The sequence below is a fragment of the Peromyscus californicus genome, unplaced genomic scaffold (assembly GCF_007827085.1).
Source record: "Peromyscus californicus insignis strain IS unplaced genomic scaffold, ASM782708v3 Scaffold_19__1_contigs__length_69161282, whole genome shotgun sequence".
In the NCBI taxonomy this organism is placed as follows: Eukaryota; Metazoa; Chordata; class Mammalia; order Rodentia; family Cricetidae; genus Peromyscus; species Peromyscus californicus.
In genome coordinates, this window is record NW_026294491.1 from 57,163,343 (window position 1) to 57,412,949 (window position 249,607).

Consider the following 249,607-nt stretch of genomic DNA (forward strand, 5'->3'; position numbering starts at 1 on the left):
TTTTAAACACATTTGCTTAATGTTTTTTCACATTTCTTTTCCTGACAAATATATGGTAATTTAAGCAGACAATAATGAGTGTTTATCAGTGTAGGTTCTCAATTAGCTAATATGTATTGATTTATAATAATATGTAATAAGACATATTGTTATATTAAAAAGCAATATGAACTGAAGAGCCTCCATGTAGTAAGCACTGAAATAAGGGAACTGCCCTGAGAAACTAACAAAGTGGTGATAGACACTGAAGGAAACAAGCCAACTGACTTTTCATCCAAACAGAATTCCATAGAAGGCAGGTGGAAACTATTCAAGAAAAAGATCAGAATACAAAATGGAAAAAAAAGGTCAAATAATTTCATAAAAGTCCAGGATTTGCGTAATTAACGCCAGAATCAAAGTGAAGACATGAGATGGGGCATAATTTAGACATGAAATTCCAATTTAAGACATAGAATCAGGATTCCCAAGGTTACTGATAATTGGAACATGTGCTGTTATGGCAACCAAAATGTGGGGAAGTGGGGAAGTGGGGAAGAAGGTGAGTCTTGGAGGCTGATGAATGAGAGCAAAGCATGCTTGAAAAATCTCATAATGTGTTCAGTCCTAAATGGGACATCTTTATCAATATGCACCCCTGTTCCCACAGCCAATGGACAGGAGTGCTTCCAGACATTGTCCCCTGGTCATGACAGGGCTCTTGAAGTCATGATCTCACAGCAGCTGAGGTTGCCTGTATAAGATCAAGCCAGTCAGAATCTATCGGCCATTGATGAGGGTGAGGGAATGAGAGCGATTTTCTTCACAGTTGTGACCTTTTTAGGTCACCCATGCTTCAGTGGATGACTCACACCCATGCATATACAGCCAACACTAACTGGACACAGTGGTTGGTATTTTAGACACACACACACACACACACACACACACACACACACACACACACACAGACATGAAGTTGGTAGTAAGGTGTGTTGGGAGAACATCGAAGGAGTTGGACAAGAGGAATAGGTGTGGGTGTGATCATAATACTTTGTATACAAGTATTAAATTCTCAAGGAAAAAATTCTGTAAAATAATTCATTACTTTATATGCTAACTTAAAAAAATTTTAAAATATTTTTATCAGCTTTGTGCATATCTACTTTTAAATTGATGACTAAGCAGTTTACATTTATGAACGAAATGATATTTAAAAACAAAAACAAAATAAAATCCTATGTAATAGAAAAATTCAGCAATGGGAGCTTTGTTGATGACTGCTAGTTTAATCATTAAGTTACATGTAAGTTTCCAAAAGACTCATCATCACATCTATAATGAATATCATCTTCAGTTAGCTTTTAAGTGACCATACAATTAAATCCGTTAAAAGATGTTGATGTCTTTATTCCTAATCATCAGAATCTATCAAAACAACAACAACAAAATTATATATGGACATAGCCAGAGATGACTCTTGGGTGAATGGAGACAGTCTGATGGATATTATTCTACCTTAATTAGGGGTAGTGTCTTCTACCACTTAGTAAGTGGCCCAAACTCTCTGAAACCTCAAAAACAAATTATGCAAATCATGAAATCAACACTATTCAGTGTGTCCTTAAAACCATGTCTGTGTTGGAAGAAAGTTGATGTAAATGATTCTGCTGCCATGGTATTTAATTACTGTTCGTGTTTGGGGATGTCTGGTGGCATTGCTGTCACTCACTGCGCTGTGGCATGGAATCCTTCTGTCTTCAACACCAGCAAGTTTGTGTCAATGTGCTCATCACTCATATTTCTTTGAACCAGGGATTTGGGCAGAGCCTCTGCATTGGGAGAAAAGACAGGTAATTTCATCTTTGTGAGATCCCCTTTGAGCTAAAAGCACAATCTTTTAGTCCCTCAAACATTAAGTGGTATTCTTGGAGGATTTACTGGATTTTACAGGTTTTTCAAAGTATGGCTTTTAAATGACAAGTCACCTTCAATAACTTCATATTCGCATTTAGAAAGCCACTCGAACATAAGAACATTCATCTCATATGCTGATTGTGTTTCCTCTATTCCACAGCCATGTTTAACCACTGAAAAATATCCATTAAACAAATAACAAAATGTCAACTTTTTTATGAAAAAGGAAACATCACAAAACTGTAAATAGCATTTATTTCAGAATTTGGGCTTGTCATAAAATTCATTTATCTGAAATTAACATATATTTTGAGCAACTAAATGTGTTTAGGGATGAAAATTTATCAGTACTGATTAAGGAAACCCAACCTTCCTGAAAGGACACAAGAAATATGACCTCAAAAACTAAAAGTTTTCTATTATGTTATCAGATTTACCAACACTTACCTTGTTGATGGTCCTATAATGTGACATGTTCATTCCAAAATTTGACTTTGAAATAAAATGTAATTGTTGGCTAAAGTTTCAATTCAGGTAGGTAATTATATACTATAAAATAAAGTTCATAGTATTACTGAGAAGGTGTTTGTTTAATATGTCAAAGTGATGTATATATTGTGTCACTTATCTGAAATTTAACTGCCCAAGATTTACCACATAACCATTCCATTGAGAGTGTGGATACATGTATAATTGACCTTGTCTTTTTTTTTTAACTTTAAAATGATTGTAGTTTATTGTATATAAATTATTAGATAATTAAGTATAAGACTTCCTAATAGGCAGAAACAAAAATACCACCACAGAAATGACGAAGCACGGACCATGATTCACTTCCTGTGTGCTAGGCAAGTCTTCTTTCATTTGACCTAATACTTTTTATTTGTACTTCCATTTGGGGCACTTTATCTAGATTGACTAGCTCATAATACCTGGGTTAGGAAATAAACTGTAGTTCTTATCATAGCAAGATAATTCTTTTTGGATAGTTATGGAATTTTCATTTGTCTCATCAGCTTTGTGGTTTTGTGAATTAGAGACATCTGGATTTGGATCCAGACTCTGCCACCTAGTGGCTATAAGACCTTAAGAAAGTCATTTATCTTCTTGGAGCCTCAAATCATTCACCTAATAACTTAGTAATAGTTAATAATATTGCCATCTAGGACTTTTGTCTGCAACTAGTAAATTAAATAATATGGTGTATATAAAGTTCTTTGCTTTTAAGAATATTCCCATAAACGGTCATTATTGTGACCAACATCATTAACATTGTTAGTGTTTTACTAATAGATGGTTTGGCTTATCAAATTTATTTTTCATAATTACTGAGAATTACAGTTGCTGGTTTGAACATATGTCATAGGGTAGAAAAGTAGGAAACACAAAATTTCAGATACTTAGTGTTTGGGATGCTATAGGTATTGAATAGATCCAAGGAATAAATAATGAGAGAAAGTCACAAGAGTCTAACATTAAATTCCGTTTTATAATTATTCAGATTAGCCCTGTCCTAAACCAGTATTGTATGGCATCATGATATAAAGAGAGAGGTGTAGTTGGACTTTTCTTTGGGCCACCAACCAGCTCCCAAATAAAGACACAGAGACTTAGTATTGATTATGAAAGCTCAGCCTTAGCTTAGGCTTGTTTCACTAGCTCTTTTTAATTAATTTAATCTTATTCATCCACATTTTGTCTCAAGACTTTTTACCTTTCTTTCATTCTGTGTGTCCTACTTTTCTGTTTCCCCCAGGTCTGTCTGTCTGGCCCCTAGTATCTCTTTTTCTTTCTTTCTTTTTCTCCCTCACAACCTAAATTCCTCCTGCTGCTCTTTCTTTGCCCAGAAGTTCTCCCTATACCTCCCCCCTTGATACTGGCTGTTGGTTAAGCGGCTGCACTTGTGGCTGGCCGCCGACCTCAGCCACCATGCCGAGGAAAGAGAGCGCTAGATGTATTGGTGATGGAAGAATCACGAGCCATGGTTACCTTTCTAGAGCTTTATTGGGAAAGAGAGAGAGAGAGAGAGAGAGAGAGAGAGACAGAGACAGAGAGACAGAGAGAGACAGAGAGACAGAGAGACTGCGTGGAGGCAAGGGAATACGGGAGGAGAGAGTGTGGAAAAAGAGAGGGCACGCCTGCTTTTTAGGCTGGGACGCCGTTGCACTCTGGTGATGTAATTGAGGACATAATCCTTACACTGGCCATTTAGGTTTTCATTAGACCAATCAGGTGTCTTAGGCAGGCAAGGTAAAACAGCAACACATCTTTACACAATTAAACAAATGCAGCACATCTTTACATAGTTAAACAAATATTCCACAACATAAACAAATGCAGCACATCTTTACATAGTTAAACAAATAGTCCGAAACAGGCGGGCACAGGGAGGAGGGGAGTAGCCGGTGTTTAATGGAAGAATTGGCAGATCCTCCATGTCTACATTTCAATGTTTTAAATGGCACACTGCTCTACCTCAGTTTTAAGTCCACTTTGAACAAATGGTGCTATAACATTTAATTTCACCAATATAATTTCAACAGTGTAGTAGTTAAAGATTTACAATGCAAAGGGGAAACTTGGTATTTTTGTCTTTTAGAAAAGAACATTTAAACTAGATGTAGTGGCATGTACTTGTCTCAGTTGGGAGGCTCAAGTTCGAGGATCCTATGAGCCCAGAAGGTCAAGGCCAGCATAGCTCATATGAGGCCTAGTACAATGAATACACCAATAAAAAAGAATACTGAATAAAACAAACAAACAAAAAAAAGCCACAAAGATTGTACAATGTTCCCATCTCTACCTGCCTCCAGTTGGGTTTGAGGTTAATGAAGGGGGAGAGTACTGAGAAAGATGACTGGAAGAGGTGTTGCATTTTGGGGTCAGACAGAAACCTGGTGCAAGGGAAATTCCCCGGAATCTACAAGGATGACCCCCATTAAGAACATAGCCTGAACTGGCTCCTGTGACCAGGCAAGACTTTCAGTGGAGGAACTGGGACACGAACCAGCCACACAGCCTTTGGCCTACAATCTTTCCTGCCTATGGAATGTGCTGGGTTGTTCAGAGACTGTGGGAGCGGCCAACCAATGACTGGTCCAGCCTGAGACCCATGCCAGGAAAGGGAACCCACTCTGACACTACCTGGAATGCTAGGATGATTGGAGAAAAAAACATCAACATAATGATGCATAATGATATTCTGCTATACTCATAGTTCAGTGTATAGCCCAATTGTCATCACAGAGCCTTCATTCAGTAACTGATGGAAACAGATGCAGAGACCCACAGCCAAACATTAGGCACAGCTTGGGGAATCCTGCTGAAGAGAGAGAGGAAGGACTGTAGGAGTCAGAGGGGTCAAGGACATCACAAGAAAACTCACAGAAACAACTAACCTGGGTTTGTATGAACTCACAGTGTCTGAACTGACAACCAGGGAGCCTACATGAGTCTGACCTAGGCCCTCTACATATATATGACAGTTGTGTAGCCTCGTCTTCTTGTGGGACTCCTAACAGTGGGAACAGGAGCTGACTCTGACTCTTTCACTGACCTTTAGGACCCTATTCCTCATACTTGGTTGCCTTGCCCAGCCTTAATACAAGAGGAGGTGCTTAGTCTTACTGCAACTTGATATGCCATGCTTTGGTGATCTCAATGGGAGACCTGCCCCTTTCTTAACAAAAACAGGCAAGGAGTGGATTGGGAGGTTGGTGCAGAGTGGAGGTGGGGAAGGGAATGGGAGGAGAGGAGGGAGGGGAATCTGTGTTCCAGATTTCAAATAAATTTAATTAAAATAGATTTTACTATTTTCTTCAATTGTCTAGAATTTGCTACAAAAGCCAGATATTGGACTACAAATTGTGATGGAAAGTATATGAAGATTATTAATAAATTTAAAACTGTTTGGGGCCTTAAAAAAGAATGTATGGTAGAAATGATTTATCTTTTTACAGGTGTTATATTTTTCTCCATAGATAGTCTCTCACCTTATTAATCTGAAACACACTCAAAATTAAAGTAAGAAAAGCTAATGGGAAAAATACAAATGCCACTTCTCATTTACACAATTCTGCTGTTCCCTGCTCATAGCAGACATGGATTCTTAGTTCATTTATATTGGTCTAGAAAATACCTGAATTCCCTTTCCTTCTCAGATCCAAATACCCATCTGCCATGCCAGTTCCCACCGAAGAATAGAAAGGGAAAACACTAAATTACAAATAACAACAAAAGAGTAGATTCATCTTACCTAATTTAGAAATAAACCTTCAGCACAGAACCTGCAAGCTACATTCAGCCTGCTAGCTTTATATAAATTATGCGCTAAAAATAGAATTTGCCTTTTGTAAATTGATGAAGAAAAAAATTAAAGTATGTCATGTGAAATTTGGCATGAAATTCAGATGTACACATTCACAATTAAGGGTTCACCGGAGTACAACCATACTAGTATTTTGCACACTACCCATGGCTATTTGGTGTCACAACAACAGAGCTGAACAGTTATGACAGTCCAGACTTGGAACTCTGGTTGCTTGGCCCTGCTGCTTACACCACAGCAAATCACCTAAACACAGCTGCCGTTCCACAGCATCCCTATTGCTGTGGACAATGCTTCATCATACTTTTTATTGTTTTAGGTCATGACAAACAGAAAGAAGAAAGGGGACGCTGCACGTTGTAGTGGTACGGTGCAATGAAGTGTGGATTAATTCACTGTCAACTTTTTAAATCATTGGTGCCGGAGGGAAGCTAAAAGAATAAAATGTGGACAATTCCGAATTAAGCTTTCTTTACATCTCTGAAAACCAGTGATCAGGACAAGCAGGAATTTTGAGTGGATATCCCTTCTCAACAGACTGTCTTCATAAAATAAAAGGCAGAGATGAGGCCACAGCCAAATTTCTCAGCAGTTCACTCTGCAGTCACTGAGGTAATCTGCTTCCCTGTGTGGACTTGCGAATGATTATGATTGTGGCATCTGAAAAGTACAGAGGGGGCAATTAAGATTATCAACTTTTAAAATAAAAAGTTTTAAAAACTCATTTTTTTGAGGTTATAATTACATCATTTCCCACTTGTCTTTCCTCCCTCCAAACTGTCCCATATACATCACCTTTTCTCTTTCAAATTCATTGCCTCTTTTTTCATTAATTGTTGTTTACACACACACACACACACACACACACACACACACACACACACACACACACATTGCTAAGTGTAACACGTTTGGTCTACATAATGTAAATTCCATGTATGTTTTCAGGGCTGACCATTTCGTAATGGAAAACCAATTTTAAGATCCAGTGGGTCAGGGAGTTTGCTGTGAGATTCTGTCTCCTAGACATTGCTGACTCTAGGTATGCAGTCCCACCAACATGACTGCCTAAGCACGAGCTGACCAAGACAATAGTACTGGATATGCAATCAAGGAGACAGACCAGGAAGCATCAACCCTACACAAAGATCTATAGGCAATTAAGAAATGCTGAGAGTGAGAAAAATAGTTTTCCCCGGGGAAGAACACACCAATTTTTCTCAATGTCTTAGCAAGATCAATTTTCCAAAGAGGTGAAAAGATTGGCAGTGGTCTCAGTGGTCAGTTTAAGAATGAGGGGAATGATCACAGTGGTTTTCCTCGCATCTTGTGAAGTAAGATGTTACTCCCATACTTGAGTTATTTCCTGTTGGAAAGGTCTGTGGAGAGCTTGACGTGCCTGAACCATTGACTCTTACCAACATCTTTGTAAAACAAAAGAGAGGATATTTTCAAATGAATCTGAGAAAACGCTAATTCAGTACTGCCTGAAGCGGAATCTACTAAGACATGTTTAAGTGATGGTATCGAGAGTGTATGTGGAATGCCAAAGGCTTTGCTATTTATAAGTTTACAAAGTTTACAGAACTTTAAGATGCTTAAAACCTGAGTTATTTACCTTCCTAGTCATCAGCAGTTACTTGGCAGAAAAGTATGTGAATGTATGCTGTCACTGGGTCAGCAGTTTGATACAAGGTTAGTGTCATTTTCCTTGTGGACTCAGCAATGTTCCTTAACAAGCAGTAAGAAAGACTAATACTGATTTTGAAATACATTTTAGTAATCACTCCCATAAAAATAATTTTTGTGTGAATCATTCATTGGCAGATGCTGCACATGCCTTGTGCTATGGAAAGTTAAAACTCTTACCTAGTCCTCATCCTTATACAAGTTGACATCGGCTTCAACCACAATTAAGAGCTAAAACTCAACTTCAACGGGAATTTCCTGGCTGTGATGAAAGTGTCTAGGGATTTTTGTATTTAATATTCCAGTTAGCTATACAACTGAAAAACTTCCACAGAACCTCCAATCAGAAGCGAATAATCCGTACGTTATCTCATTTACAAGTCAAATATCAGGACAGGTATCAAATAGACTATAGCAATGTCTTCCAAGATGCCTTTGTGCTGAAGAAACTCAGGCTTTACACATTGGGTTTAAACAATGTGTAAAAGAATGTTTTCTAGATGAATTAGACAAAGCCTAATTTAAGATAAACAATAAGTGATGAACATTAGCTATCAACATGGTAAAACAGAACACTAAATCTGAACCCCGAATGTGTTTTTAGACATCACTATAACAAATTCACAAACTTAATTATTTCATAGTGTTATCATCTTTGAAGAGATTGTCTGACTGTGGTGGCCATCTAAATATATATGTCATAGTTTAATAATTAAAAGTTTATGACAGGAGACTATGAAATGAAAACAGTAGTCTATGGGGAAGAGATATCATGTGGATAAAGGCAGAAGGGAGTCTACTGGAAGGAGGAAGAAGAAGAGTTAGAGATGAGAAGGGGATACAGTAGAGGAGTGGGGAAAGAAGCCAAGAAGAGTGCTTTTGTATTAAAAGTTAGAGCCCTATTATGTGATGAAAATCATGTAATGAGACCCATTCTTTCACATGATAAAGCAGTGCATGGAAATTTTTGTTTCGTCCCGTTATATAAAACATATAGGCTGGAGTGATAGCTCAGAAGTTAAGAGCACTGGTTGCTCTTCCAGAGGACCTGAGTTCAATTCCCAGCAACCACATGTTGGCTCACAACTATCTACAATGAGATCTGGTGCCCTTTTCTGGCCTCCAGGCATACATGTAGGCAGAACACTGTATACATAATAAATAAATAAATCTTAAAATAATATAATATCCCCAAGTTTACCCAATATATATACTACCTGTGCTTTAACATCATAAAACAACATTTTTCTACAAGAAACATATTTTCATGTAGATATGCTGGAACAACACTTAACAGTAAGTGCCAAAAGCTGAAAAACAAACAAAACCTGAAAATGTACCCAAATATATTGTTTCTTTTACCTCTAGGAATCTATATGTGTGCTTACACTTAGTAACAGTGTTTCTCTACTCTGCAACATTAACAGCAGTAGAAATTTGGAACTAAGGGCATGGTTGAATGAGAGAAATCCATTCTGCATAAAATTACGAACAACGTAAGTGATAGCTATTTTTAGCATTATTGCTTATATGCACTTTGATGATTTCACAATGCACATGTATTACATGGAGAAAAGAAATGTAATTAAAATTAGGTCTAAAAAATTGATTGCATTTTGTGGGGACAGTAAAGAAACAATGGAAAAAACAAGGGTACAAAATGGTAAGTCCATGAATAAAGAGCTCCAGAAACATTGTTCAGAAATGTGAAGCACTCTTTAAACAAAAAGGAAGTTCCAATTCTCTAACTTCACCTTACCTAAGAAATGCACACCCCTTGAAAATAGCAAGCTTTTTATTTGCTCAGGAAGATTCCAATTGTTCTGTAATTCTTTGATGGGTGTGCTAAACGAACTTGGCTTCTCACATCTTCATCATCTCGCACCTGCTCATTGACTCAGAATCTTCTTTTGTTAATCCTGCCTTTGAATTTATGTGCTGGCTACAGTGAATTTGTTCAGATCTCAAAAAGCACCAAGAAAGGAACCAGTTCCTAAAAGCACATAGTGTTCCATACAAGAGCAATAAGCACAAACACCAAGATAACCCATTATCACCAGAGGGGTTGCTACAGGTGGCAGAAGAGAGGCAAAGTCCAAGCAAAGATGATGGAGAACACAGAGAGTGGACACAAACCGGACCATCACGGTATCATGGGCTGCAAGGTCTAACCTTCAAAGTCAGAGGGAACTTGCTATAGGACATTTGTGCTTCTGTCCTCTTTCTTAGATTTGCCTAACTGTATATTCTTTGAGGAGAGCACTTCTGAATGAATGAATTGTGTAGCTACTGTGTTATTATATATTACTATTACCCCCAAATTACCTGGAAACTGAAGATTTATGCTGACTAGGCATTGACTTCATTAAGCCCAAGCCAGTGTGTTACTTCGTCCCTCGCTGCCTGTCACCACAGAGGCTATGAACAGAGACAGAAAGTGAATCTGTCAGTGCCACTCTACACTTAGAGAACCAGCAGTCTGGGAAGACAGCAAGGTAACACCTTAGAAACAACCTTCCATCTCAGCTGCAGCCAACCAGTTGTGTAGAGAGAAGACAGAGGAAGCAAAGGCAGTCAATGACTCTGGAGCATAGTCCTGCTCTTCTGGTCAGGTGGTCCGCCATATTTCTGAGAGTGGTGATGGCTGTGCCTCTCTCGTCATTGCCTGCACACTGATCCATCATTCGGTGGATGTGCGGGCTCTCACACTTCTTCAAGCACTGGGTCTATTTACTTTCTGCCGGTGTCAATCTTGTGCTACTCCAAGGGCATCTGGGTTGGGGTGGTAGTTAACTCAGAACAAGCAAACTATTAACAACAGGCGTGGTAAGGAATCAATAACATAAAACATACGTGTTGTGTATGTGTATGTGCATATTCCTTTTTAGAATATGGAGTGTTTTGTAAGGCACAGTCCCTTCTTTTCCTCTCCTATGTGGAAGGTAGGCATAGATTACTTTAGTGTAGTGAAGCTCACAATAAATTTTAAATCAGTTTAGTAATGGAAAGATCCTTTCCTAAACATGAGCAGGACAGAAAGAAATTCCACTACAATTTTTGTGCATGACTATTGATTTTACCCCTGTCAACAAGACCACTAAATATCCAGTCTTAGCCTCCATGTTTTCTGGAGAAGTGTTGTCTACTTACATACAAACAGTTATGTGAAATTTATTTATAAAAACATTTCCACTTGGATATGAGCTTGCATTTCTTTTTCTAACTAAAAGGCTAGATATCTCCCAAAGGTCATTTTAGAATTCTTCTGTTTGGTTGACAGGCTGAAAGCCAAATGTTTGAATGTCAAACTTAGTCTGAGGTTGTCTGCTGTCTAATGTCATTTAACATCTACTGTTTCTGAACAAAGCTGTTTCCCCAGTAAGAAAACTCAGTTTGAAGCAAAGCCACAGATTTTGTAGAGGTTTGCTTGAACCTGGAATCCAGGTCTTCCATTTCTTCTCTACTTCTACATTCTGGAGGGACAAAATCCTCACAAGAGGCAAGGTAAAAATTACAGATAAGAGACTGGAGAGATGACTGTATTTAACAATGCTTGCTGCTCCTCCTGGAGGACCCAAGTTTGACTTCCAGAACTCATGCAGGGCGGCTCATAACCATGATAACTCCAGTTCCAGGGGATCTTCTTGCAATCACAGGCAACTGCACACACATGGCAGATAACACACAGGCACACACACACACACACACACACACACACACACACACACACACAAATAACCCACAAAATGTTTCTAATTAATTAAATTAAAAACCATTTTTAGAGTGTTGGAAGGGAAAAGGGGAGAGGGAAATTATGTAATTATATATTCTTATATATCTTGACATTAAATGCTTATATAATTTGAAAATCATTAAAAAATCATGATAGGACAAACGGTTCTTTCATCTGACATTTCAAGGTTAACACCTTTTTAACAAAATGTGGTAGTGCCAGGTGGAAAGGTACTTAGAACCCAGTCACCAGTTTTCAGAGCAGTGATATTCTATGTACGGGGAGGGTTGAACAGTGGGAAAACCCCCCACAGGTGTAAGTAATAAATCATATTAGTTTTAGGAAATAAAAGAAATAATAAAATGGTGAAAGAATCTGGTATTTTCATAATAATCACATACTTTTTATTTCAAACATTATCAGTGTTCACATGTTCTTCCCCACTGGGTTAGACCCCTCTGGCTATGCCACCTCCTCTCCTCAAGTCCCACTTTCACTGTTCATTTTGCCCTTTCTTCCCTCTTAAACAAGGGCATAGATAATCAAAGCTCTCCTACTAAAGTGCTCTCTTTCCAGTGATGTGAAAACAAACATTGTTATTTGATAGGACAATCACAATATGGACCTTTGTTAAAAGCACTAATGTCTATAGTAACACAGAATGCCTCTTTAGCGGGAGTCTGATGCCAAATTCAACTCAAGCAATGGCTTTACCAGCTTTACTTTTCAGAGTTCACATGGAGAACAGCATTTTCAACTGGAAAATACTATTTTTCATGGTTAGGATGGCACATTCATTGGCAACTCATCTTGAAGGAGAAAGCATCTCTCTGGGCATGGCGAACACCACTGAAAGTCTAACTCATCATCCAACATAACCTGATCTGAATATTAGTTTGAGTTTGTGAAGAAAATATGTATAATTTTGTGATGATATGTCAGGAATGTACTCATGAGTTCATCCAGGAGAATGAAATACGTTTTAGAGTAATTTGAATAAAGTTGTGTTAAACAGATTTCCAAGGAAGAAAAGTGAATTCTTATCAGAAAGAAGAAAGAAGGAAGACGAAATATAGAAAATAAGTTATTTTGGGTCCAAAACTGACTGACTTGTATTTCATTTGGATTAAGAAGGAAAAACAAAACAAACAAACAAACAAAAACAAGTTCAAGACACATTTTCATATGTGTCTTTTCCCCAGATTAGAAATTGTCTATTTAAGTAGTTGAAAACCTATTGTGGACACAGAAGCAGGTAGCCATTATAGGTTGATCCAGGAAGACTCCACACTGTAATATGATTTGGCAGAAGAATTTAATCTTCAGCTCAGCTATTCTTCTTGTGGCAGTATTTCAGGTAATTTTGCAGCCTTTATCATTTGCAGAGCAATACCAAAGTTTGGGTTCTTGCATTCTGGGCCACTTTTAATTCTTTGCTATCATACAAATGTACAAGTCGCTGGGGAATAAAAAGGTAGGCTGAGATTCAAGCAGGGACCAACGGTTACTGCTTGTCAGCATGTGAGAAATCCAGCAAGTTAATGCAATCTCCAGATTGTCATGAAGTCAAAGCAGGAGGAATGTTAATAAGCATCTAATTCAAGTTCATTGCTTTACACTAGCTTACAGATAAAAAGCTAAAATTTATTCACATGCAATGGTTTGGCCAAGGTGAAGCGGTGGTAAAGAGGACTGGATGCTGATCATTAAGGTAAAACTACCTCTTGATTAACTGCTATTTTTCCATAACACTATCCATTTTTCTACCTCTAAAAAGTACTAGTTTAGGAGATGGGAATATAGGTATTGATATAAAGAGCTTGTTTTGGCATGTGTGATGGCCTGATTCTAAATGTCGGTTACCCTTACACACACACACACACACACACACACACACACACACACACACACACACACACTAGTTCTGTGAAAATGTCTGTGCTTATAACTCATAGGTCAATATGATCTTCCCTCCTTTAATAATATCTAGTGGAATATTTGCTACTAGAATGAAAATGGTGTTTAGTTCAGGTTTTAAGCACACAGCATGAGCTCCTAGGATCTATCCATCTCCAACCCCCTCTATTCTGGGGTTATAGGCATTTGTCACCATATCCACATTTTATATGGGTGATGTAGACTTGAACTCAGGTCTACAGCTAGTGCTCTTACCCACTGAGCTTTCTCCCCAGCTCCAAATCCTAATCAAACTTCTGACAAAGACAAGATTATTTGCAGAGATTCCAAATATCAGTAAGGTCTATCTCTTGTGATTATGAGAGCTAGGTTTTCCAAGAGAAAAATATGTTTGTATATTATTTACATAAATAGATTTTCTTTCTATCATATTATAAAACTTTGCAAAAATGACAAAAAGAAAATTAAAATAAGAAATCAATTATTCCATTTTTAAATATATTTTCAAATAAAAAAAACAGATTCTCTTAAAACAAATCTTCTTTGTGCAGAAAAATCTGCTCAGAGGTTACTGTTGCCTGCCAGATATCCAAACATCTGCACCATACCATGCTTCTTCCTAGAGAAATGTTGCTCTAACCCAAAACACACTCAAGATAAACTTCACACATGACAGCAAGCTCAGGGATGGAGCTGGCCCCATTCCCAGCCCAGTAAGAGTCCAGGTTGGGGGAGATTGATTCCCAATTTTCTAAGAAAGCGCCATATTGATTTCCAAAGTGGTTGTACAAGCTTGCATTCCCACCAGCAGTGGAGGAGAGTTCCCCTAGCTCCACATCCTCTCCAGCATAAGGTGTCTTCAGTGTTTTTGATCTTAGCCATTCTGACAGGCGTAAGGTGGTATCTCAGAGTTGTTTTGATTTGCATTTCCCTGATGATTAGGGATGTTGAGCAGTTCCTTAAATGTCTTTCGGCCATTTGAGTTTCCTCTGTTGAGAATTCTCTGTTTAGTTCTATAGCCCATTTCTTAATTGGACTGTTGGGCATTTTGATGTCTAATTTCTTGAATTCCTTATATATTCTGGATATCAGTCCTCTGTCAGATGTGGGGTTGGTGAAGATCTTTTCCCATTCTGTAGGCTGTCGCTTTGCCTTGTTGACCATATCCTTTGCTCTACAAAAGCTTCTCAGTTTCAAGAGGTCCCATTGATTGATTGTTTCTCTCAGAGTCTGTGCTACTGGTGTTCTATTTAGGAAGATCCAGCTATACCACTCTTGGGCATATACCCAAGAAATGCTCAACCACACCATAAGAGCACTTGTTCAGCTATGTTCATATCAGCATTGTTTGTAATAGCCAGAACATGGAAACAACCCAGATGCCCTTCAACTGAAGAATGGATAAACAAAATGTGGTACATATACACAATGGAATACTACTCAGCAGAGAAAAACAATGGCATCATGAGGTTTGCAGACAAATGGATGGATCTAGAAAAAATCATCCTGAGTGAGGTAACCCAGACTCAGAAAGACAAACATGGTATGTACTCACTCATAGCAGGATACTAGACATGAAACAAGGATGACTTGTCTGCTACTCACATCACCAGGGAGGCTACCTGGAAAACAGGACCCCAAGAAAGACACAGGGATCGCCCAATGACAGAGAAATGGAATGAGATCTACATGAACAGCCTGGACATGAGTGGGGGTAATGAAAGACGAGGGTCGAGGGAAAGAGAGCTTGGGGGAGCGGGAGATCCCAGCTGGATCAACAACAGAGAGGGAGAACAAGGAATAGGAGACCATGGTAAATGAAGACCACATGAGAATAGGAAGAAGCAAAGTGCTAGAGAGGCCCACAGAAATCCACAAAGATACCCACACAACAGACTGCTGGCAATGGTCGAGAGACAGCCCGAACTGACCTACTCTGGTGATGGGATGGCCAAACACCCTAATTGTTGTGCTAGAAACCTCATCCAACTACTGAGGGATCTGGATGCAGAGATCCATGACTAGGCCCCGGGTGGATCTCTGGGAGTCCAATTAGCGAGAATGAGGAGGGTTTATATGTGCGAGAATTGTTGAGACCAAGGTTGGATAAAGCACAGGGACAAATAGCCAAATGAATGGAAACACATGAACTATGAACCAATGGCTGAGGGGTCCCCACTGGATCAGGCCCTCTGAATGGGTGAGACAGTTGATTGGCTTGATCTGTTTGGGAGCCATCCAGGCAGTGGGACCAGATCTTGTGCTCATTGCATGAGTTGGCTGTTTGAAACCTGGGGCCTATGCAGGATTGTTTGGCTCGGCCTGGGAGGAGGGGACTAGACCTACCTGGACTAAGTCTACCAGGTTGACCTCAGTCTGTGGGGAAGGCTTTGCCCCAGAGGAGATGGGAATGGGGGGGGGGGTTGGGGGGAAGGTGAGGTGGACGGGAGGGGGGAGAACAAGGGAATCCGTGGCTGATATGTAGAACTGAATTGTATTGCAAAATAAATTAAAAAAAAAAAAAAAAAAAAGGAGTCCAGGTTGGCCTAAGCCAATTACAGTGTTATCATTCCTACTGCTAGTGATTCATCTAGACATAGGCACACGGGAAATAAGACTTACCAAGAACTCCACAGGGAGTCTTCTGGGAAAGGCTTCTTTACTCTTTGAAGACACATACAGGCTGAAGCCGTTTCTTCTTCCTCTGAATCTTGTTTGGTCTGCATGCCTTGTCTGTGAGCAACACCAGCACAAAATGCCAACCCAGATGAGGGAGAGGACCTGGGTTTCTAAAAATGCCTTTGAATCTCCGAATCAACTAGTTCTGTAACTGTCGTTCTTTGTCCTATCTTATTTTTATGTGTGTGAGATAAGAAACCTCCTTATTAATTGAGTCAGCTGCAGTCAAAATGCTGAAGATCAGAATTCAGAATTCTCTCTCTGTGTCTTTCTCTCTCTCATTATATATACTATATGATGTTTGTTTCTGGGATGTAACAACCCCAAACAATAGGTACTGCTAATCTTAGGAATGAACACTCCTTGAAACTGCCACTGAAGGCTAGAAAATAGTTTCATGAAGCTCGTGGCTAGCCTTGCTCACGGGATGCTGGCTAAACAAGTCCTGGGTGAAATGTCCTAAGGGAGCCACATATTAGACTGAGTACACAGCAGAGAGCTGGGGCGGACAATGTCAGAGATCATAGGAAGATGGTGGGAGAATTTGTTGCCTGATCCTTGAATTTATTGACCCTTTTGAGACCCATTGCTATACTGCGTCCTAAAGCCTCCTACCAGAGATTAGGTTCTAGTCTGAGGAACGCAGCAAAAAGTGATGCTTGCCACTCTCTGCCCAAGCCACCACACCTTCCTCCATGCTTGTTTCCCTTTCATTTGCTTGGCTAAGAAATGACCTCAGGAATGACCTTGAATGTCACTAGTTGAAAGTTAGTGAACACAGAACCACACCCCTGTCTTCTCCCTTCTCTTGCCACCCAGGAATAGCCACAATAAATATTAACTTTGAGCACCATACAAATTTTTGTCTTACATCTGATAAGATTTGGAGGCTTGTTAGAGTTGCTACTGTTAACAAGGTCAGCTCATCAGACTTGCAGCATTGAGTGTCAGCCCTGAACAGGTGAGTTAATGCAATCCAGATTTACAAATTAGGGAAGTGAGGGTCTGAGAATCGAGCACCTCACTCGGAACATCCCAGAAGTGAATTGTGAAAACACTCTGTGTTCCCTGAGGCCCTTTCTAAAAAAGAACCACCGAATAAATTCCAATTTGGCTCTAATTCTTGAAAACTGATATTGACCAATACACTAAATAATGAAGGCTGTGTGAATTAAACATTATTGATTATTGTTTTACGTGTACATTCCTAAATACAGCTGCTTTTAGCTTTCTATTAAGCTTTATTTTAAGTCATGTTTGCAAGAATTATCATGTGACTCATACTCACTGATGTTTTGGTGAAGATTGGCATTCTATAGGTCGATCATTTCTAATTTCCCCCCATCTTAGCATATAATTTGTCTTTCTAATGAATCTCTGGTAGCATTTAATGCTAGGCTCTCAAAAGTATCAAAATTGGGGGAAACTAGGCTCTTCCGTCTTCATTTAAGCAAATAAGAATTGATACATTTTATCATAGAGGAAAAAGAAAAGCAATTTGAAAGTCACCTCAATAGTCAGGTTTTTCCCTGTGGAATTCCGGTTACAGGTTAGCAAGAGAGATGGACTGTGACAATCTGTGTAGTACTATAGTACAGCAAGAGGCACCAGTGGAAATGTTCTTGTTATTAGTTTAACATAGTAACGAAGGACATACGTGTGGAATATATATACATATATCCATCTCTGTCTACTGAAAAAGGCTAAAAAGAATGGCAATCAGCAAGCCAACGGACAAACATTTGTTTCTGATATAATTCTCAAAACAATACAATCAAAACAAAAATATTTAAGATTTCTAGAAAAGGTGGCTAATTCTAGAACCAGTCGTGGAAAGATACAAGGTGAGCCTGGAACATCTTGTAAGATTATAAAGTAATGATTTTTTTTTAATGAATGCTTTTTTAAAAGAGAAAAAGGGCATCCTATCACAATAGGGTATGTCAAAGAGACACAGGAGCCAAGCGGCTAACCGAAAGTATGGTCAAGGGCTAAATTTAAAATAATTTCAATAATCAAACAGTCTATAATTATAAAGCAAAGTGCAAAGAAATATATATAGGTTTATATGAAGGTAAGTAAAAGCTAAATAGAATAACACTGTGAAATAGACCAGTATCCTTCACAGACGAATTTCAAATGATTTGCAGTCCCAGCCAGTATCCTTCACAGACAAATTTCAAATGATTTGCAGTCCCAGCTTCAAGGAGGAAGGAGGAAAGGCTAGCTCTCCACACCTCTAGAGTAGCTGCACATAGCAATTTTCCCCTCAAAAATATAGTATGGAATATGGTTTATTTCACAATGAAGGGAACTGATAATCCAGGCAAGCAGTTGGGTTCACATTAAGAGTCACATTTACAGAACACATCCTTGATGGGATACAAAAGCAGCACTTTCTCTCTATGCTCTTCCTTCATCAAATCGTATCTGATCCTGAGAGAAATATCCCATAGTTCCCACTAGGGAAAAATTCTAAAGGACCCCATGAACCTCAAAAGTTTTGAGTAGATCAATCAAAAGCAAGGACTGTCTGAGACACTGTCCCAACTAAAGGACACCAAAGGAAACATGACCACTAAATATTATGTGAGTTTGTAGATGGGATCCTGGGACAGAAAAAGGACATGAGTTAGAAACTGAAGAAATAACTATATCAAATACACTGTACTAATATATTAATAATGGAAGAAATTGGATGATAGTTTGAAGTCATCTTCCTAAAACTTTCTAAAATACTTCAGTACTTTCTAAAATTTTCTACAATCTAAAATGTCTAAAATTAAGCCATTTTTATTTTATCACCATCAATCTCATCATCAAATTATAAATAGAAACATTTTAATGCCATCTTTCATTTGTGAATATATGCCTTTATCTTTCCAGGTGACTTCATACTGCATATAATTTTCACTTAACAGTGAATGAATGTATTTCCATGTATTATAATTCTACACGATGTCTATTTATAACAGTCATTCATTTTAGCAAGCCATTATACTTCACTTTTAGTCAATTATATATTATACTCTTTCCTCCAAATTATGATGGATCTATTAGACAAGGTAATGAAGAAAGAGCAAAGAAAAAGGTAGCACAGAATAACTGTGGCATACTTGTGTATTGTGAGAAGTGAGGTGGAGGTCTACTGTTGATAACAGTGGAAACATGATGCACTGAGAAAGAAAATACCCAGATATCAGTTCCAGCCTCAGCATTAACTCTGGGTGTAGCCTCGAAGTCCCCTAATCTCCCTACTGTCTAGGGTCCTTGTTTACAAAACAGAATATGCAACTTATTGAACAGAGTCCATTCCCAAATTTTACTGTTGTTATTTTAAGACAGTTTCTTAGAAAAATGCATGCAAAAAATCTGACCAAGTATATTTAATATAATAAAGAGACTGAAGAAAATGGTTGTAGATATTCTAATACTTGAGATTCACTTAGTGTCTGTGTATATGAGTGTTTTTCCTGAATATGGGCATGTGTACCACATGCATGCCTGGTGCCTGTGGAGCTCAGAAGAAGGCAATGGTTTCCCTGGAGCTGGAGTTACTGATGGTTGTGAGCCACCAGGTAAGTGCTGGGAACTGAACCCAGATCCTCTGCAACAATATATACTCTTAATTGATGCACCATCTCTCCAACCCCGATATAAATACTTTTCTTTTTTTTTCTGCGTAACCAAAAGTTTTGGATCATGTAGCACTGATGGAACACATTATAAATGGTGTAAAAATCTGATAGGGAGGGAAAAAAAGGCTTCCCTTTGAGGGAGAGAGAGGAGTATTGCAAAGACATTGGATTCAGTTGAACACAAGGAGTGGCAGTCTAACAGTAGAATGACCTTCCAAGACATCTGGAAAGGCCTTAGATGTGAAGAAGTTTGTAGCTTAGACTGCCTAGTGAGACATCAAGAATATTACAGAAACTATTTCCCAACACAGTCACCAGGATCGTTTCCAGTTTTATAAGGCTGGAATTTTTCTACAATCTCATTTACCCAGTCCTATAAATTCTGGTTCTTAAATATTATCTTTTCTCTTAGACTAGGCTGTTTTATTTGCTGCATTAGCTGAGGGATCACTTCTAATGGAGAAAAATAAATATATAAAGTATCTATTTAGAAGATGGGCCCATTAGCTTGTTTGTGTGCTGAGATGTACACCCCTGTAAGCATCTAATGGAAAAATGGGTCCCTGGTTGTTACCAAGGAAGTGAACAAAAAGCATCCCTTGAGACCCTGTCTTCTCTATGGAAGTCGTTCGGAACTGGAAAAATCAGTTCACAATCAAGTTGCACAACTTGTTCTCAGAATTTCTTCATCTTGTTTGCATGTTTGTTTGTTTTATTTCACCCCCGCTCCCCAAGCAGGAACTTATGAATACCCTAGCAGCTTTAAAATTTCACACACGTTTGAAACTGATCTGGTCTGCTGGTGAGGGTCCCTAGCCTTAGGAGTACCGAGGGCAGCATTGTGGGAGCTTGCTTTCTCTATGATGGAGACTTAGCGTTTTCTGCAAGATCTGCAGTATATATTGCCCCCTGCCCACCTAGCTCTCTTTCATCAGGCGAAACTGCCAGCTGCGTCTCTGAAAGTTTTACTTCTGAAATGGGGTTGACAGAAGAAAATTATCCTACACTGAAGGTCCTGAAGCGACTGTGATAAGGAAAGGGAGTTGGGGGTGGGGTGGGCAGAAGCCAGTACTAAAAACTTTAGGTCCTGAACCCTCAAGCTTACAGAACGTGAGTATAATACTTAGGAAGAAGACACACTCCCTGTGTCACACACACACACACACACACACACACACACACACACACACACACACACACACACACACTCTTCTATGGGTAAATGCCTCCTCCCCAACCTCCAGAGCGATGATGAAGAGATCCAGGGAGCCCCAAGCACTGGCATGGATGGGGTCTCTGGCAGGCCTCAGCTTAGAGCTTGTGGCAAGGCAGCCTGGAAAGTGTTGCAAGGAAAGCATTTGCTTTGTGGAATGTTGAAAATGCAGCATCATCCTCTCTGCTCCCTTTTCTTTGGCCAAAAGACAGAATTCCAGGGCACGGGGCTCTAAGAGGAGCTTGAAATCTGCCCTCTGGAGGAGGCGTGGAGCCCCTCCCTCCTAGGCTCTGATGGTCCCTGCTCCCGCGGGCCAGCAGCTCCATCACCCTTTCCTCTTCCATTCACTCCAGCCGGGAAGAGAAGGAAAACAAAACTCTAAAAATAACTGTCAGCATCTTAAAAAGAGAAAAGCTTCGCTGCCACCACCACCACCACCACCCCCCTCTTCTACTCCCGCCCTCCCTCCGCGCCACGGGGCACATGTCTGCTTCTTACAACACCGCGAGGCACATGGTCCCAGTGAGACACCGAACCCCATCGGGACAGAGAGGAAATCCACATCTGTGGGACGCTCCGCACAGAACCGCCACCTCCAGCGAGGGAGGCCGGGGGGACTGCAGCAGCGACATGAAGAAGGGCTAGAGCTAGGGGACGCGGCTCATGCGGTGAGAGGCAGCGCGCGCGCGCGCGCCGGCCAGGGCACGGGGAGGCCGGGGACACCGGGTGGGCCCTGCCACCCCCCGCAGCGCCCGCCGTCCGGGGGGGGCCCCCACGCGCGCTCCCGAGACTTGAGACTTGCGGGCCTTGCTGCAACTTGCTGCAGTGTTTGAAAGAGTAGTAAGAGCGCATGGAGGTGGGGCCGGGGGAAGACCGGGCGGAGCGGTGGTTGCGGGGTGTGCGCGGGGAGGGGGCGGGGAGGAGGCGGTGGCGGAGGTGGCAAGGGGGGGGGGCTGATCCCCGGGGGTGGGGGGAATGGGATGGGGGAGAGAGGGGTAGCCCCAGCGCTTACACATGTCACATGTGCTTTTTAAGACGGCCGGGAGCGCCTGCGAGCTGGATCTGGTGGAGGATGCTGCGGCAGGTGCTTCGCAGAGGGCTCCAGTCATTCTGCCACAGGCTGGGCTTGTGCGTGAGCCGGCACCCGGTCTTTTTCCTCACCGTGCCGGCAGTCCTGACCATCACCTTCGGCCTCAGCGCGCTCAATCGCTTCCAGACCGAGGGCGACCTGGAGCGCCTGGTTGCTCCCAGCCACAGCCTGGCCAAGATCGAGCGCAGCCTAGCCAGCAGCCTTTTCCCCCTGGACCAGTCCAAAAGCCAGCTCTATTCGGACTTACACACCCCTGGGAGGTATGGCAGGGTGATCCTCCTCTCCTCACCCGGGGACAATATTTTGCTCCAGGCTGAGGGGATCCTGCAGACCCACCGAGCCGTGCTGGAAATGAAGGTGAACCACAAGGGCTATAATTATACTTTTTCCCATCTATGTGTATTGAGAAATCAGGATAAGAAATGCGTGCTGGATGATATTATTTCAGTGCTAGAGGATCTCAGGCAGGCTGCCGTCTCCAATAAGACAACAGCCAGGGTGCAAGTAAGGTATCCCAACACTAAATTAAAGGTATGCTCCTCCTGCATGCTTCTGCCACTTAAAGAGGCGGCACTTCATTTCTTGCCCTAAACAAGCAAAGAAAATGCAGAGGTCTCATCCTTAAGGCTCAGAGGCTACGGCTTCTTTCATTTCTGGAGGGGTGGAGGGGAAATGATGGGCAACTGAGCAAAGAAAATGTGCAATGAACGGTACAACTAGATAAGAAATTCAAAGCCAAATCAAATACCAAAAAGAAAAAAAAAAGAAAAAAGAAAAGAAAAAGAAAAAAAAGTTTCTGAGACCCTGCAGTTACATCTTTGTTCAGGGTTAATAAATCAGTGGATGGAAGGGGGAGGGGGTGTCCTGAATAATTGGGGGATTTCTTTTCATAATGGGGCTCAATGTATTTCTTATTACTGATTACACATTCACCTGGTATCATATCCACCTTTTCGCATCTTCCGCCTGGCTTGAATTTTTTACAGGTGTGGTTGTGGAATTTTGCTGCCCTGTGGTTATGTCTGTGGGTTATGAATGTGGCAGGGATTCCAGGAATTGTGTGTGTGTGTGTGTGTGTGTGTGTGTGTGTGTGTGTGTGTGTATGAGCTTGCATAGCAAAAGAAGTAGGAATTTTCTATGAATCAGAACAGGTATGTGTGCTTAACTGATGCATTAGTTTCCTTAGTATGCCCTTCCTATCCCATAAAGTATCCCAGACCCAAAGAAGATTGATTACAGCTGCCAAATAACAAAAGTAAAGAAAAAAGTTCACAATCAGCAGAAAATACAAGGCATTTCAACATTAAATTGCTGTACTGTTTGGACTCTCAAGTCAAATTTTGACACTCAGTGAGATTCCTGAACTCATTCTCCACTGTCAGGACTGAGATGCTGCAGCCGATGAGGCATGCAGTCTGCAGGTGACTGAAGTCTCAGGGACAAGTGTGACTTCCAAAAGACTCACTGCACCATTTGTGTGCTTGACCCTATTCGTGCTCGGAAGCTACACCTCCAAGAACTCCCAAGACAGGTGTTCCTCAAAAAGAAAATGATGTATGTGGGTCTGTGTGTGTGTGTGCTCTTCTATGGAGATCATAGAATTGGGAAGACCAGTACAGGATATCGCAATGCCCAGTTATCTATTTAACAGTCACCAGTATAGAAAATGCAAATGACTTCCTCAGGACTTTTAAGAGAAAATGCGTATTTCCTGAGTTAAGCAACAATTTAGTATGGTTAGAAAACTAATGATAGCTTTGCCTTGCCTCCTTTGAGCATGGTACTTTGTTTGCAGGGATCCAGAGGCTGCCCGGGTCTCAGCTTTACCAAACTGAGCAGCCCCTCTGAGGTTTAAGGAAAGCAGAAAGATGAGTCATTAGCTTACATGAGGTGAAGGGCTTGTCTGCTTTGTGCTACTGAGGAAGCATGATGGAGATCTGTGGTTGGGCAGCATGCTTTTCATTTCCCCGCTCCTTCGCCATCACCATCATTGCTTGCTAAGGAAAGGATGTGGTGGAGAGGTGGTCTTTCTCACCTATAGTCCTAACCCAGTTCTCTTTGGTGTCAACCGTGTAAAGAAAGATTTGAGCTGTATCATAGTCACACTTCAGTGTGTTTTCCCTATTGAGTCAAGTTTGCAGGTCATTAATATGTATAATTAGTTGGGTCTCAATCACCTTTATTCAGCAGAACTATCCAAGTGGAAGGACATCATCCAATCAGCAGCTGTATACATTTTGATGGTGTGGCGATATCATCTTGACATTTACAATACCGATCTATGTGGAATTCTTTTTATTCATCCAGTAGTTATTAGTTGTGCCTGTATGATTTTCTGCGCAGTCTTCTAGGCACATGAGATTGAATTATGGCAATATAACTGCTGTTATTTCCAGTGAGTTTCAAGGTAGTAGATGTCAGCATTTTCATTCACCAAGGCAAGAGTAACTTGCCAGCACAGGCTCTGCAATTGTTGTGTGCACTCTTGAGCCAACACCATGCTGGCCTATGGTACATCTTCCATATACACTTTCTGACTGATTGACTGATTGGATGGTTGATGGATGTATAGGCAGAACTCTATGAGTAACCATAAAGAAAAGGTGTAACTCACTGCAAGTGTATTGAGTAATAGAATTAGTCTGTTACCCACAGAAGGGACAGGACTATCACATATGGGCCAATGTTCTTATTTAGCTTTATTCGATCATTCATCTTTTCTCAAGTGTGCTGATTTGAGTCTGTGTTTATGGCTTCAATGGGGAGGGTGTCTTTAAGCTATCTTGGGGTAAATGAGCCTTTTGAGGTATTCCAAGAACAACAAACCCTCTCAAGACTAGACGTAATCACAGGTGCTCATGCAGTATAAAACACAATTCTGTAAGTACCACAAAAACCTAGAACAGGAGCAGAACTCTCTGGCCGAGAGTAAAATGAGATGGCTTGTTTTGATTGTGTGTTGTTTTTAAATGATTTGAATTCATGTGTGGCCATGTGTCCCGAGGTGTATCTCCATGATGTTGGTACTCAAAAGTTTGATCACTACTGTTTTTAAAGAAGACAGGGGAAATTTCACACGTACATTTTAGTTTTTTAATTCATTTTGTTCAGCTCTATCTTACCAGTATTCCCACCTCTATCCAGTATTAAAAACTTCTATGCTGGGAAAATCCAGCAGTAGGAAGGAATCACAAGTTTGGGGAAATGGCAAGATAAATAGTAGCAGCTGGACAGTGTGAAAAGGAACTGTCAATCACTTGGCTTCAAAGGGGCAGTAGGTGAGGGCTGGACATGGAATGATGATAGGTAAGCATTGATTGACAGGGAGAAGTCATCAAAAACCTGAGTTGTGATGATCAAAGTACTAAAACAGCTAGCCTGTTCTGAACTCAGAAAGATTTAGATCTGGTGAACATAATAATCCTGAAAATGTGATTCAGACAAGCGGGGTCACATAAATTGGCCAAAATGGAAAAATCCACCTGGGAGATTAAATATACCCAATTTGAAAAAAGCAGCACTTGGCCTACAGAACCACAGAGGCAGTCAGATTGATACAGGCTTTGAAAATACAGAAAAAGCTGTAAGATCAGAATCACATGTATAATATGAATTCTGTAATCTTTACTTGGTACTGATCTCTATGGGGTAGCCTCAACTGAGCCCATGGGCCATGTCTCACTTCCTTTGTGCACTCCTTTTCTCTTACCCAGCCTTGACTACATCTCTAAAGACAATATTTACAGTGAATACTTATTGACTAGTTTAGTAATCAATTGTTCATTCAGTGTCACAAAATTATTATCAGCCTTTGTGACATGCTTCCATTTTAAAGATATTATTTATGTTTTACAGATGTTTCTAAAGTGTTTTTTAACCTCATAATTGAAAAACTCTTAATACATATGTATATACGTGCATACACAACAGTTAAATATATACGTTAGGTAAAGTCGTACAATGTGGCTACGTACACATACAACTGTTAAATAGACACATGAGGTACAGTAATTCTATGGGGCCAGACTGAGTTTTTAAGTAAAATTCCTGCAAATTGTTAAACAATTCTGTATTTATGAGCTGTGCTAGATTGTAATAAATGTTTTCATTATCATGCAGGCAGCTTGGGTGGTTACAGATCATGTGTCCCTGCTTCTTAGACAAGTCATTGTAATCTCACCTTTCTCCCCGTAGAAGTGGCAATTCTCATGTTGCCCCAATTCCGTACAGTTAAAGCAAATGTAGTGCAGATAAAGGGGTCCTAGATCTCAGCAACTTCGCTACTACTAGAAAGGAGTAACTCAGATTGGATTTCTCTGCAGCCTATCTATCTCTCCCTTTAAATTACACCAACTTCCATATATCTGGACACATTTCACAATCAGTATGTACATCAGAATAGCACCTTTATAAATAGGAGCAAAGATACACATTTCTGACCATCAATAGAGGACAGTGCTTCTTAAGTACATTCTTAAGTACATTACCCATTTTTAGAAGGTGTTGCAGTTAATTATATAGTTCTGATCTCAGTGGAAGGGGAACTAGAGCCAAATTGAACAACTATGGTCAGCAGTTTTTACTTCTACTCCTAATTCAGTCTAAAATCTCTCTCTCTCTCTCTCTCTCTCTCTCTATATATATATATATATATATATATATATATATATACATATACATATATACATATATATAAATTTTCAGATATTGTGATTTAAACTTACCTTTTCGATTCTGCTTTTCAATAAAGGGAGAAAAGTTGCTACCATATTAAATATTTTCTTTGTATCCTAAAGGTTTCCAGATGTTATGTGTCATTTAGCTTATATAAATTTATAAATCGCATTCTCATTTTATAGGGAAAAAAAACAGGGAGTTTCAATTATTTCCTTGTGATCCTCAAGTTAGTGCATATATTCAGGCTCAGACTTAAGTCCAGAGCTGTGTAGCTCAAAAGCCTAATTACAACACGCTATTGGTCTTACCATTTTCTGAAATGTTCTCACAAAGAAAGAGAGAGAAAGAGAGAGAGAGAGAGAGAGAGAAAGGTGGAGCGAACCATTTCCACATCACCCCCTTGCTTCCTGGGAGTGACTAGCTCCTAAAAAGATGGCAGGATGGCACTCCAGTCAGGGCAAACACCAGCTCTCTACCTAACATGACAGATGCTACAAATTGAGCAAACTACTCATTGGCGCATGACTTCACCTTTGATATCGTGTCCCCTCAGCTAAGAACCAACGGGAGTTTGCCTCTAGGATCAGCTAAAGGTGAGAAAGCTGGAGGTGACCCAAGGTTTTGAGCCAGGGGCTTATGTGTCAAGGAAGCTTGTGCTTTTCTGGCTTGCTCTAGCACCAAGGGGTGGGGAGGGGCAAGAACTGATGAGATACCAAGAGCTAATTCAAAGTGGAGAAATGTTCAGGAGACCTCGTTTCCAGTGCTAATTCTTTGAAGACAGGTTAGTGACTGACTGATCTCACCATCAATTTAGGTGTCAGGTTTTTTGTTTTTTGTTTTTTGTTTTTTATTGAAGGACATTGACAGAGCCAGGCCAAGAAACTGCAGGAATTCTTGTCACCCAGCAAAGTTCTCTCATGAGTGTTAGGCGACATTCCTACATGTAGTATGTGTTATCATGATGGATTCTCAGTAGATTTGAATGATGCTATTGAAAAACACTGATCATGGATTCCTAACTAAATTACTGTACATGAATCCTAGCATCCATACCAGGAATTTATTGATTCCTTAATCTGTGAGTACACAAATTGTGATCAAACATTCTCAGTATTGGGGCCTACCTCCTGCTCACTGGCTGCAGCAAAGACTTACTTTAAATCAAATTAAACTATTATGTTTGTATATACTTATGCACATTGCTGTTTTTAATACACTGTGCTTTTTTAAAATATTTTTAATTAGCATGCAAAGTATTAGATTTCATTATTGAACTTCTAGAAAAGTTTGTTTATGTTGATTCTTTTTTTGCCTTTGCTCCCCTGTACCCCATTTACCTTCTTGCGTTCTTACACCTCCAGTAGATTCCTCTCTGTTCTGTCACATGTGTCTATTGCTACCCCTTCTGTATTCCTTCCCCCTCCCTCACAGTCTCCTATCTAGTTTTATAGTATATAACATACTCACATCCTCTTTAAAAATCTATATGTGAGAGAGGTTGCAATTCTTGTCTTTCTGAGTCTGGACCAGCTTGCTTAATACAATATTTTAAAGGAAGCTCTTAATAAATGAATGAATATATAAAAAGGGAAGGGAGGGAGGGTTAATTTTCTACACTCTTCTTCTCATTTCACTACTCTTAGCTGGTCTGAGGAGTTCCTTGAGGCTTCAGGACACCAGTGGCTAGGAACAGAAGTGGGAAGGAAGTCAGTGATGTGATAGACATGCATGATGGGCCTAACGCCTCCCGGCACCCCTTAGAAGACAAACCTTTGCCTCTTCTGCTACTTTAAGGCATAACTCACTGTAATGAGTTTTCTCTCATCGTTTCAACTTCAAAATTTTTAGTACAGCAACTCTTTACAATACATTTGGGCAACATTTGGAATTTTTTCACCCACTGGCTATTGCAACATGATTGGGCCACATTGCTTTTAATTCAGTTTTAGAACTGATCAGTATATATTCAGACCTATTTCAGTGATGTTCAGACATTCATGGGTTGTGCTCAACATAAAAATTTTTGAAGATGACACCTGAAAATTGCAAACTTCTAGATTATCCCCCCCAAAATCATGAATTACACTTCAGTTTCTTCTCTATACACACTTCAGAGTTTGAGATGTCCCTGTGTTAGACCTAAGGTGGGCCTCAATATTTTTAATCCATGACTTGAATTTAGACTATCATGTATTTGCTGCAAATTGGAAATGTTAACAGAAAAATAGCTTAGTGTAGGGAAACATCAAGGAAGTGTGTGGCAGATTATTGGGTAACCATTCTACATTGAAAAGCCCTCGACTTCATCCTGTAGAGTTGGGCCAGTCACTTGGTGACACTTAAAGCTGATTACAGTCATTCAGCAAACCCTGAAAATAGTAAAATTAGATCCAGCTCTTTTAGAAAGTAGCATTTCTCAAGCTCTTTTGCAGGTACTGAATGGCCATCTCCATGCTGAGCTCTTCTCTCCCAGGTACATTAAGCGCATCAGAGACCGTGACACACGGGAAGCACACATGGGAGCGAGACTATCTGAGGGAGGTGAAACTAAAATCACAAGGGACTGTAGCGTGCCTTTTAACGTGGTATGGTAATCTGTGAGTTTTCAGAGTTCCTCACTGAAATCAAGACTCATTCTTTGTCGTGCTGAGCAATCCAGGCCTCTGAAAGGTACCTAATGAGCTACATTCAAAAAAAAAAAAAAAAAGTCTGTGTTTATGTAAAGTATTTGGAATGGAACAGCCGGTGTTCCCTCTCAGGAGCTACCCTGCAAAGTGATAGTACCTACCTATGATCATCTAACTCACCCCTGTTGTCACAAAAACTGCAGACAGAGTGAGGTCTATGAGCTCAGAAGCTGGAGAGTTAACCAACCACTGGTGGAAAACGTTAGATTGTAACTCTACCACATACCTATGTAGGCTTTTTATATTCATTATTCCCTAAGCAACATTCATTAACTATTTTATATGGCACTTGCAGTGTCTCAGCTATTGTAAGTATTCTAGAGATTATTTAAAGCATGTAAGTAAAAAGGAAGAATAACATGATATGCAGAAAGATGCATATATGTTCTGTAAATACAGAGTGTCATTTCATATAAAAAAATGAGCATCATGGATTTTGATACTGGCCCAGGGATCCTGGATTTACCTCCCATAGATCCTTAGGAAAGACTCTAGGCTCTGGGTCCTGGAAAGCCAAAAATGTGTTTCAAGCATTCTCACCGTTTCAGAAAGCCCTTGATGTAGATTTGGGTGTTTGCAGCAGATGCAGGTCTCACTGAGTGTTTAGAATTTAGCATCAAAGTTTATACCACTCTTTGAGTGGCAGGATCTTTTAATAACTTAACAACTAAGATTGCTCAATTCTAGCTGTCAGTATTGACCATACTGATGTGGGGAGACACATATTACATCGTGTGGATAAAATTCAAAGGCGTTCGAAAACACGTTCACTCAGGTAAATATTGTGTCTGCTCAGTGTCAGGCGCTGTATTGCCCACTGTGAGTTCAGCTGGAAGTAAATCAGATGTGGTGCTAGCTGCCTGAGAAAGACAAAAATTACACATATAATTCATAATTACAGATTACCATGGGTGAAAAATACATGACATTGTAAGAGTAGGTATCAAGTCTTGTGGTGTTAAAAACTACTTTCTGAAGAAATGGCTGTGAGCTGAACTGTGAAGAGTGAGAAGGCATTTATATGAGAAAGGTAACTTAGATGCTTGTAGAGACAAACATTTGATTAGGAGATCGGGGTACTTTGGGAACACTGAACAAAAGCCACCATGGGTGGAAATTATAGAGTAATAGCCATGAAGGTGTTAGGGACATATTGATAATTTCTTAAGATCAAGGTTTGTGGACCCAGAATATCGAGGTATATGTCTATCTTCTCTCTACTTTTATTAACTTTATGACTTGGAGTCCATTTTAAGTTTATTTATAAATCAGTTTCCTCATAATAACCTAAACCTTTTGGTATTGAGTAAATAAAATGAGTTGGTATACCTTCATGAGTGCATCATAAAGTAGAGTTATCACTTCGGGATATCATTAAAGATGCGTCGTCTGCTTCAGAAATCCAGCATGAGTTAAGATTGCATGTTTAGCAAGCTCACAAAAGATGTTAAATGTTTCTCTTCTAAGAAGCACACTGTGAGAAGAAAGGGCATAGGGTACTTTCTGAGGACATTGCTAGGTCCAGTGTAAACTCATAACAAGCATCACATTACCCTGAAGACCTATAGAATTTGCTAAGTAACTTTCTCGAGAAGTAATTATCAAAAGAAACAACCATCTTGATTTCATGTCTAGAAGTTTACAGAATCTCTCCCTAACTCCCTACAAAGTGAAGTGTGATGGAGCTTGTGTGCCTTTCACACAGCCGATCTGGAGCTGCCTACAAGCTCGTCATCCCAAACGTGACCTTTGAATGAGAATAAGAAAGATAACAAAGGATACTGTCATACCTTGGACTGTGTGTGCACTTAGATCTGAAAGTACCTTGGGGTTTTTATTTTTATGATTGCCTCAACAGAGTTAGCCTTAACCACTCTGTCTATTCCTGTCGGCAATATTATGACTCTTAGCACCATAATGGCTCGCTTTCCATTCTTTTTCATATAGATGACTTTTGTTCAGCAAACAAGTCATTTTCATTCTCTTTTCTTTCAGTGTTCTCATCCATCCAAAGAGCTGCTGTATTCATTCATACATGTGACTCTTAACATGGCATTCTCCATTCTGTCATGCCCCCAAACTTGGGGACCCAGTCTTGTATGATTAACACTTCAGTCTGCCTCCTCACACCTGTTTATTTATATACACAGCAATAAATGATTATCTTATTTCAAAGCACATGCCTATGAGCCAACAACGTTAACATCACTCGGGAATTTGCTGTAAATCCAGATTTGCAGACATCATGCTGATTTTGATGAAACTCTGGAGCTAGAGTTCAGCCAGTCCTAAAAGTGTCAGAACCACGGAACTGGAAATTGAAGGACTGGCTGAGTGTAGGGGACATTGAAAGGGCTTTTAAAATACTCTGTATGGCTTCATCTTTTGAGACAATGAGCTATTCATCTAGGAGTAGCCAGGGCATTGTGATCTTAAAAATCTCCTCTAGTGTTTATAATAGATCACCAAGGTTGGGGACTGATGTCTCCTTCTCAGGCTTCTTTTCCTCTTTGTAATCATGACTTCCACCTTTGGCCTTCATTCCCTTTTGCCTACTGTACTTCTGTCTCTGATTTTGCATTCGTAACTTCTCAGACAAACTAGCCTGTGTGACACGGTTATATGCCTCTTCCAAATGTATTTTCCTTTAAGGAACACAAACAAGAGCTTCATGTTATAAAACAAACTACCATCTCCTGGCCATGACTACTGAGAACTCTGTGAGACCTCCAACCTCGCTTGTGGTATCAGACCATATTGTATCATATGCAGCAAGAAAGCTAAGCCAGCAAGTGTTTCTGTTTTCTTACTTCACCCAAATGATTTCTTTGGCTTGGACTATCTTTCACAGTGTCAAAATTACATGTCTCTGAAATGCTAAGCCTCCAAGCCATTTTTTTCCTTATGGAACGTTGCTAAGATATTTAGATACATAAAGCACTCTTATGTACTTTAGGGAATTCTCATCTCTGTCTAATTTGCATTATGGGTTTAAAGTGAGTCTGTATGTGCCTAGTGAACTTATAGGGTTAGGAGACCTCTTTATATAAATTAATTTGCCTGGAAGGATCTAGCCAACAAAATGGAAGTTGCTAAAGTAAGCCCTCGGGGAAGGTTATAATAAAATGGGGAAATGCTCATTCAGGTCAAGCTAACATCCTGCAGCTATGGCTTAGCTCGGAAGAGAGATACCTGCTGAAATACATTGAGAATGATCTTCATGAATGACTACAAAATACACAAAGAACAAGGGACATGGTTTTAGTTTTGAGAAAGGAAGGAGTGGCAGAGAAAGAAAGATACTTTGCCATCCGTCTATGTGGCCTCAGTTCAGGAGAGGCTGTAGAGAGAATTACATGTATCTAACACTAGAGAGAGCTGCCAAATTTAACAAATAAAAATATAAGACAACTGATCAAATTTTATTCAAAAAGATAGTAGGCATACATGGTAAGCACTACATCATCTGAATTCATAGAAACATGTTTGAAGATTTGGCACCGGGCTGCCAGGACCAACTCATTCTTCCTCATGAAAGTTTTGGAGGCCCTGCTGTGAAAATAGGAACAGGCCCTGCTTTGTTTTATCTCTTACATTGCAAGGGAGTAGAACAGTCTGGAGCTTCCCATTGGCTCTGATGGAAGAGCTGAGTCTAAGTCAGGGAAGAAATTTTCCCAGCCCCAATTCTAATGCTTGGTGATCACCAACTATCTAGGGAACTAGAAAGGAAGGCAAGGAAAGTCTAGCTGCAAACAAATAAAATTTATTCTAAACATTTCCAGAAATGGACATATAAAGTTCTGAAAAGACCAGAGTCTTATTCAGATGGGGACATGAGCAAATGAAATTTAAGTCACTCATAATATGACCTCACTTACATATTCTGGCCTCAGAAAACCATTACATTTATTGTTCTACTAATTCTGATAGACTACTGAGTGAAGATTCCACTTAGCCTAAAAACCTTTTATTGTATATTTTAACTATGATAAAATGAAAATGATTTTAAAGGAAAGTTGATTAATGGAAAAAGAATATGATGGGTGTGTATACATACAATTTGTAGTCTGGAAATACTACCACCTTACATTTCTAGAATAGCTTGGTACCCATTCTATGAATGAAACCTTTTACTAAAAACAAAGATGATACATGCTCTGAACATCTTCCCAACAGTAGTAATAAGTACATATATCATTTAAAATGTATCATTTAAAATGTATCTTCCTTTCCTTGGGACTATAAATATCTTGCTCCTATTTATAGCTTCTCCATACTATTGAAAGAAATTCTTACATATATAAGAAATATTTCATACAATGAAGTGAACGTGTTTTTAAAAGGAAGATTCTCATTAGCACTGACAGTCTTTATCCTTCTTTTCCCACACGATCCTAACCTCCCATGTGCAGTTAGCTTCTCTCATGGTACCCATTCCACATGGCAAAAGCCCAGCTTGTCACTTCTCCCTTCCCATGACTCACCTTCCCACACAGCTAGACGTATAGAATGATCTTCACAGCACAAAGACATGGGTAGATGAGGTATAGACTGCATCACAGGCCACAAGAACAGGGACACTAGGGCAGAGGAGGTGCCCCTGAGGACAGACACCTTGCTAGAGCTCCCTGGGGGCCTGAGAGAAGCTCGGGGTTTGAACTAGTTTAATGACCCCCTTTCATAGATAGTACACCCTCTCTCAGGGAATAGCACATAAAGCCGATATTAGCAACTTGACACTTGTTTTCAATTCATTCTTTTCAGCTATTTTTGTTTTATCTTAGGGATTATTTCTAAGGAAGTGGACTTCTTCTGGGCTGTGAAACTAGACGCATTCATTTAAAAAAAAATGTCTTGTCAGAGTATCTTTTCCTAAACGATGTTTAAGTTTTATACTTTTATTCATTGTTTGTCTTGTAAGGAGATGTTATCTTACTCACCCTCTGGTAGAATATTTTAGTAATTAATAGCTGCAATGTTAAGTGCTATTTGCTTCCTAACTTTCCCTGTGCTCAGGACACTGATGCTTTATTGATGGCATTAAAGTGGTTGGAATTCTTTAGCAATCTGACAGTGTGCCCTACAGTAGCCACTGCTTAATAAAGGTAAATTCTTTGTCTTTGGAGATTAAAATAGTAACAACTAACCATAAGTATTATAATAACAATTAATAATTAAGGACCGAATCTGTCTCCTAATTTTTTGTTTGCTTGTTTATTTGAGTTGGGGTCTTATAGTCCAGTCATAAAGGAATGGAGGATGACCTTGAACTTCTGATCCTCCTGCCTCCATGTGCATAGAGTAATCATAGGCATGCACCACCATACCCAAACTCCCAGACTAGTTTTTAAAATAAGAATTGAACAAAATTTGTGTTCAATTCCATTTTTTGAGTTTGAATGCATTACTTAAATTCTTTATCCTTCCTCTTTTTTTCTTTATTAAGAAATCTTTTATTCATTCTACATACCAACCACAGATTCCCCCCTCTTCCCTCCTCCCTCCCTCCCCCAGCCTTTTCCCCAACCCACCCCTTCTACCTTCCTTCAAAAAGGTAATGCCTCCCATGGGGAGTCAGCAAGGCCTGGTACATTCAGTTGAGGCAGGTCCAAGACCCTCCCCACTGCATCAAGGCTGTGCAAGGTGTCCAACCATAGGTAATGGCTCCAAAAAGCCAGCTCATGCACCAGGGATAGATTCTGATCCTACTGCCAGGTACCTTTTAAACAGATCAAACTACACAACTGTCCTTCCTCTTTTTGTGTAAAATAATTAATTCTTTATTAATATTCATGCTATGTCTAATTTCCAGCACCTGGTAGTTTCTTCATCAGCTTTAACATTTTTATTAACATAAACTTGTAATGACAATATCAGAGGAATCAAATGAAAAGTGATTTACGATTCCCACTCACCAAGTCAATTTTTAAAAATCCAGTTCTAACAATAAAATATATAGTTGTTATCATAGGGTGTATACCTGTTTGATCCTTTTTATTTCCATAGTTTTGTAAACATTTTCATAATACCATTTTTTATCAATTTCACAAAAGTTCAGTTGGTAGTGCTACTACTCACTATAGAACACTTCTAGGATTTTTTTAATCTTTAATAAGCATAAGGAAGAAAGCAAAATCTTCTGGCTCATTAATAGGAGATTTAGGTAGAGACCTTTTTTATATGACTTAGAATGCTACTTCTGTAAGTATAACTATTTGTGCACGTGAAATATAAATATAGGTCAACAGACTCCTGGGTAGCAGTATCCCAGGAGAGACCTTGAATAGACATTAGGAGGACCTAAGTTATTTATAAGCCAGCTTGAAATGCTATACATTTTTAAGAACCACAACCAAGATTAAGCTTCTAAGAGTACCTTGTGGCTTAGCAAACTGAGAACTAGTTTTCACTACCTTTCAGTTGGTGAAACTTAATGATTTTCCAGAGAAATACCTCAGAATCTTTCTAGTTCCCTGATACCCTGGCTTCTCCTCAGATCCATTAAGTCGGAATCTAGGGATAAGGAGCTGAGCTCTGGTGTTTTCATACACTTAAGTGATTCCAGTGGACAATCGGATTGGGAAAATTAGACCTAAAAATGACTGAGTTTGCCCAGCTCTTTAGCAGATAAAATGAGGGAATCAGACGCATTAGTGAGGGCCCATGATGCTCCTGCAGAAACTAAGCTTTATGTTAATCTTGGGGTTTCAAAAAGGGGAAGGAATGCCCTGAACTTAGTGGTACCACTTTCTTCCTAGGGAAGCTACCTGCACTGCATCTGGGTGGCTAATGAAAGTGACCCTATCCTCTTCTGTGTTCACCTAATCTGAAATTGACCGAACAAAATAGAACATCTTAATTAATTTGTTATGCACCAAAGATGTCCTGAATTGCTCATCACTGCGAAAATATATCATCTTTACTTGAAAGACACACTTGTTTAATGGATTGGCATAAAGAGATTAATTTTTAAAACTGCAATTGTATGGTAAATAGTTACTGTCATGGTACACATAGATGTGATAACTCTTGAGAGTTCACAAGAGTAATAATACTAGAACTTGAAGCAGACCTTTGATTTTTATTTAATTGCTATTAGTTCCCCCACTTACATCAAAATAATCTAAGTCATGCACAGCCTAAGGTGGCTATTGTCTGTCACTTGGAAATGCATTCATAAATACTACCCATTGTTAACCTATGCTTTAACTAGCCACATGATAGGAGATAAAGAAATGTTTCTCCAGTGAAAGGTTGGGTAGATTAACTCTTGGTGTTTTTAATTGACACTTTGAGTATGGAATGCTTCATATTAAGAATTTAAATGGGACCATGGTGGAGTTCAGTTGGTAACACCCTTGCCTAGTATGCACTAGCCCTGCGTACAATCCCCAGCACCACATGAACAAGCATGTGTATACCTGGAACCCTAGCACTTAGGAGGTGAGAGCAGGAGGGGCAGAAGCTCAAAGTTCAGGCCAGCTGGGTCTACATGAGACCCTGTTTCAAAAGAAGAAGAATAAGTGAATTGCCACCAGTTTCTCTTTAAACAGGATGGAGGAGAAAATCCTCAGCCAAGTTGCATGCCTTTTCTTTTCCCTCTTCACCTGTGAAAATAATCATACAATTTTTTTCTTGATGCGTTTACTACTTGAGATGTGTAGCTAATACATACAAGTCCCCTGGATTCACCAGGAGGCTCATGGCCGAAAGTCAACCCATCTTAAAACAGCATTTACAGGATGTCTAATTAAAGAAAATGCATGTTCATTAAACAGTAACGAATATTTAAAGTAGTTCAGCCATACAATCTAAGTGCTTTCCTTGGGTCACAAGAAAGCCTTTCCATTTGATTCCCAGTGGGCTCACAAATCACACCCTTACTCTCTTATTTTTAGATGATGGTTGTAAATTGCTTGATACATGGTGTGAATGGATGTTTAGTTGGTCAACATGAGTAATGTAGCATCTACCACAAGCTGTTGATAACTGCCACCTTCATATTAAGTACTTTATTTTTGGCAAAATGGCAAAAATCACTTAATGAACCTGAATCCATATCCATATTATATTTTCCAGAACTATATAAGAATGGGATTATTCTCTTCTGTGTACTACTTTCAAAATGTTAGTAGTTGTGATTACATTGAAGAAACAATATCTACAACATATCGTTTTTAAATATGGATCCACGATGCTTTATCTAGGAAGCTCTGTAATATGTAAAAGTCCTCCATTGTCATCTCACTAGGTAGTATATCTCTAGAGGGAAGTTTTCCTCATATTTATTTAAAACAAAGTATTTCTAGCTATTCTTTCTCCAGTAGAGAAGAACCCTGGTCATAACCATGTTTTTCCCCCTAGCAATATAGACTTCATGCATGTCACATGTTTGGTGATATTCACCCCCATACTGCCCTCTCTCATTCTACAATCTCTGCTCCCATTTTCCCACCTCCATATCATTAATAAGTACTTTTTCATTTCATATCTTTTTTTCCTAAACTCCACATATGAGAGAAAGCAGGTGATGCTTGTCTTTGTGAGTTTGGCTTACATTATGTGACATAGTGATCGCTGGAGCAATCTATTTCCTGTAAATGATGCATTTCTTGCGTGTGCCATTCTCTACTTGTGACGTTGAAAATATAGTTATGCTTTCTCCCCATTCTCTCACTGGTTAGGCAGTCTATTACACATTGGCTCAGTCTTAGCCTCTTACCATTGCTTTCAGCACTTTACAGAGAACGCTTTTAAATGGGGCACAGTCATGAGTCTGCTAAGACTTAACCCCATAGGGTACATTGTCATTATAGAGACTGGAAAATGTTCCCTCTTCTGAATGTTCTTGTCACCACATTTATTTCAATGAGTAGCTTTTTTGACGAGATACGTATTCTATACTTACACTGTTAGACACTCTGCATTCAAAGCTAGTGTCTAGTTATAGCCATAGTTGTAGGCTTTTGCCAGAAACACACGATCCAGTCAGGAAGGAGAACATGTAAGTGGGAGCTTAGAAACTCACCCCTGGTGCTTCAGTATTACATGTTAATCCAGAATGATCCAGAACTCCAAGGAAAACAAAACTGATGCAGAGTTGCTTTCAACTTCCTCAAGAGCTTTATAATCAAATTGGCTTTTGTAAAAGGGTATTGCTAGTAGGAAAAGTCTTTCAGAGAGGCTTATTTCCATTGGTAACGAATGCTTTCCTTTCAAAGTGTATTAATTAAAATCGAGGTTAGTGGAAAGCTGTGCCCTGTAAGCAGGGAGATATTTTGCTGTGATCAGTTTCTTTGAAGGTTATGAAGTCAGCATAAAATTCCCAATAATTTTATAGATAGAAAAATGAATACAAAACATAAAGTTATTATGGGTAGGGACCAAGAAATATCAAGATGAAAAACCACCAAGGATATTAATCATCCACAGGAGCTGGCTAGAAGATTGTTTCAGAGTGGAACTTTCCATGAGTGCCCCCAAATCATGCAGCCTCTGGCTTTCCCCATAGTATGTAATGACTGCTAAAATAACCATGGCATTACTTAATTAGCAAAAGTGAAGCATGTATATAAGATGTCTTTTATAAATTGTGATACATTTATGGTGAAGATGGAGAAACTATAAAGCTTCAAGTTTGTGCATTTCAAAAAGGACAGGACATAAAAAGTTAGTCTCTAGCCTGTTTTATGTAATACCTGGTTTCAAAAACATTTCTTAATGTCCACTTGAATGGTAAATCATCATTTTATTCCCACTCAACAAATGAATCATTTTTACACTTTTAATAAAAAGGTCACATTAAACTTTTTTTTAGAACAGAATGGATAAAATTTTTCTACAAGAAAAAAAATCACATTTTATTAACTGCAAGGTTTTGTGATATATTTTTCAGAGAATTAATGTTTACAAATCATAAGTCTCTGATCCTTTATGTTAAGAAATAAGCTATAGACATGTGCAGATTTTCACATGGATTCTTTGTATTAATGTTTCGAGTACAACATTAAATAGTCATCATCACAGATGTCTGGGAACCACAAACATTCTTACCTGACTGTCATATGATTCAATTTCATCACAGATGTCTGGGAACCACAAACATTCTTACCTGACTGTCATATGATTCAATTTTTTTTTACATGTCTCAGTAATTCAATTCTCTGATTACTAATATTTACTTGTTTTCTTTCATGCAAACATACTAAAGCTGTAGGTAGTGAAATCTCTTTCATTAAATATTTTAAAGGCAGAAATATCTATCAAGTCATGTATGATGCAGACCCATGCAATTAGCTTTACGATGCATGGCAGTGGGTACTCAAATGAACCTAGTACTCTATGTCATTTTTATCAGGCCCTGCTCTAGATAACTACACATGAACCAACTTAGTTGTCTCTCACTATTATAGTGAAGCAGGATCCTAATTAGTCTTAAATAAAAACCCAGAGTCAGATGTGAGAGTGAAAGCTGAAAGATCAGAGAAGCAGAGCAGCAGCCACTAGAGACTTCTTACCTCTACAAAAACTCAGACCAAATGGGCACTCCTGTCTCTATGAATCCTTAGATTGAATGGGCAGATCCTGTCTCTATGAATCCTCAGACTGAATGAGGCCAGAGATTCTGTCTCTACCTGCCTTATATCCCTGTCTCCACCTCCCGAGTACTGGGATCAAAGTTGTGAGCCACTACCACCTGGCTCTATTTCTCTTTTAGACTAGTTCAGTCTCATGTAGTCCAGGGTGGCCCTGAACTCCTGATCTTCCTGCTTCCTCCTCCCAAGTGCTGGGATTAAAGGTGTGTGTCACCACTGCCTGGCCTCTCTGGTTAACTAGTAGCTAGGTGCGCCCTCTGATCTCCAGGCAAGCTTTATTTGTCAGAACACAAACAAAATATCACACAACATTGTAGTCTCATTTTTAACAATGGGAAACTGAGGAACAGAGAGCTAAATAATTTATCAAAGTCCATTCAAACTGGATGGAGCCAGTAATCTTATTTACTTTTCTCATTACTGGCCATGGGCCACCACGTCTGTCTCTCAGTTTTGCTTTGGGCTGCTCATACTATTTCTAGCTATTCCTAATGGTTTTCATAGGAAACTCAAATTAGAAGTTGAAAAGTATTCACCAGATCATCAAATTCTCCCACTCAAGAACTAATAAAACTATGTTCCCTATAGCCCTTTTCCAGAAGTAATTTAGTCAGTTTTATTAAGTGAAATTTATGTGCACCCCATTTAATTGATCGAATTTCTGCCATGCTCCTTGGAATACTCGTCTACAGAACTCATAAACCTGACTAATAACACAGCCCTTCACTATTATAAAACTATTTCTCTTTATTATGATATTTTATTGTTCCTTTTTCCATTAATGATACAGAATGACCTTAAATAATTCTTCTTATTCTAATAAGTCATACTGATTTCTCGTTTTATGAAGGCCAGAAATCAGAGTCTACTGTGGCTTTGTAGTCTATAAGCCATTGTAAACAAGAATATATTGGATGTAGCTTTGTGAACACAACTTCTGACACTCAGAGAAATGGGCAACTCAAGTCTTCTAACCTGTGGGTGTCCATTGTATTTGAAGATATGGTGAATAGACATTTATGCAGCCCTTCCTTTATGTAAGACAATAATGGTTTGTGTGTTTTCAAACCAATGTGAAGTAGTAACCCAACTAGCAATGACTTTGCAAGTTAACTGACCTGTCACATAGATACAGTGAGTCTACAATGCAATAAATGCCTGTTAAGGGATGTAGACACTGCTGTCCTATCTATACTATCTTGTTCTATAGAGGACAAGAAATCATTGTACTGTTCAATAAGGCTTTTAGGATGAAGGGGGATTTAAGCTGGTTCTAAAAACAAACATTGAAATCAAGACAGAAAAATACAAGGAAAGCATTTGGATGGGGGGGGGCAATCTTTATAGTATTCTTACTTGGGTGATAAAGTGGCCCTTTTATCTTCAGTAGACAAACAGAAGAGGATGGTTTTACTTTGTGAGGTTATGTTAGGTGAATGAAGGAGCCACAGAAAGCCTTCAAGTAGTTGTTTGCCTTAAGAACTTCAAGTATGCCTTTATTTAAGTGAACCCAAAATTGTGTGAGCTCTTTATTCAGACCAGGGTTTCTTAACCTTTATTGATCCTTGGAAATGGAAAAGTCTTCCTTTGAGGGAGATCCAGCAGGGTACCTGCCTCTGCCCATCAGATGCTTGTACTGTTTCCTTACTGCCCCCATTGGGGACAGACAAAAACAAATCTGAAGATGTTGCCAGTGTTCTCTGAGGTATGAAATAACCCCCTGCTGAGCCTCTCTATTCTCATCCAGTGAACCCTCAGGGAATCCATTCCCTCAGATCTCTGTCCTTCCCTAAGATGGACTATCAGGAAAGAGTTTCTGGTCCCTAACCTAAATCTTGCATTTTGCCTGTGTCATCTCAGAGGGTATAGGCCTACCATGTCAGGAGGATTTAGTCTCCTTGGCAGGAGGCTGGACACCAACCTCTGCAGAATTTCTAGATGTCCAGTGAGAGCCACTGAGAAATACTCACAAATATGTCTTTTCCCCCTAATGAAAAACTCCCCAGGCTTGTTCACTTGTCAACATTGTAGTCCTGTTGAGATTGAAAGCCTATTTCAATTGTAAATCCTGCTGGTAGGAGAAGCTCAGCCCTAGGAAGAGTGCACAGTTGGTGCTTTCTGGATGGTAAATGATTCATCTTCCTTACATCGGGGAGTCGGAAACAGCTAGTTGAGATGCTAAATCCTCAAGGTAATATTGTAAACCTAGTCACAGTCACGGGCAGCAAGGAGGGAAAGGCCTACTAAATCACAGAAGCCTTCCTCCACAGACTTAGAAGCCATAAAAAAAAGTGCTATTTTCTAACTTGATTTTCCCCGATTTGGTAACATGGGCACAATAGGTTGTCCTGGGAGAGTCTCATAAAACCCAGCTAAGCAGAAGTCATCCTTTACACACTTTTTAGACGTTGTCAGACTTGTGGCACTCACGTGTGCAGTTCATTTTTCAAGTGAAATATTTTGACCTCTCTGAAAAACACTTTTCCTCTGGAACCAGAAGGTGAGCCTGGAAGCCAGAACCATCTGTCCCAGTGAAGTCTGTAGCAAACACGGCATTTGATTGGCTGCTTGGCGATAGATATTTCTCCTTGGAGTTTCTGTTTTCACATTTGGCTTTTTATTGCATAATCTATTTCAGTCCAAATTATCTTTCTGTTTTAAGCTTGTCTTGGGTTTCGTGTTATGCAGGAAACTCCTCGGCTTCTCCGACAGTCTGTGTTAGATGTTCATTATCAGGCTTTTAGGTAACTACTAATCCTAGAACTTTGATTTTTACCCTTTGAAAAGAGGTTCTGCTCTCACCAGAGTGTCCATTTTCCATAATAATGGCACACGTCTACACATGACAAGGTCCATCTGTGTGTTAACTATATGTGTACTCATGTCTTAGTCTCTTTAGACTGCTGTAACAAAGTCATCAGTAAAGAAAATGGTTTGAACAAGCAGCATTTATCTCTCACAGTTCTGGATGTTGACAAGTCCAAGGTCAGTATAGAGAGATTCCCGTCCCATGATGGCCCACTTCTTAGTCTGTGGACTACTCTTTCTGCCTGTGTGTCCTCACACAGTGGATGGGGTGAGAACCATCCCCCTTGTCACCTAATCACCTCCCAAGGACCCCATCTCCACAAACATACATGCATACTAGAATTTCAGCATACTCTTTCAGGGAGAGCAAAGCATTCAGTCTGCTGTCACTTGGTCTAAACAAGGGTCATTGCCTGTGTGTGCTGCAAATGAGAATTTTTCAGATGGAAACTCATGTTTTGTGACCTAGCCTATTTGAACAGGTGACACCATATAATACAAAGTCAAAGCAAACATTTCCGCTAGCCAGGCTTTTCATTTTTGTGTTTAGTTCTCCTGAGAGCAAATGTAGAGAAAAGCAAAAGGTAACAGAATTCTACATATAGTCAAGGCAATCTGCTATCGAGGCAATTCAAGCTTCTAAGTGATAATTAAGTTCTTTATCTAGGGAGATTTCCCCACCCTCAGAACATCTATATGGATACATCTACAAAAACTTAAATTCTTAATGAAAACTGGCCAGGTATGGTTTGTACAACTGTAGTCTATCAGAAAAATGATGAATGAATGAATGAATGAATAAATAAATAAACACTGTAGCTCTCAGAGCAGGTAAGAAGGAGGAGGGAACATTCTAGGAAACAAAATCTTCAATTTCAGTTCAATTGTTAAACTCTTTCTTCAATTAGAAGAACAAAAAAGGAAAAGCATTCTGTTTATGGGACCCATGAGCCATGCAGCTTGATAGTCAGGCTCTGATAATGAATCCCCGACACTACAAGCAATACTCAGCTTATGGTAGTGGTGCTCAGGGGGCTTTATGAGCATCCATGCTATTCTCTCCTTTAGAAGTTAGGAATAACCTGAGAAAATGCAAATTCTTGAATACACAGTTGCCTTTAGTGCACCCCAAAGAAGAACATTTAATCCAAATGAGTTTCCATTTTATTGTGGTTCCTCTGGAAACATATTTGAATTTTATTTCATTTGAAAAGCTGACAGGTTGTATCATAAACCAGATATTGTCTTGCATATGTTATGGGTAACAAATAAGTTATAGGGCCTTCAAATGTCAGAACAATTGAGAAATGTATGATACAGATAAATTTAGAAATACACAATGGAATATAATTAGAAATTTCTGGAGAAGACTGAAATAAATGTCCCTAGAGAAAATACAGTTAGTACAGTAAAATATATGGAAATACTTAGTATTATAGCTAATATAAAAAGGTTAAAAGAATCAGCACATCCTATTAATTACATATGTGTTTGATCAATTTAAAGTGAAATCAAGAGCCGGGAACATAGTTAGCAGTTCTTATTGGTCAGAATCCCATGCAAAGGAGACTAGATGCACAGTCCCGGTTTTGTAAAAAAGAGGCTTCCAAGCAAAGCTCTTCTCACCTTGAGTTAATTAACTCTGTAAAGAAAAGCTAAAGAGGGCTGTACAGATGACTTAGAGGTTAAGAGCACTGGCTGCTCTTCCAGAGGTCCTGAGTTCAATTCCCAGCAACCACATGGTGGCTCACAACCATCTATGAGATCTGGTGCCCTCTTCAAGCATGCAGGCAACATGCAGGCAGAACGCCATATACATAATAAATAAATAAATCTTAAGAAGAAGAAGGAGAAGGAGAAGAAGAAGAAAAGAAAAAGAAGAGCTAAAGAGATCACTCAGAGACATAGAGCCCTGGCTTCCAGAGGACCCTCGCTCAATTCCCAGCAACCACATGGAGACTCATAAGTGTCTGTAACTCCAGTTACAGGGAGTCCAACACCCTCTTCTGGCCTCCATGAACACTGAACACACAGGGTGCACAGGCATGCATGCCTGGAAAACACTCTCACACATAAAATAATTTTTTAAAAAAATTATTCTGTAAAGAATCAGCTCCCAAAAAAATGAATGAGGATTTAAAGCCAGATAAATGTCTTGAATCCAGTGACTCAAGAATACCAAATGAAAGTGCTTAGTTAGAAAGAAATGATATTCTACATCATTCTAAACTGAGTTAGTTCAAAGAAGGTCAGTTTTAGGATTATGTTCTGATTTATGTTTTCTGACAACAAACTTGTGTCCTTGGACTATCTTATTTGGGAAACTGACTACTTCACTGCTCAGGTTTGCCTTTTCAATGATTTTTTAATGTCCTCTTCAAACAAATTGTGAGTTCATGAGGAGTCCTTAGTCATAAGTCAACCAGAACATATCAACCAGCAAGGATATAGCTTTTTGCTGTGCTTTTATTTTAAACAAGGTTCTGCTATGTAGTCCTGAATTGTCTAGCATTCACTCACTATGTAACAGACCAGAGTGACCTCACATTTAGAGCAAGTGCTAGGATTAAGGCATTCACCACTGTGTCCAACTCTATAGTTAATGTCATGGTATAAACTTTAAACATCTTAATAAATTTAGACATTCATTCAACATACACTGCAGCGATAATCTCCTTTTTAACATAACCTGTTACAGACCCTGTTTCAATGAAATTTCAATTGCTGTGATAAATGCCATGGCCAAAATTAACATGAGGCACAAAAGATTTATTTTTATTTTTTTTAGAGTCTACAGTTTATCATGAAGGGAAGTCAGGGTAGGAACTCGAGGCAGAAGCCAGAACAGAGATCATGAAAGAATTCTGTTTACTGCCTTGAACACCATGACTTGCTCAGCCTGCTTTCCTATACAGCCCAGCAGCACAAGTCCAGAGATAACACTACCCACAGTGTGCTGTGCCCTCCCATAACATTATTGATTAAATGAATACCCCCATGGACTCTCTCAGAAGCAATCTGGTGAGTGTATTCAGTGAGGCCCCCTCCTTCCAGTGAGGCTCCCTCTTTCCAGATGACTCTAACTTGTATTAAGTTAACAAAAATCTGACCAACACAAACCCTGAAGGAAATGAAGATATATTTGATCCAAAAAATACTCTTCAAGCTTCACTAATTAATGTGCAAAATACTCATCTGTGGAATCACACAGACAAAGGTCTGACTATGTGGTGGTGGATACAACACCTGGAAACTGGATACATCCTTCAAGGGTGTATCCCTGGTGATATACTAATAAAAACCTGATGATGTTTTAGAACTATTACAGCTTAAACTTTTTAAATGGGTTCATTTCTTCTGAGCTAGAGGAGGGAGTGGACTTGTACTATGGTAAGTAATCAGAGCTAAGCAAAATGTTTTAACTCCAGAGGTTGTTAGTAAAATTTATCACCCCCAAAAAGATATTTTTAGAAATATGACATGCAGCTGTCTCCTCTGGATGATTTGGATGCAGGGCTGACTCGAGCCAGGGGTGACATCTTTAGAATCCTCCTCCTATCATATGATGGATGCAAGGATGGCATGCAGAGTTGACAACTTACAATAAAACACCATGGCAGAGATGGGAAGGGTGTTATAACAGGTCAAGGGAAACTCAGCTGTTTGTCTGTAAGAAATGCTATATGTCCTGTAATTTAGGGAGTTGTGTAGTCTCTTGAGGTTTGATGTGGGAACATGAAAACAAGACGTGATATGAGAGGATTTTGTAGGTATCATTTGGAATGTGTGGCAAAGCACAGTTGGAGACTTGAACCTGAGTATTGTATATGTTATTCATTTCAGTAGAAGACATTTCTAAGCACAATGAAAGTAGGGGTTGATAAAACCGAGATGCATAGGTTTCACTTTTGTATGCTATATGCATCAGCAGACTTTTCAGTAAAATACAAAGGAATCTAAGCAAATAATCATGGCTGTCTCCCACTAAGACTTTATTTTTTAAAGGAGGGGGGCTGATTTTTATATATAGGCTGTAATTTGTTGAACTTGCGTTATATTTTTAAAAGAAAAAAATAAGTATTGTTTTCAAAATGTTGAATGATTCTTTTTTTCAAGAAGCATAGCATTTCTATTAATTGTGATGAAAAATTCTTAAATACTTCTACTAGGTGTCTTGTATTGTCAGCCACAAATATGGTTTCTGTGTCTATCTAGGTTTTCTTTCTATTTTTAGAAAGCACATCTATAACTAGACTTTAACAACAACAGAAAAATTGCATAGGGCTGACCACTTTGTGTTGGATAACCAACCATGGAGCTTATCCCTGGTAGAGGCTAATTCTCCCATAGCAGTCATATATGTAATGATACTAATCAAAGAAAAAGAGGTTATCAATTTGAGAATGAGGAAGGGTCTAGGAGGGGGCTGGAGGGAGGAAAGCAAATTGGGAAAGTAATGTAATTATATTTTATTTTAAAATGCAAAAAAAGTAATTTTAAAATAAAAGCCCTATTCTATAAAAAAAATTGACAAATACAGGCTATTATTCCATTCTTGTGTCCAGTTGAGAAGTCATCTGTGAACCATTAAAGGATGAGTTATGAAGGGGAACACTACAGAATGACCTGAAAATACCTTCATGGTGATGTGTTGAAACTTTTAGGCAGAAAATGTCAAATTTTTCCCTCTTTATGTTAAAAAAAAATGTTCCTGTCTTGAAATTGCCTAGGGATACAAGCACAGAAATTAAAATATTAATGAAACTACATAACATATCAGCATGTAGTTATCAAGGGGAATGGTCTCTACTGTACAACCTTTGCTGGGCCCTGTAAAACACAGTCAGAAAAAAAAAAGGATCCCTCTCTCTTCCTTTCTCCTGCACCTCCCTCCACAGACCCCTTGCAGCTTTACATCATGCATCTCATATGTTGGACACAATTTTACTGTAGATTTTGGATCAAGGATGTTTCTACCTCTAGGTGAAGTGGCACATCTTCCTTAGATATTCTGGAGCCCTAATATAACTGCCACAGTTCCCATAAGCTTCATCCCCACCCGCCCCCTCCCAGAAGGCAGACAGCCTCAACTTTATAAATAGTTGACATCTGTAAGCACGTTTTCATTTATGAATATTGCTATGAGCTTAGCGCCTATTTTGGGTGACATCTCGGAGAGTCACTGAACATGGACCAGCAATCACAAGCATTTGAATTAAGAGTGATGACATTTTTGGGTTTGAGATCTTATCCATGTCATAGTGTTCAGATGAACCCCTTACAACATACCTGTAGTGTAAGCTATTTTGTTAATGACACAAAGTAAGACTAAGGAAATACACAGACAGGGAGGGTGTACATGAGGGGGTCACTTGAGAATCAAATGAAATGAGTGAGAAAATGGAGGCTTAATGCTCCAAGTCAAGGTCTTTTTATTACGAAAGTTTAAAAAAAATGCCATTTCTCCTCATAAAATGAATTATTAAATACTTTATAAAGAATGAGTGATGTATATCATATGAGTTTGTCTCTCAGTTGGCATTAAGACACTACTAATAGTGTGGCTGTATAAAAGAACAGTTCACACCAGTTAATTAGAATTTGGATGTAAGTACTACGAGAAACCATAGAATGAATGTAGAAAAGTTTTGAAGGGCCTTCGTGTGTTTTTCTGTGTTAAAGCTCCACTCATACCTTCCTAACTGTGAATGACTTTAATATACTTATCTCTCTGGATCTTTTCTAATAAGACTGTGTTTCTCCAGACCCCACTCTTGCATTTGTTTCCCTATAATATCAACTTAGCCACTGTCTTAGGGATTATATAGTTATAATAGAACATACGACCTGGGGATGGGAGAGTTTGTTTCATCTTATAGCTTGTAGTCCATCATCTAGGGAAGTGAAGGCAGGGACCTGTAGTTGTAAGTTTCTCTGGTCCTGCCTGGGCCCTGTAGCCCAGGTCCTCTCTCCTGCCTGGTCCTGCAGCCGCTCAGATCCAAATAAACACACAGAGGCTTAATATTTACAAACTCTATGGCCATTTACTCAGGCTTATTATTGACTAGCTCTTACACTTAAATTAACCCATAATTCTTATCTATGTTTAGCCACATGGCTTGGTACCCTTTCTCAGTTCTGCCTTGTCATCTTGTTCCTCTGTGTCTGGCTGGTAACTCCTCACTCAGCCTTCCTCTTCCCAGAATTCCTTTAGTCTGCTCACTCCACCTATACTTCCTGCCTGGCTACTGGCTAATCAGTGTTTTATTAAACCAGTGTACAAAAGCATTATCCTACAGCAGGAACCCAAGACAGAAACCTGGAGGCAGGAACTAAAGAAGAAGCCAGGAGGGGATGCTGCTTACTGGCTTGCTCCTTCATAGATTGCTCAGCTTGCTTTCTTATAGCTCCAGGACAACTAGCCCAGGGGTGGCACCCACACACCCACACCACACACACACACATACACACACACACACACACACACACACACAGGGAGAGAGAGAGAGAGAGAGAGAGAGAGAGAGAGAGAGAGAGAGAGAGAGAGAGAGAGAGAGATCTGGGAACTCCCATGTAAATCACCAATTAAGAAAATCTACCACAGTCTTGCCAGGCTGGTGGAGGCATTTTCTCAGTCAAGCTTCCATCTTATGAAATGACTCCAGCCTGTGTGAAATTGACATAAAACTAATCAGCACAGCTACTATTACTTTCTATCCTTTACATGGTAGAAAATCAGCATATGTGTTTGGCATGTCTGCTAAAGAGCTAGACCCATGACCACTAGCATGCATCATTTTAGTCTTCTGTGTGACTCTGTTTCTTTCTAGCTACTGTTTTATGGTAAAAATTAAGCCAATGAGAAAAGTCAGGCATCTGATCAAAGTGCTGGATTTTCTTGTCAGTTGTTTCTAATTAAGCACTTTGTTGATTGATATATTTATTAAGTTCTCTTGGTGTCAGATGTCTACCTAATGTTTTGAATTAAGCAAGACTTGGAAAACAGAATATATTTGTAGAAGGAGGAAACTGCATTGCAGTTTCGGGACAGGATGTCTCAAAGATCAGTCCAGCAAACAACCTCTAGAAAAACAAATTAGGTCAGAGAATTGGTTGGAAAGGGCAGCCATGATTATTCCAGTCCCTTTCTCTATTCAAAGTGCTGTACTGATATTCTGCAGTGCCTTTCAGCCTGTCTAATGGACTCACTTTAACAGAGAGTTGCAGGGTGGGGATGTCTTTCTCCAACCAGGGGTGAATTTTACATTTCTGTTCATTTTGCATGGAGGTGCACTGTACTATTCCCTGCTCTGTCACACTGCATTATATTGCAGTAGTACCTCTTTATAGATCGCATAAGAATGATTTCAGGGAGTTCTTCCTTAAAGGGCACAAAGCTAGGAAGGAAAGGTTAAAACACAAAACTGACTCCATGTTTATGAACTTCTCCCTTGTGCACACTGCATGGTGGAAGTGTAATGGAGTCATTTTTACTCTCATGTAGAAATCCACTATTTGGAGGTCAGGATTTGGATTTTGACTTCAAATTCAGGTATCTTTTCTAGATACTTTATAAGACTAAGAAAGAGTATAACCTTTTCATTAGAAATGAGTTTTTCCCTCATCATTGAATCATAGACAGTTGATATGATGATTGAAAACACCAGGGACATTTTTGGAAGCACAGAGGTAAATTATATGCAGCTTTGGCTGTCAGTATTCTGTGATAAAGACAGAGAGGGCATCAGTAAGTCAGTTTAATAGGGAATGCTCTGAAAGGGCTAAACTGATATGGATATTTCTGTAGATCTCTTCTGTTTAAATTGGTGCTGGAGAGAGATTTTAGCATATCCCATGGAGTGAATGTGCAGCTATCCTTTGATATCCTTTGATAGCCTTACCACAGTTACTTTATTTACCTGACACTTGGTAAGAGGCAGATTTCAAGATGTTTGAAGTTAATTTTCTGTTATGACCTAAGAGCTACTATCCTATATTGCTAAGTAGATGTATCAGTCTCTTGTTGTTGTTGTTGTTGTGTGACAAAATAATCTGACACACAGCAACTGCAGGAAAAGGGATGGCTTATTGTCACTCACAGTTTGAGGATATCCTCCATCATGGTAAATAAAGCGTGGCAATGGGAGGTGAGGCCATTGCATCTCCAGTCAGGAAGCAGGGAGAGATGAACAATGGTGCTCAGCTTGCTTTCTCCTTTTTACTCAGTCTGGGACCCCAGTTCATGGAATAGTGCTTCTCACATTCAGGGTGGATCCTCTCTACTCTGTTAAAGCTTTCTGAAAACACCCTCATAGACACACTCAGAAGTTTGTAGCCACGGTGATTTTAATTCTCATCAAGTTGACATGCAAATTAACCCTCACATCATGGAAGGTAAATGTGGGGGAATAAAACTGAATGGGCAATAACAACATTGATAGAGCACTGTGAAAACTTGGAGTCTAATCAGGTACATCCTGGGTGGACACCAGCCTTTTCTATATGTTCCATTCTATGAACCAGTTTTTCACTAAGCTGAACTGCTACTACTGTTCCATAAGAATTAGTTTTAGCCGGGCGGTGGTGGCGCACACCTTTAATCCCAGCACTTGGGAGGCAGAGGCAGGCGAATCTCTGTGAGTTCGAGGCCAGCCTGGTCTCCAAAGCGAGTTCCAGGAAAGGCGCAAAGCTACACAGAGAAACCCTGTCTCGAAAAAAAAGAAAAAGAAAAAGAAAAAAAATAATTAGTTTTAAAATAAAACTCATCTCACCATGATCCATAGAAGTTGGTGATTGATAAGTAAATAACCTGTCTTCTTTAGGGTTTCTATCGCTATGAAAAAAACACCACAACAAAAACCAATTTGTCAGGGAAGAGCTTACCCCGTCTCACAATCCATCATTCAAAAAAGTCAAGGCAGGAACTCAAGGCAGGAACCTGCAGGCAGGAACCGACACAGAGGCCATGGAAGATCACTCCTTACTAGCTTGATCCTCATGATTTGCTCCACGTGGCTTGCTCAGACTTCCCTCTTACAGTACCCAGGACCACCAGCCCAGGGGTGGCATGTCCCACAGTGAGTTGTACCCTCCACGTCAAACATCAATTAAAAAAAAAAATGCTTCATAGGCCAGTAGAGAAGGAGTAATTTTTCAGTTGAGGTTTTTTTCTTCCCTTCTTGTGCTGTTGACATAAAACTAGCCAGCACATCAAGATTGAGCATGTGGGTTCTAGTAAAAGCTGGTATTTACAATTGATACCATACATTTTTATATATGACAAGGAGGTAATTTTGATATTTTGGGTGGTATTAGGGACTGAACCCAGGTCTGGTGCACACTCAATATGCACTCAGCCATACCTAATCCCTAAAGACATGATTTTAAAGACATTTCTGAATTCCCTTAACTACCTGTTATCTTTACTCACGAGTCACCAAAATAAGCCTTTGCTTTTTCTAGATGTTGTAGTGAGGAGGTAGAATGCTGGACCAAGCTGAACATCAGTCTCACAAATGAGAAGGCTGAATTCTAAGCTTGACTGCTTCTATTATGAGATGTATTGCATTGGAAAATCCTCTTCATATCGCTCTGAAAATAGGAATTAAAAATAAGAATAATACCTATATTGCAGAATTATCAAGGCAATTAAAGTATTTCAGAGGATCTACCAAAATATCTGGTATACAGAAAACAATAAATGCTTTTATTTTTGTCATTCTTACTCTCCTATATTACTGGTAAAATACTCCTTCATAACAAGCTGCTCCTCAAAAATGTAACTTATATCTGTAGGTCTTTCTAATTCATTAATTATAGAGACATGGAAACAGCACTCAACCATTTTTTTCTTCCCTTGATTTGCCTGAAATAAATCAGCCTGGCAGCTGGCTATCATTAAAGGCAAGAGGAAACTGCCTCAACAAAAGTATATGCCAGAGTATACTTTTTGCTACTTTACTTTATAAAAGAAAAAATTTCAAGGTGGGTCCTTAATAGGGGCCCATTGTCACATTTCGTTATGGAGGAACTACATTCATTGCAGTTAAAATTGAAGGAATATAAGATGTAAACATGAATGTCAGTGAAGAGGATTGACAAATGTGTAGCATGAATCTTTAAAGTTCTTATTAATAAAATCAAACCTGAGGCCAGTTATTGGGGTGAGTACTGGAAAATCAGGGAGACAGAACAAGCCACAGCTAACCTCACCTGGCCAACTTCTCAGCTGATCTTGTTTCCTCAGACTGGAAGCCTCTGTGTCCTCATATCCAAATGGCTCTCAGCTGAATTGTGCTGCTCAAAACCTGAAAGTTAAACCAGCTAAAAGCTTAACCAGCCAAATGCTTCTAGTTTCTGGTCCTCACGCCTTATATATCTTTCTGCTTTCTACCACCACTCCCTGAGATTAAAGGCTCACTTTCTGGGATTAAAGGCGTGACTCATCATGCTTGGCTGTATCCTTGAACACATGGATTTCTGCCTCTGGAATGCTAGGATTAAAGGCATGTGCTACCACTGCCTATCCTCTATGTTTAATATTGTGGCTGTCCTGTTCTCTGACCCCAGATAAGTTTATTAGCATGCACAATATTTTGGGGAACACAATACCACCACACAAATGTTCCTTACAAACCTGTGGGGAAGAGTGATATGGCTTCAGAATTATGAGACTGACATACCTATGTCCCTGAAATAAGAATTAGAATAATATCATTGTTAAGTTTTTAGATCATGCAGGGCCTCGACTATTGTCCATACTGTAGTACTCAAAGTGACACCCACTGAGTCTGATGAGATGACTTAATGGATAATTGCTGTGCAAGCATGAGAATTTGAGTTCAGATCCCAGAACCCATGGAAAACAGAAGTTAGGTAGGCATGGCTGTAACCATTCCTGCAATACAGCAATATAAGGAGTGGAGAGAGGGGGGTCAAGAATTGTTAGTTTATTGCCTGTCTGGGGAATAAGGTAGAAAGTGACAGAATAGGACACCTGATGTCCTGCTCTTACACACATACATATATGGGTGTGCAACACACACACACACACACACACACACACACACACACACACACACACACACACACACACACACAGAGGAGGTATGGTGAGAAAAGGGACATCCATAGCCTCAGAATCACCTATAGTATATTAGAAACAAAGAATCAAGCCATATCCAAAACTCACCAAACCAGAGTCTGCAGTTTTGCAGGACTTGTAGATTATCCTTCTGTGTGCACAAGTATAAGAAGCAGGACACATGTGGAGGTTTACATCTGTGAATCCTAGCACCTAGAATGTATAGAATATAGAAGAAGAGATCAGGAGTTCAAGTCCAGCCTCAGCTAAGTGGTGAGTTTGGAAGACAGTCTCGGTTGTAGCCAAGGCCATATCCATTACATTTTCTTATTAGCTTCAAAGTTGATATGTATGTCATGCTTTCACCTGATAAAATTGATAAAACATTCATTGAAGCACTCAGTAAGTTTGAGGAGACAGCTGTCCAAAATGCCTTTGAAAAAAAAGTCATACTTAATCTCATGCTATGGCTTAAAGCAGCATATTGTACAGGAACATAAGTTTTTCATTCCCGGGGCTTTTTCTTCATGTTTACACATCATAAGATGTTCACTCTTACATTTTAATTGTGTAACATATCATACATACATAAGAATGTATAAGAAAGAGATGTGTAGCTTACAGGATAATTGACTACCTATGACAAACCAACAGCCACCATCTTGTTAAATGAAGAAAATTTGTAGCATCCCCGTTATGATTGAGGACAAGACAAGGTTGTCAACTTTCACTATTCCAACTCAGTATAGTAGTGGAATCCTAGCTAGAGCAATAAGAGAAGGAAATAAGAAAGTACTGAATAGGTAGAAAAGAAGAAATCAAAGTATCCCTATTTGCAGATGATACAATCTGCTACATGAGAGATCCTAAAGATTCTATAAGGAAACCCCTAGAGCTGATAAACACTTCAGCAAAATGGTAGGTTAATATACCAAAATCAGTAGCCCACCTCTATACAAAAGACAAAGTGAGAAGAAAAATGGGGAACAATCCCATTCACATTAACCTCCAAATAAATACAATACCTTGGGATAAACCTAACCAAAGAAGTTAAAGATCTATACAATGAAAACTGTAAAACACAAAAGTAGCTAAGTGAGACACCAGAAGATGGAGAGCTCTCACATGCATATGGATTGGTAGGTTAGTGTTGCAAAAAGGCAATCTGCAGATTCCGTGCAATCCTCATCAAAATTCCAAAGCAATTCCTCACACAAATTGAAAAAAAATCTATTTGAAAATTCATATGGAAACACAAAAGACCCCAGATAGCCTAGATATCTACATATAGGAAAATGAAAGTTGATTCTTCACTCTCCCTCTACATATAAACCAACTCAAAATGGATCAAAGATCCCAGTGTTAGATCTGAGCCCCTAGACTGATGGAAAAAGACTAGGGAGATCACTTGAGGACATAGGTTGAGTAAGGGCTTTCTGAATAGTACCCCACTTGCCCAGAAAATATATGGTCATCAAGTTGGACTTCATGAAATTACAAAACTTCTGTACTACAGAAGAAATTGTTAAATGACTAAAGAGGCCACGTACAGATTGGAAAAAACTCTTTGCCAACTACCCATCTGCCAACTATTCTCCTGTCTGGAGTATACAAAGCTTTCAAATTCTAAGCACCAAGAAAATAAATACCCCAATTAAAACGTGGGCTAAGCAACTGAACTGAGGATTCTCAGAAGAAGAAATACCAATGGCCAATGAATATTTTAAAAAGGAGTTCACCATCCTTAGCTACCAAGAAAATGCAAAGTAAAACTACCTTGAGATTTCATCTTACCCCAGTCAAAATGGCAAGATTAAGGAAACAACAGACAACAAATGCTGGCAAGGTTGTGGGGAATGGAGCACCTCAGGCACTGTTGTAGGAGCACAAACTGATGCAGACACTGTGGAAATCAATGTGGAGGTTCCTCAAACACGAGAAAAAGATCTACTATATGACTCAGCTGTACCACTTCTGGACACATTCCCAAGGACTCTGCTTCCAACTACAAAGACACAGCCTGATCGGTGTTCCTAGCTACTCTGCTCACAATAGCTAGAACACACAAATAGCCTAGATGTCCACTAACTGGTAGACAGATATTGAAAATACGGGACGTATATACAATGCAATTTTATTCAGCTGTAAAGAAAAATGAAACATGGAATCTTGCAGGTAAATGGATGGAACTGGAAAACATTATACTTACTGAGGAAACCCAGACCCAGAAAGACAGCTGTCTCATGTTCTCAATCGTATATGGATCTTAGCACCAAATCTTTAGACTTGTGTGTTTAACAGGGAATACTTGTAAAATATAGGAAACTGGAGAGGAACCATTGGGAAAGAAACATGTTAAGGGAAAGGGTATAGTGAAACACGAGTGATATGACGGGAGGAATGAGCATGATGAGAAAGAGTTTTACATGTGGGGGAGGGTAACTAACACTAAGGATGTGGCAAACGACAAGCGGGCAGAAGAGCAGGAAAAAATAAAATGTCCCAAAGACTGTCTTTGCTCCCTTTGTGTGGGAAATATAATATATTCCAAAATAATTTAAAGACAGAGAAAAAGAAAAAAACAAAAATACTCGTGGAAGCACCAAGCCACTGTGAGGAGTTTCACATCCATCCCACATCTGTCACATTACTCCCCATTTCCTCCTCTCTAGTCACGATAACAGAATATGCCCTTCGTGACAACCTTTCTCTACAAACATACATCTCTAACTAATATGCTGGCACTCGTGCGTTCTTGGTCACTTGCATGAATGGGATTCTACAATATGTCACTGACTCAACTATGCGTTATTTATCCATGTTGATTTGCTTAGCATTAACTGACCCTTCTGCTTTGCTGTGGTGTCTTTTTCATTGAGTTATAATTTCAAAACCTAATTTTTCTAATGTTTATGAGTCTTTATTTTCCTTGTTCTTTGGATCTCTCTCTCTCTCTCTCTCTCTCTCTCTCTCTCTCTCTCTCTCTCTCTCTGTCTCTCTGTCTCTCTGTCTCTCTCTCCCTCTCCCTCTCCCTCTCTCTCTCTCTCTCTCTCTCTCTCTCTCTCTCTCTCTCTCTCTCTCTCTCTGTATGTATGTGTCGTGTGCTTGCATGTGTGTCTGTCTGCCTGTCTCTGTCTCTGTCTCTATCTCTTCTGGCTAATTTTCTTATACAATGTAACCCAGGACTATCTGTCTGAGGATATTACTGATAGTAACCTGCGCCTTTCTACATCAGTTAGCAACCAAGACTATGCCCCTAACATGCCTGTAGGCCAGTCTGATCTGAACATTTTTTAAATAGAAATTTCTTCTTTCCAGGTGACTCCTGATTTATCAAGTTGATAATAAAAACCAACTAGAACAGGCATTCTACCGGGTTATGTTCTCATGTGAGGAATGACAGTCTTGTCGCTGTCCATAAGAGCCCTTTTCAGATGTGGCTTAAAGAAGCTCAGATATGCTGCTGGGGGATCCTATTTAAAAGGAAAGCAAAGTAAAAACCACAGCTCAAGGAATATTTTCATTTATGCTTACTTCTCATTTTAAGTTGTCAACAACCCTTCCCTGATATTTCAAAGTCACAACAAAATCAATCTTCACAGACAGATGTAAGAAATTCATTTTCTTCTTTTATCAAACTGAAATTATACCAAGCTCCTGCTACACTGTTCTCTCTGGTTTCACTAATATCATTGTGGACAACTCAGTATTTCCTTGGGATCTCTTAGAATAGTGCATGGGCAATTAACCCAGGTTAGAAGACGTCTATGACTTAAAGCCATCATTTACCAATGCTTTTATCCATCTTCAATCCCATCTGTTCCTCACCCCTCACATTTTTTGTGTGTGTGCACATGTATATGGGGTGCATGAATGTGCTTACATGTGTGTGAACATGCATGTGGAGGCCAGAGGTCATCCTTGGGTATCATTATTACGGAACTATTCACTTTGTTTTTTGAGACAGGGTCTCTCATTCATTATCCTAGAGCTTGCCAAGTAGGTTGGGGTGCCATAAACCCCCGGGATCTGCTTGTCTCTACTTCCTCAGCTCTGGGATTATAAGCATGTGCCATCATACCTGTCTTTTTACTTGTGTTCTGGAAGTTGAATGCAGGTCCTCATGGCTTTCATGGTAAGAAGTCTGGAAACTGAAATACTTTCCAGCCTCACATCTAGTGTTATTGAAAGAAGAAGGGGAAAAATCCTAAAACACTGTATTCATCTTGAGTTTTGCATTTGCAGAGACACCAGGAGTCATATTCCTAGTCAAATCCCTGAGATTATGTCATCTCTAATCTAGACCCAAGTGAGGAAAAACAACACAAATCAACCTGAACCACAGAGAGAGATTTTTCCATACTTTTAGCACATGGCTGCTGGTTTTAAGTTTGGCCCTTGAACACTATTTTTATAGACTCATGGTGTTCTTTAAATGCATTTCAGTCTGTTCTTTGGACTCCATGTTAAGAGTTAAGTTCACTGTAGACTCCATGGGTCAATCGGTTCTAGAGGTTGTCCTATTTTCTCTCCCTCGGTGGAAATGCTTGTGTTTGCACAATGTGAACAATGTTTTCAAGACATTGCCAACCTTTGGCCTTCCATTTTCTGTTATACAGTTTCATGACAACATTTTCTTTTTAAACTTCCTAAATTCCCCATTCTAAAGGTCACAATGTCATGTCTGACTAAGTCCAAGCTTGATTGAAATGAGATTTTTTTAAAAAGAGGTGAAGACAAGGCATCTGTGTACACGTCCTTTATGAACAAAGGGACCCCTGGCTTCTGGAGCCTTGCTCAATATTCAGCTGGTCCCTAGCTTCATTAACTACATATTTCCACCTACCTGCCTGAACTCCTTTCATTTCCTGTTGCACCATCAAAATGCCCTAAGAAAAGCAGCCTAGAGGAGTAGGGGGTATTTAGGCTGAGAATTCCAGGTCACAGTCTGACTGCAGGGAGGACAAGGGAGGAACTTGAGCCGGTCAGTCACAGCCATAGTCAAGAGCAGAGAGAAAAAGGAATCAATTCATGCCTATTGATCAGTTCACCTCCTCTACTCTTCTGTAGTCCTGGATCCAATCTCATATATTATCTGTAATGAGTTGGATCTTCCCACTTCAATTAATGTAATCAAGACAATCCCCTACAGACATGCCCACAGGCCAACTGATCTAGGCCCTCTCTCCATAAAATACTCTTTCCAGGCATCAAGGTGGCAGTTCCACATTGTATCAAGTTTACAAATTAAAACTATCACATGGCCAAAACCCTCAGTCCAACTTCTTTGTATAGTCTTTTCCTCCTGTGCATTGTGTTTATTTCATTGGCTTCTCTTACCATCTCTCTACTCACATGTGCATTTTCAATGTCTCAGGAACCAAAAACCAATTATTTTCTCATATTTCTCATACCAACCTTGAGTCATTAACATTAAGCTGATATTGCAAGGACTGGAGAAAGATATCCTAGGGAAGAGATCCTCAAGCTTGAGCATAAATCTGCTAAAGACACAGGCATTCAATGATACTGATGAAGGATGGTGAGGAAGACTGATTCATCAGTGTCATGAACAGGTATAGGGACCTCAACATAGTGGTGAACAGAAAAGGAAGAAAGACTGAAGTCAGTTCTAAGCATCACACAGGAAAGTGAGGATTGACAAACCAAGGAACAAGTGAAAGGATTTCTAGGTAAAATTCACAAAGAGGAAACATCAGGAGGGCTAACTAAACTGACATGGTAAGATTCTTGCCAATCAGACATTACCTGGAGAGATGGTAGAGAATGAGGAACCCATTGAATGGAGGCAGATATCTAGGATGATCATATGTTGAGGACAGGGAATCCTGGATCAACTTTGAGGCATTCTTCAAAAACAGCTTGCAGAACATTTATAAAATTCCTACAATTGTATGCATTAACATAGAAGACCAAAGAGCAGGGTCTGCTTTTAAAAATTGTTCAGAACAGAAGTTTTAATACAGTTTTGTCAAGGATAGGATCTTGTCACCTCAAACTCATCTCACAGCTTAATAAACTAGTTCTCACTGAGTCTCATCCCCTGATTTCTGATTCAGAGAACTGAAAGTCAGTGAATTTCATATCATATTAGGTGCTCAGTTCATATTAAGGCTGTTAGTCCAGAGAATGTACTTTGTTATACAGTGAATAAAATTCAGGATTTTGATCATGCTGTGGAAGCCTTTTGCCACTGAGCTATATTCTGTCCCTTACAAGCACTTTCTGAGTACCACTATATTAGAAATATCTACATTGTATAGTATATTGATTTCCCAATTCACAGTGACCCACCTCATCCTTATAATTTTCCATCATAAATGACAGAGTTTGAACTGTTGCTGTTTATATGTGTCTTATCATTATTCAAGAAAAATCTATATGGCATATTATGTATATGAGGCATGATGTCTGAAAGCATTTTTCTGCAATATGACGAAGTTCTTATTTATTTACCACAGAGATAATGTAGGAAAAGAATAAGAAATAAGGGAGAAAGGTAAAATAATTTGCATTCTGTACTTGAAATGCATTGTAGTAAGAATCATAAAGCACTGTGATAATGGAATTAGAATTTCATGAGAAATTCATCCCCTTTTTCTTCTGGAGTGATATATAAATGCAGATTCCTTGTAAGACCAAAGGGTTCTGGAGGGAACAGGGCTCTGTGGTCCCTGTTAAGGAAGCACACTCTCAGATACCATCAACCAGAATTTTATTATTGTGCACTGTTCAAGACATTTCATCTTTTAATCATAATTTGAAGAATGAGGTGGTTAAGAAGTAAATGCAACGTTTTCATTGCCAACAAAGAGAATTTGTTCTGATAAGGGGTGGTGCCTGTGGCAGTCAGGTCCGGAGTCATGGAGCTGCTGACAGAGGCAGAAAGGTTCCAGTGTGGTTCAGGTGTAAATGAACAAAACTGCACCAGAACAGAGAGGTGGTAACTCTGAGAACACCATTTCTCCCACCTCGGCACTCCCTGGGCTGTTTCTGAAATGGATCCCTGTGAGATTTCCAAGTTCTATTTAAATGTTAACACTCCAAATCTACAAGATCCTAAAACATAAACATTAATTTAAATATTTCTTACCCCTAATCAGCTTTGTTTCATAGAAGTATTAGCCAAATTGTTTCCATGTAACCTTTGCTTTTCCAAAGAAAGGAGAAGCAGGAGAAGCATGCCGTAGTGGCCAATCATTAATCTTTACATCTGTCCTCTAATTCTGGTCTCTCATGATAATGTCCCATCTACCAGCTTTGGTAACCACATGTAGTTACCTGGTAATGACTGTCCTTAGACATCTCTCTTTATCTACACATGCCATTAATGAAATATAAACCTCCGTATTTATAGCCTTCCATGATAAAGTAGATATACCAGTTTGTATGAAATAAATAAATAATATATAATAAATATATAAAATATATATTTATATATATACATACATATATATCACATAATTGAGATGGCAAATATCATGGCTAATTTTAGTCAGAACTCTACAATATACTCAAGCTTCCTTTGGTTTTCAGGGTTTCCGTAAAAGTTCAGTGTTCATGATGCTTCATATATCATGTTTGACTTTTCAAAATCTGTCTATTTAGTGGATAGCCATTTCCAGAGTAACAGAATCTCCTGTGGGCAATCCTGCTCATGGGAAAGGTGCAGGATCCAAACCGATTATTCCTGTTCAGTGATATTCTTAACAGTGATCTCTTGGGGAATGTTGTTACCTACTTAGTCTACTAAAAGGAGATTAGCAACTAATTGTGAAAGTTTCAGGGACAAATAGGAGGTGATTGGAAGGCTATGGAAATCAGTGGAAAGGGATTTTTGAGAGAAGGCAGAAACCATGCATATATGCTTGACATCATTCCAATTACCATTTTTATATAAAGATATTAATTACCTGGGCCCCATTCATCTGCTAGGAACATTCATGTTTTGCCATTATCTGATAGTATGATGTGGCATTGTAAGTTTCTGTGTGTCAGTATGTAGACTTCTCAGTAAGTCCTTATGTCTTAACACCTACCTTCATTGACACATTCTGTGAAGAAGTTTAGGTCTGAGAGATAGAGTGTGGTTTGCAATCAGAGTCCACAAAACCTACTCTAAGTCCAAATAAAAAAATGTAGGCCCACGCCACTTGATGAAGAGGCACAGCCAACACAGCATCCATGGAGACATTTGCTGCTGCTGTTGAATGGAGGCAGACACTCACATAGGTCATTGTGAAAGTCATAGAAGGATAGAAGAGAGCACTGGGATGCAAAGATGACCACACGAAATGGAAAGAAGACAAAACATCACAGTTTTCTTTCAAAGGCCCTGGTGCTGCCCCAGCTTCCTGAGATCACCCCACACTAAAGGTGACAGACTATCTGGGTGACGGTATTCCAGATCCACAAGTTTAGGTGGATGGGATTTCCATAATGATGGAAGGAGGTTTTGCAAAGTACCTTCTGAAAGATGCTTTGCATGGGTGACTGTCAGCAGGTTTCAGACTTGGAAATTACATATGCTAATTGGAAAGCTAACAGGTTTCTTTATGTACTCATAACCTACCTTTTCTGTTTAGAAAAGCAAATACCATGCAAAGAAAATAATTTAATCTAATGAGACATACTTGTCTCTTTGTTTAATAAATAACTTTTGAGAAGATACATATGATAGACAATTATAAAACAAAACCATGACTACTTTATCCTGCCTTTAGGGAATTTTCAGTGAAGAGAGAAAGAAAAATCTTTAAAATATCATGTAATAATGAGAAATGTCATAGGAATGATACAGAAAATAGCCTAGAACCAGAGGAAATAGATTTCTTTCAGCTTAAGTTTATCAAAAATGTTGATTATTTCTAACTTTTTTAACTATCCCATATATGAAATTCTCTGACAAAAAGAAAAAAATTGTTTAAATCATTGTGTTTCTCAGAAATGCTGGAGCTTTAATGCTCATATTGATCCAATTTGAAAATCTGTTTTAGTCTCACCAGCAAATGTATTGTCAAATTGCTCCCCACAAAATATGCTATTGTTTCATAAACAGGAGCTCATTTTTTTTTGTTAATTTCTCATAGCTTAATTTTACTTCTGTCTATTCATATTATTTTCCGGTCAAATGAAGTTCAAATTTTGGAAGTATTCCTTCCCAGCACAAACAAACATACACACATGTACACACAGAGAGAAAAAGACAGAGAGATTGCCATCCCCTGCTTAAAAACTGCCATAGACTCAAGTGGCCCTGAATAAACAAGCTACCCATTTACAAGTAATCCTTGCATATTCCACACCTAATCTAACACCATTTTTTTTCATCAGTAGCTCTATCTTTCCAGATGCCTGGTCATAAATTAGGAAATCTCTGAAGTCACTTCTAACAGTTTTCTTTATATTGTACCCAGAAGAATGTACATTCTTTTTTGAATATTTGTTCTCTTTTAACATTTTTTAATATCTAGCATAACTTTTCCAGAATGTGTCATTATTATACACTGAGCACAGAATCCTGAGGAGTCCTTTCTTCTGTGAAGGGTAGCCCCGTCAAGGACAGAGATACATCTTTATAATGAGATTCAAATTTCTCATTAAAAGGCAAATCCTCCTTCTCAAAAGGCTGTACCGGATACAACTTAAACTTGACTGGTGAGAATTCCCTGTTAAGAGTTCTGGAAGAATGTTCCAATTAGAGACAATGTAGGATCCAAGTTACTTTTATTTTAATGAATTAGGAAATGTGAATGCATTTTCAGCCCAGAGCCAAGAAAAAATTATTCTGAGATAGCTCAGCACATGTCAGCCAACAGGCTGGCATCCATCTCCGTTTCCTTTTTGTTTACTGGATGAAATAGTTCATTAATGAGGACTCTCTATGAGACAATGCTAAGTTGCAATATTATTTTGTTATGAATTTTCTCAGTGTTATGCTCTTACTCCTATGAGTTAGAGTCTTCTCACATACAGTAGCTGCTATCCTTGGAAAAACATGCCCTTGCTGATATGTCATAATTTTTTCTTAACAAATAATCACTGGAGTCAGGTACAGTGATACACACTGGTAATCCAGGACTCGGGAGGCTGAGGAAGGAGGAACAGGAGTTTGAGGCCATCTGGGTTTCATAGTAAGACTTGTCTCAGGGATAGAAAAAAAAATGTTGGGTTTGGGATGTAGCTCAACGACAGAGTCCCCATCAACCATGTGTGAGGATCTGGGTTAAATACCAAGCATCTATAAAAATTCCCACAGGAGTACTTGTTTTGCTTGAATCTCAGCTTACATTTTCATGAACCAATCCGTTATTCTTGTATCTCTGGAAATTCTCACTGGTCCACTTGTTTTCACAGTTCAAGGGGCTGGCTTTTCAGATTACATGTTGGAGTGTTTTGCAAGAGTCTCTTTAACGATAGAGCAATCGTCTCAGAGTTCTTGCCCAGGCATCTAGAGGAAAAGCAAACCAACAGCAACAAAACACCATCTCTCAGGAGCTAGAGACAGAACGGTCGAGAATAAAGATCATAGGACTAAGACATTTATTTATTCATGTGGTATGCAATGTTTGAAATAGTCGCTGGAGTTATAAGTGATAAAATGACACCAGGTGTATCAAATTTCCATTCACTGAGTATGATCAACTTTCTAAGCAATAAAAATAGGACCTTTGTCTTCCCTTTTTGTACTGAACTGGGGATTGAAGCTAGGGCTTTGTGCACGCAAAGCGAGGGCTCTACTACTGAGCTTCACTTCCAGCCCCTCTTTACTCTTCCATCTTCTATTTCACAAATTTAATTAGTCACCAAATTCTATCTATTGGACTTCTTAAACATATCTTTATAATATGTACAGCGCATATCTATCTATCTACATATATATATATATCAATGAAATATTGTGTGGAAACAAATACATTAAAATCAAAATTTGCTTCGAATTATCTTGATGAAATGTATTTCTCTGAATAATCCAGTCCAGTATTCAAATTATGGAGCTCCAAATACCAGGAGAAACTGATCAGTCCCTCTGACTTTAACATACTCCATCTTATATATGAAATTAAGATGAGTATTTTATCTTTTGAGACACAATCTCTCTACACAGTACTGGTTGTCCTAGAACTCACTATGTAGACCAGGTTGGCCTTAACCTCACAGAGATCCCCTGCCCAACTTTCTACCCAATGCTGGGACTAAAGGTGTGCTCTACCACATCTGGCAAGATAGGTTTTTTTCTTTTGTTTTATTTTTTTAAAGAAAGAAACCATGAGAGACTCCTTTGTGCCTCAGCTAATGCTTTTAGTTACAGGACCCTCCAGTGGGGGGACTTTCTTTCCCTTTTTTTAAATAATAAATATAATTTCATTAAATGTACTCATTTATTTTACATCCTGACCGCAGTTTCCCATCCCTCCTCTTATAACTGTGGAGTCAGATTTAGATTTTTTCCATCTTTCTTTCTGGCTTCCAGAGCATTCCACAGACTGCAGACACTGCCTGTCTATGAACCTGTCACACCTTGAAGTTCCACCTGCTTAGCATCTGGAATAAAGCAGATGGTAATGCTGATAGGTTCCTCTGACGCTGGATCCCAAGGGATCTTGGCATCCTTGCCATGAAGCAGGGGAAATGGCCTGACTCTCTGAGCTGAGTCATATCAGCATCACTGGGTTTGCTCTGATAATGAACTGTCTTCCTTTTTGTGAAGACCCCTGGCCAGGTGGTCACCCAAAGTACCTCACAGAGGCATGTGACCTGTCTTCTTTACGTTTCCCTTCAAAACTGTCCTGCAAACTTTCACTGACCTAGAAGCAAGCTCTAGGTGGTATTGAGAACAAATCTCCAGGCCTGCATCAGGCCTTGTCTGGATCTTTCATTCTTCATCTTAGCTAAATATACCCTATTTAAAGAACCCTTGAAACATTTGTTTGTATTGTAAGCTGGGGCTGATGGGAGCTTTTTGGTGTCAAAAGCCATGGTCTGTTTTAATTCATGTTATCAAGATCAGTAAATCTTTCAGCCACTGTTTTTTAATTAGATAGTTAACTGTTGATACACGTTTCATAAAAATAACACACAGGATGCCAGCCCTCTTCAAATATCAATCTTGACTCTGATAATGAAGCTTATAAGCTCTACAATCTCAATTTATAGCTAAAGAAGGACCACAGCATGTGAATGAAATTAGAAGAGCCCAAGTAGTAACACATGGCCAAATGACCATTGCAGCCCAAATCTCTTGAACTGAAAATCATGCCACTATTTCCAGACATGCTGCCTGAGAGGCCAGAGTAGCCTGCCTTCAACACTGGAACCTCTACTGTGTATAGTGGGTCTTCCTTCTGAAGAGTGGGCAAGAGAGCTCAGTGCATTTCCTAGAATGTTATAAAAGAGGGTTTGCAAGAATTCCTTAGGCTGAAGTTTTATCCTTTAAAAGAACAGCAGTAATTTATTGAAGAGAAGTATTGATTGTCGGATTATGAGAAATTAAGCTGCTAAAACTAAAATCAAATGGAGAGAGGCTATTTGGATCAAAGTCTAGGCTCCAAACGCAGTGAGCTAAGATGCGGTTTCATCAGGATGACACAGGGAGGAGGGATGTTTTTGTGCTACTAGAAAGAAAAGCAGTCCAAGAGTATGTAGTGAAGGCAATAAAACCCTCAGGGCCACAGGGCGGGTTGGTCTGCTTAAAATTGGCCTCATTTTCATTATTGCTTTCACAAGAACTGCTTTCACTCTGATGCAACTGTCTAGCTTAATATTTCCCCTTACTACATAGAAATCTAAATAAATCCAGTATTAAAACTTTGGGGTTATCTACCACTTGTACCTAAGTTACAACCACTTGGATTTCTAAGGCTATCGTATTTTCTAAGTAAATATGTGGGTGTGTGATCTAAAGAAAGATGTAATTTGTGAATATTATTAACTGAAAATCCTCACAAGGATATAAAATTTTTGAAAAGTAGGGAATTTTTCTGTGAACCATTCTCACTTAAACAATAAAATTACATGAACTTTTGCCTTCTTCACTAAAATTAGCAAACTGTTATTATAAATAATTTAACATGTTTCTGATGTAATTTCCAGCTTACAACACACTTAGTTTGATTTGGCTTCTTTTCTGCCACATCATACAAGTGACTATAGGTGGAATATAAACTAATTTTAGTGTTAACCTTAAACAAAAACAACCAGAAAAAAAATTTGTTTTATCTCTGAAGAAATAAAAAAGAGTAATTATGTCTTAAATTTTTAATGAGTTTTGATTAATCTTTTGCAATGATGCTTTAAATATATCATTTTAAAAATCCACATGTGCTTTGCTCTAGAGTGATTTTTAACTCAAATATCTGGATGTTTTCTTTGTGATGTTTCCTTTCCTGAGGCATCAGGGTATCCCTCTTCCAGATAACATTTAAGACTGTTTTCTAAAATATACCTCACCAGCCCAGGAAAGGTTAACACAGTGGCAAAGCTAAGCCATTACACTCTCATTCCTCATGCTGAGAAAAATAATATTTAGCTGCCACATGGAGCTGCAAGATAAGAGAATACTTACCTCCTTGGCTTTATCAAATGGTATTCAATTATTTTCATAATTGAGGCAGAATATATTGGTCATAGCAGTGATCAATTGCAGGATCTTGTTAGGATGTATATCACAGACTGTGATTTCAAAGCATGCCTGTCCTCTGGGAAAAGGTAATTCAGTGGTGATAAATTGGACTTAAGCAAATGTTGCATCCTTTATCTAGCATTTTGCTGACAGAGTTCAATAATTACACCTCATTGTGAGTTTAAGGTAGTTGACTTTCAGAGAGCAGAAGGACAGATTCAGAAGGGAAAATGCAAGAACATGGGGAGGAAGGTTCTGAGACAGTTAAAGAAAGGGGGAGGTGAAAAGAGAGGTCCTTGAAGAGCCAAGGAAGAGATGAGAAGTTTGTTGATAAAAAAACAACAAAGCATTGAGGTCTGAACTGACTTGGTCAAGACCCAAGACAACTGACACTTGTGTTTTGTTTTGTTTTTTTTTTTTTTTTGGTTTTTCGAGACAGGGTTTCTCTGTGTAGCTTTGCGCCTTTTCCTGGAACTCACTTGGTAGCCCAGGCTGGCCTCAAACTCACAGAGATCCACCTGGCTCTGCCTCCCAAGTGCTGGGATTAAAGGCGTGCGCCACCACCGCCCGGCTTTGACACTTGTGTTTTATCAGAGGAATAAGGGACAGCCAAACTCTAGTACAGCTGCAGATAAAGGCTTTGTTCTTGACTTCACATTTTTTCACACAATGCCTGTTTCTTTGACCTAAGGAAAGGTGCAATCTGTATGCCATATCTCCATTAAACTCAGATGTTAAGTGGAGATACATATTAAGTATCCAAAGAGGTCTCTTTGAAGGCATATTCAATACATTTGAAAATGAAAAGAAAATAAAAATTAGAAAATTGCATTTTCTAATTTCTAACATTGCTTCTAGATTATGTAAACCAATGTCATATTTCTTAGTAGTTTTATTTAATTTCATAATTCTAGAGTCTTATAATTATAGCTATTTAGATAATTCAAGAAAATATATAAGCCATATTCGTTTTTCAGGATGCTTTATGCATAGTAACTGCTCAAAAAGATAAGTATTATTGGGCCAACAAATTCATGAGATTTTCTTCTTTGAGAAAACAGTATTTAGCCAAGTGCAAGGTTGGATCGTCTCAGAGATTAAGCATATTAGGATTTTACCCTACCCTTAATACTGGGAATCTACTGACACTCACCTGTGAATTTAAATAGAATGCATTACTAATTGTACCTTGGTGGGCAAAACCCCAGGCCATCGTGGAGAAGGCTGAAATGTCCAATGATGAAGTCATTGCTTAGAATTTGAGCTGGGAATGAGGGAATGCTGATTCTCGGGCCCCTCGCCTCCTCCCCTGACGTTCTGTTCTATGTGAAACTTGAAGTATCACACCTAATTACTCCTCTCACCTCCGTCTACCTCTTTGCTCTGTCCCAATGACACATTGCTCTGTTACTTTTGTAGATGACTCAAGAGGGATCAGTTTTCAAAATAATATAAAATTCACTACAGATAATAGCAAAATGACCTGGAAGTCTGTACCAAGTACAAGCCAGTGCTTTTCCTTGGAATGCGGATATGTGCGCGCACACTTTCAGTGAGTCATACTTCATGTATGTGATTTTGCAGCACCAGCAATTACCTCCATTCTTTAGCACTCTTCAGTCCCACAATGTCCCTCATGTTTTATTCTTTCGTCATTGTATTTATGTGCTCTGTTCCTGTAACAAAAGCACAAACTCTTCTAAGGGAGAAAATGCATTTTTCCTTCTATTTGTCTTTATGATGTTTTTCATACCCAGCAATCTGCCTCCCCAAACACTTAATACAGATATTTTTGATACGTTGGCATGATGGGAAATCTATATAATTTCCAACAACTCCTACATCTCTAAGAGGCAAAATTTTTCTAAAATGCCTTTAACACTCCACAAGAGGTAGTTCTTGGGGAAAAAACACAGGTGTGGAGACATTTATTTTCAGAATAGTGTGTATTCCAGAAGATGCTTAAAAATATCTTTCTAAGGCTCACACAATGTTAGGTAATATGCTTTAGATGAAGCTGTGAGGAAGACAAAATATGCATATGTACATATATATACATATATATATGTATATATATATATATATGTATATATATATATATATATATATATATGGTATGTATGTCATCTTCCCTCTCCAGTACATAGTTCCATCTCTGATGTATTCCAGAAGTTCAGTTCTTTATATTGCAATCAATGAAAGCTTTGGGAGTAAAACTATCCTACTCACTATCTGTTCCAATTTCATTGTTACCCCAGCCCCCACATTGCAGATTCCAGGCATTATGGATGTTCCAGAAATACAATGTACTTACACTCTTCTGGAGGCCTTATGCATAGTGTTGTTTTCTATGTGCACAGGCCAGGAAAAATCTCATTGCTACTCCTTTGAAAAGCCTTCTTAGCGCCTTCTAGGACAGATGATTCCTTGTTAATGTTCCCTTAGCACTTTATGATAACCTATATCAGACACATAGGTATATAAATGATAGAGGGATGATAGATAGATAGATAGATAGATAGATAGATAGATAGATAGATAGATGTAGAGATAGATGATAGACAGACAGACAGACAGATAGATAGATGATTGGTGATACATAGCTAGAAAGAGAGAGAGAGAAGTAGATAGATACATAGATCGATGATAGATATCGATAGATGAGATAGATAGATGATAGATAGATAGATAGATAGATGATAGATAGATGATAGATAGATAGATAGATAGATAGATAGATAGATAGATAGATAGATACCCCTACCTACTTATCACTCTCACCTCACTCTTATATTCCATCCCACAGCCACAAAGTCTCTGAAGTAAGTAACTGTACTATTCAATTCAGCACTCTATCTTGGGCCCACTGACTATTTGAACAAATGAATGAGTCTACCTTTTTATTTGTTTCCACATGGGTGGAAACAAATAACATCTAGATACCTAGATACATTCACTCAGTCTAATTAGACTCAAGTCTAATGTAAATATCTGCAATGCTTGAGTTTTCCTGATTTTCCTAACTTTCTCATTGCTTAGATGATGTTTTTTTATTTAAACAATTTTTTATAAAATATAACTATGGCACTGTCCCACTTCCCTGTCCTTCTTCCAGTCCTTCCCATGTGCCCCCTTACTTCCTTTCAAATTTATGGCCTCTTTTTCTTTAATTGGTACATACATAGATACATAATTGCTACTAAGCCCATTTAGTATGTTGCTTGTATATGTATATTGTCAGTGCTGATCACTTATTATTAGATAATCAATTAGGGGGATTCATCCCTGGTGAGGAATTCTTCTCTCCTTCAAAATTCCGTAAGTGCCTGTAGGTCTTTAAGGATGGGGGTCACGAGATTGCTCCCTTCCATATTAGCACATCTGTTGGTGTCCTTTTTCAGGTCTTGTTCAGGCAGCCATATTGTTGAGGTATCATAGGTGAACAGTTTGTCATTTCTAAAAGACACAGTCTCACAGCTAACTTACTGGCCCTTTGATGCTTACCATCTTTCTGCTTCCCTCTTCTTCGATGTCCCTAAGCCTTGGGTGCAGGAGTCATGTTGTAGATGTATCTATTGGGGACGAGCAGCCCACGATCCATTGTGCTCTGTGTTTTGACCAGTTACAGGTTTCTCTGATGGTCTCTGTTGTTGGCAAAGTGAAGCTTCTTTGATGAGGGGCGGGAGCTGCACTTATCTGTGGGTTTAAGAGTAAGTGGTTAGAATACAGTTGGGAATTATGCTGGTCTAGTAAAGTGAGACTATAAGTTCTCCTCTAACACCCATGAACTCACTAGCCCCTGGTAGTTGGATAGGTTTCTAGTACCAGGTGTGATTTCTTTCCTGTTAAGGGAGTCGTACATCCAATTAGACAGTTGTTGGTTACAACCAAGATATTTGTACTACTATTGAGCCATAAGGACATCTTGCCATGATGCTGGTCATTATTATGATCCAGAGGCTAGGTATCTATCTATCGGTTGCTTCCCTCTTTTGTCAGCTTGTATGGAAAGTTCTGGAAATGCAAAAGTTAGTCCTTAGCAGGCCTTTAGGGAAGGTGCGGTCCAGATCACATGTCCAAAGTGTATAGTGTTTTCAGCAATGGGACCTTATCTTCTCCCTGTTTAAAGAATGTTTGAACTCCACTCTGAGGTTTCCCCTGTAATTTATCAATATGACCTGTTTTTCAACTCAGGAGCTGATAGCCTAAGTACCATATTCCTTATAGGACCTATGGTTATAAACAGAGCTTTATAAGGGGAAAGAATCTTTTTTTTTTTTTTTTTTTTTTGGTTTTTCGAGACAGGGTTTCTCTGTGTAGCTTTGCGCCTTTCCTGGTACTCGCTTTGGAGACCAGGCTGGCCTCGAACTCACAGAGATCCACCTGGCTCTGCCTCCCGAGTGCTGGGATTAAAGGCATGCGCCACCACCGCCCGGCAATAAACTTTTTTTTTTTTTTTTAAAGATTTATTTATTATGTATACAGCATGTGTGCCTGCAGGCCAGAAGAGGGCACCAGATCTCGTTACAGATGGTTGTGAGTCACCATGTGGTTGCTGGGTATTGAACTCAGGACCTCTGGAAGAGCAGTCAGTGCTCTTAACCTCTGAGCCATCTCTCCAGCCCCCCGGGAAAGAATCTTAATCCAAAAAAAAGGAGTATAATGGTGAGACTTTCAATACTTCTACCAAAGGGATGGGGCATCACTAGACACAGGGACTTGGAGTGTTCCGCACATGCTAATTTAGGTGTCAGTGAGCTTCTTTAAAGCAGGTCAGCACCACAGCGATATACTGATGGATGTAAAACACTCATCCTTGAGTAGCCATTACAATTCCTTTGTGAACAATTTGTCTGAAAAATAATGTTTTTAAAGAAAATGTGGGTGATAAGATCACTAATATGAGCTACAGAGAAACAAAATATTAATTTTCATATCATTATGGGAAAAGGGGGGATTTTTCTCTTTGGTTCTTAGTCTCATTAATAAAGATTTTTGAAATGGATTTGAAGGAAAATTGTTAAGAGTATGAAAAAAATAGGGCTGGGAAGAGGTAAATCTGGCAATTGCCATGAGGAGGGATATGGAGAGAGGGAGAGAGAAAGCAGGAAGATTTAGTAATGGAACAGAAACAAGACAGGCCAGAATTGAGTGGCAGAAGGAGAGGGAGCCTCCAGAGAAAAGAGACTCTGAAAGCCCAGAGTGTCTCAAGAGTATGCTTAGGCCTTGGCCAGTATCCAAAAGGAAACGAGATAGAGAAAAGCAAAAGAAAAAGTTATGCTTTTCTGAATAACACAGAAAAGCTGGCAGACCATAGTGCTGATGGTGGAGTCTCTGCATGTGAGGGGATTCTGAGAAAGAGAAGCGCATTATCTCATTAAAGGGATAATTATTCTTCCCATCTTCTTTGCATGGACTTAGGTGAATCAGCCTTTCCAAGGCCTTGCAAGGCCAGCTAATTGACAGGCCCAGCTGGAATAACTGCTAAGAGAAGGAGACACTGATATGTAATGTTTTAATCTTTGAAGCATGTCTCCATCCAGGACGTGATTTTTTTTCCTTTGATCAGAAGACAATAGCTTTTCCTCAATGGGGCTCAGCAAACCCTGATATCACCATCATAGCTACTGTAGCATTTGTTCCTCAAAAGTTGAGTCTTTAAGATCACTTAAGAGATGGGTTGAAATTAGAAAACAGGTATCACCCATTTCCACTGTGAAAATCCGAAAGCTGTTCTCAGAAGGGATTAGCATCTAGACTAGAATGTTAATCACACACTGACTTACAGCTCCATGCAGGTAGTGCTATTTAGGAAAAGAATAATAACATATTAGAGATAGGGCTAGGAATATAATGTAGTGGTTGTGCACTTGTCTAACATATTTTAGACTATAAGTCCAATTATTAGCACACACTCCATACACACACACACACACACACACACACACACACACACATACACACACAACCAGAACTGTCTTCTGACACCTCCACTCTCCACCCAAGACAGGACTGAGCACATCCTTATCATTTGGCCCAGGACAAAAATGGAACTGCTATTTTTTGGGGGGACGGGGAGGGGATCCTTATCTTCCCTATATCTGTCTCCTGTCCTCACCAATATAATTTATATTTAATACAGGTGATAACTGTATTTCTATTCAGTTTATAAATTTATGGGAACATTTGTCATAAACAGAAAAAAGTTTAATGTCTGTATGCTATTGTGTAAAGCAAATATGGCAGAGTTGATTTGATAGGGATCTGAAGAGCAAATGACTTTTTACTATCTAAAATTGATTAGTTCCATTTGGGTTACCATCTACATCTTAGAGAAAGGGGACAAGTTTCTTTTTGTTGTTATTTAAGACTCTCTCTGGAGATTACTGAAGGGAAAAGAAAGAAGTGACTTTGTCCGGATTTAGAAAGTGATAACACTTCCTGTTACCATGGAAATGGGCACAGGTTATGTTGTTTTCCCATGCATATTTCCATTTTATCACAATAAAGCAGACAGATCTAGCTTGCCTTGTAGCATCTGATGTCTTCACCACTGAGGAATCATTTGGTTTCTATTGCTGTGATAAACACCATGGCCAAAAGGAACTTGGGAAGAAGTTTATTTCAGCTTCAGGTATAGCCCATCATGAAGAGAAGTCAGGGTGGAATTCAAGGCAGGAACCTGGAGGCAGGAGCTGATACAGAGGCCATGGAGGAGCGCTGCTTACTGCCTTGTTCAGCCTGCTTTCTTATAAATCCCTGGATCACCAGCCCAGGAGTGCCATTGCCTCCCAGTGAGCTGGACCCTCCCACATCAATCAATATCAAGAGAATGTCCGACAAATTTGCACCCAAGCCTATCTATCTGATGGTGGCCTTTTTCTCAACTGAGGTTCATCTTCCCAAATAACACTAGCTCTGTCAAGTTGAAAGCAACAACAACAAAAAATCCAAGCAAACAAAAAACAGGACATCATTTAATGAAGAGTACATCAGAACTTCAGAGATAATATAAGCCAAACTTTTTGCCTTACTGGGCAAAGAGACAAAACAGGAAGTAGCCCTTTTCACCTGGTTATTGTAGCAGAAGTAGGAATTAAATTCCTATGACTTTGTCCTGTTCCTATATTCTTGACCCCGCATTTCAGACACCTGCTTGCAAGTGGAAAATAACTTTAAACAACTAAGTGAATAAACAGTATTTTATAATATCCATTGTTGCATATTAATAAGAACAATACCCACCCATATCTGAGCACTGATCATACCTTATATTAACGTATCTGATCTTCACAAGACCTTAAAATACTTATTTTATGGACTATAGAAATGACCCTGGAAGGTAGAGCCCTCAATTGTTTTAAGAAGTAATAAATCTTATTATGCTCAATGAGCTTAAGACACCAATACTCCTTGTCAGGTTTGGACTGGGACCCTAAGCATCATAGGTGGCCTCTCGAGTCTTTTCATATAACCACTATTTTGCACATCCTCTCTTTCAAGTACATTTACAAATTATCCCCAAATATGCACAACTGTGTTAGGAAGGAGAACTTTGGAGCCAGAAACATGAATGAAGCCATCATCGGTGCTACTGTAGCTGTAACCTTATTTTTGCCTGCTTACTCTCTTTTGGTCCCATTGATGCCTTGAAGCTACTTCAGCACAACCCTTCCTCATAGAATAATGGAATAGCTGCCTATAAAAATCCAAATCAGGATCCTAAGTCTTTGAGTTTGTTACTTGGGTAAAATCATTCCAACCAATTCGGTCCACTGATATGCTGACATGCTCTGTTAAAATTATTTTATATTCTGGTAGGCTAACATTTTTGTTTTATTTCAGCAGCACAGAAACTGTGTGTTTATTTTTTTAACCTTACTCTCTGAAAAACAATCTGAAATACTGCACTTTCTGAGCTTAAAATATGACAAAAGGAATTACTTTTATTCTCTCTTAAGGGCATTTTAATGCTTTAAAGACCTCATCTAGAAAATGACTTTTTTATTATTCTTTAATCAAATACCTTGTAGGAAGTTGTTTTCTCATTACTTGCTTATTCCTTCCAAATATGAAATCCTGTGATGGAAAATCAAGATAAGTGATGATTTCATTTAATCCTATTTTGTATTTACATTTTACAAGGGGGAATGAAACAAAGAAATACGTTAGGAAATATGGTGGAAGTATTATTCATAAAAATAAACAAAATCTCATTATTCTTTCTAAACTGTTATGAGCTCCTTGGTATGAATACAGGAAAACTTACTTTTCAGTAATAAAAGGCAGTTGACCATCTGAAAGTTTATAATACCTTTGTAGCATCTGCCTCATTGAAAAGCAATGAAATCTGTATTACAACTGCCTTGGCCAGGAGCTGTGCTGACAAATTATTTCACAGCCACAAAAACTATCTGGATGTTAACCCAGCATCCAATGAAGCAAATAGTTGGCTTGCTTCCTTATCACGTCAAAGCACTGTTGAGTGGTTTTTGCTTTGCGCAGTTGTCTACAGCATGAATATCTCCACATTCTATCTCTGTGAGAACATGTTCTCTAATCTTTATTCTGAGTTTAATTCCTCCCTGCACTGTAGAGGTGTGGATTGGCTGGATGTAATTTGAAGGTTTCAGAGTAGTAGCTTTCAATACTATCTAAAGGATCCAGGGATGTTTCTCCTGCATTGCTGTTACTGGACAGAGACCGTGATGCAATGCTTTATGACTGTGAGACAGCATTGTGACCTGTGACTTTATTGATTCTCCTTGCAACAATTGACCTACCAGAGACTGCCTTGGCTGGCATTTTTTTTTTTTTTATGCTGCATCCAGAATCTGAAATCCTTCAGGGTTTCCTAACTGAGTGATTTGCTTCAGAGTCATCCGGACCCCCAAAATCTTTATCCATAGTGCGTGAGTGTAAGAATTCAGAAAAGTACGTAAATCTTTCTCCTGAATAAACTCACCCATGCTTTCATACTGAACTACCAACCTTTTCCCTTAAGAAGGCAGTGCTGAAGGAGCACTATTTCCTCTCTAACCTCACATCTTATCACTCCTTCGGTTCTTTGAAAATCCTGTGTCTTTTGCCTTCAAGTCCTATTGCATGCAAATGCTTCTTCCTGGCTGTCTTGCACTCACTGAGGCCCCCTGTCTGCTGTCACTAGTAGTGACTTACAGTCCTGCAAGTGCTAGATGCACAGTGAATGCTGAACAGTAATACATGCTGGGGGAATGATACAAGAAACTAAAGAGATTGAAAAAAGGATAATGTTTCAAATTACCCAATTTTAGCAAAAACTGTCTCTAAAATATAATGTGGTTAGTAATTTACACCTAAAGGTGAGTTCACTCAGTTAGCAAATGTTATGCAGAGAATGGGCTTGTTTAAGGCTCTGGGGAAGTTATTAATAAGCAAACCCGGAAAGGTCATGGCTCTCAGCTAGTGTGTACTCTAACTGAAGGGACAGAAAAGGAGCAATTGAATGACTATACACAATTTTCTCAGGTAGATATCATTAGCAGGAAGCTCATAAAATAGGGTAATGCAATGGCCTGACTTCGCAAAACAGGGTGTCCAGTTTAGATTATGATTTAAATAGCTTGTTGTTGTTGTTGTTGTTTTAAGCTAAGACATCCATAGCAGGAAGTGGTCTTGGATTTAAGAAGGATATGGGGAAATATTCAAAGCAAAGGGAACACCAGACACAAACCTGGAGGTGGAAATTAACTTGATGTGCTCAAGGAGGAAGATGAACAGGGGGAGGAGGAGAAGGGGCAAATAAGACAGGAGAACATCAGGCAGGGTCAAAAGACATCTCTAGCTGTGGCCGTGCATCATCGCTCTGCAGGTCTGATAAAGGGCTCCTGTGGCAGGCCTAGTGCAAGTGCAAACCAGTGGAAGGATCAGGTAGAGAGATGATGTGGTCTCTCTCATTTCCAGCTGACTGAGTAGGCTCTGCCTATGATGTGGAGAGTGCCTTGGAGAACAGCAGAATCAGACCAGAGACCTGAAGTCATCTTGTGTTGTTGACATAACAACTGAGCTCAGTCCATCACTGAAATAAAGCAACACTGAAGTCAGCCATTAAAAAAAAAAATTAACACATACCTTTATGGTAACACAAGACTTCTATATTCAGAGAAATTTCAAAATTTGTGGGATAAGCTACTATGAGAAATGAAGAGATTGAGTCAAATTACAGGCAACACTTTGTCTGACAGGCTGCCTTAGATAAAGAGAAAGAAATTGGAAAGGGGAATCCACAGGTAAAATAAAGTTTTGACACATGAGTCAAAGTGGTTTCTCTGCTCTGGCACCATGAAGGTCTAGAAAGGATTGGAGTTGGCGTCAGAAGATGTGAGTAGGAACTAACAGGTATGCGTTTTCTAAACATCTAGGTTCACTCACCTAACAAATAAAAGTTCTGCCTATGACTAGTATGAACAGCACTTCTGACATTCACGTCTCTTCAAACTCTTTGTATAGGTAGTTTTATCACAGAGTAAGAGAGCCAAAAACTTATTTCTATATCCTATAATCATCACTTCATATACTCCTATCTCCTCCTCCTAAGTTAAGACAACTGAAGAAGACACAAGCAATGAACTACATAGAAATTTCCCCCAATTAGAATGAGTTCCACGGTACAACTCAAGTCACATGTCTTCATGGCATTGACCTGACTGAGTGTACTGTGACTCCAAGGAAGTTCTCCACAAGACACAGAATGTTTGCTGCATTCATTCTTAGTATCTCCTACTTAGAAGTATGTAATGATTGATTAGCTTGAGAAGAGGAACTCTTTGCTACTCCTATCCAAAAGTAGAATGGTCTCATGCCCATAATGTATGTGATTGGGTTTCTAAAGACTGTAATGGGTAGGTTGGCTGAGCCAACTGCATATACATGTTGTAATCATCCAATGGAGTTTTGATCCAGGATATCAAAACACCTCATTTATAGCTTTAAGCATGGACCAGTAATTTATTCTTATTATTGAAATATAACAAGGGAAGATACACCAAAGGTGTATCTCTTATAAGGAATTTTTATTAAAAAATGAAAATTATACAACTTCAAAAGAAAGGTTGGCAGTTGGTCAAACTCAATAAAGCTTGACTATTTAAAAATCTATACATCTTTAAAATTTTGACTTTTGTCCAGATATACAACCAGCGCCTTCCTTGTCTACTATAATCTCCAAGTGAGACCTGAGGGACACATAACTCTGCACTGCTGCTAAAGTTCCCCAGTGGTCTTTTTAATGACAGAAATGAGCTAAGACAAAGCAAGACATTCTTAAAAAGAAACAGAGCTTTGGGGATATGGGGATATTGCTTTCCCAGATGATCAGACACACACATTTAAATAAAGACAGAATTTCAAAGCCATAGAAAGAAAATTGAACCAAAACATTATGCCAGTTTTTAGGTAAAAATACACCAAATAAGTGAGCAATTTTGGTATAGTGAGCAAACACAAACTATATCCACAATCACTCAGTTCTGAGGCATGATTCACATCTCTTTCCTCCAAGCTTGCCAACCCTTTTTGCAAGATCCAATGGGTTTAAACAAGGAAACTTACAGCCAAACCTTCAGTTTGATGTTTTGTACTTATTTTTTTTTATTTTAATGCATGTGAGTGTTTTGCCTGAATATAGTTCTGTGCACCTAGTGAGTGTCATATGCCCATGGAGACAAGAAGAAGAGTCAGATCTCCTGGAACTGGGGTTACAGATGGTCACATGCTACCTTCTGGGTTCTGGACATTGAACCAGAGTCTTCTGGAAGAGCAGCCAGGGCTTTTAACCACTGAGCCATCTCTCCAGCCCCAGTTGAGTTTTTATAAAGAAAAGAAATAGTAAGATTATAAAGATCCCATGGCAGCAGTTGATACACCAAGGGAGAACCCACAAATCAAATTGTTGTTAAGAAATAACTTGTTCATTTGGGTTTGGTCAAGTTTAGCTTCCTTCCTTCTTCCTTCCTTCCTTCTTCCTTCCTCCTTCCATCCCTTTCTTTCTTTCTTTCTCTTTTCTTTTTTTATAGTTTTTTTTTTTTGTAGTTTTTCAAGGCAGAGTTTCTCTTCATAGCCCTGGTTGTCCTAGAACTTGCTCTGTAGGCCAGGCTGGCCTCAAACTCATAAAGATTCACCTGCCCCTGCTTCCTGAGTGCTGGGATTACAGGCAGGTGCCACCACTGCCCAGAGGTTTGGTTTCTTAAGATGGTTGTAACTATTTAACATGTAGGTACACAGAGTGACTGTGTATTGTTCAACGTCTGATCATTCTCCAAGTTGAACCTGTATTCTCTGAACATCTCCAACTTTTTGTGTTTGCAATATATGCTAACAATAGGGTTACTTTTGTGCATGTTAAGAGCAAAATGCAAATAAGTGCCTCACATTTTGGTGTCTGGATTAAACAAATCTAGGATAATTATCTCAAGTGCTAGCTAGATGCCTAGTAGTTCCATGTAAACACCTATGGTCAGCACACTGGTCAGTGTTCTGCTGCCCTTGCCTACTGGTCTCTAGAGAGAACTGTTTCTTGCTAAGAATCAACTCCATTATACCTTTGAGAGACTATCTTTCCTGACTCCATTCACATACAAACTACTTGGAACGTAAACTTCCTTTTGTGCCTATATCTCTCACCCAATATCAGCAGTGCATTTTCAGCCCTGTAAATCACCCTGAAGCCTGCTGCTGAGCTCAATGTTCTATGAACCATTACCATTAAAGGGTGGGAACAACTGTGACAAAAATAAAATTTCCAATTAGATTAAAATTTCGTGGTGGCTGTCAGGGAGCACCCTCATTGGATGAGAATAACTGCCAGTTCTGTGTCCATCTAAGTGTGATTTAAGGAGGAATGACTGCTTTGTTTACCCAGTTCCTAGGGCGATCATCTTGTCCACACTTCCTCAAGCCCAACATGGAAGCTAGGACACCATTTGGTGACACTACCTGAGAATCTTCTCAGCCCTCTTTGGGAATTTATTTACAGCAGAAGATAAGTTTGAGACAGATTTGGGTGTTGGGGGAAGATTGTAGAGACCCAGCAAAGCTGGTGTCATATGCGAAAGTGTTTCAATACCACACTAGCTTTGAGAAATGTATTTATCCTATTCTCAACTGTTCATATAACTTCACTAATGTAAGGAAGTAAGACTGTTCTTGTCTTCATGTTGGTGCCTATACTGATTCTGGAAAGCTTAGCATATTTATATACTGGATGATTATTTTTTTAAGTTTTGAAGCTCAAAGTCAATTTTCTTACAATCTAAAAGGAAAACACCCAGGGCAAACTAAATATTGGAAACTGATAGAGGAGACAAGAAGAAAGAAGGAAGAAAAAAATGGCAATGAAGCTAGCACATACGCCAGATACATGGCAGGGAAGGAGGCTTTAGAGAAAGTAAGAAAACCCAAAGTATCGAGGAGGGGGGAAAAGCTTATTTACATTCTGGCCAATGTCTGAAAGGAAGAGGCAGAAAAGGGAACGCCTTTCTGACCCACACCACAGGAGAGTTGTAGACCAGTGGAACTTCATGGTGGCTCGCCAGGACAGGGCTGGGGCCAGGAATTCTGGGAGGAAAAGTGTAGTATCTCATTGAAGGAAAATGTACTCCATGTCCTCAGCATGGTCCAGGGTGAGCCTCATGCCATGCTCTACTTACAGCTAAACATAAATCGTAATCTTGATCTGCTGTTAAGGAATTTGACTAGATTCCTATAGAAGCGATGTAAGGAATGAGGCAAGTCTGGTGTAGCTTTTGTGACACTGTCTCCATTGTCTCTATTCCTGTTAGTCCCGCAGGGTTTCCCACACAGCTCCAAAAGGTTAAGAATAAAACCCTGACTCTCCTCTCCACCCACATCAATTCCACAATCACCAGTACCTCTCTTTGCCTTCCTTGTGCTTCTTCACTTAGAATAAGAAACTGTTCCTTGGAATGTGCATCCTTCTGGTAACTGAAGTCTCCCCTCTTTCTGTTTTCAAGGATGGGAGGAACAGTTTTATTGGACACCAGCTGGGCGGGGTAGTGGAAGTGCCAAACAGCAAAGACCAGCGGGTCAAGTCAGCCAGAGCCATTCAAATCACCTACTACCTCCAGACCTATGGTTCTGCCACTCAAGACCTCATAGGGGAGAAGTGGGAGAATGAGTTCTGTAAGCTTATGAGGAAGCTCCAGGAGGAGCAAAAAGACCTCCAACTGTACTCTCTGGCATCTTTTAGCCTCTGGAGAGACTTTCATAAGACCAGCATCCTGGCCAGAAGCAAGGTCCTGGTGAGCCTTGTGTTGATCCTGACCACGGCCACCCTGTCCAGCTCCATGAAGGACTGCTTGCGCAGTAAGCCCTTCCTGGGCCTCCTGGGGGTGCTCACGGTATGCATTTCCATCGCCACTGCCGCCGGGATCTTCTTCATCACTGATGGGAAGTACAACTCCACCCTGCTGGGAATCCCTTTCTTCGCCATGGGTAACTATCCATCCTTGTGGTAATCGGAGTCTGGCTGGTTTGGGGCAAGGTAGTACTTTCTTGACTTCTCAGGTGGAAATCTGTTGTAGTTTTGCTTGGGTGTGCCTGTGTGGTTGTGTAAATTTTTTCCTTGGAGTTTGTCTTACCTTGTTGAGGCCTTCAAAGGGCATTATGCAATAATCAAACCATTCTTCCCTTTAATCTGATGATGTCAGAAGTCTTTAAATTACACAATATGGCAATTCTCTACTCAGTTTTTTCAGAGCTGACAGGTTAGAAGTATCTGACTTTAAACTAAGGAGAGTGGGTACTTATTTCCAACAGAATTTTGTGGCCCCAATCATAGTTATACTCAATGATAGCAACATGATAGCTAATAATATTGACAAATGAAAAGTCTAAGAACAACTAATGCATCTTAATCTCAAAGATCTTCTAAAGGAAACTCAAACTCAATTGGTAGTTTTGCACAGAACCTACTCTATTCTTTTACCTGAGTAAATATTAAAAAAAAAAAAACACCTGTCTGATGCCACTTAGATATATTACCCAGTTTATATGCTTATTTCTGGAGAAAATAATTGGTAATCATCCTTAATTAAGATTATGAATGTTCTCCCAGCCAAACATAAATGATTCCTAAGTATAAAAATGTTGCATGTGTGCATGAGTATATGTAGTATACGTTGTATGGATTTGTTCTGGGAATAAAACATAAGTGAGGACTCAGTGACAGGATGGATGCGTCTTGTTGATAAAGAGAAGATGATGGTGATACCTGTGGTCTTCGAAAGGTTCTGCTTTAGGTAGTATAATTGTGTGTGTAACAATTCAGAAACTGAACCTCCAGGTAGTGACCTGGTGACCTGGCATGACCAAGAGATTCTTATGCTGTGAAGAACAACTTTTGATGTACTAGCTTAAAATCAGTTGTAAATAAGTTTCATTATTAAATGCTAAATATGCAGGTATGGGTGCAGAAAGCTCTTTAAGTGGGCCCAAGCACCTATTTCTTTTTACCTTCACAAGCATATTTGTAAATGCACGAAGGGCATACAAATTGTAAAAGCTGAGGTGAGATGTCTGTATTGGAAATCCAACTTAAGCATCCACTTTTTTCATAAAATACTAATGGAAGCTCTTCAAATGATTGCTTTTTATTTTGAGAGAATATAATGAAAGATACTAGTTGAAAGTAAACACTCAACAAATAGCTACAAGTGTTAGTGGGTTACATTGTATGAAAGGGCAATGAATTCCACAATGATAAGGAAACAGCCCTTGGCTTCATGAAATTGAGTCTTCAGGATTTTGCATATCATGTCAAATGCATATTCATTAGCTAATAAAATACCCTTTCCAAAATACCATGTAAAATATTTTGCCATTAGTGATAAATATGAGTCTAAGACTGAATCATTTATAATTTTATTTTCTTCTAAATATTCCAGTCTCTTCTTGATTTGAAAACTGACACAAGATTTCTAAGAATCACAGTAAGACTCCCAAGTAAGTCACGGCTTGCTCAAGCCTGGTCAAAACCAGTGACATCCTAATCATGAAATAGAAAGATACTTTTCAGAAAAGGATACAATTATACATTCTATACAAATAAGGTGAAAAACTACCTATACTAATGCCAGATTGTAATGCCAGGCCTACAAGGGCAAAGTGGTATTTTCATCCCTAATACCAAGAACACTAAAAACAGTAGTGATAGAGAAGTCCAGATGCACAGCACGCACTTTGTGCCTATCCACTGACCTTTAGAACCACAAATCAGCTCTGAACACTGTGGGCATGGACTTAAGAAGACAGCTCAGTGTGTATTCTCAGTGCCCCTGCAGTTCTAAGAGGAATGTGTCTGCTGTGCTCTGAAGGCATGGCAGTGAAAGACCCACAAGCACATGTTTAAAAATCCTGCTCCATCAACATCAAGAATCTGTTTCCACCCCAGTTTTCTGCTTATGCTGTGTGTGATACTGAACACTCAGTAATATCAGTTTGCTCTGGTTCTTCACATAGAAAATGAACAATTGGGGCTACTCAGTATTCAGTCTGAAGATGCCACAGAATTATTCATTTCCTCATTCATTGAAGGAAGACTTTTGTCATTTTTTTCAAATTGCAGGGCTTATATTAACTTCCAACCTCTAACCTGAGAGAGAGAGAGACAAAGAGAGAGAGACAGAGACAGAGAGAGATATACAGAGACAAAGAGACAGAGACAGAAACTAACAGAAATACCACACTCTTGCATACAGAGCATCAGCTAAGCAAAGCTATGAGTCACAGAAAACACATAGTTGTGGAGGTGCTGAAGAACAATGTGGTGTTAAATGTAAATAAATTCGGTTTGTCAAATACATATTTGCCAGTGGCATGCATGACGCTGGTTGATGCAAACCCTCGGGTGAATTGTGTTTATGAAATTTCGAGGCTGCTACATCATCTAAAATCAGTAGTATATGGGAGGAAGCCCAACACTCTTGGAAACCTCTATTTCTGTCCTAGTTAGCTTTCTGTTGCTGTGATAAATCATGACCAAAAGCAACTTGGGGATGTATGAGTTTATTTGACTTATGTTTTCACATCATATTCCATCATGAGGAGAAGTCAAGGCAGGAACCTGGAGGAAGGAACTGTAGCAGAGGCCATGGAGCAATGCTGCTTATTCACTTGCTCTCCAGGCTTAACATTCAGCTGCCTTTCTTATTCTTCCCAGGACCACCTACCTAAGGACAGCTCCACAGGGGTTGATTGGGCCCTCCTACATTAATCATTAATTTAAAAATGCCCCCCACAGACTTGCCTATATACAATTCTGATGGAGGAATGTTTTCAACTGAAGTTCCCTCAGTAGCCAGAAAGAAAAACTTGTCTAAAACTAAAATTAACGTAGAAAGCTAAGTGAAGTAAAAGAAAGAGCCACCTAGAAATCTAGCAAAGAGCTTTTGGAAATGAGAAGAGAAACTGAGGACAAGAATAAGTGGATGGATGGAGTAGAATGAGCAGCCAGCTAAGGAGATGGGCTAGAAAGATTCTATGGGGCACTGAGCAGGTAATTTTTCAGATTTTTATCTGGGTGAAATAGAATACTATATGAACGAACCACTTTGAGACAAGAAGGTATGTTCTGATACCCTTTTTTAAAGAGTCTTTAATTGTGTTGTGTAAATCAGTCTGCAAAAGAGCAAGAATAAGGCAAAAAGTGATCACAAAACCATCCTGGGGTACAGTGATAACATAACAGCAACAGTGACAGTGGTAAAAACGCATTCAACTCAGAATAGGTACCCAAAAGTCAACAGACAGGATTTGCTGACGACTGAATATACCCTATAGGAGAAAGAGGTATCAAGGGTAACCCCAAGGTTGGCAGAGTGAATAATTAATAGACTGAAGTTGCCACTGACTGCTAAGAAGGTCTTGGGAAAAATGAGTCACAAGTTAAGGATAAAGTAATCAAAAGGTTACTTTTGTATCTGTTAAGCCAGATATATCCATTAGGCATCCAACTTCAGAAATGTGGATTCAACTAGATATTTAAGACTGTGTGGAATGTGGGTTCAGAGATAATATATGGAAGTTGGAGCTGGAGATAGTAGTCACTTCTCATGGCATTAGTAATATTAAATAGTTTGAAAATCTGCTAAGATCAACTAGACAGATGATTATAGACCAAAGCAAATGCCTTTGGCTCCAGCCTGGAATAGTCAATATTTAAGACTGGGAAGATAGGTTGATCCAGAGAAATGAACAATAAAAATCATTTGACAAGGAAGAAAAGCCCGCAAACCAAAAAGAATAGTGTGCTGGAAGCAAAGTAAAGATGTTTATGAGGAGCAAGATACCAATGATGTAAGAGCTTCTAGTACCTTGTGTCCCATGAGAACTGAGAAGTGGAAGTGGCCTCTGATTCATCAATCTGAAGGCCAGGGATTACTTTAACAAGAACTGCTTTCAGGAATGGTGAGGGTGAAAGGGTCATTTAAAGATGTTCAGCGAGGTGGGCAAAAGAAAGGCAGTGAGTAAGAACACTGCCAACTACCTTTGCATTATTTGCTTTAAATGGAAAGCAAGGATGTTTATGTGTAATAGGAGATGGTCAAAAGAAGGAAAACTTCAGAGTAAAACAGAAAGAAAAGAGGAAATTACAAAAGGAGGAGAGAAGGTTCTGCCTCTAGATCACAGGCGAGTCACTGGCTTTATATAATAAGGCCATAGCCAGTCTATAGATAAGCAAAGAAACAATACCAGGACAGAAAACCATTCAGTGGGCTGATGAAGGCATGGGAGCCTGCATGTGGAAGTTTTCCTCTGTGGCTTCAATTGATGTTAGTGTTCATGATTTTAATAAACTTATGAATGAGCAAGAATGCTGAACTTTTAAGCTCCCAGCCACAAGTAACTGGGTGAAGAAGTTGAATTTGATCAGAACAAAAATAGATCCTAAATAACATGCATACAAAAAAATTTCAATGTTCACCATTTTGTGTTGGGCCACACTCATAGCTAGTTGTCTTGGAGCATGTGCTCACATTGGACAGAGCTGGGCTAGAGCAAATATGATCTTGTTCACATGGTTGGTACGGAATCTTGGATCTCTGAAGGATGATTTCATATTTGACTGTTGAACTGAGTATGTAAACGTGTCCTTACCACCATGGTGTTCTCTGAATAGTTAGACTTCTTATATTCGATCAAGGGTCTCCTAGAAAATGTATTTCAAGAAAGCTATGCAGAAGATGCAAGTCTGGCCTACATACAGAACTTGCACCACATCAAAACTGTCATATTCTCCTGGCTGCATACCAATCACTAGGGCCAAGCAGGATTAAAGAATGGGACAGTAGGACTCCATGTCTTAAGGAGAGTCTTGGCAGGACAACATTTCAGAGGAGGGTGTGAAACAAGAGCTGTTCTTCTGGCAGTCTTTAGAAGATGTGTTCTTTTTAGAATCATAATGTGAGTGAGCAAGAAAAATAAAGGAGAATCTAGAGGTACTTGATGCAAAGGTTTTTCAGGAGAGATTATTCTAGGGAAATAGCTACATTCTGCTCTTTCTGGCAAGTGTAGGATTGAGGATTTTGGGATTTCATGGGACCAAACAGGCTTGATATACAATGGATTTTATCCCAAGGAAAGTAATATCACCAAAAACTATGATAGTAGCTGTGACCACAAGTACACTGAATTACTAGCAAACCATTAGCAAAAAGGAGAAACTGTCCCTGCAATCTGTAAAGAAGTTAAAACACACCAAGGATAATTTGTACAATATGTAATATGTAATTCAGAAGTGTGAAGTTTTCAGACAGGATAAAATATGACATCTGTGACCACCCCTGAGGATGAAGAATGGTACTTGTGGTGATATACTGTGTACCATAATAAAATTTGCCTAAAGATCAGAGAACAGAACAAGCCACTAGATTAAACATAGATGCCAGGTAGTGGTGGCACACACCTTTAATCCTAGCACTCAGGAGTTCAAAGCCACCCTAGATTACATGATATTGACTCAGTCTAGGAGAGAAACAGAGCCAGGCAATGGTGGCACACACCTTTAATCCCAATACTTGAGATCTCATGCCTTTGCTTGGGAAGCACACATGCCTTTAATCCCAGCATTAGGAAGATTGAGACAGGAAGTGATGGCTGGGCAGAGAAAGGTATATAAGGCAGGAGGAGACAGGAACTGAAGGCTTTTCAGGCTGAGGAGTCCTAAAGGTAAGAGGTGGGTGTGACTTGTTCCTTTGTCTCTCTGATCTTTCATCATTTACCCCAAGATCTAGCTCTGAGTTTTTATTAAAAGACCTATTAAATTTCATACTACAGTACTTGTAAGACCCTCAATCCCAGTAACACAAGGAAATAGACTAGAACTTTCTTCAGGTACATATACAAGGAGCAACCAGTTTTTCTTAAAGCAAGACTCTTAGAGCAGTGATTCTCAAGCATCCTAATGCTGTGATCCTTTAATACAGTTCTTCATAATGTATTGACCCCCCCCACCATAAAATTATTTCATGGCTACTTTATAACTATAATTTTGCCACTGTTATGAATCATAATATAAATATCTGATATTCAGGTTATCTGCTATGAATAGGTGATTCAATCCACAAAGGGGTCATGACCCACAGGTTGAGAACCACTGCTCTAGAGCTCTCTGAAAGGGGGACTTGGGAAGTAGTGAATCTTTGAGTTGGAAGTATGTCTTCAAGAGCACCTTTAAGAGCTTTGGGAGGGATGAGAAAATGGTCAGACAGGAAATGTATAGAATTCTATGGGAATATGAGTCCCAAGAAAAGAACTGAGTCTCTTGCACCATGTTTAGTATTCCATTGTGAGAGATTTTATGGCAATAGTAGTAATGCCCTCCCCAGCTTCTCATCTCATCAAAGTAAAAGACGTCCAAGTTCCAATAGTCTCTCCCTTTCCTTCTCCTCTTCTCCCTCATCCTCCTCCTTTCTCTCCCTCCACTTCTTCCTCCTCCTCATCTTTCTTTTTCCCTCACCTCCTCTTCAGCTTCCATCTCCTCCTCTTCCACCTTCTCATTCTTCACCTCCTCTTTTTCCTCCTCTTCTTTTTTCCTTTTACCTCCTCCTCTTCCTCCATTTCATCTACATCTTTCCTTCTCTTCTTCTCCCTTCCTTCTCTGTCTTCTGCTTCCTATATCCTATAAGCCATTCTCCATACATAGCATTTGTAGTTAGGGTATTCCTTACAACTCTATGCAAGATCATGAGTATTTCCCATCTCTTCCTGCTTCAGCAGTCTCCTGGGGATTCATCGTTGTTTAAGTGTATACTTTTTAACTTGTTATCTACCTTCCCTCACCAGAATGCAAATCCCTCTAAAATATGCAGTCACCTTGTTCCATTCAGTTACTTCCCATGATAATAAACAGCATCTGGTAAAGAGTAAACTTAACAAATGTACATAGAATTAATGATCAAATGGCCTGCTAGTGTTTTTCAAATGGTTTATGATGCATTAGAGGATCGTTAAACCAATATAATGTGTCATGAACATCATTTTTATTTCACTGAGAAGAAAAGAGGGAAGGTAAATATAGGAAACTGCTACATAAGGTGCTTCTGTAACATAGTTTTCTTAAGTTTCATATGTAAGTATACAAAGGGTCATGATGTAAAATAAATTTCCTAACATGGGTTACTATCAATATTATCTTATAAGACAGTGTCTAGAAACTTCTTTGGATTAATGTCTTAAACACAGTATGGTGGCAAGGGGGTAATATTAGCAAAGGAGGCAGCTGGAAGAACTCATCAGAGGTGCAAACAGCACCTGGTCTTGTTGGGAGTAGAGTTAGGAAAGGACTGTATTCCCTTTGTTTATCATGCTTGTGTCACATGCTCCATGGCATCTTATCTAGAATTTTCCCTCATTGGGGAATGCAGCTGTGACTACTTGGCATCATTACCACTGTCTAAAGCACACACAGTGGGCATTTTTGAGCACTGACTTGTGGATGGTTTTTCTAACTCTTAGCTTTCTCGGAATAGGATGTCAAAAATTTTGTTTGTTTTTTAATTAGAAGTCTTAATGTGTCGTATATGCCATTGTTCAATTTTAATTTCCTTACATTGTCCTCTGTTCTTTCCGAGCTTTGACATGAGTCCATTTTAATAATTAAGACATCATCTCACTGCCATCATTTCTTTTCTATTTGCTATGAGATACTCTGACAAAAGCCAATTTAGGGGAGAAGAGGTTTATTTTAGTTATTTTAGTTCACAATCCAGGTTACAGTCCATTACTAAGAGGAAGTCACAGCAGTAGTAGCTTGAGACAGCTAGTCGTGACACCCCCACACTAAATAATAGAAATAAATGAGTGCATACATGCTTACTTGCTTATGTTCAACTCAATCACTCTACTCTCATAAGGATCCACACACACCTAGGATCAGAGCCACCCACATTAATGAACTTGATAAAGACAATTTCTCCTAGTCATGCCTACAGGGCCAACTCAGTGTAGAACATCCCTCATTAGACTCTCTTCCCAGGTGATTCCAGGTTGTGTCAGGTTGACAGTTAAAGCTGACCATCACATTCACTTCCTTGTTTTGATAGATATTTTTTTGAAGGGAGAAAAGGAAGATCTTAGCCTAACAAAACATTGAAGGTTATGTCAGATATTGGAGGTAGCACTGAATAGGATGTACTCTTTGTTTATAATGCTATACAAAATTAGTTAGAATTATAGGCTGACTCCTGATTCCTTAAAGTTCCTTTACAATATAGTAGTGGTTCTCAACCTTCCTAATGCTGTGATCCTTTAATACAGTTCCTCATGTTGTGGTGACCCTCGACCATAAAATTATTTCATTGTTACTTCATAACTATAATTTTGCTACAGTTTTGAATCATAATATAAACATCTGATATGCAGGATTTCTGATACACGACCCCTGTGAAAAGGTCATTTGATGCCCCCCCCAAGGCAGTCACAGTCCACAGGTTGAGAACCACTGCTGTATAGACTCCATCCTCATTTTTTGTATATGTATTTGTTCAAGTACTTGTTCAAGCACTGTACTGAATTTTGGAATGAAGAATACTGTTAAATAACACAATTTTACTCAGAGTGAGAAGCATGTAGACCAGTTCTGCAGAATTTAATTTATGTAAATACTCTGGAAATACGTGTAAATATGCCTCATACTGTGCAGTTTGTGGTGCTTCTATTTTTAGTCGGTGGATCAGTTGATAAATCAGGATTGAATATTAAGCAGATAGGGAAATGAGTGAAGCTGCAATTTATTCACTACGTGGTAGAATGATGGATGTGCCACAGAGCTTCGAGTCTCCCAACCCGGACTTCTGAGCTGTCCTCAAATACATGTCCATCAGAAACAGCCTCAACAATCCTTGTTAATTATAACTGACTTGGCTGTCAAGTCAGAATGTGCCAAGAAAAATATTTCTGACATGGGGCAGCTGTAATTGCCAGGCAGAACGTGATTTTTCTGCAAAGCTGCCTCAAAGTACACACTGCCATTCACACTCTGAGAATGCAGTAAAGCTCATATCATTGCTTTTTCATTTCCAATGAGAAAATAAAGCCCTTAGCAGACAAAATTTACTCTAAAAGTGAAATTTTATTTCCTATGTAAAATTAATTTTGAAGCTAGAGTTTTCATACCCTTTCACCTAATACAAGAGAATATTGACATAGAGAAAAGAAGTACACCTTATGCTTATTTGGCGGTCCTAGAGGACTACCTCCTAAGAACTGAAGAGCCTCTGGGAGATGAGTGTACCTGATTTTCTGAAACATTTTGACTTCTACATGTATCAAATACCTCTGTATCTGAATTGTTGGTTACTTTTTACTTTCATTTTTATTCTCTTTCTCTCTCTCTCTCTCTCTCTCTCTCTCTCTCTCTCTCTCTCTCTCTCTCTCCCTTGTGTGGTGTGTGTGTGTGTGTGTGTGTGTGTGTGTGTGTGTGTGTGTGTGTACATGTCTATGTCTCTGTGTGTGCTTGTGTACACACATGTTTTATTGAATGTGGTTCATGTATGCCAATGTCTTCTGGAGGTTGTCCTGTCTTTCTCTTTGTTTGAAATAGAGTCTCTGTCCTTTGGGTTGGGTTGTGGTTATCCTTTGTTTGTCCACTATGACTATGGATGCCAAGCTAAGTGGCCTGCTAGCTTCCATGGATTCTACTATTCCTGCTTCACTCCACAGGAACAAAAGGACTGTAGACTATCACTATGATTTTAAGTGGGTTCCAGAGATTCAAACTCAGGGCTTTCCCCTTACATAGCAAGTATTTTAACTATTACTGGGCAGTATCTCCAACCCTTTCCATTTAAAAACTTTTTTCATTGTCTATTCAGTATACATGGTACTGTGCTGTGTGAGGACATTTTAATGCAAGTATATATTGTGCATTGAGCATATTCCCTTCCATGCTACTCATCCTTCCCTCTCCATCTCTTATCCTATTCTCCATTCTCTGGATTTCTTTTTATGATTGAGCTTTTTTTCATCTAGGCCAAGGCAAAACTCTAATATTCAAGCCTGGGCTATGGACATGGCTTGTTAGATGTCACCCTTAAAGTACCTGAGTACACCTCTAAGTTTACATTTACTATGAAGCAAATGTTACTGTTTGTTTTTGCCATGATTGACTCGCCCTAAATGGAAATAAGAATAGGTACAGGTGAGTGATTATTCTAGGGATGGTTCCCATTTAAAATGAAAATTCTAAACAGTATCATAGTCAACAACATAAAACAGCATGAAATGGGAATTTGTGTTGTATTAGTTAAAGATCTAAAGACATTCTTTGAGATGACACAATGAAAGACAGAGACAAAGGATAGATACATTAGTGAGTAACAAAAACTACTGAAGGAAATGGAGGTACTTTTACCAGAAAGGACAGATTATATTAGATTAAGCTTTTATAAAAAAGAAAAGAAAAGAAAAAGAAACAAACTTTTGTAGCTGAAGTTTTCCTGTGTCCCTCTTGGTCCTCAGGTGCTCAGACCCAAGTAAACACACAGAGGCTTATATTAATTAAAACTGCTCAGCCATTAACTCAGGCCTTCCACTGACTAGCTCTTACGCTTGAATTAACCCATAATTCTTATTTTTGTTTAGCCACATGGCTTGGTACCTTTTCTCAGTTCTGTCTTCACAACTTCCTTCCTCTGTGTCTGGCTGGTGACTCCTGACTCAGCCTTCCTGTTTCCAGAATTCTCCTCTCTGCTTATCCTGCCTATATTATACTTCCTGCCTGGCTACTGGCCAAACAGCATTTTATTTATGAACCAAATCAGAGCAACACACATTCACAGCATATAGAATGACATTCCCATCAAACTTTGTAAAAGTTAATTTATCCTTTCTTTTTATTTATTCTTCTTTCATACGGTACATACTGACCAAAACCTCCCCTCCCTCCACTCTTCCAACCCCACCATCCACTGCTCCTCCATTTCTCTTCAGAAAAGAGCAGGCCTTCCAGGGATATCAACTGAACACAGCACGACCAGATGCAATAAGACTAGACACAAACCCTCATATCAAGGTTGGAAAAGGCAACCCAGTAGGAGGAAATGGGTCCTAAGAGCAGGCAAAAGAGACACCACCACCCCTATTCCCACTGTTAGCAGTCCCATAGAAACCCCAAGCTACACAACCATTACATGCATGCAGAGGACCTACCATATACCCATGGAGGACCCACGATTGCTGCTTCAGTCTCTTTGAGTTCCTTTGAGCCCTGCTTGGTTGATTCTGTAAGCCCTGTTTTCCTGGTGTCCTTGACTCCTCTGGCTCTTACAATCCTTCCTCTCACCCTTCTTCAGTATTCCCCCAAGCTCTGCCTAATGTTTGGCTTTGTATCTCCTCTAATTAGCTGCCAGACGAAGCCCCTCTCATAACAATTGGGCTAGGCACTACTCTATGAGTATAGCACAATATCATATTATTAGGAATCATTTTATTCAATTTTTTGCCAATCATGTTTGGTTCTATCCTAGATCTCTGGGCCATCAGCTTCCAGTTTCTGGCAGTCCAGACAATGTCAGGCATGGGCTCTCTCTTGTAACATGGGTCTTAAGTTAGGCCAGTGATTGGTTGGCCATTCCAACAAGCTCTGAGCTACCATTGCCCCAGCACATCTTGCAGGCAGGACAGGTTGTGGGTGGAAGGTTTCAAGGCTCATTTGGGTCTCAGTCCCAACACTGGATGCCTTGTCTGGTTACAGAAGATGGCCAGTTCAGACTCTATATCTTCTATCTTCCATTACTGAGTATCCACTCTAGGGTCACCTTCATAGGTTCCACGAAGTTTCCACTGCACTAGGTTTCCACATCACCCACAAATGCTCCTCAATTCCAGTTGTCTCTCCCTCCCCCATCTGATCCCTCCTGTTCCCACCCTCACCCACCAGCAAAATCTATTGTATTTCCCCTTCCCGGGAGATCCACTTATTTCCCCTAGAGTGTTTTTTGTTTGTTTGTTTGTTGTTGTTGTTTGCCTCTCTGGGTCTGTGAATTGTAGCATGATTATCCTTTACAGCTAATATCTACTTATAAGTGACTACATATCATGTTTGTCTTTCTTGGTCTGGGTTGCTTTGCTCAGGATGATTTGTGTTTTAGCTCCATTCATATTCTTGGAAATTTCATGATGTCATTTTTAACAGCTTATTAATACTCCATTGTATAAATGTACCACATTCTCTTTATTCATTCTTCACTTGAGGGACATCTAGGTTGTTTCCAGTTTCTGGCTATTATGAATAAAGCCATTATGACCATAGTTGAGCAAATGTCCTTGTGATGGGATGGAGTCTTTAAGTCTATGCCCAAGAACGGTATCCCTGGGTCATGAAGTAGATCAACTCTCAATTTTCTGATGAACCATCATGCTGGTTTCCGTTTGGCTATACAAGTTTGCACTACCACCAACAATGGAGGAGCATTCTCCTTGCTCCACATCCTCACCAGTATGAGCTGCCACTTTTGTTTTTCATCTTAGCCATTCTGACAGGTGTAGGATAGAATCCTAGGATTATTTGATTTGCATTTCTTGAAGGCTAAGGATGTTGAACATTAAGTTCATTAAGTGTTTTTCAGCTACCTGAGATCCCTCTATTAAAAATTCTCTGTTTAGATATCTACCCCATTTTTAATGGGATTATTGGTTTGTTGATGCCTAGTTTCTTGAGTCCTTTATATATTTGGGATATTATTCCTCTATTGGAAATGGATGGTGGAAATCCTTTCCCATTCTGTAGGCTGTCATTTTGTCCTATTGACAGTGTCCTTTGCCTTACAGGAATTTTTCAGTTTCATGAGGTCCCATTTATTGATTGTTACTGTTAGTGTCTGTGCTATCAGTTCTATTCAGAAAGTTGTCTCCTGTGCCAATGCATTCAAAATTATCCCCTACTTTCTCATCTATCAGATTCAGTGTGTCTGGTTTTATGTTGAGGTCTTTGATCCAGTTGAACTTGAGTTTTGTGCAGGGTGATAAATATGGTTCTATTTCTTCTACATGCAGACATCCAGTTAGACAAGCAACATTTGTTGAAAATGATGTTTTTTTCATTGTGTATTTCTGGCTTCTTTATTTAAAAAAATCAGGAGTCCATAGCTGTGTGAATTTTATGTCTGGATCTTTGATTCAATTCTAGTGATCAATGTGTCTGTTTTCATGCCAATACCATGTGGTTTTTATTACTACAGTTCTTTAGTACAGCTTGAAATCAGGAATGGTGATACCTCCAGAAGTTCCTTTATTGTACAGGATTATTTTAGCTATCCTGGGTTTTTTGTTTTTCTACATGAAGTTGAGTATTATTCTTTCAGGTCAGTAAAGAATTGTGTTGGAATTTTTGATGGGGATTGTGTTTAATTTGTAGCTTGTTTTTGGTAAGATGGCCATTTTTAGTGTGGTGATCCTACCAATCTATGAGCATGAGGATCTTTTTTATCTTCTGATATCTTCTTTGATTTCTTTCTTCAAAGACCTGAAGTTTTTGTCATATAAGTCTTTGACTTGCTTGATTAGGGTTACACCAAGATAGTTTATGTTATTTTGGGCAATTGTAGAGGATGTTGTTTACCCAATTTCTTTCTAGGTCCATTTGTCATTTGTATATAGGAGGGTTACTAATTTTTTTTTAATTAATTTTGTATCCAGCCACTTTGCTGAAGATGTTTCTCAACTGTTGGAGTTCCCTGGTAGAATTTTGTGGGTTGCTTATATATACTATCATACCTTCTGTGAATAATACTCTGACTTCTTCCTTCCAATTTGTATCCCCTTGATCACCTTTTGTTGTCTTATCCCTTGTATCCCTACTCTTTCCAAGTCTTTATCATGAAGGGGTGTTGGATTTTGTCACAGGCTTTTTTGACATCTAATGAGATGATAATGTAATTTTTTTTTCTTTCAGTTTGTTTATAAAGTGGATTACATTGACTGATTTTCTTATGTTGAACCATTCCTGCATCTCAGGAATGAAGCCTACTTGATCATGTTGGATGATCATTTTGATGAGTTCTTGGATTCTGTTTGCAAACATTTTGTTGAGTATTTTTGCATCTATGTTCCTAAGGGAAATTGGTCTATAATGGTATCAGGATAACTGTGGCCTCATAAAATGAATTTGAATTCTTTGTGTTTCTGTTTTGTGGAATAATTTGAGGAGTCTTGATTTAATTTTTCTTTGAAAGTCTGGTAGAATTCTGTGATAACCATCTAGCCCTAGGCTTTTTTTTTTTTCTTTTTTTTGGTTGGAAGTCTTTTAACCTCTATTTCCATAGAGGTTATATGTTTATTTAAGTTGTTTATCTGATTTTGATTTAACTTTGGTAAGCGGTAGCTATTGAGAAGATTATCTATTTCTTTTAGATTTTCCAAATTTTTGTTCAGTACAGGTTTTTAAAGTATGACCTAATGATTCTTTGGATTTCCTCAGTGTCTGTTGTTATGTTCCCCTTTTTGTTTCTGATTTTTGTTAGTTTGAATATTCTTTCTCTGTCTTTTAGTTAGTTTGGATAAGAGTTTGTCTATCTTGTTGATTTTCTCAAAGAACCAACTCTTTGTTTCATTGATTCTTTGTACTGTTCTTTGTTTCTATTTTGTTGATTTCAACCCTTAGTTTGATTATTTCCTGCCATCTTGGGTACATTTGCTTCCTTTTGTTCTCAAGCTTTCTGGTGTGCTGTTAAGTTGCTAGTATGAGATCTCTCCAGTTTTTATGTAGGCACTTAGTGTAATAAACTTTTCTCTTAGCACTGCTTTCATTGTGTCCCATAAATATGGGTATGTTGTGCATTCATTTTCATTGAAATATAGGAAGTCTTTAATCTCTTTCTTTATTTCTGTTTTGACGCATTAGTCATTCAGTAGAGAGTTGTTCAGTTTCCATGCATTTGCAGGCTTTCTATTGTGTCTGTTATTGTTGAAATTCAGCTTTAATCCCTGGTAGTCTGATAGGATGTAGAGGTTATTTCAATTTTCTTGTATCTGTTAAAACTTGCTTTGTGACTGAGTATGAGGTCAATTTTGGAAAAAGTTCCATGTGGTGCTGAGAAGAAGGTATATTCTTTTGTATTTGAGTGAGATGTTCTGTAGATATCTGTTAGAGTTATTTGGTTTCTAACTTTTGTTAGGTCTGTTACTTCTCTGTTTAGTTTTTGTCTCGATGACCTGTCTATTAGTAGATTAATCTATTTTTAGGAACAAAAGGGGCAGGTTATGGAAGAAACAAGACAAATGACCCAGCTCATCAGATAAAAGTAAGTAAGATCACAAAACAAGGAGACAGACAGTGCAGAAGGAGTCAACCCCTGTAGGATTTGGAAACTGTGTTGTAGTAAAGACTCATTTTAACACGGACTGAACTGGTGGATGTATCCTCTAACATTCCATTACATCTCACTTCCTTTCCTCTCTGGGCTCAAAGGACATTCTGAGTTTGTATACATTAATGCTATTACAATGCTTGGGTTATAATCGGTGTCCTTAACAATTAACTTCTGCTTTAATATTTATTTTATTACTTTTGAAAATTTCATACTTGAGTACTTTGTTTACATCATTTCCACCCACATTCTCTCCCCTCCAATATTTTTTGTTTCCCCTACTCTCTCTCATCGACATGATTTCTGCTATAATTATTATGGTAACACATATATGTATATTACATACAACCTGCTGAATCCATTTAGTGTTTACAAATGACCAGTTGCTATTGGATAACCAATTAGAAGCCTCATCCCTGGAGAAGACTGATTCTCCTTCTCTCAGCAGCTACTGATTGTCTGTAACATCACAAGAAGGGGTGGGAGCTTGTGAGATTTTCCCCATCCAAGTTGGCATGTCAAATTGTCATTATGTCTTAAGTCACCATTTTGTTAAGATCTTAGGGTTTAATACCCCATCATTTAGAGAAGACGTCGTCTTGCAGCTGTAGTATTGATTCTCTGCCTCTTACATACTTACCACACCCTCTTACACGGGGTTCCCTTAGCCTTAGGTGCAGGGTTTGTATTATAGGTGCATCAGTTGGGGGTAGGCACCCCATAATCAGATTTTCTCTGATGATTTTTTCCAGTTGTGTATTTCTGGGTGATCTTTGTCTGTTGCAGAAATAAACTTCTTTATGATGAGGGCTGAATGTGACAGGCTTTCTCTTGGGCCACCGACCAGCTTCCAAATCATGACTCAGAAACTTATTCTTAATTATGAATGCTCTACCTTATCTTATGCTTGTCCTACTAGCTCTTATAACTTAAATTAACCTGTTTCTTTTCTTCTACATTTTGCCTCCAGGCTTTTTAACTTTCATTCTGTATGTCCTACTCTGTGTCTGGTTGGCTGGCAGCTGCCTGGCTGGCTGGCCCCTGGCATCTCCCTCTCTTTCTTCTTCATTCTATCCTTCTTTCCTTAGCCTAGATTCCTCCCCCTACTTATTCTCTCTATCCACCAGCCCTGCTATCTCTCCCCTGCCTAGCTATTGGCTATTCGGCTTTTTACTGGCCCTTCAGCTACTTATTAATCAATTGTCTTAGGCAGACAAAGCAGCACATCTTTATGTAACTAAACAAATGCAGCATAAACAAGTGAAACACACCTTTACATAGTTAAAGTAATATTCCACAATAGCTAAGAGCTACTCTTACCTGTGTATATGAGGTTAGATCTTTAGAATGTAGTTGGGAATGACACTGATTTAGGAAAGTAGTTGATGTTATGATATATGCACCCAAGGGACTCTGGCTGGCCAGGGTATCCTGCCCCTGCAGGGAGACATTCTGGCATGCTGGGCAGATGCAGAGGCAGGCAGTGGTCAAGACACACCATGCAGGCATGGCAGCGGTGGTGGCAGCGGACATTCATTCATAACCCAGGAGCTGCATCCACGCAGAAAGAGTTTAGTATAATATAGAGATAAAGATACAGAAAGACGCCGGGCGGTGGTGGCGCACGCCTTTAATCCCAGCACTCGGGAGGCAGAGCCAGGCGGATCTCTGTGAGTTCGAGGCCAGCCTGGGCTACCAAGTGAGTTCCAGGAAAAGGCGCAAAGCTACACAGAGAAACCCTGTCTCAAAAAAAACAAAAAAACAAAAAACAAAAAACAAACAAAAAAAAAAGATACAGAAAGACAGAAAGCAGAGAGAGGAGGAGAAGAGAAGAGAGGAAAAGTAGAGGTATGCACACCTCATGGCAGGGAAGAAAGAGAGAAGAAGAGAGAGAGGAAGGGGAGAAAAAAATTTTTTTTAATGAGGCTTTTACATCAGGATGTAGGGCAGTGCCAAGGGGTGGGATTTCAAGGGGCAAGTCAGAATATTAACAGCTTGTTCTCCTCTGGGGCCCATGACTTCACCAACCACAGAGAACTGAGGTTACCAGTACCAGCTATGAGTAGGCCTTAAGTCCAATTAGGTGGCTTTTGGTTACCTCTCTGAAAAATTATGCCTGGAATAATGTTTTATTATTCCACTAGTTCACAGGTGTGGGCTTCTTTGGCAGGGATGAAAATCTAAGAATGAAACTTGAAGCTCATTCAAGATTTTTCATTTACTTGAAAAGTCTTTGAAAATGTTAAGGCAATTCTAGATTCCAAATATGAAAGTTTTGTTTAAAGATTTTTATCTTTTCTTTGGTGCTTCTTTTGGCACAGAAAAGTGTTCCGCTGGCTGTTTTCTCATGCAAATCAGTTCCTTGCTTGCCTAGATGTAAGTAAGGACTGGCATTTCTATTCAATAATTAAGTAAAGCCATCAAACCCGTTCTGTGCTCTGTTGTGGGTCAAGGATCAGAACCTGCATCTCTTCCCTCTTCTCCTAGACATCTCAGTCTACAGCTGTTCTCGGCCGAGCATTGGAGGCTTCTCAGGGTTCTGAGAAGAGCTAAGGTAGCAGGACTTCCAGTTGCCCCCTCCTGCCTCTGACAATGTTCTTCACGTTGTCCACATTGTCACATTTCTACATGTGTTTAAGAGAAAGTGACTGTGGGTTTACTTTTCTATCACAAAAGAAGGGGGAGGGAAAGGAGAGAGGGTGAGAAAGAAGAGGTGAAAGGGAAGAGGAGGAAACTATAAACACACACACACGCACACACACACACACACACACACACACACACACACACAGGAATGCAATTGTTCCTTTCCCATTCTATGCCACCTCTTTCATAATATAATGCAATGTAGAAACAAATGAAATGTGCTCCTAGCCTGAATGGCTGTGCTCTAGATGACATACTACTTCCTGTTGTCCTCTTGGAAGTATTTCTGCAGGTGTGATGTTTATTGCACACCTCAAACTCCCCTCTTATCCACAGATGGGCTTCATTCACAGGGTGGCAGGAGGTAAGAGCTCAGGATTGCCAAGAGGAACGCAATGAAAGAGTGCTAAGAGATTCAATTATGACATGATCTTTAGTTTCACTATTTTCCAATGTCTGTCCTATGGATCAGGATAAAGACACAGTATCAAAATCGTGAATGTTATGACTCCGATAACCAAGTTGACAAGAGATAAAAATGTTATCCAGAACTTGTGTTCTGGTAATCTCTCCAAACAGTGGGTTACATGTAACTCCTAAAAAGGCTTTCCTTTTGCTCAGTGTGTAAAATACTGCTTATTACTAAAAAGGCTTTGTCACGGCCAAAACCTACAGCAAGGGGACCAAAAGTATCAGTATCAACTCAGGATACCCCCAAGACAAAGATCTCAACACAAAAGAGATTTATTTGCACCAGATGGACAAAGAGCAGGAAATAAGAGACAAAGACAGGAGAGAGAAGACAAGGGAAAGGGGGAAAGGACAAGGAAAAGGAGGCAGGGGTATTTGTTCGGGAGGACAAAGGACGGCCTCTGGATAGAGAGGAGACAGATACAGCCCACAGGAAAATGGCAGTTTATAAAAGTAAAAGGGGAAACCCCATGTTAGGTGTTTAATTTTAATTGGCCATGCTAATTAGGTGAGCCAAAGGTAGCTTTTGATTGCTGGACATCAACACATTGATAGCAGGACCTTGGTAATCAGCCTCAGAAGGAGGAAGTGGCCATAAGGGAATAGACAGTAGCTGTTAGCTTTAGGAATATAATCTGATGTTTTTCAGAAGGCAGAGGGAATGTGGGAGAAAGGTAAGGCCTGCCAGAGCCATGTTTGCCAGGTCCAGGCTGGCCAGAGTCCCTACGGGGACATCTTATAAATATCTAAGACTCAAAAGTACTGTCAACATTCCTTCCTCTTTGTCTCCCAGATTCATCCTGGGAAATCTCTCTACATGCTGGAGAGCTGCCCATCTTGCTAGAGTCTACCAGTCTATGGCAACCTCCCTTTTGTGTTGCTAAGCAGTCTCTAAATGGATCAGTATGGCTTGCTATGAACTAAACAGGTACAATTTCTGTTGAGACTGGGAGACAATCTTTCCTTGTTATTCCCATACTGATCAAATGTGTTTAATCTTGAGTGAGTGAACTTCTTCCCGTTTCAGACTATCCGGGGTTCTTTCCCACTATCTGTCCCTATAATCCCCCAAGGACAGTGTTCTCAGGGTTGTGTTCGTTACTTCAGCTGGATTCTTGCCTTGGTCACTCGAAGTTTGAATGTTATCCTGAAGAAATGAAAACCCAAGCCCCTAGCATGTGGTGAGAATCTTGCTGAATCTCTCTAATCCTATCTCAACAGTGTCCCCAACAAGCTGTAATTACACAGCTCAGCACTGCTGTGCTCTGATAGCTGTCTGGCCCAGGGACAGTGGTTCATTCAAGGAGGCTAATGAGTTTTGTTGCCTCTACAGAACTTCTAAGTTCAATCACCTTTACATCCATTGCTCTGATCAAATAAAACCTTTTATGTCCACCAGCACAAGACTATTTCCTGTCTCATGATATTCTTTTTTCTAAAAATTCCCAGGGCCTTTCATTTATTCTAATTTTCAGGGCTCTCTCATTATGGCTTAAAAAAAAAAAAAATAGCCTCCAAGCTCAGGGATGGCTGAATGGCTTCCTCTTCCGCTTTCTCTGCATGCTTGTTTACATGACTGCTTCTACCTTCCCGCTGAGTTTCAAAGCCCACATTAAGAGATTGAGACTATTTCTGTATCCTCAATGAGTAGAACAGTGCCTAGCCTAGCATGGGAGGTATTTTGAAGTTATTTTGTACTGCCGGAATGGAGGGATGCTCTGCCATTGACCCACTATATATCCTGGGCTTCAGCCTTGAACTCCCAGAAGTGCTAGATTCTCTTTCAACTATCACACCATACTTCCTTTCCATCTTTCTATTTCCTGATCCTTGCTCTGGATTAGTGATTTCCTTCTAGGGGACTGGGTGACCCTCTCTCCTTCACCTTTTCCTTCAAGCTTTTTGTTTAGTTTGGTCAGTAAGACTGACTAAAAAAGGTGAGGGGAAGGCAGAGAGAGACAAAGAGCTCTCTCCAGGTCCTGCCTGTCTTGCTGTGGCACTGTTTCTTTGGCAATGACTCTGCAGAGGCAGCTCACTCAGCCTTCAGACACAGCCTTGTGTATGTGGACATAAAAGCTTTCATTTAATCAGAGGATAAATGTAAAGGTGACTGAGTTTAGAGACCCTCAGCTCTCACTAGTCTCACTGGTCACACCATTCGAAGCCTTTCTTCCTTAGGACTTAACAGTCCTAACAACTTCCTGCCCTTGATAATATGAAGATACCAAATGTTCGGCTGGAAGCTCTAGCTCGCCCCTGAAAAAGCTGGATTTCTCTCTCTCCAAGTCCCACACTCTCAGAGAAAGCCTGGATCACCATTCTTGGTAACTGTGGTGGCTCCTCACCTAAAGTTGCCAGTGGCCCAGTCCTGGCCTAAAGCATTATAATTGGGTACAAACCCAGCTTGTGGCAGACACGTCATCATCACCCCTCAACTACAGGCTACATAAGTGCCCTCCTTTAATTGGGCCATGTGATTTTTCTCCTGCTCCTTCCCTTCCTTAATCTCTGGGGGGTGCGGGGCGGGGGAGCACTGGAAGACTCACCTAGGAGTTGCTTTGCTCAAAATAAACCTGGTCTTTTACTTTTTAATTCAGCTGGGTCTGGCTTACTGCATCTGCAGAGAAGCCTATTATCGGGGTACAGGAAACCTATTACCAACATCCTTTGTTTCTTTTGTTTTTTCATTGGCTCTGACCATATCTACAAAAAACAGTTCCCTAATGTAAGTGTATAATCACACCACCTAAGGAAATCTATGTCCTGCCAAGCCTCTTAAAATTTGCCTGCCTATGATAAGGGCATCCCAGTAACCTGCTGAATTTGAAGTATTTCCCAGAAGCCCATTCACTTATGTTAGGTGTTGTCAACCAATTTCATGGGCAATCGATGCCACTCTGTACCAAATCATGTCCTGACCATCAATGGTCCTAACAGAAAGCCTGCATTATCTACCTGACTGTAGATGTTGCCCTGCACACCGACACTTGCCCTCTGTCCATCTCAAGTTCACAACACCTTTAATTCGTTGCACATTGTATCTCTTTTCAGAGACCAGGCTGGAGTCATGGTTTACTTCGCCCCCCTCTCATAATTCCTGGGATATGCTTCCCCTAGTAAGTTGAGATTTCCAGGCCAAAGCTTCCGTGCCGACTCTTTTTATTTTTTTAAATATCTCCATTATTGTGATGAATCTGCCCTTTGAGGAACGGTTCATGTTTTTATCGTCACTCTTGGTGAAAGTTGAGGTGGTCATTAATAGCAGCTATCTTCTCTAAGAAGTAAGGACAGGGGACGATCTCTTGAAGAACACCCTGTCCCAGGGGTCGCTTTCAGATCACGGTGGCTATTTTCTCCCACATACCTAGTTTAAGCTAAAAGTAGTTGGATATAAAAACGTTGCCTTTAAAGTCAGAGTTACAAGATATATATAAAAGCAGCTGCCTGCCCTTGTTTTGTGCCGTGATTCCTGTGCTTCCACAGATAAAAATAGTGCTGGCACTCCCTCCTGGCACGCGGCACTGGAGGCTTCTCTTAATTTGTTGTCCACCCTCATCCTGAAGGCCTCTTTGTGCTGTTGCTTTCCAAGCATTTCCTGCTCCATGAGTATCTGTGTCTCTCGCTACGCAGAGCCCATTCATTCTCCGTTTTCCAGACTGACACACGTCCCTCCACCAAGCTCTGCTCTTCCAGAAACAATATTCTCCATTCCTAGACAGTAGGGTTTAATTTTTATTTTTCTTAATTAATGTTTTTTGAGATTATACTATAACTACATCATTTCCCCCTTCCCTTTCCTCCATCCAAACCCTCCTGTGTGCTTCCCCTTGCCCTCTTTCAAAGTCATGGCCTATTTTTTGCATTGATTGCTGGTACATACAAATAGATATTCCTAAATCCATCAGTATATCCTTCTCAATCTGCATACTATTACCTGTCAGTATGGTAGGGTTTTTTAATTTCGTTTTTGCCTTACTGAGAAAATAATGCACATTTGTTACAGGAAGACAGAGAAGCAGTATAAAACCACCACCTGAGACAGTAGTCGGTGAATATAGCCTTTGCCTTTGTCAATTGATGCTTAGATAAATACACAAACATAGAGAAGTACAAAACAAAAATGAGGTGGTTCTCTATATGCCTGTCCTATATTCAACCTGCTTTCCCACTTAATGCTAAATCGAAAATTTCTATGCATGTAGAAAAATGTATAAAATCTTTATCCACCCTACCTTTGTTAATATTAACATTTTAATGCATGTGAGATTCCCACTCCGTGGAAAAAGTAGAATATTATGAGTCTTGCTGCAGTCTCCTGAGGGTCATTCTAAGCACAACCTGCTCCCTGCGATCACTAGGGCCCTTGTTTTACAGTGGTCACCTTCAGCTTTTCTCTGTAACTTCGCATCTACCTCACTGTATATGTGCAAAATGCCTATGTGTGCTTTCTGTCTTTATGCTGAACGGACTATATTATCAGTTTAAAGTGCCTTTATATTTAGAATGGACTATGTTATCAGTTTAAAGTGCCTTTATATCTAGAAATGATTCATGTCTTTAAAACCAGATTTGACATAAATCTAGTTCCTGAGATTCTTTTCCTCATAAATATTAAATATACGTGTTCTACTCCACTAAGACTGGGCTCTTAGGATTCCCACATCTCCCTTGCTAATTGTCACAGCCAAATGTGACAATGTTTTCCAGAGAGTTAGGAGAGAAGTCCATTCCTTTAGTAGCTAAAAGATAATTTTGACAATAATTAATTTATATCTTCCATATTCTCTTTATAATTTTCTTATGAATATTTTTAATTAGCATGTAAAGTAATGGGTTTTATGCAGCATTTCTTACATTTCCTCACACATACATATGTTTGTGCTGGTGTTACTTTTCATTCTTTGTCCGTATTTTGAATTAAATTAACACATTCTAATATTCCTTTTTGATGTTTTTCATTTTAGTAGTATGTATTCATTGTTTACAGTGCTAGGATTCATTTTCAAGATATATATATATGTGTGTGTGTATATATATATATATATATACACACACACATATATATATATTAGACGTTTTGGTCATGGCCACCCTACTCCTTTAACTTGTTACCTTTGCTCTTCCCACTGCCCCTTTCTTCTGCCTCAGTAGCCTCCTTCTATTTGCATGTCATATATACGTACATATTCTAACTTCAGCATTTGAATAGAAAGTAAGCAATATTTGTTTTTCTAACAATAGCTTATTTAGCTTATCACTTTCCTCAAGTCCCATCCACTTTCCAGCAAATGACAATTTTGTTCTTTCTGAATAAAATGCCATATGGTATTTAGCATGCATATTCTTTATCCGTTCATCTGGTAATGAACATCTAGGCTGATTCTGCAACTCTCCTATTTTGGAAGATGCCAGAATGTGTAGCAGAGATAACAACATATCTATGTTTATCATATCACCTGCTCCCAACATTTTGTGCTTCATTTAGAGATCACATACTACACATTATAGTGCTCACCCTCAATTGACCCAAATGTATGTTTTTTGAAAACTTCATACATGAGTACGGTCTTCACATTATTTTCCCCTCTCTTCTCCCTTGCTTCCTTCCCCACTCCTCCTCAAATTCATGACTTCTCTCTCTCTCTCTCTCTCTCTCTCTCTCTCTCTCTCTCTCTCTATATATATATATATATATATATATATATATATATATATATTTGTGTGTGTGTGTGTGTGTGTGTGCGTGTGTGATATCTTTAAATACAACCTGATGATTTCATTTAGCTCATAGATATATATGCTTAAAGCTGACCGTTCAGGATTGGATAACCTATCATAGGGCTCATCCCTAGAGAAGACTCATTCCCTCTCCCTTAGTAGCCATCAATTGCCTATAGTTCTTCATCTAGGATTAGGGCCTGATGAGATTTCCCCAATCCACATTGGTGTTTCAATTGCTGTTATCTTTTTTTTTCAGGTCTTGTTTAACAAAATCTGTTGTTGCGATTTCATAGGTGCAACTTCCCTATCATATATAGAAAACATGTGTGTCATCTCAGACAAACTAGTATTTTGCCTCTTACAGTATTTCTACCCCATCTTCAGTGATGTTATCTGGGGCTTAAATGTTGTTGTATAGGTGTCTGTTGGGGATGGGTACCCATGATCAGTTGTTCTCTGCATCTTGACCAGTTGTAGCTTTCTATAATGGTCTTTGCTGCAAAAAGAAACGTCTTTGGTGACAAGTGGGAACTATACTCACCTATGAGAATAGGGGTAAGTATTTATAATGCAGTTAGAGGTTATATTGGTTTAAGAGAGCAACAGTAGGAAGTTCTCATCTGTGTCCTCACCATGTATGATTAGATCTAGGTTTACAGTGCTGGATATGAATGCCCACCAGTTTAGCTGTGCTTATGTGCTATTAGATGGCTGTTGGTTACCCCTCGGATATAAGTGCCACTACTGCACCTTGCAGAATATTTCGTCATGGTGGTAATTGTGGTTGATAGACATTGCGAAGCTTGGGAGGACTGTTGACTGCTTTCTCCCTTAACAGCTTGCATAGCTTCTTCTGATGCTGTGAGAGGTAATCCTCAGGGAAGAGTCTTCTAGGTCAGTTCAAGCTGGATCCCTCCAACTACTCTTTCTTCATTGTATATCTTCAGGAATAGAGTCTGACCTTCGGTTTCCGAGAGGCAACCAAGGGCTGTGACAATACCCTGTATTGTCTAGTGGGTCTCTTGAAATGTCCTCAAACAACTCAAAAGGATACCATGCCTGGTACTGTGGGTTCTCGTTGTTGTTGTTGTTGTTAGTCTATGGCTTTTTGGAGGAGTATTATCACCCCAAGTGGTATAGCTTCAACATATATGTGTAGATACACATATATATGTAATTTAAGTAATAAAATAATATGATTCCTTATGACTTTTCCAACCATTCTTAGTGCTGTGGGATGTCGTTCTGTATGCTGTCAATGTGTGTTGCTCTGATTGGTTGATAAAAAAAAAACAAACGCTGATTGGCCAGTAGCCAGGCAGGAACTATAGGTGGGACAAGCAGATGCGGAGAATTCTGGGAAGAGGAAAGGTTGAATCAGGAGTCACCAGCCAGACACAGAGGAAGCAAGATGACAAGGCAGAACTGAGAAAAGGTACCAAACCATGTGGATAAGCATAAATAAGAATTATGGGTTAATTTAACTGTAAGAGCTAGTCAGTAATAAGCCGGAGCTATTGGCCAAGCAGTTATAAATAATATTAAGGCTCTGAATGATTACTTTATAAGCGGGCCATGGGACTGCAGGGGCTTAGCAGGGCCTGAGAAACATCCATCCTACACCTTAGTGTTATCCATCCTCTCTCCCTTTTATACTCTGTACCCTCCCTCTTAACTGATTTCACTTCAAGAACACAATTATTTTATTTACTCTGTGCTAGAGTTTGATGAGCCCACATCTACAGAAATCACACTTAGTCCCACTAGGGGAAACAAGTCCAGTGACTCCATGAGAGTAACACATGCAGTATCTCATAAGGCAGCTCCAGACAGGTATGAGCGGTGCTATATTAATCCATTCAAAGGCTCTGAATTCCTGTGTCTTAGGCTCACAGCTGCTAACTGATATGCATAACATACTCTCATAGGACAGTAGGGGCTGGTAGGGATCTGTTTGCTGAAGAATATATGTACTCTCTGAAAGAAAGCATTTATACTGTTTTTATAAACATGACACCTATATTAGACACATCTGCAAGCCAGATTTTGTGGTCCTGAAATCAGAGCACTTACAAGGTACCAAGGATTCATACTTAACATGTGTTAATCAAATTATTTCTCACAAAAATAATATATGAAAATTGTTATAAATCAAGACAATGATGTATGTTAAATTTTAATGATTACAGAGGGACTTAACAAATGCAGCTGGACTCAAATTCCACAGCTCAGGTTCCATCTACATTATCTGTCCCTAGCACATTGTCTCTTCACATCATTAAAAATAGCTAATTACTTAGAATGATTAAAGTTCAAAAATAAACACAACTCATACTGTCTGCCACATACTTTCAAATCTCATATATAGTTCTCATTTCATAAAAGGGAAAGATAACATAATATTGCATTAACATTATTATATGTTAATAATAAACCATACGAATAATTCTCCAATATATATACAATTGCTCAGTTCAGTATAAACTGAAATCAGTTGGCTTTTGACTCTTTTAAGAAATAATTTAGTGGCTGGAAACCTCATCCAGCAATTAAGAGCATTTGCTGTTCATGGAAAGACACGGGGTCAGTTCTCATTACCCATGCCAGGTGCTTACAACCTCCTGTAACGCCAGCTCTAAGGGATCCAACCCCTCTTCTGGCCTCCAAGGTGCGGCACACACAGGCTGCACATATACTCATACATATAAAAATAAAATGGAAAATGTAAAAAAAGGAAATAATGTAAGAGCTGAAATTTTAACCAACTGAAAATGCAAATTAAAAAAACTTCTCAGCATGAGATGACATCACCCTACGTTTTCCTCATGATGTATACTCTATGGACAAGGCATTTACAAAAGTGACATGTTTTAAATGAAAATCTTCCCACTAAAATGACAGCCTTTGTTTCCTTAAATTAACAGTGCAAAATAGGGCATAGAAACAGAAACTTATCTAGGATAAGCATGGAGACACCATGTAAATAATTATATCAGCATGAATTTCATTTAATTAAAACAAGTTTCTTCACCTCCTACCAGATGATTTATCCTAAGTGAAAAAATTAAATATGGATATTTGTATTATGGATTGTTCCTTTTAAAATTTTTACCTAATAATGTTAAAACATTTTAAGACAAAATAAATGGCTTTCATACAGTGACTTGCTATCTATCCATATGCTTTGCTACTGCAAGTAATTTCATTGCCAGCTTGAAATACTAGACCATGCTAGCTCCTTACTACATAAATTTCCATCTGTATCTTAACATTTGTCTTCACATCCTTTATAGATTTTAGCATGTCCTTTACTTGGTGCTGTGGTTCCCTTTTTCAGCATTTATTCATGGCATAGAAAACCAGTCCTCTGTGGTGGTATTGTGTTCCCCAAAATATTGTGCACCCTAATAACTTTATCTGGGGTCACAGAACAGACAGCCACTAGATACAGAGGCTAGAAAATGGTGGCACTCATGCCTTTAATCCTAGCATTCCAGAGACAGAAATCCCTCTGGTTCTCTGTGAGTTCAAGGCCACATTAGAAAGAGCCAGGCATGGTGACACACGCCTTTAATCCCAGGGAGTGATGGAAGAAGGCAGAAAGATATATAAGACGTGAGGACCAGGAACTAGAAGCTTGTAGCTGGTTAAGCGTTCAGGATTTCGAGCAGCAGTTCAGCTGAGAGCCACTGGGATGAGGACACAGAAGCTTCCAGTCTGAGGAAACAAGATCAGCTGAGAAGCGGGCCAGGTGAGGTTAGCTGTGGCTTGTTCCGTCTCTCTGACCATCCAGCATTTCACCCCAATAACTGGCCCCGGGTTTGATCTTATTAATAAGAACTTTTTAAAGATTCATGCTACAGTCCTCGGCATTGGAAAGCTTTCAGCTGTACCAGCTAAAAGGAACGGTACAGATGGGAGCGAAGCATAGAGGAGGCACGAGCCTGACCCTAGTGAGTGGCTTCTCCGAGGAGTTCCAGGGACTCACGGGAAGGGAGATTATTCCTGGAGAGCACAAGTCATTTCGTGAAATAAATGAGGGCTGGGGAGATGGCTCTCAGGCAAACACTGGCCACGCTAGCGTGAGGATGTGAGATCAGTCCCCAGCACTCAAAAAAAGAGTTAGGGCAACACACACACTTCTAATTCCGTTGCGGTAGTGGCAAAGACAGACAGATCCTCCAGCTTGCTGGCCAGCTAGTCTAGCCAAGCCAGTGAGTCCCCGACCACTGAGACCTGTTTCATAAAACAAGGTGCATAGTGACTGAGGAAGATACTCAAGGTGACCTCTGACTTCACACCTATATATGCATGCACCTATACCCTCATATATACTAGGACACACACACACACACACACACACACACACACACCATCACCATCACCATCACCATCACCATCACCATCACCATCACCATCACCACTACCCACAACAACAACTCAATGAAAATGTATTGTCATGACCAAATATATTTGGAATTTCCATGTTATGTCTGTCGTTGCAGAGCACTGAGGTAACCTTATGCTCATATTAAAGACATCCAGAAAATCCTGACAAAATATATGGCATGAAAATTTACCCTTAGAATTAAAGTAAAATTTTCACTCATAAATTATCTGTTTTCACCACTTTTAGAACATCTCCAGTCTTAGTTGCTGCACATATAATTTTTATTTTAGATCATAAGCACAATTACGGGATTGCCTGAGTGTTTAAACTGGTCATAAAGTGATTAGCACACAGTGTCCTTTCAGGTGTAGAATCGGGGGTAAATACCTGCCAAAGCTGTGCTCCCATGAACATCTTAGTTATTTACCCCCCAGTTCTTGAAATAACACCAGTGCCTTCCTGAAGAGAAAAACAAAAATCTTAAAAAAAAAAACATTTTATTGCTTTGATTTTAATTTTTTTTATTTTAAATTAAATTGCTCCTCTGTCTGAACAGAAAGAAAATTAAATATTTATGCCACCCAAAGCCAAACCTTTCACTTCTGAAATTTGGGGACACGGGTTGAGTCATACATAAGCTTTGCACTCACTTTCCAAAGGCATCATAAAAATTTTCTTCAGTCACATTCGTTTAATATAATGAAAGCTCATTTCCCTTCTGGAGAAGCAAACAAAGGCCCGCATGCTTTAGAACACAACGAGGTTCTTTCCACCCTCCATCTCAACTCCAGCACATCCGCCCTTGACTGCTCAGCTTTCATTGGTCTGTTTGGATGTCTGCTTTGCCATCCTATTGCAAACCCCCCAAAAAATAAACTCTATGGAGTCAGTCTTAAAAAGTTTCTCTGTTTTTGTTGCCTGAATTCAATCCTGTTACCCAGGCACCAAGACTTTATTCACTTTCTACTTGTTGTGCATATAAATGTATGACTTCATGGATGTTTTAAAGAAATTAACATTACTTATCTTCATATAGCAGAAGCCCTGTAAGATGGCATACCTTTCTGTGGAGGCAGTATACATTACACTCATGAGTTAGTTCATCCTTTTATTCAAAAGTCTAGTTGAACACTTGTTATCTGTTGGATAGCATGCTAGGTAGAGAGGGTAAAGAGGGTGACTTGTTTGTCATGGATAACAAGCCCTTACCTTTCACACATATGAAAGATAAGAGTGATTAGGGTATAAGCTGATAAAAGAAATAATATTTAGCACCACGAAGAGGCCAGAAACAATATAGGTCAGGTCATGGTTTGTTTACTGGAGAAAATTCACAAGGAAGTGGTTTTGATATCAACTTGACCAGTAGCCATGCTTCTCCTTAGAGATGTTACTTCAGACCATTTCAATAACCCCTACTTTACTAACCAATGGGAGCGACCCAACAACCACAACCACAACCACAACCACAGTTTATCAGAGAAGACTATCTGCTATGCTGGATTAAGATGAATGTGAATCAGCGTTTGTGCATCTCCTTGGATTTATGCCAGGCTGGTGATTTCCTGGCAGGTAAATGTGTGGTTATGAGACGTGCACAAAGTCATCTTATTAATAGAGGTATGAGGTGTAGCAGCCAAGGCACAGCTTGGGAGAGATAGTATAGTAAACTGTAAAAGCTGGAGAAAAGTAAAGTAGTCTGCACTAATGACGACGAGCCTGGATGAGAACCGGAAGCATGGCAATGCGGATTGCCCCCGATCTGAGGAGCACAGCACTTATGGGCAGCCTCCCGAAGTCACAATGACTCCCCCACCACCAAAAGTTGTGTGTGTGGAGATGTGCAATCGGCAGGGAAGTCAGCAGATCCGCTGTAGGAGATTTTAAGTGAGCTGGACCAAATTTAAACTTGAAGACGAGCCCACCTTTTCCCTGGCAAGCATCCTCTCGATGTTCCCAAAGTCACTGGAGACAAAAGTGCGTTCATGTAACAAAGAAACAATAGCACACAACCATAAGCTGTGTGGTCCAAGAAACAGAAAACGTCTAAGCCTACTTCAGAAAGGATACGAGCACCTGATCCCAAGATCACAGCAATAGAGTAGACACAAAGGTAACCAGTTAAGCTGATGAGACCGCAAGAGGAAAGCTGACAGAGCACACAAAAACTAGAAGAAAAAAACATTATTAGAAAAATAAGCTACTGGACTGACAGCTGGGCAACCTGCCTGGGACCGAACTAGGCCCTCTGAATGTGGGTGACAGTTGTGTGGCTTGGGCAGTATGTGGGGCCGCTGGCAAGGGGACCAGGATTTATCCCTAGTGCATGAACTGGCTTTTTGGAACCCATTCCCTTTGGAGGGATGCCTTGCTCAGCCTAGATACAGCAGGGAGGGACTTGATCGTGCCTCAACTTGATAGGCTAGACTTTGTTGACTCCCCATGGGCGGCCCAACCCTCTCTGAGGAGTGGGGGAGGTGAGCAAGAGGCAGGGAGGGGGAACTGTGGTTGGTACGTAAAATGGAAAAAAAAAACAACAACTTTTAAATTAAAAAAGAAAAAGAAAAATGAGCTACTTTGTAAGCAAGAAAATATAATATAAGCTTGAATGGAAATACCCTTAGAAGTGGGAAGACGGATGAGAAAAATCACACCAGAAAGACAAAACAGGAAAGCAACTGGAGACGTGATGACTGAGACAGAGACAAAAACACTGGTACAACAACAAAGCAGTTCTGGAGAAAGTAAGAAACTAGGAAACCCAAGTGCCTGCCACCACAGGCATTAGGAAAAGGACATGTGATGCACCTGTGACATTTCAGGACAGAGCACACGTGACTGTCTCCGAAATAGGAAACACGTTTATTTTTCAAGTGCAGCTATAAAAAGAAGAATCAAAATAAAACTCAGACAAGAAGCTAAGACAAAACTGCCTCAAAGACAGAACCAAAGTCACCAATGCTGAGCGACAGAACAGAAGGCCATTATGACTGTTAAAGGTGTGTGTGTGCACGCGCGCGCATGCATGCGCACATGTGCACGCATACATGCACATGCTTGCACACGTGTGTGTATACATATATATCTATGTATATGCAAACATATACACAAACATACACAAATAACAGAATTAAGGAGGAGGGAGAGGTAGTGAGACCTACACACCTTTCATTCTGTTATGGGAAACAATAGGCAGATATTCAATAATTAGCATTGGAAATATGAAGTTAAAATTCTGTTCTTTCGGTTTTTCATTAAATTCATCATTTTTACTTTGAATTTTCACTAAGAAACCTACAGTCTTAAATAGAACTATATGTGAATTTTAGTCATTTATTTTGAGCAACTTTAAAGAACATGACACTATTCCACCATGACCAAAGGAATTTAGTAATCAGTACTGATAGTAAACAGATGGATTCAAAACATGATTTGGGAAAAATGGATTTCCCAAATTCATTTTCTTTGGGAAAAGCCCTTAGTGAACAAATGTCAGTGGGATTTTAAGTAAGATGAGCAGTGTGGAGAAAAGAAGGTTAAGGATGAGAGAACAGAACTGAAAATGGGTGGGGAAAGTGGAGGTGATGTGCTCATCTCTCTAGATAGCAGCCTGAGTGTCTTTTCCACAGTAAGATAAACCCTGCAGCATGCTGACATGCTTACAAACCATGATTCTGTTTGATTTGGTGTGGTCTGTGTGTATGAGGGTGTGAATGTACACTTAAAAACTAGGTTTAGTTTTGTTCAATGTGAGGGCCCTGGGGAATCTTCTTTTCTGGTTTAATATTCCTGTGTTTAAAAATAGAAGCATTTCCCTTTCAGGCTTAATATTCCTGTGTTTAAAAATAAAATAGCTTCTCTTTTACATGTTTGGATATTTAAACATTATTGAAATTTTTGCTTTAACAGAAAACGTTATTGTATTACTGGGGTTGATATAGCTGAGCTTTTAAATTCTTAATGGAAATTCAAACTTGTTTTTCTTTTGTAAGTTACCCATTCATATTCTTTCCTATTTAAGTGAGATATGTTCTTTAAATTGTGAATGTGTAATAACCTTTTTATATAAGCTAAACATTTCTGAATATATTAATGCAGTGATATTTTTACAGACTCCTAGCCACGTGGGGGAATTCATTGCCCATATGGGAATTGAGATCTGTGAAGGCTATAAGGAACTCATATTTTTCTTCTGGGAAAATAGAATTGGGCCTTTGGCCTTACTCAAGAGAGAGAAATAGAAGTAAACTTGTTTCCTGGCTGACCTATGCTTTAGGAAGACTTCCCAGGAGTTTAGAGTCTCCACTCACAACCTGAGCAAAGAGCAAAAAGATTTGTATTCTCGGGAATCACTTTACCAGAGGAAAGACTCTAGGGATTTTGGAGTGATGTGGTCTTTAACAGTCTTTAGATTACATCACCAACCAGAAGGCCAGGGCAGGTGAAGCACCCGAGTCTCACGATGCCCTAAAAGCAGCAAGCCAAGAAGAGATGCTGGAAGACCTCCTTTAGGAGCAACCTCAGCGGCCTTGTGTGACCCATCTCTCCTGACATTTGCTTTGTGTGCAAATGGCCTGAGATGTGCAGGTAAGGCTGAGGCACAGGCCACACTGTGAACTTTCCAAGGGAAAGGCATCCCCATGCTAAGAACAGTTCAGTACCATGGCTCGAGGAGGACCCCTGGCTTAACTCAAAGGTGAAAGCAGTAACACAATTAGGAAAAGGGCACATCGATGCAACAATGATACTTCCTTGGATGCATGCAAAAGAAGACAGGGTTCATGGTGACGACGAAGAATTAAGGTCAAATTCACTGAACAAAAGTGGTAGATCCAAGGCCAGGTAGTATAAATAGCTAGGAAACACCAGAAAATGACAAATCCATGGAGCAAAAAATACGAAACAAAAACAAAATGCTGTAAATACAAATGTTAAGAAACCAGGAAGGAAAACTTTAGCATTTGTACAAACACCTGCCTACGTCAGGATAAAACATTAGTGTTAGAAGCTTTAATGGCAAACATTTCCCAAGTGGATTAATCATTTTCATACTTATTCAATAACTATACAATTAGCCCACAACATGGGGCAAAATATGCTTCTAGTTGGTATATGATAGAAACAAGAAACACCCTATAACTTCAAGAAACAGAGTAGAGAATAAAGGCAATGGTGCAATAAGAAGAGAGTTGTACATGTACATGTGAGTGTGTATGTGTAAATTCATGCATGTGTGTGAGTGTGCATGCATGCATACATCCGTGTATGTGTATGATGAACTGATTTTTAAAAACGTTTGTTGTTTGAGAATTTGAAAAGGAACGTATAATGTGTTTTGATCAGATCCATCCCTAATACCTCCCCTCTAATTCCTCCTCACTGCTTTCCCCTTCCAACTTCATGTACTCTTCTTATAAACTCACAGAGTCCACCAAGTGTGACTATATGTGCATGGATGTAGGACCATAGACAGGAGCATGGTTAGCCTCTCGGGGGCCACATTCCTGAAGAAAATTGACTCCCACCCCCAACAGCCATCAATTACCAGTAGCCACTCAGGACTGGTGCTTTGTGACCCTCTGCTCTCTACGTGCTAGGATTTGGGCAGACTTGAGAGTGTGCAGGTCTTCCGCATGCAGTTCCAGCTGCTCTCAGTTCACGTGTGCAGCTGCCCTGTCACCTCCAGCAGACACTCTTTCTCTTTAGACAAACATTACCTTTTGCTTTTACTGACTTCGTTGTGGAAGAGGGAGCAGAAAGATTTTTAGAAGAGAATTTTAAAGGTGTTTCTTAGCTAGGACTGGAGGAGGTAAAAGCTTCCTAGATAAGATGAATCCGTTCTCTTTCTTTTAAATCATGGAGTCCACAGTATCTTGTGACTTTATATACCATAGCTTGCTTGTAACAATGTGCTAAGTGCAAAATACATCAAATTTTGGGTGGGTTTTGTTTTGGCTAATATTTTTACATCTACCACCAACTTCCCTTCTTGTCAACCATTTTTGGTCAGCCAATAAAAGTCAATGTTAGTGTTACCCCACGTTAAACATAATTAGAAGGAAAAATCTGCAAAAAAAAATGTTCTGTTTTCTAAGATCAAGTGTTGTTATAGATTATCACAGTGCCCTTAACTAGTTTAGCTCACACGGGATCTTCAACAATATCTGAAAACAGTTCTGATTGATGGGGAAGGAGGAGTAGCACTGGTGGGTAAGCAGCAAAACAGCTTTATATGCATCCAAGAGTCCCAGCAAAGTAAGACCCACTCCCAGATGTCCACAGTGTCAGACTGAGAAGCCTGGGTTTTCAGAAGCAAAATCCTTGCCTATTGGCATAGGGTCAAAATGTGGTCTTATCTTTGAAATCTGAGACTGTTATTGCTCCCAGAGTCCATGTTCAATTATCACTAATATATTTGGCTCCTTGAAAGCATAAAATATCTTAGGAAGCACAGAGGGGTAAACAGCCTAGTCCTGGGAACAAGGGCAAGGAAAGCTCATTGCCAGCTGCTAGAACCAGAGGAAATGTTAAACCAACACATCCTCTGTTGTCCTTCCCAAATGGAGCCTGGGAGCTAGCAATGTAAAATGATTGTCCCTGGTGTTTCTCTTATATAATATCTTATTACTGATGCTCCCTTTTCTCCACTTCTGTCTTCGCTCCATGAGTTATCCTATCATCCATAAGAGCACCCATTAATTATATTTTCTTCCATATCCTCCCCAATTTTCAAAATTTCCAAGCCTCATGTTCAATAATCACTTGAGAAAGTCCAGCAAAGATGTTTATAGCCTATCATAGCTTTACCGTTATTGCTGAAGAACTATGTTCATTTAAAAAAAAATGAAAATACTTAACTCAAAGTAACTGAAGGATGGTGCTGAGACTTTAAGCAAAGGCCAGAGTCTGTCTTTAATTTGGTCTGTATTTTAAGATTGCTTTGGTATGTTTCTATCTCCTGTAACAGTATTGTGGTGGTGGCCGAGTGTGCAAATCCCATGTCTCCTTGTTTAAATGTTAACAGGTACTGTAACTAGGATTGGTCTTCACCATTAGCCTTAGTGCTGGTTACAGTTAACCCTTGGCAGTGTCTCAGTGAACTCCTAAAACATTCCCACACTAAGAGATGCATGACTGCTTCTCTATATATACAGTCATCCTCGAAATCCTAACCCTAGTGTAGACCCTGTTCCAAGTCCCCTAAGCATCCACCATGGTGTTAGTGCCTGGACCCACTAGTGCCCCCTCCTTCCTAACCTCTGCTTGTTTAATAGTTCTGATAGAGTTTCAGTTATATATCCAGCCACGACTATCGCCCCCTCCGTATTTATTGTCCTCACTGTTAGTGGAAGCGGAACATTTCTGTAAGTCCCAGTAAGTAAGCGTGAGTGAGAGACTCTCCTTGATAATTCCGTATTTGTTTGTTTCAGGAGATGCAGAAAATCCCAACTATAGCTCCAAAATTTAGCCTTCCAGAATCATCCTTACTAAAGGCCTAAGAGTTAATTAAACATGAATACAGATCCATCTAATGGAGGAAAATTCATTACAGTAAAATAACTATTGAAAAATATGGCCATTCGGCTGGTATGTGCGGAATGCACAATTACAAATACAATGCTAGAAATAACGGTGTGAGTTAAACACAACTCATGAGGATAAAAAACATAATGATATGTATATGGAGAAAAAAATAGTAAGTGAGGAAATGAGCAACATGAAACAAGGGGAATGATTAGAAGAGTACTAAAAGCATATAATGAAATCATCACACAGAACGATGCTGAGAAGATAGCCTCATTCAACATGCAGCAACAAAATCCATTAAAGGGCAATCTTTTAATTTCAACTCTTCACAGATGCTTTAAAACTATGATCATTATTATATAAAACTCTACAGTCTTTTCATCTCCAATCTCTACAGATGCTTTAGAACTGAGATCATTATAATATAAAACTAACAAACACAAAAAGAGTTGAAAATAACCCCATGTCACCTCTTAGAATAATTATCATTAACATTTAATGAGTCTTTGTCGTCTGAGTATTTCTCACTTATTATATATGCAGACATCATGGTTGGATGGATAGATGGATAGATGAATGGATGGGTGGAGGGATAGATGGATATTTAGATGAGAAATAATTTCAGATATTTGGACATACTTTGTTTGCATATTTTTAAAGCTAAAATGTTTGGAACAAAGATATTCTACTACAAAGCCCAAAACACTTATGGAAAACTATTTCTAGAATTTTTATAGACAAGAAAAAAGGGCTGGAGAATAGAGTTTCAAAACCTTTTTTTTTTTCTCTTCAAGGTCATCCTTAATTTGCCTCCACTGTAAAACATGTTTGAGCTAGCACATGTTACTCTCTTATAGTGCCCTTTCCCAGCTCCTGAACCTTGCTATCATATGCCATTTTACAAACATTTCCATTTAAATGATCCAAGCCAACCATCATTCCTTCACTGAACCCACACACAGTTCATCTCAGTTTTGTGAGCTATTTAATAGAGTTCATTGTTGACTTCACTTACTGGGCTGTGACAACTTCGCACACTCATATCATTTCTAGCAACAAGTTTCCTTGCTCTCATCTTATTACACCTTCCTTTAAAACCAGTGATTCATGTTCATGTTACTGTGTCCATGGATTTTTCAAAAGCTAATCCATAGAGTTCCCTCTTGTTTATTGTATTCTTCTCAGGTTAGTAATTGACTTTCCTTTTATGTCCTTATCACTATTCCTTCCCAAATTTAATGTTATGTGGAGTCCATTTTTCCCTCTGTGACTTTGTTTCTGTCGCTTACTGCTCTTCAGAGCCCTCTACTGGTTACCCTACATCTGCAGAACTGTCCCCATCCTCACAGTATCATTTAGGCATCACCCTGAGGGCCCTCTTCTCAGTCCTATAACGGTGGCCCAAACCCCATGTCTTCTTGTTTAGAAGACATTTATTATGCAAGAAACAAGATATTCTTGCTTTAAATAGAATATATTTTGAGTAAAGGAGAGTGGTGTGTATGTATGTGAGATCCTGTGTATTTGTTAATTTTTAAATTCCTGTTCTTTGGGTTGCTTGGCTGAACAACAGTCAAAACATTTTTTTTTCCCTCAGGGCTGGAGAGAAGACTCAGAGGTTAAGATTAAGATCAAGATCAAGAACCCAAGTTTGGTTCCTAGCACCCACAAAAGGCAATTCATAACAGCCTGAACTCCAACTCCAGGGAGATCCAGTACCTCTCATCTCTTCAAGCATCTAGACTCACATGTATATACCTACACATAGACATACATTGAGACATGCAATCAAAAATAACAAAAATTTAAAATCTTTGGATGGAGCAGAAAAGCTGTTATTTCTGAATATAAGCATTTTCCTATTACCATTGTGTCTGCAGCAGTGCCAAAGTCATTTGATTTCCCAGATTTTATACATCACTTTCCGCCATCCCTCTCAAACCTGGTTCCCCCAAAGTTTCAGTTTCAGAATAGATGCCAGGATTTTTTTTCTTTTTATTGAATTTTATGCTGAGCACAAAGGAGGCCATTTGAACTCAAATGACACAATTTTTTTCTTACAAAGGTCCTATTTTTAATTTCAGCAATCATACCTTCATCAGCATACTTTCATTTCCTGGAGAATGCCTTGTTGCCTCTTTTAAACCACCTGATCAGAATTGAGGAATTCAATCTCCCTGCTTGGCTTCCTTGTGAGAAGGAACCTTCACTTAAGGTTCTGAAGGTTCTAGTCAATGTCACACTTTCTCTATGTCCTTTGATTATTTGGGTTTCAAATTTCAAGACTTTCTTAAAATCTCTTGTGATCCTCTGTGTGCCAGATGTTTAAATGTAGCCAGTGGGAGGGCTTCATGGCAGTCACCCATTTGACAGTGGGCCTCTTGGACCAGTCAGTTTTTCTAGGTCACCGCTACTTGAATTTTAGTATAGGATCGGAACTTCAGTGCTTGAAGGGTTTGTTAAAACCAAAAGAGTCAGGAGTCACAGCTGAGCATTTGCACGATCATCAGTTTTTATGTGATGCGTGTGTGGCAGGTAGGGAGGCACTGGTTAAGAACCACTTGTCTTGAAAACACCCTTCCCTTTACTCCATCAGTGACTGTTCTCCTCCCTGCTTTCCATATCCCTCTTCATTAACAATTGCCAGTCTGTCTCTCCAAAGGCTTTGCTTATAGATTTTATATAATAAAATAATCTCTTCTCTGGTTGAGGCTCCAGCTGGAGAACAGCACAAATATATGGGCCCAATCTGCTGTCTTTGAAATCACTCTCCATGCTTACCTTTCCCTGCCTTTCGATGGGTTTCCTTAAACCAGAAGAAAACCAACTCACAGGCAGGGGACATCACAGTGGGCACATGGGAGCCCTCCCCTCTTCCCACACTCACCCACAGGGTAAGACAATGTTCTTCCCCTGAGGGACCAGTGTGAGCTATGGAAGGTATTGGAGAGAGGTTTGGGTCGATTTTCTCACCTTCATTTGCTTTGGTCTCTACCTGACAGTATTTTACTCCTCCTGTATTGTTTGGGTGGTGAAACCGTTCCTGTTCCACTGAGGATTAAGTTCTTTGTCATTTAATTTGTTCTTAATATTGGTAATTTCAAAGGAGATTAGAGTAGAAAATTGCATTGTGCCAACTTTAATTGGAGATTCTCTTTCTGAGGATTCTAAGTTTACTGAATTTTTATTTATACTGGCTTGAAGTAAAATGATAATTACCCATTTGGAAATTCCTCAGGCTCTTTGAAAAAGAAATCTCCTAATACCTATATAATTCTGTTTAATTTCTTTTTCTGTTTTTTTGATGTTTTTTTCCTGTTCTTTTTCTGTTTTCATGCTAGTGACATTTAATATGTATTTAATGTAATTACCTTAGAATTCAAGTCTACTAACTCTTTTAAATTTAATTTTTTTAGAATTTCATGCATGAATGCTATATTTACATCATTCACTTTGTTCTTCTCTACATCTTCCAATTCCTCCCATGTTTCCCTCAGTGTCTTGCAAATTAATGACATCTGTTTCTTTAATTATTATATCTACATATGTGTTTGGATATAATCAAATCTATACTACTGAATCCATTTAGTGTTACGCATGTGCCCAGGACTGGCAGGGACTAGATAACCTACCAGAAAGCCAATCCCTGGGAAAATCTGATTCTCCATCTCTCAGGAACCACTGATGCCTATAGCTCTCCATGTAGGAATGAGACCTTGTGAATTTTCCTCATCTTCAAGTTTACTAACAGTTGAATTTAAATAGAATTTTTGTTTACATACAGATACATCTATGACAAACAGTGACTGTTTTGTTTGTTTGTCTGTTTGTTTTGAGACACTGATCTCACTCTGTAGCTCAGACTGGCCTAGAATTTGCTATATTGCTCAAGCTGGCCTCAAACTCAGAGCTTCAGCTACTCCAGCACCTGACTGAGTTAGTTGTATGAGCTATCATACCTGGCTCCATTTAATGTAAAAGGAGAAAAGCATAACTTCTCAGGATAGCTCACTAATCATTTAAGGATTTTGGTTTCAGATTTTCTGATAGATGCCTATAAATATTAGATATTCAAGGATATTATCTGAACCATTGGATTTAAAACTGGATTCTATCAAGTCATGCATACTCACAGGGACAGAGGCCACTTTTATAGGTGTCAGTGTGAGCAGATTCATCTCATATGAAAACAAAGCCCAGCCCCTCCATACCCCTGAAATCTTGACATGTAGGGGCTAGATATATTAGATAGTCAGTTAGTTTTGTTTGCCTGCATTTCATTCATAGTCCCCATCTATGTTGTTTTCCTCATGATCCAATAAAGAGGTAGAAAATCTGTCTATCAATTTGAAGTATAATTCAGAGCATGAAAAATGAGCATTTCTCAATTGTTGTTAAGTATATGCATGTATCCTTGATCAATATTTAAAATTGGTAAGCTAACATTAAAGCAAGATAATTCTTGCTTTTAAGATTTACATGAGAGACTAGATACATGACTCAGTGGCCAAGAGAACACACTGGTCTTTCACAGGCCTCGAGCTCAGTTCTCATTCTCCAAGCTGTACAGCTCAACAACCACCAATAACTCCAGTTTCATAAGAGACCTAATGCCTCTCTGTATTGGTTGGCTTTTTATTGCTATGATTTAAAAACAAAACAAATAAACAAAAGCTATAACAACAAATAACTTGAGAGGAAAGGGTTTATTTAGGTTATACACCCAGATTACAGTCCATTTCTGAGGGAAGAAGTCAAGGCAGGAACCAAGCAAGGCAGGAACCAAGCAGGGCAGGAACCTGGAAGCAGGAACAGAGACTGTGCTGCTGACTTGCTTTCCAGACTTACATTCAGCTACCTTTCTTTTTCTTAATTTGTTTTAAATTTATTTTATGGGTATGAATGTTGGGTCTGCATGTACATATGTGCATCACATACAAATTAGGGATCAGAGGCATCAGATTCCCTGGAAATGGAGCTACCATGTGGATGCTGAGAACTGAATCCCAGTCCTCTGAAGAGCAACTAGTATTCTTAACCACTGAGTCAATTTTCCAGCTCCTCAGCTTCCTTTCTTATACCTCCAAAGACCACCTGTCCAGGGACAGCACCACCACAGTGGGGTAAGCACCACCCACAGTAGGGTAAGAACCACCCACAATGGAGTAAACACCACCCACAGTAGGGTAAGTACCACTCACACTGGGGTAAACACCATCCACAGTGAGGTAAGCTCCACCCACAATGGGGTAAGCATTGCTCACAGTGGGGTAAGCAAGGTTATGAAAGCCTACAGGTGATACCTGCTCTTGCTGTGCTACAGCAGATGTGGAATCCTTCGTGCTTCAAACTAGCTACCTTTGGTTCATTATCCTTCAAATAAAAACACAATATGACCTCAACTATGTGCTATACTATATTGCTAATCAGACATATTACTGTAATCTTTAGTGGAATCATTAATCAAGAAACTCCCCCCCCCCCCCCGCAGGCTTTCCTACAGGCCAAGCATATGGAGACATTTTCACAGTTGAGGTTCCCTCTTTCCAGCTCGCCCAAGTTTGTATCAAATTGACAAAACCCAATCACGCACCCTGGCCTCCATGAGCACCTGCATTCACATACACATACCCACACACACATACATACACACTCTTAATTAAAAATAATAATAAAAAATACACCCTTTTAAAAAAGAATGACATTAAGTATCTATTTTCCCTAGTCTCTTCAAAGGTAAACAGTTGTCACACATGTTAGAATATCAACATTACAAGCAATCATTTCTAGCCTGTACAGCTACAAAAGATGTTTTTGCTTTGCAAATGATTTTCATGGAAAATGAAATCTATGTTCAAATGTGTTCTGACATGTTTCAATTAAAAGTCACCCAAATTTAACACATGTTCAGAATGCTGAAAGTTGCTTACTAAAGCATGTGTATTGATAGACATCGCTCCAAAGCACAATTTTTCGTTTAAAAAGTTTACCCTTGTGTGCTCCATTAGATAAATCTGAATAGCAACAAAAGGAAATTGTTGTCTAGCTAATGACTGACAGGAGTGCTTTTACAAACAGAAACATTTAATCACTGTTATCAGTCTTCCAGAAGGTATTTCCTTTAGGAAAAAGAAATATTTGAACATGCTGTTGTTATTTCTTCACAAGGCCGTCCAACACAGTGTTAACATACTGCATGAGAAATAAAAAGAGATTCCAATTGAACTTGGAATAGAGTATGTTCTGCTAATTACTGAAAAGTTACTGCTGCTCTCAAGCAATCAAATAAACCATTTCACAGAATGCAGAGCTTATGGTGTTGACATAACTACGACGTGATTAAACCACACATTTCCATCATAAAACTACTTTGTATAAACGTGCTATTCTAGGAACTAAAAGTTAGATGATTTCTGTGTATCTGAGATATTTAAAACTGTCTATCAATATTTCTTTCCCAAAGAAAACAAATAAAAACCCTCCAAGAAGTAGCATGGAATATCATTTTCAGTCCATGGTAAACACTTTCATGCCTACCATGCATTCTCAGTCCTTTAACTGTCATAGTCAATCAGGTCCATGTGTTTAGATCTGACCAATGCACTTAAGCTAGACTGATGTCTATTCTAATTATGAGAGGTTTATGGAAGACCACAGATAACGCCTGAACTTGCTGTGCTACAGCAGACACAAGGTCCTCCATGCCTCAAACCATCTCCCTCTGATTCTTTATTCTTTCAGATAAGACACATACAGCCTATCCCCTCTTGTGTCTTATCTGAAGAGTAAGTTTGTAAGTGTGTAAGTGTGTATATGACATTATTAACCAAGGGCACAATATTGTACAAATATCTAGAACCTATTCTCTCAACTTTCTCTCACAAATGAAACTTTACATCTATCGAGGGGCAACAGCTGACTAGTTCACCCTGCACTCATGTTTGCGTCTGTAAGTTTGGCTACTAAAGACAGTGCCTTTTAGAGGACTTATGCACAATTTCCTTCAGTGACTGGCTGGCTTTACTTAAAGGACGTCCTCCAGGCTCATTCATGAAGTCAAATGTGAGAGCACTCCATACATCTCAAGGCTGAATAATATCCAATTGCCTATGTACACCAAGTTTTCCTTATTCATCTATCCATAGACAATTAGATTTCTTTCTCCCCTTGGCACCTAAGAATAAAGCTGCCATGAACAAGGGAGCACAGGTATCGCTTGAATACAAATTTCCTTTTCTGTTAGTACAGAAGTTAGACTGCTGAATCGTAGGAAAGTTCTATTTCAAATTTTTCTTTGAGTGTCTGAGCAGCTAGACCAAGTTCTTTCCCCATTTGACATTCTCACCAACAGTTTACAAGGGGTCAGGTTCTTCACACCCTCACGAACACTGTTTATCTACCTTCATGCATGATGAAGGCTCTTACTGTGTCATCTTATTCCCTTGCTTAGGTCATTAGTTATAGTTCTCGTGGGCTTTTTCTTATGGTTGTTCAAGTGGGCACCTCAGAACTTTCAAATCATAGCACATCCTTAAGCTAATGCAGTCTACCCTTGGGGGAGCTTATACCATCTCAAAGTCTAAGCTCACACAGAGTGCTCCAGTTTTGGCCTTTGGGGCCTTGTTATTGTGTTTTATCATTTTTTTTTATAAACAGCCAATTATCTTTGACAAGTATTTATGTAAGAAAAATAATCAGCATTTGTCCATATAACTCCTATTCCTCAAGCCTGTTTATAATACTATATTCCTTCAGCTATCTTTTTTTTTTCTGCTCAAGGTGTGGGGCGTTTACCCAACCACCCCCACAGTTCCCCAGAGTTTTCTTGAGTGCGAGCAGCAGGAAATATTAGATAGAAGGATTTATTGCGGAGAATCTTGCGGAGATAAACAGATAGAAAATAAAGGATAGCCTCGAGAGGGCCTGGAACCTATTCCAACGGGCTCTGACTGTCTCTGCCCCAGGGTTTTTATAGAGACACCAAGGGGTGGAGCAAAAGACCTCCTCCCCCAGCACAGCCAAGTGCAGACCATCCCAGACACCTGCACTCAGGCCCATGGTCCTAATCATCCTCTATGTGGACATGCTGGGTAAAGCCACGAGGAACCCGAGAACGGGCTCCCACAGGTCCCCCTTTCTTAATATATAAAAAAGTAACTATTAATGGCTTACAGCAATCTCCATAGCTGTTACACCTCCCAATATGGGAGTAGAGGATGATAAAGATGGCATTTCTCTTTTGAATTAGGTCCAAGGTGACTACAGCAGTCTTAGCTGCCTCAAGCCCTTTCTAAACCAAAAACTCTTAAGGTGACTACAAACTTAAAGAATCCCTTAGCTTCATCATTACCATTAACAGGTTAACATAAATATTGCTATACATAGTCACAATTCTCTCAATCTTACAACACAAAGCAAACTCTTAACAGAACCATTTGAATTAGCATATATGGTGCTATATATAGTTAACAATTTTCTCTGTCTTACAACTTTAACTCTTAATCATTTGAATTTTCTTGCTAACAGAACATAGGAAAAACTTCGATGTATTCACATCAAACTTAAATATTTCCTTAACTCCACAAAACCAGGGTGCATTAATATCAATAGGTTTCTGCAAACATAATTCAATCTCATAACTCCTCTTCTTTATAATTTTTTAAACAAAATCTCAAACCTAGTTAGAAGAACCCAAACTTATACAATTCCTACAAACCCATATTGAAAAGCAATCTTCTCAATCTAACCATTAACACTTTGAAAACTTAGCAAAACATCCAAAAGCAGTTTCTTAATAAAACTCTTTACACTTTAAACGTAGTCTCTTAATATACCCCATTTGCATTTCTTACTAACAAAAACATGACATTAATCCACTCAAACAACTTTTGAAATTAGACTAATATTAACTCTCCCCCTTTTCTTTATAATTTAAGCAAAATCTCAAGCCTAGTTAGAAAACCCAAACTTTTCCATTTAAACAGTTCCATTTATAACACAAAACCAGTTCTGTAAGTAATTTCATTTTTACATAAACAGTTCCACAAAACAATTCATGAATCACCAGTTAATAAAGCATATATGCATACACAAAACTGCATCTTGAATCTAGGTAGAAATAAATTTCTTCATTTAAACAGTTCCATTTTTAACCCAATTCCAGAAAACAGTTCCTAGGTCATTACTATAAGTAAACTCAAAATTGTCCCATATCAATGAAATCTCTATTGTTCATTTCATTTCTTAAGTCTTAAAACTCAAACAATAAATTCTGGTACTAGCCTTCCAAATATGAAGAAATCCATAACCAAAATCTTTTTGTAGTTTTATCTCATTTTAAGTTCAAAAAGTTCAAACAAATAAATTCTGGTATTAGGCTTTCACTTCAAAATATGAAGAGACATTTTTCAACCAAAACTTTTTGCAGTTAATAATTTTTGTTCAAACAAGTGTCTCTGAACTTATTCTCAAGCCAGAGACTTTTAGGTACAGTAGTATTCTAAACCACACTGTTTTTGATGTTAGCTCAGGTTTTTCTGTGTTGCGTCGATTTTCCACGGATCTCAGCTGCGGATGCCTTGTGCTGGTTCTGGCATCCGCCATTCTTAGCTTCTTAGCGGCTACTGGAACTTTTGAAAACCGCTCAGACTGCCTGCTTTGCAGTCTGCTAGGACACTAACGTCTAGATCTCAGGTTTTTTCATCATATACATTAAGAATAGACTCACACTTAACATTTACACTTTTTTACAAACACATAACATATCTTGCAAAGCATTTAGACTCACATTCAACATTTACATGTTTACAAACTCACATATAACATATTAACATCTACTTATTTATACTCCTTAAGGAAACTATAGAACTACCTTAGCAAATATATTTATTACTTATTCATTCCATCTTATTCTTATTTAAACTTACAGTTACAACTAGCATCTTTACTTCTTACAAGCTTATTACTACATGTCTTAAGACTACCTTAAATACTTCTTGCAAGCTTATATTCTTAAAGGAACTCTATAGATCTATTTTACAAACTTATATAGGGCTACCATTAGCATATATTTAACTTAGCAAACACCTAAAGATTTCTTAACACAGATCTAACAAGAGAATTTTTACAGACTCACATCTTGTTTTCATCTTTTTCTATTTCTTACTCTTAATATCACTATCTGTTAGATTCTCTTAACCAGACAGGAATTACGTACATCATTTTTTTTTTCCGTACATCATTTCTAAATTTTAGAGTTTATAGTCAGCTTTGTTATAAAGCACTGGGATTTAGTGAGTGTTGTTATAGAATTGTGATAGTTGTTGCTAGGGGACTGTAACCTTCCCAGAATGACGCCACACTCCAAAGTTGCCAGTTCTCTCAGCCGTTCCGGAACCGGCAGAGATGCACTGTCAGCGGTAGACGGTTTTTAACTAGAGGCTGTCCCTTCACCCAAATTCATAATAGCTCCCCTAAGTACTTCAATTCAGACAAACGTTTCTATTACAGCAGTACTTTTGGTTTGCTCTACCAAAAAACTTCACTTCACGCTGAGGGTGAAATTACCATATTTAGCTGCTGTAAAGCTCTTCGCCAAATACTGCACAGCTATTAGGTGATATAAAGTATTTTTCTAAAGGAGCTAGTAAAGCCACAAGTGGCACAGCTCCGAACTGTATTTAGTATTTTCACTTCATTAGCTTTAACTCCTGATGTTATTAGCAGCTGTGATATTTAGCATTGATTTTTTATAAGGAACTTTCAGGTGAAGCAACTCTTTTGTAAGACAGCTAGATTTTCTGAAGTTTGTTTCCCACCTATAAAGCAGTCATTTCTTTTTTGAATGCCTGTATCCTCTTAGATTTGCAAAGGAATCACTCATTGCAGGCAGTTTGTTCAAGAGGTAAAGAATTTTTTTAATTTCAACATGTTTCTTCATATCTAAGACAACGTTCAGTGTATAAACTGCTCTCTTGCTTTAAGGATTTTAAAGTGGCTTGTTTGCTCTTAAAGGTAGCTTTTTGTCATCCAACTACTGCAAAAACTTTGCACAACTATTAGGGTAAATAAGGAATTTTACCAACGGAGCCCCAAACCGCGAAGCACCTAGTTCCATATCCTTTCAATTTTTCCAATGGAACTGACACTTAAACTCTTAGATGATTTTCCTCCTTATTCTTTTAAAGGCTGTATTTTAAGTTTACCATGAACGTATTTTCGAGCTGACAAATGTGTTTCAGGGCAATGTCGCCATCTTTAGCGGAAAAACTACCTTTCCCAGAATGCATTTCCCTTATATCAGTCCATAATATCATTTTCCTTATATCAGTCATTTCCCATAGTTATTTTTGGGTCTGAGAGTCAACTGGTTCTTTTACCAGACTTGCTTACAAATTCTTGCCCGGGAGGTTTGAACAAAGTTTTTTGCTTTTGCAACGGGAGATTTGAACAAGCATTTTACATTTTCAATTATGGGACATTGGGAGATTTCTATTCTCTCCTCAGCTGGCTTCAACAGGTGTCTCTCCTTCATTTGACACTGGCCCCCAAATCAGAACTGCACCTGCCTCGTTAGCCGGCATTGAGGCTGGCATTTCTGATAGCAACTTTCCTAGGGGCTTGTGTTTGTCTTAGCCAGTCAGTGAAAAACAAGATCATTTACAACAGCTTTTCCACAGCTCCTTCAGAGATTTTTCTCCCACTGATCTATCTCATTTTGCTTGTTCCTTTCCCCCCAGATGTAGAGCTTCAGGTATCTGTCTGCGGCTCTGTACCTCTGCTAGCTGCCTTTGGAGGTAGGGGCTTTTTTTTCTCCCCCCGAATCTGCCTCAAATTCTAGCAGCTTTTTCAGGTCATGCATTTTCTGGGGAGAAATATGTCCCTTCTCTTTCTTCAGAGTCTTTTTCCCAGACAGTTCCCAGTTTGGTCTCAGTTTATCCCCTCTACCCCAGAAACAGTTTCCAACACTATAGTGGCGGCTTTTCCTGGTACTGAAGGTAGGGGCTTTTTGTCCGTTTGTTTTCGGGTCTGTGTGGTTTGCATACAGACTGAAAATCTAACAAGAGGTTTTTGCCATTTCTAAACTCCCATTAGGACAGGTGTTTTGCTTCATCAGGCCTTCACCTGACCCAGTCCCCCAGTGGGTTGAATTTGCTTGTCTGGGTGCTTAAGGACAGAGCTTATACCAGAGGCAATCACCCCTCAGGGCTACACTCCCTCATCTCAGGGAGTCAGTTGAAACAAAGCTTTTCTCAAAGAGCTGCTTTCTCTGGCAGAAAAGAAAGCTTTACTCCTGGATAGTTCTGTTCTGCCCTGGCTGGGCTCTTTCCCCAGACAGCGTTCTGACTCAGCAGCACAACTGCTTCAGACACAGTTCAGCTTTACTGTTTTCCCAGAAAGGTCCTTAATCTGATAGGAAAGCTTTTTCTCAGATTTCTTTTTGCAGCTGTGGACCTATCAACCCGGGACTTGTAGGAAAGCAGGCAACTGTGCTGTTCCCATTGGCTTTAGCTCTGGTCGTTCATTAGCAGTTTTCCCCTGGGTCCTGCACCTTCCTGCCTCAGCTCCGTGCTCCAGGAAGTTTGCAACTGCAGGAACCCTAGTATCCCCGAAATGCACTCCAACTCAGAGATGCTGGCCAGTCGCCTCTGGGTTTTTTTGCTCAGAAGTGAGGATACAATGCTAACAGTTTGCATTGCTTCAGGGGATCTTTGCATTAGGACAACTGGGAGCATCTTTTCATTCTGAAATGCTCACTCAGAAACAAAACCCTTGTTGCCTCAGCTGGGCATAACTGAAAAGCTTGGCGCTTTTTTTTTTTTTTTGCTTTTCTCAGGTAAGGTTTTCTGCCCTTTTAGGCTCTCTGTAGCTCTTCACCCACACTCTCCCAAGCGTTTCCCTCAGGGTACTCTGACCCATTGTCTTTTACCAGCTTGAAGAAACAGCTTAGAAGAGAGGTTTTTAGGAACTTGTCCCTGCCTCGTGCATTGCAGGGAAGATTTTTAAAGCTTGAAAGACAGAACTTAGAGGTTTTGCTGTCTTCAGAGGGTTGTTTTCCCTTAGAGCTAATCACAGTTGGTCCCCATACTAATATCTTCAGGTGATTCTAATTTTTGTCCTGAGAAAGTTAAAGGCTTTAGTTTTTAAGTTTAAGAGAGCTTTTAGTTTGAGAAAGGTTAAGGCTTTTTAGAGAGATTTTTCCCCCAAATTTTCCAAGAAAAGCTTTATAGTTTAAGAGAAAGATTTTTTTTCCCCAAGAGAGAAAGACCAACTTTTCCCAAAACTTTCCAACTTTAAACTTTTTGGCTTTTTACACCCCCATTTTTGCCTCAGGGAGAAATCACTTTCTCCTGCCGCTTGGACTTAGCATTTCAGCTGTCCCCAGGTCAAAAGCTTCCATAGGAAACTTTTTCTTCCCCATAAGCTCAGAGAAGAGCTTTTTTACTACCCGTAAAGCCCAAAGAAAGATTTCCCCCCCAGTTTGCGTTTACAGTCCCCAAAGTTAGAAAATTGAAGAGTTTTTCTGTCTAGTTGCCTTATTTTTTCCTACACAATCTTACACTTCTAAGTTTTTCCTACACTATATTACTACCCTATGCCTTATACTTATTTTTCAGATAGAAATTGAGAAAGGGATAGAAGATAGAAAATTTTGAAAGAGAATTTCGCTGCAGCATCGGACATCCTTCCAGTCCGCTTTCCTTTTCTCTCGAGGATAAAACCCCTGCCTCTCAATAATATATATAAAAAAATATATATTTTCCATAACACCGGCATGCCTTATCCACTGGCAGGGCTGAACTCAGCACTTTCACCAAAAACTCTGTAATAAAACTATTATTTTCCTTTATCTTTATTCCCTATTACTTTGTCTTTAGTCCCTGTTCATTTGTCTTTAGTCCCTTTTTTTTAGTCCCCCCTTTTTTTCTTTAGTCCCTTTTTGTCTTTTTTTTTAGTCCCTGTTCATGACGCCATTCTGTGGGGCGTTTACCCAACCACCCCCACAGTTCCCGAGAGTTTTCTTGAGTGCGAGCAGCAGGAAATATTAGATAGAAGGATTTATTGCAGAGAATCTTGCGGAGATAAACAGATAGAAAATAAAGGATAGCCTCGAGAGGGCCTGGAACCTATTCCAACGGGCCCCGACTGTCTCTGCCCCAGGGTTTTTATAGAGACGCCAAGGGGTGGAGCAAAAGACCTCCTCCCCCAGCACAGCCAAGTGCAGACCATCCCAGACACCTGCACTCAGGCCCGTGGTGGTCCTAATCATCCTCTATGCGGACATGCTGGGTAAAGCCACGAGGAACCCGAGAACGGGCTCCCACATCAAAGACCTTCTGTTCTAATTTCATTCCACTGCTGTGACTTAAAAAAAAAAAACAAAACACTTCGATCAAAGCAACTTAGGGAGGGAAGGTTTATTTTAGATTATACTTCCTGGTCACAGTCCATCATTGCAGGAAGTCAGTCAGGACTGCTGTAGAACCCTGTGAGGAATGTTACTCACTGGCTCATGCATTGGCTCAGCTAACTTTCTTGCACAGCTAAGCCTACCTTCCTGGGGATGGCTCCACCCACAGTGGACTGAGCCTTCTCACATCAATTATCAGTGAAGACAATTTCTTACCAAGACTGGCCACACAGGTCAGTCTGATCTGGGTAAATTATTTAACTGAAGTTCCTTCTTTCTAGGTTGTGTCAAGTTGACAATAAAAACTAACCAGCACATCTTGGTTTGGGTTTGGTTTGACTTGGTTGTTTTGGTTTTTTCCCACAATTAATTTTGTTGATTATTTGTGAATTTCACATCATGCACCCCAATCCCACTCATTTCCCACTCCTTCCATATCCACCTTCCACCTGTATAACCCCCACAAAAGGAAATAGAAAATAAAAATTTTTAAAAATCTCTATGGAAGCTGTAGTGTGTCACATAATATACTCTTTTGTCCAACCAGTTTACTTGCAAATGTTCATTGTAATGAGTCATTGGTCTGGTTCAAGGCCTCTGGCTTCCTCTACAACATTGATACCAAGACTCCTCTCAGATATCTTGCTGTTGCCCTAAGGCATGGAGATTCTGTAACTTCAGTTCTGCAGAACTGGCCCCTTCACATGCTCCAACAGCTCATAGATTGAGTAGGTACTGGGGTGGGCCATCTCAAAGCTCTGGATAAGAGCCTGGGTGGTAGCTGAGTTGGTCATCCTGCCAGCTCTCCTGCACTGTCCAGGCAAGGTGCAGGGCCAGCTCTCCTGAGACCAGCACACCTTGTAACATTTTCTGTGAAGTTTTTGTTTTTCCCTTTATTTTTGCTATTTTCTTCAGGTAAAGAATTCTAGAATGGCAGATTTTTCTTTCTTTCTTTCTTTTTTCCTTCAAGTGTGCAGTGGTTTGAAAGAAAATGGCTCCCAAAGGGAGTGGCACTAATAGGAGGTGTGACCTTGCTGGATTAGGTATGATCTTGTTGGAGGAAGTGTGTCACTGTGAAGGCAGGCTTTGAGGTCTCATATATGCTCAAGACACCACCCAGTATCTTAGCTCAGTTCCTGTTGCCTGCAAAATAAAGGACACTCAGCTCCTTTTCCAACACCATGTCTGCCTGCACTCCACCATGTCACACCATGAAGATAATGGACTGAATCTCTGAAAATGTAAGCCACCCCAATTAAATGTTTTTCCTTTATAAGAGTTGTCAAAGCGAGTTCCAGGAAAGGCACAAAGCTACACAGAGAAACCCTGTCTCAAAAAAAAAAAAAAAGAGTTGCCATGGTCATGGTGTCTCTTCACAGCAATAGAAACTCTTACTAAGACCAAGTGTTTCAATGATATTTCTTCACTGTCTTACCATCTTTCCAGTGAAAAATTATCTGTCATCTTAATTTTTTTATTCTGTATGAAATATACCCTCTCCCATTTTATAGTTTTTAAGATTTTCTTTGCTCCTGATCCTGACTACTTTAACAACAATGTAACTTTGTATAGTTTTCCTCACGTTTCCTGTATTTGAGAACGTTGGATCACTTGGTTTATAGCTTATAGTTTTCATCAAATTTTGGCCATTGTGTCTTCAATTACTTTTCTTCTTTGCTCTCCTATTCTGGACTCTGATAGGATATTGTGTACTTCAGGTTGCTTTCAGCTGTCTTAGTACTCACGGTCCATGGCCTACACATGACTGTTAACTAATATAAACACCCACTTCTGCTTTTGCTATTTTTACTTTTAATTTCTTTTGAGATGGCGTCTCCTTGCGCAGTGCAGGTTGACTTTGAATTCTTCCACTTCGGTATCCTGAAAGTTGAGAATACAGAAATACACCATCACTCTCAGCAGGGTTTAGCTTCAAGTAGTTAATTTTTATGCTCATTATGGAATGCATTTTTCCACTTCCTTTGATGCTTGGTTGCATTTTTATTTGATGCCAAAGATTACCTTTGCATTACCATAACTACTGCAGAGATTTATATGAGGACAGCACTTACTTACCAGAAGTCTTTCATTCTTTCAATTGTGCATTAATACTGTCAGGTGAACCCAGGCACGGTGCCTGTAGGCCACATGCATTTCAGAATAACAATGAATATTGCTCAACACATTTGTTGCTAACATACTGTCAAAAATCTCGAAAGGTAGGGCAACCCTGATAGAGCTCAACATTCCCCACTATGATGCATAATCTTTAAACTATGACTTACCAACTATAGTTTTCCAACATGGCTGGTGGTTGACAGACACTATTCATGAGCCTAACTGAACACAGGCTCAGTTTCCTCTCTTTCTCTTGAATGCATCCCCCTTCTCCATTAAAGGTGATTTTCTTACATGCACACATTAATATTTTATAGATTCTGAGAGTTCTTCCTACATAACTACTTTTTTCTCCAGTATTTTATTTTGCAAACACTAGCCAGCATGACACCCTCATATTCTTAGCAACCCCTCAACTCAAAGAATATTCAAGACTCTCCCTGGAGTTTCCCCCTCTGTACTATGGACTGGAATTTCTCTCAGGATGGTATGCTACAAACAATAGGAGTCACACCTTTTCTTCTTCATTTCTCAAGAATCATTGTCTTGAATTTTCTGATGTCTAAAAACTGAAAACCATTTTTCTACACAATTTTCCTGAGTGAGAGTTTTTTCATGTGGGATCTGTTTCAGGTGAAGAGGAGAATGGGAAATCTGGTCCTTGTTACTATGTCTTTTCCAGAAATAAAAGTCAAAATCAGTGCAATTTTTAGATTTGTCTGTTACCACAGTATAAGCCACTCTGGCCTGATTAATACATACTTGATACACCTACCTATAGTAGAAATATCACAAGCAAAGTGTCTAGGAAAAAATAATTTATGCTCTGTAACTTCTTAATTTGTTACAAAAGATTAGAGTTTCCTATTAAAATTTAGAGAAGATTATATGAAATATCAATTGTTTCTCACGATATGATTTTGAACATCAGTATGGAATTGGTTCTTTTCTGTTTCCAGTGGGCAGACCTTCTCAGAATTGATGTATACTGATCTAGTCCTAAATCTAAATGGCAGAAATCTACTTATTCTTGAACCCAAGGAACTAGTAAAATTCAAACCCATCAGACCAACAGTCTTGCTCAAAGACCAAGTGTGAAAATCAAGTGAAGACATTCTCACTCATATGTTGGACAATTGTTGCTGCCAGGGCAAGCAGCCAAAATAACTCCCCTTCCCATGGAGCTTGGGTTTCTTCACAGCATGACAGCTGGTCTAAATGTAACCCAAGAGAGAGAAAGCCAGATGGAATCTATAATACGTTTTCTAATAATCTGTCATAAGATATTGCACACTGTTGCTTCTCTTATGTTTTTTGTTTGTTTGTTTTGCTTTTGTTGGTGGTTTTTTTTTTTTTTTTTTTTTTTTTTTTTTTTTTTTTTTTTTTGGTTTGGGTTTGGACTTTTTGATACAGGGTTTCTCTGTGTGGTCCTGACTGTCTTGGAACTCACTCTGTAGACTAGGCTGGCCTTGAACTCAGAGATCTGCCGGCCTCTGCCTCCCAAGTGCTGGGATTAAAGGCGTGTACCACTACACCCAGCTCTACATTTTTTATTTTGAAGTCATCACAAGAGCCTATCCAAAGTCAAGAAGAGAAGAAACTATCTACATATTTGAGAAAGGAGTAGCAAAGTTCTAGAACAAAGTATGAGGAGACTGCCACTGTGACAATTTTTGAAAAATGCAATGTAGCACACTAATACTGCTAATAATGACAGCGCCAATGATACTGTCAGATACCTGGAAATATTATGCATTAAAGTTACAGTGACAATACAAGTGCTGCACTCCTCTGGGGATGTCTGCCTCTCTTTAATGTTCTTTTGGTATTCATGTCCACCTCTTTAACTAAACGCAGATTCTCTGAAAGCATAATTTGAACCTTAGTTATTCATTCTGTTTCAAAACCTTAGCAATATGTTTGCACTGAGCAGGCTAACACGTTCAATGCCTGGATAAAAAGTTGGAATTTTTCCAATGGAAAAGAAATAAACAAAAAACTGTACATGTTTTCTCAACTAATTCCAACTCATTAGTAAACCACTAAGTACTAAGTCTTTTTCCATCGTAAAATGGAATAAATTGTGTCAAAATTGAAAGCATGGGGCTCAACTGTAGCTTTTCTTAAATGGTGAATTAGGATATAAATTTGTACACAGAATGTTGGGAGAAAATATACATTCAAAAGCTGCTGCGATCTTGAGCTCATTCAGCTCCCTGGATCCTCTCCTCCTGCATTTCGCTTTGTCACACAGCATTCAAAATTAAATGAAAGTTCCAGCTTGGAACAGATAACATTTTATGTAACTAGTAAGCTAAGCAGCCAACGTTTGCCGGGGAAATTATTTTCAGTCCGAAGTCACGTCAGGACATCACCCAATACTACTTGTTTTTTAATGGAACACATAGAAATCGCTTTGGATAAGATAATCATGGCCTTGCTTACTTTCAACAATTCCTTTTATGCCCTCCATTTTGTACACTTGAATTCTAATTTCTCAGTGACTACCTTAATTTTAATCTAAGCCAGTATAATGCCATCTTTGTACTCATGCTAGAGTCTTTCCTTTAAGAATATCTTGAGCATTTCGTGCAATAGGAAATCCTGTCCGGGATGCCCAGTGAAGAGGTTGTTTCATTTCGCCCTCACCAGGATAAAAAGTGTAAACTCTGAAGTGTAAAAAGATGCTTCTTAGTTAAAAGCTCATTGAAACTCAAAAGCAGTTTCAGCAAAAAGCAAACCCTGAGCTTATGTGTACTTAGCTTTTTCAGTAAAGTTTCATCTGAAATGTAGAAGTTTTAGCTTTTGGCAAATACCCTAACCTTTTTGAATGGCTGATTGTCAAAATTCCCTAGACTTTTAGCTTAATCTTGATATTTTGAGCTCTGTAATAAATGTTGTTTTATACAGTCAATGCTTACTATTTATCAGTAAGTTCGTGGGGCTTTCACACCCATATTTGTCTTAATTAATTAATGTAATACATTTGAGATAATTTTCACTTTTGAATTATTCATCAGCTATGTTTTAGTATTAATTTATTTTTATTAAACCTATTTAGTCTGAAAATGTGATTATTTTCCCCATATATGAGAGATGTTTTTGTTGTTGTTGCTGGCTATTTAATTCCATGTTGGCAGGGTTTGTTCTCAGTGCACTGAAGTTGCTAAAAACTCTCAGAAGGACCATTTTCCACAACCAAAGTTATCCTGGAGAGTCTTGTGTTCTGGAAAGCATACTCTAGTGTTATCATTCAAGACATTCCCATCTTATCCCTACTGTCATTGTATGCTGTTTTCTACAGTACTGAACAAAGTAAACCTGCGGCACTCAATTTTAAAGTCTGTATGGACTGAGAAGATTGTGTTTATACACACACACACACACACACACACACACACACACACATGCACACACACACACATATGTACTAACAATCAAAGAAAGAGGCCAGAGAGGGCAAGGGACCCTAACAAGGAGAATGTATATGTAAATATATATATTTACAATAATATGCATGTGTGTACATATTTATTCTACAGTAATTTTAATCTTTTAATTTTTGAAATTAAAATATAATTATATCATTTATCCCCTTTCTTTTCCTCCCTCCAATTCCTCCTTGATAGGGCCCCCTGCTCTTTTTCAAATGTATGGTCTCTGGCCTCTTTCTTTGATTGTTATTACATACACGAGTGTGTGTGTGTGTGTGTGTGTGTGTGTGTGTGTGTGTGTGTGTTTGAATGTGTGTGTGTATAGATACAATCTTCTCAGTCCATATAATGTTATTTGTGTGTATATGATTTCTGAGCATCTCTGTGTGCCGAGTACTTTCATAGACACTTAAGATGAAAAGGAATGAGCATCTCCTGGAGAAGTGCATCTTTCATGTTGATGGAGTCACAGCAAATAACTACAAAGAGATTGGGTCCTTAAGCCAGAAGAGATAATAAGACTCTGTTGCAGAATTGTAGCCCAGGAGACAATTAACTGTGCTTTTTAGGAGCTCCACTTTGAAAGCTTACATCCACACAGGTGAGGAAAATCAATGTTCTGATAAATGTGGGTAGGGGGCTGATAACTCATCCAGTAAAGTGCTTTCTTCAAACATGAGAATCTGAGTTTGATCTCCAGAACTCATGTTAAAAAGTCAAGTGCAATGGTCTGATGTGTAGGTGGATCTCTTGAAGATCATTTGCCAGCCGGCCTAACCAATGTTGAGTTCCAGGTCAATTTGAAAACCTTTCTCAAAAAAAAAAAGCAAATGTGGACAGCTACTGAAGAAAGATACCTTAGGTTAAATTCTGACCTCCACAAACAGGCACACACATGTGCGCTCACATGTCTTGTCAAGGAAATAAATATAAATTATCTTGACACCACAATCACTCAATTTCATCAACCCCTTCTTACAAGATTTTCTGTCTGGTTCACACTCATCTTTTTTTCAAATCCATGCTCATGATCAGCGTCTTAGACCTATTGTACCTCTCTCTTGACTAATGAGATTTTGGCACATTCAGAAATCTTGCTTTGTTCCTATTCTAAACATATATATTTTTTTTAAATTCAGTGCTATGTTCTAGTTCACAACTTCCTAGTACCTATAAATTTTGGTATTATTTTTGTATGCTGTGTGATATTTCAGACGCATTTTCCCCTTTTGATCTTGGGCAACTTTTCCAAAATTATTATAATGTACAGGTTCATCATCTAGTCTCTTTGGCATTCATTGTCACATAACTTTTCTATTCTTCAGTTTCCTGGCAGACACATACCTGATCAAATATTATACCAGGAAATAAACAAGGATCTCTAGAGAGATAAAGGAGATCCAGATTAGAATCAAAAAGGAAAAAAATTCACCCTCCTGTGATTGGGATGGGGCTATTTTAGTTACTGAAGTTACTGAAAAACTCTATCATGTTATATAATTTATGCCCAAATAAAAGTCAGGGGGTGGGCTGGAAGCTCCTTGATCAAATATTTTAAAACTTTTTTTTTGCTTCTTTTTTTTAATTAAGACATTTTTTATTCATTTTACATACCAATCACAGATCCATCTCTTCCCTCCTCCCACTCCTCTAGTCTTCCCCCCAACCTACCCCCCATTCCCTCCTACAAGAAGGTAAGACCTCCCATGGGGAGTCACCAGAAAAAATGTGGGAGCTCTTCTAATGGTAGAAACCTGGGCAGCTCCGAGTGGGTAAGGCTCCTGCTCTGCAGATGTGCCCTGTGCTAGTTAGTCATGAGAGAGTATTGAGACTACCAAGCAAATTAGGAAGACATCATGTGGAGGAAAGAGACAGGAAACAGAGAACTGCATCCATAGTAAGTCAGAGCTGCTAAATCCAGACTTCACAGCATCCCAATCAACGGAGATGTTACTCTGCCATGGGAAAACCAGTTTTAGGTGTCTACTCAAATTTCACCAAAGTGCCCAAGGAGATTGATTGATAGAAAAATACTAAAAACTTTGTTTTACTTTGATTTTAGTATTCTAAACTGCATGAGATCTCTGTAAGCCACCTTTTTATTACACATCCCTCTCAAAATCTCAGAATACAAAAATCCCAGAATCCCTTCAAACAATATCTCAAACTTATTCTTTAATGACTATTTCCTCTCTTCCCTCTTTCCATATCTTTGGGATATTTCCTCTGAAAAGATAATACTTCTTGGTCCTTCTAATAAAAACCAATCTAGCTGTCTGTGATTTTCCCTGATAACTTTCTCCTCTATCCCTTTAACCCAGGAAACTTATATTAAAAATCAGGAGAAAAGTGAGAACAACACCAAAAAAATATTAGGCAAGTTGAAGAAGGGGAATGTAGGAAGGAAGGGGGGAAGGTCTGGTACACACACGGCTGCATCGATGTGCTTCTGTTCTCTGATGGTGTAACTAATATGACATGGAACCTAGACGCTGTCCAGCACTGGTCATACAAACTCAAACACTGTGTAATGTAGCTCTCTGACTATAAAGTCACCACAATAATGTAAAACACCACCCAGCATCCTGGGCTACCTCTTATCAACAGCCCTTTAAGCCTAAGGATAAACTAGGCTTTGGAATAATGCGTTTTAATTTCCCTGCATACCATCCACTTGTAGCTGTTACTTGAATGATAGAACAATGGATATTGTGCCTGACCCCATCCAGCTGTAGTATTATCACACTGTATTATTTCACTCCCATTTTTATCAAAACTTCTTGGAATTTTCTCTTTTCAACTTCCTTTGATTGGGAGTTGGCACCCATCATTCCACCAACAATACTGACAAGGTCAGCAATGAGTCTGACCTTGCCAGATCCAATCGACTAAATGTTGAGCATTCCTTTATTATTTACCCTTTGGCACCCTGAGTCTCCTGGCCTTTCTCATTCAACTCAGTCTGCTATATCTCATTCTCTTCTTGTTGTTTTTCTTCACCTTCCCAACTTTTAAAAATCAGCCTCTCCTCTACGTCCTCAGTCCCTGTGCAACATCTAGTATTTTACATTCCACGTATATTGTGGAGTCTCCCACATTTAGAGCTGTGCTTCTTACTTCCATTCCTAGACATATATAGACCATCCTATGTATCCATTTATCAAAACATATTTTTATCCACTTCACATCTACATTGCTCCACACTAGTGATATTTCTGTCAATACTCACCTGAAAGTCTAGATTCATGAGATCCAAACTAATGTCTTGAGCCTTGCTTCCAACCCAGCTTCTGTTCTCCACATGGAAGCCAGTGATTTTAAAGCTGTGATTGACATCATGCAGCATACCTTCCAACCCTTCAGAGCTTTGTCAAAATCATTATCACCACTGTAAGTTATTTACGGCATCACTTAGGACCTCTCAGGAAGAGTCTGTTCAGATTGGGCTTTGGGGTAGATTTAGATGAAGAAGCATGAGCAAAATGTGGAAATTCACAGCTGATTGACGGCCAAGGCCATTAGGTAGGGCAGACTGGAGCACTGCTGGTTCTGCAGGATCAAAGGCAGGGTCTGGGAATCGCAGGAGGGGCGGGGAAGAGTCACATGCAAAGAGCTGCCTGTCAGGAATTGTGACCTTGAGTAAAGGACACAGTCATCCATAGTGACTCCTCAAACAGAGTCAGTGCAGAAATTTCCCAAACACCTTCTCCCTCCCGCAGACGTACTGCCTGTGGCTCTGTGTCTTCTGCCAGGGAACCTGTGGACTCAATCACACCAATGAATCTTCTGGGCAGAGAGGAGGAGGCATATACACCAAGAGTATAGAGGACACCGATGGAGGCTGGAAAAGTGTAGCTGGAAGTTTTCCTGTGTCCCATCCGGTCTGCAACCGCTCAGACCCATGTAAAGTTGTCCCGACCTCCAGCAGGCTGGGACACAGGAAAATTTTAAGCCACAGGAAAGAACCATTTTCCCTACTTGGTCATATCTGCTACAATCCTTCCCTTATTGTGTCCCGACCACAGAGACTTGCCAGGTGTTTATCAAATCCTAAAGGTAACTCTAGGGTCTTCATACTCTATTCATACTTCCCTCCACTTGCAACCTGAATCTCCTTTTCCATCATTCCAATCTCCTCTTCACATTGTCTTCTGCCTAGGCCAGCCCTGACAACTTATCTAAAGGAGCCAGAGGCCAACCCATTCACAGTCACCATACTGTCCTCAACTTCTGACGTCACCATGCCCCTTTCATGATCTCAGAAACATAAAGTTATTGGTCTAGTCACCTATACTGCTTTGATAACTCACTTATTTTCCATTTTCTTAAATACAAATTGAATTTTAAGGAATGCAGGGACACTGTCAGCTTTCTATGAAGCCACGGAAAGGGGAAAAGCCTAGCCACCTCATATGTGAGCACACTATGCTGGGAGATGACTGGGTTTGCAATGTTGGAGATCCTGTAATCAGAGAGAAACCAGATTACAAATAAGAGACCAGTCAGGTATGAGCAGAACCTCAGGCAAACACACAAGTGTTAGGAGAATGAAGGACTCCAGAAGCTCTTGAGTGATGTCAGTAAGAAAACACTGTATCCCACTTACAAGCACATTTGAAATTATGAAGCACAGAAGACAGAGAGAACATTTTGAAATCAAATGGAGACAAAGAAGATATAAAGTGGACCAAGATTTAAATTGATGCTTGAACAGCAGACAGTGGAGTGGAATTATCTTTAGTGCACTGAGAAAAAAACCCCGCCAACATGGAATTAAATAGCCAACAAGAACAAAAGAGTCTCTCCTATATGGAGAAAATAATGGCATTTCCAGACTAAATGGATTTAATAAAAATAAATTAATATAGTTGATGAATAATAACTCAAAAAAGAGAATAATCTCAAATATATTATATTAACTAATTAAGACAAATATGGGTGTAAAACCTGAATGAACTTACTAATAAATAGTGAAACATTGAATATATAAAACAATAACAAAATTTATTTCAGAGCTTAAAATATCAAAATTGAGCTAAAAGTCTAGGAAATTTTGACATATAAATAGGAAGTATCATTAATATAAAATATCCTTTAACTGAGGGGAAAGTAAGTTATTGATCAATTTTAGACACTTTTGAATGAAACATGCAAATTAACATTTCTCAAATAGCCCTTAATAGATGTGTGTGTATAACTTTTAACTACTAGAAATTATTTGAAGAAAACAGTACAAATAAGGCCAAATGTAATTAAACTTTTAAAAAAAAGAACAAGATAAATTAGATGTACCAAGTAAAAGGATACAAATAATTGAAATATTTAAGTAATCACAATGTAGATTATCTGAACCATTCATGTAAAACTGTCTGATTATACCATTTTAAAATATAATTATAGGACCTGGAGAGATGGCTCAGTGGTTAAGAGCACTTGCTGTTCTTGCAAAGGACCCAGGTTCAGTTCCTAGCACCCACAGGAAAGCTCACAGCCATCTGTGACTCCAGTTCCAGGGGATTTGAATCTGATGCCCTCTTCTGGCTTCTGAGGACACTTGTACACACATAGCATACAATTTGCCCTCAGTGTATACACGCATGTACTCACATGTAGGTCATACTATACTGATATGGGGGAAGGCAGAAGACATCCAGTTAAAAACCTTTATTAGTGAAGATGAGGGTTCCCACACCCTGACAAAAGGTCTGTGAGAAAGGTCAGTGTTCTGGTGTGTGCTGTCACTGTGCATAAAAATCTGGAAGTGCACTTTTTAGATTACCTGACTTCTGTGCTGAATTCCTTCCTCAAATTCTTACTGAAACTCTTAGCAGTCAGAGGAAATAGTGATGCACATGAGAGGGAAAAAAAATTAGGCAAAACATTATCTTCCCCATCTTTCCCCTGGATGGCATATTCCATTAACAAAAAGTGTTCCTCCTTTTGCAAAACTGACCACTGTCTGAGAGGAAAGATGGGCAGCACCAAACTCTAGCTTGCTAGGGAATTAGGAGCCGTACTTTCTATTATCAAATTTTTGTAGACCTGAACTTTCAGAGCTATGTGTGTGTCTAACTTTAGACCTTTACAGTCTTCTTAAGTGTGACAAGAGCAGTAGAGAGAGACCTACAACTCAATATTTCTGTCCTTAGAAGCTAGGCTGGTACACAGCAGTGTGTGTGTGCACGTGTGTGCATGTGTATGTGCACATGCACACTTATTGTTTTTACTTTTGTTATCTTAACTTAAAGTAAAGCCCCATACCTAAGGGTTATTATAACCTAGAAAGTATTTTTGACAGAGAGGCTCACTAAGTCCTACCCTGGGCTGATAACCTTTGGGCAACTGATGCCTGCTGGGGGAGGTACAGTTAATTTTCTTTAGGAGTGCAGTCCCTGACTAACTGCCTATGTTCCAGTAGAAGATCTCCATGCATGTACAGGCACACTAAGTGGACTGATTAAGCTTTTAAAGGATAACATGGAGTTGGGATGGAAAAGTACTGAGAGGAATGGGGACAAATTGAAGGGGAGAGAATGAGTGACTGGTTTAATTAAAACACATTATACACATATATGAAATTCTCAGGCAGTATTTTTTTATCCTTCTCAGTGCATCAACCAAACAGATCTGTCCTTTTCAAGGTAGCTTTTCTGAGGCCACCAGTGTGCGCTGGGGATGGTGCCACTGTCTGGGATGTGCTGGCAGCGCCGCAGTTGGAATCCCTTTGCATTCTCAACTATGCTATTTTGAACATCTTTGAGGGTAGAACTGCTTCATCCTTTGAGCGTGTGCCTGGTTTTATATGAGTAGCTCTGAGTCACTGGGAGCCAAAGCCCATGAACTAGGAGAACGGACAAGTTACATAACAGTGTGTCACTCTCAGTTGAGGTGGGCTGTTAGACAGGGAACCTGGACTTGGAGCTGCCTGCCCCAAACAAAGAGACTCAGGGCCTGCAGGTGTTGCCTGATATGACTGGGTCATCAACACAATTTCAAAATGTCTAAAATTCCTAAATGCGAAGTATAGCAGTTAGTGTCTGTTTGTCCAAAAACACCAATGGAACAATCAATGTATGCAATTTATCCTACGTTTTATTCATTTTTCTAAACTTATATTGACTGATATAAAATATTTAACATACACATTTACTAGGTGTTGTGTAATGATTTAATGCATGTAATCATTATCTAATGTTTTTTTTCTTTTCTTTTTTTTTGGTTTTTCCAAGACAGAGTTTCTCTGTGTAGCTTTGCATTTTTCCTGGAACTCACTCTGTAGCCCAGGCTGGCCTTGAACTCACAGAGATCTTCCTGCCTCTGCCTTCTGAGTGCTGGGATTAAAGGTGTGTGCCACCACCGCCTGGCTCATTGTCTAACATTTAAGTCATGGTCTATATATCCATCTCCTCAGACATTTATCATTCCTCTATGGTAGAAAACATCCAAAACTCTTTTTCTTGTTTCCTAAATATACAATAAATTCTCATCCATGAATATTCTACAATACCAGAAGTTATTATTTAAACCCAACTGTAAGTTAGTTCATTGACTGATTCCTCCTACTCATTCTTTCCTCCTCCTACTCTCCCCAGTCCTTAGGAACAGTCACTCTATTCTCAATGCCTCTGAGATCAGCCTGGCAGAGGTGACATATGAATGGAAGCCTGCAATACCTATCTTTCTGTGCCCTGCTTATTCCACTTAGCATCATGATCTCCAGCCCCATGGTATTGGAGTGATGGGATTTCATTCTTTTTAAATGGAAGGGCAATGTTCTATTACATTTGTGTGACAAATTTTCTTTATCTATTCTTTAGTTAATGGACATCTAGAGTATTTCCATCTCCTGTCCCAAACATGAATATATATATATATATATATATATAAACTAACACTTAAAGAAAATCATATAGTTCTACCATCTCTCAGTCCATTTACTATACACTTTATAAATATTAGTTCCTTAAATCACACACTATCCCTATGAGGTAGGTTCTGTTTTTAACCTCCTTTTACAGATGATCAGAGTTAACCCATATAACTTCTCCAAGGTCAAACAGTCTCCAAAGTCAATCATCCTAGTTCACTAGACTAGCTTGAATTTCCTCCCGCTCAGCTGAAATTCTCTAGCACTTAATATCTTTTGGCATGTGTTTTTGCCACTTCTTGGCTTTGCCTCTTATAGGGCAGCCCATTACAAGATGGATTCTGGTAGCACCCTTCAGACACCCAGGCCATTTCTTTCTACCCAATCTTGGTGTGCCCACAGATTCTGTCAAGTGGAATGGATATGTTAAGAAAAAAATGAGTTTAATTCCCTAGTAGGGAATTAGGAGCTTGAAACCATTAGGAAAACAAGGAGAACAGTCTCCATAGGCTTCAATAAGTAAGGAAGACATGCCAGCTTCACCCAGTCACCCCACTACAAACAGCTCTCCTGTCGTAGCGCATCAAATATGTCTCCTGTCATGGTATATATGCAGCCATCTCTTTCTGGAAGAGCACAAGTAGTCTTTTCTTTCTTTCTTTCTTTTCCCATGCCCAGATTTCAAAAGTGGCTGTCATTGAAAGACTGAATCATCAAACCTGCTAGCAAGGACACTGGGAAATGTGGTTCCTGTGTACAGCTGCTACCCTGTCAAAGGGAGCAGATAAAAATGACAGCAGTGCGAAATGGCTGACAGTAGGGTACACGAAGAAGCCAGGGAGGCTTTGCTCCAAGACAATCTGTTTTGTGGCTGTGTCAGCAGGCCAAGAGGACATGTGTGTTAGACTCAGTGTCAGGGAGTCAATATCTATTAGCGATCTGCTGTGGTGCGGCCCTGGAAAAGATGCTATTGGAGATTCAGCCTTGCAACCTCTCCCACACCGCAGCATTGATTTGCCTGTTAGTGTGGGTTGGCCTATTCCTTCCCCCTTAGAATAGACATAGGATCATATGAGTCCTGAAACTAAGCAGGAGTAAGTAGGAAAGAAAAACAGCAGCATGTACATTGTTTCCTCTCGTGGCTTATTCTCCTAGTGTCTCTGCTTCGAAGCTGTGTTTTTCAAAATGCTGTTTCTCAAACAAATGAGCACAATAAAGTAGCCACAGAAACTGTCGATTTAGCTCGCTTTTAAAGGCTGTAGAAGTAAAGGCTTTAAGTATTTATGGTTTTAATTTTAGGCTGAGATGCAGTGCAGTGACCTAGAAAGGCTAATGCTTTGTGATATAAAGCCTGAAAAATATCCAGCTGAACAACTCTGGGGAACACCCTTTGGAAATTAAAGGAAAATTATTTGTTAAATTGCTTCTCTCTTTCTTTATGAGATTTTTTTTTTTAGAAAGTCATCCTGTAGGGGGAAATACATGACTAATGCAGAGCCCAAGCTGGCTGGAGCTAATGCTTCTTCCTAAATGATAGAACAAAATACTGGGAACATCTGGGTAATTTAAACTCAATATTCAGGTCAGTTGCTGTCACTACATGGTCAATGACATTGCAATGACATTCAAGATGCAGTAGAAATGGCTGTATGCATTCCTCCTGTGGTATTGTTTAGTATTTTCTCCACGGTCATGTATGAATCTAAGATGAAAGGGTAACAGAAAAATCTATGGTCCGATCGATTGCCACCTTGTAATGAGAGCCCTGCGAGGAAAACATTTATAATCACAATTTACAATGCCAGGGCATAAGATGCTACGACAGTTGTGAGCCATCTGATACAGGTGCTGGGAATCCAACTGGGCAAGAGCACTGTGTCTTCTTAACCACTGAGCCACATGGGATTGCTTAATTTCTTTTTTCAACACACCAGACTTAGAAACTTTTACACGAACCATTCCCTCTGCCAATGGGGCTCTCCTGTTTGATGTGCTCACCTCCATAAACCTGGTTGGGCCATCTCTGTGTCAAAACTGGAGGTTTTGACATGCTATCTTCATTTGGGATTTTATTGCTGCAAAGAGACACCATGACCACGGCAACTCTCATAAAGAAAATATTTCATCATGGTGGCAGCTTACGGTTTCAGAGGTTCAGTCCCTTACCATCATGGCAGGGAGTGTGGCGGCATGCAGGCAGACATGTCGCTGTAGCTATAGCTGAGAGTCCTGTATCTTGCAGGCAATAGGAAGTTGACTAACACAAAGTGCAGTATCCTGAGCATAAGAAACCTCAAAGCCCACCATCATAGTGACACAGTTCCTCCAACAAGCCACACCTCCTAATAGTGCCACTCCCTATGAGATTATGGGGGCCAATTACATTTAAACCACTACTATTGGTGAAATTATTAAGGCCACTCCACGTAGTTAAAAGGGAGGTATATTTTGTGGTGTAACTTACAAGTGAAGGGATAAGTAACAGGCTCTGGGAAAGGTGTAGCACAGTCCAGCGGTGTTCTCTGGAGAACTCTGCTCGGTCTACCTTCAGCATCCCGGGTCCAGGAACCAAGAGAGGCCCTCTCTCGGCCCCGCCTTGTAGGTGTGACAGTTACCAAAGCCTCAGTGGGGGTTGGAACTTCCAGATCAACACTGGAATGGCTACCGACTACACACTACACATACTCTTGTTGTTACACTCATTTTTATATTGTTTTTTTCATGTTATTACACTCATTCTTTATATTTTTAATAATCTTCTTGTCTTTAATGTAGTCTGCAGAGTAATCAGTATCTGTGGCTAATTAATGTGTCTCAGACATTTAGTATGGTGCAAGGTACATGACATTGAATTTTTAATAAATGATGAGTGATTGAATGAAGTTATGGAATACTTGTTTCTACTTAGAAAACTTGACTGGGCTTCTGAAAAAGAATATCAGATGAAAAGCCAAAAGACTTGTTGAAATTCTGAATTTGCCTTTACTATGATTATGGGTACATCTAAAGCTTTCTTTTGTCATATTCTGTGTCTTGCAAGGAATAATCATGTCCTCTTTATAGAGTATATTCATAATCACATTTGAGGGAATCATTGAAAGTTCAAAAGTTTATAATCCTAGTACCTAGTACCTAGTACCACATGATTTATCATAACCTGAATACTTCATTTTTTTTTTTGGTTTTTGTTTGTTTGTATGTATGGTTGGTTGGTTTTTTGGAGACAGGGTCTCTCTGTTATGTAACTCTGGCTACCTTGAAACTCACTATGTAGACCGGACTGGCCTCAAACTCACAGAGATTCACCTGCCTCTGCCTTCACAGTGCTGAGATTAAAGGTATATGTCACCATGCCCAGCTCTAACACTTCAATATTAAGCAACAGTGCTCTCAGCTAGGCGTGGTGGACCATCTATAACACCAGCTCTTAGGATGCTGAGGTGAAAGGATCACCCTGAGTTCCAAGCCACCCTAGGTTTACATAGTGAGACCTTGCTTAAAAGATAAATAAATAAATAAAGATAGATAGATAGATAGATAGATAGATAGATAGATAGATAGATAGATAACATGTAAAAACCAAGTGAACTCTCAAGCATTATAATAACTAGGGGTATCCAATAAAACCAAGGACAGTCTTTCTATACATGCCAAGTACTATGAGATCTACCTTCGAAGTCTAACTCGGAATCTTCTAATTCTCTTCACTCTGCACCAGTACTGCCTTTCAAGTCATTTTCCTCCTTCATTTAGTCATGAGCAGCCTCCTGTCTTGCCTTCTATTGTTCTCTACACACTGTTCTCTCCAGATCACCTCCAATGACCTTCTTAAATAAATCCAATCAGGTCAGCTCCATGCTTCAAATTACTTAGGGACTTTTCTCTCCCTCAAGGCAAGACCTCCGCTTTGTAGTGTAGCAGACAGGGACCAAGATCGACCTCTCTCCTTGGACAACTGAGTGTCTGCTGTGCCAACATTTCTAGTTGTTTCTGTGCCTCCCCAAAACATGTTCTTAACTTGGGGATTTTCACTTACTGTTTCTTCTAGTAAGATTTTTTTCCCTTTCCTATTCACATGTCTCAGTGTCCCTAGCTTTCCTGTTTAGATGTCACCTGTCACATTATGTAGTAGTCCTTCCCATGCCGCTTACACACTCTACCATATTAATCTGCTTCATTGGTTTTCTTTATTTCCATTCCCTTTTCACACCTAACATAACTCTGTCTATAGTCATTAATTGTCTGCCTCATATCTTAGCAGTAAACAATATCAATTAGAGCACGAACGCTTTTCCTGTTACAATGTCATATCATCTAAAACAATGCCTGGCACCTAATTAGCAATCGAAACATTGGTTGAATACATGAATGAATAAGACGAGCTGAAGATGAGATACAAATGGACTTGAGTGAGCCGGAACCACTAAACTAGGGTTTGCAAGCGCGTGGATTCTAATTCATTCCTAGCAATGCTCTTCCAGTGCTTGAGCTTTCCCATGATGCAGTTCGGTATATACTGAAGAGAATGTGTGAGTTAGCCATAGTATGATCTAAACCAGAGTTGACAGAAAGCATAATGTGAGCCAAGGGGTGATACTCCTCTGGAGTCCATGCAGGCATCTGAACAACGAAGTGCCCCATGGCATAATTCTCATTTCAAAAGACTCGACACATTAATTTCTTCTCTGAGTTATGCTCACCATGGAAGCTCTCCACATACAACTTAAAGCGACAGAAACAATATGGTTCCCAAGTGATTTGATAGTTTCGCTTCTTTCATATAAGAATGGAAACACATGTGTTTTGTATGTGGAAATGCATCAAGGAATATGAGCTTATTTTTCCGATGAAATTCTTTAAAAAACACACACATCTGATTTCCTGATCTGCGGCCAACTTACTAGAGATGGAACACCCCATCAAAAACACCAAATAAACAAACGACATATATCCAGTTGAATTTGCTCGCTATTGTGAAGACGATTTTATTCGCTTTTATACATCGGTGGAATGAAACATTCAAAAATTTGATGACGCAATACATATCCAATAATTGTAATGGCTTTATAAACTACTAAAAGTTTGAAGTTTTATTTAAACTCTCTCCTCAAAGTTGACACAGGTTTTACAGTCAAATGCGAATAATGTCCCTCACCAGGGGCTGAAGCTAACAGAATCAGAGTAGGTGAGGAAGTGAATGAAGATATAAATTTAGAATTCTGCAGGGAGAGGCTTTCTGATTCTCTGTCACGGCACTTCAGTTCAATCCCAAACACTTTATGAAGAGAGTTTATGAAATATATTTAAGAAGAAATATGAAAAGAGAACCAAGTAGGAAGCTAGTCAAGCTTAACTCCTCACGTGCTAACTAAATCACATATAAATGTGCTTATGTGTGTGTGTCTGTATGTGTGTGTACATAGATAAAGTCACTAGCTTTAGATCCATAGTGTATGTGCTGAAAATCAAATATAACATTCTTAACTTAATATTCAGAAAGTTTACACCAATAGAACGAAGTGCCTTTAGGAGTAACTTGATAACGTGGATGTGGATGCTTATAACATATACATTAGCATTTTAAATAAGCAGATAACCTTACTGATCTACAAAGAATGTGTAAAGATAACATCCTATATGTTTGCAGGCAACAATCAGCTGAAACATGACTAGTTAACTAATTGGCACATTTTATAAATAAGTCATTTGTTTTGTGGTGCCTGGTAACCAAAGTAAATGGCTAGCAGTTTAGAAAAATTATGTAATAGTTTTTTTTAAAAAAAAATTAGAAAGAAAGAAGGTAATGTATTTGTCATTTTAGATAAAGTATTTTTCCACCATCAATGATGATTGGCCTCAACCAGTTTTTTATTATTATTATTATTTTTCCTTTACATACTAACCACAGTTTCCCCTCCCTCTTCTCATCCTGTTTCCTCCTCCTACCTCCCTATCTACCTCCTCCCCCATCCACTCCTCAAAAAGGGTAAGGCCTCCCATGGGAGTCAATAAAACAAGGCATACCAAGTTGAGGCAGGATCAAGCTCCTCCCTTCTGTATCAAGGTTGAGCAAGGCATCCCACCATAGAGAACAGGTTCCAAAAAGTCAGCTCATGAGCCAGGGACAAATCTTGGTCCCACTGCTAGGCTCCACAAACAGATCAAGCTACACAACTGTCACCCACTTGCAGAGGGCAGCAGGTTGGTCCCATGCAGGCTCTCCCTAGCTGTCGATCTAGAGTCTGTGAGCTCCCACGAGCTTGGGTCAGCTGTCTCTGTGGGTTTCCCTGTCAAAGAATAGATTTAGGTCAACTACACTAACTAACAATAAACTATGATTTCTCAGGACAGTACTTGGTCAACTTGTGTCTTCCCTGACTACCTAGCAGGCCAAGGTCTGCTACATAAAGGTTTAATTGAATCTAGTCTGAGTAAAGGATCTGTTACCCATTTGCTGCACTTACGATTTTCTGGTTGATTCCTTATTGAGACTCAGGGTCAGGAAAGAGTATGTTCAGTATACAGCAATCACTTTGAAAACAACCCAGATTAAAATTACCTAAGCCAACCTCTCTGTTTCATAGAATTCCAGCCCTTAAAAGTCTTAGTGAATCCCAAAACTCTCTTGTGGGAATGTTTAATTACATACCAGTGGACTATAAAGATCTAAAAATGTGTATTATGCATTTCTATGCTTGTTCTTATAAACGCATCTGTAGGTTTCCCCATCTGAACTTATTTACAGCACCTATGGAGCTCATGGCAGGGAAATGACTTCATTTTATCATGTGTTTAGTTGGGCTCTTGAACTTTTGCTGTAGACATCAACCTCTGCCTGGTGACTTAGTTAAGGTTTCTATTGCTGTGAAGAGACACCATGACCACAATAACTCTTATAAAAGAAAACATTTGACTGTGGTAGCTCACTTGCAGTTTCTGAAGTTCAGTCCATTGTCATTATGGTGGGGAGACTGGTGGTGTGCAGGCAGGCATGGTATTGGCTCTATCATGATCAGAAGGCAACAGGAAATGTCTGTGATGCTGGGTGGTATCTTGAGCACAAGAAACCTCAAAGCCTGCCCCCACCGTGACAAACATCCTCCATCCAACAAGGCCATACCTACTCCAACAAAGCCACACCTCCTAATAGTGCCACTCCCTACGTATGAGCTCATGGGGGCCAATTACATTGAAAATACCACACCTGGCCTATTATCACAGCATATGGCTCCTCCTTTGCTCAGTCACAGAGAGTTTCTGCAGGCAAGACTCCTATCAGGAAGGATAATCTCAGACTCTTGCTTCCTGGCCATAATGAAATACTGAAGAATGTAATGAAGACATGTTTACTGTACATGTGGCCTGGAACATGTATCTAGTATATTATAGATGCTCTGTGCCTTCTTTGATTACTCATGAAAAGTTTGTTCATCTATAATATTCTATGGCTTCGTATACATCATTTTAATCATCACAATAAATCTGTTTGTTGAATGACAATATTGCTCCTGCTTTACAGACAAAGTCAGGGAGATAAACTATCAAATGACACACAGCCAGGTAGTAGGTTAGGTTCCAAACTCAAGCAGTTTGTCCACAGTGCCCAGGTTCTTAACCTTCACACTGAACCAAATAGAGCTAGCCCTGCACTGACACCTTCCCGGGTGAGCCCCTCAAAGCTAGCTTTCTTCAGCTTTTCCTTTGCATGGAGCCATCTATTATGATTCAGGCCATTCTAGGATGCAGCATTATAAAATCTTCTGAGAAGCATTGCTTTGAACTTAATGCAGTGCATCCTAGTACACACTCCTTAGGAGAATAAATGTCTCTCAGGGGTCAGAAATCAGCACAAGTATTCTTTTATCATAAACACATTAATCTCATTCTCATTCATCATTTCTTTCAGCTACTGGGGAACTCACTTATTTTTGTCCCACCTCCATTCTGTACCTTTGTCCCTGAAAAAAATGTCCCTGCTCTTTGACCAAACTTGGGTCAGCTTCCCTGTAGCTCTCCTTATAACTAAGCTTAGTCTTGAGGTCTATTCTTGTCTCCTCTAGCCCTGTCTTAGCAAGAATTACACTGTGTTGATTTAGTGAAAATACTCTACCCTTGATATCTGTCAAATTCCTTTATAGCTTACCCGGGGAACCACCCTGACCAACCGTCAGCATAGTCCCATTAAGTCAACATGAACAGAATATATTTTATTCTTGTGCGTCTCCCTTCATCCCTTTTCCACCCATCTGTTTTTTTTTTTCATTTGCAGTAGCTGCCCCATTTCCTTCATGTTTGTAGTAAAGTCTCAATCCTCTCCCCACACTGTAAGATCCCCTGTCACAATTGTCCTTACACTGAACATCTTTAACAGGTGTCATTGATTTTTTTCCCCTTTAACACTTGCTTAGTATTTTTTAAACTTTCATTTAACATCTCCTTCTTACTTTATTTTTTTAATTCTCTCATATATTAGCTTAGTATTTCTTTTTCAATGATTTTACAATTTATCCTTTTTTCCTACATTTTTTAATTTTTTTCTCTATTGTGCTCTGGATATAAAATGTCTCTCCAGAGTCTATATGTTTGAAGATGTGGTCCTCAATAGTTGTGTTATTTTGAGGTGACTGGGTCATGAGGGTGCTGACCACATCAGTAGATTAAGTCATTGATGAGCATAACTAGGGTGAACTATTAGAAGGTAGGGTTCACCTGGCCCTTGTTGGTCTTGCAATGGTGTTGGCATAGGAGAGATGCCTACTTCCTGCCTCTAGCTGCCTAAGGTAGGTGGGAGAGTTGGCCCTGAGAGCAGGAGAGATGGCCCCACTCCTCACCAGCTACAGCACTCTGGGAGACAGGATCCTGAATCTCTCCTGGACAGCACAGTAGATCTGGTCCTGGTGGTGTGGACACAGGAGAGCTGGCCCTGAAGGCATGAGGGCAGGAAAGCTGGTCCTGGCCCTAGCCAGCTACCACAGGCAAGAGAGCTGGCCCTACCCCTCACCAAGGTGAAGCAGGAGAGTTGGCCCTGCTGGTACAAGAATAAGAAAGTAGGCATGGTGACCAACGCAGCTACCACTCAAGCCCAGATCCAGGGCTTTGAGTTGGCCCACCCCAACATCTACCCCATCTGAGAACTGCTAGAGCATGTAAATGGACCAGTCCTGCAGAACCAAAGCTACAGGATCTCCAAGACACAGGGCAACAAGAGGTTATCCAAGACGAGTCCCAGTGAGGATCCAGTACGGATAGCGAAGCAGAAGCCGGAGACCTAGAAACAGATCAATGACTCATTGCAATAAACATTTGCAAGTAAATCTGTATGGGCAAAAGGGCAGACTGAGTGACACACCATGACACATTGCAGCTTCCATGGTGAGATGTTTTTGCTTTGTTTTTTATTTTTATTTTACTTTTTTTAATCATTTTATTTTTGTTGTTTTTGGGGGGAGAGGTTGCAGGCGAGAGGGCAGATATAGAGAGATGGGGAGATATGTGGGATTGTGGTGCATGATATGAAATTCGCAAAGAATCAATAAAAAGTTAATTTAAAAATGACAGCTACTAGGGGAATGGAGTTTAAAGTATCACATGGACAGTAGTTATGAATTATTTTCTTTCAGATGTTGTTTTGTACTATTCCTGGCTGGGAAAGAGCAGCAGTCCTTCACAGAAACTGAAGTCTGACATAAGCTTATTGCCACCAAAGTTTGAGAGCTAGATTTGACTTTCAGTAAAATCAATCTATAGGGAAAAATTTATTTCACAAGATTGCACTAGCCTAGAGTGTCTTGAAGTATCTTCATTGCCCTTTATGCTATACATTGGCATAATTTCTATTAAGAAAAAGAAAATGCTTCAGAAATTATGTACACTTGAAAGCAGGGTCTATTTGAAGAAGGTGGTGCCCTGTGACTTTGAAGGGTCTAGCATTTCATCAGGTGTGCCTGCCTATTCATCTCTCTGTAGCCAAAATTCTAAATAGTCTTAATAAATAAGAAACACAGAGCCAAATACAGGGGTAATAGCTGAAGAGATCAGAGAACTAGTGAAGAGCCACAACTACCTTATCTTACCACCTCACCGCCATTGCTTCCCCCAGAGAGAGCTTCTTCCTGTCTGACTTGTGTTTTTATTGCTTTCCTGTCCTGCCTTCTCATTGGCTCTAAGCCCAACCACATGACTTCCTGGTCACTATACAGACCTCCAGGTCTCTATGGTTGGTACTGGGATTAAAGGCTCATGTCACCAGGCTTGGCTGTGTCCTTGACCACACAGAGACTCCGCCTGCCATATGATCAGATTAAGGGCGTGGGTTACCACTGCCTGACTGCTGTTCCTGGCTCGCTATGACCTCTGATCTCCAAGCAAACTTTACTTATTAACATATAAATAAAATCACATTTCAGCACAATGAAAACATCAGCACATCTCTCTTTTCTTCCTAATGCCCCACATGCACCACTCTCTTCCATTACGCCTTTCTAAGGTGATTTTTCTGCCTTGCCATGGGACTATAAAGAGTTAAGTGAGACGACCACAGACTGACAAACCTAAAACCATGGGCCAAAATAAATCTTTCCTCTTTCAATATTTTTTGAAGTTGGATTATTTTCTTCCAGCCGGGCATGAAAAGTGAGTAACATAGCCCCCTGAGAAAAGTTTAAAAAGCATACAACAAATAAATTATTATTATTATTATTACTAATAAATCCCACAAAGTTTGAAAAGTTAATTTATTTAATTATATATGAGTCAATATTCCCAAAGTGCCTATTTAATGCTGGAATGTTTGTGCAGTGGATATTAAATATTATTGTATGTATGTTCCATCAGCAAGCTTTTCTGGACTAAGAAATTGTAAGTAATCACTCACTTCAGCATGTTCTACTCCTGATGTCACAGCCACTCTAGCTTCCCCTCTTCGAAAGAAGTCCAGGAGACCCTCAGGTTCTGTTTTAAAATGAAGAAGGGGGAGAGGTTGAGATTCAAGTCCATCTGGCCTTAAGCAGATCAAAACCCAGGCACTTCTATGACTACAGAATAGAAAGAGGCTGGGGAAGTGAGAAGAAAGAGATGAAAATCTCGTCTCCAACTGACAATTTTTAACAAGTGAAATAGTTCTAAAATAAATCACCCAATACAGACTTTACTGCAGACAACTGAATTTTATAGTTTAGGAGAAGTGTCTCTGAAATGCTTGACCCAGCACCCGGAATCCCAGTATTGGACATGTATTGAGGATACCAAGAGAATATTCCTAGGAGAAGTGAGGGAAGCTTCTTGTCAACATATCACTAACCTATTCCATCAACTTTTGTAGAGCCTTGAGAGGAACCATCATCTGGAGAGAAGCTAGAGAAAAGAGAAGGACAAAGAACGGTTTTTATTCTTGAAGTTCCTCAGGGGACCACAAGAGTGAATGACTGTTTTACAGGGAAAGTTGAATTGGATGGAAAGATACTAAACCCCATCATGACATGTTGGACTTTTGGTGCATTGTAGCATATGGGTAAAGAGACTCGGATAGTCTTTGGATCGTATGAGATTGGAAACTCCAAAGAAAATCTGAAAATTGGCTTAGAAATGTTCAGTTTAAGATTTGCAATCATGGACTGGGGAGATGGTTCAGTGGGTAAAGTTATTGCAATTAATAATCATTAAGATCTGAGATCAGATCCCCAGGCATGGTGAGAAACATCCTCAAACCTTGAACTGACATCACAGTGATATGCAGAGTCTGGAGACTGTCTAATCAGCCAGCCTAGCCAAATCAGTGAACTTGGGTTCAGTAGGAGTCCCTGTCTTCAAAATAAAGTGGAGCAAGAGAGGAAGACATAGACCTCTACAGAGCCTCCACATGCTCACAGAGGCAAGTGTGATACTCTTTCAAATATGGATAATCTTGAAAAACTAAAGTATCTCTCTCTCTCTCTCTCTCTCTCTCTCTCTCTCTCTCTCTCTCTCTCTCTCTCTCTCTCTCACACACACACACACACACATACACACACACACACACACACACACACACACACACACACACACAAATTGCTACATGAGAGTGAAAAAAGGATCTGAAAGTAAGAGAACAGTCACTAAAAAGGAAAAAGGAAACCTACAATGAAGTCCCAGAAGAGGAAATAAAGGACATTCAAAAAGTCAACTACCATTAATTGATTAAGAGAGAGAGAGGAACCTGGGAGAGCATTGGAAGTCTATGGCAGATGTGTGTTAGGAATAACCTGACTTCGTCCCAGCTGGAATTGTGTTACAATAAAACTAATGGTGTCTGTGTGTACGAGAGAGAGAGAGAGAGAGAGAGAGAGAGAGAGAGATCACTTTATTTTTATTGTGACACAATAAAATAGAGAGATACATACATGCATACATACATAAAATTGTACTACAAGAATTACATTAATATATGTTAACAAGGAGTAGTTTCTATGCTATGTGGAAATGGAAGTCTATGTTTCAGACATCCTTATATGGAATGCTGGGCTGTCCAATGTGTCTCATGTGTACATGAGAATCCTTTTAGTGGATGGATCACTGTGCTTTTAGATCTCATATTCTCCAACTTATGATATTATTTTTTCTTTAAAATCTCACTTAGAAAACATTTCAGAGGATTTATGACATACTAATTGGAAAACTTTTCTAGCCCCTAAAATATGAGGGTTATTATTATCCTTCTATTTTTGCTCCAGCATTATGCTATTAGAAGCTAAAGCTATAGGGAGAATATGTATTTATTCAAATAACACACAGCACAAATGAGTATAGTAGTCTGTATTAGTCAGGGTTCTCTAAAGTCATGGAACTTATGAAATTAATCTCTCTCTCTCTCTGTAGATAGATAGGTAGGTAGATAGATGATAGATAGATAGGTAGATAGATAGATAGATAGATAGATAGATAGATAGATAGATAGATAGATAGATAGATATAGATGTGGTATTTATTGAAATGACTTACTGGCTGCAATGCAGCTAATCCAATAATGGCTAGTTGTGAGCAGAAAGTCCAAGAAACCAGTCCACAAGGCTAGATGTCTCAGCTGGTCTTCTGTATATGCTGGAATCCTGACAAAGTAGTCTCCAATACCAGTGAAGGAATGGATGGGCTAGCAAGGTGAGAGCAGGCAGGCAAAGAGCAAAAGCTTCCTTCTTCTATGTCCTTATATAGACTTCCAGCAGAAAGTACGGCCCATATTAAAGGTGTGTCTTCCCACCTCAAAGGTCTGGACTAGAAGTGGATTAACCCACTTCAAACAAAGCAGAAAATCTCTCACAGGTGTGCCCAGCATTTCTGTAGTTCATGCCAGATATAGTCAAGTTGACAACCAAGAATAGCATCACAGAGCCTATTATTTCTTCATTTTTAATCTTATTCAGACTTGGAAAATATGTTTTAAAAGTACAGATCATTATAAAATAAAGGAAGTATTTCACAGCTTCTCGAACAGTAATGACTATGTAATTGCTAGGTTTCTCCACCTGAAACCACCACCACGAGTGTGCTTGTATTCACGTGTTTAGTTCCTTGTCTTTTAACCACCATTCAAGGTACTTGGTTTCACTGTGCATTCTTGATGCAATGTTTGTGCAAGTAGAAATTCTTCCCCAAATGGACAACATTGTCAAGGCAAAAGTGTCACATCCATGTTTGTGTCCCACTGGACCCTAAGGACTTTTGCATGTACTGTGATAAGAATAAAAAAAAATCCCAGGCACAGTGTGATTGAAGCAAGACGTGTAAGGATTTCAGGACATGAATGTCACCCCTTTTTGTTTGGGATGAACAGAGACTGCAAGGCAGGATACTCAGAGGTTAGTTGGTTAACACACTAGCTGAAAAGGACACTATCTTATATAAAGCCAGTGTCAAATATACCAATTTACGCTTCATAAATCGTGTGAAGTAAGAATGCTACCATTTCCAATAACCTGGTAAATATTTCACATTGCACATCAACTCTCTGTCCTGCTCGGTTAACAAGGACTCTCCAGTGCTAACTCATAGGCTACCTGGAGCATGCCCACACTCTTGTTCTCATCCCCAGCTCTTGCTTCCAGCCTTTCATCGCTTACTCCTTACTGAGACTGTATTGTCCTCTACTTTCCTCAAACCTTCCCAGCATCCACATGGAAAGATCTGGTGGGCACATCTTTACAGAGTGATAAATCCAAGTAAATTGTGACTAAAATCATTTCACAACTAAGGGCTATCTTAACACAGTGTAAATATAGACACACACACACACACACACACACACACACACACACACACACACACACACACACTTTACACCTTAAAGGCCATTTTTTCCTGGTAAGAACAAATAGCAGATGTCTTGGATCAATCAGAGGAGACCCATTCAAAGATGAAAAGAAACTTGCCTAGGAGGTTTCCTGGGACACCAATGGATAGCTTAGAGATCAAGGTCTATAATTTGCTTGTACATAGGGAAGAATATGGTGTTTTCCCAGTATTTCAATACACCTTCCATAGAGGAGCTTATCATCTTCTGTTGTCACCAGCGCTTTTGCAATCAGACACTGCCTTATCCATGATTCTGTGTCATGACTCTTCCCAGGACCCCTTCTCCCTCACATCTAACCCAAAGCTCATCTCTGGCTTCTGACTCTCAGCATTCTATATCATGAATACGAGCACATTAAGGCTTGCATATTTAACACATTACTGATTGCATATGTCAGAGCCAAATCCTTTTCTCTGGCAATAGGAAATGCTATTCATGACATATTTCCTATATGCCCACTGAAAGTTGATGAGAGCATGCCTATGAAAAGTACTTTCTTATTCAATAGCAGCCCTGTACAAACACCTCTTTTGATACATTTGTAGAGCATTTCTGTCTAGTTCTGTGTGGGACTCAACGTGGGGAAAGGTTAGAGTTCCTTTCTGTAAGGAATTTACAGTTTTAGGACAGCTACTGAGCCCCATGTGATGCTATTAATAAATAATATTGCTGGTTATCTCTGAGGATATGCTTCACTAAACAGAGAGGAGGAAATGGGTGTCATTGTATTCAGTCGAGGGAATCAAATTGCATTTGCTTTTGCTTGAGTCCCTTAGCTGGTGTGAACCAGTATTGAATATGCCCTGAGTTACTCAAGTAATTGCTGCTCTATTTTCCTAAATATTTACATATTTTTAAACATTGGAGAAAAAACAGTACAGAAACTCAGTGTGGTTGCAACTTATGTGTTTCCTAGCAAGTAGCTGAAAGAAACATCAGAAAGTATGGTACATATTTCATTGACTATGTTAACTCTTGTATGCTGCAAATATTTAAAGTATGGAAAAATAAATGTGTCTAGGACTTGCCCTAGTAATGTGAACCTGCTGTGGGATGGTCTGTATGTCAAATGTGTTGCTGATTGGTCAATGAATAAATCACTGATTGGTCAGTGGCCAGGTAGGAAGTATAGGCAGGACTAAGAGAGAGGAGAATAGAGAGAACAGGAAGCTGGGTGGGGAGACACTGCCAGCCGCCATCAGGACAAGGAAGATGTAAAGTACCGGTAAGCCACAAGCCATGTGGCAAGGTATAGATTAATGGAAATGGATTAATTTAAGCTGTAAGAACAGTTAGCAAGAAGCCTGCCACGGCCATACAGTTTGTAACCAATATAAGTCTCTGTGTTTACTTGGTCGGGTCTGAGCGGTTGTGGGACTGGCGGGTGAGAGAGATTTGTCCTGACTGTGGGCCAGGCAGGAAAACTCTAGCTACATGAACCTGTTAATGCTCAAACATTAAGCTAGTGCCAAAGTAGCACCTGGACTATAAATCTCAGTGAGTGCCAGTGGACTACCAAAGCATGCGTAGCTCTCATGAATGCTTCATTGACGTTAAAAAAAATTAAAGTATTTGCTTTAATGTATTAAATCATGGGGATATGTGCCAAGGTGCCCAAAAATGTGACAATTGTGGTGATATATTGTGTACCCTAGTAAAATTTGCCTGAAGATTAGAGAGACAAAGGAACAAGCTACTGCCACGTCTTATCTCTAGGACTCGTAACACTGAAAAGCCTCTAGTTCCTATCTCCTCATGCCTTAAATACCTTTCTCTCCAGTCATCAGTTCCTGGGATTAAAGGCATGTGTGCTTCCCAAGCAAAGACAGGAAATCTCAAGTGTTGGGATTAAAGGCATGTGACTCCCAAGTGCTGGGATTAAAGGTGTGTGCCACCACTGCCCAGCTCTATTTCTCACCTAGATTGAGTCAATCTCATACAGTCCAGGGTGGCTTTGAACTCACAGAGATCCAGATGGATCTTTGCCTCCCGAGTGCTAGGATTAAAGGTGTGTGCCAACACTGTCTGGCCTCTATACTTAATCTAGTGGCTTGTTCTGTTCTCAGATATTCTGGCAAATTTTATTAGAGTACACAATATATCACCACAGACAGCCTTATACACACAGTTGCCTAAGATTTGTTATGAATTTCCATGTTGCAGGGAGACACATTTTGATCATCTGCTCTCTTTCACCTTTTCAGAAGCCTCCATGCTTACCCTGATGTGTGGCATCTCCTCCCACCCATTTCTTCTTCTTTTCTTTCTGCAGAAAAATCTTATTGTTTTCTGACAGCTGATTTAAGGCCATTGACCCAGTTTCAAACACAGGTCACAGCAACTGATGCATTAGTCAAAAGAAGTTTAGTATGAAGATCTCATAGCATGTTTCTTATTTCACAGTGAGTGTGTTCTGCTTCACATAAATGAAGGTCAGAGCTGCAGGTGAGCTGAGGATCTAGCCTCAGGGTCACTCTGTCAGCACAGCCCCAAAAGCCTGGGCAGTAAGGAGAGCATCCCATGGTGAAATAAAGAGCAAACAGAAACTGGAGGTGTACAACATACAACCACAAACAAATACCTGACCGAGAGCAGAATTGTCACGGTGACTTACACTGACATACAGTTAGTACATGCTGGGTGTTTGTCCACAGATTTTCCGTACAATAGCATCAGGGTATGGCAGACTCCATTTCCAGGCAACAATTCAAAGCCCTCATGGAAGCCTGGAGATCCTCTCTGGAAATTCACAATTGCACATCATATATGACATAAATGATGCGACACTCTCATAAACTAAAGCACAGAGGAGATTTTGTTTTTTCAGTTTGTGTTTTTACCTACCGAAAGATGAAAGGGCTTGAGTTACTTTCTCTTAAAAATAGAAGAGGACTCAACATGCTTGCAAGGTTCAGGAGGAAGAATGCTATGTACTGCTGCAGAAGCATCTTTTTGGGTCTATCTGATATACTTCCTTCTTGTGATTTTATTAACTATGACTGTATAAAATTAAAAATAATAACTTTCCACCTGGGTGTAGGAAGGAATTTAACATTCAATAATCCATTTTAATTTTTATAAGTAGATTTTCTTTATTTTCTGCTAAATCTTCTTCCAGAATTTAAATCCCACATTCAAAAGAACATTTTCATTGTAGAATGTGAACTGCTATTTCTGTGCAGATTACTTTACCTACCAAATTTTTCTTTTTGAACTGTTTTTAAGAAAAAATTTCCATAATTGGGTACTTATAAAAAGCAATCATGATTAAAATGATCTGGTTGTTAAAATTAAGTATTAGGCACCAGTTCACAACTTTGATAATAATAATAATTCATTCTAAATACAGCCCCATTTAGAACTCTGCTATTTTAAAATGTTTTGCACACCCCAATCATAACTAGCTTTAGCTCAAATTGTGTTTTAACTTAGAAATTTCCAGCACCATGTGATGAACCCATGATGACTTATAATATTTCGCCTATGTATAGTATAATATTTCACCACTGTGATAGTTTGCTTGCATCAAATCACAAATCAATTCACTTATTCAGCATCAGTAATATATTTGTTGATTATCACCTGGAACAAGCCCTATACAAAGATTATCAATGGAATTCCCAACCAGGTAGAGAAGGCAGGAATACTACAAATGAGAATTTTAGCATATTAGACGACATGTGGTGGGTGATATGCTCTACAATTATATATAATTCAAAAGTATACAGCTGTGCACAAGGCTAAAAACAAAGGTGAAAAGACACATCATCAGAAAAGAAGTGTATGGAAAGTGATGTAGGAAGAATGTTCTAATTTTTCATAGGATTGCTTTAAGTACCCCCACGCCCTTGAGTTTTTTGCATAGCCCAGGAGGGCCTGGAACTCGTGATCTTCATGCCTCAGCTTCCAAGTTTTAGAATGATAGGCTTGTGCCACTACTGAGCTACCATTAGTCTGATTTAATACAAATACCAAATGCAGCTCCAAGCATTTTCCTTCCTAGGCAGTTTAGAGAGAACTTTTGTTTTCGTGTCTCTCACTAACACTCCTATTTAGAGAAATAGTTGTGTGCCAATCACACAAGCTATTCCTACCTAAAGTTGGTGAGGATGTTTTCATTCATCTCTCTCTGACACAGAATACTCCTTTCAAAATTACTCAGATGAGCTTTCTTTACCGGTATGGGATCTTTTCTTTAAAACTCAACCACTGGAACTCTTTAAGGATGTAGGTTCTTGGGAAAGTCAACATTTAGAAAACCAGAGTCGAGGCCATGGTGGTGGTGCACCCCTTTAATTCCAGCACTTGGGAGGCAGAGACAGGCAGATCTCTGAGTTAGAGGCTGCCATGGTCTACACAGTGAGATCCAGAATGGCCAGGGCTATGTAGAGAAAGTTTCCATAATTCAAGAAACAGAGAGAGAGAGAGAGAGAGAGAGAGAGAGAGAGAGAGAGAGAGAGAGAGAGAGAGAGAGAGAAAGCCAGAGTTCCTGGGCAGGGAGTATCCTTCCTAACTTCATGAGAATTACAAGTTATTTGCATGAAAACTGGGAAATGAAACAGGCACTATTGAAGTGCTTTGAGATTTTATTTATAAAACCAAGATAAAAATCTATTAAAATTTCAAGCAAACCTTGGAATCTGCCACTTCTACATACAAGGGATAAAATTTTTTAGACATTGACTTTCCATCTGTTATCCAATAAAATTTTGGGGAAGGGGCTCTGGCTAACATGGACAGCATCATTTGGAGCAAGCTAGAACTTGTGGTCAACACAGTCAACAATAAATAAAAACAAAAAAATACCTTGTCATTTCAGCATCTTTCTCAAAGGTCATAGGAACTACCGTATCTGATAACATGTTATCCCTCATGTCACTCACAATTGCCCTGTGTAAGCAGCTAGTAGAAAGGAAGGAGCCACTCAAATATTCTCCCCTGATAGCTCTCCCCTTGTAATAGGGCAAGTATATGTAGAGAAAGGCTACCTAATTACAGTGAGCTCAGGATGGGCGTAGCTGAACTTACCTCTTTAGTGAAGTCCCTGGAAATGAGTCTCCCAGCACCTAGAAACCTTGTGACTCATTGGTCCCCAAAGAAGCTGAGGTAAGAATGGCTTCTGGCCAAGGACATTAGTCCTGTCCTAAGGGGCTCTTTGAGTAGGCAAGCGAGAGGAAACTCATTGGGCAATGCTTGACACATCTCACAAAATAAACTTTGAATGAGAAGGGAGTGTTTCAAGAATTCTCTAACTATATAGATTATAAATAAAGGGTAATGGTATAAAGAATAAAGTTTAAGGCTAAACATGCATGAGTACATATGCATATATATATATATATATATATATATATATATATATATATATATATGCTATAATATCCTATGAAGGAATCTTCACAATTGCACTTGCAATATTGAGGTCAGAATGTCTTTCAAATGCCCTTTGAAAACAAGAGTGAATTGAGCTCCAGCACCTTCGCAGACAGTGGTATTTTGTGTTCACTAGACTTGACAGGCAAGGAAAATGAATGGGAGCTCCCAGTGCATGATTCCTGGCAACCTCTCTGCCAGCCCCCAGGTAAAGCAGCAGTTGCTGTACACCAGCGTGCTCATTAGTGTGGGAGGCACCCACAATCAATCCCCAGGAACTGTTCTTCCCTCAGCTGGAGAATGATGAGATTTAAAAGAAGAAAAAAAGTCATGCACAACTGTGAGTGAATCAGGAAACAAGCTCTAATGAATTGTCTCAGAGTCTAAGGGAATGAGCAGCACATGCGAATGTATTGGGAAAGGGGAAATGACTAAAAAAGCAAGCCAATGCAGATACCAACAGATCTTTGAATTCCCACCGACTTTCTGGTTGTCACCATGGGCCATGTGTTCTGAGATGTAAGACAGGTGAAAATTGAGGAAGCTGTGATGTTTCTGGCCTTCTCTAGGGAGGCTGCAAACAGCAAAGACCTACAAGTCAATTTGGAGCAGATACTTCACTCAGGCAGCATGGGTAGTGACCAAATACTTAAATACTTTCAGGACCAAGAAATCTGAAAATAACCAGGAAAGTTCCTTAAAAGCAAATGTGGTTACAGACATTCATCACAACAAACAGTGTTTTCATAAACATGATATGTCCAGCATAAACAAATATTTGAATGGTTTGTGCAAAAGGAAGAGGGAACAATCCCTTAGCCTCAAATGGTTGTATCTGTGTTCTTTGCTTGAAGACACATTGCCATTTTCTTCCAGGTAGGGTTTGGACAAACCCACTGGAAATTCCTCTGGAACCTAAGAACAGAGTTATCCTGAGCTGTCTGTTATGAAATGCATGTTATGGGCCGTGTACTGTACCACATAAGATACCTGCCTTATTTCTTACAATCTGCACATGTTTGTAAGGGAGACATCACGGTCTCTATTCCACATACATAGAGCACATATATACATACAAACAAAACACTTATACACATTAACTAAAAACAAACAAAAGAATGAGAATAAAACCATATTCCTTAAAGCACCATAAGGAAGTTTATCAAATATTTTCTCCATTAAAATTTAAATGTGAAAGATTCTTTTAAAGGTTGTTTCTATAGTGAACATATTTAACTAATGGCTGTGAATTTGATTCATTTTACAAGTTATTATACATGGCATCCTCTCACACTTATGTCTCTGTCCAGCACCAGCCCATAATATTTGGGATTTAGGAAGACTATGAACTATACAATAAGCATCAAATATACACAAGTGCTTGGCGATATAAAATAAATATCTAAATGGACAAGCTTGGGTAGTAGAAATTAACAAAAGTAAGTCCGCAATGGTAGTATATGCATCAACAAAGGGACCATGATAGGATTTCTAGATGTGACTGGAAATAAGATAAACAAAGAGAGTCAATATCTAAGCATGGAACCCCGTAACAATACAGACACTTGATATGAGTCCAAATGTCTATGCTCTGAGCAAGGACACCTCATCTGCTTCCTTGACTCAGTCCTATTGTAGGTGAGCCAAGCCTGCAGATAAAGGACTGGCCTGCTGAAAAGATATGCATAGGGTTTATTGTACAGGGCACACAGCCAAAGGGATGAATGGGAATTGAAACTCGGCCCAGACTCTGCCTGCTAAACCATATGTTCTGTGAGGGGCTGGATCCACCTGAGAAAGTACACCTTTTGCGGAGTCCATCAGCCCTCTTGCCAAGTCATGGACCAATGCAGCTGCGACCACCTTGAGGATTTTCTCGATCTAACTCCTCCAAGGGTCAATCTCTTCTAAAGAAAGAAGGGGGATATAATATAGAAATGATTTTTAAAAGGGTAGATTATTAAATCTACTTTAATCTTAAAAAAACAACTGTTAATCTCAAAACACTTTACATTGGTATGAATTTTGGGTTATTGATACAAATTTAAGGTCAATTTGTTATACTGTATGTACATTTCTACTCTTGTTTAAGATGTTATGTTTATACAACTTATTTAAAATGTGATGTATAGTTAAAAATATAAATTAATAGTCATGTTGTGCTGGCAGCAATCTTGGCAAAGGAAAGCAAAGACTGATATTTAGAATGGAAGGAAGTGAAGAGAGAAATGGGGTGAGACAGAAAAGAAATGGAAAGGAAGAGTCAGAGAATCAAGCAAGCTCAAGCAAGATATTAAGGAAGTTTTTGTTTTGTTTTGTTTTGTTTTGTTTCAAATAAGTTTCCTCATTCCTTCTGGTATCTGTCTTGAATACCTCAAAACCAACACCCATTTGAAGATAGAAAGTTGCAGTCAGCCATGATTGTGCTAATTCTGCTTTCCATTGTGATAGGAAATACCTGAAAGAAACCATACTAAAGGGAAAAGGTTTGTCTTGGCTTTTGTTTTCCAAGATTTCAGTGCACAGCCAGCCCAATGACTCTTAGGTCTGTGGTGAACTAGGAACACTGTGTCAATGAGAGCGTGGGGATACAGAGGCCATTTAGCTCATGGACTAAGGCAGCAAGAGGAAAGAGAGACAGAGACAGAGATAAAGACAGATAGACATATGCCTTCTTGAAAGGTATATCCACACTGAATTACCTCCTTCAACTAGGTCCTCCCCAATATCCCATTAAGTGAAGGATCCATCAATGGATTCATCAGAGAGGTTGGTACTCTCATGATCTATTCACCTCTAAAGTTCCCACCTCTGGACACTACTGTCCTAGGGATCAAGCTTTTAAACACACAAGCTTTGGGGAACAACTGAAAATTAAACTGTAATAGTTATGTTAAGATTGAGCTTATCTGTGGGTAATGGATATCTGCAAACTAGCAACTTCATTGATATCAAAAATCTATTCCTTTCTCATATCAAAGTTTAGGGATGGAAATAGGGTGTCCTCTGACATCTGGAAACGAGTGTGCTTATAAACAGATAACCACAGAGAATGTCCTTTACCTAATGGCTCAGATGAAGTGCTAGTCATCACACCCATGTTTTAAGCAGGAAAAGAGAGAGGGCCCATGCCACAGTCAATGAAATAAAGTTATCAAAATCTGTTGAACAACTTTTCAGTTAATATAGCAACAAATAATGGCAGAATCTCAGCTTGCTGTAAAGAAGAGTTGGAAATGTTACCATAGTTCATATGGCCTTACATATAGATAAAAATTAGGGGTCCTAAATCTTGGAAAATAAATTTGGGGATGAGCAAATAAATATAAATTAAAGCAGATTGTGGTGATATTGTGTTCCCCAAAATATTGTGCACCCCAATAAACTTATCTGGGATCAGAGAGCAGAACAACCACCATTTATAGAGGCCAGAAAATAGTGGCACACACACACCTTTAATCCTAGTATTCTGGAGGCAGAGATCCATCCGGGTCTTTGTGAGTTCAAAGCCACACTGGAAACAGCCAGGCATGGTGACTCACACCTTTAATCCCAGGAAGTGATGGCGGAAAGCAGAAAGGTATTTAAGGTGTGAGGACCAGGAACTAGAGCCTGGAGTTAAGCTTTTAGACTTTTAGCAGCAGTTCAGCTGAGATTCAATGAGAACTCAGAGGCTTCCAGTCTGAGGAAACAGGATCAGCTGAGGAACTGGCAAAGTGAGGTGACTTTGGCTTGTTCTGCTTCGCTGATCTTTCAGCTTTGATCCCAGTACCTGGCTCCAGGTTTGATTTTATTAGTAAGACCTTTTAAGATTTGTGCTATAGCAGATTGATTCAATTTTGTCTTATCATACTAATCCCCCCCACAAAGAAAAAATACTAATTTGTATAACAATATAATAATAACACCAATTTTATCTTGGGGGCAGTGGGACTAGAGTATGGTCTCAAAGTAGCATGTTTTAAACTGAGGCCATGTCTGTTATGAGGTAACAATAGTATTTCTTGAAATGTTACATAATATTTAGTTTGGCTGGTTCTTTTTTTCCCACTGTGTCGAATCAGCTTCTCCAGCAAACACTTTAGTCCTTGTCTCAGCATCCAAAGCCAACAGCGTAGCAAATGGAATCAGCCTTCAGTGATCATCTATTCTTCCTTTCTCTTCCTATAATCTTAAGAACAATCGGCTGAAACCATTTAGCTGTACTTAGGAGGTCCCTGTCTTCCTGTCTTTCCTTTTGTTTGACACCTGGGTGGTAGCCATCGTTCGGTAAGGAATCCAATTCCAGCTAAAAGTCTATGTCTCAATCTGTGGGCTACTTCTTCACTTGCTTGACTGGGCTTATGTCTTTCTAATAATTCTCTCTAATATGATTCTGTGTTGGAATTTTTATAGGTATTATGTCACAAAGTAAGAAATTTCTAAGGTTATGCACAATCTATTCTGCAGACAAAGTCTTTCAAAATTTTTATTTATTAATTTATTGTGCCTGTGCCTGCCTGTGGCCTGTGAGTATGTGCATAGCTCTCCCCGCCCCATGTGTGTTATGTGTGTGTGTGTGTGTGTGTGTGTGTGTGTGTGTGTGTGTGTGTGTGTGTGAGTGTCAGTGAAGGCACTGCAGAAGGCATAAGAGATTACTGGGTATCTTCTTCTATCACTCTTTAGCTATTTCTTTGAGGCATAATCTCTCCATATACCTGAGGCTCCTGTCTTGTCCCCTAGATTGGAAGCCAGAAAACCCTGGTAACTGTCCTGTCTCGGGCACTATCAGAGCTTTGGTAACAAATAGGATATGCTATTCATTACCTGGGTGCTGGGATCTGACCTCTGGTCCTCATGATTGTGTAGCAAATGCCTTTAGCCACTGAGTCATCTCTCCACTATACTAGCTGGTTTTATATCAACTTGACACAAGTTAGAGTCATCAGATAGCCTCAATTGAGAAAATGCCTTCATAAGATCGCACTATTAGGCAATTTTTTAGTTAGTGATCAAGCTCTGGCCTCTGTATCAACTCCTGCCTCCAGGTTCCTGTCCTGTTTGAGCTCCTGCCCTCACCGCTTTTGATAATGAACTGTTACGTGGAACTGTGAGTGAAATTAACCCTTTCTCCGCAGCAAGTTGCTTTTGGTCATGGTGTTTCATCATAGCAATAGTAACCCTCACTAAGATTAGTTGGTAACAAGAGTTGGGTGTTGCTGTCACAGACCTGACCATATTGTTTTGGAGAGGATTATAGAAGGATTTTGGAACTTTGGGCTAAAAAAGTCATTGTTGAGAGATCTGTGAGTGGTTATGTTGGCTTGGAAGACAAGAATTTTGAGAGCAGTGCAGATGATGGAAGCATAGCTTGTGACATTTCAAAGGGAAGCAAAGACTTTACAGGTCCTTTTTTGTGAAGTGTCTGTGGTTCTAGTTAGTTAGGTCTGAATAATAAGCTGTAGTTAACAAACTACCAGAACTACTAAAGTGAAACCTTTACTCTGCTGGGATACTTGGTGCTGGTCAGCTAAAGCAGAGGAATTAGCAGTGATTAAGAAGAGACCAGCTTTGTTAAGGTAAAATCTTCTGGAAAGTGTTTCATGAGAGTCAGTACACAGAAGCTCTGCTCCAGACTTGTCCAAGGCTGTACCTCATACTGGCAGCCGAACTTGGTAGTGAAAGAGTCACCCAAATGGTTCTGGTTTTGAAGGTGTGAAGGAGTTATAGAGAGCAGTTGAGGCTTGGCACTGTGTGGCAGGTCTGAAGTCCCGGGAGAGGGTTCAGGAGAGACTATTGGTGAAAGTGTAGACAGGTTTGGAGATACTAGTGCATGGGATGATCACCAAAAACAGCAGCAGCAGTGGAGTGGAGCCAGCTAGAGCCTAGAAGACAAGATGTGTGTGCCTCAGAGGGCAAGGCTGGAGAAGTGACCCAAGATCCTCGGAGGGGCCCAGAAGAGTGCGAGCGAATCTGAAAATTGGACATTGAGTTATTAACACTTTTGGAGTTGGGCTTTGCTTTGTTCAGATTGTGACTGTGCCCTTATTCTTGCTTCTTGAAGAAAGTATTAACTTAATTTTGATTTAAGTAGTAAATAAGGTAACATGTTATGATTATCAATACTCCAAACAAAATAAAACACTGGAATACAATAGAGATAGAGCTTCTTGGTGCACAGGGAAACTTCTTATAATGAGGTCATCACAGAGCATGAGGAAGTGGCAATTGAGATTCAGTCTAAATAATGAATTAAATATCTAACAACATTGACTAGTTGACTGGGGGAGAAATCACATATAAAAGCAACTTGGGTAGGAAAGGGTTTACTTCAGATTTTAGGTTAGAATCCATCATCAAGGGAAGCCAGGGCAGGAACTCAAGGTAGGAACCTAGAAGCAGGAAGTGAAGCAGAGACCATGGAGGAATGGTGCTTACTAAATTACTCCCTATGACTTGCTCAGACTGCTTTTTATACAAACCAAAAACACCTACCCAGGAATGGCACCATCAGCACCAGGCTAGACCCTCCCACACAAATCATTAATAAAGAAAATGTCCCACAGGCTTACCTACAGGCTAATCTAATAAAAAAAAAATTGAGATTTCATCTTCCCAGATGTATCTCCAAGCCTGCCCATCTCCAAGAAACTAAAATGGTATTCTCTTTTAGACTTCCAAGGTTCTACATATAAAGCATACACACTATGTACCCACTTTTAAATATGTGGGTCTTTGAATCTCCTTTCTCCAGCAAATGTCTCATTTTATTTGTGTTTGAGAAAATTCATAACAGGATACAGATAGACCAGTCCAGATGTTTGATGCTCTAAAAGAATTGTGAAATATGTACAGAAAGATGGGTGAAAAGACTTAAGGATAGCATGATGTGGTTTATGGCTTCTTCTGCTCTCATGTACTTGCCTACTTAGTACATGCATGATCCATATGTGTAAGACCATTTGTCTCACTCAAAATTTCTCCATCGGTCTGACTTTTGCTACCTGAACTGTGTAGGGTTTTTGGTGACACATTAGATTCCAAATTAGAGTCAAAACATGACTTTGAAAAATTTACTTAACTTCTCTGTGTTGCTAGAATTTGGGTAGCAACAACTGAATCTTTTATTCTTAGTCTTGGATAACATGGTACTGTTTATATTTGGCACCACAGATGATATTAGTATAAACTGAGTCATTGAAAATGTACTTGATGTGCGGTCAACCTTACTTTATATTGTGACTTTAGTTCGTAGAAAGAATCTCTACCATATAAAAAGAGAACAACGGGATTTGATTTAAAGTAAAGGATTTGTTTTTGTCATCTGAAGTTTTTCTCTAAAAATTTTGTGGAGTTCTAGTCAAAGGCAATGTAATACAAAGTTATTTTATCGAATTTCCAGTTATTGTCTTCAATATAAGCCTTTACTATTTAGACAAATTTTATTATTTCAGGTCAGTTTCAGACATTATAACAGTTGTTTTCACTATAAAGCTTCCGTCTTCTATCCCATTAGCCACCATCAACTATATTTGAACAAGGAAGTGGTATGTCTCTGTGCTTCTAATCTTTTGAATGTGTGCCTGCACGCGTTTGCACGCACATGTGTGTGTGTGTGTGTGTGTGTGTGTGTGTGTGTGTGTGTGTGTAAAGGTAAGTGGAAGGTTTTGCCAAGGGGTGCTTATTTCTGTTCCTCTATAATAGGGAAAGGAAAAGAACAATTAGGAGAGACATAGCTCTTTAAATGCCACCTGTGGGTGGTGGAGAGGAAGCCTTTTTCTTGCTCTGACTCAAAATAGAGCCACCTACAGCTAGAGGCATCCACAGTGTCCACATGGAAGATGTGGGTGGTTTGTGAGGATTCCTACAAAGAGGGTCAACAGTCGATCTCTCCAGCTTCACCAGCATATGGTGCGGTAGTCTGAGTCTGAAATGCCCCTGACAGACTCGTGTGTTCAATGCCTGTTTCCCAGCTGGCAGCACTATTTTGAGAGGCTGTGGAACCTTTAGGAGGTAGGACCCAGCTGTCAAAAGTAGGTCACTTACAGATGGGGCCTATCCCTGGCTTCAGTCTTGCTCTCTGTTCTACCATCATGTGAGGAACTTCTGCCACATGCTTCTAAGGCATGAGCTTGGTCATGCTGTCCCCTCATGGACACTAAAATCTCAACATCCTCTCCTGAACTCCATGGGCACCTGAACGCGCATGCACACACACACACACACACACACACACACACACACATGCACAACCATGCTCACACACATACATATGCACGTGCATGCACACATGTACACACACTTATACACACATGCAAAACCAAGCACACATACTTATAAAAAATTTTTTTTAATTATAAAGAACTAAAGCACTTCCTACCCTACATTGTTTCTGTCAGACACTGTGGTTACCTGAGGTACTCACTTGTGTGTATGCTTTTCTGAGTGGAGTGTAACCTCATCTGGTCTGTTTTTGCAGTCTGTGTTCCTTCTCCCCATTAACCTCCTTGCTCTTTCAGAAGAACTGCACAACGCCCTAGGCTCCTCTTCTGACTGCGTGGAGAGCCCAGTGTCATAGTTAGGTTTCTATTGCTGTGATAAAACACCATCACCAACATGCAACTTAGTGGGGAGAGAGTTTCCATTAGCTCAGAGTTCCACATCACAGTTCATGACCCAGGACTGTGAAGGCAAGAACCCAGAGGTAAGATGTGAGGCAGGGGCCAGGGATGAGTGCTGCCTACTGGCTTGCTCCTCATGGCTTAATAAACCTGCTTTCTTATAGCACCCAGGGCCACCATCCCAGGAATGGTACCACCCACAGTGAGCTGGGCTCTTCCACATCAATCACTGGTCAAGAAAAAAAGTGCTGTAGAGACTTGACCACAGGCAAATCTGGTGGGGAGATTTTTTTTTTCTTAATTGAGGTTTCCTCTTCCAAAATGACTTCATCTGTGTCAGTTTGACATGACACCAGACAGCATCCACAGGAAACCAGAGAAGGATGCTTCCATCTACATTATACCTCAGTCCCTTGTGAGTTTGCCCCTGCCAGGTGCTCTAGCTGCCTGGAGCTTAAAGACCTGAAACTAACATGGATCTCTTTAGTCACACTCACACTGTCATACACACTCATCACACTCTTTCACATTCACCATGCACTGAAATCAACCTCAGCTACCATGGCTCGGAAACCTTGCAGTTCATGGAGAAGGATTTGAGAACATCGCCAGGCACCCAGCTCCCAGATCTCTACTTCCTTTCCTGGGGTGGCACAACCATTTGTTTCTTTCAGACTGTTGCTAATCTTTTGCCAGTCAGATATCTCCCCTGACCCCCGGCACTTTGTACTTCTTTGTCTGAATAAAGGACAAACCAAAGGCAACAGGAAAAGCCCGATCGGTGTTTTAATCAACCAGGTAATTAGAAATTCCAAGCCTGTAATCGGCGGTCAAATTATTTACAAATAGCATTATGATTGGATCTTCACTCTTTTGGTGTTGGATGCAGTTTTCTTATATGCAAGATAATCTCCTTTGATTTGGATACGGGTCTCTTCTAATCACCTCCGAAGCTTTGTAACTGCCTACACTTTTACTTCAGAGCTGATGAAACTGCCACTCCCCCGTGAAAGCCGACTAGGACTTCCAAAGCCAGTGCATGTTTCTCCACACTTGGTTGACCTCCATAAAGAATTTTTCTCTACTTTACCATATGTTTAAATTCTGACTGTACTTCAGTCTTGTTGACTCTTACAGTATATGCCTTATCATAAATCAGCATACCCAATAGTGTAAGAAATGCTGACACACTAAATATATCAAATATATCATGTTCTTCAATAAGTACTTGAAGATTTACCATCAGCCTTTGAAACCCATATTGACAAGTGATCTGGAGCCTGGGGCAACCATTTTCTGCCTTTCCTTTTTAAGCAGAGAGACAGTAAAGCATCCATGACATTTAATTATGTTTCTTTGCTGTGGAATTGCCATTGTGGACCATTTAATATGACTAATCACCACCTGAGGCAGATGTATTTGATTGTCTCAAATATGAAATGAATTCTAATAAGAACCCAGGCAGTGTCTTTTAAAAATTTTTAAAAGTTGATGAAGATAAAAAGAAAAAAAGAAACTCAAGACAAATAATGTATCATACCCATATCCTCTGCAGACTAGTTTTTAAGGAAGTATGTCTTTAGTCTTTTTATTGTGTGCTGTGTATGTGCATAAGTGTTTACATGAATGTGTACCTGTGGTAATGTGTACACATGTGTGCACATGTATATGGAAACCAGAGATATTATATGTCTTACTTATCATTATTCATCTTTTTGAGGCAGGGTCTCTCCCCGAACCAGGATCTCACCAAGCTGGCTAGCCAGAAGCTCCAGGAAGCTTTCTGTTTCTGCCTCCCCTACACTGAAATTATAGGCACGTGCATTGCTCCTAGCTTTTGTGTGAGTGCTGGGGATCTGAACTCAGGTCATCATGCTTGCATTGCAAGTGCATTGTGCACTGTCTTCCTAGACCTCTTCATTTTCTTTTGCTATGTTGTTACCTTCTGAGGATTCCTCAGAGAAACAGACCAAAAGGAAGTGTAAAATGTTACATGCATTCTCCATATAAAATTAAACGTATCTATTAGGATAATTATATGAGAAATAAGTGTTTTTTTTAAAGTTTCATTTTATGTATATTAGTGCTCTATCTGCATGTACACCTTTATGCCAGAAGAGGGCATCAGATCCCACTATAGATGGTTTGTGAGCCTCCATGTGGTTGCTAGGAACTGAACTCAGGACTTCTGGAAGAACAGTCAGTGCTCTTAACCACTGAGAAATCTCTTCAGCTCCGAGATAAGTATATTATAAGGAATTCTTCCATGTGGTTGCAGAGCTGAGAAGTCTCCAATATGTCTTCTACAAATTGTAGATTCAGGAAAGCCAGTCTGAGTGCCGTACTGCCTTGACAGTTAGACAGACGACAAATTCTTCCTTATTTTGAGCTTTTCCTATTTAGGTTTCAACCAAATTGAATGCAGCCTAACCATGCTGAAGACAATATACTCAGTCCAATGATTTAACTCATTCCAAAACACTCAAATAAAAGACTAGTAAATATCTGGGTGCTCTGTAGCCTGGTTAAGTTGACATACAAAATTATCCAACACATGATGCTATGAAAATATTTTCCATGTCAACTGAAAGAAACATAGAATACACTGCTGAGAATAAGAAAAATAAATCTATCTTCCAGAAGCTATTCTATGAACATAATAGTCAGAATTCAGATATTTGAATGTATTTATTGCATTGACTAAATGTCTCCAATATTATTCATATTTTTGATATGATATGGACAGAACAGTAGACAGGAACAAATGTATCAGTATGTTATGGACACTGAGGGAGAATCAGTGCCATGTGAGCACTCATGAATAAGGGATATTCAGAAACAGAGCAGCAATGTAGATAAAGGGTATTTCAGTATGCAGGCAGGAAACAGTTGGCATCACAATTTACTAGGTACTGTATAAAAATGTGAGTCTGAGAGTTACAACTCAGACTACCAAAAAAAGTTAGAATGCACAACCTCAGTAGCTCCAGTCCTCCTCAAGCACGCCAAGCTTTAAAAATCTCTGCTAATAATCTTTCCTCTATAATAATTTGAAGGAACTATAGAGTCAAAATGAGTTATTGGCAGCTGGTGGTGGCTGAGCAACTCTCCTTTGGGGGCGTGGCTGTGGACAGCTGTGCACTCATGAGTCACTGGACTCAGAGAGTTACTAATAGCAGACTTTTAAAGGACCTGAAGCTGGCAGCAGGAAGGCATGAAGAGAACTAGAGGAGTTGGAGGGAGGAAATGGCGGGTGGATATAATCAATGCTCATTGTATACATGTTTTAAAAAAATCTTTCAAAGAATAAAAAAAACTATTATGAACCCAGAGGAAATTGCAGAAGAGGGGGTGGAATGATTGTATGAGCCAGAGCGCCAGGATTCTCAACAATGTGGTTGCCTGAACAAGATCAGCTTAATGACAATACCAGCTGAAATGTCAATGTGGACAGGTGAAAATCCACATTATCTCACCTTTCGATGAAGCACCACAGGTGGTCAATGGCTGCTGAGGAAATGAGAATCAATTTCCTCTAAGGACAAGCTCCCACATAGGTTATCCAATCCCAAGCAGTCAGCCCTGGATACATTCACATAGGAACAATGAAAAATTGGTTCAGTAGGCTGTATATAAATGCATGAGTGTGTGTATGTGTGTGTGTGTGTGTGTACACGCAACAATAATAATTAAAGAAGATCATAAGTGAAATGGGATTGCTTGGCACCCAGATTGAAACAAGCTGAGCAGTGTGAAGAACTTCTTTCTATTAAAGGAATGAGTAAGCTATTTTCCTGGTAGAGACGAGGCAAGAAACAGTACCCCAGTAAGAAGCTGCATGAACGCAATTCATGGAACATGTGCCACTAGGGTCTTCCATTGATGAAAAGTCTTACTTGTGCTAAGTGGGAGGAGGAAGGAAACCTATGGTCCCAGAGAAGAACCAAATTAATTATTACATATTGGCGAAACAATTATCTTTTCCAAATTGTGCTTGCTGAGTCTGAAATTTAGCTCACTGCTGGGCAAAAATATTTCCCTTTTATCTTGAAATTTCATGGGACCAGGATTTCCAAACATATGCCAATGAGTGATAAAATATGAGACTTCAAGTGCAGCCAAAGTCTGTGCCCTAAACTTCTTGGTACATTCCCTAACTGCAGAAACATGTGAGATACTTCCCATACATATCCTCTCTAACACAACCAATACAAATATCTCAGCATGGGGTGTAATGCAGGGAATTAAGTATAAAAATATGATAGGAACTAGGAGATGAAGGGCAGAAGAAAGTCTGGAAGAACTCAAAGTGGGAAACTTGGTACCCAGAGGTGAGAGATTGATGTCACTGCTAAGCAGGAGCCATGTACTTGTGTGTACCTGCTACAACAGCTTTGGACATACTGTCACAGCTGGTTCTGGATTTGCTCCCATGATTAGAGACAACACCACTGCTAATGTTCATACAACTATCAAGTCCATAGCCACTGGTGTGTTGCAAAATTCCTCCCAGATCATCAAGGAAGAAGAAAATCATTTCTTCCCCTTTTACTGCTCTCCATTCTTGCACTGGTTCGTACCTTCTCCCGTTGAACATAACCTACAGCCAGCTGCATGGGAGCATGGAAAATAGAGTTTCCAGACTGGCAACTTCAGACAATACACAGCCAGGTACAGAGGAATGGGGTCCGAGAGCAAAGATAAACAACAAGCATTCAGTCTATTGATGTGGTGTGGAAATCAGTCTTCTGGGGCTATGCAAACTAGAAGTAGACAGAGACAAAGTGTGAATTGACAACAAAGTTTTTATGCAAACTAGAAGTAGACAGAGACAAAGTGTGAATTGACAACAAAGTTTTTATTCATGCTGAATCTAATGACAGCTAACACGGGAGCATTGGGAGAGTAATTCTACCTTGAGAATGACTAGTAAATTTGGAGATTACACACTGTTGGGAAAATGCCCCAACTTTTAAGAATTCATTTTTTGAGTCCATGTTATGCTCCAGAAGCCAAGCCTATTAGGGTTAGCCTTTTCCACTACATTGAATGTCATTCTCAGATGTAAGATACAGTCTGAGTTCCTACATTTTGAACTGATTAAACAGGGTAGGTCTACAGACACTGAGTCACATGGGTTCACATGCAAACTTTGACTTTTCCATAATGACTGTTGTGAACACTATTTTTAAAAATATCAAAGCAGGAGCTGGAGAAATGGCTCAGCAGAGTCATCAGCTGCTCTTCTAGAGGACCTAGGTTCAATTCCCAGCACCCATGTGGCAGTTCATAATCGTCTGTAACTCTAATTTCAGGGAGTCTGACACCTTCTGGCCTCCATGGGTATTGCACATGCTCATGGTGCACAGACATACATGCAGGCAAAAACCCTATGCATTTAAAATACGAATAAGCAACCAAAGCACAAGAATAATGAAATTAAATAATAATAATAGTGGCTAACCTTATTGATACTTTACTAATATCCAAAGATACTATCAGAATCATTATTAGTAGCATCTTCTTTAATCAGCATGAAAACCCAGTGAGCTAGGTACTACTGATGAATATTCATTTACAGATGGGCAGTTATGAAGGACAGATACAAGTGCCTTGCACAAGGAGATAGGACTAGGAAGAACTGGACCTAGGGCCCAGACAGAATGATAGCAAGCTGAACTCTTACCAAATCTAAATTCTAGAATTAAAGCTACATGAGTAAGGCCAACACTAGTTAACACAGACCTAGAGGCAGTTTGTCAAAGACGACTTACACAGAGGTCTTTCCAGTTTTCCCATGGGGTAGGTGTTTGCTGCATATTACTAACATACTTCATCTGAGACAAACAAAATAATTAAATGTCTGCCTGAGATTATACAGCATGCGTGACTTTGTAAAGTCCATTGTCTCTAAGTATCTTAGGTGTATTCCTTCTAGTGTTTAAACTTTCTCAAACCACAGTGCTGGTTTATATCTCAGGATTACATTTCACTTCCAGAATTCCTTTGACCATCATTATTTAAAGGAGCATTGAGACTTCATATTACTGTAAATGAGTCATTCTAAACATAAATAGTGGTTTTTGTAGGTAGAGTTTTCCTGCCTGGCCCACAGTCAGGGCAAATCTCTCTCACCTGCCAGTCCCACAGCCGTCAGACCCGACCAAGTAAACACAGAGACTTGTATTGGTTTCAAACTGTATGGCCATGGCAGGCTTCTTGCTAACTGTTCTTTCAGCTTAAATTAATCCATTTTTATAAATCTATACCTTGCCACATGGCTCGTGGCTTACCGGCATCTTCACATGCTGTTTCTCATCTTGGCGGCTGGCAGTGTCTCTCTGACTCAGCCTTCCACTTCCCAGCTTTATTCTCCTCCTTGTCCCGCCCATACTTCCTGCCTAGCCAATGGCCAATCAGTGTTTTAATTATTGACTAATCAGCAACACATTTGACATACAGAACATCCCACAGCAGGTTTTAATTTCCGTATCTATACATTCACACACCCCTGTATATCAGGCACCCTGCTAGGTATTCCACATTTGATTTGCACAGTATTCTTGAGAGGAAGGCTTTGAATTGAAGGAACCACTGTGTCTTTTCTATGTACATCACTATTATTATGTCATTATTCACATATTGTAATCTTCTCACACAGATCATTAGCCACCTGCAGTTTCAGATTTTTAGAATCACTGTGAAGGAAAAGTTATTAAAATGTATATTTGTTTCATCATTGAAGTCAGTAAGAAAGATGGGACTAAAGTTGTTGAATTTAGAGTCATGGCATAATTAGGTCTGATCAAAAGCCTTGGTGAGTTCAATTTGCCTATTTGGGTGAAAACCATGGTATTTCTTCAGAAGAATATTGGCAGAAACCAGGGTGAGATTCCCCTAGCATGGGTTATATAAGCTGTGTAGTAATCTTACCTCTTTGGTTCCATAAAACTGGAATAAAGGAAAATCACCTAGTTCGGCCTTCACTGTATACATATGATGTTCAAAAGACAACCCCCGCCCCCAGTAGGGTGATACTATGTTAGTGTTAACAAGCCCATTCATTGAACTACTAAGCACACAAGAGCAGAATCAGCTGTGTCTCCTGGGGGCGGGGTTGGGGGGGGGAATGTAACACTATCCCAGAAGCAGATTCTAAGGAGAAAAAGAAATACCAAACTTCAAACCATGCCTCATACCAAATAGGCACCAGATAGAGGGTGAGAATGGAAGTGTGAAGCTAGACTTAGTAATGACTAGTTGTTTGCCCAATGCTTGCCCCAATAATAGTAACTAGACCCTTAAGGCAAGTCATCAGGCTTGATTCCCAGTCTCCTAACTAGAAGAGCCTTCTCAGGGCTCATCATGCAGTCCCTGGCCTATATATGGTTCCAATGGCAACTTGGTTTTCACGTATCTTGCTTAACTAGTGTTGTCTACTTTGTAGATTACCCTGAGGCCACTCTAGAACTCAGGCACTATTCTGCATTATAGCTATTTTTGCAGTGTTAATCACAACTAGTTTCATGCATGAGTTATTAAATATCTTCCTAAATGAACTCTCTCCATCTCTCACATTGGTAAAGGAAAGAATCAGCTTCAGATGAAGATAAGGAGTCCAGACTCCACTATAGCCTACTACCACTTTCTTAGTCTAGGAAATCTGAAAGCCAACTCCTAGCATGCCATGTACTATTTCCAATGGCCTTACTACCCCCTGGAATGTGTCAGGCAGGTCCCTGTTCCATTGCACTTACCAACTTCTTCATTTATGCAGGCCATATTTCAAATACGATCTTCACGGCAAGCTCTTTACTGACTATCTTAACAATCCTCTGAGCTGGGAATGTTGACACAAAACTCTAAACTTAGCAGTTCATGAGGCTGAGATAAGATGATCATTTGACCTTTGAAGTTTAAGACCAAGCTAGGCAACACAGCAGGGCTCTGTCTCAAACACTAAATAAATAAAATAGGAGTCACCTATCCCTACCCCCAAACACTTCAAATTCTCCCTTTCTGCCTAAGTTTTCTAATTCGTCAACACATAACACACTGAGCTTATTTGTTTTAGAGTTTTTCTCACTAGAATGTGAAGTCGAACAGCAAAGGGGCTCTCTGTCTTGATCCCTGCTCTCTCTTCCATATGTAAAATGATGTCTTGTTCATATTATCCAATCAGTAAATACACACCTAATAAAACAATGAATAAAAGGGGCTTTGTACAAGTATTTCTGTTCCTGAAATAAAACATTGATATAAGCAGTTCATTCTCTTTTAATATCTAAGAAAATGCAACCATTTTCACCCACAAAAATCTGTGCTCCTCTTTGTGATCATGAAGAATGCTTAAAAGTTTGTAGGGTCTGTTCAGTCTAGCTCAATGGCAGAATTCTCACCAAGTATGTAGGAGGCCTCGGCTCTGTCCTCAGCACTGCAGAAACAAAACATGTGGAATGAGTCTTCCTTACTCTTCCTCTCTACTGGCAGAATAGATCAAGAGGGAGGAAAATCAAGTTGCAAGACCGAGAAAGATGTACTTTCTGTCTAAATACATGCACAGGAATTGTGTATGGGGACATCGTGCTTAAATGTTATGGGTATCTGTAAATGTACTGACAAGGCCTCTTGCCCTGAGCTACAAGGATGCCAGGAAAATTCTTTTTAGTGAATCCCAAGGGTAGCACTTCATTTTATAATGTTAATTGGAATGCAAGGGATGAATATGTTTCTTCCTCAGAAATTTAGAACAAAGAAAAACAACTGTTTTTTCAGTATTCTCAAATGTGCAGAGGTTACCTATGAGCAAAGGAAATTGGCTCAAGACATATTTAAAATGTCCCATAAGATGAAAAAGGGACAAAAAGAAAGATCAGAATATGAATTTACTTCTGTGGAATCAAAGGAAAATTAATTGGCAGTTTTTAAATTGACTGCTTTGAAAGAGGAAAGCCCTGGCCAATCAATCAGTCTTCATGTGGAATTCATCACTAATATCTGACACTTTTTGTTTTAAAAGATTTATTTTTATTTGTGTATAGGTGCGTGTGTGTGTGTGTGTGTGTGTGTGTGTGTGTGTGTGTGTGTGTAGTTGCTCAAGGAAGCCAGGAGAGGGCATCAGATCTCCTGGAGCTGCACTTAGACCTTAACCACCTGACCTGAGTGCTGAGAAGACCAAACTCCATTCCTCAGCAAAAGCAGAAACTTCTATGACCCACTGAGCCCTCTCTCTAGCCCTGGCCATGGCTTTAATCAACCTGCAGCTTCATTTGTGAGTTTTAGAATCATTTCTTTCAGACCACTTTCCCCTGTGAGCTCCCATCTCCCCCCTACATGACCTGCAGTGCCTTGTTCATTAAAAGCCAAGGCCTGTGACCTGGGATTAATGTGTCTTTAAAATGTTTCAAGTGCTTATTTCTTTCTTAAATAGTTATTTTCTGCTACTCAGACCATAAATCTCTCAAAGTAGAAATAACAGAAACCCCTTCTCTCTAAGCTTTCAGAAAACATGAACCATGCTGAGTTCATGCCTGTTCAAACTTGATTTTTATTTTAAATTTGTGTTCATCAAACATGGAAATGAAAGGATTGCATTTTCACAGTGATGAAAAGAGGACTTCCTGCAGCCTGGCTCGATAAGGACTGTGAGGACAGTTTATTCTGTCATTCCTGTTCTAAGGTCATTGAATCTGACGCATTCCTGCTGCCCTGAGTTACCAATGATAGTCAGGATAGGAAAACAACACCTACTCTAACTTCAGTTGCTTCTTGTACAAATTGACTTATTATTATTATTATTAATTATCATGTGTGTGAACAAGTGAGCACGTTGCCATGGTGAAGGTGGAGGGCTCAGAAGACAGCTTTTTCTCCTTCTGCTTTTTACATGTGTTCCCACTATTGAACTCACATCACCAGGCAGGCACCGCAAACACCTGTATCCCCTGAGCCATGTCTTCACCATCCTCATACTGATTTTGATCCTTTAGCTAGTTTATCTCTGTTTAGTTTTGAAAGGACAGAGGGAGAGATAGAAACGACAGTGGGAAGGTGAGGAGAAAGAAGGCGAGTTTTGAAATTCAGATCTGAAGATCACTTTGCGAGAGTCCAAAAGAAAAGCGAGGGGAGTGGGGTATGGCATGGTCATCACCATCTGTGAAATATCACTATGCCAAGGGTCCTTCAGGCCTCTCTCCCTGTGCTTACCTGCCACACATCTGCGACACAGCCTCTCTCTCTTTTTCCCACCTGACTCCTCTCGTGGGAAAGCTAAATTGGTTTAAATCATGTGGGAGTATTATAAATACTGTTTAGTGATGAGAATAAATTGGTTCAAATCACATAGGTACTTTGCTAAGTGCAGACTGATGAGGAAGTTTGCATGTGCTGTAATTTATAAACAAAATGAAGGAGGTTATCTGGAACATAAGAGTTTCTGTGTTTAAGATCTTTGAAATGAAGGGGAAGACTTTAAATTTTTTATTTTTATTTCGCTTTATGTGTATGGTGTGTTTTGCCTGCATGTCTGTCTGTCTGTATACCATATGCATGCCTGGTGCCCACAAAGGCAAGAAGAGGGCATGAGATCCTCTGGAACTGAAGCTACAGATGGTTGTGAGCCACCCACCATGTGGGTGCTGGGAATGGAACCAAGGTCCTCTGAAATAGCAGCCATCACTCTTAACCACTTAACCTTCTCTCCATCCCAAGGAGAGGACTCTTAAATCATTCTACGAGACCAATGTTAGCAGAATGCCAAAACCCGACAAGGCACAATAGGAAAGGAAACTCAAGGCCAATACCATTTATGCAGAAACTAAATGCCTCACCAAAGACCAGCCAAAGAAAACAAAAAAAAAATATGAAACTATTATATACTGTGACAAAGGGGGTTTACACTATGCATAAAAATATCTAGCATGAATTATGTTAACATCTAAATTAATTAATACACCGTACCAACAGAATAAAGGCCAAACACACATGACTATCTCCACCCAAACAAAAGGCATTTGGTCATTCAGTCCCCATTTATGATTTAAAAGTGAAACAAAACAAAGAGACTACAAGCTAGAAACAGAAGGAAACTTCTAGACCCGTGAGACAGCTCAGCATGAAACTGTCACCTTCCACATGGTAGAAGGAGAAAACCAACTCCCACAAACTGTTCTCTCCTCTCCACATGAGTGCTATGGCAAGCACAAGTGCGCGCGCGCACACACACACACACACACATGCACACACACGCACACACATGCACACACACATGCACACACATACACGAATGAATGGATAAGTAAAGAAGTAAATAAATATGATAAAAAGTTTAGAGAGAACTGTAATTCGATGAAACGTGTCTATAAGAAAATCATGAAAACCAGACATACTAACTGATGAAAGACCTTCAGGAGCTGTTGTTCCCTGAAGGTCCAGGCCAGAGCATGGATGGGCATGTTCACTGTTTCTAGCCACAGGCTTCTTAATTTTTTTTCTACACATGAATGTTTTTCATCCACAAAACTTTCCGGTAATTCTGAGTACAGAGAGGAACCCAACAAGTTTGCAAATCAAACATTTACTAACAAAAGCGCCATAAAGAAATAGTAAATGTTTGATTTGCAAACTTGCTGGGTTCCTCTCTGTACCCAGAATTATCGGAAAGTTTTGTGGATGAAAAACATTCATGTGTAGAAAAATTTAAGAGCTATGCATTTGTACTATCACTGTATTTGTGTACTTTAACAATTGTGTAAATAATAAATTCATAATGGCTTCTAAAAAAAGAAGTTTATTTTAAAACAGTTTCCTGGTGTATAAATTGTATTACTTATTAAAGACAAAAGCAAATTTACAACTAATGAGGTGGACATGATTTTTTTTTAACAATTAAATTTCATCATTTGGGGCCGGGCGGTGGTGGCGCACGCCTTTAATCCCAGCACTTGGGAGGCAGAGCCAGGCGGATCTCTGTGAGTTCGAGGCCAGCCTGGGCTACCAAGTGAATTCCAGGAAAAAGGCACAAAGCTACACAGAGAAACCCTGTCTCGAAAAACCAAAAAAAAAAAAAAAAAAAAAAATTGATCATTTGGGTTTTTATACTAAAAGACACAGAGCCTCTTCAAGATTTATCAGATTTGACCAACATTTTGATTTTATAATCAACAACTTTAAAAATGTCAGTTTTCAAAAATGCATAGTAAGAAATAGAAAAAATATGTTTAGAGTCACTTCAGAAATTCTGTTTTAATCCTAATCTAAAATTCATTTAACAACTTTGTATGAGAATCAAGTTATCAAATTAACAACAAACAGTAATTTTAAAAATCAAGCATTACTTTTTTTAATTTTTGAAATTATCATTTAATGACATTTCTCCTTTCCCTCTACTCCCTCTACGCCCTCCTGTCTACCCCTTCCCCATCTCCTCTAAACTCCTGGTCTCTTTGTTCACTAATTGCTATTGCATGCATATATGTATATGTATATGTGTTCCTAATTGTAGCCTGCTGAGTCCACATAATGTTACTTGCATGTATGTTTTGCGGGGAGCAAGAGAGGCGGTCTTCTCCAGGGAAAAGCACACCGATTGGTTGTCCAGTACAAAATGGTCAGCCCTGAAAACATACATCTATACCAATCAAACATTTTAACACAATAAAATGCACGGATACTCCTTTGATATTTAAATGCTGAGGAATAATGGTAAGACAATGCTCAAAGTCTCGGCTTTCTATGGTTAAGTTGTCTTTTTCTATAAGAACATGAGTACAAGCACTCACACTGCTGACATCCAGACTTGATTTGTTTTAGGCAGCATTCATTAGCACTGCCTGCAGGTGTGTGCACCACGAACACACACGCGTTTCAAGTGCTGTGTTCAGACCTGAGGCTGTGTGAAGTCCTGTGAGGCAATCTGGGAAAACTATGCTATGGTTACCTCAATCTCTTGCACCCTTGGCTAGTAAGTTTATTCCTGCAGATTTTATTGTCCTTAATGTTTTACTACTTTTTCATTCTTCAGAAACATTCTTTCACCAAATTTTACAGAACCCCCATATTCAGTTAACCTTATGGGGGTTCCTTCAGGGTCTAGCTGGGGCCATTAGGCAAGAAAATAAACTAAAGGATATCCAAATAAAAAGAGTGAATTTAAACTATTTTTATGTAACTGTAACATGATTTTTTCAGAAAATTTTAAAGAATACTCTGAAAAGACATTAGAATTTATAGAAAGGTACATTATTTTCAGGATACAATATCAGTACACTGGAATGTGTTTTATATGATAACAATAAATAACACCAAAATGAGATGAAGAAAATAATTGCACATATTGTGATATTAAAGAGAATAAAATCTGCCAGGATAAATTCACAAAAAAAAGTATACCATTTCCTACTAAAAACTAACCCAAAACAGAAAGAAACAAACAAAAACCCTGCTGAATGAACTTAAAATATAAATAAGTAGAAAGGATGCTTCATGTCCTTAGACCAGAAGACAGTACTCAACGCAGTCCTCACCAGAATCTTCAGTGGCCTTGATGAGGAACTGACCAAGTTAACTTCAATTCCGTATAGAAAGGAAGGGTCTCAGGCTAGCTCAAACAGTGTTGAATAAAAGAAAGTTAGAGAAATTGGGCTTTCAGATTTCAAATTTTACTGTAAAATGAAAGTAATAGGAGCTGGAGAGATGGCTCAGTAGTTAGAGTCTTTGATGCTCTTCCAGTGGAGCTGAGTTTGACTCCTAGCCATACCACGAGCTAGATGTTTGAATCTGTTTCTGCACATGAGGAAACGAAACACACAGTAGCTTCTTGTAGAAGGCTATCGAGTGAGAAGTAAATCCAGCTGGTATCTGAATCTGGGTTTAAAAACTCTAATTTGAACTTGATATCCCTTTCCATGCTGCTTCCACTCCTTATCTCCATCTCCACCTTTAGGAATTGACATCAAATACTTCCTTGAATGCCTTCTGCCTATAAACTCCCATGACAACAAGGCCAAGGCCATCAGTGGACTTAGCTGCAGACCATGGTGGCAGACATCAGAAAACTAAGCTGAGAGGGGGCCTTTTCAACTGACAAGGAAACCCATACTTGGCAGAGGCACATCCAGATGCCAGTACTCCACCATTTCTGAAAGGGCCTGCTGAACCACAGGCTGCATTCTAGGAGTAATGTCGGTTTGCTCTGTGAGCCAAAGAATAGCTCAAAGTCTGGAAAGTTCCCTTATGGCTTGCCTCCTGCCGAAGAACAGCCCTATGGGCTTCTTCTGAATAGCAGCACACATCAAAATAACTCAGTAGTAGAAAGCAGCCAACTAAAACCCATCATTTATCATTATTTTTCCCCACACCTAACTTCTTAAGACAAAAAAAAAAAATCAAAAAAGAGGAAAAAATCTAAACCTATTTTAGGTCTGCCTGGTTCAAATTCAACCTCTGCCTTTGGAAATTAACACAAAGTATTTTTTTTTTGTTTTTTTGTATTTAATTAACTTATTTATTTTGTATCCCAACCACAATTCCCCCACCCCTTTCTCCCATTCTCTCCTCCCACCTTCTCTCCATCCCTGCCTTCAATCCGCTCCTCCTCTGTTTCTGTTGAGAAAGGGGCAGGCTTCCCATGGGTATCAACAAAACCTGGCATATCAAGTTGTAGTAAGACTAAGCACATCCTCTTGTATTTAGACTGGGCAAGGTGACCCAGTATGTGAAATAGGTTCTCAAGTGTCAGAAAAAGCATTAGGGACAGACCCTTCTCCCACTGTTAGAAGTCCCACAAATAGACCAAGTTACACAACTGTCACATGTATGTAGAGGGCTTAGATCAGTCCCATGCAGGCTCCTTGGTTGTTGGTTCAGTCTCTGTGAGCTCCTGTGAGTCTATGTTAGTTTCTGTGGGTTTTCTTGTGATGTTCTTGATCCCTCTGGTTCCTACAATTCTTCCTCCCTCTCTTCAGTGAAATTCCCCAAGCTTGGCCTAATGTTTGGCTGTGGGTCTCTGCACCTGTTTCCATCAGTTGCTGGATGAAGCCTCTCTGAGGACAAATGGGGTAGTCACCAATCTGGACACAGGAGATGGCTGCTTCAGGCTACATGTCCACTATTGCTAGGAGTATTAGCTGGTGTCATCCTTGCAGATTCATGGGAGTTTTCCTTGCACCAGGTTTATACCTGACCCCCAAAATCACCCCCTTCCAGTCATCTCTTTCATCTCTTCACCCCCTCCACCCATCCCCAGCACCAAGCATTTTCTGACCAATCTGTTGATAAACTGGCCTTGCAGTAAAGCGTAGTTTAGAAGCAGACTTGAGGATAGACCCTAAGAAGCTGGTGGAATGAGAGCCTTTCCAGTGAAAGGGAAGCCTACCATTGGCTGAGAGGCACCCAGCGGCTTGCACAGCACCACACCCTTATCAGCAACAGCTATGTGCCAGGGAAATTTGTACTGGCTGACTCCTGTGTTATATTCCTCTTAACACACCAATTTTTCAAAGGTTACTGCTCTTTTCTTTCTCTAGGTTAGCAAAGAGAACTACAAAATAGCCCCTTTGCCCAAGGCCACACATCTGATAGATCATAGTGAGGGAACTTAACTGGACAAAGCCCTATGGTAAACCCCCAAGTTTTAGTACCTCCTGATAGTTGGTGCATGAAAAAGTGGCAACTCCCTGTGGATTACTTTTCTTTTTCTTTTTCTAGAGGTGGATACAAAAGAAGAGGATATAGATTCAATGTACTTTAGAAAGACCTTCTCCAATAAAGTTAATTCATTCATAAAAGAAAAACCAAAAGGAAGTTCTGGTTCACTAATTTAATGACTACTCAAAGGACTGGAGCCATGTCAGGCATGAGCTACCTGGTTAATTGAGTTTCCATGGGCAACAGGCCATACTTTTCAGAGGTGATTGCAAGCATGCATTCTTCCTTCACATGGGAGAAATGTTTGAGAAAGAAAGACAGAAAGGAAGAGAGAGAGAGAGAGAGAGAGAGAGAGAGAGAGAGAGAGAGAGAGAGAGAGAACTCTGGAATTCTCCCAACACACTTGTCCTCTGAAGCATCATGCTTTTATCGAGCATCCGTGGGCAACTCTGAAAATTTTCTCTCTTAAATAATATGTAATAGAAACTGAGATGGTGCCTAATTTAAATTTGCCAAGTAAGAGTCCTTTCATTTCAAATACATTTTTCTAATGATTAGATCAGACATTTTTTAAGTACTCTGTAGCTTTTGGTGATACAAGGAATCCTAAGTCATCATCCATTTTACTCTTTATAGAATTAAAAATCCCCAAAGCTGGCAATTAATGAACTGTTAAATTCAGACATACGGATGTGATGTGATTTTCAAATGGGACAAATAGCAGTTGTTAAACTTCAAAGTGATGGCATTTTCCTGTGTCTTCTTAGTGGGAGGCACTCAGGAAACAACATTCAAAAGAACAACTTAAATTTTCTAATCAATTTCTGTACTTTAAATGTCATTAGCTCAATAAATGCTAACATTATTTTAATTTTTCATTCCTCTGAGTTCTCTCTTATTTCCTGTGGAAAATGATCCTTTACTCTGGGTCTTGGCTTTTTAAAAGGCATGCTGTGTTTAGCTTGCAAACTATCAATCTGTCCCTCTTAACCATTGTATGATTTTGAGTTTTCCGCCCTACTTTAAATTCTTCCATCCACTTTTTTCCTACAGCATTAAGTCTCTGATTCCAGTTGATTCCCAGTGTCCTCCCATAATAACGTCCAAATGATTCTCATGCTCTATCCAGATCATTCCTCTTCTCAAAGGCCCACTTTACATTCTCCTTTCAGTGAGAACAAACTAAAACATTACTTCCCTGGGCAAGCCCTGCCTCTTCCTTTTGGTATGATTTTGATATGTCAATCATCCTGGGCTTGCCTCTCAATGAATGTTCTTGGTTATAACTCCTACACTCAAAGAAATCAGTTTACAAGACAACAACAAGAAATCTTTAATACATTTCATTTCCTCAAAATAAGATTCATCACGAAGTACCAATACACTCAAGCCAAAGACCACCAAATATACCAGGTGGTATACGAGGTATTTTTTACAAATTTACCAGGACAATTTTTACAAATTTAGATTCATTGAATGATGGTAGTGAGGACAATCTACATCACCGAGGTGCAGGAGCATTTGAGAAAGAAGGTATTTGAATGGACTCACTTCATTTTTTTTTTTTTTGCAAGCGTTATAGGATTTGAAAGAGTGCTTGAAGGACTATAGTTTGTTACTGTCAAGAAGAAGGGGAAGGAAGTCTCTGCTCAGTTATCTTGAGAGTTCTTATACCCAGGAATGCAGAGCTAAACTGCAGTTAGAAAAGAATCAGCTGCCACTGTCACTCCCCTTCCTAGGAGGCGTTTGGACCATTTTGTACTTTGGAAATACTGTCTTGTTTGCATTCATCTGTGACCATACAGGGGACTTATTTGGTCTCAATCTCTCAAGGCTCAGAGTACCAATGCCTGGTACTGTTTTGTGAGATTATAGTCAGCAGCACAACACTAAGCCCTGCTATGAGCACCAGGCCAGCTCATGGGAGGACCAAGGCCTACTTGTCAGCACCCAGCTGACAGGCCTTCTATTTTGCACTCAAAAAACCATGTATGTTTATTTTGTACGACTTGGAAGGTATAGAGGTACTGAGAAGAAATGAAAAGTTCCACAACATGCTTCCTTAGCAGGGAGAATAGAGTCTTCATGGATGCTGTTTCTACAGAGGACTTCAGTCCATGGGAGCATCAAGGCCTTGAGGGGAGGAAAGCTAAAAGGAGAGTTCCAGGGTTCCCAGCCAGCTCAGCTGTAGTGGTTCAGCTACCCATAACCAACACACAGAGAAACAGACATGGCATCTCAGCTCCAAAGATTTGGAACATTCCTGATGGCAAGCATCGGAACCAGCATCAGGACCAGCATGATGGTTTTCCTCTAGGCAAAGTGTTTAGTAGGATCCCAGGTCATGTGCACAAAGGTCCTCCAAGGGAAAGCTTCATTGTTTTCCCATTTTATGGAGGGGGGACCTGAAATAAGAAGAGGAAAAAGAGAATAACATGTCATAAAGCTAGGAAGTGGGAGATCTGGGACAAAATCTTTTGTCTGCTGTGGAGACTATGCAACTAATCACTACATCGTATAATATTACGTAATTTTACCAATTTAAGTATGGACGTGCCTTTGGCTATTAATAATACATACATATATGCAGTGTATAGATATGAAAAACGCATATATACACACTGGATTTAAGCAGTGTTTATATAAATATAACTGTAAATAGTCCAAAATGATTAAATGTGAACTGTAGAACGAGACTGTTTTCCTCTTACTTATTAATACACATATAAATCACACAACAGTTCTGAAAACCACACAAGACTGTTAAGTTCCTTTTATTATTAAGGCACTAATAAGATCCATTAACCTGTTACATGGATAGAATGAGTAGTGTTCAGATTCATGCTGATTTCCTCTGTTCTTTGTACTGCCATGCCCATCTCACCATGTATCATTCACGCTAGGACAGGGGCATTTCATGAGAAATCTTCTTCTACTACTTAAAGACAATGTCAAAAGAGATCTTCAGTCAAGTCTCCAGGCAAAACCAGCACATGTCCCTGCCTACAGCAGCTTGAAGAATGCCTGCCAAATTGTTCTCTACCCTATGTCTTCTGAGTTTATATAGGCACCAAGAGCTTAAAAGCCTTACACATCATTGGTGAGCTGAGTGACTTTTGTGAGACTTGATAATAACTTATTTATTCTAGATGACAGCTAGTGAAAAAATATAAATATGTATTGATCAGCATAGGGAGGTCAAATACCACAGGGGTGGCAAGACACCTAAAATGCCACCACTTAAATCGACATGGATTATAGTCCCATTTCCCTTTTGTTTGATTTAGTCTGCAGTGGTTTGGTTTTTTTTTAAATGAGGTCAAGAACTCACTCTGAAGCCCAGGACGGTGCCAAACACATAGTGATCCTCCTGCCTCCCCCTCCTAAATGTCAGGAATAAAAGTGTGACACACAATGCCTGAGTCTTTCTAATTGTATTTATAACTAAACAAAAAACAACATAGAAGTTCCTTCATTTCAGATTCCATTTCCTGTCTGTCATACCACCGAGTCAGCCAGATTCATGAATTACATGCTAATTTTCCAATTGGGCCTCACTGGCCTCTATCTCCACCTCTAACACAAATTATTAGGCAACAGTCGGCAGGTGTCCTGCTTAGTAAATTCAGGCAAATCACATCTACCCATGAAATCTTGCACTAAACATAGGGCTGTTGGCTATTACTGTAAGAACCAATAATAAATACTACTTATTATTAAAGTAATTATATACAGTATTATTAAATCCATATTTCATGAATTCATAAAGTATATAAATAATTATATAAATAAAATATAACTAAACCAGCTTTATATTAATAAAAATAAGTTTTAATTTATGTTAATTTATAATAATGTAATTTTTTTTCAATGAGGATGTGTTAAAATAGATGTTAAACCTGGTCAGTTCAGTTTCACAGACATTTAGTAAATGCTTACTCCATTCCAAATAGTTTGGTATAAAAATGAAAAGGACAAGTGCTTGCCCAAGATCATGAGACATGATCAGCAATGGACACTTCCAGTTGAGTGTAGTGAAAAGGCTGTGATACTTTATAACAGAGGACAGCCATGTTGCTGGCCAAGTGGGGTGAAGTGAGCTAGAAGTTAGACCAGACTTCAGCTACTAAGATTCTGCTGAAGACCACATTAAGAATTGTACATGGGAGGCAAAGGCAGGGGGATCTCTGTGAGTTTGAGGCCATTCTGATCTACATAGCTAGTTCCAGGCCAGTCAGGCTACACTCTAACAAAACAGAAATAGAATCACCAACTAAAGAAAAGAAAGCGTAAATGTGATCACTGGCTAACTCCCCATGACTTGCTTTGACTGCTTTATGTTATCATCCGGGACCCTGGGCCCAAGAGTGGCACCTCTCCCCTGTGAACTGGACCCACCCACAGCAAGCGTTATTCATCAAGATAGTACTTGATCACAGGCCTACCTATGGAAGAATTTTCTCAGTTAAGAGTTCTTCTTCCCAGTTAAGTATAGATTTGTGTCAAGTTGACAAAAACAGCAGCTAACCAACACAGAAATGACTGCTAAGGTTTCCCTAGAGCATGCCATAGTGAGTTGTATTGTTTTCAACCTCTGTGTCTGTGTCTCTGGTGTAAAGTTTTCATACACCATTGACAGTTAAACATGTTCAAGAAAGAAGGGAGATCAATGTATGGCTCTTTACATGGCAAATGTAGAGAATTCTAACTCCACTGATGATTAAAATAACTATAAACACACAGAAGATGCATCCTAGAATATATCGAGTAGAAAATAATAGTATAGTCAATTCAATCAAAGTGGATTCTATTAAAATTATTTTCATTAGATTGGTTGGTCTAGAGATATTGCTCTGTGTTTAAAAACACTGACTGCTCTTGGAGAAGACCCAGGTTCAGTCCCCAGCACCCACATGACAACTCACAACCATCTGTTGCTCCAGTTCCAGGAGTTCGGACACCCTCTTTTTGCCTCGTTGGACAACAGGCACACAGATAGCACACATGCAGACAGAACACTCATACACATAAAATAAAAATGATCTTTTTAAAAGTGGCGTCTGTAAAAGGTATCTTAGATTTACAAAATAATACTGTTCTGGAAAAAAAAAAGTCACTTTCTGTTTTACCACATCAATACCATAGGCAAACATAGCTTGTTGGGGAGTGTTTACTTGAGACTCAGGTGGGATCATACAGTTCTGTTCTCATGCTGATCTCCTTGAAGACTGAGATCAGCTTTGTTTGCTTTTCTCATTGCTGTTACTAAATATCTAACAAGAAGCAATTTAACAATGGGAAGATTCATCGAGTCTTACAGTTTAAGTTGAGATGCAGCCCATCATAGTTGAGAAGGAATAGTGACAGGACCACGAAGCATCCAGTCACATCTGCACTCAGAAAGCAAAGACCAGGCAGGAAGTAGGGCCAGGCTACCAACCATAAAGACCCATCTCCAGTGACTCACTTCCTCAGCAAGGCTCCATATTCTAAAGGTTCTATGCCCTTCCAAAGCACCGCCACAAGCTAGGGGTGAATTGTTCAAAAACTCTTGAGAAAATTCCATATCCATACCAACACAGTAGCTATTTAAAAAAATATATTGAAATATTTGCCTTTGCACTCTTCCACTAATATAGCCAAAAATGGGAACCAAATGATCAATTTTTCATGTGTTCCATTGCAAATAGAGGAACTTATTAAATCATCACCAGTCATCTGTGCCAGCAAGCATGTAAGTTTTTATTATTGTTTGCTGCTTCTATTTGTTTTCACTTAGAAAGAAGTGTCCACAACAATGTCCTTTCAGACTTTCAGGACATCCAATACATACATATATAAACACAAGTCTGTTGTTTCCTTTCATCTCTCTCCTCAAATTATTCTCCCAATTTCTCTTCTACTCAGCTCTAAGAGTCATCTGTTTCTTCTTCCATAAAATGATGCCCAAGGAAACGTCAGAATTCAGTGTTGGCCCAAGTGTGTCACTTACATTGTCCCAATGTGCTTTTCAAAGATGTACTAGCCTAATTCAAGAAAATCATGAGCAAAGTTTGCCAGTATTAGCAAAAATGTACTTTTGACATTGGGTTTATTAATAATTTGCTATATGAACAAACTGATCTCTGATAAAAGAAAAATAATCATAATTTTATGCACACATGCACACATACACACACACACATTGTCTTAGTTTTGTTTCCAGTTGCTGTGATAAACACTCGGACAAAAGCAACTTTAAGAATAAAGAAGGTTATTGGTCTACCATTCCAGGTCACAGTTCATCATTGTGGGGAAGTCAAGGCAGGAGCTGAAAGATGTTAGTCATACTACAGCCACAGTCAAGAGTGGAGAGAGAATGAATGCATGCTTGCTTGTGCTTACCTCGCTTTCTCCACTCATACAGCACAGGATCCCAAGCCCAGGGAATGCCACCAACCACAGGGGGCAGGTCCTCCTACCTCAATTAGCATAATGAAGACAATCCCTCACAGGCCAATCTGCCATAGACAATTCCTGCTTGAGACTTTCTAACCGGGCAAAGATCAGATCATATCAAGTTGACAACTCTCTCTCTCTCTCTCTCTCTCTCTCTCTCTCACACACACACACACACACACACACACACACACACACACAAAACACACACACTGCACTACCTGTGTTTTCTAATTAGTCAGGACCTTCATTGAAGTTGTTCTTAATTAACTATAGCCTTAGGTAAGGATGACAATTTTAATAGGACAGTAAGACAGACCTACTACTACTCAGGACTGGAGTAGCAGAAAGAAATAGTCAAAGTTCAGGCCATCATGTAATAAGGCAAATCATACATTTTATTCATATATCTTCATCTGAGATTATAGTGCCCTGGCCTTGGGTAATGTTCAAAATTTGAAGACTTTCAGGTAGAACATTAAGAAATAAGACATGATTACATAAACAGAAGAGGAGGTTGCAACTTCTTTTAAGTATGTAGATGATTAAGAAATGTAGCACAAGAGTAGGGACTAATTGAAACCAACAAACAAACACACCAGGGTTTGAAAAAAAAACAAGAAAATAGAGCAAACAAACAAACAGAAAAGAATAGGCTGTCCATGGTTATGAAACTTGCTAGACAGATCAACACGTCAGGGAGAATAAATATGTAGATGGGTGGATAGGTTACAGATATATTGATGTAAAAAATAGATAGAATAAATAATTATGAGGCTGAAATAAATGCTCAAAATTGTTAATAGAAGCTTTCTGTGTTGTAGGATATAAAATACATTATAAACAATTACTGTATCTTTTACAGTTTTTCACTGGAAATGTATCCTATTTTGTGATCTGGAAAGGGTGATTAATTAAGCAAGTATGTGTGTAAGTAATTTGCTTTTCTTTCAATTAAGCCAGTAATTCTCAGTGAAGGGCAGTTTTGTTCCTAGAGAGTGTATATCAATGTCTGAAGAAATATTTTATTAGTATGACTGTGGGTATACTATTGAGATCGAATAGGTAGAGGACAGGAATAAAACTAGACTTTCTACAGTGTATGTGACACTCCCCACAGTAAAGAATTAGACAGACAAAAGTGCTAATTGTTTCAAGATTGGTAAATCCTGACATTAAACAAACAAAACGTTTACCAAATGCTCATTTCTCCATGTAATAAATTCTACTTATATTATTTAATAATCCTTTGAGAATTTAATAAAATTTGTTTTGATCATATTCATTCTCATTTCCTCGACTCTTCCCACATTCACACCCCCTTTCCTTACCACCCAACTTTGTGTCCTTTTTTTCTCTCATCACGGCCAATGTGTGCGACTGTATGGTGCTCCTTTGGAGCACAGTCAACTCACTAAGGACTATACTCTTAGGGAAAACTGATCCTCCTCTCCTAGCACCCAGCAATTGCCAGTGGCTCCTCAGGTAGGGGCAGAAATGCATGCCCAGCTTGCCTCACCACTCTGGGACTTGGTGTGGCTTGGGCTTGCACAGGTCTTGTGTATGCTGTTACATCTGCTGTGAGATCATATGTGCAGTTCATAACCGCCTGTTGTAGCACGAATCTTAAAAGGTCTTATTAATAAAATCAAACCTGGAGCCAGGTATTGGGGTGAATGCTGGAAGATCAGAGAAACAGAACAAACCACAGCTTCCTCACCTCGCAATTCCTCGGCTGATCCTGTTTCCTCAGACTAGAAGCCTCTGTATTCTTATCCAAATGAACCTCAATTGAATTGCTTCTCAAAAGCCTGAAAGCTTAACCAACTCTAGTTCCTCATCCTCACGCCTTAAATTCCTTTCTGCTTTCTGCCATCACTTCCTGGGATTAAAGGCTCTTGTTACCATGCCTAGCTGTTTCCAGTGTGGCTTTGAACTCACAGAGATCCAGACATATCTCTGCCTCTGGAATGCTAGGATTAAAAGTGTGTGTGCCACCATTTTCTGGCCTCTATATCTAGTGGCTGTTCTGTTCTCTGACCCCAGATAAGTTTATTAGGGTGCACAATTTTGGGGAACATAATATCACCACAGCCTGTTGATTTAAAAATTTTATTTTTAAACATAAAAATGGAATGAGTTCTTGAATTGTCATAAAAGTAATGCACACACACTCACACACACACACACACACACACACACACACACACACACACACATATGCCTCTGTGATAATATGTACTGTACGCATTTAAGTTATATATCCAAGGGCTCAGTGTATTCAGGCTGTTTCTACTTACTATATTTTCTCAAGGATTTATGGTATGAATAGTATCTACCCTTAAATCACTTTGACCTATTCTCATCTTGATTATGTTCCTGCATCTTTATTTTTTACAGAAATATTAACAGTTTGATCATAGTGACACTATTTTTTGCATTATATATTCCTACTTTTAAAGTAGTTGTATTAGAAGCTGTGATCTCCTCTTATCAGGACCATGCAAGTCAAAATGGCCTGAGCTGACTGACCTGTAGAGAAAAGTTTTCTTCTTTGCCTTTACATCTTGTGTGTTGACTTATTTAAAAGCCCTAGGTAGATGTATATTGGTTTGTATAGTGTTAAACAGTATGCAGCTCTTCTGGATAGAATTGATACTGATATAATTATACATATATATATATATATGCTGTGGGATATCATTCTGTATGCTGTGAATGTGTGTTGCTCTGATTGGTTGATAAATAAAATGCTGGTTGGCCAGTAGCCAGGCAGGAAGTATAGGCGGGGCAAGCAGATGAGAATTCTGGGAAGAGGAAGGCTGAGTCAGGAGTCACCAGCCAGACACAGAGAAAGCAAGATGACAAGGCAGAACTGAGAAAAGGTACCAAGCCACAGGGCTAAATATAAATAAGAATGATGGGTTAATTTAAGTGGAAGAGCTAGTCAACCTCCATCAGTCACTGGACAAAGGCTCTATGATGTCAGCTAGGTTATTTGCTAGGCTGGTCACTAGAGTAGACTGGTCCAGGCACCCTCTGGACCACTGCCAGCAGACCAAGGTGGGGTCAACCTTGTGGATTCCTGAGAGCCTCCCCAGCACCCTGCCTCTTCCTATTCCCATGATGTCCTCATCTATCATGGTATCTTCCTCCCTGCCCTCCCACTCTGTCCCTGTTCCAGCTTGACCCTCCCATTTCCTTATGTTCTCATCCCCCACTCCTCAACCTCTGCCACTCCACTCATGTAGATCTCATCCACTTCTCCTTCACAGGGTCATCCATGTGTCCCTCCTAGGGTCTTTCCCTGTTAGCTAGCCTCTCTGGAGTTGTGGGTTGCAGATTGGCCATCCCTTCCCTCCCATTTAGTATCCACTTATGAGTGGATACTTACTTATGAGTAAGTACATACTATGTTTGTCCTTCTGAGTCTGGGTTACCTCACTCAAGATGATGTTTTGTCCACTGACTGATGGAGGCAGATACAGAGATCCCAGGCAGGCACCAGGCTGAGCTCCGGGAATCCAAATGATGAGAGAGAGGAGAGATACTGCAGGCGAGGGACGTCGAGATCATGATGGGAGGATGTGCAGAAATGACCAGCCACACTAGTGGAAGTCCATGAACTGTAGACTGGTGGCTGTGGAGCCCCCATGGGACTGGACTAGGCCCTCTGGATATGGAAGACGGTTGTTTGGCTTGAACTGTTTGGGGAGCGCCCAGGCAGAGGGATCGGGATCTGTCCCTGGTCTATGGGCAAGCTTCTGGAACCTGGTGCCTGTGGTATGAACCTTGCACAGCCTTGGTGCAGTGGGAAGGGGCTTGGGCCTGCCTAGGCTCAGTGTGCTGGACTCTGCTGACTCTCCATGGGAGACCTCCATTTGGGGGATGTGGGGATGAGGGGTGGCTTGGGAAAGAGGGCTGGGGGTGGGAAGAGGGAGGAGGGGGGATCAGTGGATAGTATGTGAAGTGAGTAGAAAATTTCTTAATAAAGGAAAATGAAAGAAAAAAAAGGGAAAAAAAGAGCTAGTCAGTAATAAGCCTGAGCTAATGGTCAAGCAGTTATAAATAATATAAGCCTTTTTGTGTTTACTTAGGGGACGTAGTAGGAGATATTGTCCTGACTGCCAGTCAGCCAGGACACAGGAAAACTTCCAACTATATATATATATGATATTTATTTATTTATTATTTATTATAATATGATAATTAATTTATTATAAAAATATGTTTGCAGGCTTATTTATAGTCAATAATTCAGAAGTAAATGGGCTGGAGATGTAAGTCAGTGGGTAGAATGCCTACCTAACATGCACAAAGACCTGAGTTTGATCTTAGTGGTTCATGTGGTGAGTTACAGCACATGATCCTGTCTCAAAAACAAAAGATGTTAATGGGTATGTTCTAGATGTCTTTAGTGGTCTAATATATTCTGCTTAAAAATAATATTTTCCAGAACAAAGTATGCAATTCATTTCCTAACTTGGAAGACTCTACACCCTAACCAAAATAGAATTTATCCTGAGAAATTTTCGTTCCATAGCTAATTGGCTTGTGGTTGAGAACTTAAATAAATGAATAATTTATTAAATTCAGATTTAAGGAAGCATAAAAATGTCAATATAGCTGGGATCATCCAATATGGTTTTGTGACAGTCCTGAGCTGACCTTGAACAGACAAATGAGCACAAGAAGCAATGAGAGACACAGAAAACAGGATGAACAAAACTGAGAAGGTAAGGCTGGTCACAGCCATATTCATGAAGCCATAAACAAACAGCCATTGCTGGGGCAGTCTATGAATTTAAGCTGCTAAGAAGTCACCAAATTGTGTGATAATCCTAAGAGTGAGTATCATGGAAAAGCCCTGTAAAACATCTACACTATCTCTATGAATAAGATAAAACATGCCATACCCAGAGATCACATTTTTACTCTCAATGAATATGTAAACCTAACAGACCCATCATCCTTGTCCCACACACAAGCACTTTTGTACTACATAAAGCAAAAACCTGCCCTACATAGGCTAGCTAATGCTCCATTAAAATGACCATTAACAAAGGCAAGCCAAATTTAGTCTCAGCGCCATGTGGCTTTTCCATCCCTAGTGACTACAAAGAAAGCTAATGTCCTCGTTTCCAAAGAGAGTTGCTATAATTAAAGTCTTATTTCAATGACCCTAACCACTATCATAATAGATTTTGCTGTCAAAAGAGTAAGAGAGAAAGAATTCCTCTTGGTCAATGAGTCTTACAGAAGATACAAATGAATAATCATTGTTGTTTGTTTCATCAGTATTTTTTTCAACATCAGTGTTCACCTTATAATTATACATGGGAAGTATAAATAATTGCTTCCAAAAATATTTGTAATCCTGTCTTTTACCCATCTACAGTTTCATAACCCTCTCTGCTTGTTAGGATAACATCTTTCCTGACAGGAGACTCAGGAAAGACACCAAAGGTTTTATATTTGAGGTAAGAACTCTACTGCTTAATTCCCTTTAGTGGTTACCAATAATTAATAACAGCTCCCCAAAGAGAGCTGATATGCTTTGAAAATCAAAGATTAACATCATATATACTTAAATTTATATATACTATCATCAAATAAATTTATGAAACATGACTCATTAGTTATCCATAAAAAAGACTATAAATGTTCACTCTCCTGCAAAGCATCACTGTTCTTGGAAGAGATTCAGTCACATCTAACAAACTCACAAGTGGTCTCGAGAGGTAGCTCATGGTTCTCCCAGGTGACTCCACAGTGCTGGATAGGATAAGATACCTTTTGGTTTTACAATTGGCTCCTTGGATGATTCCCAGTTACACTGAGTTGTATAGTACAGTGTCAGTGTCATACGAACACCACAGGTGAAAACACTCTGGACAATAAGTCTGAAATAAAAGGAAGGAAGGAAATGAATATGGGGGGATCAAGTCACAAAATCTACAACCAATACAAACCCAGAGGACTTGTGCTGAGACTGCAGCAATCACAATGTTTTAGCTAAAGCACTGCTCACTGAATCATGTGTGGAGCTCTTAATTAACTCTTGTATCTAGGTAACATACAAGATTCATCATGCAGTTTTTTGTGAACTGGGTCATTCTGTGTTCTTCAACGTCATCATTGTCTAAGGCATTTCGTGGAGAACAAACCAAGCACAGCTTGTGTCAGCTCCCAGGAATGGTTCATGTTTGGGATTGCTATGCCTACAATGAGAAGAATAATCTATGAAGATTTCCACCCATGCAGAAAGTTACCAATGCATATATTCTGGGTGATGATTGATAGATTCAAGGAAGTGGAGGAAAAGGAGAAATTATAATTATAGTCTAATATCTTTGCTTTCACAGCTGCTTTCTTCTTTTGCTAGTAAAAAAGTAATTCTTTCTTTAAACCTCTCAGTTTCTTGAAAGTAACTAGACAGAGCCGAGAGCAGATACCAGATTTACAATGTTTGTTAACTAAATCCTTTGCCTGTTCATTCTTATATACAATATATATGAGGGTGCCCAGAAATTGGTTAGAAAGAAGTATTCTTCATCCACAGACAGGAAACAAAGGTGCTTGTTCAGTCACCATGGAAATAAAAGCCTCTAAGCGGCTCAAAAGAAGCATTTGTGGTGATCTCTAGGCCTGGGAGACTTTTATGTGACCTAGGAAACTGTTTTTCAGTTGCATCCAGTGTTAATTAATAAAAATCCTAGGACTGGAAAGATGACTGTGTGATTAAGAGCACAAAATAGTCTCAAAAGAAGACCTGCGTTTGCAGAAGACCCACATGATATGGCTCACAACCACCTGTAACTCTAGTTCCAGGACATATTGTGCCTCTGTTCACCACAAACACACATGCACACACATAATGAATTTTTTACTTAATTTACATTTAAATTCATAGAAGGAGTCTGGCAAGAAGGCTCAGTGGTTGAAGTGCCTGATGCTCAAGCAAGAGAACCAGAGTTCCAATCAGGTCCTCAGAACCTACTTAAATGGTAGGTGGTCATGGCAACTCATCTACGATCTGGCATTGGAAGGTAGAGACTGGCTCCCTAGGATGACATGTCTCATTGGTGAGCTCTGGGCTTCATTAAGAGATCCTACCTCAAAAGAATGAGATTGGAGAACTATCAAAGAGAAATCCTGACATCATCTGTAAGCCTGAACATACATCAGCACCTATATGTGCATGCACCTGTAAATACGCATGCACTCATAAGAGAAAAATGACACAAAAGCCTATATGAATGGATGATGAGCATATTATCACCACTATTTTTAAAAGTATTCATTCAAATGTTTAATATCATCTTGTAATTCTATAAATCAGCACATAAATCCATTTAAAGGGACTGTGGATAAGTTATTCAAGCATGTGCATTGATATTAAAGCTGCAGGTGACAGGCTCTGCTCTTGACAACTTAAGACAACTGAGCATTCAGGGAGAAAATGTCATGTGGATACAGCAATGTGTCTACAACTTACAGGGAAATAGAATAGATAATGAATATTTTATTTTGCCCAGAATAGCAACAAATTCAGTCTTTGCTCAAGTGTAAACAGGGACCATATATTTCCTTGGAGTTGCTAATAAGAAAAAAACAAACAAACAAACAAAACACTGCTTCAAAGAATAGAGTACGTACATTTAGTATCAATAATCTATATGAAATCCACTTGAACCATAGGTGGAAATAAAAACAACTATTCTTTTTCTTTCTTTTAACATTAGGTCATGGAACTAAAGGAGTATTTGAGCTTCTGTCTGGATGGCGGAGAACCAAAGAGAATTTACCCTTCAAAGACAGGGTGGCAGACGCCTATTCGGATGTGATGGTCACCTACACCATGACCAGCTCCCTGTACTTCATCACGTTTGGTATGGGGGCCAGCCCCTTCACAAACATAGAGGCAGTGAAGATCTTCTGTCAGAATATGTGTGTCTCTATTCTATTGAACTACTTCTACATTTTCTCTTTCTTTGGCTCTTGCCTGGTCTTTGCTGGACAACTAGAGCAAAATCGATACCACAGCATCTTTTGCTGTAAGATCCCTTCTGCAGAATACTTGGACCGCAAACCTGTGTGGTTCCAGACAGTAATGAGTGATGGGCACCAACAGACATCCCATCATGAGACAAACCCTTACCAGCACCATTTCATTCAGCACTTCCTCCGAGAACATTACAATGAATGGATTACCAATATCTATGTGAAGCCATTTGTGGTCATCCTGTATCTCATTTATGCCTCCTTCTCCTTCATGGGGTGCTTGCAGATCAGTGATGGAGCTAGCATCATCAACCTACTAGCCAGTGACTCCCCAAGTGTTTCCTATGCCATGGTTCAGCAAAAATATTTCAGCAACTATAGTCCCGTAATAGGATTCTATGTCTATGAACCCCTTGAATACTGGAACAGCAGTGTCCAGGAGGATCTGCAGAGGCTCTGTAGTGGGTTCACTGCAGTGTCCTGGGTGGAGCAGTACTATCAGTTTCTGAAAGTCAGCAACATCAGTGCCAATAACAAGACTGACTTCATCAGTGTCCTACAAAGCTCGTTTTTAAAAAAGCCAGAATTCCAACATTTTCGGAATGATATCATTTTCTCTAAGGCGGGGGATGAAAACAACATCATTGCTTCTCGCTTGTATCTGGTGGCCAGGACTAGCAGAGACAAGCAGAAAGAAGTCATAGAAGTTCTGGACAAGTTGAGGCCCCTGTCTCTCTCAAAGAGCATCCGGTTCATCGTGTTTAACCCTTCCTTTGTTTTCACAGACCATTACAGTTTGTCAGTCACTGTGCCTGTTCTGATCGCAGGCTTTGGGGTTCTCCTGGTGTTAATCTTGACTTTCATCCTAGTGATCCATCCTCTGGGAAACTTCTGGCTCATTCTTAGCGTCACCTCAATTGAGCTGGGCGTTCTGGGCTTAATGACCTTGTGGAATGTCGACATGGATTGCATTTCTATCTTGTGCCTTATCTACACTTTAAATTTTGCCATTGACCACTGTGCACCACTGCTTTACACGTTTGTATTAGCAACTGAGCACACCAGAACACAATGTATAAAACGCTCCCTGCAAGAGCATGGGACAGCCATTTTGCAAAACATTACTTCTTTTCTTATTGGGTTGGTCCCCCTCCTATTTGTGCCTTCAAACCTGACCTTCACACTGTTCAAATGCTTGCTGCTGACCGGGGGTTGCACGCTTCTGCACTGTTTTGTTATCTTACCTGTGTTTCTAACCTTTTTTCCTCCTTCCAAAAAGCACCACAAGAAAAAGAAACGTGCCAAACGAAAGGAGAGAGAGGAAATCGAATGCATAGAAATCCAAGAGAACCCTGATCATGTCACCACAGTTTGAGGGTGGAGACTTTTCCTTTTCCAGTGTTGCACAACGATACAGGGCAAGTCAAGCTCAGACCTCAGCTGCTTGGGCTGGCCAGGGGTAACAAGGCAAGTCAGATCAAGAGTGTATTCTTCATGACATGTCCAAGGGTCTGCTTCCTGTGGGGGAGGGGGGAGAGGGACTGAAAGGAGGGAAAGTTCTTTGCAACCTTATTCTCCATGAGAGAAGAATTTCCAGATACTGATCTTAGAGCTTTTCCAAGGAATGGATGGATCATACGTTAAGACAGAAGGCTGAAAGAGCTAAGGATTCAAAAGCAATGCTTAGAAGAAATGGAGAAGAGAGGTGGTGGTCTCCAGATAGGGGGAAAGACATAGGAAATGTCTAAATTGCCATGTCACTTTTCATGTTTGTTTTTTGAACAGGTCAGTCAAAGGAAACCTATGCACATGGGAAGTACATATTTAATCCTGTCTAAACCAAAGGACCACCCAATCCATTTTGTGTGTACATATAAGTATATAGACACTTATACTTGTCTTTAGCGTACATTGGTGTTTGGGTGAAGAAAGGTGTCCATTTGCAGATAAGGCTGGCCTTTCTCTAGAAAGTCAAATCAGCTTTAGCCAAATATATAAGCTCACTAGGGGAGATGCAAAATATATAAATGGCCACTTAAAATCAACTCAACTGTCTAGACAGCAAGAGTGTTTTCAACTGTGTGATTAAAAAAAATAAACAGAAATTTGAATCCATTAAATTCTACATGTCATGTTGTTGGTCATTGAGATTCTAACTTTGGGACGACTTCACAAAAACATTAAAAGGTATTTGAGTTAGTGAGCATGTGGACAGATGTTTAAAACTTAAAATAGTTGAGATGGCTTATCATTAGCCTTTAACATTTCTGTGTATTTGGAAGGCCAGCATGGCTGCTCTTGGATATCTCACCCACCTGCAAATGAGCACTTTAAGCATATTGTCCTTGTATACATATGTAAGGGTACACAGTATATGTGTGAGAGAGAAAGGAAGAATGAGATAATATTCCACAGTTACACGTTCTTATTTTAGATGATGAAAGTACACGGCTGTGGCAGACAGCAATTAACACAGGAAAAAGAAAGTGCACAGGAAACTCAGAGAGTAAAATGGGCCAATGCTATTCATCATCCCAACATCAAACAGTCCTTAGTCTAAGAAAAACTTGTCAACTCTATAGACTCTACTATGTTCCTTGGAATAAATTTGGAGCATTAACCCGGGCCACGATCACTATGGCTGCAGCATCATTTTGTACTTTCTTGCAGTTATCATTGTCTTGTTAACTAGAAAGTAAGCTCCTACAGGAAGCATAGCTCTCTGCAGGGGCCATACTAACCATGTGTAATTGCTGCTGCATTCTTTATATTTAAAAAAAATGTACTGAGGTAATGTTTCCATTGAGTTAGTGTTTAAATCTGTGCCCTAGGCAGGTACTCAGCCTGCTGGGTACTTACATGGACTAAGGCTGTTATTCATGTTGGAGAAAGTTACTAGAAAATTCCTTTTCCCTGCCGTGTAGGGACCTAAGGAGCAATTTATTTCCAGGTAGAATAAAACAAAAGCTCAACGATGACGCAGTCTGCTAACAAGTTCTTCCTCCCAAAGAAAGCTGATATTTCCCACCCACGTGGGTTGTATAATTTAACTGCATTGGTAATATTAATACCCTTAAAAGGCAAACCATTACTAGAACTCTTAGAAAATCCCATTCCTTTTACAGTGTTTGGAAATGATGTTGATAGATTCATGAAGCAAGAGCTCTGCTTTGATAAGCCATGCAGATTTTAAAATGGACATCTGTTAAATAAAATTTCAGTTGATGGAATGGCATTTGTTCTATTCTACCTTAAGACCACTGTGTTTCAATGTCTCCCTGACTGTGAGTGCAATAACTATAGAATTAAGTAGGGAACATAACTGCCTATAGCCACATTTGATGTTTTCTCTGTATCTGTAAAATCATGTCACAGTTAAGGCCAGCCTTTCATCTCATGAACTTCTGCACAAAGGAAAACTGGCTTTCAAATAGTTGACCTCCAGGCCATGATCTTATATTTGAAGTTGAATTTTCTGAGCAGTCTTTGGAGTTGGAGAACAGAATTCCTCTTTCGCAGTTCCTCAACATTTATGAAGATTGCTATCATTCGCATCTGTTTGTAAAGACGGCCACTAAGACACTGAGGATCCATGTCACTCCATTTCTGGCTGTATTCAGTGGTACTCCATTCTTTCACCTATTTTGTATTTAATATTAACTTATTTGAGTTTTATAATTACGTTAAATCATTTCAGAAGCAAAGACAAACAAACAAAATGATTGCCAAGCTAATTGGCCTTGCCAATTGCCAGATTTATGGGAGTACAGCCACATATTCTGCCAAACCAATAATTTTAATCTCTCCCAATGCACTTGAATGGGAAAAGACTTGTTCATGTGTTAGATAATGTCTTCAAGGATCAAATGTGTAGTATAAATAGGAATTTCTCATTGTCCAACTGGCTAGAGAGGTAGCATTTTAGAAGAGATGTTATCTTCTCCAGAACACCGTGATTTTCTCTAAGGAATTGTAGCAATAATTAACTGAAATGAAACTCCATGTTCTGGAAGAGTAATAGAATACCCAAAATGCCTTGACTTGGTCTTTGGAAGTAGTTTGAGCCCAGAAAAATCTCACCAAGCGTCATCCAAACCTTCCAACCTCACTGTGAAGCAGATATTTCCAAAAATTCCTTTACTGTGTATCAAGTTGCACCCTAAAATATGAGATTATGATTTGGAGGTAACCCTCCATTCTCAACAATTTCTGGTAGCTTGTATACTCCCCTCTCTAGTTTTTAAAGTTTATGCTCATTTTGTCCATTTGTGAAATATTGATGGTATTCAAGTTAGGAATTTAACTACTATCAAACAGTGGACCATTCAAACACTAGAAGTAATCAGTGGAAAATCTTTTAGATTTGTGGAATATTTTACTTTACTGCAATGCATTTTTCCTTAAAATGGGAGATTTTTAAAAACTTGTGAACCCCACAGGTTTTCTTGTTTAAATTGGACTGTGTCCCCATCAGAATGTCATTTATGTTCTACTTTCCTCAAAGAGAAACTCACCTAAATTATCAGACAAGATTTATCTAAATGTTCCATGGGTTAACTTACATCATGTGTAAGTCTGTTGAAAGAATGTGTCCTTATGCATTGTCCTGTGAGTTCTTGCGGTGATCACAAACCTCTTTGAAGGCTGTGCATGAATAGTCTTTCTCCCAGTTGACTTCCATTTAATTTCCACAGAAATAATTCACGTTTTATCTTATGTTGTGAAAGGAAGAATTGTGATACACAAAGCTCCTATGATGCTATAATAGCCATTCTTGTACGTTGAACTTGAGTGTAAGAGCTATGTCCATTCTGTAATTATTCATTGCACTTTACCATAACAAGCCAATCCTTCTAGACTAGAGCTGGGGATTAACTATTGCCATTCAGAATGTGTGTGTATTTTTATACATTGACTGTAAATATTGTCGTTACAGTCAGATATTTTTATAACCAAATAGTTATAAATGCATGGCACAATGCATGCATGGTTACTAATAGTATGTAGATTATTAAAGACAATGTTTTCAGGGTTATTACACGTTTTATTAAAATTTTCATATCCCCTATCATAAATGTCTCATAGGATTTTGGTCACAAAGGCCTAAAGTCCACAGAAAACTTCATACTAAGGGAAGCAATCAGAAAATTGCCTTCTCATAGTGTCAACAGCAGCTGCCTGCACTAAGATGGCCATGGCTCTGGTCTCTTGGGTAAAGGACCAGGCAGAGTCTGCATTAGCTAGTGATTAAACATACTTACATGCCCTGGGTTTGCTAAGGTCAGAGTCAACCAGAAGCTATCACACCTTAAGAATGGACTTGTGATGTTGTCTCCTGGGACTGGAGAATTCTGTGAGTTACTCTTCCCAGAGGGAAGTCTATGTTCAACCAGTTTTGTTGCTGTTTTCACAGTGTTCTGATAATGCTTTCAAAGGTGACCCTGAAAGTTTTCATTTATTTCAAGGGAATTACAAGATCACTTTCATTCTCTTAAAAAAAAAAAAGACAAAATTCTTGCTCTTCCTGTTTACAAAACAAAAACAAACAAACAAAAAACAGCAACAAACAGTTATGGCAAATTTTTACGGCATCAAATCAAAACATCTACAGCTCAGTTAGTATGCCCTTGAAATCTCCCCATCTCAAATGTAAACAAAACTCTGCATCATCTCTGTAGCAGGCACTTATGCCAGCCTTATTCCATCGGCAATGATCTGCAGATACACTGCACATACAATAATTACATTTTCTTTTATAGCTTTTCTTTAGAAATGACTGCAGCGACAGTGACAAAAATCAAAGGCATTTTCATGACATTCAGCACACAGGTGCTGCATGTGAACGTACTCACACTTCCATTTCTGTATCCGATGACCCATGTTCATCTATGTCGTGTTGTAGACAGGAAAGCAAGAGGTACTGCTCTGGGTTTCAAATGTTTTGGAATTCAGGTCGATGACATTTGGATGAAATTGGAAGACACTGAAAGACAGACAAGGCTACCTCTAAGAAATCGAGAGAGTGTGTGGGTGTAATAGGAAGCGTGACATCACTGAAGTCCTTACATACTAGACTTTATAGGTTAGAAAATAGCACAGAGGGTCAGATGGTGCCTCAAAACTAGAGCGTCTTAACTGCTAGCAAACCTAGCTATGTGCAACTATATCCCACTTGAAGATCGCGCTCTTGTCTGGAAGATTCAGACACTGAGCCTGATTCTGGATTTCTAAGCATGACCAGATATGTAGACCCTTTTGTGAATGAGAGCAAGAAGCTGAAGGACTCTGGGGAGAGACTTCAAATTAACACCCGGGAAAGCATTCATTTTCCGGATACTGTAATACATATAATGATCTTGACCATTTTCTATGTATTTAATGAGGGCCTCCTCTATATTGTTGATAAAGAAGTCATTTGCTTTTCTTGTGAAATGGAAAACAATTCAAAGAAAGACTATATGGAACCAGTATTGCAGAGTGTGTGGCTAATGTATTGAACACATCTTAGCTCTTCTGCATCCTTAGGTTGTCAAGATAATAGGAGCTTAGGCTACACAAGGAGCCTTTGCCAGATAGGTATTTTTAATTCAACAAAATATTTATAAATAAGATCATTGATAATTTTGCACTTTTATAAACTGTTGGAATCCAGTCCCTACTATTTCACCCAGCTGAATTTTCCCTAAAAAAGCTGGCATAGGTCAAACTACTTTTGAAAATTCTAAAAATCAAAAGGAAAGTTGAGAACATGAAAGTAGGAATGATTCACAAGCTCTTGGTGATTCTTGCTCCATTTCTTGGGTTCCTGTTCATCCAAGCAGGAGCTGGTATTAGTCATTCGTAATTGTGTTCCACTTTGCTGTGTGGCTCATGGCATGCCTGATATGGTTTCCTTCCCCTTTGTTTTTACAGTTACTAAAGCGACTCCATTATCTCCAGGGCTCTCTCAAACCAGTGGAAAAATAAGAGTTTTAAATTTTTGGAAGATTTCATTGAAGAGTTTCCTGGAAAGTATTAGGAGTGACCACCATGGGTAAAAGATAAGTGGAGCTTATTACAAATGTGTCACTTTCCAGTCCTGAATAGATTTAGTCCGGATTCTTGGTAAAGATTGTCCACAGCACACTGTGAGAAACATTACATTATCTAAATGTGAGAAGGGAGTAGAATCTCCCAGTGGAAACTGAAATCACTTCCACCATCAGAGCTGGTAGATTGCAAGTACTAACAGCCACAGTGAGAGACCTTGAAAAAGAAAAGAAGAAGCTTCTGTGGTCTTACAAGTCTGGTACAATCTAAAACATCTGTGTCTATATAGATTCAGGATATCCCAGCATCTTCTCTCCTCTGACATAAAAGTCCGTTATTGAAATATCCGACCTTCCGCTCATCTGTGTGAATATTGCAAGGTATCTGCAGAGCTTATGCAACAAGCTTATCTTATGTTCCCATTAATTATGCATCTCCTTTCAGCAATAGACTTCCTTGCTCTTAAGTAGGAAATCTGTCACTGTTTGAAAAGGGCAGAGATCTCACTAAGCTACCTCACAGGGATACTTAAAGATAAAATGGCGTACAGCCTTTGACTAAATGGTAATATAATACATTTATTGCCCTTTTACTTTGTAAACTTGTACCAAGCTAGCTGCAAAATGAACACCCATGTGTGCAGCTTTACCTGTTCCTACCATTTACTGTATGCATTCACCAATATGACATCACTTGGGGAAGCTGTTCAGTTATCTCTTCACAGACATCCTGGAGAATGAAAATTAATTCAGAAAGAGTATTACTTTAGAAAGAGTATTGCCTAGGATTAACTTTGAGACAGCGGCCTGTCAGCAAGATGCGTCACCAAATGCTCTGTGACTAACTTCAAAGAGCAGCCCATGTGCTCTTCCTTTCAGTGGACAGGAAAAATCAATCCATGTCTTTAATAATGCTAAGCAAATATGAAACAATAAAGATATATTTACATCCTAAGATCTTTTCCCCCAGTAGGAAACTACTGTTCTCACCTATCAGTTAGGATTCTGAAACACTGGCTGATGAAATCAGTGAGGAGAAAATTTCTAGGAAGGACCACCTCACCCTCAGACTTAAAAAAAAACCACAGGCGTGAAAGTAGAAACTGAGTGTTTTATTTCTTTTCCTTTCCCAAAAGAAATATCCACTGGTTCACAATCCTGGCTCAGTAAGACGCTAGTCTCTACAACAAAATGAAGAATGAAAACACACATGGAATTGTAAGGCTCCAGCATCTTACCAATACAAACCACATGGCAAAATACCACTGCCAGTCAGCTTTGGCCATGAGAGTGAATTTTTAATACAATATTCTTTTTACATATAGGTTCTTTGCATTCTTTTTGTAAAAAAAAATAAATAAGCCTTATATACCACTCCCAAGTTCCAACGAATGGATTAAAGACACCTGTTCCAGAGTTCTGCACACAGGGCTCCACCCCTAAAGCTACCTTATTTACAGAAACTTGAAGGAAACAAATTTGATACCAAAAAGTGTGACTTAATTTGTAGTTCAGTGTCAATATCTTCTCCAAAATAGTGGATTGCTCAAATACACATCTTAGATCTTACTAAGATGACTTTAGAAAGTCATTCCAGTGTTTTCAATTTGCCCAAATTTTGTCAATGTTCAAAATTTATATGTATTTCCATTCTAGGCAAGCAAAATAAAATAATTTAAAAGTGAGGTTTTTGTAACTGTCATAGGAATAAGTAAATGAGATTCTCTCTGGATTTTCACCTATAAATGTACATTCAATAACTGAATGAATCTCACACCTCGATAAATAGAAACTGTATTCTAAATATTCATTTCATTATTATTTTCAAATTTTGGATGTCTTGACTTCACAGTGTGACATAGCATAAGCCATGCATTTTAAATGCTTCATTATATATAGATATATGTATGGTTTTATTTTTGCTGTATTGTTTCGTGATGCTGGGTCTCATTGTGTAGTCCTGACTGGCCTTGGACTCAGAGATCCCCTACCTCTTTCTCCAGAGTACTGGGATTAAAAACATGGGCTACTACATCTAGGCAGGGGTTTAGTCCCTATTGGAGATTTGTTTTCTTTGTTGTTTTTGCTTGCTTGTTAAATAATTTGAGATGGGGGTCTTTCTATGCAGCCCCAGCTGACCTGGATCTCAGTGTGTATCCTAGTCCTGACCTAGAACTCATAATCCCCATGCCTCCCCATCTTGCCAACCTCCCAGATTCTAGGATTACAGGTGTGCACCATCACTCTTGGATTTTTTCATTCTCTGAATTTTTAAGAATATTTTTATTGGGGTTGGAGGGATGGTTCAGCAGTTAAGAGAACTGATCGCTTTTCCAAACGACGAGGGTTCAATTTCCAGCACCCACATGGCAGTTCATAACTGTCTGTAATTCTAGTTCTACGGGATCTGACACCCTCACAGAAACATATATGCAGGCAAAACACAATACATGCAAAATTAAAATAAAAGAAAAGAGAAATAATATTATTTATTTAAAATAATACTATGATATACATCAGCCAGCCCTACATAGTTAAGATAATTCACCAACCAAAGCAAATTAACACATCTTGGCAGTCTTATAAGACATTTTTATGAAACCCTAAGTCCATAAATATCTCTACAATATGTAAAGTAGGAATCTATTACCAAAAATAGCCTCAATCATTGTACTAATTTAAAATCTGAAGTAATGTGTAGTTGGCACAAATAAATTCTGCCCAAAATTTATTACATTATCTGAGCCAATTCTCTCTGAAATTTATTGCATCATAGTGAATTCCTGCAATGACAAAAGGTCTAAAAAAATGCTTTAATTCATCATTTTTCTCACCACTCGAGAACACCAACAATAACTAAGACAGCGAGCCCCTAGGCAGCATGCAAGCTTAGAAAAGGAGACCTATTACACTCCAGGGCATACAGCTCCACATCTGGATGAAATTACAGGCCTTCAGCAATCGCTCCCAAGTCCTTCAAATCAAGAATTGTGAGGAATACATAGTTAGCCCACATGCACGAGAATCAAGTGCACCAATCACAAAGTCATATTGAAACAAATTAAGAGCACACAGCCCACATCAAAGGCTATCGCTACTAAGCCTTTGTCCTCAATAATGGCATTTTCAGAATTAGAGTCATGTGCCTTGGAATGTCTCATTTTGGGCAACTTTTCACAGTTTTTTAAAAACAAATATGCTCTTGCTACTCCGGGGGAAAAGTTTTTAATTTATTCATTAGCTGTTTCCCATCTGGGATTTAATATTTTTATTTGTAATTAACTTTCTTTTCCTCTTCGGGTAAAATTATTTTTCCATGTAACAACTAAAATGCTTTTCCTTTGGTTAAGAATAAGCATGTCTTGCATGAAGTGAAGTCAGAATTTAGCAAAATATAAGATAGATATGTGAGCATGCTTGCAAGCACACAATTCAGAGAAAGTTTGCTCATTGATACTTTATGTGCTTCAGGCAGAAATTCCCCTCATAGTTTAGTCTTAGAAGCTGCCACAACATGGGGCATTCCTCTTAGAGAACATTCAGTAATTATATATTCAATGATAAAAGTTTTTTTTTTTAAAAAAAAGAACCCTGCAGCTTCTCACTTGTGATCTATGTGAAAAGTGAATTTTTTAGCCAACTCAACCTGTGAAGAACTATACCTAGAATATATTTTTATTTCTTGTTTTCTTGGAATATTCTCTCTTATATCCAGTTATACATGAATGAGGAACAATTTTATTTTGGTTCACATAGCCATTGCTGATACGCTGAAATGCTGCCTCCTAGAACTTTACCCAATGTGATAGTTAAATATAATTTTTAAAAATCATATTGGTACAAAAATTAAAACAAATGAAAAAGTCCTTAAATATTTGAAAAGAAAGATTTGGTTTGGTGTCTTCTTGTTAGTTTATTTTGGCATTTTTGGGGGGAAAAAGATTAGAAGAGATCAGAAAAATTTTGACGTATCTAAATCTCTGAGGTTTCAAGCTGCTCTTCACTCCTCATGGCCTGGATTTTATTTATGTCCTCTCTCAATGACTTGGATCTTGTTCATTTACTCAGCAATTATTAGGGGTACCTGCACTGACATCTTAAAAAAGGATTCAGAAGAATACCAAGGTTAGATCTCCCAACAGGGTGGCTAGAGGAAATTCCTTTATGTGATATTTAAGGAAACTGGAGAGGGAATCATGAATGTCTACACTAAGAATCTAAATGTGGAACAAGAAGAGGGAGAAAAGGTGTTGGGGGTGAGGACTGGACACATGGTCCAGGCTAAGGCTGTGGCACCACCTCACAGAGTGGGTACAGGTGCAGCAGAATATATTGTGAGGATGCTACAAATGCTAACCAGGACCTAAGAGGGTCATTTGGAATGAGAAGTGCATTCATGAAGAAAAAACTCTTTTCAAAAAAACATTTCCAGGCTTAAAATTATGTTCTTACACAAGTTAAACACAATAGTCTTCATTTCTTTACTTCTGTAGCTATTATCAAAGTCAGGTACTCAAAATTCAGAACTTCACATAAGATTTTATACTAACTTCACTTAGTATGCAGTGGTGCCAAGAGCCAGTTTCTGGCAGGGGCTTGTGCATATGCCAGCCGCTACATGGTCATATCATATGCATCATGCGGCCCTCCAAGGGCAGCGCAGAAATATGGACCCTGATAGACTGGGTCCCACAGCCTCCAGGAAAGGCAACTCAAGCATTCCACTCAAGTTAATCATACAACAGAGTCCGGATTATTATCCTACTCTACAGATTGTTTCAAGAAAGAGCCCATTGTAACCGGCACTGCTGCTGGGGCACGATGCCTCATCTTTTCAAGTGTGCCTGTGTAACAGTTGCCTGTACAGAGAAGTCAAGATGCAAATGACATGAGAAATAAATGCACAGCTTACCCCTCCACCTGCTCATCCTCTTCTACATGTAAAATTTAAGGTAACGAGTTGGTTGAAATGCTCCACATCATATTTATAATTTTATTACAATTGTTTATTTGTTTGTTTGTTTGTTTTGTATGTAGGAGCACACTCATGTCACCCCATACATGTGGAGGTGAGAGGACAAATTTTAGGAGTAGGTTCTCTCCCTTCATCATGTGCATCCCGAGAACTGAACTCAGGTCATCAGACTTGGCTGCAAGCACCTTTTATCAGCTGAGCCATCTCACCAGCCCTCAATCATTTTTTTTTAAAATCACTTGCATATGATTCACTTTTACTTTTTCTTAAAATCATGGTGAAATATAATATATGTGCATAATTTTTAAGTCTAGAAATAACTCATTTGAATATTAACAAATTCATTTTATAGAGTTGAAGTGTTAGTCATAATAATTGGTATTCCGAATAAAACAGCAACCCCAATTATTTTTTTTGTTGCTGTAATAAAGGAAGTTATGAGGAGGACATGTTAACCTTTGAATCTGAAATAAGAATTTGCCAGTGGTGTCAGTTCGAGTTATAGATAAGGTATAGGGAGGCTATCTTCCAGTAATATTTGAAAAGGTCCTTTGCTCACAGAATTGGGGTAGACACTAAAGCCACCAACCAACTGGCCAGAGGAGATGGATGTCAACAAAGCCACCCCAAGGGATGATTTGAATAATGTCTGAATCTACACAGTCAGTGATTTGCAATGTCTTGTAGTCATCACTATGACCTAGAGAAATCTTTCAAAGTCCTGAGTGCCCTGACTGGATATCAGACAAGGAAGTCAGCAATTTGTAAGTCCCTTAGTGATCCCTTATGCAGCTGAATTTCAAAACTAGTAGCTAGACCACAGGCCAAACATGTCAACCCAATGAACACTTACAAAGTGATTACACTAAGCAGAGAAATCTTAAGGTCCCAAACAAAGAATGATGATACTATATCTATGAACCACCATTTAGGGTGCTGAGGCAGGATGATGGCAAATTTCTCAAAATCATTCTTGATAACATAGCCAGACCCTGTTACAAAAAAAAATTAACACAACAAAATAATGGGGGTATCCATTATTGTAAGTCAGAAATTTAAATCCCAAAGGGCATATCCAAAGGTAAAGAGTTAATTCTAGCAGAGGCAAATCCAGAGACAGTACATTATTTTTACCATTAAAACCGGGAAACTTACAGACGGGGTATCCCACGTGGCAGGAAGCCAACAAAGTCATGGGAGCCAAGGGCAGGCAGTGTCCCTGGATCTACAAACACAGTCCAGCTTCAGTGTTGATCAGAAGAAGAGTGGAAAGTTGGGTATGGGAACCCATGAACATGGGACCGAAGATTTTATATTTAATTCTGGGGACTCGAGAATTCCTTATCAAAATTATTATTACCAGAGCCAAGACGTACTGAATAATATCAATTTAGGCTGACTGGGTGATAAAAGACCTGGACCCAAGGACATAAGTTAGCAGAATATTGTGTCACAGTGGAAAAATGTAATACTATTGGCCAGAAATAAGGATGTGATAGTGAGGAAGTGAAGGAGAAAAAAGGGAGAAAAATGAATGCAATACTGTGAGGGAAAAGCTTCCACCCACAACATAACATAGACATCAAAGGTTTATTTCTGCTGTCCAAAGCACCAGAATATGGTTTCACACAATTAAAAATTAGCCTCTGTACTAATTCAAATTAATAAAGTACCTTCAAATGTCTGTTCAAATCTGTGGTTTTGGTAGGGTATATTACTATAGGATCCAATCATTCATATTTTGCATAATATCCTCACTGTAATATTCTAATTTTATTTTAATAATCATATTTCTGTGATTTGAGCATGCAAGTACCTTTCTATTTACAGCTCTTAAAACAAAATATCAGCCTAAAAATACAAAAACAAAAAAATCAGGAAATAATTTATCTACATAGTGGTTGATCTGATCCTCTAACGTATTTACACTAGGGGAATATGGTTTACATTATCAAAATTCTTTAACTACAATAAATAAAAGATGAGTCAAAAGAGGAAGAAGGAAAATATTAGAAAAATAAGTAAGTATATCTGATCTTTTATAAGACTGATAGACTCTCAGGAACATGATATATTCATATATGCATGTCTTGTAGCTAAGAAATCTGTACCATCTAGATTTGTCTGTAATGTTTACAATTGTAACAATTATGTTAACTTGATAAGCAAATGATTCTTAAAATGTTGTGTTTCAGGGAGGTTAGCATTGCAGGCTTAGCTATAAGATCATTGGCTCTCCTGTGACCTGAGATTTGGTCATGAACCACCTCCTCTGGAAGATTTGTGTAAAGTATATGTCTTATTCCACCATGTAGATATTGTTGTTTGCAACCATCAGCACTGATTAATGCTAGATACGTATATACAAAGTTGTTTTCACAACATATCCCTACACAAAGCAGTTGCATAATTCAATGGATGCCTCTATTTACTGCAACTCTTTTCCTGTCAATACCAGAAATGTTAAACAGTCTTCACTTATAAGTACATGCTTTTCAACACAGCACTTCATCATCCGGGGTCATTCATACACTCCTTGCACGCTCCTCAGAGAGCAAGTGGATAGATGAGGACAGTGTGTGTAGGTGGCAGCTTAAGAACATAAATGCTTTGAGATTTACTGGCACCTTGCCACACAGTGTGGTGGCTGCGGGTTGGTCATCCGCCTACCTTTGTGCTGTACCCCTTGAGTCATAGCTTTTACCAGGTTGCCAAAATTACATAATTGTCCATTAACTCAATTACTTACCAGGCCTTGGACTCCATGAAAAATTTTAAATACCATTTAAAATACCATGTGCCAGGGTCTGAGAGTGAATGCAGAGAGAAGAGTACAAATGCCCAGCAAGGATTGTAGAGGGGTGAGCTACTAAGAGAAGTAACTGTCTGCAGCTAGGAGAAGTGATGCCAGTGACTCACAAGCTTGAGCATGTGCCATGCCGCTTGGCTAACCACTCGGACCTAAATGCTTGACCTCACTATCAGCTCTCAAATTCAGGAAGTCTGGGATAAGGCCTGAAATTTTTTCATGTCTAACAAGCTCCCAGTTGATGCTGAGGTGACTGGCCTGTGGAACCTACATTCACTTTTATGTCATAGATGTAGACGTTTGAAAAGAGCAGTAGTTTAGCAAGGCATGTTGCTGATAAATCTAAAAGACCACATGGCCTACGTGCTCAATGGAAGACATTCCAGGCTGCAGAAAGGAGCCCACCTCACTTGAGACAGTACTTGCCGCATCAAACTGATGATGAGATTCATCTGGGAAGCTGTTAATATCTCTGGGTGTAAGACTAAGGAATCTGTGTAACAAATCTGCCAAGAAGTTTTCTCCTATTAGGAATAAAAATTACATACTTTGAACTAAGGCCTATAGCATGAAAGATGATCATTTCTACAGAAGTTCTAGTATAAAGGGTTTAACTGGAATGTATAAGGTGTCAGATAATGCACAGGACCTGACTTAAACCTGAAATTAGATAACAATGGATACTCTCGATACAGCAGATCCCATGCAATGCTCTCTGTTGCTTATATGAAATGCATACTTAGCAATGTATCTGCTCTTTTAATTTGCTGAATCTGACAACTCTAAGGCCATGGTGTGTGTCAAATGGGCAGGAGGACCAGAAAGAATAAAGAAGAAAGAACACTACTAGGCTAAATAGATCAAGTGTTATTTTTCACATGGTATGGAAGAGACTGAACACACAGTAGCTTCTGTGTAAAGGTCTTTTGATTGCATAAATCTTCCCAAGGTGCTGAAGTATACATAGCAATGTTATATGAAGTTTGCAAAGGTCAAACATTATTGTATCATTTTTTAATAAAAAGAAACCACCTCTCAATTCAGTCCAGCTGACAGCCAATGCTAACCATCATAGACTCCAGGTACACACTCCAGGCTTAAATCATACAATAAATCCCAGAGCATTTGAAAATCTTTCTGCCCCTGCTTAATCAAGAACTGCTACCAGAAACTTAAGTGTCCTCAACGCTGGCAAAGGGCAGCTTCCCCCGAAGCACTCTGGCACCACACCAGAAACATTCCATTTCTCAAATACGTTTGACCATGGAGCATCTTAACACTACCATCCATGCATTTGGCAGACACTGAGTCATGCCTTGTTAGAAAAGCGTGTCCTTGTTGCCAGAGTATTGATAAGTATATATTCGAAAGCTGGGAAAGACGGTATTCTCAGGTCAGGGTGAAAACCAGTTATATCCTAAAGAACACTGATGTTTGTAGATAACCACTTGCAGAATAGACTACTTAAGGGAAAACAACTCATTGGCTTGAGTAATTGGAGAGTCTGGACCTCAACAAAGACAACTCAAATCTGACTTCCCCTTTCATTCCAGTAGAAGTTCAGGATGAGGAAAGTAACTAAATAGAAACCATGTTGGACCAGACCAAAAGGGATGTGAACAAAAGATTACCAAGTAACCAACTATGTGAATGGATATTTTCATATTTCTGAAAAGTGTTATAGTTTCATTATAATATGGTTGGGAAATCTTTGTTTTAACACACTTGGAGCAAGTTATTCCTTTGAGAACTTTAACAAATAGAAAAAGAGAATTGCCTACAAGAGAGAATTGTGTGTGTTGAAGATGGTTGTGACCAGTAAATGAGTACTTTATTTAAGCCTTCTAACAAAAGTGATGTTTTAGTTCTTAGGTCAACAAAAGTCAATGTGGACATACCAAAACAATAAAGAATTGTAAATTTTGTATCAGGTAATATCAGAGCTCCCCTGCAAATGTTCCAGGTAGTATTCTGTTCATTTGCTATTGAGGCATTACAACTAAATACAGCTCTTGGTTGTTTTTAACACTGGGAGGTCACAGCCAAAGTTTAAGAAACAGAAAAACTATTAATTGGAAGAAACTGTTCATCAGTTAGAAATGAAGGAAATCACCTAAGATGAGGGAATAGAAAATGAAACAGGCTCCTGTATCATTCACTGGATCATTCATCAAAAAAATATTTGCTAAGTATCTGGAATGTGCCACAATATCCCAAATTCTATGTGGTAGGCAAAACAATATTCAAATAGTTCAGAGGGCTAAATTAGATCTTAGCAGAAGATACAACAGTAAACCATTTGCTTTAACTAAATGAAACATTTTCCAAAACCACCATATACCTGCTTTTAACCTAACCTAAAACCCACACAAACTTCCGAGTTAATATCTGTTTGCCATAGTAAATAGAAATTACTAGTTTTTTTCTGTTTGTTGGAAGCAAGTATCAACAAGGGCCAGAGGTACTTGAGCAAGATGTTGAGGTTAAAGGCAAGGATACCCTACCAACTAATTAGTGTATTAACAATGCAAAAATGATAAGTCACAAATCCACATGTTTGAAATTAATATGCTTAGCTATATCAGTTAATATGAATACAAACAGTTTCTAAAACTTGCAACTTATCTCAAAAGAAGAAATACTAGCAAATAGAATAGTCCAGAAAGAATTGAAACCCAAATAAGGAGATTGGCAGATAATGCTATTGTGTGATAACAACCTTGCAAAGAATGTGAAATGAAGTCCTCTTCTCATCTGTTGCCACTTCTGATTAGCATGGCAGTAACCAGGGGAGGGTGGCTTAAAGAAACGAAACAAGGTGACGAACCTGTGAAAATAGAACTCATAGAGGAATGGAGAAAATAACCTCCTGGCTTTTTAACCTGGTGTTTGTCTATTTGGCATTCACTACTGGAGGGATTATGAGATCTCTGCAGACAGGGGCTGATGGGTGTCCACAGAAGTGAGGAGTGTAGAGGCACCGAGTGACATGCTTTCTTCTTCATTGAGTTTCACCATGGAGAACATCAACTTTGTGGGTTTTTGGGGGGAGGGGGGCTATGCTTTGCTAAAGAACTGATAGAGATGTACATAAAACTAATTCAAATCTATAATCTTAAGATTTTGTCATAGAAGAAGCAACTAAATTTTGGGAACACAATTTTAATATAATTACCCACTTGGATACACCTCAAGCAAATTGTTTGAACCATCTAGTGGATGTTCAACTCTGTCATTTGTCTGTTTGGATATATTTATAACCTGTACTTCACTAATAGCCCTAGACCTGTGAGGTAACCAACAATATTCTGGGAAATTGGAAATATAAGTTTAGAAAAAAGAGATCAGAAAATAAGGGAAATATTGAGAGATTGGATAGAAGTACTAATAAATAGAGAGTGTTGCAGGAAGGATGAAGAAATCTACAAACACATGGCTATAATCTCTAAATTAGGATAAACAATGATATAAACCATGAAATATTATCAGAAAAGAATGTGTCTTGTCTATTGATTTCCAAGTTAATGTATGTTTTCATGTCCAAAGTGCTCAAAATTGCTCATTTATTTTTAAATTGTGTTATTCTTGACTTTTCTTAATAGATGAGTTTATGCATTTGTATCATATGACTGCACTGAACTTGTATTAAATCATGGTGGGGATAAAGTACTCCAGGGTGTGGTCTCTACCATTAAGTTGCTTGCAATCTATTAGAAGATGCTCATGGAGAAACTGGTCACAAGCAATGAAACTCAAAAGGTGATTCATTTGTATACTTGAGAACTATGAGCCTTGATACTAGATTGTCGTTTTGTAAAGGAAATGAACTTCGGATACCTTGAAGAAGATGTTGGATCTACCCAGCACTCTGCAGACCTTAACTCTGAGTGAAAGACTCATGAAGGAAGAGAGACATCACTCAGTCTGCCCTCCACTTTCTCACTTCCTGTCTCACTTCATTTTGGATTCTCCTAAGTATCAGATAAATACCCCTGAGAGAGGCTCTGCTTCCAGAGTGTCAAGAGTACAGGCATGGGCAACCTCACAATGAATTTGAAAGCTCCCTTGACTGTGAATTCCCTCCCAGTAATATTAGCTTATAGCCAACCATCCTTTAAATATTTCTAGGTAGCTTAAATATTAACAAAAGCCATGATCTCTTTTGGTAGCACAGGGATTGTGTTCACATCCTAGCTTGTCAATAGAAAGAAAAAGAAATACATTTGAATCAGGAAAAAGCTAGCACGCATCCATAATAATAAAACATGGATGATTGCTATCACAAGGAAGTAAAAGATCCCACCCTAAGCCATTTTCTTCTGGAATTTTTGGGATATGCACACAAGCACACAAAGCCAGCCTGGCATCTGCACGAGTAAAATACATCATCCAATGCTTAGAGCATTGCTTTCTTCCCTCTATGAATAATTTATTAGCATTGTACCTGCTGTTTCCAAGTGCACCGTAATGGTTTATTTATTAGTCTTAAAAACAGATGCTCATAACAAGACACAGGTTCTGTAAGATAGGTAACTAGTCCTCTAACGGTTGGAAGAGTTAAGGGGAAAGTGATGGGTTTAAGTCCTCAGGTGTAAGGATAAATAGATGTTTTCTATACAAATGGTACTGGTTTTGTTTTATTCTCTCACAGAGAAATTTCTCTTCTTGTAAGTTTTCTCTCATGTCAACCCTGCCTCATTTTCCTTCACATTTGTCGTTTAATTCTTTCCAGAGGAATTCTGACTCAGACAGAAAATAGAACATAGTCATGTTGTCCATTCAGGATCTCATAGATTTTGTGTCCTATGACTCAGTTAATAGATTCTCTCCAAAATAACAAATGTTATGTTGAGGAAGTAGCATTGAGTTATTTGCTTTTAAATGCAATATTAATTATAATGCAGTTTTCAGCATGTGGAAAGTTCTGTGAATCAATGATTGCAGGTAACAGTGTCTTGGGATATGTGATAACTTTTATTTCTACTGTTTTGTTTCTGCCTTGCTGTCTGCTGAAATTGCTACTTACATTTTTACCTGCTGGAATTTTAAAGGCGAGGTGATCTGAATTCATCTGCTATTTCTGTCATACACATTGTGTGTCCTACATAGGGAGTTGGCTTGTGGGGAGAGGTGAATGTGGCAGGCCACAATCATTTTCTTCTTCCCTCTGCCCCTACATCTAAAATTGGGGGTGCCTGCTACCTAGCCATGTTTCTGCCTGAGAGCCTCTCCTCTCCTATAAACATGATGCTTTCCTCTGGCCTCTCCTTTGTAATCATTCCAGCCAACAGCTTCAAGGGAACATACAGGAGACTAGGTGGGCAATCAATTAAATCTATCTGGAAACGAGCTGACCCTGAAACCCTCCCACTTACAAGCAAAACCAACTGGAATGCATTGAGAACTGTTTTGGATGGATTTGGGTCTGAGACATGTGACTGTGTCCATAAATGTGCCGCCCCCATTCCTCAAGGAACCAATCCTGAATGCACATAACTGCGGGTGGATCAAAAAGCTATTATAAATGAAATAAACTTTAGTGGCTTGTAAAGAATGCTTAATGGCATCTATTAGTGTGTTTAATATCTGTGTGTTCAGCATAGAGCCATCGTCATTGTGTTATTCGCTTTACAGCTTTGTCATTACCGCCTCCCAGGTGAAAGTAAGGAACCGTTAACTCATTCAGCACATTGAACACTAGGAAACACTATGGGTTAAGGTGGTATGAAACTAAGCCAGCCTTGCAAGGCAATACCGAAAAAAAATCAGAATGCAATAAAGAAATGTTGTTGTTACAGGTGACTACTTCACGCTGTCTGGATCCTTGTTTATTAATTGGGTACACAAGCTATTCTTGCATCTTGCCGTGGTCAGGCAGTATGATGCCAACACCATCCAGGACAGAAGTTTTAAAAGGCAAGTTATTTTTAAATGGTATAGTGATCTGGTAGACGGCATCAAAAAAAAAAAAAAAAAAAAACTCTGTATAGTGAATGCCTATCTATTCTTACTATCTAAAGAGAAAAATAAAATAAAATTTCCTTTTTCTGCTGGACCAAGATTATTTTCAAAGGCAGTATAGCACACCAGCACACAGTATCCCTCTGGTACAAAACTGACGAGAGAAAGGAAAATGTGATCCTTCTAGAATCTTCTAAAACAACAGTAACAATAAGTAATGTTTTTAAGGTGGAGTGCCACTGTGTGAGTTATATCTAGGTTTTCTCTAAAAGATAATTTTGCCCAGACCTAAAAGACTCAAAAGTTTCTCTACGCAGCCTCGATCATAAACTTTGCTTCAGCTGTGGCAGCTTGGATTCATTACCACTTAGTGGTAGCACTATTTAAACATGAATATTCCTGATATGAAAAGCTATTATAAATATATACAGATTTATATAAAGGTTGATGACTATAATGCTTTTTTATACTAGAAAAACCATGTGAACAGAAAATCAATCTGATGAATGCTGTTAATCATTTTAACTTTTTTATTAGGTATAAAATGTTCATACAAATATTCTCTCTATAACTTACCAGAATTTATCAGCTTGTATAATTTTTATAAGCAGAAGAGTCTGGTTTTCTAATTAAAGTTTTGTCAAAGAAAATGAATTGTGTGGTTCTTTCTCCAAGGACGCATACTATTAAAGTGTCAAAAGTTATGTCCAGGTCTTCTCATCTCCTGCCTGTGGTTTATAGATGAGACTGTATGCAGCCAACACATCTGGATTGAGGGCTTGTTAAATCCCAACTACTATGGAAACAATGAAGTCACATCTCACTGCTATCACAACACACTAACAGCAGAACTTCCATCTAACTAAAAGCTGATTAGACCGAAGACATCATCACGTTTACTTAAAAGTTACTTTTCTTATCTACTCCCTAAGTGGGCAAAATGCTAACATCACATCCTCAACATTGCCAGTCTTCCTCCAAAGAACTCTGAGAAATGTCCATATCTAGCAAATCTTTGTTGTTCCATTCCATATCCTAAAAGAGAAAATGCCCATACCACTGAATTTCAGCACCCAAGTGTCTTCATATAGTAGTTACTTGTCATCTTACTGAGACAATGTCTCTGAGGAAAACGACTGAGGGAAGGAAATGTTTATTCTGGCTCATCACCGCTGCAATTCATGCTGGGAGGCGTTTGAGGCATCTAGTCACACTGTGTCCTTGTGCCAAGAAACAGCGATCTGTGCATTCTGCTCAGCTCTCTTCTTTTCCTTCAGTCCAGGATCCCAACCCAAGAAATACTGACACATTTAGAGGTCTTCTCACCTCCAATAACCCAACCTAGAAATTCCATCCTAGATGTGCCCAGAGGTGTGTTTCTATGGTAATTTTAAACCCTATCAAGCTGGCAGTCAAGATCAACCAAGACACCCTAGAAAATATGAGTAAGAATAATGAAAAAGGCATGAACTAAATAATGTGTGTTAGCATGGCCACTGACGAATCCCTTATGAAATCATTAATTAGTAAGGAAAATATTAGCAGAGTTTTCGTCTCCAAGGAGTCTGCCTTGCCAGTGTGCTAGGAACAAGTTGTTTGAGAAAAATGTGAAGACTAAACAAAAAGAATCCTCCAAAAGATGAAGTTTAAGGTCATGCATCATTGTAATTTCACTCCCTTGATCTTGAAGGCTTGCCTGTTCCCACTAGCGTCCCATCCCAAGTGTTCTAGCTAGACATTTGTTGCTGTTATAAACAGTAGGACCCAAAGCAACTTGGGGAAGAAAGGCAGGCTGACTTAAAGGTTATAGTCCATCATCTAGAGAAGCCAGGGCAGAAGTTCAAGGAAGACACCTGGAGACTGGGACTGAAGCAGAGACCAGGGAAGAATGCTGCTGACTAGCTTTCTCCCCAGGGCTAGCTCAGCCTGCCTTCTTATACAACCCAGCATCACCTGCCCAGGGGTGACACCACCCGCAATAGGCTGGGCCCTCCCACAGTAACCATCAATCAAGAAAATGTCCCACAAACTTGCCTACAGTCCATTGAAATAGAGACATTTCCTCAACTGAGGCTCCCTCCTCCAAGATGACTCTAGTTTGTGTCAAGTTGACAAACATAACCGCTCACCAGGCCTCTGGAGAATGTGATAAATACCGTAAGTTGGTAGTGATGAGAGTCCACTTAGTCATTACCACTTGAGTAGGACTTAGCAAAAGTATGAATTGTTTCTTCCCCACCCCCCACCGAGGATCAATGCACTATTGCTCTAACTGGAATAAAGTAGCTTGAAATAACTTTCACCTCTTCCAGAACCTGTTAAAGTCCAAAAACCATTTTTAAAAGTCAATCAGTTGTAAGTATTTGCAATAGAAAATCCTCATGACCCAAAGTATACATAGCTGAAAGGTCAGATGTCATAACAGGCTTCAAAGCAGTGTTACAGTGAGTGAGAGGGCTGGTGGGTGGTATCTCTATGTAGTCCAAGCTAGCTCAAACTCAGCATCGTTCTGCAGGGTAAATATTTTAAAATTAAAACGAAACTGGTCAAGAACTAAGCTGCCTGTCTCTGCTCTTAGCATTGGCATTATAACCTCTGGATCTTTACTTACAAATTAACTAGTTCATACTTCACAACACTGACAGTCTAGATGTGAATGCTGCGCAGACTGCACTGGGAATGTCGTATACTAATATTTCTCCATGAGTATAATGTTCTTCTTAGAAGTTAGTACAGGAAAGGAGAATAAAGATGGCACTTTGAACCATAAAGACCTCAACAAGTACTATTTGTTAAAGTTACCATTAGTATGGTGAGAAATGAAGACAATCATAAGAGGAGCTGGAGAGATGGCTTCAACTGGAAAGACCCATTCCCAGCCCACAACAAAAGCTGGGCACAGTACCTCACATCTGGAACCACAGTACTACGAGCAGAATGAGACAGGAAGGTTCTTGGATCTAATTGACCAGTCACCCTGGCTGAGTAGATGAGAAGCCCTGTCTCAGGAAATAAGATTGAGCATGAATAAGAAGGGCATCTAATATTGACTTCTGGCCTACACACACACACACACACACACACACACACACACACACACACACACACAAACAAGTATGTACACACAAAAAAAAAGTAAAGGGAAAAACAGTGGGTATCTAATTCATTGCAAAAGGAACTGTGAGGATCATGCTTTAATTAAAAAAAATCATCCAATATGGAACAGAAAATGAATATATAAAGAATGTGTTCATACAGTCAGATTTCAAAAGGCATTTTAGATAATATTCCTGAAACCTTGCTTGCAAATTCCTCAGGTTCTGCATATTCCTGTGTCTGGAAAGCTGACAACATCACTAAATGAGCAGAAATGAATCTTGCTACAGAGAGGTGTCACCCATACCCCCTAGAGTCAAATATTGTTTTACATCTTCATTGTCAATTCTGAACCATGTAGCTGAAAGTTTTCCAATGTCCTGCCTGGTCAGGACAAATCTCTCTCACCCACCAGTCCTGCAGCTGCTCGGACCCAAATAAACACACACAGGCTAATATTGTTTTTAAACTATGGCCACAGCAGGCTTCTAGTTAACTAGCTCTTATATCTTAAATTAACCCATTTCTATAAATCTATACTTTGCAACATGGCTCATGGATTACTGGTATCTTTACATGGCAGTGGCTAGCAGCGTCTCCCCTGCTCTGTCTTCTTCCTTCCTCTCTCTCTCTTTAGAATGCCCCACCTAACCTTTTTCTGCCTCACCATTGGCCAAACAGCTTTATTTATCAAGCAATCAGAGCAACATATTTTCACAGTATACAGAAAGACATTCCCCAATCAGAACTACTGAAAAATGAAATCTACAACTTATCCTAAAGCAGGCAATGTTGCTAAGCATCAAAGAGAGAAAAAAATTAAAGTACAGGCATAAAGAGGCAAGCCTGGAAGAACTCAAGTAAGTGGGCTGAGAAATTATAAGAATTTGACCAGAAACCTGGGTGTAGAGGGGCAGTGAGGAGAAGCACTACAGAGAAGGTGTTGGCTAGCAAAGCTGGACAAAGATGTGAGAGAGCAAGCTGCAAGTGCATTTGTAATATTAATAAGAAATAAATAGGTCAGCGCTATTCGGGGTGACTTGTGGCATCAGTCTGAGAGATGAAAATAGTTTTTATATACCACTGAAATGAAGGAGATTGGCCACTTCCAGTGCCAAAAGAGTTTGGGACAAATTGCAAGACTCAATAGTATAAGAAAAGATTGGACGTGGTTAGATTAGTACACATACAGAAATAGACAAAGCTAGGAAAACTGGAACAGAGACACAGTAGCAGTGCAAGTCAGGAAGAACATAACAGATCTGAGCCAGGGAATACAAAATAAGTACCGCTTGTTCATTCTCTGTTGGGTTCTCATGCTGATAGATGATTGAAGAGGCAGCTGATGCATCCAGAGAGTCCGTGCCATTGTCCCACTCACATGAAGACTGCAGCAGACAGAGGAATAGCTAAGCAGGGATTCTGAATTTGTCACTGTAGAACCCTTTCTTCAAAGGCAGAAACTGAATACCTAGAGCAAATGAGAACCACCCCTCTGAACACAGGAGACTGCCATTCCTCTGACTTTATTTCCAAAGCCCCAAGGTCTTTGGAAAGTTTGGAGAGTCATTGGTGAATCCAAAGGCAGAAAGGCTCCTTTAACTATGCTTCTAAGACTCGGAGCTTCTCAACCTTCCTAACACTGTGACCCCTAATACAGTTCTTCATGCTGTGGTGACTCCCAACCATAAAATTGTTTTGTTGCTACTTCATAACTGTAGTGTGAATATATGATATTCAGGATACCCGATGTTCAATCCCTTTGAAAGGGTTGTTTGATCCCCTCAAAAGGGTAACAATGCACAGGTTGAGAACCACTTAGAGTCAAAGCGGCTAAATGGCAATGATTATCCTTATCTATAAAATGAATGAAAACTATCAATGGCATCTAAATCCTGGCCTTTGTCTCTCTGGTCACTATAGGGTGCCTTCTGGAAATCTGGCTAAAGAAATTCTCACATTCAAATTCTTACTGATTGATTGAACTATACCAGAAATGAAGACCCTGTGTCTCATCAGCTTGTGTCTCCTCTAGATTGTGTGATATGTATTGCCCAACCCTCTAATCAAAGCTGCAATCCTTTCTCCAAATACCGAGCCTCTTTTTGTGTGTATTCAGGCACACATTCTTGCACATATACCCAACTGTTGTGTCTGTGCATAGAGGCCTGAAACTGAATCAGGTTTCTTCCTCCATCACCTTACACTTTGTTTATCGAGGTAGTCTCTCCCTGAACCATGAACTTGCCAATTTCAGTTAATCTACCAAGGCAGTTTGTCCTGGAGAGTCCCTGTCTCTACCTCACAGGTGCTCAAATTACAGGCATCCACAACACCCGTTCAGCCTTTATGTGGGTTCTGGGGGTCTTATGCGCAAATGTCTAGCTCTGCTTGCATATATCTCTTTTTTTATTTTCAAGAAAAGTTTTCTCTGTGTAGCCCTGGCTATCCTGGAACTCACTCTATAGACCAGGCTGGCTTTGAACGCAGAGATCTGCCTGTCTCTGTCTCCCAAGTGCTTGGATTAAAGGCATGCGCCACTACTGCTCAGTGCTTATATCTTTCAATGAAAATCTCACTTCCTCCAAAAGCAACAGTTTTTCTCAAGTAATTGTTAGAAATGCCCGCCTTAGACTGATCTGATGTATAAGTTCACTCAGTCCAATCAGAATAAATCTACCTATGGATCACATAAGAGATCACCAAATATTTAAAGAATCCTCTTGTTCTGCCTTAAAAATTTCTCATGACAAAATGAAGTTTCCAGTCTTTCTGACTTCAGATGACATGATCTGTAGACACCCCATCACACTGGTCACCCTATGTGAACATGACCAGGCTCTTCAATGGAGCTCTGGAGCATCTTGCCCAGAATTGGAAATTCTAACACATCAATATTGTTTTATTCTGGGGGTGGGGATTTATGGCCTCCCTCATCAAGCCTATGGCCACACTAGCTGTCTTGGCAGCCACATCAAACTGTTGAGGCCGGCAGGTACCATGATCTCAAAAGAGCCTTTTTAACTAACTGTCAGTGACTCTTTGATCCTCTTCTTGCTGATTTGAATTGGAGAATTTACACCTTGGTGATTTCCTGACAGGATTCAGGAAAGGAAAAGGCCTGCATGGCCATGCTCCATCAGTGCCTGGCTTCTTGAGGAAACCCGGAGGTTCCTCCCGGACAGCTTCCCTGACTTGGGTCTTCTGTAAGGCCCTCCAAACATCTGAGCCATAAGTACTTTCCACTTCTACAGCTGTATCAGAAGAGACGTATTCATTTATGGAGGAAGCCAACTTTTATTGAGTAGCCCCATTATATTCTTTCACATTTGGAGAATCATTCATGATGTGAACAAGTACCTCACTGCTAGACCATTAAAGAGGATCACTAGACTGATCTCAACTTGGATTTTTATTGTGTGTTTACAAAGTCACAGCACACTCAACCAGTTATTCTTATAGCAGTCACGTGTCCCTCCCTTTCTACTCTCAGTAGGGGCACAGTTATAGATCATGTCCACCACATCTCAATCATAAAAATATGTATTCTAAAGTGTTTATTGCTTGACACCAGTAATCATGTGCTATCTTGCATTTGAAAAATCCCCTAGAAGGTTTTGCCCGGCGTGGCCTTGGTTTTCTGAGAGATAAGTTATCTTTTGAGACTCTCAGACCTGTGTGCATACCCTGACTCTATAATTTGTAAGCTGTGGATATTTGACAAGTTGCCTGATACATAAATGCTTCTTGTCCTCATTAGTAAAAGCATATTCAATAACTATTATAAATTATGAAGCTAGAGCTCAATGCCAGTTTACTTATTTTTTCCCTATGTTACATTAAATTTTATTCCTAAATGGCACTCAGCCTGGTGACGTGAAGATGTCATCATTACATTCCACATGGACTCAGGATTCTTCAACTCCCTAGACGCTCGTCTACAGTCTCTCCTGGCCTCGGGTGGCTATGGGATGTTGAGAAATGCTGCGCCTATTTATAGGACCTTCCATTCTTTTCCAAGTCCATTTATGGCACCACCACACTGAAATACTGTTGAATCTTCCGTTCAGTTGTCCATGCTCAGTAATCTTCAGTTTATCAACTAGTCCACGGTAGACTCTGAGAGAAACAGCCAGTTACAAATTTTCTGTGGAAAGTCCTATGCGTTTTGGTAAGGAGTGACCGACATAATTTTAAAAGTGATAAACTGAATAGTAGGTTATTTGTTTGAAGTCCATACAAAGTCGAAAGAGCACAAAGGAAAGAAAATTCACATCTCTGTGAGTGGAGAAGGGATGTAGGAATAAGAAAAACGCCGTGCAAAGCATTTGTAGGCTTGTGAGGAGAGAGACCTCCCTGACCTGATTGCTATTGTCCTTCATGGAGCCTGGCAGAGGGTAGTCAAATGTTCAGTTCCTGGGGGAGACTGAGGCATTGAGTTTTTCTACAGTTCCCGAGTTCAAAGGAGAGGTTCTCTTTACCCAGAGGCCAGAAGCTGTGACTCTTCCTACGGGGAAGGTCTAGGAAATACACTCCAGTCCCGGGTTGGTCAGGACAAACCTCTCCAGTCCCTGACACTGAGTTCAGCCCGACTGTGGCCATCCACTGAGCCCTGCCTGCCTTCTTGCCCCTGGTTATCTCAGGAGCAAAATCTTTCCTAGTGAACACAGACTCAAAGGTGACAATGTTGTGTGGTCACAAGGATACTTTCCTATGGCTATGATAGAATCTGGGAGGCCATCATCTGTCACTCAAAAGACAGGAAATTGTTTTCTGGACTTGTTCTCACCCATGCCAACTTTGAGGTAAAGCTAAGCATATACTCAGAGTCTTCAGAAAAAATTTTTAAATGGCTTATATTAAGAAGTTAGTGAGGGTACAACTGAGTTATATTTAGAAAGGGAGGTGAAGGAATCTGGCTCTGGGAAAGACAGAACAATGAAAAAGACCTAAAGAACAATAAGTGATGGTAGAGCCCTCCAGAGAGGATGCAGAGATAGCAGAAGGTGACTTGTCTAGGTGAATCAGCTTATAGAACTGAAAGCAGGGGGTAAAGGAAAATGGGTGGTGGTGGCAGTGGCGGTGGCAGTGGCGGTGGCGGTGGCGGTGGCGGTGGCGGCGGCGGCGGTAGTAATGAACTCTAGCTAGATCAGATGAAACCATCTTCATGGACTTCCTCACCAAGAGAGCATGTTCAGAAAGTTTAACCCTCTATACATATGCTTGTATCCAATACCTCTCCTTTTAGCCTTTTGGGTTCTGGGTATACGGGGTTCTGAGAAAACACATTTCTCACCTGGAAGTGCCACCCTAGGGAGGGAACCACTAGGGCTGAATAACCGGGAGAGAACATATACATGCCCTGTGCCTGAAAGCTCTGGGGCTGCTGCGACTCTCTTCAGCCCACTCTTTCTCTTTTTCTGAGAGTGTGTTCTTGCTTCATTGATTGCCCTAATGAAACCCTTGCCTACTTACGTTACCCCCCATCTGACTTCTGTTTAAGAACACAAGGACCAAGACAGCTGCTGGGGGTTGCTTCTGGAACAAACTGGAGACCTCCCTGGAATAAAGACACATCCTTGTTAAGCCTTAAGCTTCTTTACAGGTCACTGCCCAGTGGGACCCATGTCAGTTCTGGTCTCCCTCAGAGCTTTTTCATGGAGAATATTAGTGTATCTCTGTACCATGACCCCCCCCCCAAAAAAAGAATCCACCTGTTCTTTCTCAAGAACAGACCTGAAGAACTTTCTAGATCCTTTCTAAGGTCCCAACCACCATAGAAGGGAATTAGAGGTCATAACTAACATTAACGTGAAATACCTATTTATTTCTACCGAATTACAATGAAACTTTGCATTAAAAAAAAACTTTAAAACCTCAATCTACCATTCACTTGAGTCTGAGACTCAGAGAGCTACTTCTCTCTTCCAATGCTTAGGCTTTCTTAGCCCTTAAAAATGTGAAGGCTTCAGGATCTACCCCTGGTGCATGAGCCGGCTTTCTGGATCCCATCAACTATGGTCAGACACCTTGCTCTCCCCTGATAAAGTGGGGAGGGGCTTGGTCCTGTCTCATTTGAATGTACCAGGCTTAGCTGTCCCTCCCCCATGGGAGAACTTATCCTGTTGGAGAAGGGGATGAGGAGTGGGAAGGGAAGATGAGGGGAGAGGGAGGAGGGATGAGAGGGGGATCTGTGGTTGGCATGTAAAATGAATTAAAAAATTAAAGAAAAAATATTTTAAAAATGTGAAGGCTTAGATGCAACAGAAATGCATTGAGAGACAATTATCTTTTTGTTTCATCATTGATTCACTCATCAAATATTTATTCCACATTCTCATACTGTGCTCAGATGTTTGCACAAAATAATGTGTAAAGTCCTTGGATTTTTATCACATAGTAATGTAGTAAGTATTATTACTGCTATTGTGTCTTCCATTCTTGAGAAAGGAAAATTTCCTTACAAAGACTATATATTCATGTTGATTTCTAAATTCATACTGGCACATCAACTTGCCTGTATTGGGCTGTCTCTTTTGTGAGTCCTCTTTTTTATTAGAATAATTTCACCCATTTGAAATATTTTGCCTGCCCAAAGAATCCAAGAAGATAGCAAGATGGCTTACCAGGTAAGCGTTTTTGCCATTTAGCCTGAAGATCCCCAGAACTCATATATTTGAAGGCAAGAACTAATTCCTACGAATTGTCTGCTGGCCACCACAAACACACAACAAGTACAACATGCACATGAATGCACTCACAAAATAATAAATAAACAGATAAAATTTTTAAATAAGTCAAAATTAATTTTGATTCTAGATAAAGATCTACCAAATGGAATATTCTTGGAATATTAATTTCAACTATTTTCAACTTAGTCATCCAAAGCTGTAATTTATTCAGCCATAATCACCCATAACAAGGTAAATTAAAAGCATGGAGGGCTTTTTTTCACATAGTTTCCAAGCAGTTATTTTTCAGTCTTAAGGTAGGGTCATAGACATGAATATTTCCAGTTTTTCCTAGTTAGGAAAGTCCTTGACATGGCTGGGGATGTAGGAAGGAACTAAATACCAAGGATTTTTCCTGTGTTCTACCTTAAAGAAAGGACATCCTGGGAAGACAGGCTCATGGTGGGCCACTTTGCACCACAAACAATGCTGGAAATCAGCCAGACAATTCATTCATTTCTCCTTTCAGCCCTCACAGGCACATGGAGTCAGATACTCCTGAGCCTTGAGAATACAGAGTTGAAACTGAGCAAGCAGCGAGCCGTGGTTTAATGAGATCTGGATACCAGGCCCAAGAGACACAGAGAATGAACTATTGGCAGGAAATAGCCAAGGCCACAACCTCCAGCAGTCCATGCCATATGTGACAATTTGTAACTAAATGTTTTCTAATCCAGGGACCAAACCAGGCCATCTATTCCATGACAGAATTCAAGAAGACTCTGTGGGAATCTGTATATACCTCCAGATCTTCTTACCAGAGAGGAGAGACTAGTTAGCAGTGGGTTTCCTTAATAAGTGTCTGTTGTTTATGGCCTACCTAATCCAGGATGCTTTGTCATTACAATCTCATTGTGCTACCAGTGACTATAACAGAAAGGCATAGAAGTGTGACCTTCCCAGGCCATTGTGTCTCCCCTTGATGAGTTATTTGTAAATTATCTTATGGATAGAAATTGCCAGCTGGGCATAGTGTAGCTAGAGTTTTCCTGCCTGGTCCACAGTCAGGACAAATCTCTCTCACCTGCCAGTTCCACAGCCGCTCAGACCCGACCAAGTAAACACAGAGACTTATATTGCTTACAAACTGTATGGCCATGGCAGGCTTCTTGCTAACTGTTCTTACAGCTTAAATTAATCCATTTCTATTAATCTATACCTTACCACATGACTCATGGCTTACCGGCATCTTCACATGCTGTTTCTCATCATGGCGCTGGCAGTGTCTCTCTGACTCAGCCTTCTACCTCCCAGCTTTATTCTCCTCCTTGTCCTGTCTATACTTCCTGCCTAGCCACTGGCCAATAAGTGATTTATTTATTGACCCATCAGTAACACACTTGACATACAGACCATCCCACAGCAGCATAGTGGTGTACATCTCTAATCCCAACACTAGAGAGGTGAAGGCAAGCAGATCTCTGAATTCAAGGCCAACCTGATCTATAGAGAGAGTTTCAGGACATCCAAAGCTACATGGTAAGACCTGTCTAGGAAAAAAAAAAAAAGAATAAGAGAAATTCCCTCCCTCACTCATTCCCTCCCTATCTTTCCCTCTTTCTCTTCCCCCTTTCCATATATAATCATTCATTTAGTCTTCATGATTGCACTGTATGTATGTATTGTATGTGTGTGTTTACATATAGTGTTATGTATGTGTGTGTGTATTGTATGTATTTATTTATATATAGTGGTATGTATGTGTGTTATGTACTGTGTTATATATTATATATGTATGTTGTATATTATCAACAGTCATATTAGATATATGTGTATTTATAAAGTATAAAAGATATATATGTATATATATATACAGAGACAGTTCACAATACATGAAATATATATATGAATTATTTCTAAAGATTTATTTTATTTTTAGTTATATGTTTATGTAAGCATCTGAATGTCGGTACATGCACATGCATGTTTGCAGCTGCAGAGGCCGGAAGTGTCAGGCTCTCCTGGACGTGCACTCACAAGCAGTTGGTAGCTGCTCATTGTTGGTGCTAGAAAGGAAACTTGCGTCCTCTGCTAAAGTAATACATGGTTTTTCCAGCCCAGATAAAAAGGTAAATGGAAGTATTGGGAAATTTTATATGCTCAAGCCCATGGATAATAGCCTGTGAGCATCCCTATCATCAAAAGCAAAGCAACCTGAGAAAAATATGGAAGGAGAATAGAACAAATCCAAATCTCCAATGCCCAATGGTCCAGTCCTCCACAGGGAAGGTAGGCAGGAAGAACTCTGAGATGCTCTTAGTGACAGGTGTGAGATGAAAACTGACCTGCATCTAACAGCTCATTAGAGAGCAGAGTGAGAAGGAAGAACAGACAACATTCCAGCTATGCTGATCCTCAAGTCCTTTTTACTCCAGTGTTTGCACTCTGTTTGGAGGAAAAATGCTAAGCCTCAGGCTCTGTGGTAAGTGGCTCCTTCTCTGAGTATCTTGAAATGATATTTATCATTCCCACATTGTCTCAGGGTCCACTTTCCAGATCTGGTCACTGAATATCTAAAGTCTCTCACTCTCTCCCTCCCTCCCTCCTTCTCTTTCCCTCTCTCTTTCCAACCAGAGGAATGAACTCTTTTTCCCACAGGCCTCACAAGTATGTGGAGTCAAAATGGCTTCTGGGCCTTGAGAATATGAAGGCATAACATTGAGAGAGCAGGTCATGATTTAATGAGATCTGAATATCAGGCTCAAAGGACACAAAGAATTAAGTATTGGCAACAAATAGCCAAGGCCACAACCTCTAGCAGTCCACACTAGGTGTGATAATTTGTGCCTAAATGTCCATCAGTCCATGAATCTATAACTGTACCTTGAACCTATAGCTACCCTATTCTCTGTCTCTCTGTCTCTCTGTCTCTCTGTCTCTCTGTCTCTGTCTCTCTCTCTGTGTCATCTATGTATCTATCCATCTATCTACCTATCATCTATCTATCTAATTGTCTATCTATCATCTATCTATCTCTCGCTCTCACTGTGCGTGTATTTTTAATTGGCATAGTTTGGTGCTATATTTGTGATAAATGGCAATTAATTCCACTTTAAAAAGCAAAGTTTTAGTCTAAAAAATGTTGAATTTTTTCTCTTTATATCATAAAAAACTGCCTTTTCTTTCTTATGGAAAATAGATTTTTTGAATATAATATATTCTGATTATGGCTATGCCTCACCCAACTCTTCCCAGATCTTTCCCACCTCCCCATCCACCCAAATCCACACCCTTCCTTGCTCCCATTAGAAAACAAACAGGTTTTTTTTTTTACATACACACAATGGAATTTTATTCAGCAATAAAAGAGAAGAATTAAAAAATATATATCAAGGGAGGCCTCCCAGACTCACAAAGACAAATACTGCATATCCTATCTTGTAGGTGGATCTTAGCTTCTAAAGGTTAAATACGCATGTTTAAATGAGAGAAAGCACAGGGGAAAGCCAGGAAACAAGATAGGCTCATGAGATATAAGAAGACAGGCTTTAAGGGAGCATGGTAGGGAGGCCATGCTCCCTTAAAGCCTGTCTTCTTATAACAAACAGGTTTTAAAAAAAAAGAAAACAAGCAGAAATCTAATAATAATTAGCACACCAGAATAGGACAAAACAAACAGAAAAAAAAAAGAGCCAAAAGAACAAGAAAAACTCAGAGATGCAGAGACACACACTTTCACAGTGCAGAAAACATAGAAAAACAAAATCAAAAGCCATGAAATATAAGCTTTTGACCTATGTTTTTAAATGCCCAGACAAAGCATTATGAAACAAAAAAACCCTCAAAAATACCATTAAGTGTGTTTTGTGTTGGCCATCTACTGCTGGCCTTAAGTGTGGTTTGTATACTTGTTTTCCATTGGAGAAAATTAATTTTTCCTTCTTTGAGTGGTTATCAATTGGAGCTAGCTTCAGGGTGCGGGATCGGGGCTGTGCCTACTTCCTCCTTAGCACTGGGACTCCATATTGCTTAGACCTGGGCAGGCCCTGTGCATGCTGCCACAGCCTCTGTGAGTTCATATGTATGTCAGTCCTATTTTTGTCTAGAAGTCCTTGCTTCCTTGGTGTCCTCCATCCCTACTGGTTCTTACAATCTTTCTGCCTCCTGAGCTCGCTGAGCCCTGAGGGGAGGGATTTGATGGAGTCATCTTGTCTTAGTAAGGGTTTCTATTGCTGTGAAGAGACACCATGACCATGGCAGCTCTATAAAGGAAAACATTTAATTGGGGCTGGCTTACAGGTTCACAGGTTTAATCCGTTATTTTCATGGTGGGAAGCATGGCAGTGCACAGGTGGACATGGTGCTAGAGAAGGTGCCTAGAGTTCTACATCTGGATGGGCGGGTAACAGGAAGAGAGAGACACTGGGCCAGGCTTGAGCATTTGGAATCCCAAAGCCCACCCTCCAGTGACACACTTCCTCCAACAAGGCCACGCCTCCTAGTAGTGCCACTCTCTAATAATCAAGCATTCCAAGCTATGAGCCTTTGGGGGCCAATCCTTTCCAAGCCACAACACATCCTACTTAGGACTAAGTGTTACAAAGTCTCTCACTTTCGGCATGTGGTCCAATTGTGTGTCTCTGTATTCGTTCCCATCTCCCGTAGAAGGAGCTTCTCTGATGATGGCTGATCAAGACACTCATCTATGAACATAGCAGAATGTCGTTAGAAAGAGTCATTTTATTTCTATGTTACTTTAACAGAACAATAGTTTTTCCCCTAAGCCCATGGCCTATCTGGTCTCAGGTTCTTGTCTACAATAGCAGCATCTGGCATGGGTTTCATTTCATGGAATCGGCCTTAACTATAATCAGATAATGTCTGGTTATTCCCACCACAGTTTGTCACTTTTACACCAATGCATCTTCCAGGAAGGTCACAACTATAGATCACAGTGTCTGCAGTCGGGATGGTGCTTACCTTTCTTTTCTGGAAGCATGTGGAGTACCTTCCAGTACCATCAACACCCATCAGTGGGAGTGAAGGCTCTAGGGAGGTGCTGGTTTGACTTTCCCATGTTCAGTGTGTTATGTGCATGTTGTCTTCAGCAACAGGGCCTTACCATAAGTTTATGGAGCGCAACCTTGGAGAGCCGTGGCAATGCCTGGGTTGTGTAGGGGTTTCCATGGGGCCCCTCTGGCCAACAGCTCGAGTCGATGTAACCCATCCTTGGCATGTAGGTTTCGTTTGGGGGTGGGAGATGACTAGTTTGGGCTTTTGTCTCTCCAGTTATTTCCCGATTGCATTTAATTTTCTTTCACATATGTCTATATTTGAAGAAGCTTCTGCAGTATTAGGTTTCCATACAACCCCTCAAAGGAACCTTAGTTTTAGCTGTCCCTCCCCATATCCCCTCCCTTACCTCTCACTTCCCTCCCCTCCCCATTTGATCCTCCCCCTGCCCCTGTCTATTTGTAACTAGCTATGCTATTTCCACTTTCTAGGAAGATCCTCCCCCTCCAGTCCCTTCTCTATACCTAACTTCTGTGACTATATGAATTCTAACCATCTTGCTTGAAGAATTGACAGCAATCCACATATAAGCAAATACATACTGTGTATGTCTTTTGGGGTGTGAATTACCTCACTCAGGATAATTTTCTTTTCCTAGCTCCATTCATTTGCCTATGAATTTCATGATTTCATCTTTTTAACAACTGAGTGACATTCCATTGTGTAAATGTACCACACTTCCTTTATCCGTTCATCCACTGATGGACATCTAGGCTGTTTCCAATTTGGGATACTATTAATAGAGCAGCAATACATAGGGTTGAGCAAATGTCTCTGTGGTAGGATGTAGAGTCCTTTGGGTATATGCTCAAGGCTGGTGTAACTGGATCTTGAGGTAGATCTTTGCCCAGCTTCCAGAGGAGCCTCCACCCTGATTTCCCATAGTGGCTATACAGGTATGCACTCCCATCAGCAATGGATATACACCAGCGACTGTCCTAAATGCTTTCAATATTTCAATAGTTCATCTCACTTACTCAACCTGAGTACATAGTGAAGTAAAGATCCCCTCCATTCTCCTGGTTAAAAAACGAGCTTCTTGAACCTAGGATAGTACAGAGCCTAGGCTCACCCCATGCTCTCAAAGCAGGACTCATTCTGGAAATGTGAGCCCTTCTGTGATACCTATCAGGTAAATCCAATCCGTCTACATTCTCTTGACTCAATAGACAACCAAGTTATTTTTCCATACCTCCAGTTGTGACTAAAAGGATTGGAAGTTTAGATGAGGAAGTAATGTGGTCTTCTGAATCCAGTTTGCCAGGAATGATTGGAAGTTTAGATGAGGAAGTAATGTGGTCTTCTGAATCCAGTTTGCCAGGAATGATTAGAAGTTTAGATGAGGAAGTAACGTGGTCTTTTGACTACAGCTTGCCAAACATCACTCAAATTGTTGCCTCCAAACTGGAAAGGACTGGCTTCTCTCATGCATTTTCTAACACACACTGAAGCCAGTTGGAAAGAAACACTGAAAATTACAGAGAGGGGAAACGTCTGTTCTGCTCATGAAAGCATGCCTTCACTGCAATTACTACTCTCCCGTTAGGCTTATTGTTATATTCTAAAAGAAAAATCTGGTTATGATGGGCCATGAATCTTCTGGAGCTCCTGTCTGGAAAGCAATTTTGCTTTCTTAAGCATTTTCATAAGTTAGCTTTGCTGTTCTGCCAGAAGGCCTCTGCTAAGAACGCCCAGTCATCAGTACACGTCTAAGGAGCTATAGCCCTGTCCTATTTTCATTGAACGTGACCTTGAAGAAATACTAAATGTGACTTGTTTAGAGGGGCAAGGAAGAGAATTACTTCATATTCCTGCCACTGTCAGCTCATCTTAATCAGAGGAATTTTATACCAACAGGAATTCAAGACGTGATGAATTGCTAATGTGCAAAGTCTCAGCAGAGGTGTGTTGCTGCTTTATGGTGATGGAAACACACTACTGTGAATAGACTTTCATGAGACAGCCCTGTCACTTTGTCTGCTGAGATGAAGTAATTTCCCTATTACTGAATCTTTAGATCTTACCTGGGAGAAAATGAGAAAATGCTTGTATCTCTTTTTAAGGAAAATGTGGCATTATATTTCCCCTTCGACTTGATCTTCAAATTACATGAAATCCAATTTTACTTCCATTTTACAATTATACAAAAGACAGTAGCAATTTTACTTGCTATGGATAATTTCAATTTTTAATTTAATAAATATTTTCATCTAACATTCTTCAAAAGCCATCAAAATTATCTCTGGAAAGTTGAATGTTTCTGGTCATCTTTTCAGATCCTCCACATTTTCCATTTACCACCCACTCTCAGAATCATGTCTATTTGCTTTGGCACTAAGGGCTGTGTCTCAGCATCATTGACTCTACTCTCCCTATTATCAGATACATCTACCCTGACCTCTAGTCTTCTCACATTATTTTAGTGTGTCTCACACTGTCTTGTTCCCTTTGTATTACTATAACAGAATATTACAGACCGGTTAGTTGGTTGGTTGGTTGGTTGGTTGGTTGGTTGATTGGTTGGTTTTATCTTGAGACAGGTTCTCATGTAGCCCAGAGTGGTCTCAAATTCACTATGTAACCAAAAATTCCCTTGGACCTCTGACCTTCTTACCTCTATCTCGCTGTGATGGAATACAGGTATGCATTATCATGCCTCATTTATGTGGTATTGGGGAACAAGCTTAGTACTTCATGAGCACTAAGCAAGAACACTACCAACTGAGCTACATTCTCAGTCATGACTGGTTTATTTATGAAGAACAGGAACTCACCTTGTCATAGATCTGGAAGCTGAGAACCCAGCAGATTCAGCTTTCTGAATGCTGCTCTCAACTGGGTGGTAGTGACTCAAGCCTATAATCCCAGCACTTGGGAGGCAGAGGCAGGTGGATCTCGGTGAGTTCAAGGCTAGACTGGTCTACACATCGAGTTCCAGGACAGCCAGGACTGTTACACAGAGAAACCCTGTCTTAAAAAAACAAACAAACAAATAAATAAGGGCTGCTCTCTACTTGCAAGGTAGCACCTTCAAGTTATGTCCTCCAGAAGAAAAGAAGACTGTGTCTTCACATGATGACAGACAGAAAGACAAGTCAATACTTGCCCAGATGCTGGGAGAAGCCTTTTCTACAAAGGACCTAATCTCTTTTATAGGGAGGAGCCCTTATGGCCCCATCATCTTTAAAGTTCTTGCCTGTTAATACCATCACACTGCCCAAGCTTCAATACCACCTGACTTTTAGAAGAACACATTTAAACCTTGGCACACATTTGCCTTTTCTCCACCATTTCTTTTTTTAATATTTTTATTTTATAATTAAATTTTACATATCAGCCACTGATTCCCCTGTCATCCCACCCCCCAGCCCTCCCCCCAATCCACCCCCCATTCCTACCTCCTCCAAGGCAAGGTCTCCCCTGGGGAGTCAGCCCAGTCTGGTAGACTCAGCCAAGGCAGGTCCAGTCCAATCCTCCCTACACCAAGGCTGAGCAAAGTGTCTCAGCATAGGCCCCAGGCTCCAAAAAGCCAGCCCATGTACCAAAAACAGGTCCTGGTCCCACTGCCTGGGGTCCTCCTAAACAGTTCAAGCTAATCAACTGTTTCACTTATCCAGAGGGCTTGGTCCAGTTCCATGGGGGCTCCTCAGCCATTGGTTCACAGTTCATGCGTTTCCAATAGTTTGGCTATTTGTCCCTGTGCTTTTTCCAATCATGGTCTCAATATCTCTCGCTCATACAATCCCTCCTCTCTCTCACCGATTGGACTCCTGGAGTTCCACCTGGGGCTCGGCCATGGATCTCTGCATTCTCCACCATTTCTAATACTACCATTCTCCTGGCACTGCTCCATTTGATGGCATTTCTAAGAGGGACATCTGACATCCCTGTATACAGTGGTTTCCTATTACTAGTATGTTCATGTATAGTTGTGGACAGTACAGTGCCAAAGAGGATTCCCACAGAACAAAGCCAGAGGCTGGGGAAAGCAAATAAAAAGGATTCTTTCCATCAGAAGACCCAGAACTATCAGATGGAACTCACCAACACAGGGACGCTTCAAAACATCTTCCAAGCTGATCCGTGCTGTGGTGTTCGTGTTTCCATCATCCACTAGTTTGTGAATAAGACTGTGCATCATAGTCACCTAGTTCCTAAGCCAAACACCATCTCATGTGTAAGATGGAAGTGAATGGTGGTACCAGGCCCATGATGTCTTTCCCAAATCTGACAGAGGTAGTTATGTCATCCACATCTTCTAATGTATTAACCTCTCCTAAACTATTAACCAGTTGAGACTTGGGGCTAACCTTCCTTGGTGAAAGTGGAGGGGTAGGTTGTGGTGTGTCTGTGTGATGGTGCAAGCTTAATACTGTCAGACAGATGTGACAGAAACTGCTATTTGTCCCCCATTTCCTCTCCCCTTATTGATTTAACTCTATATATTAGCTACTAAAAAAAAAAAAAAGAATGCCCTCTAAATAGGAAAAACATTTTTCTTAGTCATCAATGTAATTGGATGTAATTATGTGACTAAGTCCTGGCAAGACGATTGTGAGGGATGCTATATGGGACTTTCAAGGTGTGTCCTGAGGAAGAATGTACTTGATATCTTATCCTTTTAACCCTCCAGCCTCCGGGGATGTGATAGAAGTTCGGAAGTGACAGGAGTTGTTAACCCAGCCATGTAGAACATTAAGACTCTTTTTATTTTAACGATTGAGAATGACTGAGCCAGAGGTGAAAGGAACCAGGGTCTCTACTGAAAGAGAATACATTATCCAGATTGCATTAAACCACTTAACAGAAAAATTAACTTCTGGTTTATTTGGACTATTTTATTTTTATTCTCCAATTTAAATGTTGATATGAACATTGTAAAAACCATTTGATGGCTATATCCATAAACCTGTGATGTTGGTTTATAATTCAAAATTAAGAATAAGAACATAAGCTGCGGAATGATTATATACTTAAAATGTCATCTAAACTAAATTCATAAAGTTTGTATTTATAATTCCTTCTGACAATGTTGCAGTGACTACAAATATTAGTCATTATTTGGAGCTGTGCTCAAAGAAGCTGAGAGGAGTGACAGTAGACCCAGTATCAAAATAAAAGCAGGACTGAAATAAGAACTCTTGAATTTTATGTCACTGACCACATTTTCAGTTTTTTAATATCAACTTCATTCTGACATGGCCAAGATGATATTATCTATCTCTGTCTTGACCATAATGCTCAAATTACAACCACCAGCAAAACACCAAAGTCAGTAATTAAGGTATTAATTTAAATATCAGCTTGAAGGTCCTATTGAGCTTCTAGAGAACTGTCATCACAGCTGCGGGCCTGTGTATAAATCATAACAAGACAGTGAAGGTTTCATGTTACAAAATATGTGGAGAGGGGATGTAAATGGTTGTTGGATTTTTCATTCTGGATTCTTTCATCTTTTAAATGCTAAACCACGTGAATATATTACCTATCCCCTTCACCAAAAACAAAAAACAAAAAACCTCACGCTTAAATGACAAGGATATTGTACTAGATTTACCAGAGCTGTTACCACATTTGGTTTGAAATGCCAAGAGAGTAGGAGGTAGGTATTTTACCACTCCCCGTTCATCATGAGATCATGCACAGATGGGCCAAACACCTGCTCTGAGTCAAGACAAAGAGTCAACGCAAGCAGATATATATAAGGGAGACATTGCTGGAGAAACAATGTGGTATGATAAGAGCACAGGCTTCAGCAGCAGGTGACTGACTCTTACCAAGAAGTTCTTGACTGAATCTCACTTTTATCTTCTATGGCTGAGGGATAATAAGGAAATCTATCTCATCCAGAGAAGGCCATTGAGGAAAGGACTGAATGAGCACTGTAGATTCTGTGTGTATAGTAAGAACTCAGTGAAAGGTTGGCAAAATGGTTCAGCAGGCCAAGACACATGCATGGAAGACGGACAGCCTGAGTTGGGTCACAGAATCCCGCAATGAGGCAGAGGAGAACCAAGTCCTGAGAATCATCCTTTGACCACCGTATGTATGCTTTATACTTTTAAAATGGAACTTCATAGGAGCTAGACAGAGAGCTCACTGCTCTTGCAGGGGATGTAGGTTTGGTTCTCAGAACCCATATGCCTGTCTGCTCACAATTCCTACAACTCCAGTTCCATGTGATCCAATACCCTCTGTCCTCTGTGGGCTCCTGTACTCAGGCAAACACACATACATAAAAATGAAAATAAATAAATAATATCTGAAGGAGAAAGAGAAGAACTACTACAACTATAGTAATAGTAATAATAATAATAATAATAATAATAATAATAATAATAATAATAATACATATTGGGTGCTGAGGAGGTGGCTCAGCAGGTAAGAGCTTATATTGCTCTTGCAGAGGACCAGAGTTCAGCTCCCAGCATCTATCCTGAGAGGCTCACAAGTGGTTGTCTTCAGCTACCGATCTGATGACCCCTTCTGGCCCCTTTAAGTAGATGCTCTCATACACCGACCCAAATGCATACTTTTAATTTAAAAAATAAAGAGAGAAATACATCTTCTAAAAATCAATTAATGAAAAAAGAGGCCATGAATTTAGAAAAAAGCAAGAAGGGGTCATGGGAGGATTCGGAGAGGTGAAAGAGGAGGAGAAAATGATATAATCTCAAAAGTAAAAGAAAGGATATTTTTAAAGTCAAATAAATAATGAACAGTAATCCTTTCCCCTTATACATATTAATAAAGACTTCAAAATCTTCAGAGTTGATGCCCTCACTGTTAAAAAAAAATCAGAAAACAAACCACAGAGTCCTGTGTTCAACAAAACTTTTGTATCTTTTCTTAGGTTTTCAGTAAGACTCACTTTTCTGTCACAGTTGGATTGAGTCACAGGACAGGGCTAGCCAATGGACAGTGGTGGGATTGCAACATAAAACACGGTATGACATAGCATCACACCGTTTGAGGTTCTGCTCTCCTCGCACCCTTAACAGCAGAGAGGGTAGACTGAAGACAGGTGTTCCACAAAGTGAAAGGTGTCTGACCCTGGAAGATGGTGTGGGGCAAAGTCCCTCTGGGGGACACCTGGGGTCTTGACACAAGCAAGAAATAAGCTTTTATAGGACAAACAGCAGAGGCTGGAGGGGGAGGGGGGAGTTTACATTTGCTTAATGTCACCATGGGGCAGCATGGCCTTTGAGGAAAGAGTATGACTTTTAAAGGGTCCGAAATTATAGCTGTCACTTCCTGCATCTGGATTGACTTCTGTGTCTATGCTGATCTCCATTTCCTCCTTCTCCTGCTCTTCCTGCTAATCCAGCCTCAAGCACAAACACTCACAAACATACTCTCTCCAGGCTGCTTCTTTTTGAAATCATCAAAATGGCTTGAAAGTGTTCCCTTTTATTGAAAATATATTCTTTTCTTATATAATGTATCCTAATTATGGCTTCCCCTCCCTCTACTCCTCCCAGTTCCTCTCCACCTCTCCTCCCATCTGGATCCACCCCCTTTTGTTTCTCATTAGAAAAGAACAGGTTTCTCAGGGATAATAATAAAATACAACAAACTAAAATATAAGATAAAACAAAAACTATCACATCGGAGTCAGACAAGACAAACAGAAGAAAAAGGAACCAAGAGAAGGCACAAGAAACAGAGACCCACTCATTCACATATTCAGGAATCCTGTGAAAACGGCAAACTGGAATTTATAACACATACGCAGGGGACCTGGTACAGACCCTCACAGGCCCTGTGCATGCCGCCTCAGTCTCTGTGGGTTCATATGTGTATTAATCCTGTTGATTTAGAGGGCCTTCTTTCCTTGGTGTCCTCCATCCCCTCTGGCTCTTACACCCTGCCTCTTCCTCCTCAGTATTCCCTGAGCCCTGAGGAGAGTGATTCCATGGAGACATCTCATGCAGGACTGAGTGTTTCAAGGTCTCTCTCTTTACATAATATCTGCCTATGGGTTCTGTATGAGTTCCCATTTGCTGGAGGAAGAAGCTTCTCTGATGATGGCTGAGGAGGTGGAGAGAGTGTGAGATGCAGAGGGGATGGAGGACACCAAGGACACAAGGCCCTCGAAATCAACAGGATCCCTGTACATGTGAACTCGCCAAGACTGAGGCAGCATGCACAGGGCCCTCACGGACCTGCACCAGATGGAGTCCTAAAGTTGAAAGGAAGAGGGGACACAGGTCCCCATCCCTAATCTAGAAGCTATCTCCAGCTGATTACCACTTGCAAATGAAAATTCAGTTTCATCCAAGGGAGTCTCCTGGGGAAACAAACTACTCTTAAGGGTAGGCTGCATGCCCACAGCAGAGGGCCAGTTGAAGAATAACTCATTGGCATTTGTGGAGGTTCCTTGTCTCACAAAGTCATGTTAAGGTTTTTCCTATTGTTTTTATAACTTTATCTTGTTATTATTTATTTTTACATTTTCCTTCTCTCGTTTTACCCTATAGGTCCTTTGTGTGTGTGTGTGTGTGTGTGTGTGTGTGTGTGTGTGTGTGTGTGTGTGTGAATTGTGGCTTCCAATTTACTGTTCTTATGGGACTCCTGAGTGTGTGAACGGGAGGTTCTTGGATTCTTGTGCCTTCTCCTGGTCTCTTTTCCTTCTGTTTGTTTGTCTAGTCTAATTCCAATGTGTCAGTTTTTGTTTTATCTCATTGTATTTTATCTTATTATTTATTATCCCTTAGAAACCTGTCTGTTTCCTAATGAGAGACAGAAAGGGTGTGGATCCAGATGGGAGGGGAGGTGGGAAGGAACAGGGAGCAGCAGAGGGAGGGGAAACCATAATCAGGACATATTGTGTGAGAAAAAAATCTATTTTCCATAAAAGAAAAAATTAAAAATACTTTTTATTATTTTGCAGTGCTGGCAATTATGTTTAGGACCTCACATGTGCTCAGGGAATGTTCCATCACTGGGCTATGCTGTCCACCCCAGGCCCCTTTCATGTTTTAAAAACATGGTCGGAGTTGAGATTTTTGCTTCTTGCAGTAATGAATTTCATACAATGGTCAAGCTCTTTCTTCTCTCTGGCTTGCTCTTTGTTACCCTATGCTGCAGTTTGGACATGGTGTCCCTCACAAAGGTTCATGTGTTGATAGCTTGGTCCGCAGCTAGTGCCATGAGAGGCCATTAGATCAACAAGGTGCTCACTTCATCAGCAGTTCATACAATGATAAAATGGGCTATTAGGAGGGTGGCCTGGTTAGAGGAAGGAGTGTGTTGAGGGGCCATCTTGATGGCCAATAGGAAACTAGCTCAGCAGCATCTTTGGAGGCCCCATGTCTCATAATGCCCTGTCAAGGTTTTGGAGGGGTTTGTTTGTTTTTATTGTTTCTATTTTTAAATTTTATCACAGTTTTTGTTTTTATTTTTTATTTTATTTTATTTATATTAATTTTCTATCCTTTTACCCTACAGATCCTTTGGATGTATATCATGTCTTCCAGTTTATTGGTTTTT

General features: G+C 39.5%; 1 protein-coding gene and 1 long non-coding RNA gene across 4 annotated transcripts; one reads left to right on the forward strand and one right to left on the reverse strand.

Moving 5' to 3' along the window:
• Positions 1-3,881: 3,881 nt before the first annotated feature.
• LOC128114931 (uncharacterized) lies at positions 3,882-15,836 on the reverse strand. The gene is made up of 2 exons (XR_008219944.1): positions 10,238-15,836; positions 3,882-6,883 (listed from the first exon to the last, which is right to left on the reverse strand). It is a non-coding gene; the product is annotated as an uncharacterized LOC128114931 (long non-coding RNA).
• A 5,269-nt stretch (positions 15,837-21,105) lies between these two features.
• On the forward strand, positions 21,106-225,116 carry Ptchd4 (patched domain containing 4). 3 transcript variants are annotated; one of them, XM_052745379.1, is made up of 4 exons: positions 21,106-21,760; positions 22,128-22,713; positions 81,684-82,164; positions 204,244-225,116. In XM_052745379.1, exons 1-4 carry the CDS (start codon positions 21,756-21,758, stop codon positions 205,875-205,877), a joined length of 2,706 nt encoding a protein of 901 aa, XP_052601339.1. In that variant the 5' UTR covers positions 21,106-21,755; the 3' UTR covers positions 205,878-225,116. The 3 variants fall into 3 exon arrangements, with proteins under 3 accessions (XP_052601339.1, XP_052601338.1, XP_052601340.1); XM_052745378.1 differs by lacking the exon at positions 21,106-21,760 and having other exon boundaries at positions 22,106-22,713; XM_052745380.1 differs by lacking the exon at positions 21,106-21,760 and having other exon boundaries at positions 22,106-22,539.
• The last annotated feature ends 24,491 nt before the right edge of the window (positions 225,117-249,607 follow it).

What these genes read in the sequence shown, in the direction of transcription:
- Ptchd4 (XM_052745378.1), top strand. Translation starts at nt 22,114, where the DNA reads ATGTGCTTTTTAAGACGGCCGGGAGCGCCTGCGAGCTGGATCTGGTGG. An exon ending in ATCCCAACACTAAATTAAAG is followed by an intron (nt 22,714 to 81,683) that starts GTATGCTCCTCC and finishes TCTGTTTTCAAG; the next exon opens with GATGGGAGGAACAGTTTTAT. An exon ending in AATCCCTTTCTTCGCCATGG is followed by an intron (nt 82,165 to 204,243) that starts GTAACTATCCAT and finishes TTTTAACATTAG; the next exon opens with GTCATGGAACTAAAGGAGTA.